This window comes from Desmodus rotundus, chromosome 11 (genome assembly GCF_022682495.2).
Source record: "Desmodus rotundus isolate HL8 chromosome 11, HLdesRot8A.1, whole genome shotgun sequence".
Classification (NCBI taxonomy): Eukaryota; Metazoa; Chordata; class Mammalia; order Chiroptera; family Phyllostomidae; genus Desmodus; species Desmodus rotundus.
In genome coordinates, this window is record NC_071397.1 from 70,518,861 (window position 1) to 70,807,218 (window position 288,358).

Sequence of the window (288,358 nt, forward strand, 5' to 3'; positions counted from 1 at the left end):
GAAATTATTTTGATAGTCTTTCTTGATTAATATTGGAGTAACATTTTGCATCAAAAACCCATTAAGTACTGGTTAATTATGATTATAAGTCAGATTCCAAGAGTTCAGAGTTGTTTCACTGATACATCTGTAGAAAAAGAGTAATTCAGGACTACCGTATTTTCTTGAATTATCTTAAAAGAATGTTTTATTTAAACTACATTCTTTGTGTGTTTTTACAATAGGTTAAGTTTCATTGTGCAATCACTTGTAAATGACATAACTCACTGTGTCCTTTTAATGAGAAATACATATTTCAGTGCGTAGCATAGCCCTTGGTGTTTTATAAGCTCATTTAATAACTTCATTTTGAAAATGCCAGTGGAATCCAGGAAGGGGATCACCTGAAACTTTATTAGCCCTGTGTGCCTCACTGTGAATTAAGCTTCAGTAACATGGCACAGAACATTGGAACCCACAGTTAGACTAGAACAATCCCGAGGAGTCACAGCAGTCAGTACCCTTGTCTGACACTGGAAGAAATGAGGCCCGACCATGCAGGGGCTGAGATGGCATGGCTAGCTGCTCATGGTAAAAAGACCAGACTTACTGAATTCTGTCCTAGAGTCCTGCACTATATAGTATGATTACATTTGAAGGGATTCAGGTTAGGTAATGCCCTAAGCTGTGGAATGGAGAAGAGGGGTGTCTTGGAGAACAGAAAGGATCAAATCAGTTCGTTCCCTAAGGAGAATTAAGGGCAAATAAAGAGGAGGATGGGTGATGGAGCAGAGGTACCAATAACAAATTCCCTAAGGAACAGCTGTAGCCAGGGCAAATGTCATACAGCCATACAGCATTTTAAAACAAATAGCGTCAAAGCTATTGTCGAGACCCATTCACAAAGTAAAAACAGTACAGATGGTGCCCTTTCAAGGTCATCCTTTCATCTACTCTCTATGGCTGTTTTATACAGTCACGAGGATTCTAAACAGTGATTTATTTTAGCTTTGCTGTCATTAAGGCCTCATAAGCTTAATTATTTAATATTCCTTAAGAAACACAGCTTGGAATAATTACTTCATTAGAAAAATTTAGCAGTGTGTTCATTCAAACTCTCTCGAATAGATTTTTGTTCTAAAGTTGCTGAATGTTTTAGTTGTACTTTTATTATGAGAAACACGTTATATAGTGTTTTGCACATCAGATGAAAATGAGCATACTTTGAAAATGATGAATTACTGTACAAAATTCAGAGTACTTTTGATAATTTTCCTTAGGAGTTATTCTGCCTTTTCAGTAACATTAACCATGTTCTATGTATTCAGCTAATCTTGTCACTTCTACTTCCTCTCTGTTTTTGTTTCGTTTGCTTTTTGCATTTAACTCTTTAGGGAGAATTGGGCTTTCTGATACCCTGGTGAGCCCAGGGCTGAGACACTGCTCAAGTATGCCTGAGCCCAGAGTCAGTCTTGTTCCCTAGGATGGGAGGTACCCTGAATGTGGAGTTTGGGTCAAGGACCAGCAGGACCAGGGTTTGCAAACATTTCTTCAACCCGAGGAACATAAATACTTTGAACAAGCTCTTTGTGAATAATGATGTAAGTTCAAAACATAAAATAATGGTTACAAAAGAAAATTGAGGTTTTTTTGAATCTTAAACCTCACTTTGCAGATTCACTGGCATATAAGCTTCCCTTATTATTGACTTAGGGACCAAGAGAACCTGCACTAAATATGCAGCATTTACTCCTGTTCAATATGGCCTCTTCACTCCTGCTAAATTTGTGCATCCTTGGCTAAATATGTCAGGAACTTAATCTAACCTTATTGTACCTCTGTGTGTGTGGGTGTGTGTGTATTAGTGCAGTCTTCCTGCCAATCCTGAGCCCAACTGAAATACCCTTCCTTTTGCACACTCTAGTGCCTTGTCTGGTTTCCGTTAACTTTCCAGTCTGCAGTTGTTTTACATTCACTGTAGACAAAGAAACTTGGGAACATTTTTTTATTGTACAAGTGACTCTAAATATCATGGTGAAGAAAGTAGAATTAGGTCACATGTGCCCAAAAATATCATATACTGTCATATTCAAAATACAGAACTGTGATCAAATGTCAGGTCACTGATGAGACTGACACTCTAATGCTCTCCTTAGATGTCCCAGCTTTCATCTACAGAAACAAGGCTTCCTTGACACTACACATATCTTCTAGTCGAATGGTATGTATTATGTCCCCCAAACTGTTTGCTAATTGGTAAAAAAATCAATGAGGGATACAAATAAAATTTTATAACTGTAATTACTAGACAATACACTTAGATTCTCAATATAAAATCTAATAAAACACTATGAAATTAAGAACATGCCCATCTGGACACATAAAAATTATTCAGAAAGGGGGTGCAGGAATGGGAAAACTCCAAGAAGCTAACAGGGTATTTAATGCTAGATACAGTAATAAACAACCGTATGATTTCAGTCCCTTAATATAAGATTGATTTCTTTCTCAGGTCACAGTCCAGTATGGGTTGGTAAGAGATTGTGATTTTCACAAATTCAAGCATCCAGGCTCCAGGGGCACCAAGAAAGAGAAAAAAAACCCATAGAGAAGGCACATCTGCTATTTATGCTTTGGTTGGCTCACGTAACATTGGCCAAGCTGATCAGATGTCCTGCTATATGCTTAGTCCAGGAAGAGGACACTGATTAGTGCACATCGCCAACCTCTGTCATACCCATCACCTACTCTAATAAGTACATTTTAAGCAAAATATTAATTTGAAAATTTTCTTTTCAGGGAAATTGAAGAAAAATGTAGGCAGTTATGGACATAATATAGAGATCATTTGACAAAAAAAAGAAAAAGGATTTTGTTTGCCATTATCTGATGATTTCCAGTGAAACTATGGTTAATTATATTTGATGTTGTAAGAGAAATGATTGTATTTTAAAGATGAACTTTAGCATTCAAGTAAAAGGCTAAATATAAATGTGCTATTCAATAAAAAATAGCAGACACATTGTGATAAAAGCAGCTGAACACTTAACTCGAGACTAGATGATCAAACTTTAACAGCCAACATTTTACTAACTGTCTCCCCAAGTGTATCTCAAGTGCACTCTACTAGCAAACGTGACAGTACAATTATTTCCATGCTGCCTAGCGTTTCATGGTGGCCTACTGCCAACAGAAGAATATGGGGTGGGAAACATGCCAAAGGGGTTAACTGATTTTAAAAGCTAAAACATTGCTGGTGTTGAAAATTTAGAGCTTATGTGAGGCTAACGGCCTTGACCCTGTTTAATCTCATCAGATAGGTAAATATGTTGGCACCAACTTAAGTAATAACTCTCTCTTAATATTCTGCTGGAAAAGACATGTCAGTTTTGCTACAAAGAACATGTTAGTAAAATTTTATGTCCCAGAAAAGGAAATATTGCTTTATCACTGGAAAATATAAAACAATTCAAAAATACACTGGTAATCTATTATACAGCAATTTGGTTTACATCACAAAATCTGAAGTATGAAAAAGTAACCTTTCAAAACAGCAAGAAAACATGGGAAAATTGGATAAACTCCAAAAGTATGTCTAATATTAGATTATACAGGATTTTTTATTTCTTTTCTGTGATTTTATAACTAGTAAGGAAAACATAAATAGAAAAATAAACTCTGTTACTCCCAGAAAAACCTGAATGAGGGAAATGATTAGAACCATAGGTGACCAAGCGCTGGATCCACAGTTGGAATTTCATAAAGGCATACTGAATGACTAAACTAATAAATAAGTAACACAGTTGAAAGAGGATTGAACTTGAAGTCAGAAGTGTGAAGTTCCAGGCCATGATGCCATCAACTAGCCACAAAATAGCAAATAAAAATAGCTATAATTTACTGAATGTTTACTCATGAGTTCTATGAATTACACATGCATTACATCATAATCCTATGAGGTAGATATTACTGCTATGTCCATTTTACCAACAAGTAAACTGAGGCACAGAGGGGTTAAAGTACTTGATGACAGAGCTGGGATCTCAATGCAGTCTGCCTCCTGAGCTCTCATTTTACCTACTGCATTGTGTTTCCACTCTATAGGATCTCAGGACCTCTTTATTTTTTGAGTCATAGCTTCATCATTGGTAAAATAAAGGTTTTAGATTGGAAGTCTTCTAGAACTCTGTATATCTAAACACCTCATCCTACTAAAGTAGATTTGGATTTATTTGCATAATTTCTACTCTAAACCAGAGTTGGCAAAACTTTCCTATAAAGTGCTAGATAATAAATATTTTAGGTTTTGCAAATGTTGGAGAGGATGTGGAGAAAAGGGAGCCCTAGTACATTGTTGGTGGGAATGCAGACTGGTGCGGCCACTGTGGAAAACAGGATGGTATTGCCTCAGAAAACTAAAAATGAAACTGCCTTTTGACCCACCAATTCCACTGTTGGGATTATACCCTAAGAACCTTGAATCACCAATCCAAAAGAACCTATGCACCCCAATGTTCACAGCAGCACAATTTACAATAGCCAAGTATTGGAAGCAACCTAAGTGCCCATCAGCAAATGAGTGGATCAAAAATCTATGGTACATTTACACAATGGAATTCTACATAGCAGAGAGAAAGAAGGAGTTTATACCCTTTGCAACAGCATGGATGGAACTGGAGAGCATTATGCTAAGTGAAATAAGCCAGACGGTGAGGGACAAATACCATATGATCTCACCTTTAAGTGGAACATAATCAACAGAAGAAAAAAGCAAACAAAATATAACCAGAGACACTGAAATTAAGAGCAATCTAACAATAGTCAGAGGGGAGTGGGGAGGGGACAGTGGGGAGAGGGGTTTTCAGGAACTACTATAAAGGACACATGGACAAAACCAAGGGAGGAGGGGGTGGAGGGAGGTGGGTTTGGCTGGGGTGGGGTGGAGGGGTGGGGAGAAAATGCAGACAACTGTAATTGAACAACAATAAAAAAATGTTTAAAAAATATTTTAGGTTTTGCAGGTCACAACAATTTAACTCTGCCATTGTAACACAAAAGCAATAGACAACACATAGACTAATTAGCATTGTGGTCCAATAAAAACTCATTTACAAAAACAGGCCGTGGTTTGTCAGCCCATGTCTAAACTCTCATGTGTAATAAAGGAATAGTAAGGCTACATTTAGCGAGAACAAATTTGGAAACATTCAATATCATTTTGCTAGGGGAGATCTCAACAGATGTTCAAGTCTTCTGCTTTCTGAACGACATAATTTAGGACGTAACGACTATCCCTCTGATGTTTTTTACAAAGAGAGACTATACATATTCAAACACCAAATTGATCTATCAGTTTTTACATATACAAGATAAGCACACATTTGTACACGTGATATATTTCAAAAGGTGTAGTGTGGTTTTCAAATCATGGTTAGATTCCCAGGCTGGGTCACACATGCCTCTCAGATGCCCATTATAGTGCAAAAAATATCCATATGCAATAATACAATGACATATGCACAAGCACACACGCCTCCACACACAGGAGGAAAACTCCCACACGTGCACATTTTAGTTACAACCTTTGCTGAATAGAAGTAGTGAGCTATTATTTCTATTAAAAATATATTCCTTAGTAAACAGTAAACAGAAAACATATTTATACCAAAAACATAAGTTATTTCATCCTTGGTGTAACTAAGGAGCTGAGATGGAAATTTGGTCCAATGTTTCACTCTGTTCCTTCTGTATCAATGTGATATTCAAAACAAGTTTGATATCTCATTCAGCAAACAGTGTGTTACTCTGCTATGTGCCTAGCACGAGGCTGGAGTTTCTGGGAGATAGGAATTAATCAACATTGCCTCCATCCTCAAGAAGCTTATACTTAAATTTGGGGAGATAACATTCCCAAGAAAAGTATTTATAATGATACATTTGTTGAATAACAACATTGGCATTAAATAACAATGAAAATTAAAAAGCAATCCCAAATAGTAATATAAGGAATAGCATCTAAGACTATAGATAGATAGATAAAGATATACAGACACAGGATGGTTAGGAAACAATTTATAATTTAAGAAGAAGGAGAAAATCTGTTGGAATAGAGTGATACAGTAAAGTTTTGCAAGTTATTGGCGTAAGGTTCTTATACTAAACATGAAGTGGTATGATGTTGAAGGGAGAATGGGGTAACTAAAGATGTATAACATAAAACTGAATTCAACACTAACATAAAGAAAAGAAATACCTCTAATAAACAAGTGAAAGACATAATATGGAGTCTACTAAAACATACAGTTAATCAAAAGTAAGGCAGAATATGCCCTGGCTGGTGTGACTCAGCGGATTGAGCACAGGCCTGAGAACCAAAGGGCCACCAGTTTGATTCCCAGTCAGGGTACATGCTTGGGTTGTGGGCTAGGTCCCCAGTAGGGGCCCGCAAGAGGCAACCACACATTGATGTTTTTGTCCCCCTCCTTCTCCTTCCCTTCCCTTCTCTCTAAAAATAAATAAATAAAGTAATTTTTTAAAAAGGCAGAATAAAAAAGTGAATAAAGACATTTGAAACAAATAGAAAAACGTAGTTAATATAAAATGTAAACCCAAACATATCAATAATTACATAAAGTGTAAATGGTCTAAACATCCTAATTAGAAGATGATTTGCCAGGCTTAGGGAGGGGAAAGCTAGACCAATTCTATGCTGCCTATAATCAAATCATTTTAAATATAAAAAGACATAAGAGGGAAAGTAAAATAACAGGTAAAATAATGCAAATTCTAAACAAAATCTGAAAACCTGGAATGGCCATAATAATATTAAACATAGTAGGCTTCATACAAGAGAATATTAGTAGGAATAAACAGTAATTTCTTAAGGATAAAATGGTCAATTCATCAAGAGGATATAACATTCATAAGGTCTATATACCAAATGTAACTGAGCTTTGAATTCATGAAGCAAAGACTGACAGAACTAAAAGGAGAAACAAACCCACAACCACACTTAATTTCGACATTCACAATAGTTGCTAAAACAAGTAGCTAGAAATACCAGTAAAGATACACAAGACAAACAACAACATTAGACGATTTGATCTCATTGTGATTAACAGACCCTACACACACACAGTAACATATATTCTCGTTTTCAGTGTGCATGGAGTATTTACAAGGTAGACAGTATTCTGGGATGTAAACCAAGTTTCAATAACTATTTTAAAAAATTGAAATTATATAAGGGATGCTCTGATCACAATAAGATTACACCAGAAATCTATTACAGAAGTATTCCTAAAAATATTCAAATTTTTGGAAACTAAATTACATACTTCTAAATAACTCATTGATCAAACAAAATCCAAAGGCAAATTATGAAGTATATCTAATTAAATAAAAATGTATAAACAGAGTAATGGCAGTGTGAGAGGTCCCTCTGGCCTCTCCCCTTGAAGTTTCAACAGTTTCAAGAGCTATGAATCAACGAAGGGTTCCCTGATCAGTGCACACACATGTCTGACCCACACACTGAGACATCTGAAGGTGAGCAGGGAGAAGCAACCCGGAGAGGAGGGAGGGACAAGAGCTAAGACGTTTATGGACAGACCTTGAGAATATCATGTTAAGCAAAATAAATCACAAAATTTTAAGGACCATTATGATTTCACTCATATGTGGGATATAAAACTGAATGAACAAATAAGAAAAACAAAAACTCACAGGCACAGACAACAGCATGGTGTTTATCAGATGGAAGACTGGTGGGGGGATAGTAAAGGGTAAAGGGGGTCCAATATATGGTGACTTTGACTTTGGGTAGTGGGCACACAAAACAATAGGCAGATCATGTATCATAGAAATGTATACTTGAAACCTACATAATCTTATTAACCTATATAATCTTATCTCACCCCAATAAATATAATTTTAAAATAAAATCATCACAGAGGCATCTGTGAAATACTGGAAAAAGCACTGATAATGAGGTCAGAAGACCTGGTTTCAAAACAACTTAGTCACATAGTCAGCTGTGAAAACTCTTTAAGTCTCATTTTCTTCATTTTATTCAATGGGAATAACATCCACTTAATAAATTTTTCTGAGGATTAAATGAGTTGGCAAATATAAAGTCCCTGGGTATTCTACAATGATATAAAGTACCACATGAAGTAAGACCCAGCCAGCCTTTCTTACACAGTCAACCCTGAGCGACATGGGCTGGAACTGTGTGAGTTAACTTACAGTGGATTTTTTTCAGTAAACACTGTAAGAATATTTTCTCTTCCTTATGATTTTCTTAATAACATTTTGTTTTCTCTAGCTTTATTGTAAGACTACAGTATAAAATACATATAACTTGTAAAAATATATAAACATATCAAAATTTGTGGATGAAGGTAAGGTAGAACTTATAGGGAATTTTATAGCACCAAATACTTCTATTAGAAAGGAAGAAAGATCTCAGATAAATGACTTTACAAAACTACAACAACAAGAGCAAATGAAACCGAAAGTAAATATAAGTAAATGAAGTTTCAGGTGGAGATCAAAGAGACCCAAAACAGAAAAATAGAGAAAACTTGTGAAATTAAAAGCTAATTCTTAGAGAACATCAAAAAAATTTATAAACCTATCCAGGATGATCAGGAAAGAAAAGAAAAGGTACAAATCAACAATATAAAAAATAAGAGCGATGATCTCACTACAACATTTACACACATTAAAAAGGTTTACAGGGTACTGTTATGATTAATTTGATGCCAATAAATTTGACATGTTGATAGAAACAAACTACCAAACTTCACTTACGAATAAAGAGATGATTTGAAGAGCCATGTAGCAGAGAAATTGAATGTTTTTATTACACATCTTACCACACACACAATACTCCAGACTTCACTGGAAAATTCTACCAACATTTAAGGGGAAAATAATACTATTTATACAAAAGCCTTTTGGAAAACAGAAGATGAAAATCTATCAACTAATTTTATGAAGCCAGCATTACCCTGATATCAAAATCAGAAAAAGAAAACTGCAAGTCCATATCCCTTATGAACATAGACATACAAATTCAACCAAATTTTAACAAATCAAACGTGATAACATAAAAATGAGAAAATGTCACGACCAAGTGGAGTTAATCTTAGGAATGCAGCTACAAGAAGTGCGCTCTGCCTCTATGCACAAAATCCCTTTTCTTCATGCCCATCCCCCAGGGCCAGTCTGTGGAAACCACTGATATTCTGTCACTATAGACTTGCCTTGTCTGGAATTTCGTATAAATAGAATCCTACAGCATGAATTCTTTTGTGCCTGTCTCATTTCAGTTAGTATAATGCTTTTCAGCTTCATCCATGATTTTGTGTTCATCAGTAGATGGCTACTTTTTAATGTTTCATTTTATGGGTAAGCCACATTTGTTTATCCATTCATCAGCTGAGGTTTGGGTTGTTTCCAGTATAAGGCTATTATGAATAAAGCTGCAATTATTATTCAGGTGTAAGTGTTTGTATGGTCACATATTTTATTTCTTTTGGGGAAATACCTAGAAGGGGTATTGCTGAGTCACATAGTTAAGTGTGTGTTTAAAAAAAGAAAAAGAAAAAGCCCAACTTCCAAAACAGCTGTTGTACTTTTCATTCTTTAAAAAGGAATGTATGAGAGTCCCAGTTGCTCTACTTCCTTGCCAACACTTGCAACCAGGTATTTCTTCTTTGTTTTGTGTATGTTCTTCAGTTTTAGCCATTTAGTAAGTATCTCCCATGGTTTTAATTTGTACTTCCATAACAACTAATGATGATGAGCATCGTTTGTGCAAAGTTGTCATCTGTATATCTTCCTTGGTGAAGCTTTTGTTCAAATATTTAGCTTGTTTTATTATTATGTTATTTGTTATTATTGAGTGGTTAAGGTATTTTTATAATATAAATACAAGGCCTTTTACTAGATGTATGTTTTAAAATCTATTAAATTTGTGGCTTATCTTTTCATTAATTTTAGAGTGTCTTCTAAAGAGTTTTTTTCCTTTTTAAAATTTGAGGAAGTGTATAAAATTATCAGTTTTTTCTTGCATGGTTTGTGCTTTATGTGTGATAAGAAATGCTTGTCCAATTCACTACCTACTCCTTCCTGTGCCTTCACAGTGAAATGTAGCTAGAGAAAAACAGACAACTTGGCTAACATACCTCACACTATTAAATCACAATTATATTTTCCTATTCCATTCACTCTCCCAGTATCCCTGACAACTATTCCACTTATTCTCATCTCCTAAAATCTACCAAAGTTTTTGCCATCCTACCTTTTAGCTGATGACCCTCTTCCTAATTCACTGAGAAAACAACTTCCAGAAATGCCCACCCTGTATCTTTGTCCATTTACACCAACTCCTCTTCTGCTACTAGGAGCATCTATGCTCCAGGCAAAGGCTAATTCCAAAACTTAGGCACTAGATCCCATTCCCCAAACATCTGTAATTCATGATACTCCCTCCAGCATTTCTCTCTCCAGGATCATCATTTCTCCTTCTTTACTGCATCATTTCCACCCATACACACACACACACACTTCCAATTCCCATCTTAAGGAAGTCTTTTGATCCCGTGCCTCCTCTAGCCACCACACCCCCCTATTCTCTTTCCCTGTACAGCAGTACTCATTCCAGATCTTCCCTCTCAGCATCATTTAAACCTGCTCCAACCAAACTTTTGCCCTCACTAACCCATCAAAATCACCAAATCTGTAGGTCAATTCTCACTTGTCATCCTTACAACTAACTGTATTTCCATAGTTTTAAAATTCACATCACATGAAGACTGTGGGCTCTTGAGTGGAGATGTTGCATCTCAATTTTCATATCCTGAATATTAAAAATATTTAATTATATGTGTAACCCTCGAAACATGTCTGTTTAATGAAATGACCAAGAAAATTTCTCTAGTCTCTTGGAAATGAAAGATCAAATTAGAGCACACCATAAGTTAATAATCATAAATTTAGATAGAATTCTGTTGGAAAGTTTACACGAATTTCTGAGACTTATTTACCTTCAAGATTCTTCAGATGCCTATATAGCATAAGAAGGCATAACTACAAAGATCACACTTTGAAGACAGATATTCAAAGATTTATATATGTGCACCTCAATTATTCACAAATTTGTTTACATTGTATCATGAAATAGTTTATTATAATAAATCCTGTAAAATGTATGAAGTCCCTTCACATAATTAGAAATAAATTTGTCCTATGAATTTATACTTTAAATAATTGAAAACAAAACTGAGAGGCAAGACAAGACTGTATTTATTTCTATTCTAAAGATTATTCTTAAAATAAAAATAGGTGCAAAATAATTCACAGTGTTATCTAGACAATAGCTAACATGTAAATAGCTAAAGTGTAAAATGCAAGTATTTTAGATTTTATTTCACCAAATTGCTCATTGTTTCTGTCTCTGTTCATAATACATTTATCAAATTAAAACCAAAGCCTTCTGGCTCCAGCTGAAGTTAATTTTCCACAATGTGATTGTTATTATCTAGAACTTGCCTCAGTTTCCAATCAAAATCACCAATGGATATTGTAAAATTCAGTTATAGTTTCTTTTCCATTTGTATATCCAATTACCATGTAAGAGATTTAAAAAAACATAAAGCCATGGGGTTCTTAGGACTAATAATAGTAACTCAGGAATAGAATGGAAAGAAATGGATCCGTAAACACGTATGACTGCTTCTGTGGAAGAGCTTTCAAAATTAAGTTTGAAAGTACACTAAGCTCAGTGTTTTGGGTCACCGAGGACTCTTACTTAACTCGTATCAGTGAGAGGCAAAGTGAGCAATATGTCAAATTAACTTGCTCAATTTTCTTTTCTCAACTTTTCTAATGCCCTTTAGGAACACCATTACTGAAAAGCTATTGTTGGCATTTATAGGGTAAAACCTGATTCTGGAAGGTGGATATTGCAATAGCCCAGAAACCACAAAATTGAAAACTGTACGATACCGGTTGTTTCATCATAATAAAAGGAAAAATGAGTTTGTGGGTCAGCCATCATATGTTGACAAGGCAAAAAAGCTCCAGAATGGCTTTAATGGTTGATTTAAAAACTTGAGATTGCTAACTGGAAAATTAACAACTTAATATTTTTATATTATTTTTCATATATGAAATGTCACAGTTATAAGAAAATGACCCTAGTATATTGTATTAATCTCATTGAAGCAGAGACTCTATTTAAATAAAACATAGTGTTGGTAATTTAAAACAATTTAGAAATCTATTCTCTTTAATGTTTTCAATTCAATACAAATCAAAGCTGCCACCAAGGAAAATGCATAACTAATGAGAGTCAAATTCTTATCAGTATGAAATAACTAATCTATCTTTTAAATGAACCATGTAGAGACTATATTTCACATGAAAAATTATAAATTGATATAGGGATCAAAAGCAATTCCTAGAAATGTAATTATGTCTGAGGACAACATTTATCGTATAATTTGCCATGATAAATATGATTTGTTAATTTTTCTTCACATGTCAAATAAGCAGTTGTGGTTTTGTCCATTTTCCTTATATGTGCAGGCAAAAAATTAAAAAAATAAAAACAATCGTCTTCTCCTTGTCTCTATGGACTTTTTATGGCTAGTCAAAGAATTATTTACAATACTGCTGTTACTTTCTAAACTCATTAGAAAAAAAATTTTGATCATCTGGTGAAGGAGGAGATCTAGAAATATAAATATAAAGAACCATAAGTAAGCTCCATTTGTTCTAAAACAATCACACAAAAGAACAATCTTAAATGAATTCCTTTCAGGTCAGAAACTGAGCCGATGACTACTTGAATATACTATGATATTACTCAGTTTACAGTACTGATCTATAAAGTGTGTATTCACAAAGCACATGTTGTTATGGACGCAGACAGGAGACAATCAAGTCCCTCCGTGTGCGCTTTACAGGCTCTGCGCTCTAATGTTCCGCATGTCTCTCAGCAACACTGGTCGGTAGTTTTGCTCCAAAATTTCCATATATTCAAAGTAATCACTCACTCGAAACCCATGCAGTGCTTCTTCCTGTCAAAAAACATAGAGGGAACAGTTCATTTGCTCGGGTAAAGACACAATTCTAAGTTAATAAATTTTAAATAGTTGGTGTGTCTTTTTTTTCAGTTATAGGCAAGGAATTTCATGTAGCTGGCAAATGTGTAATTGTTTTCTATTTGACACAGGCTGTGTCTGTATATGATAGCAAGAAACCATGTCCCTATGAAACAAGGTTGTATGTTTTCAAAACCAAAAATGCTTTACAGCTAACAAAAAATAAAATGAACTCTTAGATATTTTAGATGTAATAGGTCTCACTTAAAGAATGACTGTTTACATTTGTAATTAGTAAAGACCCTAGAGCTTTTCTAGTAAAGAATACTGTAATACTGCAAGATACACCTGCTTACAGCAATTGTTCACAAAATCTTCCACAGTCTACAACTCATAATGTTGGTACTATGCATGCCTGTACTAATTTGGAATTTAATGGTTAGTGTTCCAAGAGAGGCACTCAAAAGCGAAAACGGTAGGGACACCCATTTAGAATCTTAGCAACTGTTAGGGAATTTTATGACTATTTCTTTTAGAATACTGGCTATGCAGTACCTACCCGTCAAAGTTAACACCAAAAAACATCTGCAGAAGGAAGCTTATGCTTGAGTCAGTGTAGTAAGTATTATGTTAGTTTTGGAGGTTATAAAAAATTGGGGATAATTTGTGCCTTTCTGGCAATTACAGTTTAAAGGTAACATTACTAGAAGAAGAAGAAGAGAGGGAGAAGGGAACAGAGAGTCTATTCAAACAAAGAATTGATGAGAACTTCCCAAAACTATGGAAGGAGCTAGATCCTCAAATCCAAGAAGCAAACAGAACTAATCCAAAAAGGCCTTCCCCATGGCACATTGTATTAAAGCTGTCAAAAATTAATGACAAATAAAGAATTCTCAAGGCAGCCAAGGAAGAGAAGAAAGTAGCCTATGAAAGAAAGTCCATTAGGTTATCATCAGGCTTCTTACAAGAAACTCTACAAGCGAGAAGAGAGTAGAACTGACCAAATGGGAGATGACATTTGCTAACAGCAGCCCTGACAAGGGGTTAATATCTAAAACACTCATATATAAAGAACTCATACAACTCAACACCAAACAAACTATCCAATTAAAAAATGGGCAGAGGACCAACAGATATATGAAAAGATGCCCAACTTCACTAGCTATTAGGGAAATGCAAATTAAAACTATAATGAGACACCATCTCACACATGTTAGAATGGCTTTTATCAACAAGGCAAGCAATAACAAGTGTGGAGAGGACGTGGAGAAAAAGAAACCCTCATTCACTGCTGGTGGGAACGTGAACTGGTACAGCCACTATGGAAATCAGCCTAGCAGTCCTCAAACATTAAGGAGAGGTGCCACAGGAGCCAGGAATCCCACCCACTTCTGGGTATTTACTCAAAAAACTTGAAAATATTTATTTGCAAAGATATGTATGCCCATATGTATGCCCATGTTCATTGCAGCACTGTTTACGGTGGCCATGGCATGGAAACAAGCGAAGTGTCCTTTAAGGGAGGACTGGATAATGATGATATGGCACATACATACTGTGGAACACTACTCAGCCATGAGAAAAGATGAAATACTGCCATCGGTGACAACATGGATGGACCTTGAGAATATTATACTAAGGAAAGTAAGTCCATCAGAAAAAGCTAAGAGTCATATGATTTCACTCATATGTGGGACAGAAAAGTGAAACTAACAGACACAGACAACAGTATGGTGGTTACCAGAGGGAAGGGGGGTTTGGAGGATAGTGAAGGGTTAGGGTTAGGGTTAGTAAAGGGTAAAGGGGACCAAATATATGATGTTGCAAGATAATCTGAATTTGAGTGGTGGGCACACAATGTAATATACACATCATATATCTCAGAAATGTACACTTGAAACCTATATAGTCTTATTAACTAATGTTGCCCCAAGAAATTTAATGAAAAGAAAAAGAATGGAGGAAAAAAGTAGGATAAGTCCCTCTGAGTGGGTTATATTGGAATAGAGAGTTGATTCTCATTAATAATCATCAGGAAGTAATATAAAATAAATGTTTACCACCAAAGGTGTAGAATTTACTGTACACTGAGGTCATTTAACAAAGTATGTGTGTTAATGTCAAATTTCACATAAGAAGCAACAAATCATATCATAATAGTCACACGAGAGAAGGAGTTTTGTGATCACATCTCTGCTCTTCACCCTTGCTAGACAGGAACTTCCGTGCAGTGTGTCTGACCTAGAGTGTGAAAAAGAACCTTCTTATCTGATCAAAGGGGTAGAAACACAACTTGCAAGTAATATTGCTTCTAGGAGATCCGTCCTGGGGCACTTAGTAAAATCAGAAATTCTTGGGAGTCATATCTTCAAAACTTTTGAATTCTGATTTTGGCATTATGGATTCAATCTCCAAAGTTAACATTTTTACATATTCTAAAGGTTTTGAGCTCCTTGAGAATTTGTACTGAAATCTGACAACTCAGGACTCTGTCATGAAAATTCTATCTTAAAAGGTCTTGGAAGGAATCTAGACATATCAATTTTAATAAGTACCCTTGTTATTCTTAGGATTAAGAAAGTTTAAATAGATGTGTGGTTCTGGATAAAATATGAAGTTCTTAAATATTTAGGATAGAGTAAGTGGTTCTTAAAAATTTTTTAACTCAGCTGAAGGGTTCATGAGCATATGTGATGACTAGGAAGATGATTTAATCTTGGCTGGGTACATAAAGAAACAGACCTTGATCAGATACAATGTAAATGAATGTTCCTGACACAGAACTGAAAGTTATGTACCAGGTATTACTATGATATCAAACGCTAAGATATCTTGGGGTGGGAGGAAAAAAATGGGAGCAAAAGTTTATAGTCTAGCTATGGAGTCAGTAGAAAACTCTGTTTCTTTTGTTGTATTCTGTATACGTCTTTTTCTTAAGAACAAGGAGGTGGGAGAGGCATGGAATAGGAATGTAGAAACTCAAATTTTTTTAAGCGTTTGCAGTGTGCCAGAAGATGATGTTTTAGAAGTACTTTATAGGTATCATCTCATTTTATTCCTCAACAACCTTATATAATTGGTATTATTTCACGCCCAATCATACATATGCAAAAGCTGAGGCATAGAGAGGCCGAGCAACATTCCCCAGTTTAGTTAGTGAAAGACAGAGCCAGAATTCAGGTGACCTCAAGTTATACTGAGGACAATGCAGAAAATATGTGTAAACCACAGTTGACAAATTACTGGAACACATTTTCTCTATCCCCTCAGATAGTGAATTATTTTTATTATTATGTATACTATTGTCTTTCAAAGCTTACATTCAATTACTTGTCTCTGTCTAATCACTATTTCTTAGCCTGTCAGCATGTTCTGGAGCAACAGCTGCAATAGAGGCACACACACAAAATTCCTCTTGACAATTAACTGGTTGGGTTGAAATTAATCTGATTTTTTCATAATTATAAATTGATTTCACCATAATATGCAAGAATATGCAAGATTCAGTTGAAGCATTTTAATTAAGTATTTTGAGCCTTCAAAGCCTTTCACTGGAAGGCAATTCTTTTCTTAGCCTGGCATTTCAGTGACATTTGTCCCCAGGCTGAATTCACAAACTAAAAATCAAGATCATTGTCAGCCTATTAGCATGCTAGAGAGGGATGAATATAGTCAGTCAGCTAAAACAGAGGGTCTTCTGAAATTACTATTAAACTAACTCTCACCAGACATGTGTCTGTATCTGTGTCTTCTGCACGTCTGTGTGTGTGTGTGAGTGTCTGTGTGTGTGAGGGAGAGAAACAGAGGAGGGGAGAGGATGACTGCATTAACAAAAAACACCTTTAGACTTTCAAGCTTGCTGAGCTATTGGAGAATATTTATTTTGTTAGATGTTTTTCTCTCTAGAAGTTTGATGCCTCAAGATTTTCTGAACCATCATCTGTCACAGATAAAAATGTTCAGAATCCCAAGAACAAGGAATAAGCTCGTCAGCATGCCTTCAGAAGCTGCCGTCTAGCTCAGTACTAATCTATTAACCACCGTAGCGTGGGAATTATGCACGTAGCTGCTCAGTTATCCAACCCACATTTTTGTTGTGTCTGCAAAGATATGGTGAAAAACTCAGACCATACCTTGCTTATATTAACTTATGATATTCATCTAATCTAGCATTTAGTGGTTTAATCAACAGATAAAAATACTTTTTTTTGTTTGTTATTTTATTTTTTAGTAAGCCTGGGCGGCTCACTAGTGCTCACCACCTTCTAGTCTAAGACATTCCAAGTAGTGTTTGAAATACACTGATTGATCATAAAGAATTATCCAGTGGGCTGTTAGAAATGTGGACAATGAGTCTAGTCTCTCAATTAACTGCTTTACAATATCGAGCTGAAACCCAAATGAAGACACATGGGTTCGTATTTTCTTTATGCTTCTATCATGCCACTTTTTGTCAATACCTGAAACTTAAACCAGGAAAAGAATTGCATATTTTCAATCTTCTGGAACCACCTTATCTGAAGTTTCTCAGGACAACTGATAATAGTGGAACATTTACGTTTATGGTTTTTCAACATTTTGGAAACTAATTCAATTGGGCCTAATTATTTGAACATATTTACAAGTCAGATGTTTGCTTTATCTACTCTTATATAATGATTCAATTTCCTTTTAAAAAGTAGTTTTATTATCAAAGAAGTATGAGCCCATTCTTTAAAATAAAAAAAGTCCACATAAATGCATGCAAATATATATAACCAGTAAATTTTCCTATTCTACTTCATCTCCTTTCTTCTCTGAAGCAATGATTATTAAATATGTTGAGTCAGGGAATAATATGTAATTTAAAAGAATGTTATTATGGATGTGACAGGTACTAACATGGAGAATTGTTGACAAGTTTTATTTTTTTTTCTCTCAGCACAATGCTGAGATTTTGGGTCAATAGTATAAAACATAATTTCAAAGGTTTAATCCCTATAATTATAGTTAAATGAGTAACTTGCACATCATATAGCTATTCCTGACTTAAGGGGTCTTCTGAGGGCTATATAAAAATTACGTTATCAATCAGAATCCCATCACTGGTGTCAGTAAGTGAAACGTGGTACACGTTAAGTTTATGTACTTTGCAAACGAAAAGAGACTTAATAGAGTAGCTAAAGGGTTATGTAAATTATATTTAAATAAACTACACTGGAATTTATCTCACAAAAAGAAAACTGCCCACCAGAAGAGATCAGTGAGGTTGAGACTACCTGCTGAAAAGCAAACGAAAAGTGAAGTGAAGTCAGTATTTGGGGGGCATTTTTCTAACCCCTCGGATGACTGCAAACAGTAGGAGTAAGAAGTAAAGTTTGTTCCAGGACAAGTACTAACAATTAATTCTTTGCCAGCATGTCCTTAATTTGGATTTAAACCAATTCAATTAAAATTTTAGTGATTTAAGTAACACTTAGTTGGTAAAGATAATGTTTTTCCCCTCATTTAAAAACTGTTTAATTTTAAATTCATAGCATTATGCCTAAAGCACAATAGAGTTTGGGACGCATTTAAACAGGTCACCATTTGCAAACTCCATTACAATGTTCCTGGCATTAGTGAAGAGAGAGAGGAAACTGCAATAATCACCACTGTTTATCAGATTTAAAGATGATGAATACAAAGACCCTTCTGGCAGGAAGGAAAATACGTGACAATAATTTGAAGACTTTAGTAATGTTTGTTATTCAATGTGAATAAAACTAAATTCATTCCTCTTTCCCTTTATATTTATTTACAGTCTTTGTTTATTTGTCTATCAACAAATATTTATTGAGCACTTACTATGTACTAGGTTCTGTTCCAGGCATTGAAAATACATTAGTAAACAATATAGAGAAAATCACGTTCTTGTGGAGCTTACCCTTTATACTGGGGAAGAGTGACAAAAGTACATATAAAATAATTTCAGCTAGTGACAAACACTGTAAGAAAAACTAAAGTAGGATACGAGGTTAGAGAATTATCGGTTAGGGATACACAAATATAAGAATTTGGGGAGATTTCAGACTCTGAAACCTCCATAAATGCCCAGGTAGCTGATGAAAATATCCCTTTCTGAAAAGGAATTCACATTTTGTCCTCAACACAATTCCCATTTACTTAACCAACCCTGTACTCCAAATGCCCTTTTGCAGGTCATTTTTTTTCTCTACCTAAGTTTTCCTCCTACATGTCCAATCATTGTCTTGGTATACTTTTTCATTACAAATTTTTCTAAAATCATAATTCCAGCAATATATGCAGGAAATTTAAGACCTTTTGCATTCTGTACTTATGCAATAAAAATATTTGACGGTTTGGCAATCTTAAATAATCAATGTCTTTTATTTACAGAAAAATCATCATTAAATGGAAAATAACTCAGACAATACGTAATGGTAAAGAAATAAAGATAAAATTCATTTACATAGAAATGTAATGGTAAAGAAATAAAGATAAAATTCATTTACATAGAAATCAGTCATAGACTAGAGAAAAACTAGCAAATGCCAAATACTGGTTTTGGTGTACACAAGTCAATGTGTGCCCATGGGAAGGGAAACATAATTAAACCTCAGGAAAGATTTCAACTTAAAACAGAGTTGGACGGCCACCGCAAACTGCACACAGGGGTGTATTTATATATCACATATTTCCGAAAGTCCAGAGCTTCAAAAGTCTTATCATTGTGAACAAGAAGGTGACCAACTATGTCTTGTTTTAAAATGTTTACTTCTATATGGTAATGACTTTTTTAAAAAGCGTACTATGATAGAATAATCTTTTAGGAAAAGCTTTTATAAAAATTAGAAGTTTAGGAAAATATAGAATATGGAGGTATAAGAAGTTGTATTAAATGTTTTTTTTAAAAAGTACCAAACCTCTGTATTAACGCAGTAACTTGAACTTGGACTAAGTAAGATCCAGAAGTATAAATAAAGTAAGTCTTTTTTTGCATAGCACACTAATTAAAAGCAAAGCTCTGGATCCAGACAGCTTAACTTCACATTCCAGCTCCATCACTCTCTACTTGTATAAGTTTGGGCAATTTACTTAATTTGGTGGCTCGGTTTCCTCCTCTCTAAAAGGAGGATGATAATAGTACCTTTCTCTAAAGGTAGTTTTTAGGATTAGATGACCATCTGGAAATGGTTAAATCTTAACCATTTTCCCTTTAGATATAAAGACACTTACTTTTAGGAAAACCTGCAGATCTTGAGTCTGAGTGTGCTGTAGAATGTCTTGTTGTAGATGTTTGAATATAGCTATACAGATATACACCTGATAATCAGGGCCAAGGAAAACACAAGTGGCGATATAATGGCAGATTTCTATCCAATCTAAATAATTCCAAAAACATTGAGTTATCCATTGCTGACAAATCTAGAAAAAAAGATAAGTCAGTTCATTAGAAAGTTTTAACACCATTATTTGACTTCCAAAAAGCAATAACCAAATAATACGCACAAAACCAATGAAGAGCTTAGCATTCAGTGAAAATAGAAACACATTCCACATCTAAGCCTAACGAGGATGCTTCACCCATTTGCTCAGTGCCCGAGAAAACTGTCACGTCCTTGGGACTCAGGACGTGGGGTCAGCTGATGATGCTCACACTGCTCAAATACCTATTGCTCCACGCCTTCTCTACTCCTCTTGTCCTCTCTTACTGATAACACCAGTCTGCTCTCTACAGATACCATTTTAACTCAGAAATGGAAGTTTTTTTCTGTCCTACCTATAATCACAGATGTGTAATTATGCAGATGACAGATTGCTAAATGTTACATTAATGCAAATGGACTCTTGCTGAATCAGAAAACAATTTCAACCAAACAGAATTATGTAACATAAAAACTGAGAGCTAATGTAGAGAATATTTAAAAATGAGACTTTAAAAACAATCATTTGTGTTACTTTTTGAATCACATTTGTTCAGATTATAAAAGAGATAGATGTCCACTGTGGAAAAATGGTAAAGTTTAACAAAAAATAACAATCACACAGAGATTAACATTGTTAACATTTTGGTACATTAATGTTATGAATGGAACTGTGTATTCCTGCAAAAAAGCATGTCAAAGTCCTAACCCCGGTACTTGTGAATGTGACATTATTTGGAAACAGGGTCTCTACAGAGGTAATCAAGTTAAAAGGAGGTCATTAGGGTGAACCCTATTCCAATATGACTGGCATCCACGTAAAAAGAGGAAATTTGGACAAAGAGACAGACATACACAGAGGGAAGATGTTGGAAGGTCACACAGAAAATGTCATACATGAAGAAAGATGACTGATGTATCTACAAACCAAGAAAAATCTAAGGCTACTAGAAACTAGGAAAGAAACATGAAACTTTACCCCTTGTATGTCCAGCGGGGACACAGCCTTGCCACCACTTTCATTTTGATTTCTGGCTTCCAAAATTGTAAGACAATACAGTTCTGTCATTTTAAGCAGCCTAGTTTATAATACTGCAGTCTTGGGAAATCAAGACCAGTAATTGGTTTCCAATATTTCAGTTTTCATTAATGAGCAACATATTACCACCGAAGAAAGACTTCTTTTATTGAACCTATCTTTTCCTACAGTTTTATGACTTAGTGGGGTGGGAATAGATGTGGTAGCTTATATCAATTTATCATAGATACAAAAGATACACAGGCACAAATTTTCTTTTGTTCTATCATTTTTTCTTTTAAAAATATATTCTTGAATAGTTTCGAAAATTTGTTTTTATATCCCTGATTCAATTTTGGGGGATGCTGATTCTGCTTCTAACTGCCTTTAATATGGCATATTAGTTTACTAGGGCTGCCATGACAGAGTGCCAGAGACCAGGCAACTTAAAGGACAGGAATCTATCTCCCCACAGTTCTGGAGAAGTCCACAGTCACGGTGCTGGCAGGGTTGGTTTCTTCGGAGGCCTATCTCCTTTGCTTGTAGATGGCAGTCTTCTGTCATATTTTCACACGGTCTTTCCTCTGTACACGTCTGTGTCCAAATTTGCTATTCTTACAAGGACACCACTCCTATTGGATTAGGGCACACCTTAATGACCTCATTTTAACACCATTACCATCTTTAAGGACCTTATCTCTAAGTAGTCCTGTACTGAGGGTTAGAACTTCAACAGGTGAATTTGGAGGGACACAATTCAGGCCATACTAGATGGTTTCATTGAATTTTTGTTTTCCATATATCATTACTCATGTCAGCCATTAACTTCTAAATTTCAGCCATTATGGGCATATCTTTTCATCTCCTGCTCATATTTCCTATTTTGTTATTGATAATGTCAACTCCATTAGACCAAATATTTTCTTCTGTTTTTTATTGTAATTCTATTCTCAAGTATAAAATTTTCCTTTACAAAATTAAGTTCCTTTCTACTATGCTTCAAATCTTTTCATAGAGCTTTTGAGCTAACTCAGTATCGACTTAGAATATGTCTGTAAGTGTATAATATTTGTCAATAAGCAGGATATATTTAATTTCCTTTGGTACCAACTTTACTGTTCACTTGACTTTGAGAGGATTCTTCTCCCAGACCTCAACCTGGAGGGTCAGTTGGCATCCAGAGTTCATTACCAAACTTCTAGTGCCCACCAAATATCCACATAATGTGGCTCTACTGGACTGGGGAGAAAAAAATACCTCTTCTACTTGACTAGGTAGGTTGGAGCATTCAATGGTTCTTTGACTGAAAGCGATAGTTTTCATTCCTTTACAGCACTGTTGCCAGGGTTCTCTCTGTCTCTGTTCTTTGCTGCAGCTACTAATGCCAATCAACTTATGAGCAGGTTGTGTTAATGAAAATGAGAATCGCTGGATGAATGAAGGAGAAACACCTGGAGAGTGGAAATTAGTACAAGTCATCTCTGCAGCCAGAGAGCACAGTTCCCACCCAGGTGTGAGTTTCAGGGATGACTAGCAAAGTAGACAAAGAGATGAAAGGGGTCACAGGTTCTGACCCCTTTTCTAGTTGGCCTTACTTTTCTGCAGGCTGAACAGTGTGAAACTGCTGCTCACTGACTCCTTTTAACCTTTAAACCTACCAACTTCATATGTTCCAACAAATATATCTGAAGTTACAATGTATGTAGACAGATAGTTATCCACCTGCCTTCATCCAGATTGGTTAAAAGAAAATCACCCAGAATGTAACTAATAACCCCAGAAATAACTAATTCCAGAATCTGCAATTAGTTATTTATTATATAGTTTCTAATACTGTTGCAATTTTCTGGCATTTACATAAATGGGTAAATACACATGTGATTTTACTAGAAATTGCCAAATTCCTTCTTATACATCTCAAAAATATGCAATACTGTATTTTTTTAAAAAGCAGTTGAGTCCTCATATTTGTTGAAAAAATAATCATTTATAAAATGGTTTACAAGGAAAGTGAGACAAACTTTTATTTTTATAGTAAACCAATGTTCTTTAGACCTAATTATACTTTAAAACACTTAAATGGCTTTTTTAGGTTTATAAGGAAGAAAAATCACTTGCACAATATGTATCAAAATGTACCACAGCCTTCCTAGGAAATTTTTCTCTTTGATCATACTTAAGCTTATGCCAAAGAACATTACAATGCAACATTGAGATAAACATAATTATTTTATCAGGTAAATTATTCTCATGGGTATTGGCACTTAACAATCTTCAAAGCATTCCATAAGAACTAAGCAAAAAAAAAAAAAAGTGAAGAACAATTCCTTATGGATACCTGAATAAGCCAAAGTACATATGATTCAAATGATCAAGTTTTATGATCCAAACACACTATCTATTTTTAACAACTATTCTGGTTTTATTTTACTTGCTCTCACCATAAAAATAATTACTAAGGTAAGAAATAAAACTAATTTCAAAATCAAATATGTAGTTTTAAGTGAAGTCCTCATTATCAGGATAACCTAGTAAAGGGAAGCACAGGGAAGGAGAACATATTTCAAGTAGCAACGTTAGCCACATGTCTGAGAGGCAAAGCCTGGGCCACATTTCTAAGTATGACTCTCTGAACAAGGGGCATTCCTAGCTTTGACATTCTGCTTTGCCTTCATACACTTTTACATTCTCATAAAGCACTGTCACAATATATGAAATGATAAAGTAGTTATCTATAAGTCTGCTTTCATGGTAGTAGTGGTGGTAGAGACTCAGCAAAAGAGAAAAACCAAGAGGTTTTTCTAGAGTGTATTCAGAAGATTATCCATGTTAGCCCACTTGCTAACACAGTAGAGTACAATAATCAATGATATGCCAAATGATGTCCTAAAGGAATTACAAGAGATAAAGGATTAAAGATACATGATACTTCTTAAACCAGGAAAGTTAATAAAATTCAATGAGGAAAGTTTTATAAAATTGGTCAAAAAGTTAATTAGAAAAAACGATTTTCCGTTCATTTAAGAAGAAAGAATATGTGTTTGAATTTCTATTTCCTTTCCAATCTCAATTACTCTTGAGAAGAAACACTAATCAACAAGTATGTATTTCTAACTATATATTTTTGTATTCTAGTTGAGCTTATTATTTTTACTTCAAGGAGCCGCATATTTTATTCAGCAACTTACCCACAAATCCTTCATTAATCAACCAATCCCAATTCCTTTGTGTCTATAAATTAACAACTTCAAAAAGCACTGCTTCTAATTAGGTCAAAATGAATAAGCTTTGAAATACAAAATTTGTATCCAAATAATTACTTAAGCACACATACCCATCTAGTTAATTAAAAGTAGTTTACATATTTTATAATTACCAGTAAAATGGCAAATAACATCAACAAAGCAATGATATATACTTTAGACACAAAATGACTAGTTCACAAAGGGAGCCATTAAAAAAGCATTTTTACATTAGATAATTTAAGAAACATAACATTACTGCTGAGAAATAATGCAGTGGTTTTTATTAGATAAATCTGCTTGTTACATGTAAGCAGTTTCAAATTGATAAAGACATGTCAAATTGATAAAGAGATGACAAAATGACAGATACAAAATTGATACAGTGTGGCCTGATGTATTGCAAGTTTTTCCCACAGTCTTTGGTAGTCCATTTTGAAATTAAAAGGATATATGTCAAGAGCTAGTAAATGATTGGAAGTATTAGACAATACATATCGTATCAATCATGACTAGAATGGCAAAAAGGAACTCTCAGGAACATATTGCTCCCTGACTTCAATTTTTAGAAGAATTGAAAGGATGTGTTATTGAGCTTATATTAAATATTTAAGTAACTACGTCTGACCAAAGTTAACATTTTATAATTCAAATTTCCCAGGAGTGTTTTAGTTACATACACAGAGTTACAATCGGCTGAGAAAGAGTATTCCTTTTCACTACATGTAATTGCATAATTAGGCTTCTAATTAATTTCAGGAAATTTAAAACAATAGGTGGAGTAAACTGGTACAAGGAAATGTAATAAATGACATAAGGGCTCTTCAAAGTAAGTATAAAAGCGTGTCATAATATTAAAAAGAACTACTGTCTAGTTAAGAGGAAAATGTTTCTGGTCGGACAAATCCAAGGGAATGAAGGATAGTTTACTATTGAGAAATCTAACAAGCATGTCACATAAACAGATCAAATAAGCTCCAAGATCAAGATAATATTAACCATAAAACCTGTGGCTACTGACACGTGACCACAGGCACAATTCTAGGACCTAGAAAAATCATTAAAACTTCTTAGATCCCAAAAGCAGAAACACAGCTCTAGGCTTTCTTGTTAGATAAGATATAGTATCTTATCATTTGTTTATGATGGCCAGTCTGATCCTGTGAAGTGGCATCTCATTGTGGTTTTAATTTGCATCTCTCTGATGGCTAGTGATGCTGAGCATCCTTTCATATGTCTGTGTGCTCATCATTAACAAATCAACAAGTGTGGGCCAGGCTGCAAAGAAAAGGGAACCCTGGTGCACTGTTGGTGGGAATGCAGACTGGTGCAGCCACTGTGGAAAACAGTATGGAATTTCCTCAGAAAACTAAAAATGGAACTGCCTTTTGACCTGGCAATTCCACTGCTGGGAATATACCCTAAGAATCCTGAAACATCAATTCAAAAGAACCTATGCACCCTAATGTTCATAGCAGCACTATTTATAGTGGCCAAGTGCTGGAAACAGCATAAGTGCCCATCAGCAAATGAATGGATCAAAACACTGTGGTACATTCACACAATGGAATACTACACAGCAGAAAGAAAGAAGGAGCTCCTACACTTCAAAGACAGGGTGGAACTGGAGAGCATTATGTTAAGTGAAATAAGCCAGACCGTGAAAGACAAATACCATATGATCTCACCTATAAGTGGAACCTAATCAACAAAACAAACAAGCAAGCAAAATAGAACCAGAGACATTGAGATAAAGAACAAATTGACAGTAACCAGAAGGGAGGGGAGAGGGAAGTAATGGGGGGAAGAAGGTGAAGGGTCATCAAGGAACACATATAAGGGGGGAAGGATTGAGGGTGGGAGGTAGGGGTGGGTAGGGCCAGGGAAAGTGGTGGTGGGAAAATGGAGAAAACTGTATTTTAACAACAATATAAATAAATAAATAAATAAATAAATAAATAAATAAATACAATAATCACAATAAATGAAATCTGAAGTAAAACAATTAATTAAACAATAAATCAAGTTATGTTGAAAAAATAAAAATAAAAAAATACAGTATCTCACATATCAGATACTCAGTGTTGATAGAAATTACTGCCCTCAGTTACTTAATCCTTAAATTTGCCTTCTGAAGCCAATACTACCTCCATTAAAAAGCCTAATGTCATAGACTTTCAGAGTATCTATACATTTGAATAGTTGAACTTGAATTCAAATTCTGTGAATGCCATTTGTCTACTATAAAGTAAAGCTATATATTATAATAAACCCAAGAAAAAGAAGCCAGTTTAGGAATTTAAACACAAAAGTATAAATACTTAAAAAAATGAGTTTGTTAATTTAAATCTCTTTCTTATATCTGATAAGAACGTAATTTTCTTTAAAGTCACCGAAGTCTGGGAGTTGAAGAAATGTCACTCCCTTACGGATTACCTGTGACGGTGCAAAACCAGACATGTGGAAAGCTGAAAACACAAGTGGCACCTCCGCCTTCAGGAGCATTTCAATATAGTGGGTGCTGCAAAAATACACTGGATGGATGCCGGATTCTATCGTGTCAACAGGGAGGTACCTCTGCATAAAAGGAGAGAAATTAAGAATTAACGAACGTGCAGCTAAAATAATCAAACATCCAAATCTACTTCAAAATTAATGTGGTCTTATAACAAGTTATGCAAATATTATAGTTACATACATTGAAAAGTCAGGTGTTAAACACCATAGAAAGCATAAATTTTAATAAATGGAATATGATATCCCTGCCAAGACACAGCAATATAGTTGACATTTTGTTATTTTGGCAACTTCAAGCCCTTGTGCAATGATGGGGGTGGGCGCCGTATGAAAGAGTAAATATATGAGTGAGTACACGTGTAATAAATGCTTTACTTTTTAATACTATGTGCATTTCAATATACTAATTATTTTTGGTTCTGTCCAATGATTCCATAATGTTAAAAAGTATTAATTTGTCAGTTCTCAGAGATATTTGCCTATCCCCCTTTTTCTAAGTTAATGTTAACCCAACTATAAACTTGTATAACTAATAACTGAAATTAAGTACTCCATTAGAAATTCATCTCTAAAAGTGGGGAAAAATATAATGCATTTACATCAAAGTTTTCAGGCCAATTATATATATAATTATATGTAAATAAAATATATTTATATATAAAAAATATAAAAAGTATATATGAAATGTATACTTATATTTTATATGTATTTATATGTCTACATACTATATATGTGTGGATAAACACAAATATTTATACACTTGTATTTCTCAGTAATTTCTTCAAAAATTTGATTATTTTTAAAATTTAGTTCTTAGATATAATTATCATAAATGCTCTATAATGTTTTAATGACTATTACTATAAACCCAACATTTAATCACAGTAATTTGAACAAAGAATAAACTTGAAGATATTAAGTTTATGTCAAGAAAAACTCTTAGACTAGCAATTATATCGTATAGGCTTATAACAAAAGTAGATAAATTAGATCTGAAGAATACATAATTAAGAAAGTTTCAGAAAGCATTTTATGTTGTTGCCTTTACTGGGCAACTCTTCCTTTTAAACCTTTTTTTAAAAATATGTTTTATTTACTATGTTATTACAGTTTTCCCAATTCTTCCCTCTTTATCCCCCTTCCACCCTGCACCCCCCAAACCTCCTGAATTCCCCTCCTTAGTTCATGTCAATGGGTTGTTCTTATAAGTTCTTTGACTTCTCTGATTCCTATACCATTCTCTACCTCTACCCGTCTATTTTATGCCTACCAATTATGCTTCTTATTTCCTGTACCTCCCTTCCCCCATCTCTCCCTCCCCCTCCCCACTGATAACCCTCTATGTGATCTCCAGTTCTCTGATTCTTTTCCTGTTCTAGTTGTTTGTTTTTTGTTTTTATTTTTTTAGATTCAGTTTTTGACAGTTGTGAGTTTACTGTCATTTTACTGTTCATAGTTTTGGATCTTCTTCTATTTTTTAGATAAACCTTTTAAACTTTTTTAATAAAAGGAAGTTAATACTTTTAAATTAAAACAAACTCACATAAAACAATTACATAAGAGTTAGAATAAAGAGGATTTCTTTCCAACTTTATTGCTAAGCCGCTTTTAAGGACTTAGGTTTGAGCTATATACTAAAATTTCTGAAATCATTGGATTAATTTATTAGTGGTTTTTCTATTTTATTGTTCATTATGATAAATGATGATTTACCATTTCACATGCAGAAATATATATTTGTATAAAATATATGTTGTAGAAAACTGTATTTTATGACATATTCTCAGGAAGATACCTCATAGTATATACAAAAAGAAACACTAATTTTCTACAATGATGAAAGACATACATAGCCTATTAATTGGACATCTTGTAGTCAACTGCTGATGGATGTCTAGAACAAAATATAACCTTTCTATTGAATAAATAAAAATAAGAATGCGAACTGCATGAAAATTAGTATCCTTTATCTTTATTTTCTTTTGTGAAATACACAAAGTTTCACTAATAAGTACTAGTACAGTAAAATTAATGAATGTAATAACATATGTAAAAGCAAATCAACTTATACATACATAATATTTTAATTTTCAATACAAATTTAGGTAATAATTTTCTGAATATATGTGTAATAATAGCATAAGAACTGCATGTATAAGAAATAATTCTTATACAGTATCTACAAAGCACTGAAAACAACATGTTTAGAGTTGGTCTGTTACGAGATGGTGGTAATAGAATAATTAATTACACTCTCAAAGAAAACAAGCCATTATTATGTAATGAATTCCAAAAGATAAGGAAAGAGTTCTTCTACTGTTACAGATTATACTCTGTTGGGAGAAATTATACCATACTTTTTTGTAACTACAACAAGCGCCGAGCACCAAACCATGAATAGAGTAGCTACTCCACAAATTATTGACTGAATGACAAGGGGAAACGATGCTAATGATTACACACAGTACTCACAGTATATTCACTTGCAATAATTTTATTAATTGGCTTATTAATTGCCATTTCAGAACTCTAATTTATGGTAAACGCTGTTCTTAAAGCCACATCAGTGACAGCTGTGAGCCACACATATGCAACAGAGTATTTTGAATCTTCAAATGTTTTGATGTATTTTGTTAGTCACAATAGTCTGAAAGGATTATAACTCTTCTGAAAGGTAACTCTAAGTAAAATCCAGAATATGCCCTGGCTGGTGTAGCTCAGTGGGTTGGGCATCATCCCACAAACCAGGGTCATGTTTCGGTTCCTGGTTGGGGCTGGGGAACAGATCAGGTCCTTAGTTGGGGGCATGCAAGATGCAACAAATCAATGTTTCTCTCACACATCAATCTTCCTCCCTCTCTTTCTCCCTCCTTTCCCCTCTCTCTAAAAATACATCCATCCATCCATACATACATCCATAAAATCCAGAATAGAGGATTAAGTGGAACACATGTAGGATAACAGCAGCATTTACTACATCACCTAAGTGACATGTAAACTGATATATAAACTATGCTAAATTTGTGAAAAAATATCAGTAAAAATTTTTGGTTTGGAATATACTAGAAAGTGGCATAATATGAGACAAGGACTGTATAAAATAATGAAACTCTGAGTACTTCAGTGATTAAAATTAAATACATGCACTTTTTAGGATGAAAAATAGTAAGCAGTTTCTTAGTTGTTTTTTCTTCCACTATAGGTAGCTCTGCTGAGTCATTTTATTTCTGACACTAAGAAAAACCTAGCCTTATGTGGCTACCAAAATTAAACAGAAAAGACTCTATTACGCAGACGAATGCTCCAAACCAATACAAACCGACCCAAACCCAGTGCCCTGCCCCACCGTGGGAACCTGCGGCAGACGACCAGCCGCGCCTGATCAGCAGCACTGCAGGGATCTGTGCGCATGTGCAACCTCGTGCAGATGCGTGAAGGAGAAACGCTGACGATAGTTTTAAAAAATGTGATTCTGTAACTCTATAAAATATAAATTTTTCTCCTCTTCAGAAGAACAAAACACATGAGAAAATGGAATCTTCAAATAGAAATACGATTTAAAGTTACATGTAAGAAAGGGAAGGGGTTTTTACTCTAGTTCTTTCCTACAAAGGACTGGTCACAGGACTTACTATTGCTAATACCTTGCAAGAGGGTCACGAGTGTGTCATGACATGCTGACGGCTGTAAAATTTCAATCGAAATGCACAGGTGACAGCTGCAACACAACTTTGGAAACCGGAAAGCAGAAAGACTTTGCAGGCCTCAAAAAGTGGAATCTTAAGTAACAGTAGAGAAAGCTGAGAACCAACAAAATTTACCCTGAAGAATCTCTAAAAGCTTCAAAAATCGGTGGCCAGGAACCTCTGGGAATAAAGAGGAAGGAGCTAACATGAGAAGAACTGAAATACGGCTAGGAGCATCTGAATTCTCCTGTTACGTGGGCAAAGTCTAAAATTTTATTTTCTGGAGCCAATAAACAGAAGTCTGGTCTGGCTGTCTGGCTGAAGGGACACCGAGACATCATTAGGAACAGTGGTACCATACCAAAAGGGAAGGAAATTTACAAAAAAGAGTAAAAAAAGAGATCTAAATGTGTACTTGAATTCTATCCGAATTTTTAACTCTAACCTTCCTGTGATGGATATTTTGTGAGGAATAATAGAGAACTGTGTATGATTTTTAATCAGAGTTTTGTGTGAATCTGAATATAAAATATTTCCATTTGTAATCTCAATTTAATTAGTTCTTTTTCATCTTTTTAGTAACAGATAAGGCATATATGATTTTGACTTCTATTATAATTATTATTTGAGATTAGGTATTCCTAATTAACTAGGAATTAATTCCTAATTAACTCCTTACTATATCTTAATCTCTTATTTTATTAACAGCTTCAGTATTAATAATTAGCCAAACTCTGATTGTTGATGAAATTTCATAAAAAAGAATTTTTGAGCCCTGACCATTGTGGCTCAGTTGGTTGGGCGTTGTCCTGTGAAGCACGGAGTGGCTGGTTCAATTCCAGGTGAGGGCACATGTATCCGTTGCAGGTTTGGTTCCTGATGTGCCAAGTTCAAGAGGCAATCAATCCATGTTTCTCTATCACATCAATGTTTTTCTCCCTCTCTTTCTCCCTCCCTTTACCCTCTCTATAAAACTAAATAAAATCTTAAAAATAGAATGATTTTTGAAAACTTCAAATTGATATTCCATTATTTCTGATATTGCTTATTGTAGGCCAATTTCTAAACTTTTTAAAATGTAATTTGTTTACAACATTCTTAAGAATGCAGAGGATCCAATATCATTTAAATAAATTTTCTCAAGTAACATAAGCCTAATGTCCTTTACATATTTCTAGTTAAATATTAATTCTCACATTCAACACATATTTATTAATTAATATGGGCCACAGTTTGGGACACATCAGTAAACAAAAATAAAACCTTGCCCTCACAGAATTAATTTATGTATTTATTATTAACCTAAGTGTATTAATAATACATAAATACATAAATTAAGCACATCAGAAGTTGATGTCGGTTATGGGACGAAAGGACAACACAGAACAGGATAATGAGGTTGGGGAATATGAGACTGGGGAAACAGGTTGAAGCATTTTGAGACTGATTACAATAATGTGAGATGGAGCTCAAGTAGGTGGACAAGTCTATCCTACAAAGAGCTAAAGTGTCTTACCACACTGCAGATTTGCTTATTTTATCAAGATTTGCTTATTTCATGCATAAAAATGATGGTGCAGGGAGACTTCTGGTCCACATGACAGCACAGGTAAACATACTCACCTTCTTGCATAACCACATCAAATTTACAACTAAACTACAGAACAAACATCACTCAGAACTGTGAGATCGAGTTGAATGGAAGTCTGACAACTACGGAATTAAAGAAATCACATCCATCCAGACTGGTAGGAGGGGCAGAGATGCACAACAGGATGTGTTAGTCCCACATCCGTGTGTTGCAAATAAAAATTTGGGAGGATATCTCAGGAGTGAAGAGGCCCATCCACATGCCAGGCCTCACAGCCCAGGGCTCCAGTGCCAGGAAGATAAGTCCCCATAACTTCTGGCTGGAAAAACCAGCAGTGATTAAGTTGGTGAAAGAAACTTCTGGAGTCCCAAACAGTTTCTTTTAAAGAAACTGCACATGTACTTACTCAGATTCACTCCCTCTGAGCTCCAGCACAGGGGTAGCAGCTTGGAAGGCACCAGTGCACACAGCAGGGGTCCCAACTCCAGGGCCTTGGACAGGGAGCAGTCTGAAGCCTACTAGGAACCAGGCCACAAGCAAAGCTCACTTGAGCTCCACCGCTTGTCCCACCCCGACCCCTCAACCACACTTTCCACAAAAGTGGTCCATGGTGCCAAAAACACTGGGGACTGCTGGCATGCAGGCAGGAACTGACGTGTCTGGTATCAAGGTGAGAACTGGGGATAGAGTTTTTCCAGATAGAAAGGTGGGCAGAGGTCATTGTCCCTCTTCTTTTTTTTTCCATTTTATTGTTGTTCAAGTACAGTTGTCTGCCCTTTCCCCTTTCCTCCTCCCCCACCCCAGCCATCCCCACCTCCCTCCTGATTCCACCCCCTTTGGTTTTGTCCATGTGTCCTTTGTAGTTGTTCCTGAAAACCCTTCACCCTTTTCCCACCATTATCCCCACCCCTGTCTCCCCTCTGGTTACTGTCCATTTGTTCTTTATTTCAATGTCTCTGGTTATATTTTGCTTGCTTGTTTTGTTGATTAGGTTCCACTTAAAGGTGAGATCATATGGTATTTCTCTTCCATTGCCTGGATTATTTCACTTAGCATAATGCTCTCCAGTTCCATCCTTACACAATGGGATACTACGCAGCAGAAAGAAAGGAGGAGCTCCTACACTTTGTGACACTATTGTCCCTTTTCTGAACCCTCCCCCTACAAAGCCACAGACCTGGCAGGTGGGGACCATATCTGAGACTCCATTCACCTGGCTAACACTGTGTGCCCCACCCTGGATATCCTGAGACTCCATCACACCAAACTAAGGAGCCCATACAAGTTGTTAACAGAGACTTTTCCATATGATTGGCTGGTCCTGGCTCATGTTTCATAACTTCCTAAATCCTCTCAAATAAGCAATAGCTGGATTCAGTGAGGCACAGTTACTGTACCTCTTGCTAAGTAGCCCCAGACCCAGCACAGTAGAAGCCACCCTAGATTCACAGCTTAGCTTCCCCTGGGAAAATCCAAGGCCAGAACAAGTAGCAGCCATCTCAGATTGCCTTATAGCTCAGGCAGGGTGGCCTTGGGAAGAACACAGGTGGGGGCTGACATTGCCTGAACCACCTAGAAAGCCCAAACCCTACGCATTCAGTGGACATCTACAGACCACGTTGGAGCACTTCCTCCCTGCCCCTGCACAGCTGACCCTCCACAGAGGACAGAGGTTGGTGGTCAGTGGTCACAGCTAATCCTTGAAGTTAACTGGCCTGGGTAAATCCCTCCCATTGACTGGCCAACAGCAGATAAGGCTTAACTATAAGAGGAGAGTGTACTCAGCACACATGGAGGGTGCACTTCCAGTACCCAGCTTGGATGATAGGGGAGGCTGTGCCACTGGACTCTACAGGACACTTACTACATTGAGCCATGCTACCAAGATAGGGAGACATAGCAGCTCAACCTAATACATAGAAATAAACACAGGGAGGCTGCCAAAGTGAGCAAAGAAACATGCCCAAATGAGAGAGCAGATCAAAACTATAGAAAAGAACTAAAAAAAGATGGAGATAAGCAATCTATCAGATGCAGAGTTCAAAACACTGATTATAAGGATGCTCAAGGAACTTAATGAGGTTCAGCAGCATAAAAAATTCCAGTCAGTAATGAAGGATTCACTAATTGAAATAAAGAACAATTTACAGGGAAACAACAGTAGAGTGGATGAAGCTGACAATCAAATCAATGATTTGGAACATAAGGAAGCAAATCAGAAAAACAAGAAGAAAAAAGAATCCAAAAAAATGGGGGTTGTATGAGCAGTCTCTGGGACAACCTCAAGCAATCCACATTCACATCATAGGGGTGCCAGAAATAGAAGAGAAAGACCAAAAATTGGAAATCTGTTTGAAAAAATAATGAAAGAAAACTTCCCTAATTTGATGAAGAAAATAGACATACAAGTCCAGGAAGCATGAAGAATCCCAAACAAGATGGATGTCAAGAGGCCCGCTCCAAGACACATCATACTTAAAATGTCAAAGGCTAAAGATAAATAGAGAATCTTAAAGTAGCAAGAGAAAGGCCATTAGTTATGTATGGGGGAGTTCCCATAAGACTGTCAGCTGATTCCTCAAAAGAAACTTTTCTGGCTAGAAGGGATTGGCAAGAAATATTCAAAGTCATGAAAAGCAGGGACCTACAGTCAAGATTGCTCTACCCAGCAAAGCTATCACTTAGAATGGAAGGGCAGGTAAAGAGCTTCCTAGACAAGAAAAAACTAAAGGAGGTCATCATCACTAAAGCATTATTATACGACATGTTAAAGGGACTTATTTAAAAGATCAAAACTATGAACAATAAGATGGCAATGAATATATATCTATCAACAATTGAATCTAAAATACAAATGATGCAAACAAGAACAGATAGAACCATGGCTACAGAGAGAATTTTGATGGTTGCCAGATGGGAGGAGAGTGTGGGGAAATGGGTGAGGAGGTGAGGGGATTAAGAAATGCAAATAGGTAGTGATAGAATAGCCATGGGGATGTAAAGTACAGTATAGTAAATGGAGTAGCCAAAGAACTTGTATGCATGACCCATGGATATGACCAATGGTTGGGGGATTGCCTGAGGGAGTGGGGGATGCTGGGTGGATTGGGACAAAAGGGGAAAATTGGGACAACTCTAATAGCATAAACAATAAAATACAATTAAAAAACTGTTGGTACAATCTTTGAAACCAATGGATCCAACAAAATAGAAAACAGACCACTTTTTAAATAATATATTCAAACTTACTGAATGCATTAACAAGTCATTACCATACAAAAAACACCAATCAAAAAATTATTAAATAAACAGAAGCTATACTATAGAGTGGTTAGAGTACAGGCATTTGTAACCACAGTTAGGTACAAGTTTTAGATAGGATCCCTAAGAATTTTTGCAGAATGTTATTGTTTTATTGAGAAGCACTAAAAGTACTGGTAATGAAATATTCAACATGGTGCATTTGTACTTGAAAAGAAAAAAATGATACTATGGAAAGCACTGAATAACTTTTCATTGATGTTCCAGCTGCACCAACTGAAAGGTGTCTAGGCTTTACAACAAGGGTTCATTCTAAAACCTGCACCGGAACTACATGTCACTCCGTGCATCCACAAATCTATATTCCATATTAAATGATGGCTTCAACACAGTAAACCTAATCAAATCCAAGGCTCTAGGGTCGTGCCTGGTTTCAGATCTATAAGAAGAAGTGCTCTTAGTACATATTACTGCTCTTATGTTAAAATTAAAATAAGGTGTCATGAAAAAGTTTATAGATTCAAAGCAGAAATATTACAATTATGTTTAAAAACAGTTCATTGGTGATGTTTGACAGTGTCAAAATCAGATACTAAAGTAGAATAGTTGAGACTAATGAAATGTAGGTGTCATTTAAGAATACTCAATATGAAAATGTGTGAATGGACTCAAAATCCATACTTATCAAAAGAATTTTCAGCATTACATTTGTAAATGGAAGAGTGAAAAATCTATGAGATTTAAAAATTTTTTATGTACAACTTAAAGAACTGTTTGAATTCTAGTTATCAGAAGAAAAATAGTTTCATTGCTTGAGAAGTGTTATCAGGAATTACAGCTACTTCAAGCATAAAATCATAAAATTGTAATATTTAATGTATTCTTGATGTATTGCTTTTATTTTCTGTATAACTAATATATACTGTACAAACATAATAAATGTTTTCATTTAGTTTCCTATGTTGATATTCTCTAGCCCCCTTAACTTATCCTTGGGTGCCACATGATTCCATTTCTCATGTGCAACAAGTCATGGACAAGGTATGGGAAGCATTAGCATAGTTTACACAGTATACAGTTTCCCCAGACGGGAGATCTGAAATGGCAGTAAGTACATAGGGGAAAAAAATACAGAAACATTACCTGAGGTTTGCATTTACCTCTAAACTGAACCCTGAGATCTCATGGGATTAGCAAAATTTTTAAAACATACTATAATACCTTGATCAAAACTTATCATAGATTCAAAAATGTATATAATAAAGTGTTTTTCTCTCTATAAAGTATGGTTACAATTTCAACTGAATAAATATTTTCTTATACCATAATTTCACCAAGTATTTCTAACAAAGCAACAAAAAATATTTAGTAGTTCCATTTTTGTATATACAATTTTATAAGCTTAATAATACATCTATTATCATTAATCTGCCATTCAGCTACCATTAGGTAAGACACCAAATATTTGAGAAAATGTTAAATCTACATCCTCAAAGAGAATCACTCAAAAGCATTCACTTAGAAAATAAATATAAATTAATGCGGAATGCTCTACAAATGAAACAAGAAGATCTCAATTAATTTAAAGAGGATTTAAAATTTAAAACACTCCTTTAAAACAGAATAAAAAGTCTTACAGAAATATGTAGTCTTGGCAGCCAAAGGAAAGCGGAGGCCAGAAGCTGGGAGAACTGCTGCAGAAACCGGAATGTTTTCTGTCTGTCCCCCAACATCATCATGAACAGAGAAGACGCAAACCAGTCGTGGCCAGCACAGCTGCCCTGCAGGCAGACTGGGAAGGACAGTTAAGGAACTGTTATAATATATTATCTGGTAACATTAAACACAGCAACTCCATAAATGATCAGGGTCTCTATGGGGAAAGATATATTAATGGTTCTTAGTCCTCATTTTGTCTTTAACCAATTTATAAAATATTGATATACGATTACATATTATTAAGCTAAAAAAATACACAGTAACTATTATAATGTACTACTTGGTCACATGTCCAGTGGAGGCCAACAGCACTAGCAACTGGAGGAAAACTCTCTGCTCTGTAGGAACCATGTGTTCAATCATGAACACGCTGTACCACCCTTTCTGTAGTTCCGGTTATCTGCTAAGTTACCAGCATGATCAAGTATTCAAAAAATTCACACATTTGTAGGTTCAATAATGCAAACACTTTATTTTTTTCTTCAAGTCAAATTCTATTTCTGAAATATAACCAATATAAGTAAAATAATAAAGATTTTAAAATTCTTATTCTAGATTTACTAAATTTAGGATAATCTTTTTCTATATCAACAAACTGTATTTTTAAAACTTTCTTATATTTGTCTGAAAATATATTCTAATAACTTTATTATTCAGTTTCAGATTCAATGAATAAGATTGAATTTAATAATCACAACTCAATTTAATAAAATGTGTATTAAAATACAGAATAAAATACTATGAAGATATATTATTAAAAAAATCAGTAATATAGGTTAAAGTGTTATTTTACTATAAAAGTTTTAAGGTACCCCATCAAAAATTATGAAAAATATATGAAGGAAGTTGAATTATGAATCCACTCAAGAAGGATATGAAGAGAAGACTTTATAAGAGTTTGCTGCTGTTTCAGGAATCTCTCACAGTGCATTAAAACCCAGGTAAGATCATTTTCTGCACCATCTTGTAACAGGTTGAGGAATTTGCCATACCTACATTAAAAACCCACAAAATGTACAAAATGATGAATGTCAGGCCCTTTATTGCAAATTCATTTTTTAAAATCCATCAAAGTGTAGTCCTTTTGAAATCTTAAGGGTTTAATTTTTCAAATTTCTACATTTGGCTTAACTATGTTATACAGAGTACTTAAAAAACATTAACACTCAATATATGTTACTAATAACTATGATATATTTGGATTAGTGGTATTCATCTGGTAAGTACTGGTAACTCTAAAGGAAAATAAAACAATAATGAGAGAACAAATGTAGATACCACAGATGTAGAAGAAGTAGAATATAAGCATTTTATCTTTAACTTCATCTAAAACACTGAATATTAACAGATTAAAATGTTAAATCTGAGAAGCAATTTTAAAGTTCCCATTCCAATGATTCTAAGTGGGAGTGGCACTTCCCCTGGGGGCCACTTTGGAAACTTATGGGGGCTTTTCTTATTGTCATAGTGACTGGGAGCACTGCCAGTCGTGGGTGAGTGAAGGTCAGCAGGTTGTACATGGGGCAGCATGACAACAACTTGCAAATGCCCTGCCTGTTATGTGCATGGATGAAAAAGCTACTTATAATGCTCTAAATCTAACCATTTTATATAAAATCACAAAATTTTTCCTATATTTTTCATGTACACTGAATGCAGCCATGTGTATAATAAATCGGAAGAAGATAGCACTTTATTTCATTTGAAGTCTTACTAAGCTGTGTTCACCATTTTGGAAAGTCATTTTGCCAGTGGCAACTCTCCTGCAGTATTTGAAACACCAAAATAAAATCAGTCTCTATTTGCCTCTGCCAGAGTCACGGTGGTGTTATGTGACTGCCAGCTATGTCTTAAATTGTAGTTGTATACAAATGCTTCATTGTAAGTCATTTTCCATCTATTTCTTACCAATAAGACATTTTATTGAATTAAAAAAAATTTGTGACTAGACTGCTTATATTATCTACGGATTCTATTTCTCCACAGAAACAGGGCATTTAAAATAAAAAGCAGGCTGCAAAACAACCAATGTGATATGACCTATGTTACAAAGGTGAGCAAGCTAGAATTAGTACAATTTTCAGTATAATGCTACGGATTTATAAAAATACTCAGTCTTTTTAACATCTTTCACATGTACCTTTCTAAAACTCAATTCTGATTCTGACCCTTCAGAATGGGACTATCAATATCCCCATTTAACAAGCAAAATTGGGGGAGGGGGTAGTCAGTGACTCAGTCTGTTTAGCTTGCCCATCTCCTTTGAAAATTACAATTTGAGCACCAAAAGTTCAACCTACTATAACTGGTGTATTCATTTTAACTTCTGCATCTACCCTTATGGAACTTTTGCATTTATCACCATAGCTTGACAATTTAAAACTAATCATATTTTAGAAAATGACAAGATTGTGCTAACAATGTGCTGATTTTTATGATGTTATTTTTGGAAAAAAACTGATAGTCTTAAATACTTAGAGACATAAATACACTGGAATTAAACTCTGAAATAATAATGAATCATAACTGATATACCTACAGAAATCAATTAATCATGTCCCAATATCCTCAAAATAAAGTTATTTTCTGAGTGATAAATTGTGTATTTAAAATATACAAAACATTTAGCTATTAAATACTATTAAGCATGTATCAGGTAGATTAAAAAATTCTAGAAATACATGAGAGCGCCCTTTCCCTGTAACATACCTGACAGTCATGTGAACGCCCAGCTGCTGTACCAGTGAAAGACTTTCATTCTTCACATCTGCATCAGTAGCTAAAAACAATAGCAAACTGGATTTAAAAAAAGGTATAAAAGTCTGCATAATAATCACATTTTAATTGAAAATTGATGAAAGCAATATTTTCACATATTTTAATGTGAATTTTGAAAACATTGATGAATTTGTACTTTTAAGAGCTGTCAGTTATATTTTCAAATGAATTAACAGGAAAGATTTTACAAATAAAAGAAAGCATTTTAAAAGCATATTAAAGACAGAAGCAGGTAATCACAGATTTCAAGCAATCTATTTTGACTTGGTTCTCAGAGCACAAAAGCCATTAACCACAAAATAGTCTAGAATATTGTCTTTTGTTAAGCAATGCATATATAAGATAATGAAGTACAAATATATATATATTTGTTATATAAATATATTTTACTATTATATATATTATATACTTACATATATACTATATATTTTACTATTGTATTATATATTTATAATGTATTATATATCTATATATTTATAATATATAGTATATTTATATATAAATAGTATATTTATATATGGTATATATATTTATATTTTATACGTGTATTTTACCATATATTATATATAAATATATTTATATAAATGTAAATTTATATATTATATTTATAGTAGTATATATTTATATATGCTAGTATAGTATATATATTGTATTTCTATATACTGCAATTATATATAATATATTATGTGTGTTATAATATATTACAAATAAATACAGTATATTTATATATAATATATTATTTATATATAAATAATAGTATATATACTACTATATAGAAATAGTATATATAGTATATAAATATATATACTATACTTACATGGTATATATATAAATATTTATATACTATATATAAATAGTATATATAAACACACATACTATTTATAAATATACAATATTTATTAAAAAGTATATATATATACTTTTTAAAGATTTGAACAAGAGTCTCAGAAAGGAATAACCAGGATTCTGATTATAATGCACAATAATGGAGGAGGATGGAGTGAACACATTCCTCTTGCAGTCAAATTCCCTGAGAAGTAGGAATTGCGATTATCTACCAAAGATGAAGAATGGGGTTCCCTTCTTGCACATCCTCATCGGCACTTGTTGCTTGTTCATTTACTGATGATAGCTAAGTGCAGTAAGTGTCAGTCAGAGCAAGAAAATACATGATCTCACTTATATGTGGAATCTAATGAATAAAATAAACTAACAGAAAACATAGAAACAGACTCATAGATACAGAGAACAGACTCACAGCTGTTGGAGGGGAGGGGAGAAGGGGCTGGGGGAAAAAGATAGAGGGATTAAGCAAAAACAAAACAAAAGCAAAACACCTCCTGGATGACAGTATGGTGATTACCTGCAGAGAAGGGGTGGGGAGGAGTGGGAGACGGCACAGGGGGATATGTGATGGTGGAAAACGATTTAACTCGGTGTGGTGAGCACAAAATACGATATGCAGATGATGTATTATAGAATGGTAACCCTAAAACCTACATAGTTTTATTAACCAATGCAACCCCAATAAATTCAATTTAAAAACAGAAAGAGAAAAAGCACCATGAATTTATTACATACTTGCCTATTAATAAAAGTATAAAGACAGTAAAGTAAAAAGATATAGGGGACAAAAATGAAGAAGGGGTTGTTCAGTACAGAGAACTATATAGGAGAGGGCGAAAGTTTCGATTAGCCCTTGAGAACGCTGGGTGACCAAGCTAGCAATGAACACTAAAAAGCGTCGCTCGATAGCACTGAAGGTCTAGCTGAAACTTTCAGTTTTTGGCTAAAGAATCAGTTGTGTGAGTACACGCAAACACACAACATTAAGGGAATTGTCCAAAATCACATATTGTCTAGTGGTAGAGAGGATCAAAAGCTAGGTTTTCTGAGTCTCCTATCACTAGTTCCCTTTCCTTCCCATTATATATTGGTGCATCAAATACTATCAATATAATTACGTAACTCATGGACTCGTTCATTCCTTTTAAGAAGCCTTTCTGATAAAGTAAGTGTAGCACACCATGCTAGAAGCTCTGGGGGATAAAAGATAAATAATACATCATGTTCTAAAAGAACTTTCCATGTAGTGTCAGACATAAAATTTATATATAGATAGCTCTAATTTTTGAAAGTGCTAAGAGGAGTAAGAATGGTACAGATAAAATGTTATGTGAATTCAGAACAAGGAGATACGAGGAAGACGTGGCATTTCAACTGAACCTTAAAATATGGGTACACTTGAGATCTACACAGATAGGGGAGAACAAATTAAACATCACTGTTATCAAACATCTGTTTGGAACAACAATAATTCATCTTTTAGCACTCCTAGAGTCAAGGAACCTACTTCTAGTTTATCTAGGAATTTCATGGTTTTAGTACTCAAAGTCTCATGCCTAAGAATTCCTCACAGGACCAGGCAAACTAGACTGGTTGGTCAACTAGCTAGAGGGACCATTTTCATAAAGAAAATACAGTCAGACAGACAGATATAAATGTCAGTTAATTTATAGATAAACTATTGATACATCTGAGTTTTACTTATTTAGATCTGAACACAAAATTAGCTATAATGTTACATTTTGCCTAATGACAACAGTTAAGCTGTACTGTATTTAGCTTAGAATTCCTTGCTATTTATAACCTTTATTATGCTAACAAATGTACCTTCTATCCCTAGGGGAGAATGACACCAGTTCTACATTTCTACCAAGAGGTTAAACATGGGAGACTATGCAATGTGTTCTCCAGATTTTTCAAACTGGAGGGACGTAGGCATTTCCCCGCTATCAAACACGGGGCTATGAGGTGCCCTAGGTCGCTAGCAGAGAAGAATAAATCCAACATACAAGGACAGGGAGAGACAGAGGAAAGAGACAGGTTGCTAAGGACAGCTTAACCCCATTTATATGAACAAATGATTCTGCCTCGTTTTCTCTTAGACAAAAAAAAGTTTGACTTAATTTTCCATCACTTGGTACAAAAAATATGTATCGCAAATGATTCTCACTCTGACAAAATAATGGCCAATTTTCAAAACTATTAATCATCATTCATATGTTCACCATAATTTCAAGTTTTTAATTTTATCAAAAGCATTTTCTTTTATTCAGTCATAATTTAAACACAGTTTTTGCCAATACCCAGTTAGGTTATATTCATTTGGGTAAGGCCCAGGAAGTTCTTTTTGTTTCAGTACTTGAATCTGTTCTTGGTGATCCGATCTTTTATGATTAATTATATTTTAGTTTCTCAAGTTCAAATATACAAAACTTTAGTGGTATAGTGTTGGTGACATTGGCTGATTTTGACAAATTTAAATAGTTTCAGTAAGATAAACACTCTGACTTTATATATTCTTATAGCCATGGTATAGATCTACTCCCTATCATAATGTGATATGATGGTAAGATTGATATTTGTATATTGTTGCAAAAAATGTTATGTGAAATTAGATAACACTTAGAATTCTGATACATATAAACTGGGATTATTAAGCATGAAAAATACTTATATTCATTAATATACAGACCTGTGTGCTTGTAATAACACTAATACTGAGTGGATGAATGAGTAGATGAATGAATAAATGAAAGAACAAACATCCATTGAACAATAACAAAAAAAATTGTGTTTTATGTATCAAACTAGAAGCAAGGCGGACACAGAAATAGATTTGAATTTAAAAATGTTTTCTGTATATTGAAATCAACTAACAAATAGGCAACATAACTCCCTAATCCCCGGAGTCACTATAAAAAGCTTAACAAAATACTAACTTGTTAAAGACAAAAGTCAACGAAACAGTGACTCCTGTAGTGTGCTACTTACCCTCGTTACTTAACAATGCCGAATTCAATCCCAGCATTAATATTCAATCAACTATTTGCAATAACCAGCCATCTTAATTATAATATAATAATCTCAGAACAGAGTGAGTTGAAAGAATTTACTTAATGGGGACTGATACCGCTGACTCTGATGATGCATTCTGCCCTACGTTTGGTTTGCAGAGCTAGCACACACAGCAGTGGTAGAACAAATTAAATCTATTCCACCTGGCACTTGGCTAATGGTGTGGAAAAAAATAAATTTTTAGAAGAGTAAAGAATTTCTCTGCTGGAAGACAAGTCCATGGTTGAAGAAGCAGTGACTGCTTGACTTTTCACTGACTCTCCTAAGCCCTGCTGTATCTGTGGTAAAGGGAGAGAACTCTCAATCAGCCACATAAATCAATCAGTCAGTACACTGCCTCCTACCTCCTTCCTTCCCCAGGCACTCCGCAGATTCTGTTGCTTCTTTTCAACATGTGGTTGTTATCTATCCATTTTATTCAATTCTTCCTGACATAAAATTCAATTTCTGGTAACAAAGCCTGTCTCCTAACTGGCGTAGTCAGTGTCGTTTGGTAAAAAGCATTTCTTTTTCTATGTATTTAGTTATGCAATTTACCCGTGTCTGCAGATCTGCCTGTCCTGTTCCTTTCATCTGCACAGGCCCAGGAGGCAGTATCAGCATCACTCCCCCAGCTGTGTTATCATTTCCTCCTTTATCTTCCTTGAAGGCCTTAGTGAACAATGACCCCTCTTTCCACTAAACATCTGTAGCATGTACAGAAAAACCCCCATTTGATAAAAACACAACGCAAATAGGATATTAAAGGCCCTAGCAGATTGCCAGAAACAACATAACCAGCTAAAAAATATCAGTTTTCTTTTATTTCCTCATTTGCTATTGTACTACATGCTTCAACTTACTTAATTCATCATTTTAGGTGTATGCCCTACCTTCCTTCCTTGAGGAGAGGGACATTCACATCACATCCCTCCTTGCAATTATAGTGCATACTCAAAAACATGCTCCATAAATGTAGGCTAGAAAAGGGCATATTTGCTGAATATCCAAAGAAAGAATAAAAGGTGTTTAACTGTATCTTAAGTTTAAAAATATTTTAGTAGTCAGAAGAAAAAACAATGAAAATTTTTGATACTTTTCTCAGTCTTTTGATTAATAACATAAAGAGAAAAGGAATCAAATTAAAATACTTACTACCTTGAAAGGACTACTTAGCTTATCATTTCAAAGAAGCAATCAGAGAAGTAGAAAATCCCCAACACGTTGAGGGAATTAAGCCAACAAAATGTTAGTGTCTGTTAAGATTTGGAAAGATACCTGTATGGACTTACAAACAGCCAATGCGCAGAACTTTCTCTGTTCTTTCCTCTTTCTTCAAGGGGATAAACAGCCAAACTAATTTGATATTTTCAGATTTTATAATGGATTGAAATCCTGAGGGAACTAACAACAGATGGATGACTGTGTTATTCTAATTTCAGCTACCTTAGGGGTTAGCAAGCTGTCATTTTAGAAAAGACAATCAATTTCTCATTTCAAGAAACATGAAAAAACATTGAATATATCTATCCAGCATTTGCTTTAAAACATTCTTTATATCAAGTTTTTGTTTATTTAAAATGAATAAAATGAAATTTTGTAACAGCAAAACATTGTTCCACCAGTCAAAAAATAAATGATAAATGATGAGGATATCTAAAGCCATGGGAAGAAAACAATACCACCAACAAACTTACTGTATCATAATAATAAATATTAAACAATCAATCAATAGGAAGCCACTTTGTTTTTGCTGTACTATAAAATTCCAATGGATAGTTGTTCAACTGGAGCCTTTAAAGAATTTAAATTCACATTCAGGATTTATCTGCCTAGACACTACATTCAAAAAAGACAATGTATGATCCCTGGCTAGTGTGGTTCAGTGGATTGAGTGCCGGCCTGCAAACCCAAGGGTTGCTGGTTCGATTCCCAGTCAGGGCACATGCCTGGGTTGCAGGCCAGGTCCCCAATAGGGGGTGCAGGAGAGGCAACCACACATTGATGTTTCTCTCCCTCTCTTTCTTCCTCCCTTCCCCTCTGTCTAAAGTACATAAATAAACAAATAAATAAGAAAAGTAAATAAATAACTAAATAAAAATTTTAAAAAAGACAACGTGTGAGATCTCCATTAGCACAATTTAAAAGTAAAACAGGGAGCAGGAAATTGAGTATTTGGATAACACATATAACATAAGGTTAATTTTATTAGGATATCTACAGAAAATATAATCCAATAAAACAATGTGCCTTGGGTGCATTGAAAGCTTCAGAAATTACAAATTTTTACTTTGAAGACTAGGGAGATGGCCAACCTGATCACACAAATCTCCATGATTACTGCTTACTGATTTCCTCTCTTACTCATAGACTTAGCATGATTCCCTCTATACTTTTCCTGTACATTTTGAGATTTGTTCATGAAGTTTTAATTTTCTTCACAAATGGTTTTCTTCAAAATTAACTTCACAATTTTTGTTTTCTTTCCTATTTACCTCAATTCCTGATTTTAAATGTAATTATTATACCTACTTCAGAGAGTAGCTGTAGAGCTGAATCACATATACACACCAAGTGCCACAGAGCACTACTTAACTCACAAGAAGCACTCAACAGTTATCAATTCCCTTTACGTACCTCCACTTCTGATTAATGCTACCTTGTATTTTCCTCTCATTTCATTGTTTTTTATTTTCTTATGTTCTCTTTTATCCCTTTCCTAATCTACATTAGATGTTACTATGTGTAAATAATTAGGTATATGCTCATGTGTGCATTTGTCATTATCAATATATTTACAATTGTTATACAAGTATATTTGTGTAAATATAGATATTAAGCATCAGTATGTATATTTAATTCAATAAAAATATATCAAATGTTATATTAAAGATACAATGGAGTTTCAGACCTATTGGAATAATTTAAGCTGGTCATATATAGTGTAATGAGTATCAAAATAATGAAGCGAATGCAATAGGAGAACAGAGGAAGGACTTCTGCTTATGAGTAGAAGGAAGATGACATTCTAGCTACAACTTTACAGTTGAGTTGGACTCAACTCAAAGTTGGATTTATCATATGGATGTCATGGGGAGAGAACAGTTTATCCAGAAAGAACAGTAGGAGCAAATGTTCAGTGATAAGAATGCATGGCATTTGCTTGGGCAATGGTGGCTAATAGGGCTAGAAAGATAGGCCGGGACACATGGGAAGTGCATATATATGTGTAACTTTAGGGAGATATGATATATAATGTCCAACTTGCAAAACTAACACCTATTTGAACCATGGTTTCTTCAGCAAAGAGGTCATGTCACCCTTATGAAGAAGAAATGCAATATTCCTTGATGATCTGTTGTCTTGAGTGCATGCTACCTCTCTGCTTTCTTCACCATCTCTGTGTTTACCAACCCCTAGTACTGGATATTCACCTTTGGCAAATTTCAGTTCTGCATTCTACCTCATCCTTTACACAGTTACTAAAATAATCTCCCAAAGGTGCAGATGAATCAGGTAAATCTTCTGCTGAGAAATCTTAAATGCTCTACTCTATTGCCTATTAAAATCAAGACAAACTGATTGGCACAGTGTACAAAGTCCCTCATTCATTCTTTGCCCCATTCTCTCTTTTACTTGTCCAGCACGTATTGACACTGTTATCCTAGGTGCAGAGGATACACAGAATAGTTAAGACACGGAAACTACTTTACTGGCTTTTACTGTCATGTAAAAAGTTAGACATTAAGTCAGAATATGAGAAAGATATGACAGATGCAAATTGGCTTCATATACTAAGCTAATAATTTAATAATTTGTATTTCCATCCAATACCTTTCCCTAAATTCCATATTCAGATATGTAGCATATACTAAGCATGTCTAATTAAACGTGTAAAAGGTATTTAAAACCTAACATAAAAAGTAAGCTCTTAAATCTCCTTCTCAAACCTATAATTTTCCCATTCTTCTCCATCTCAATGTATGATAACCCCATCCTTCCAGTGACTTAGATCAATAACTTCATCTTCTTTGGTTCCATCTTCCCTTTCTCTCACACCTGTATTCAATCCATTACCCATTTATGCTAGTCCCACCTTCAAAATATACCCAGAGCCCAAGCACTTCTCACCATCTCCACTGACATCATCCACACCATTACCATTTTTCATCTGGATCTTCTCAAAATCCTTCTAACCGTCTCCCTGCTTTAACCCTTTGTCTTCCTTCATTCATTTCTCAATACAGCAAACATAGCAATCTTTTAAAAATGTAAATCAGAGCATGTCAATCCTATCTTCAAGACCCTGAAATAACTCTCAAAATCCTCTCCTTTATGACTTCCACACAAATAATTCCACCCCCTTTTTTCTTTTCAGCCATACTATTCTTACATGTCATTTGCTGAAATTCTCTTCCCTTAAAAATATCCATGTATCTTGCACCCACTTCTGCTGTGTGAACACTATTTAATATTGTAACCCTCACCCTTAGCTAGCACTCCCTAGCTCTCTTCCCTGCTGTGTAATTCTCATCTACCACCATTCCATTTGACACACTGAATCTTTTACTTAATTATTGTCTATGTTCCACCAGAAGGTGAACTCTGTGAGGGCTAGATTTGTTTCTCTCTTTTGTTTAAGGCTGTGTCTGAATGCTTAGAAAAGTTCTATTACAGAGTGGAGGACAATATCTACTTGTTGAATAAATGATTCTGTGTGTGGTGAGGGAGGGAGAAAGGAGCTGGCAGTGCTGCTAATAGTTCAGTGTTCCTGAAAAATAAATATGAGGCATGGAAAGAAAAGGATAATAAGAGAGGAACAATGGGCAAGCCTAATTTAAGGCTTGGGTATCATGGTGAGAGGCTTATACTTTATGCAGTGGTCAATGGTGAGCTTCTATGGGATAGAAGAATGAGTGGATCAGATATGGGCTTCAGCGGTCACTGTAAAAGCAGCATAAAGAATGCATTTGAAAAGAAATCAGACTCCAATTAGAGACCCAGGTAAAGAGGCTGTTGTCATACTCGAGGCAAAAGGTAACGGTAGCCTGAACTAACATAAAAAAGAGTAGAAATCAATATCAGTAGATAAATTTGAGATATATTAAGAACAAAGAACATGGTTTGGTGATTGGGAGGAAAATGTGAACTTAAGAGAGTTTATTATTCCTCAGTTTCTGGCTTAGACAGCAGATGATTGTGATGCCCACCAAAATAGGCAAGGTAGGAGGAGGATGTATGTCAAAATAAGGTATGATAAGGTAAGGTCCCTGCTGGGCATTTAGAATTTGAGGGTTTCTGAAACACGTCCAAGTGATGTTTACCTAGTAAGCAGTTGGAAATATGAAAATAAACCTTATAGTAGATCTTTGAGTAGAAGACGTAGACTTAGAAATCATCAATATATGAGATACATAAAATAGTATGAGCAGATGAGATCACTAGGGGCCAGTGGTTTCAATGAGAAGAGTAGAAAGCATTACCTTAAAGAAAACCAGTTTTTGATAGGTTGACAAATAAAAGGGGCTAAAATAGAGTTAGAAAGTTACAAGGAAAAACAAACATTTGCACAGAAGAGACTGAATACTTGGAATGTATATGAAAGATTTTTAGAATGAGAAACCTGTGCATATTTGTAATCTAATTACACATCTCTATGGAATAGTATCTATTTGCACATCTTTATGAAATATTGTCTATTATCTGTTTTCAAAATTCAAAATGTTTAAAAGGTACCTGTATATTCTACAGAAGGGAAGTAGCATTCCGATGGGCTTTCAGAGAGATGAAGCACAAAATTTTCAAGTAACTCTACTAAAGCTGTAATATACAAGAGAATAATTAGAATATTAAAGGACATGAATCATGCATTATAATGCATCTCAAATCACAGAATAGTACATAAATATCATCACAACTTCTTTAGTTATGCCCTTAAGGGAGTCCAGTTCAAAACACATACCATTTCAATATTGTTAACAATGTTTCTGATGTAAATTAAATTTGAATAGCTTCACTGAGAACCTATGAATTTAGAACTAGAAAAGAATCATATGTTATCTTTAGAGTCTCTACAGATTACTTCAGAATTTGCTAAATGGTTTCAATACAGAAAAAAAATTATCACTAATAAGACTATAATATATTATCATAATTATTCACACATACAGAAAAAAGTTATGTGAACTACAAGACCAAGATCAACACATAGCTCAGGTTCCTTTCAAAACCAGTACATATTATATGTATTATGCGCTTTGCAACTGATGGCATCTGTTTAAGGCAACCAGATCAAAAGAAAGCTTGGCAGGGGTTGGGGGGGAAAAGAAATGAATAGATGGGCAGAGCACAGGATTTTTAGGACAGTGAAGCTCTTCAACTCACTGAAAATACCATTATCTATAACTCAAGAAAATTAAATCGTGTCATGAAACACTTCTCAACTTTAAAGACAAATTAATTCTAGGATATCACTATCCAGAAAGAAAATTATAGAATATTGTTTTGTCTTATATAGATCTTAAATGAAAGATCTGGAAATTCTATAAAGGATTTTAAAGTATGAGCCTTTTCTTTTTAATTATATTTATCCTCTGAGGTTGGACCATGCACTCTTTGACTATAAAATCAAAATCTGTAATATTTACACACTAAAAAGGGGCCGTGGGTTTTCTGCCAAGGAGGAGCCAAAGCCAGACTGCTCGGGGATCTGTGGGCACTGGCACTGCTTTCTCTCCCGCCGGCTCGTCATGGCCATCACAGCAGCTGACCCCCAAATTAGGACAGCTCACTGTTTGTAGACAGGCAAAACTTCTCTTTCAAAATATTTTATCACTGTTAGCATATCAGCAGATCACAAATAAATTACAATTATTTCCAAATAAGTTCATCTTCATGTAATCATCAGATGTCTGTTCCTTGAACACGTGCTTATTCAGGAACTTACTGTGACTCTCCCTAGCAATGCGTTTCAAGCACTTTACAGTCTCACAGCGTCCAACCATACCCACTTGTCATACGAAGTGTTTTAAGCACAGTTTTTCTCAATGTTCTGATGTAGTTTGTTTGTTCTTTCTTCTGGATTTTTAAAAAACTTATTTTGTATAATTATAGATTCACAGAAAGTTGAAAAGATAGTACAGAGGTAAAGAACTTCCTTTATCCCTTCCTTTAGGGTAGGTCTGCTAGTGACAAATCTTTCCTCTGAGAATGTCTTGGTTTTCCCAATATTCCTGAAGACTATTTTCCATACATGCAGAAATCAGGCTGGCAGTTCCTTCCTTTCGGCAGGTGAATGATGTCATGCCCTTCCTCTGTCCTGTGTCTTTTCTGGTGAGAAGTCCACTGTCATTTGCATTGATTATCCTCTGTAGGTAAAGTGTTTCTCTCTCTGCTTTCAAGATTTTTATCTTTGTCTTTAGTTCCCAGCAGTTTAACCATATTGTGTCTTCGTGTATATTTCTTCAGGTAAACACTCTTTGGATTTCTTGATTCCATAGGTTTAAGTCTTTGGCAAATTTGGAAAGTTGTCAGCCATCATTTCTTCAAATGTATAGTCCCAACCTCTTAGCAGGATTCCAATGACACAAATGTTAGATGTTTTTGTGATGGTACCACAGTCTCTGGGGCTCTGCTAGTTTTTCAGTCTATTTCTTCTCATCTTCACATTCTCTGATTCTTCCCTCTGTTCCCTTGGTTTTATTGTTGGACCCATCCACTGAGCTTTTAATTTTGGCTACAGTATTTTCAGTTCTAAACTTTCCTTTTGGGTTTTCTTTACTATTCTTTGCTGACACTTCCTACTTTTACATTTGTTTCATTTGTTAAACAAATACATGTGTGGAAAGGAAGGAGAGGTTGCATCCTAGTTACCACCGGATGGTGGTTAAAGTCCTAACACTCTACCTAAGTCTCCTCTGATGCCATCCAAGCAGGAGGGGCCGGGGTGCCTCATTACTTCCAGGTGAGGATGGATTTCTAGGCTGCACACCAGCGTTTAGCTGGTAGGATTTTCTGTGGTGTTTGGCTGAATTAAAATGGTCACTCTCAACAAGTTTTCTGTCGTGGTACACTAATCTTTTCCTGGTCCTCTGGCTGGAGAGAGCAGGCTTTTATCACCCACCTCCCCACCCCTCTTTTTTCTTTTCCTGCATCGTTTGGCATTCTTAATCCCTGAGTCCAGGATACGTGAGGGGAAAAGAAAAGCCAGGGACCTGACCTCTGAGATGTTCCTTGGGATCTGAGGCCCCTTGCCAGTCTGTCTTACTCTCTTCATCTTCTGAGACATCTTACGTTTGTTTTATATGTGATGGCCAGGGATTTTAGTTGCACATTGTAAGAGGGGTAAGGGAAAAAACATCTACTCTTCCTTCCAAAAGTAGAAGTCACCCTATACTTTTTCCATAATGACTGTTTAGTCTCCTTAAAGCCTGAATATAAGTTTCATCATGTAAATTAGACATTTTCATACATTTTTACTTTTTAAAAAATTTCTTAGTCTCTTTGAAATAATTTCTTATATTGTTTATCATGTAATTGGTATTAATGTTGGAGAATTATCTGACTGTGTGAAGTACAATTACTTCATGGCCACAAGTAGATAGAAGATAGGCCAATTCAGTGTCTATGGAAATGAAACAACCTTAAGAGTACCACCTGAGTATATTAGCAACACTGAAGCACAAAAGAATTCAGAACGTGACAGAATAATGAGGAATTGTGCTGAATTCCTCCTTCCCCTGGTTGCTTATGCCGAGAAGAGAGATTACGAGAAAAGCAGCTTTAGAAACACATGATACGCAGGTACCACTTGGGAGAAGTTGCGAGGACAGACCAATAATGGTATATGAAGGTGATCACAAGGATAAAGTAAATGCAAGAACAAAAGAATCAATGCTTTTACCACTTAGCACCAGCCATTGGGGATCCTCCTTTTAGAACTCGGGCTCTTATTCTCATCACCACGGCCCCTCTTATGCTTTCTTTCATGAGCCATAATGTCTGCGTCTGCTTATACCAAACAGTCTGCACTTTGGTAATATGTCTCTCTCTCTTTTAAGGTGATTTATTAGTGCTTTGATATTATCAGATGATCTGTATTACAGAAGATTTTGGTTTCCTTACTGTATATTTGAAATGAAATGTGAGCATCTTCACTGGCTAGGATCCCAGGGGTTCAAATGAGATTTTTAAAAAAGCATAATAAAGAATCAGATCCATAGGATCAAATAAGCAGACTTTAAAATTACATTGTGGAAGTATGTTTACTGACATGAAAAAATCTATACAATAGTGTGCTGGGTGAAAGACAAAAGAAAATAGTTTAGTAGGTATTAACTTTTGGGGGCTAAATATAAAAACTTAATGCTAATATTGAATGATAAAATTATAGTTTAATTTCAGTTTGTTCAATTTGCTTATTTATAATTTCTGCTTTTCCTAAAATGATCAAGTATTAGACAACAGTAGGCCAACTGATGAATAGTTAATACTTGAATTAAAGCAGGAGATACGGATGAGAAGGAACAGATAAGGACACATTTAGGAATAAGCTCTGTAAGAACAAAGGGGGGCAGTCAAAGTACAGAAGCAAGAAGCCAAAGAGAACTAGCTTATTCCTTTCAGTGCCAGGGCACATGCTGGTGAGAGCAATCCGAAAAAAAGAATGCAAGAGGAAAAATATATTTTAGTTTCCATTTTCCAGGGTATCTCATGTGGAGATAAAATCTCAACTTTGGGGATAACATTGAAATTTAAACATATGGTAGGTTAAAAGGGAAAATTTGATTAAACATTCAAAGAAAATAAAGAAACTTAAACATAGCCAGAAGTAAATTAGAAAAAACAAAAACATACTTTATTGTGTACACGTGCTTTTGCCTCACGCTATTGTGTTGCCTTAATTACGTGGAGCAATCTAATGTGCACTGTTGACGCTCAGATTCAGTCCCTAACATCATCCTTGAACTCTGTATTTAAGAGCAGGAACAACGAGTCTAGACAACTTCACTGTTGTTACTAAGCCAGGATTCTTTCAGAGGTAAACAGAAAAAAATAGTTTGAAAGGACAAAGAGGCCAGCTTTAAAAAAACAAAAAACAAAAAACACTTCATACAGTCCAAGTTGTGATAATTTGGGCATCTATTAAATGGTTACCCAAAATGTATTATAGTTAGAGAGTGTACCACAGTTTCTGGTATTGTCTATCAGGCATGTTGTACCTATCACCTGGCAACTAACTCAAATTGCATGTATCCTACAGCAGCATTCTGGTTATAAATTATGTTGTCAATATTAGTAAACAAAACTCAGAAGGCCATACTTAGAATATATTTCAAATTATACATTTAATTATTAGGTCTCATATAAAGGATTAATGAGACATACTGGTTAGGAGATAATGTGAAACATGCAGAGGCTTCTTTTTACAGGAAGATGAGTGTAGAACAGATGTAAAGGTTGGGAAATATTAAATATGCAATATACTATAAAATCCACTGTTTAGGATGAATAGATATCAAAGGGTAGGTGAGTAAACTGAGGAGCAACCAGAGGTCAATCAACCTACAGGGACCTTTCAGACAACAAGGGGGGAAACAAGCGGAACTATAGAATGATCTGTGTTTTAATAAATAAAAGGAGGTAGCTCATGAACACATTTGCAATTAAACCTAATGGAGTATCTATGTTCTCTCCCAGTGCTGAATAAAATAAGCACATGAAAATACAATTAATAAATTATGGTTCAGTAAATGTGTTCTAGTTATTTCTATCTTAGAAAGAAAGGTCTGGGATATAATAGGATGGAACAGTATGGAGGGGAGATATATACAAACCAAAATAAGATTGTAATAAGAATGAATCTAACTTATGTTTTATTAACTTGACGTGTGAGCTCTGGGTCATAGAACCCATTGCTTCCACCAGCAGCTCATTACAGTGAGTACAGGAATATCCTGTAGCTGTACATCCACATTGTCTCACTTGTTCTTATAAGCTAAAACCCTGAAGCAAAACTCCAGAAATACGAGAAGCCCAAGTCTGAGAGAGTTGGAAGTCTTCTCTCCTGGTAGCTGTTTACAGAGCCTGGGTTCAATCAGTGGCAAAGACTACCGGTGGCCTGTTCTCTCTCCATCACCATTACCACACAGGGCAGCAGCTGTCCACAGTGGGGAGGAACACGTGGCCAGCAAGTAGGTTCTCGATAAGCTCTCATGAACTGAACGTCCCTTTGTTTACTTCCTTTTGGATTTATAGAAAAATAATTTATAGAGAAATTAAAACTAATTCATTCAGTCATTACTATAATTATGAAAATTATTGAAAGTGCATGGTGTTTACCATGAATTTCAGAGCCAAACAGACATGCTAGGGAGGAACTGCTGAATAGCTGCTGATACTGTAAAAATCGCTGGGTTTTGATGGCTGTGGATTGCTTACTTTTAAGATCCGAGGTGACCCAGACAGCAGAGGCAGACTGTGCGTATGCATGCATACACACAAATACGTAAACTGGCATGCCTGCCTCACAAAAGCATAAATTTGCTTAATATTTATATATTGAGATTACCCGCAAAATTAGACAGGAAACCAATGTTATGAGATATGAGACACTATAAATTTTATAATTTACCTAAACCAGTATTATGTTCACCTGTGTTTAATAAATGTTATCTGTCACTGATGTGTAAAACATTAAGCACTAAAGAGGAGGCGCAAAGAAGTAGAACAGCAAAGTGATACAAAACACGAATTTCGGTGTTAGGTTGCCTTGGTTTGTTTCTTGACTCTGCCACTGTGAACTGGGCTAGATACGTAAAATTTCCAGGCCTTACTTTCCTCATTCATAAAATGTAGACTGTGTTTAAAGTCGCAGTGAAAAGTAACAGAGTTTGGTGTAAGCTACTAGAACACGATGGGCACAGAGGTCTCGATCTATTATTGGAAGTAGCTTACAGTCTAGTTCTGGACACTGTAGCAGGGTAATGAATAACTGAGGTCAAGACTGGTGGGAAGTGCCACAAGATTCCAAGGGAATACAATCTTCATGGCAAAGTTTTATTTGTTTATCCTGTTTCATAGTCACATACATAGTAAGTATGTGTGTGAACACTATACCAAGCTGCTGCTTTCCTAACTTGTTCTGCACGTTTTGATGTGTGTAAAACTCACTGATAGTCTATTTTAAATATTCTCTATGATGTAACCAATGATAAATACACATTTATGATAGATATTTTATAAATATTTTATGGTTAAACATAGTTTACTCACTTTATATAAATTTGAGAATAATATTTGACTTATTACCATAGATATATATCATATTCTTTAGAATATAATTTCTCCAACAAAATATAAACTTGTTTTTATTCCCCACTTTTAATTTTATATGATACAAATATGAAAACCATAAAGCATGTTGATAAAGTAGACAATTACTTTTAAATTTAGCTTTCAATAAATCTAGCTTATATTAACATCAGAACTTTTAACTTAGACCTTCTTTACTCCAAATAATGTTAATTTAAAAGTGATGATTTTAGAAAACAAATATACATTCAAATATCTGAATATAAAACAACTTGTTTACTAGTTTAGAAAACATATCCATTCCCTCAAAACAAAATTTCTTCAGGAGTCACTAAATTTAGAGGCTGGAGGTAGCATAATTCTAAAATATCTGTCAATGAAAATTAAATAAAATTTTATAAATATAACAGTATGATAAAATATTGCAGGTGAAAGCTGGTAAAACCAAACAAACTGTTACCTGGGCAAAGATAAATCACTGTTTCAGCTTTGCTTACCAAAATATATTAGACAGTTTTCAAAAAAAGCTTAGTCATCTCAGATTTTAATTTTGGTTCTCCAGCATCACAAGTTTCTCAAAAGTCAATGGGCTCCTTGAATTAGTATTAATTGTTCTAGGCATACCGGTCCTAATCTTCAGAGAACAAAGCTTCTATTAATATAATTTTCATACAAAAAATACCCCAGAAAAATAAAACAATGCACTCACCACCTCCACTGATTGTATCAGGTTTGGCCTTCATCATTTTGCAAAATTGTCTTTGGCAGTTTTCTATCCACTCAGTTTGTTTATCAGACATCTTGAAGTGTAATAAAATTTTGCTGAGATCATTGTCTAATAAGGAAAATATCATGGATTATTATAAGACAGGCTAAATACATTGAAAAATAAATATTAATGTTAAGCATATAAAACTACAAATTCTAGAAATATGTAGAATATATATGGCTTTCAAAGGAAAATACTTTTATGTAATTACATCTTGTACTACCAATTGACCACATTTATCATAAGCAGTACTGATGCAGCGACACCAGTTGGTGGAAGGGCTGAAGGCCCAACTTAGATACCAGGAAATTGGACTGGAGGCAAGAGACAACTGCTGAGCTAGAGACAGAGTGACTACCGGACTCCTAGAGAGACAAGAGTAGTATTTATATACCTGTGCTTACGGTTTCCCCAGCCATCAACGGAAGTATGAGCTTTTCAATTTGCATTCCTTACAGTTAAAAATAGTGATTTGACATAATGTTAATTGACAAATGTGTATCAGTGATATTATTATTATTATTATGTTTGAGGAGAACAATAATTCCCTTATTTCCCTCTCCAAATTTCAGTCCAACCGAAAAGTAGTTAAGAACAGATAAACAGAGTTCAAAATATTAGTGTTAGTACCAAAACAGCTAAATTGGGCACCATTATTGGATTCGCTGCCACATGGACTAAACTAGACAACTAAAGGCCTCACCTGAGTGCTCCTGTGACAAAAAGGTGCGAATATAACCCAAAGAGAGGTTTACTTGAAAGTATAACCACAACTAGGCTAATCCAAGATTTTTCCATTCCTTCTCCCAAATTCAGCTTCCAAGATTTTTTTCCTACTTAACTTAGTGTAGAATAAGTGAGAAAGTCCAGAGAAAGGCCAATGGTGTTAACTCCAGCAAAGGCCCTTGGATACAGAAAACAGGGCAGGGGAAACGGAATCACAGAAATGGTATCTTGGAATATGATAACTCCAAGTCAGTGACTATGTGAACAGAACAAATACGAACGACACACAGAATTTGATGTTTCCCAAAATCCCTATGTTTATAATCACACACAAAAAATTTTTAAAACAGACTTTTGCTTCTGGTCATGATGGAGGAAAGAACAGACTTGCCCTCCTGCAGTAAACAACTCAAAAACAAATAAAATATATCAAAAGGCTGTTTTTGGACACTGGCTGACAGAGTGAAAGACTCATGTGAGAATAGGGAAATTAGTAAGGTGAGCTTTAAAATTAGACCTCTTTTTTTTTCTTGAAGGCACTTTTAATATTACTGTGTAGAAAAAGAGATCCCATGAGATCTTGATGAACTGAAGAGACAAAAGTTAAACTGCAGACTGAGGGGGCTAAAATTGGTGGATCAGAGTACTTGAGAGGAAGAGCAGAGAAAGAACTTCAGAAACGTGTGTCTTTGTCAAGATGATCGCAAAACAATCAGCTGTGCAGTTGAGGAGTGAAACTCCCACAAGGCTGGGCAAAACACAGCTGGGAATTGTAAAATGAACAATTTGTATATATGTATATATACATATATATGTATATGTATATATACACATACACACACACACACACACACACAGGTCTAAGAGTTTTCCAGGTTCCAGTCAGAGTGAAGAGTCCTCCTTTACTACCAGGGTATTCCTCAGAAGTGCGAGAAAAGTCACGCTTTAGTGAAAGAGCTAAATTAGCCATAAATAAAAACAACTCTACACTCACCCTAACAAAAAAAAACAATAATAAAGCTTTAAAAGATCGAACTGATCTATGAGTAACATAACTACTTATCAAAAAAATGTCCATTACTCTTTAAAGAAAGACAACAAAATTCAGCACTCAACTATGTAAAATTAATAATGTCTACTATTCAATTAAAAAATTGCTAACATGAGAAAAGAAAAAATGTGACTCATAACCAGTAGATGAATTAATATATACTCAGAAAAACCCGAAGTGATGCAATTAATTAGCAAAGATTTTAAAGCAGCTTTTTTTTTAGGATTTAAAGAAAATACAAACAAAAAGTGGATATTTAACCGAATTGTACTGTAGTTTGACAATCCCAGAATCCTACTCCATTAAGAAAAAATTAAAAATAAAAAAAGCAATGGTACATGTAGCAAACAGGATGACTCCGAAACCAGAAATGAAGTATCCTATACGATTCTACTTGTACGGAATGTTAAAATATGAAAAACTCACCCACAGCAGTGGCTCCCTACTGGACTGGGTATTTGCTAGGTATCTGCTCGCCAGGGACGCATCCGCAACGTCTAGAGACATTCTGGCCGGCACAGTTGGGAATGGGGAGTACAGAGACAGCTCTACTGGCATCCAGTGGGCAGAAACTAGGGATGCTGCTAAAAACCCTGCCAAGTGCGGGACAGCACCCTGTGGCAACAAGTACTTACCCAGCCCAAAACAGTGCTGAGGTTGAAAAATCCTGATCTACAGAAATGGGAAAAAAGTCAGTAATTGCCTTTAGCTGAAGATACAGATAAGCTGACTGTAAGAAACAAAGGGAACTTTTGTGGGGTCATAAAAATGTTCTATGGTTTGATTAGGGTGGTGGTTATATGGGCACAGATATCAAACTGTATTCTTTAAATGAGTACATTCTGTTGTATATAAAATTTGATTATATATGTGTACATTAAATATATGTGGTATAACTCAAAGTAATGTGACTAAAACCTAAACTTAGTAGTGTAATTAAAATATGAGCAGTTACAGTTTAAAATTTGGAATAAAAACTATTAGAACTCACTAAACTTTAATTAAAAGTATGTACATGTACATAATGATTGATTGGCAAGAATTCCAATCACATAATCGCAAAGTGTTTTAAAATATAAGTTTTTGAATCCTCATTAATATCATGTTCTGGCTGTTTTCTGGGTACAATACATTCTCCTGTAATGAAACAAACATTCACTTCTTAGGCTTAAGTGAGAAAACATTGTATATATTTCACCAGGAAGAACCTAGGTTTATTTTCTATATATTGACAGAATAATCCCTTCCTTAACTTACCCTTTACTTTTGATAGCAACCATTTTCACATACTTCCAACCATACAGTATTACTTTTAGAGACAGTATGATAAAATAAACTAGATTCAATTATATATCTAGCTATGGTGAAATCACCATGGAAAATGGCATATTGTTTCCCGAGAAAGATGTGGTGCCTCTAGGGAGTAAAACAGAGAAGGGTATGTTCTTCTTCTTTATATTCCTTCAGAGCACTGTAGTTTTGCAACTATGAAGAAGTGTAAGAGAAGTAAAACAAAATATATTTTAAACTCATTCCTTACTATCACTGTGGAAATAGAAAAGAAAAAAATTCAAGTTGTGTGTTTATAAATTTCACCATTCATAGCTGAGGATATTTCATATCTAAACTCTGAAATTCTTTGTTATGGTAAGCACTATAATATTTTCATACTTAAGGACATTGTATAGTTTGTTTCTCAAAAGATTATTATATAGAAAATTATATTTATTATAAGGTTATTATAGATAATGTAAAAAGAACTTCAATGTCAAGGAGAAGAAACATGTAAACAATATAAATTTAAAGAAAAATCTGCTATTTACTCAGAAAACTTTTAGTACTTCTTTCCTAGAATGTCAGTCAGTAATTTTCATGCCCCTTTATATATATTATATATATTTATATATAATATATATAATATAAAAAGAGATGCTGCAAAAGAAATAAAATGAATGGATGATTTCATAAACTAGCAACAGATTACAAAGCTTCATTTATGGCCACCTTCTATCATCTTGAAGCTTATTTGTGGAATATTTGCTTTCCATTTGTGTTTTTGCTTATCTCTTCTCTTCTTCCATGTAAGCTAACATAGTCATTTCAATGTCCTCTTCTTAGAATAATGTTAGACTTTGGAGTGGTCAACAGTCTATATATTCAAGAAGCAATTAGAAAGATGCTTAAATTCTCTGTATTACAAAAGTTCTCTGTAGCTCTCTAAATTTGGAAGTATCTACTGCCTTACACATCTTTATTTTGTTTGAACAGGTGTAGGTTATTAACACATAAAATCTATATTTTATATAGATTATTCCTCATTTTGGAATTATTTTATCAGTTTTATTTTTTCTTTAATATGTGATCATTAAGCATATAGTATAGGAGAAATCAGTGAAGAGTCTACAAAAAATGAGAAATTAGTTTTACCTTAAACCTGTACATAAACTAGCAGGTGATCTATTTCCCCTGTAAAAAGTACATAAAAATCAAAAAGTTTTACTATTCAAAAGAAGATATTTTGATTTTTAAACTTAGTTTCTCAGCAGCTGCAGCTCAAGATTTACTACATTGGAAATAAACAATAATCTCATACTCCCAATTTCCTTAATTAACAAGATGATGTCAAATAAAAGTCATTTACCTTTATCTGCAAAAAATAAATCTTAATTCCAAGGTTAGGAATAATAAGGAAAGAAAGAGTGAGAATACATCTGACTTGATAAAAAGGCCTAAGAAATATTTGACAAAAGCATGAATTCATCACCAAAAATATTTACAGACTGACTGTATGTGCAAGACATAATACAAAAAGGCTTTGAGAATCAGAGGAAAGGACAGTATCATCATCAAGTTGTATTACTTTTTATACGGTACCATACTAGCTTTCAAAACACTTTCCCGTTATCTTCCTCTGGAATTCTACTTTTAGTTGACTGGAAAAGGAGTTGCAATCCTAATTCTTACATAATTTATCAGACTAGCAGTGAAGGCAGTCTACTCATTTGCAAATTGGACAATTTTCATTCTTTTATTAAAAGTAGTTGCCATTGTACATCATTTCATTCTCCTCTTTCTTTTCTCAAAAAGTTTATTTGTACATACCATGTAGATAGCATCCAACTTTGAATCTACACTATTAGCATTATATAATGGGTAGTCATCCTATTTGTAGATTAAAAGACATGAAGATAATTCATTAGGGCATGGGCATGGATTTAATGTCTGAAAAGATAGAACTTTTATAAGTTTCAGCAAGAAACAGTGTCAGTGAATAAAGACATAAACCCAGTGAAGACATAAAAATTTATTAAACAAAATCAAAATAAATGAAAACTGTCTTGAAGAATAAGGATACTGTTCCAGTGTCAGGGGAGGCAGAAGAGGGCAAAGGGGATAAATGGTGATGGAACGAGACTTGACTTTGGGTGGTAAACACACAACACAATATACAGATGAGGTATTATAGAACCACACACCTATATCATTTTATTAACCAAGGTCACGCCAATAAATATAATAAAAATTTGTAAAAAGGGATACTATAGGCAACCAGCCAGCACGGCAGTGGCAAATGCAGCTCAGCCCCGATTCGGAAAACTGGTGGGCACAAGGTGGCACACAGGAGCCAGGCCTACGTATCGGCTTTCCCATGGGGAACAGGCCTGCATTGTACCTAGGCTGCTCTAAGGCTTCCTTTTGCTAAAAATCCCTCACCCTGAGTCAAGACTACAGATCTTTAATGTGTATCTCTAAAGCAACTCCCTAAAGTCAGTGCTAAGCCATCCCAAGGAGAATGTAACCAGATCACTTTTATAGTTCCCTTGCGTTTGCAGCATTTTTTTTTTTGTTATCTGTAAGAAGTAATCACTTAAAGTAAACCTAAGTATAATGAATGAGAACCTTCTTTGACGTAATGCTACTGGAAAACAATAAAAGCCTTTCCAGGCAAGGGTCAAGGCTCTCTCTCACTCAGAGAGGGGCCATGCCATCCCTCCTTCTCCACAGGACCCCTGCAGTCTACGTGAATTTGTTTGTCACATCCACAACACTGTGGACACTGCTGGCAGGAGTCCCTATCAGGATACTATTCCAATAACAAAATAACGACATTTATAGGTGAAAAGCTAAATTTCAACATATCAATGCGTACAATTTAAAGTAATATCAGATTGTCTTAAGAATGAGGATAAGTATGTTGGCATCATGAGAATGTAACTACAAACCCCACAAACTTCATTGCTCATTCACTGAATAATGCATAACTCCAGAGACAAGAAGTATGCTACTCTCCTTCTTTAACTCCATCTCTAATTTAGAAACTTTATCGATTATAATTTGTTTCTTTATTGACCAAAATACACTGCAATAATTAACTCATTTATAAACATTTATAGTAGTCTGCAACTACGAAATGTGTAAAATAAGCTTATATATGCATATAATAATATCTACCAAAAACCCATTTCCACCCCCACCCTAATATTAATACTTAAGCACTGCCAAGGGTTTGCATTTTCACCAGTACTTACTTTTATAAAGTACCAAATATATGAAAACAATACAGATTTAATATAGTGGCTTAGAATCATTGTTCTCTCCTATGAACATAATATGGTGCTTGCAGGAATTTGATCGACACAGAAAACCAAATGATCAAACGCATACTTAATACTGAATTCACTGAGGGCTGAAAATTTGAAATGCAAGTTCTAACTGGAATTTGCTTCAGCTTTGTATGATATCTTCCCTCCTTTTTTCAGATAGAAAAACTACTTATGTTGAGGCAAAACAAAAAATAAAAAATCTATACCAAGATATTTATATGTCACATATTATGAATTTTAAAATGTTTTCTCATATAGAAATAATATCATCTAAAAATATCTAATTAAAAATATCTAAACAATCTAATAAATATTTTAATATTTGCTGCATTATATTAAAGGGAATGATTATTACCATGGAATTTATCCTTTCACATAGTATCTGAAAGAGACTGTTTTGCCAGGCAGAAAATCAATTTCCTATCAGATAAGTAGAAATGCAGTTAGAGGAGTCAGTGAAGTTAAGATACTGAAGCTATAAAAGATTAAATTTAAACTACTCACAGAATAAAGGCTGTGCATTTTGGGGGTAATTTTTTTCCATTGTGAAAAAATACACACATTTTATGTGCTATAAAAACATAAAGGACCACTTTGTAAATGATAAAATAACTATAATAGAGGTGTCTATTTCATAAATGACATCTCCAAGTCGAGCTCAAGGAGGCTTCTAACTGCAAAGCTATTCAAGCTCTAAAAAATGAGTCAGATCAGAATTTTTTCTAGGTATGAGTAAAAATTTCTAAACTTACATCAGATTAGCCTGGAAGAAATTCCCACTGTCCACTGACGAAGATTTGGAAGATAGAGTTTGATGATGGAAAAAGAAAGATAGAAGAAATTCAATGTTAATTCATATGTTCACTCTTACCTACTATCTAAGGCAGACAGCATCTCTGCCTCACGGAGGTTACATTCTAGGCCAGCAGACAGTGAACAAATAAATGCATAAGCTCAGAGTAAGGTTTAAGTGCTGTCAGAGAAATAAACAAGGAGCCACAGAGCGATAAGCACGGGAAGAAGTATATTTTAGATAAGGTGGAGGTAACTTCTCTGAAGAAGCGAACGTTCAGACTAAGCTCAAAAGGTTTAGAAGAAATGATCCATGTAAGAGTATAAGTCAGCATCTCTAGAACAGGGACCATCAAGAGCAAAGAGGCATAAATTGAATGTATTATAGGATGTGAAAGAAGTTTCCAAATCACATTTGTGATAAAAGACTCATACCTAGAATACATGAAGAACTCTTACAACTCAATAATACAAAAGCAAATAACCTGATTTACAAATGGACAAAGGACCTGAATAGCCCTTTCTCCAAGTAAGATATATAAATGGCCAATAAGAACATGAAGAGATGCTCAGCATTATTAGTAATCAGGAAAATGAAAATCAAAACCACGATGAGACAACACTTCACGTCCAGTGGGATAGCCAGGATCAAAAGTCAGATTACAACAGATGATGGTGCAGAGAAATCAGAACTCTCACACCCTGTTACTGGGAATTTTAAATGGTGGTTACTGTAAGTGTTTTAGAACATAGTGAAACAGTTCCCATTTACTCCACTTCTAGGCATATACTCTAGATACATGAAAACATGTTCATACAGAAATCTGTACGGCACTATTTGTAACAGCCAAAAGGCGGAAACAATCCAAGCGTCCATCAGCACACAAGTGTACAAACCAATTGTGTCACAGCTATACCATGGCATATTATTTGACCATAAAAAGGCAAGAAGGAAGTACTTATATACGCTACAACATGAAGGAACCTTGGAAACATTATGCCAAGGAAACATAAGCCAGTGACGAAGTACCACATGCTATAGTATTACCTTCACGTGGAAGTCCAGACTAGAAAAATTGCTTGAGACAGAAGTAGATTAGTGGTTGCATAGGGCTGGGTGAGGGAAGGGGGGAAAAGAGGGTACTGGGTTTCTTTCTGAGGTCATAAAATGATCTAATATTGTCTGTGGTGATGCCTCCACATATCTGTGAATATATAAAAAACATAAAATTGTACTTTAAATGGGTGAAGTGTATGGTATGTTAATTTTATTTCAATAAAACTGTTTTTAAACACCGAACTCGCCCTGGCTTGTGTGGCTCAGTGGATTGAGTGCCAGCCTATGAACCAAAGGATCACTGGTTCAATTCCCAGTCAGGGCACGTGCCTGGGATGCAGGCCAGGTCCCCAGTAGGGGGTGTGAGAGAGGCAACCACACATTGACGTTTCTCTCTCTCCCTCTCTTTCTCCTTCCCTTCCCCCCTCTCTAAAAATCAATAAATAAAATCTAAAAAAATAAAAGAATAAACTGAACTAACAAGCAAAATAGAGACAGACTCGCAGAGAGCGGGATGACAGCTATGGGGAGGGTTAGGGGGTGGAAAGATTGAACAAAAGGAAAATGGACTCATGGGGAAAAGGCACTCATCAAAAAGTGTAGTGATTTCAGTGGGGAGGGGTGTATAATAAGGGGGATAAATGGTAATGGGAAAAATGCAATAAAAAACAAGGTAAAAAAGTAAATAATGCTGTTTTTAAAAAGTTAAAAAAAGGACCCACATGGTTGAAACAGAGTATGTAGGACAGTTACTGTAGAATGAGAAAGGACACGAGATGAAATAAATGGTAAGGGGAATGAGATAATGGGAAGGTAATGCATTTGTTCATGTACATGGCTCACATTAGCTGTAACTTGTTTACTTCTTAGAAATCCCTAAGCAGGTAACTTTCAGGAAGGCCCCAGGAGGGATATGGGTAAAGAGTGACTACTGAGGCAGTCCTCGGAGCACTGCGGAGTTCACGTGTCTTAGCAAGCACTACTATGTGTGGGGCTTTCATTGAGTAGCCACATGAATTTCTAAGATCAAAGGAAGGCGATCAATACCAAGTGGCCTGGCCGCCAGTGACCCTGTGAGGCAGTGCTATGCTTCTGCTGTTCTCTGGGCCCCATTAGGAGTAGTGGAAGCAGACAGGCAATGACCCCCCAAAATACATTCTCTACTATTCTCCGCTTTGAAGATAACAGCCTCAGCTGAGTAAATATAAATCCAAACAGTTTCTCAATAAAGGCAGAAATTCCACTATACAGTTGGCCCTCCGCATCTGCATATGAGAAACACAGATACAGAGAGCTGACGGACAGACTCGAGCATCTGGTGATTTTGGTATTTGTGGGGGTCCGGGAACCACTTACCAAGAGACACCCAGGGTCGTTTGCAGTAAGGCATATAGGATACAAGTGCAATCTGAGTAAACACTATAAAAGTAATAAATAAAATGAATAGAGAATTGTAGAAATGAAGTAAAAGGAGCAAATGTCTTAGATTGTTGAGGTATGCCTCTCTGACGCTTCCAGTAACCAGAGTGTGCTATCCAATTTCTTGAGCCATTTTTATTTCACAGTATGGAAGTAGTGGATTTCCCCTCCTCCTTGGAGAAAGAAATCTGCATCCGGAACACACCAAAATGGAATGTGGTAGAGCAGACTGGCCAATTAGGGCTACAATTCCTAGGAGATCTAATTTTAGCTTAGGAACACAAAAAAGCAAAAACAAAAGAAAACATATTGCTATCTCACAGCCTTTCTGTTTCCTATAGGAAAGGCATTACGAGTCAGCCAATCTCCAGTAGTTTCCTTTAACACATCCTGACGTGCCACCAGGACTCGATTTTAATCATTGTGCAACCCTTCTTTCTCCATTCCCCTTGCCTCTTCCTTATCTCTGCACAGGTAACAACAAGGTACTGTGCTAACACATTTCCTCTTACTTATCTGAACTCTCAGGTAACAGAGAGATGATCCTCTGCAGGTTATTTCTACCACAACTAAGATAATTTTTTCATGTGTGTAGGATGATTTATACATAACTATATATGCATATGTAATTTTATATGTCCATATGTTACATACACATTTGACACATGTATGCACATAAATTCGTACGTACACATACATATGTGTACAAAATATACATACATAACAATATTGATCAGTAGCTTTTAAGGGGCTTTTACATTTTCATGTGATGAAACTAAAAATGTAGACAAAGAAAAATAACTAAACCAAATGATAACTCAAGATTCTTATTTACAGATAAAGATAAATCATCTAATAGCTCACACTGATGCCAATGAGCTAACAAGAGGCAATTTAACAGATGAGGGGATGCTAACTGCAGCAAGGAGGATAAATCTAGAAGCTGGGGAACAAATGGAGAGATGTTGCCATGTGCACACAACTGAAGTGATTCTTTTTCCACAACAGTGAAATAATATCACAAAAAGTTTTCAGTGCAAATGACAACGAAAATAACACCTTATCAGAATCATTGAGTCATTACCTCCAAACCAAAAAAGCAAAATGAAATGTATATGAACACTTGCCTTTAAAATAGCAACTTGTCTCTTAAAATACTACTAGCTTAAATACAGTATTTTTTAAAATACACAATGTTTAATTTACTGCAATGTATTTAACCAGAAGCATTATTTTCAAATTAGCTTTATACCTGCTAGAAATGCATTTGGCCCCACTTTTCTCACTGAGCTCATAGAGGTATCGTCACTGTATTCTCTTAGGTACAATGAAAGCCAGACATGACTCTGATTTCCTTTCTCATTCTCTGCCATCCTCCTCTGAGTGCAGGATCAGCAACACATCAGCAATATCACATATGTTTTATTCATAATTTATTCAAAACGTAACTACGTAAAATCTCTTCCTGAGGTGCTTCCTGGGCTAACCAATGGTGCCCACATCATTCTCTCCTGCTTAACAATAATCATAGTAAATGCAGGACCACTATTATTATTAGGAGGAATTATTAGGTACTATTGTTAAATTGAGAAAAATTGTGTTATGCAAACATGTGTTTCAGGGATAAACACAAAGACGGCAGAATTGCTGTCCAATACTTTGGGAAAACATGGAATTAAAGAGGCTTGAAACTAAAACAAAGCACACGACAGGAAGAAAGTCATAAATGTGCTGGGCCTTGCAGGCTACATGGAAGTCATTGGAGGATTTCTTTTTTTTTTTTTTTTTAATTTTTATTGTTATTCAATTACAGTTGTATGCCTTTTCTCCCCATCCCTCCACCCCACCCCAGCTGAACCCACCTCCCTCCCCCACCTCCACCCTCCCCCTTGGTTTTGTCCATGTGTCCTTTATAGTAGTTCCTGTAATCCCCTCTTCCCACTGTCCCCGCCCCCACCCACCACCCTGGCTATTGTTAGATTGTTCTTAACTTCAATGTCTCTGGTTATATTTTGTTTGCTTTTTTATTTTGTTGACTATGTTCCAGTTAAAGGTGAGATCATATGGTATTTGTCCCTCACCGCCTGGCTTATTTCACTTAGCATAATGCTCTCCAGTTCCATCCATGCTGTTGCAAAGGGTATAAGCTCCTTCTTTCTCTCTGCTGGAGGGTTTCAATTAGAGGAGTAACACAGTCCAACTCACATTTCAACAGCATCACACTGGTTGCTGCATTGAGAACGCACCAAGCAGTTAGCAGGTTACCGCAGTGCTACAAGTGAAAGATGATGCAGTAGTAGATGGGTGGAAGTGGTTTCCTCAAATAAGGAGAGTCAAGAGCATATGCTGACAGATTAGATGTGGGGTCCAAAGACAGAAAAGAGTAAAAGAATGTCTTCTGGTTTATTGTTTCAAGAACTTGGAACACAAATTACCATTTCTGAAATGAGCAAGAATACCAAGGAATAGATTTGGAGGGAATATCAGAAGTTTATCTCAGATTTAAGTTTGATATACTTATTAATCTTCCTAGCAGAGGTATCAAGTAGGCTGAATCAGTACAGAGTTCAAGGCAAAGACAGTGGTTAAACATATAAATCTGAGAGCCAGAAGCATCATGGGCAGGAATTTAGTCAGGAACTAGATGAGATCCTCCCCAAGAGTAAGTACAGCTAGGAAAAAAAGGCAGCTAAGATGAGACTTGGGGTAATCCAAAGTTTAGAGGTTGGAGAGAGGTGAAAGATCCAACAGAGGAGCCAGAAGAATTTGCAAAAAAAAAAAAAAAATCACATAATGTATGTTCTGAAAGCCAAGGGAAGACAGTGTTTCAAAAAAGAAGGAGGGATCAAAAATGTTCAGTGGTAATGCGAGGTCTAGTAGGACGAGGACTGAGATCTGACCATAGACTCATTCCATCATGGCGAGATGGTGGGGGTGAGAACCCGAGTAGTTCTCAAGTGGCTTCAAAACAGAATGGAAAGAGAGTAACTGGAATATCAAGATTAGATGATTCATTCAAGGAATGGTACAGTAAAAGGACAAAAATGAGATTATAGTGAGGGGGCAATGGGTTCAAAATAACGTATTTTAAATATGGAAGAATTAACCGTATTTTCATTGGCTTATGGAAAAGCTACACTGCGGATTCTCCCTGGCTCCCTAAAGACAGTAAGAGATAAAGAAAAAGAGAGAGCTGTTAGGAGCAGTATCTTTGAGAAGAAAGGGGAAGAAATGTTCTGCACGAATGGAGAAGCTGGCTTTTGTAGGTCACGTAGGCAGTTTATGGACAGTAGTGAAAGGCAGACTGCACAGGTGCAGCTGAGTTCATAGGCATCAGGAGCACATGGAAAATTTTTCTGTTTCTTTGTTGTCAATAAAAGAGCAAAGTTACCATCTGACAGGACAGATGGGAAGATGTGAGGAAGGGTTGATGAAAGGTGTGAAAGCTGTCATCTAGGAGACTCGGAGAGTAAATGGACCTGGGGTATGATGTATGACTACCCGGCAGCATTATGGGCCCACTGAGGTTAATAACCATTCTGCAGTTATATTCTACACTAGACAGAGAAGCTATTATTACTCCCTTTTCTAAATCACTTGCAAGAGTAGAGCAAAATTGTACTCCTCTGAACACTGATTTCCAGGAACTGATATCATATTTTCTTTTACTCAGAGAAGTGTCCACTTAATCTTACTTTTTGATTTCTGTCTGGCTTGTTCAATTTAAAATAAGGCAAATTTTTACCAAACTGATTTGAAAACACAAATTATCAAATATGGCAGTCATGCAATAAAGCGGATCATAAACCTGTTTTTAAAGAACTGAGAAAGAAATACGAGTTTCCACCTTGGCTTGTGTGGCTCAGTGGATTGACTACTGGCCTGCAAACCAAAAGGTCGCTGGTTCAATTCCCAATCACCACATATGCCTGGGTTGTGGACAAGGTCCCCAGTTAGGGGCGTATGATTTCTCACACACTGATGTTTCTCTCCCTGTCTTTCCCCCTCTCTTCCCCTCTCTCTAAAGGTAAATAAATAAAATGTTAAAAAAAAGAAATATTTGTTTCCAAAAGAAACTTAGCAAAGATCCAATATTATATTATAACAAGAAAAAGAGATCAGAAAAAGAGTTGAGACACTTGGAATAGACCATGTCTTATATATCATCTTATCTCCAAAGCCTAGTAGCACCTGATAATCAGCACTTGAGGAACATGTTAACGAAAGGAAAGAGTGGGAGAATAAATGATAAAACCTAAAACAAGAATGACAATATATAAGGCCTGATTAAAAAGACCAAAAGTAAGATTGGAAAACATGAGAGTGACAAATTGAGAACAGTATGGGTTCACCGAAAGATAAGCGTAGAAAAAGAGTCCAAATGATACTCTCTCGACAGAGTCTCTTCTTGAAAACTACTTAGTTATCACTCCCACATCTCTGAAGTCAGGTCACAAAAGAGAAAAACACAAAGGCAAAATTTGTAAAGTAAGTTACAAAGACAAACATTAAAAACTTAAAGAAGGCTCTGTCTCTTTCCCTAGCTCTAAGTAAAAAGAAAAAAAAACAGAATTTTTGTTTCCATGCAATTGTGAGATATAGAATGTACATCAAAAACACTGGACAGAAACAAAAAACAATGTACGTCAATTGATGGCCTCTATTGATTGTTTTAAAGCAAATAAATATAAGGGAAGGTAAATGGCATATAAAGACTCACAAAAAAATTCTTATTTTCAACAATCACTCTATAGAACCTAACCTATATGAAATTAATCTTATGTTATTTCTTTCCAATGAAAGTTTAATGGTATTATAAATTCATGTTGATATAAGATTAAACTTCTCAATAATTTGTTCATATATCTTTATATTTTATCTTAGAATCTCCAGTCTAAAACTGTTTGATTTTTCACTGCTCTTATGAAAAAGTCTACGCCCCTGAACCTGACCTACACTAGCCTTATCTGAACTTAGCTTAGCTGTCTAGTCTTATCTCTGGAGACTCTTACACTCACATTACAGACCTCAGTCACCCTTAAACTACTCATAGCTGTTTGAATTTGCTCCTTCTAGCCTGTCGTTTCTTCTGGCAAAAAACCAAATCTTTTCTATTAAGCAGAAAACACATATTTAAATGTCATGCCCTGCTTTAAACATAATTTTTATTGCATATTTAGCTTCTGTCATACTGTATCACCATCCAATTATCTGATTATTTGAATGTATATTCTTAAAAATGTATTAACTCCTCTTAGAGTGGTTACCTGAATTTTACTGTATAACATGCACACAGGACATATAAGACACACAAATAAAAAAAAAGGTTACTCTGTTGAATAAAGTTCTATATACCTAAAGTTAATTCATCAAAATTCATTAATTATGTTTAAACCAAAAAAGTGTTCTGATAAAAACTCTGTGGGACCCAAGATGGCAGGGGAGTAAGTAGAAGCTACACTAACCTCCTCCCAGGACCAAAATGGAATTGCAACTAAATTAAAGGAAAATCATCCTGAATAATCAACTGAACACTAGCTGGAGAGAAGCCTTATAACCATGGACAGACAGAAGAAACCACTTCACTGCAGCAAGACTGGTAGGGAGCACGGAGGAGGCATGAGAGGGCTGGCTGGGCAGCAGCTGAAGTACTGGAGAGATATTTCAGAGGCCAGAGGTTTCCCCCTGAGAAGTGTAGGTTCTAAACCCCAAGATGAGCTCCCCAGCCACCAGAGTTGGGAAAAAAACCAGTAACATCCAGCTGTGAAAAGCAGTGGGCTCTCTGTCTGCCAGGGAGAGACAGCAGGGGAAGCAAAGAGCCTCTTAAAGGGCCAATGCACAAAATTTCTTTTACAGCCAATTACTTTGGGCTCTGGCAGAGGGAGAACAGAGTGGACTGGAGAACAGAGTGGACTAGAGACATGTGAGGACAGTCTGGGGCTGGTGGCTCTGAGGAGAGAACTGAAGGAACAGCCACCAGATCTCTTCACTGAGTCATTCCCCAACTGCAGGAGCCATCTCTCTCAGGCAGAGCACTCCTCTCCCAATGGCATCAGCCTAAGGGGAAGTAGTAGCCAACCCTCAGGAATTACTCGGCCCCACCCTGTGGTGCCCTGCTGTTGAGGAGTATAGTGGAAGATATTCACTGATTAACCCTACAGAAATACAGGTAGTGGTGGGTCTCTGGGAGCTCTGAGATTTCACCTGAACCTCCCCTGGGCCTGATGCTAATGAAGCCGGCATTGGTGCTCAGCCTGGCTCTTTCTTCATACACCCAGGCCCAGCAAAGGGAGCCACATGCTATGGATTGCTGATAGCTCCAAACAGGTTACCCAGGGCCAGTTGCAAGCAGGTTTGACTTAGGCCTGCACAACAGTCTTGCAATCTACCTGTTACACAGAAACAAACACAAAGAGGCAGCCAAAAAGGGAAAACAAAGAAAGAGGCCCCAAATGAAAGAACAGAAAGAATAGAGAATTTTCCAGAAGAAGAACGAGATGAAATGGAGGCAAGCAATTTAACAGAGAGTTTAGAGTAATGATTATAAGAATACTCAACAGCAGGAAAAAAGCAGAATATACATACTATTCAAATGCACATGAAACATTTTCTGGAATAGACCATATGCTAGGACACAAAACAATTCTCAAAAAATTTAAGAAGACTGAAATCATATCAAGCATCTTCTCTGACCACAGTGCTATGAAACTAGAAATTGATCACAAGAGAAAAAAAACTGAAAAACACACAAAGCCATGAAAGTTAAATAACACGTTATTAAACAATGATTAGGTCAACAATGAGATCAAGGAAGAAATCAAAAGTTACCTTGAAACCAAAGAAAATGAGGACACACCAATCCAAAAATCTGTGGGACACAAGGGAAGCAATCCTAAGAGGGAAATTCATAGCATACAGGCCTATCCAATAAAACAAGAAAAAGCTCAAACAATCTAACTTTACACTTAAAGGAACATGAAAAAGAATAACAAACAAAGTCCAAAGTGAGTAGGCAGAAGGAAATAATGCCAGAATAGAAATAAATGAAATAGAATCTAAAAAGTGATATAAAAGATTAATAAATACAAGAGCAGTTTCTTTGAAAAGATAAACAAACCTTTAGTTTATCTTTTAGTTAGAAAAGATTGACAAACCTTTAATCAGACTCATTTAAATAGCATCAGAAATGAAAGAGGAGAAATAATAATTGACACCAAAAAAATACAAATGATTGTTAGAAAATATTATGAATGATGATATGCCAACCCACTGGACAACCTGGATGACATGGATGAATTCTTAGAACCATACAATTTCCAAAAATAAATCAGGAAGAATCAGAGAATCTAAAGAGACAGATTACACCGATCAAAATTGAAGCAGTAATCAAAAAACTCCCAACAAAGAAAAGTCCTGGACCAGATGGTTTTACAGATAAGTTTTACCAAACATTCCTAGGAGAACTAACACCTCTCTTTCTCAAACTATTTCATAAAATTCAAGAGGAGGGAAATGAGTTTTACCAAACTCATTTTATGAGGCCAGCATTATCCTAATTCCAAAACCAGATAAAGTCACTACAAAGAAAGAAAATTATAGGCCAATATCGCTGATGAACATAGATGCTAGAACCCTCAACAAAATACTATCAAATCAAATACTCAATGCATCAAAAAGATCATACACCATGATCAACTGGGATTTTTTCTGAGAATGCAAGGTTGGTACAACATTTACAAATCAATAAATGTGATTCACCACAAAAACAAAATGAAAGATAGAAGTCACATGATTATATCAATAGATGCAGTAACAGCATTTGATAAAATCCAACACTCATTTATGATAAAAACTCTTAGCAAAGTGGGAATAGAGGTAACATACCTAAACATAATAAAGGCCATATATGGCAAATCCACTGCCAGCATCACACTCAATGGGCAAAAACTACAAGCGTTCCTCTTAAGATCAGGAACAAGACAGAGATGCCTGTTTTCATGTCTCTTACTCAACATAGTACTGGAAGTCCTAGCCACAGCCATCAGACAAGAAGAAATAAAAGGCATCCAAATTAGAAAGGAAGAAGCAAAACTGTCTTTAGTTGCAGATGACATGATAATGTACATAGAGAACCCCAAAGATTCCATCAAGAAACTACTAGAACTGACAAGTGAGTTCAGCAAAGTAGCAGTACACAAAATTAATATCCAGAAATCAGTTTCATTTTTATATGCCAATAACAATCTAATAGAAAGAGAAATTAAGAAGACAATCACATTTACAGTTGCTTTAAAAATAATAAAATACCTAGGAATAAACCTAACCAAGGAGGCAAAAAACATGTACTTGGAAAATTAGAAGACACTGAAAAAGAAACAGAAGATACAAATAAGTGGAAGCACGTACCATGTTCATGGTAGGAAGAAATATCATCATTAAAATGTCCATGCTACCCAAAGCAATCTATAGATTCAATGCAATTACTATCAAATTTCCAATGACATATTTCACAGAACTAGAACAAATATTTCAAAAACTTATATGGAACCACAAAAGGCTTCACATAGCAATAGCTATGAAAAACAGCTGAGAAAAAAGAGCAAAGTTGGAGGAATCACACTACCGAATATCAAACCATACTAAAATGCCCTAGTAATCAAAACAGCATAGTACTGGCATTAAAAACACACACACACATCAATGGAACAGAATAGAGAGCCCAGAAACAAACCTACAGCTTTAGAGTCAATTAATATCCAACACAGGAAGAAGCAAGCATATACAATGAGCTGAATATAGTTTATTCAATAAATGGTGTTGGGAAAATTGGACAGATATGTGCACAAAAGTGATTCCAAACTATCTTCTTACACCACAAACAATAATAAATTCAAAATGGATTACAGACTTAAATGTTAGACCCAAAAAAACCATAAAAATCATAGAAGAACACATAGGCAGCAAAATCTCACACACAGCTTGTGGCAGTACTTTATCAGATATCTACTCAGGCAAGGGAAACAAAAGAAAAAATAAACAAATGGGACTACATCAAACTAAAAAGTTTTGCACAGCAAAGGAACACATTAACAAAATAAAAAAGACAACCGCTCTGGCTGATATAGCTCAGTGGATTGAATGTGGGCTGCGAATCAAAGGGTTGCCTGTTGATTCCCAGTCAGGGCACATGCCTGGGTTGTGGGCCAGGTCTCCCAGTGGGGACCACGTGAGAGGCAACCACACATTGATGTTTCTCTCCCTTTCTTTTTCCCTACCTTCCCCTCTCTCTGAAAATAAGTAAAATTTAAAAAATAATAATAAAAATAAAAAAAGACAATCCAAAGAATGGGAGAACATATTTGCCAATACATCTGATATCCAAAATTTATAAAGAACTTACAAAACTCAACACCAAAAAAAACTAAACAACCCAATTACAAAATGGGCAAAGGACCTGAATAGAAACTTCTCCAAAGAGGACATAAAGATGGTCAATAGGAATATGAAAAGATGCTCAATGTCACTAATCATCAGAGAAATGCAAATTAAAATTACAATGAGATATCTTACCCCTGTCAGAATGGCTATCATCAAGAAATGAACAAACAAATGCTGTTGAGGATGTGGAGAAAGGGCAACCCTTTTGCATACCTGGTGGGAATGTAGATTGGTAAAGCCAGTGTGGAAAAACGGTATGGATATACCTAAAAGAATTAAAAATAGATCTGTCTTTTGACCTAGAGATCCCTCGTCTGGGAATATACCTGAATGAATCCAAAACACTAATTTGAAAGAACATAAGCACCACTACATTCATGGCAGCATTATTTAAAATTGCCAAGATATGGAAGCAACTTGTGTCCATCAGTAATGAGTGAATAAAACAACTGTGGTCCATTTATATAATGGAATACCACTCAGCCATAAAAAAGAAAATTTTACCCTTTGGGACACTATGGATGGACCTGGAGGACATTGTGCTAAGTGAAATAAACAAGTAAAAGAAAGACAAGTACCATATGATTTCAGTCACATGTAGAACCTAATGAACAAACTGAACTAACAAGTAAAATAAAGACAGACTAATAGATAGTAACAGGATGACAGCTAAGTGGGGGGTGGAAGGGTAGGGAGTAGAAGGATTGAGCAGAAAGGGAAATGGACTCATAGCCATAGACTGCTTCCACATCTTATGTGGTGATTGCAGGGGCCAGAGAAAGGTATAAGGGGACTAAACGGTAATGGAAAAAAACACAATTAAAAAAAAAACTACTTGGCATCATATAAATATTAATTTCATAAGAAACTTTTAAAATACAAATAAATAGGATGAATGCATATATATTCACAAGCAGAATGAAAATTGTATTAATCTCCTTCTCCATACTTTCTTTTCCAAATTATAACAAAAGCACTAAAATAACATGGCATTTGATATTTTACCTTGTTTTAGGTCAGCATTTCTTGTAACTTCTGACAGGTAGCAGTTTGGTAAAGGATATGATGAAAACATTGGCCAAGGATATGGATCATCACCCTAAAAATGAAGACAGATGACTTGGAAAGCAATTTAAAATAATATTGAATTTTAAGGCTTTCTGAATATCATGCATTGAAATTGGCTTTGTTGCATTACAATTCTAGAGTAGTACCCTAACTAACCCAAAGCTATTACAACGCAGCGCCCTAATGAATAACTGAAATGAAACAGAGTAGAAACAACCCTAAATAAGTGGTGATGACTAATGTATGGTAACTTGGTCGAGCAAGTAGAACTGATCATGAGAGCTTTAGTTCTTTGTTCATGAAAGGAAACGTATGGTCTTCCAAAGAAACCTGAATTTCCTAGGTTGCTCACAAACCTGTTTCTCCGGTACTGTCAGTCATTTCGATCCCCAGAGTGAGTGACCGCCAAAGCAAAATGTACTCAATAACACAAAAAACCCAAACCCTTCGAGAGAACCCCAAACTCGTAATATTGATGGAAGGAGAAGTACACAACATTGCTAATTAGATACAAAAAATATATAGACATCCAATAAAAATTAAGTGTCATGTAAGATAAAGACATCAAAACTAAAAAATTCAAGGACACACAAGGAAGATGACAACTTTTAAATAAAATAATCCTCTACTCTGCAACACAAACTAGCACCAATGACCTGTTGCCATGAATAGTATTTTCATTTTGAAGGTGTTTGCTTTCATCCTAAAATTTTTCTAGTAATAATAAAGGTCACCTCTGTGATACAGACATTTGACAGTTGTTGTTTAGTGTTAACTGAGTTGACTATTTTGCTTTAAAATCTGTCAGAAAACATGTCCCCCTCCTGACCCCACTCACCTTCTCTAGCATCCTGGGAGGCAAAATGCGTTCCACTGGTCCCCCAATAAGATTTATTCTAACAAGAACATAATTTCTCTCTACTGATAAGCCATCAATTATAAAATCTCTGAAAAAGAAACATATCAATTTTGTTATCTAATTATAATTTAATTTTAAATCAAGTTACTGGAATGTAAAAAAAAGGAGACAAATTTCTGTAGAAAAGTCTGGAAAATAATTATTCATTGTTTTTACTTAGAAATATAGGTGGGGCAAAAGTAAGTTTGTAGTTGTGAGTATGCAATACACAATTTGTACATGTATTATTATTTATTAATTATTGTATTATTTTCTATATGAACTGTAAACCTACTTTTCGCCCACCCTGTACATTTGTTCTTTTTTCTTTTCCCATTTTTTCTGGGAATTGTATTTTACTGTTGTAATTGTATTGTATTGCGAATTGTATTTTACTGTTTTTCACATTAATGGAAGCCATAACCTCCTTTCTCAAGTTCTTTCCCTCCCCTAGTACTATTAGCCCACTTTTGACTGCTCTTGACTGCCCTTCAACTCATTCATGGCTAAAAATTTTGATGATATGCCATCTCCCTATCCTCACTCAATCCTTGGCGTTATTTCCAGGGTGAGAAAGGGGAAATGTCAATTCACACTGCCATATTTAAACTATGGCTTTGTTTAAATTTAAAGTATTGTTTTGTTTTGGTTCCATTTCACTGTATCTACAAAATGTTTTGACTTTTATAAACTAAGTCTGGGACATTTCTCTAAATTGATGATAGTAGATTTTCCCTTTGTTTTATATGCATTTGGTTAGTTTTGCTAGGTCCTGGGGAATTATATTGAATTGCCTTTTTTGACTCTTAAATGCACCACCAAACATTTTCCTCTCTATTTATGAATGCTATTAAATAGCTAAAACATGTCATTGTATCAAAATTCAAAAATTATAAAAACATACAGTAAGAAGTATGCTTCCTTCCAGTCTCTCAGATTCCTTTCTAATTCCTATAGAGTTAACAATTCTTACAATTTCATTTTTTTGTCCTTGAAGAGAGATTCTATATAAAAACAAATATTTGTTTCTGAATATATTCAAATGTTTTTTTCCTTTTTTGTTCAAATGATATCGATACAATGTTTGTGCCTCTCCTTTTTCACTTAACTTCACCTTGGAGATAATTCTTTATCAAAACACATATAGCTGCTCTGTTCTAGTATCTGCAGAGTATACTACTGTACAAATGTATCCCAAACATTTAAAGTTCCTGCTATGGATGGACATTAAAACATATTTTTTGGCCCTGACCAGTGTAGCTCACTGGGTTGAGCATTGTCCCACAAAGCAAAAAGTCACTGGTTCGATTCCTGGTCAGGGCACACGCCTGGGTTGTGGGTTTGGTCCCTAGTCAGGGTGCATACAAGAGGCAGTTGATTGATATTTCTCTTTCATATCAATTTTTCTCTCCCTCTCTTTCTCCTTCCCTTCCCCTCTATTTAAAAGTAAATGAAATCTTTAAAAAATTGTCTTTTGTGCTTTTATGACCATTCCACATTAAGTATCCTTGTATGTAGGCCATTGTGCTTGTTTAAATATATCTCTAAGATTATCACTTAAAAAGAGGGAAATTCACTCTGTATCTTATAGCTTTCTTTGCTAGAGAGCAAAGAATTCATGGAAATATAATTGATATAACGATAGGAATGAGATTAATAAAAGAATATTTCCTTGACAAGTATTACTGCATTTTTAAAACTGGGATTAAGACATGCATTATTTCCACAATGACTTTATCACATTTTTAGTCAATATTCCCTTAAGTTTTAGACCCAGTGCCTTAAATTCAAAATTTGAATGTTGCTTTTAAGCTTCCACCCTTCCTGCGGCTGTCAATGCTATTCTGGAATCAAACCTAGAGTACCCAGTAATGGCTCTGGTCTTCTGTAATTCTAGCTAATATGAAGGCACACGTTTTTGAAAATTACAGACACGAAAACAATACCAGCTATTGAGTGCGCATTCAATAAATGTCAGCCATATTGAGGTAATGGCAAGTGTGATAAATTAACAGAAAAAATTATACAGATATGATCATAACCTCATTTCCCAATAATCAGAATGTATGACTACGAACTGACATAATTAAGAGAATGGAGAAAAGAGTTCCTCTATGAGGGACACACACCAAAAAGTCAAACATTTTGTTTAATGAGTCCTCTTACACATGCTGAATTTAACGGTGATAAATCTGTGTGGAACCATTAAAAAAAAGTTAGCGCTTAGCTATTTTACAAAACCAAAAACAAAACTAAGTTAAACCAAAACTAATAAAGTAGTATTCTATAAGTCCTCTCCAAGAACATCTATCAAAATATTTCTAACTGTGACATGTGCGCTTTAATTGATTTTTTTACTCTGTTGTTTAAATGTGTTGAATTCAGAGAGTGGAGAAACATTGAACAAACTATACGGAAAATCAGTGTCTCAACAGAGCATCTGTAAAAAAACCTGTTTCATGATCACGTCTTAGTAGGCTTTCTTCCCTTTCAGTTTACCTGTGGCCCTCAGAGGTCTCTAGGACACTTTCCTCTTGACCACGTAGCAATATTTCAGACACGTGATACTGAGCCTCCAATAGAAGGAGAGTGTCTAGACTGCAGCATATCACACTTAATAACCTGTATAAAGAGAAACAACAAAAAGTACATTTTACAAAATAGATCCTAAAAGTTTAGAGACTTTCTTAGTGTCTTAACTATTTACATATAAAGTACAAATTTTAAGAAAGATCATACAGTTATTTCAGATATGCAGGGTCTGGCAGATGTAACGCCTGCTTGAGTGTGGTTGGTAGGGTAATAATCCAGGTGTGATAATTTATAGTTTTAATTCGAACATTTCACCTAAAATGTCATATGGTGTGCATGAGTGCGATATTGTTATGTTACAAAATTACATGCTTTTTGTAATAAAAGATTTTATAATAAAAAAGGGGCATTATTTGTGCCAGACCCTGTATTTTAATCAGTTTGAAGAGTAATAGACTGCAAAAGTTTTTCATATGAAAATATTACTATTTAAAGACCATGGGTAACTCCTAATCAAGCTTTAAAAATTTTTAAATCTAGAAATATTAAGGTTTTTCTCAACTGCTAGTTAATTTAAACATTAGTTAGGGAGACCCTGGCCAGGTAGCTCGGTTGGTCGGAACATCATCCTGATATGCCAAGGTTGCAGGTTTGATACTCGCTTGGTGCACATAAAAGCATCAACCAACGAATGCATAAGTGGGAGAACAACAAATCGATGTTTCTCTCTCTCTCTCTCTTCTTTCCTCTCTTTCTGTAAAAATCAATTAATAAAAATAAAATCATAACATCAGTAATTCAGAAACTATCTGAACGGCAATTCCACTGCTGCTAAGAACCCTGAAACACCAATCCAAAGAACGTATGCACCCCAATGCTCATAGCAGCACTATTTACAATGGCCAAGTGCTGAAAACAGCCTAAGTGCCCATCAGTAAATGAGTGGGTCAAAAAACTGTGGCACATTTACACAGTGGAATACTATGCAGCAGGGAGAAAGAAGGAGCTTATATCCTTTGCAACAGCATGGATGGAACTGGAGAGCATTATGCTAAGTGAAATAAGCAGGCGGTAAAAGACAAATACCATATGATCTCACCTATAAGTGGAATCTAATCAACAAAACAAATAAGCGAGCAAAATAGAACCAGAGACTTGGAAATTTAGAACAAACTGACAGTGACCAGAGGGGATGGGGAAGGAGGGTAACCAGAGAAAGAAGGGGAAGGGTCAAGTGAAGGAGCATGTATAAAGGACCCATGGGCAAAGACAACAGGGTGGGGGAGGACTGAATGTTGGAGGCGGGGGGTGGGTATGGCAGGGGAGGGTAATGGGGGGAAAATGGGAACAACTGTAATGGAACAACAATTTCAAGAAAAGAAAGGTAATGCCAATGGCATAGCAATAGAAGCATAAATTTTTTTTTAAACTGCAAATTACCACCACTTTTGTTTCAGCAATTAATTACAAAAGAAATGACAGAACCATTTTGCTACCAGTCCAGGAAATGTTTGAGGTTAAATGTCAATGGCTAACTTTTTAATTCTCTGGTAAAGCTGAGGAAATACAAATATTTTCTGAGTGAACAAACAAGTATTCTTTTCAGTACCAATAGTGGGTAGAATATAAAGTGTTACAGAGAAGTCAAGTAAAAGGAGTCGTACATAGAGGGCACTGATCTACCCTAACATCACTAAAGGAGAGACAAGTAGAAGCCGTGTGGTCCCTAGTGTGACACAGAGAGAATACACTGCACCGCGTACGGAACACTCTGGCCACGGAACTGACCCTGAAACTAACCAATCCTAGGAGAACACTCGGATGAAAAACCTTGCCCTCTTTTCCGCAGTGCAAATGGAATACAGCACAGCACAGGAGGGTCCCTGGTCCTACTAGAGTCCTTAGTCAAAGGAACAAGGTGGAACAAGGAATCACAAGTGAACCAATTATTTATTAAGGGTTATAGGCTATAGAAACAATTAATAATAAGTAAAAATGACTACCTCCATGGTAAGGTCAGTGGAAAGAGCTCAAAAAGGGGACAAAACATACACAAAAACGTAGGTCCACAGAAAAATTCCAGCTAACCGGGACCACGACACCCTAGCTCTTCCTCCACACAAAGGTTTAGGGAGAACCTAGTGACCTTTTTCCTTTCTGTAGGCTACTAATGCAGTGAACTTGTCATGGAAATGACTCTCAATGTCTTCAAGTTTATGATTTGAAAGAAGGGTTCTGTAGGGTCCAGATGGACCATGAGAAGATACAAGATGAACTGGAGCAACTCTGAAAGCAAATAAATACCTGAACCAATTTTTTCTCATTCCAGGTTGAGCAAATAGAAACTATAACAAATGATATAAGACTTTTAAGATCTAACAAGTACTAGGTGGGAATAATATAAAGCTTAGCAAATTTCATCCAGCAGTAAATTAAAAGAATAGTATACTGTAACCAAGTACAGTTCATTCCAGGAAGAAAAGGATAGTTTAATATGAAAACAGCCCTTAATGTAATTCATGACATGAATATGTAATGGGAAAGAACCATATAATCCTCTGACCAGATACTTAAAAGCTACTTGATTTAAGATTCAACATCCACTTTCTATTCCCTGTCCTCCAAAAACTTCTAAGTAAATTAAAGAAAATAACCTTTCTTTAATTTGATTCACAAAACAAATTTATCTCAAGGCAAGAGCTAAAAAGCATAAACAGGAAAGCATTCCCCTTAAGGTCATGAGGAAAAGCAAAGTCATCCATTATTATTTAACACTGATCTAAAAGTTTAAGCCAATGCACAGACATTTTTTAAAAAATAGAGAGACATGCTAACAAGAGATAATAGCATTCATTACTAGCAGGTGATAGAACCGTTTATTTGGCAACCATCTTGTCCATGACACAAAATTCAATTTACTTAATTTTAAGAAATATTAGTTGAATACCAAGTATCTACCACCGTTTTAAGTACACTGCTGAGGACACATGCATAAAATTTCCAATCTGTATGGAATGCAAAATACTAGTGGAGGGGAATACAAAATGAACAAAATAAAAAGATAAAAACAAAAACCAGCATGGACACAATTACACCAGAGAAGTAAATATAAAATTCTACCAAGGGGGCAGTGGGGATGAACAACTGTGTGCAATTTTAAATAAGGTGGTGAGGGAAGTCCCCACCAAGGTGACACTTCAGTAAAGACCCAAAAGAAATGCAAAAACAAGCCGTGCAGTGACTAGGGAAAAGTGTTTCAGGCACAACAAAGAGCCTGAGCAAAGGACCTAAGGTGAAGGTACACCTGGCGTGTTTGAAGAATGGTAAGGGGGCCCACGTAGCTAACATGAAATAAATAAGGAGGAAGTACTAGGAGATGACATTGAAGTAATATTAAGGGTCCAAATCACACAGCACTCTGTGAGGCCATTGTGAAGTTTTTCTTTGTTGACATGGGAAACCAGCGGAGTACGGTCACATCCTAATGAGATGAAAAACCTTGTGAGTACAGAATTGAGATGATCTGATTTGTGTTTTAATAGGTTCACTCTGGCTGCAATGTACAGAATAGGCAGAAACAGAGGTATAGATACCAGGTTTTTTTTAAAAAAAAGCCATAGCAATAATTTAGATAAGGTAATAGCTTAAAGCTGAACATTGTCAGTAGAGGAGCTATAAATTAAAAGGCTCTGTGGTGGAATCTTAGGGTGACCCTATGACCCCCACCCTCCTGGTTGTCAGGCCCTTGTGGGATCCCCTTGTCTTGGGTATTGACAGGACGTGTGACTTTCCTCTAACCACAGGATGTTACAGGTGATAGGACCGATGTGGTTGCACGACTGCATTACATAAAACTCTGTGCCCTTCTTGCTGGAGGCTTTCCTTTCTGCGGGCTCTGAAGAAGCAAGCAGCCATGTTAAGAAAAACCACCTGGCAAGGACAATAGATGACCTCTAGGAGTTGAGAGCAGCCTTCAATTGACAACTTGCAAAGGCCTCTAGCCTCCATGCAGCAAGGAGACAAGACCCGCAGTCCTAAAGCCGTGAGGAAATAATTCCAATAATCTTTGTGAGTGTGGGAATAGATCCCCCCCAATAGAGTCTCAAACGAGACAATAGCCACCGTGGACACTCTGATTACAGCCTTGAGAGACTTTGAACAGTGGACCCAGCTAAGGTGAACCTAAGCAGAAACTGAGATAATAATTGTGTGTCCTTTTCAGCCACAAAGTTTGTGGTAATTTGTTACACACTGATATAAAAATAACACAAACTCCAAAGTTTATACCTAAGCAACTAAAAGTATGATGTGCTTGCTATTTGGTTAAAATGTAGAAAACCACTAGAAAGCTGGGGAAAATTTTATATATATATATATATATATATAAAATATACATATTTCATATATATATATATGAATATGAGAATTAAGTAGGGTGACCAGTAACAAAAAATAATTTACTTATACCATTAACAACAAATTAAAGTATTACCATGGAAAATATATTAACAATAGCAAAAAACAGAAAAGATAAGGAAGGCACAGTTGCTGTATGAATAGACCTACAATGTATCACTGAAGAATGTAAAAAAAGTTCAATAGAATGACAGTATCTACCAGGAGAATATTGAATCTTATAAACATATGCATTCTTTCCAAATCAATTTAAATTTAAATGTATGCAGTGTTATAATTTAATCAAAAATTTAAATCTTTTATGGAGTTCAAATACCTCTACTAATAACCTAAAATAACTTTTTAAAGGAGAATAATGAAATGAATGAACAATTTGCAAATCTATACAATTTCATGGACATTTATATCTATGAGGAAATTACCATGCTCTATATTGGGAGATGCACAACATAGGTAGTCTCACAGTAACTGTGAGGAAGGTACAGTTACTATCTCAATTTCACAGACTGGAAAACAGAGGGACGGAGAGGGTAAGAACCTTGCCTCAGATCACTCCGGCAATGTGGTTCCAAAATCCATGCTCGACCTCTGGGTAATACTGCCACATACTGGGGAATGTAATGTAGGACTACAGTGTTAAATTCACAAAAGATATAAAAGACCTCTACGGAAAAAAACATTTTAATGACGGTAATTAAAGAATGCAAATTAAAGAGACATATGTCATGATTACAGATTGGAAAACTCAGATTATAAAGATGTCAATTCACGCACTATTGTTCTATAGATTCAATCCAATGATAATTAATATCTCAGTGGGCTAGTTTGTGTGACAAGGTGATGTGAAAATTTATGTGGAAAGAAAAGAACTAAAAGTATCCAAGATATTTTTGAAAATGAACAAAGTGAGAGATAGAATTGCTCTATCAGTTATTATGTGTATAAATCATTACAAGGCTATGATAATTTTAACAATATGATTGGTATTTGCATATAATATGATTGATATTTGCATGACAATACAAAAATCCAATGAACAGAGTAGGAAGTTCAGAAATTCTTTTGTATAATCAGATTTTCGTAACACACTAAAGAATTGTATATGTATGTACGTATGCAAAAAACGTTTAGCTGAAGTTCTACATGTAGCTGACTTGTTAATACAGCCCAAACTGAAGAACTGGACATAACTCAAATGTCCATTAATAGCATAAGTAAAACATGGTATATTCATACCATGAAATATTATATAGCGATGAACATAAATTAACTGAAGGCATGCAATATTAATCTTAGAAACCAAAGGCTACACAGAAAAGACCAAACATGAAAGGATACATAGTCAAAGGCACCAATAATGTAAAGTATAAAACACAGCAAAATTAAAATATATTGTTTAGGAATACACAACTAGCTAGTGAAAGTATAAAATAAATACCATATAGGTCAAAACTGTGGTCACCACTGGGGACCAAACAAACGCATGGCGCTAGCTCTCTTCGTTTCCTCGATTGGCAGGATGTGGACACTCATTCTACAACAATCTTTTAAGCTGTATGTTTATATTTTATGCAATATTTATTTTTAGCATTTTGTTAAAAATTGAAGTGCTACTATATTAGGGTAGGTAATGGGAAATGTATATTATTATACTCATATGAAGTATAAATGTGTATTCAACAAATTCAAAATACTAATAAAGAATGCATACTTTAATGATCATGCATAAAGATTCTTGTAAGACCCTATAACTACTGCCATGTACCACTAAATTATGTAATCATCTAATAAACAGATCTTAATGACTCACTAACTATGCCAGCATGTCTGCGTAGCTAGCAGCTAGAGTAGAAGCAGCCACTTGAGTAAGACAATTTCATTTCTTTAGCCTAACCGCAATACTAAAGCTAGGGTTACAAAGTGAGCAGAAGTGTGCAGATTAATTTATTTCCACTAATCGAGAAAAATGATTTTAAAAAGTCTCAAAACATATATTATTAGGCTTATAAGCAACAAGTTGTGAAGTTGAATTTTTGTTGGCCCCAAACCAAATTTCCCAAAGTGATGAAAAAAGATTCTGCTGTTCACTTCACATATAGAGCAAGTTGGTTATATCAAGAAGTATTCTAAAAAAGTAAACAATTATCCAAGGTGAATCCAAATTCATGAGTAAACTAAATAAAATTTTAATGGTATTTTTTTATGAACAGTGATAACATAATACAAATAATTTAAAGTAAGTTAATGTAAAAATATCAACAGTTAGTTGCACAGGCAAATTTCATAAGTGTTTGTGTGTGCGTGTGCATGTGTCTTTCTCAGGATAGAATTAAAAGTAGATTAACTTTACCTACTAGACAAAGGAAATAAATCGATATGCTATTTCAAGATTTTCCCTCTCTGAAAAGGTGTAAACTATAGTAGTCAAATTGTAGCAAATGCTAGCGTCTCACACAGTATCATCTATAAACTACATTAACTTTTTCTTCTTCCTTGGTCACCTAGTTAGAGAAAGTCGCCAAAAGTGTGTGTTGTAAATGTGTGTATCAAATGTTTATCCAATTTACTAGTGTCCTCAGGGCCAGTTTAGGCTTCTTACAAATGCTATTTGGACTTGATGGTGAAGTTCTGTGCACGTATAATTCTATGTTTTGGAAGACCATAATGCACAATACCAGCTGAGTGGGGTAGGAGTTCAGGGAATAATCCTATAATCCTATTATTGAAAATTTTAGTCTTTTACCTAATATTCTACTTTCATCTCTGTTCTCAGTGGTGCTTGTAATTCCTAGTGTTTCTAGGAAGCTGTGATGTGCAAAAGTTGCTTCTGAGCCTCCTCCCACTGCCAGCTTGGGTATTAGCTTTCCTGGACTGCTAATATGTTATAATTCATCCATTTGTTCTGTAGCTTCCAAAATTATATTGTGAAAATCTCCACCCATATCTGTCTCAAAAATTTTCATCCCACAAACCTTTCTCATTGAAAAAGTACCTTCATCAAAACAAGGGTGTAAACCAAGATACAGGAAATTTGATCCCAGATAAAAGAGGATCCAACTCAGAAGACAAAAGCAATTCCCAGGATGGAAAAGGGAAATCCCAGGAGGGCTCACTCATAGGGCCAAAGGATCCTCCAGTATGAAATGGAACAAGGTGTGGTGTAAGAACAAACAGTAATAACAGATGTCCTCTTGTTCACTGACTGTTTATGTTTTCACAAATAAAAATAGGACATGGTCCCTGCCCTCAAGAATGTAAAAACCTTGCCTGGCTGGTGTGGCTCAGTGGATGAGTGCCGGCCTGCAAACCAAAGGGTCACTGGTTCAATTCCCAGTCAGAGCACATGCCTGGGTTGCAAGCCAGGACCTCCAGTGGGGGGGGGGGGGCACATGAGTGGCAACCATACATTGATGTTTCTCTCCCTCTCTTTCTCCCTCCCTCCCCCTCTTTCTAAAGATAAATAAATAAATAAAATATTTTTTAAAAACCACCAGAAATTATTTTTAAAAAGAGTGTAAAAACCTTGCGACATAATTAGAAAGAATAATTGTAAGGCACTTTGGTGTTTACCTCATGAAGAAGTACAACGTATAGGTCAGATATTGCATTCTCAGGAACAAAATATTTAGGTTCAAATACCAGCTTCACCATTTACTAGCTGTGTCACCTTAAGGAAATGGCTTAACTTCTTTGGCTCAGGTAAGTCAACTTGTAAAAGTGGAGATAAGAAAGATACCTATTTCATAGGACTATTCTGAAGTAAGTGACTTAAATGTAAAACTAATACCAGTTCCTGAGACATAATAGGCACTGTGTGTTACACAGCAGCAGAGGTAGCAGCATACATTTGAGGATAGTCTAAGGATATATTAGTAGATAACACATAAAATAAAGCAAATGAACAAAATCATACAATTATTAATTTCAGAAAAAAACAAAGTAGGGCCCTGGATGGTGTGGCTCAGTGGACTGAGCACCCGCCTGTGAACCAAAGGGTAGCCAGTTCGATTCCCAGTCATGGCTCATGCCTGGTTTGCAGGCCAGGTCCCCAGTGTGGGGCACATGAGAGGCAACCACACACTGATGTTTCTCTCTCTAAAAATAAGTAAATGCAATCTTCAAAAAAAAGACTTTAAAAAATAAATAAAGTAGGAAAAAGAAAATATAGTTATGGTATACTACTTCGCCAACAAATGAATATACGGATAAAAGACTGCACATTTTTGATAGGGATTTAATCAAGATTGTGATAAAACTATGGAGCAGGGAGAGAGGAAGAGCACAGGAAATGTAAATTCTAAGTTTCTATTGATAAATCTCTAAAGACAAGAGATAAAGTTTAAAAATCAAGACATGGCATAGTACAAGCATGTTATTTAAAAACCTGGAGTTGAATACGCAAAAGAATTCAAGGAGTTGAAAGTAGAAGTGGGACTTGGCAATGGGGAAGGATGGGTAGAAGATGATTCTTCATTCCTAAAAACCATCCCATAATACTTGGCTTTTTAACTATGTAATTTATTACTTTAATAAAAATAAATTAAAATAGTGTTTGGTAGATATCACATAAACCATGAACTGAAGCCTTGTCTAGCTCTTCGGTCAAAAATAAATAAATATAGGCTCTGTGCTGGCAGTGGAAAGTAGATTTAAAACATACAGAATGATTTACTTAGTTCTTACTTTTCCTCAAATAGGTAAAACAAATATTTGTTTTCTAAGCTCTAAATTGTCTTTTAAAAAGTTCTTTTCACCTAATTAAATTTTGTCTCTAATATAATGAAACTGAATCAATATGATTTAATTTCTGTCATAAAGAAAAATATTTTGGGTAAAAGAGTTATAAAAAATGTTAAACTTGAATTGGACATTACAAATGAATTTATCTTGTTTAAATTAGAAACCTAAAATAAAATTCCACTGGGTAAAGGATTTAGGTTCAACCACAGGAAATTGGCATTATTGAGTGGGAAAAAAATCAAAATATATTCAGATGGGATAAAGAATTGTTAACCAAGGTAACCAGACTACTAAGATTTGCAGGATTTTGTGTTAATCATTAAGACTCAAATTGGTTACTGCTCTTATGAGATAATAAATTATAACCTTGATATACTGACCCTGTAAATTTTGTGATTAGTTATATGTTTTATATATATTATAAAATATAAATATGCTAATTAAGGGCTTCTTATGCACTGAAAAAAAAGTTCTTAATGTTATACTGTATAACCCCAAATAATTTACAAAAATATCCAATTCATCACTGTAATACCACAGACAGCTGCATAAATTTGTGATGCTCCACAGGAGATATCAACATATCTTTGAATATGTACCAACAAGCATAAATAGCATAATTAAACAAAAGAACAGTCCGGGGCCAGATTGCTTTAACTATCAATTGGTCAGAATATGAGGTGCACGGGCTCGCAATGACCGCTGCTCTGAGCCCTCTGACTTGAGGGCTGACTTGAGGAGAGCCCGCTATGCCCCAAGTTAGCCAGGACACTAAGAGTTCTGCAGTTGAGCTTAGGCCCAGATATCAACAGGAAGAAACAGACATTGTTTTGCCTCAGATGCAAAGGGAGCCTCCCAGTCTAGTCTAGAAATGGGCATTTTATATCACTGCAAAACTAGATTTTGAAACACCATACACTGTATAATTTATTTCTTTTCCCCCTTCTCCTCTCCCTACCCCTTCTCCCTAAGTGATTTAAAATTTTCAAAGTCATGATGTAAAGGTCTGTAATTCCTTACCTGTAAACCTTACGATGAAGAACTGAGAATTTTTAAGTATTCGGGAACAAAACACAGTACGGATGGAGTCTGGAGCAATACCTCATACGCAAGCATATTAATATTTCTTTGGCAAAATATATTTCAAATTCTTCAGGTTAAATTAAAACTATAAAGCCTCACATCATTTCAGGTAAAATTAGGTGTAGATAGAAAATATGTTATAAAAAAGTTTATTTTTTAAAAACCTTTTCTGAATTTTAGAATTCCACATCAGAGATTGTGGCACATGAACAGATAACGTCAAGTGAATATCCATTAACATATTCATAAATATAAAGAATCTGTTTTTAGTGCATGGTATATAGAAATTTATTCTTAAAATCCAACCAAACACCTCTGAATTTCGATTAATTTCTGGAAATGAAAATCAGTGCTACTTAATGTGAATATTGAACTATTTGCAGGAATAAGACAATGTCTGAAATTCAGGACTAACTCTTTCACCTGTTTGGAATGTAGCTTGAATACAGTGGATACCGCAGGAGTTGTCTAATAACCCAAATCAAATCTCACCACCAGAAGAATGATAACTCTCTGTTCCTAATGACTACATACTTTTTATATCACTTATTATATATTATCACATCATTAACTTGCACAGGTGGGCACTTGTCCAGGGAACCAAAAAGGTTAGTCCCAGGTATAATCTCCACTTGAAGGAAGTCCAAGCACGTCCTTTGTTTAACTCATGCCTGCAGTCACAGGCCCCTTCTCTTTACCCTGCTGCTTTCTCCTAATATTTCTCCCCTGAATAGACTGAGTTAATGCATTCCTTTTCTACTAATATTCTAAATATTTTCATATATGTACCACCTTACATTCCATGTTATACTTTTACAAACTCTTAATCAAATGTGTACATTGTGTATACATCTCACTTAATAAAATGACATAATAATCTAACACAAAAGATTTCCTTCTGATCAGCACAAACTAGCTAGCAGAAACGCAATGCCCAATCAACTGATGACCAAAACCAAGAATGGGACATGAATTACATACAAACTGACCACAGCACCAAAACTGGAACTTCAAGTGTCTGAAACACATATGACCAGATGTGAAGAGGAAAAAAGAGCAGCAGGGTCAGTTTGCCAACAAAACACTGCATGTGGAACAGGCATGAGCAGAGGCTGCAGAGAGCCTGCTCACTTGCTCTTGTGATGAATTCCTATCTTTGTTTCAGAAAGTGCTCTGAGATCTCCTGAAGCTGGAAGTTAATTTGGACTTCTGTAAGTGCACACAGAGTATAGTTTGGGGGCATACTGAGTTTTCTTAAATTGCTGGTATGCAGATCCAATGCTCAGTAATTTAGACATATAATCAAGGGAAAACTTAGGGATAGATACACAGATACAGGATCAGCCAGTAAAAAGTGATAACTGAAGCCATCGTAGGGAGGAAAATGGAAAAACAGACTGATGGCATATACTAGGAGAGAATTCAATTGGAAAGACACATAGTAGAGAGGAAGGAGAATAAGAAACAAATGACTGATAAAAAGGAATCCAATAATAAGGAAAAGAAGGGTCACAAAAAAAACTCTGTATATAACAGTGTAGCACTTAGTAGAAATTCAATAAATATTTTCTGAGTGAATAAAAAAGTATTTTTCTAAAGTATCAATAGTGGGTAGAATATAAAGTGTTACAGTGAAGTCAAGTACGAGTCATAAAAAGAGGGCAGATAGAAATACACAGGGTTGAAAATAGCCTACTCTTGAACTTTGCAACTCCATTTCTAAGGATTTGTTGTAAAGAAATAATTACAGGCAGGGAGTTATCCATGAAGATGTATAATAAAAATTTCAAATAACCTACATTTACTGAAATATTATCTGTCCTTTAAAATTATGGTATATATCAGGGGTGTCAAACTCATTTTCACTGGGGGCCCACATCAGCCTCGCAGTTGCCTGCAAAGGGCCGAATGTAATTTTAGGACTGTACAGATATAACTACTCCTTAACAGTTAAGCGAGAGCTCAGTGCTGCCGCCAGGTAGAAACAAGGTGCTGGGCCAGATAAAAGAAGCTGGAGGGCCGGATTCAGCCCATTGGCCTTGTGTTTGCTACCTGTGGTATAGATGAATGTTTATAGCAATAAAGGATAATTTTAAATAATTAAGTAAAAAAAGAATACTTTTAAAACAATAAAACTCCTCTTCTTCAAAAACATATTTCAGCTAAAGGCTGAAAAATATGGACATGAAGAGGCTAACTGTGGGTATGTTTAAAAGGTAGGATAATGAGTATTTTCATTATTTTCCAACCTGTATAAACAGGAAGTTGTTGATTAAATAAGAATTTTAAATCAGTTACTGATGTCTTCAATTAGTAGTAGGTCATTTGATTATTCTCTTCAAATTAAATTAATACAGTAAAATTAGATATTGGATATGTATATATAGGTCTGCATGTTCGTGTGCATACAAAATCCAAAATGTAGATGGTTTTGTAGTCAGATTATATTCTAATTTATGATATTAAAAAAAGTTTACAAGAGATAATTTTAAAATTATTTCTCATTACTAATGCTAGTCATATTTAAGTTCAGTTAGCATCTGGGTCACAGGGAATAAATAATTTGATGATTTATTGTGATACAATATTAATGTCTATCTATGTTTGTTAAAATAACCAGAATGTTTCTAAACAAATAAATAAAAATATTTTTTAATTTTCCTCCTAAAGTCATCTCCTAGGTTAGAGTTTTTACAAAGAAGATAGTTATGCATAAAACTGTTCATCAAACTATGTATAAAATCTACTGCTGGCAGATAAATGTAAAATAACTGAAATAGCAAACGATCAATTTTAAAGGCAGTTCTGTAAGCATATATTCTTGAGTTTTGCTTTGAAGAAAATTAACAATAAATAGATAATATCAGGGTTTCAAATGTATTATAAATATGTTTTGGGATAACTCTATTTAATATTTCTTTAAGAATATTAAATTTTAATGTGTATATTTAATTAAAAATTATTCATAAGATTTACATTGTTAATAAATAATTCTACAGTCTATAACTTAAATTTAATTTGAAGTCTGATATTAAGAAAACTATTAATATTCAATGTAATATTTCTCCAAGTGATACAGTTTTTATATTGAGATAAAATATTATAGGGCAGAGTATAATATCCCCCCAACCTAAACATAGTTAAGAAAATCTCAAACTGCTAATCCTTGGGCAATATCAAAAGTTTCCAGGGGATCTGAAACCCAAACCAAAGGCAACAAAAGTAAAACTAAACAAATGGGACTATATCAATCTAAAAAGCTTCTGTGCTGCAGGGAAGTCATCAACAAAATGAGTGGGCAACCTACTGAATGGTTAAAAATACTTCCAAATCATATCTGATAAAAGGTTACATCCAAATATATGAACTCATACAACTCAATAGTAAAAATACAAACAATCTGATTAAAAAATGGGCAGAGGATCTAAATATTTTTTCCAGAGAGACACACAGATGACCAATGTGTACATGAAAAGATGTTCAATGTCCCTAAACATCAGGGAAATATATATCAAAACCACAATAAGATACCCTATCACAGCTGTGAAGATGACTATTATCAAGAGACAGAAATGACAAGTGCTGTCGAGGATGCGGAGAAAAGGAAACCCTTGTACACTGTTGGTGGGAGTGTAAACTGGTGCAGCCACTACAGAAAACGATCTGGAGGTTCCTTGAAAAGTTAGAAATAGAACTACCTAATGATGCAGCAATTCCACTTTTGGGGGTATTTATCCCAAGAAAATGAAAACATTAATTCAAAAACACAGATGCACCCCCACCATGTTCACTGCAGCATTACTTACAATAGCCAAGATAGAGAAGGAACCAGAGTATCCATCTACGAATAAATAAAGCAAATAAATATATACAATGGAATATTATTCAGCAATACCAAATGAAATTCTGCCAGCTGCAGCAACATGGGTGAAAGTCATACAGAGAAAGACAAATACCATATTATCTCACTGTACATGGAATCTAAATTTAAAAATAAAAAGACCTCATAGATACAGAAAACAGGTGGGGCTGAATGAAATGGGTAAGGGGAATCGGAAAGTGAAAACTTCTAGTTATAAGACAAGTAAGGCATCAAGATGTAATTCAGCATGGAGAGCATCGTTAATAACCCTGCAGTACACATTTGAAAGTTGCCCAAACAGTAAATCTTAGAAGTTCTCATCACAATTTTGAAAATATTGTAACTATGTATGGTGATGAATACTAATAAGACTTAACTGTGGTAATTATTCCCCAATATACACAAATCTCAAATCATTATATTGTATACCTGAAACTAATATAATGTTAGGTCAACTACACCTCAATTAAAAATAAAGAATTATAGAAACTAAGAAAACCATTGTGCCTTATTTGGTAACCTTAAAAGACAATGTGTTCAAAATATAATTTACAAACAAATTTTTCAATAAATACACAACTTTCTTTTTTAAAAAAATTTCAAGAAACTGTCTTATTCAATCAACAAATTTAGTAAACAAATGTTTACCAATAACCAAAAAGTACCTGGCAAGGTGGTGGACCTAAAGGTTAAGGAAAATGATACTCCTTCCAGATGTTTAAGTTTTAGTCTTGGGGAGAAATAAACATCAAATCTATGGGAAGGACCATGAAGGCAGAGGACATGCGGTAAAGACAGTATCAGAGTTGCAATAATAAGTCCACAAAGGAAGTAATTCATGAAGCAACGCTGGCCTTGAAGGATGAGCCAAATTTGTGTAAGGAGACAAAAGTGAAGGCAATATTCAAGTCATAAAAACAAGTACAGAGGCCATGATAACTCAGAGCATTGTTCTGGCTGTGGAAAGGAAGAAAGTAACATGCACAGGAAAGGTGGAGACAGATTGTGCGGCTCCTTGAAAGCCACATAAAGGGTTCCAAAATAGACAATTATTTAAAATGGGAAGGGTGAGGAAATTCATAAGGATGTATTTCTTTTCTGCATTAATTATTCACACTTTTTTCATTTTCCTAATATCCAATTCCTCACTAGGTAGTGAGGTTGAAGAGAATGAGCACCACATCTTACTTGTCATTACATCCCCCACATCCAGCACAAAGTATAACAGGGCTCAATAAATATTGCTGAGTAAATAAAGTACATAAAAGTAGACTACAAACTTATAAATCTTGATCTGCAGCATATATAGTAAGTACTGCATATCTTATGGCATTATACCAAGTGACCCAGATTAGCCTCAACTACCTCCCTTTCTAGCCTCCAGGTTAGAAAGAAAAGTAATAGGGTCTCTGACTCATGAAGGCTGGTCGGGAAAAGGCAGAGCATCCTTCTAACATAGGTACAGACAGGAAAGGTGGCAGTCCAATGACCTCATCCTTCATACTAGAGAGTCAATCATTACTGTCCAAAAGTGAACTATAATGCTCAAACTATTTGAATGTTTTACATAATATTTTCTTAACCCTAGGGAAATCTCTGGGGAAATTACCCCCGGAATAAAAAATCAGTTATCTGAAATTCAGCAATTTCTTCTGTGTCACTTGGGTTTCTTCTCTTTCAAATACATTTCAGTTAGAATTTAAAACTATACAAATACCATGTGATCTTACTTGTATGTAGAATATAATAAACAAAATAAACTAAGGAGCAAAATAGAATCAGAGGCATAGAAACATGCAACAGAATGACAGCTGTAAGAGGGGAGGGAGGAGTGGGGACTGGCTGAAAGAAGGGGCAGAGATGAGCCGAAGAACATATATGCATAGCCCATGGACACGGACAATGGTATGGGGGTTGCCAAAGGGAGTTGGGGGAACTTGGGAGAGCAAATGGGGTAAAATTAGAACAGCTGTAATAGCATAAACAATAAAAAACATAACATACAAAACAATGCAAAAATTTTAAATGATTCCATTTTTATTTAAAAAATTATATTCTGTCTGTATATACATAAAAAGATGTCTACAATGATTTTCCTTTAAGTTAATAATGTTGCTTCAGAATTACTAAGAATTTCACTTAGATATAATTAGTTTCCTGCATTTGGTTAATTTCCTTATAGCAAAGATAAATTGTTTGAAAAGCAAAGAAAAAAAGTTAAGATGACTCTTAGTATTAAGCAGTTGAATAGATAGTTGGGCCACTTAGTGATTTGTTTTGTTTGTTTCTTGTGCGAGGTGTTTCAACATGTGAAGTTTATGACGTTTGAGAAATGTATGAGTTGAGATGTCAGGAGGGAGTTGTACACATGAGTCTGCAAGCTCAGAATGGTAAGTTTAGGGTAGGGATATAAACTGGGGCATCCACTGACATATATATGATACTTAAAGGTAAATCTGTAAGTGGATGAACTAGTGGCAGAAGGTATGCAGTAGTCCTCCTCATCTGTGGTTTTGCTTTCCAAGGTTTCATTTACCTGTGGTCAACCGTGCTCTAAAAATTTTAAATGGAAAACTGCAGAAATAAACAATTTTTAAGTTTTAAACAATTTTTAAGTTTCAAATTAGGGTGATAAAGTCTCGCTCCAAACCACCCACGTCATCAATCATCCCTTTATCCAGCATGTCCATGCTGTATAATGCTACTCACACATTAGTCACTCAGTAGTCACCTTGGTTGTCAGATCAACCAAGCGGCACTGCAGTGCTTATGTTCTAGTAACCCTTCTTCCCCTTAATAATGGCCCCCAAGTGCATGGGTAGTGATGCTTGCAATGTGGATATGCTAAAGAGAAGCAGGCAGTGTATGTGTGAATAGGAAAGACACAGCACAGAGTTCAGTACTATCCGCAGTTTCAGACAGCCACTGGGGGGGCTGTTGTGGGTAAGAGGGGACTGCTGTAAAGACAAAAAGGGGGCCTGGGACCAATACTAAGTAGTCCGACATTCAGAGCTTGCTTAGAGAATGCAGTGGATAAGAAACAGCAGTCACAGGAGTGTGTGGTGTCACAGAAGTGAAGAAATTAGAACTTTCATGCTAAAGAAATGGTCCACTATATCAAATGCTACTGATACTTATAGTAAAACAAGAATTAAAAAGAGAAGAATCCACTAGATTCATCATTAGAAAGTTACAAGTAATCTTAAAATGAGTGTGGTGTGCAGTTCTGATAGAGTTTTAGAGTCAATGTCAAATCTATGTGGGCTGAGAAGCAGAGAGAGTTGAGTAAGTGGGCGCAGTTCATACAAACTGCCTTTTGCTATAGTGAGAGGTGGAGAAATAGGACAGTGGCTGGAGAGAGACACAAGGTCAAAGAAGGTTTCTTTTCGCAGGTGTTCTGATCTGTTTCATTTTAACATGGGTCATGGAATGCATGTCTGCACACTGATACTAATAGTGGTAAAGGACAGATTTACCATACAAGATTTGTAAGATCTTGGCAAATAAAAATGCAAATTTTTAAATAGAATGTGATGATGGTGTTGAAATGTGAAAATCTACATTTTACTAAGTCCCATATAGCCTCATCTAAATGCTGTGGTTAACCTAAAGAAGTTGTATCAAACTTATCCGTATGGTAAATTTTTGAAGCACAGGTAAAAAGTAAATGGAACAGGAGTGCTAAAGGTAAAAGTTAAACACATTAACAAGATGATCTATTGAAGGGAACAGTACCATTACAAGGTACAATTAGAAACAACCAAAACACTATGGGAGCGAAAGATCAGGTAAGAATCCAAAACACACAGAAACACAAGATTTATGTACTACTAAGCCATGATCTAAATTATCACTCAACTGGACCTCAATGACCAATTCTAGATTGAAATTAGAAAAAAATGAAGTAAATAACTTTGAAGTATGACCTAAAAATAAAACTGAATTAAAATTTGGGTTGGTCAAAAAAAGTCCGTTTAATTATAAAAGACATAATAACAATAACAAGGGGGGTGGAAACAGGGGAGAGAGGTTGGGGGGGCTGAGGTGGTGGGGAGGGGTGGGGGAAAAGGCAGAAAACTGTACTTGAACAATAATAAAAAAAATGTTAAAATAAAAAAAAGTGTTCAGTTTTTTTCCATAACACAAAAGGTGCATTTCTCATTTGCACCAATAACTTTTTTTTAACATTTAAGACTTCAGTTTGATTACATCTGAAGTCAAGTTTATTCATAATTTAAAGAGAAGACTGTGAATGTAGTGCTTATATCATTGGATAAGGTGAGATGGCTGAAATCAAGCTTTATAGGAATTACCCTTGAGAAAGCTCTAACACTTCACTATAAGTTTTCCAGAATGAAAGCAGATGGAAGCTAAAAATTTTCACCAATAACTTTATTGATTTGAATACTTTGAGTATGTCGGCTATCTCCCATGTGGTATAACGTTGATTGCTCTCAATTAATGTCTTGATTTGATTGCTATCAATTTCAACTGGTCTACCCAACCATGGAGCATTATCCAGCTAGAAATCTCCAGCATGAAACTTTGCAAACCACTTTTGAGATGTTCAACCAGTCACAGCACCTTCTCCACACAATGCACAAATCTTGTTTTTCGCATTTTCAGTTGCATTTTTTACCTTTCTTGAAATAATAAAGCATAATATGCCAAAGTGTTGTGCATATTTCCATCTTCCATATTAACACAGCTACACAAAACTTCACCAATTTTGATAAGTTTTTGTAAATGCACACTTATACGACAGCTGTCACAATATAATCTAACAAAATCGTTTGAATGAAATTAAAGACAACTAGGTGCTACTAGAACCATCTTATGGAAAAAAAAAACAAACGGACTTTTTGGCCAACCCAATATTACATGAAAGATCTTCACAATAAAATGAAATAAATTTCTTGTCAATTAAAAACTTGTTAAAAGACACATAAATTACAAATGTCTTTGAGAAAATGATTTTATCGTTTTCTTTGAATGCTAACATAGAAAACTATTTGACGGCATATAGAAGACTACTGGGATACTGAAAAAATGAAGACAAAATGTATTTCCTAGTAAAACACAAAAACAGTAAAGAGAAAATAAATATAAATCAACACTTAAAGTACTACTAGTGTTACATTTATTACTAACATTTTTATAGTGTTTGTTACAAGACAAACACTGTTTTAAGCCTTTTTTATTTTTCATTTATTTTTTATTTTCCATTTTATTTTTATTTTTCATAATTCTTACAATAATTCTGAAAAATACATAATTTTCCTCCATTTTACAGATGAGTAACAGAGATCTTACCTCACACAACTAGTGGACAACAGGCAGTGTGACTCCAGAGTCCGTGTCCTAACTACTATACTGCACAACTCTATTATATGTATCAGCAATGAAACAGCAAGTTTTCTAGTGTAGGATAGATTGACTCCACTGGAGTATTATGAGAAAGCACACACCATGAAAGTCAATGTATTTGATTCCCAGGAGCATTGTACTTCTTGGATTGCTTTGTACATAACTTAAAATCCTATTGTTAATTTTTTTGGCAGAATAATAAAGAAAAACACTATTCTATCCAAAAATATAGAAAACTGGAAGAAATTCATTTAATGTATTAATAACAAAAGGCCAAAATCTGTGTTCTATAGTGACAAAACTCAGAAACATACTTGCTGTGCAAAGGAGGTTCTATTGAATGAATTTTTCCTAATATTCCTCAACACTGTTTGCTATGTGATATATCAGATGTTAAACACAGAAAGTTAAAATTTAGTGTGAAATTCATTTAGAGATAAAGGGTATATCATCCAATGGACTGTAACAGCTACAGATTTTTATATCTTCTTTGAACTATTAATGAATGGTTAAATGAAGCTCAGCTATTAATGAATAGTTAAAAAAAACCTTGAGTCCAAGATCTGTAATATACATTACTATCAGATAATTCTAATTTTAGAAAAGTAATTGCTTTATTTCTTTGGTAGAGCATTATCCATGACCCTCTCCCTCATGTCTGAGGAAGTTATTTTGCCAGTAGAAAGAAGAATAAAAAGTCACAAACCTAAGCATATTTCTTTAATTCAGCTGCTTTTAGAGATAAGTAATGTGTAGATCAATAAAGTAGTTATATGTCTCAATGTGACCAAAAGATTAAGAATTTTATGATTCTCTGTAGCTCAAACACCTCTATCCTTCTCACCCCAACCCTGTCCATTTGAACACGCTAAATAAAATCTTAAGGAATATATGAGGTCTGTCCAGAAAGTATCCAGCCATGTACTAAGTAAAATAGAGATTTCGTTGAAGAAGATACAAGAAACATTGTACACAGGACAATGATGTCTCAGTCCCCTTCAAAGTAGGCATCTTGAGACCTCACACAGATCTTCCAGTATCTCTTCCACTTTCAAAACATGGTCTTGATCTTGCTGCGACTTTGCTGTTCCTTGTTCAGGTGTGGAGAACCAGGCAACTTCCATTGGGATGACTGGGCTCTGGTTTCTGGGTCATAGACACAGACCCATGATTCACCTCTGGTATGACCTTCTTGAGGAAATCTGGTTTATTGGCAGCAGTCTGAATCAAGTCATTAGCAACCGCAGCACAATGATCATTCTGGTAGCAGAAGCTGAGAAATGGATTTTGCCACGACACGTTCCACAACAAGATCCTGGGTCAAAATCTCAGACACACTAGTTGTTAGAATCCCCACATCAGCTTCTAGTTCTCGCACTGTCAGTCACTGATCTTTGCTGACTGCAGCCTGTACACGTTCAACATTCCCAGGTGTTCTGCTTGTTGCAGGCCTCCAGAACATGGATCGCTTTCAACAGATTCTCAAACATCTTTGAAGTATTTAGGCCACACTTTTTAAAAAGATATTATTTATTTATTTTTAGACAGAGGGGAAGGGAGGGAAGAAGAGAGGGAGGGAAACATCAATGTGTGGTTGCCTCCCATGTACCTGCACCAGGGACCTGGCCTGCAACCCAGACATGTGCTCTGACTGGGAATCGAACCAGTGACCCTTTACTTCGAAGGCCAGCGCTCAATCCACAGGGCCACACCAGCCAGGCTGGGCCGCACTTTTATTGAACTGTACTCATTCCCATCATCCACAAAAGCTTTCTGAATCATTCAAATAGTTTCCACAGAGGAATGTTCAAGCTTAATCTTAAAGTTGAAGCAGATTTGTGGCTCTACTTGCACATTTTACATGCAATAGCCACACAGAACACATGCTAACACATGTCTAACGGCGTCTACTGCCCCCACTGACTAGTATGGTGAAGTCATCATTGTTCGCACATGCACATTACAGTCCACTCTCCTTGGCTGCCAGGTTACATCAGTGCCACACAAACTGTTCTCATTATATTAACAGTGGCTGGACTTTTTCTAGACAGACCTCATAAACTCAACCAGAAAGACTTAAAACTTGGGAAATTGCAGTTATATAATATGATTAACATAAAAGAGCAAAATCTGAGCTTCTAGATAAGTCAGCCATTTCTAGGTCCCTTCCAAGACTATATGATGGCAGGAACCTAATCTAGTATAAAACCAGGAAGCCCCAGTTCATTCCTGAGTAAACTGTATAGTTCGCAAAATGTCTCTGTAAATCTAACAAAAGTGGAAGACACTGTAATAATACAGAACCGAAATGTAGACAGAGGCCATAATATAAAAATACAATGGCTATAATTTACTTTGTGTGTAATATTACAGGAAGGCAAGTTACTTTTAAATATGCTTTAAAAATCAGATTATTTTAAATACTTTTTGAAAGTATATGGAATGGATGTTTTTTCCATGTTCTTGCAATGTCAATATATATCTCAAGTATAATTTAGCATCTTACCTTAGACCAAAGATGTGTGATTGCTCATAGTTGAATAAAGAACGAATCTTAGCCTCAGAATTCAAAATTATAAGCCTATCAATAATATCCTGAAAAAGAAAGACTTAGAGTAAGACTGGGCTTAACTGAAACCATTTAAAGAAAATCAAATAAACAAATATTTATTTAGATTTGTGGTTCTTAAACTTGGCTTTACATTTGAATCACATAGGGAGGTATTAAAAGAAAAAAGTGCTAATGCCTGAGTCTCATCCCTAAAGATTCTAAATTAACTGGTCTGGGTATGACCTGGGCGTTAAGATTTGTGAAAGTTCGTGAAACAAATTATCTAATGTTTAGCCAAAGTAGAGAATTGCTAATTTATATCCCATTCTGGTACTGTGTGATCAGCTTATGCAACTGATTAAGTACTGATTAAACTGCTAAAAATGTAAATTACTCTGAAAAACAAATATGAAATCTACAAATGTGAAGCATGAACAGTTTTACCTAATAACTATTTGAGATTTTGTTAATATGTATTCTCTGTTCATGTAAATCAGTGGTTTCCAACCCTGGTTGAACACGGAAATCACCCAGGGAACTAGATAGATGATAGATAGATGATAGATAGATAGATAGATAGATAGACAGACAGACAGATGTCCAGGATCAATCTTGGAACAACTAAGTCACTATCAGTAGGAGTATAACATTAAACTCCTTTTAAAAGCTCCCCAAGTTGTTCCAATGGGTAGCCAGGCATGAACACTTCTGATGCAAGAACAGGGAAACCTGATGGCCTACATGTCACCAGCTGTCCCAAACACTGACAACTCAACCTACCACTCAATTTCAAGCACTCTATAAAAGCCGTTCTTTCTATAATGCCCTGCTTTTGTGTGTACCTTCAGATTCAGGCCTAAGAAATGTGTCCACAGACAAACACTTGTGCCTCACAACGCTCATTTTCCTGACCAGGAAAACGGCTACCTGCTAGTGAGTTTAAATTCAAGATCATTCTGTGACCAGTAGGGCAAAAGAAGAGACGTTTCACTATGGAATAAAGTCATGTAACATGTACTGAGTGGTAGAACAAACATTGTATCACCAAATAAGTAAAAGCCAGAGAATGAATTTGTAAGGAGTAGGTCATAATGGATATCTCAAAATCATGTTTAAAAAATACTGATCAAACCATAGTAAAAACTAGATGATGTATAAACTTACCTAGGAGAAGTTTATACCCCAAACTTAGGAATGCATTTACCATTCTACAGATATCTTGTAAAAACGTGAAAATAATATTAGCAGAAGAATTCACAATCACCAAATGAACTGCCTAACTATCAAGAATAAAAAGATTGAGCTCTTAAGACAATCTGTCATTGCTGTGTGCTGCTTAGCTGGGCACTCCTTGTTTCAAGCATTATGACAGAACGAAACTCATTCAGATTCCCAGCTTCGTATTTGTATTCTCATTAATTGCCCCACTGCTTTCTCCCTTCCTTTACTAATTTTTCAGCTCGGACAGGCCTGATTTCGCTCGGGTGCAGAGCCTCGGAACTCTCCTTGAGTCTGCCCAGGCACCTGCACACTGTCAGGCAGCCTTTGCGGTAGACACGCGGAGAAACTTGTTTGCTACGTCGTTCTCCTTCAAATAGGTATTCGTTCCGATAGGTAGAAATTTTTATTGCACACTATTATAATATTTAAGAAATGATCTATTATCACTTTTTACTGTAGTAAATCTTCACAAATTGATCTGGAATTGATTACGTACCACTAACTTTCTCTTACCTGAGAGGAGGGAGACTGTCAGTTCCTAGTAGTTTCTAAAAGGATTACTAGAGATTTCTGTTTATTCTTAGGATACTAATATAAATGGCTAAAATTGAAACAGTTATCTGATTGTTAAGTTCAGACTATTTGATAGCTGATGATACCTTGTGACTCTAAAGTTCTCGCTCAGCATCTGAATACTAGATACTGTAACAATAAAAAAGACAGAGGATGTATTACCAACAAACTAATGGAAGACTAGATTACAGCCATCTATCAATGATAATGCATTTTCAGAAAACAAATGTTACAGTAAGTAATTTCTTCTCCAAAGAGGATTACATTGATGGATCACCACTTAGGGAACAAACAAAACTCCTGGGAAGCCTGCTTTATGAAGAACTTCAGTTTCTAAGCACTGCAATGCATGTCAGTAAGGCAGTTTCCTAAATCAACAGCTTCCCAGCAACCACCTTGTGCAAGAAAGGCTTGGGACTCACAAAAAGTAGTCTAAAACTCTCTTTTTAAAAAAAATATTACCCAGCTTGAGAATATATTTAATGAGACCAAGACTGGAAAAATGAAGAGAAATGTGTATCTATTCTATAAAATACATATTTAAGTGCATACTCTGCTTACACTCGTGTCTGACCATGTGTGTGCTATCTGACCCCTTTCATTTAAGAAAGGGCCACGCGAAGGGTGAGCCGCAGGTCAGTCACAATGCCAATATTCCTGCGCCTGCACCACTGGGGGTCGCTTGTGCCCGGCTGGCTCATGAACAGCCATAAACACAGCTCAGTCTGTCCAGAAAGGTCCTTCAAAGCAAGGAGTATATTTGTCCATTCTGGCTGCTGTAACAGAATATCATAGGCTGGGAGCTTATAAAGAACAGAAATTTTATTTTTTCACTGTTCTGGAGGCTAGGAAGTCAAAGATCGAGGTGCCAGAAGATTCTGTGTCTGATGAGGTCCTACTTTCTGGTCCATAGTCATGTTTTCAATGTATCCTCACATGGCAGAAGGGGAAAGGGAACCCTCTGCAGTCTCTTTAATAAGGCACTGATCACCTCCTAAGGTCCCTAAATCCAGGTATCATTACATTGGGAACTAGGTTTCTCTTTTTTTCCTATCAAATTCACTTTAAATTTTTTTTTCTTTTTTTTTATTGTTGTTCAGGTACAGTTGTGAATTAGGTTTCAGCATAAGAATTTTAGGGGTGTATGAATATTCAGTCTACAGCAGAGCAGTAGAGGAAAGTGTCTCTCTCCTGTTTGGTGGTATAAAGAGTTAAATAGTGACATTGTCCCCACACCCAAAGAGGATCCCACAAAAAAAAAAAAAAAAAAGATATGTCCATGTCTTCATTCCCAGAGCCTATGATTATTACCGTATTTAGAAAAGAGTTCTTTGCAAAGGTAATTAAATTAAGAATCTTGACATAAGAGCATCCTAGGTTACAAGAGAAAGGCAAGGGGGTAACTCCATACTTCTTCCCACAGTGGCTGCACCAGTCTGCATTCCCGCCAGTAATGCAGGAGGGTTCCCTTTTCTCCACATCCTTGCCAGCACTTGTTGCTTATTGATTTATTGATGATGGCCTTTCTGACAGGTGTGAGGTGATATCTCATTGTGGTTTTAATTTGCATTTATCTGATGATTAGTGATGTTGAGCATCTTTTCATATGTTTATTGACCATTGCAAAAAATTAAAAATGTAACTACCTATGACACAGCAATCCACTTCTGGGAATTTATCTGAAGAAACTTGAAACACTAATTTGAAAGAACACATACACCCCTATGTTCATTCCAGTGTTATTTACAATAGCCAAAATTTGGAAGCAGTCCAAGTGTGCATTAGTAGATAAGTGAATAAGACAGCTATGGAATATTTATGCAATGGAATACTATTCAGCCACAAAAAAGAAAAAAATTACCATTTGCAATAGCATGGATGTACATAGAAAACATTCTGTTAAGTGAAATAAGCCAGTTAAAGAAAGATAAGTACCGCATGATTTCACTCTTATGCAGAATCTAATGAACAAACTGAACTACTAAAACAGAGAGACAGACTCATAGAGAGCAGGCTGACAGCTCTGGGGAAAGGGAGGGACTGGGCATGGAACAACTGAGCAAAAAGGAAAAAACACAGAAAGAACTCATGGACTCAATGACAGTGTAGTGATTGTGGGGGAGGAGGGGTGGGTGGATGTGGAAGATGGTATAGGGGGAATAAATCATGACGGAAAAAAAACCTGAATAATTTTAAAGAAAAAAGACAAAGACATTTAAGGCACAGGAGGAGAAAACCTTGTGAAAATGGAGGCAGAAAGTAAGTTATGTAGCAACAAGCCACAAAATAACTGCAACACCCAGAAGCTGGAAGAGGAAAGGAAGCCTTCTCCCCTGGACCCTTGGGAGGGAATGTGGCCCTACTGACATGTTGACTTCAGACTTCTGGCATTCAGAGCTCTGAGACAATAAATTTATGTTGTTTTAAGCCACCTGGACTGTGGTAATTTGTTATGGAATCTCTAGGAAATACAATGGGAGATGGGGAAGATGGCAATATGGAGTAACAGGAGCCCCATGTCCTCTCCTGTTAGAGAATGCTATCTGGAGAAGAAGAACATGCTAATGATAATTATAGCAAACAAGCACATGGCACTTATCTTCCAGGCAGTGCTTTAATTTTTCATGTTTCATTTAATTCAATTCACTTAATTGTCACAACAACCCTGAGACAGGAATGCTCTCTTCTAACAGAGGAGAAACATAAGGTCTAAGTCATCCAAGGTCACACCACTCATAAGAAGCAGACCAGAACTAGTCTGCCTTCAGAAAACAAACTCATAACAACAACTACACTATGTATATGCCTTTCACTAAAACCAAGCTGGACAGGAGTAGTAAGAAAGGGTGGATGGAGCAGCGGGGCTCAACGGAGGGATAGACAGATACTGACCTGACTGCCTTCAAAGTTCTATTTCCACTTGTCCCTGATTTCACAAGTTGGTTATGAAAGTGAACAGATTTCTTCTTTTGCCTAAACTAACTCAAATTGATTTTCTCTAAGAACCAAAGGGGTCCTACCTGATACACCCTTTACATAACTGAAAAGCAATTCAAAATTGTACCTGTTAGAGCAGCAATTTTCAACAGGGGCCACAAGAGACACACTGGTGTGACACAAGAATTTTTAAAGCATGTAATACCTGACTCTTCAGCCAGGGGCACTGACCTCTTTTCTTTACATTGTCAAATTAATAAAGTGGTAACAGCCAACACAACAATAGCCATCCAGTGTGAATAAATCAAAATTATACCTATTTTGTCAGATTGGCAAATATATATTTTTTGCTATGCCACAGAATTTTAGTAATTAGTTCATGTGTGCTGTGAAATGAAAAAGGTGACAATTGCTATTAGCGGGAAAGAATATCATGTCATTCACCTTTAGTATGTACACTAAAACACAGCTAGGGAGTTATCCACAGGGCTTATAGTTTTGGTGGATACCTGACACAAAAGCCATGAAAACTTAAGAGCAAAAATAAACTGAAAGACCCTAAACTGAAAGACAATAAAGAAAGGAAGAGATGTCAATGGCCATCAAATATATGAAAAGATATTTGGTTTATAATGAGAAAAATATAAATTAACACTTTTCTTCTGTCAGACAAATACCTAAAGCCCTGAACACATATGATCTTCTTGATGAGCTTGCCCACAAAGAAGCATTTAACATCTTATTCATGGGAATGCAGAAGGATTATTCCATGTGGATGAAAATCTAGCAATATATATACAGAGAGAGAAGATGGAGGCAAGATAGATGGGAGTGGAGTCCACTTCCCTCTGGGCACGGGTGAAACACCTAGCTGATCTTCTGAGGAACAGAGGAAACAGCCAACGGCATTCCAGCATATATGAAGATTGGAAACCAAAAACTGTAGAAGACTTTGAAAAATCAGACGGTTAGACAATAAAACCTGGAGCTGTGAAAAGACCAGAGTTAGGCCCAAACAGGAGTCATCCTAACAACAGAGACAGTGAGACAAATTTCATTTTGCTACTCCAAAGAACTTGCAACGTGGGAGCAGTGAACAGCAGTATACCTGCTGGAAGAGGAAACCCACCAACAAAGTAACCACCAACAGATAACAACAAAAGAAGGTGAATGAGGGAGTGGAAGCCACACTAACCCCAATCCAGGACTGATCTGGAAATACAACTAAATAGTGGAGAAGTTACTCAGAACAAACAACTGAACAAGAGCAAGAGAGAAGCCTCAAAACCTTGTACACACAGAAGAATCAGCTTCAACACAACTGGCCCACACCTGCAGAACAGAATACAAGACATGGCGGATAGAGTGACCCTCAGTTAACCAGCTCGAGGGAAGGACCCACCAAAGAAAGATCCAACAACAATCAAAACCCAAAGACATACAGAGAGCCAACATAAATGACAGCCCAAGACCAGTAAGCTTGGGAGATTAAGCAGACCGCACCACTGAATCCCACTGGCATTCTACCATAGAAGTTCATACCATAAACCCAGGGAGTCAGAACAGATCAATTTAAGAAGCAGAGAATAACAGGAAGAGTCTCACAAACAATGGGAAGACAAAGAAACAATCCCCAAATGAAAGGAAAGGAGGAGGCCTCAGAAAGAATGCTAAATGAAAGAGAGGCAAGTCAACTATCAAATATTGAGTTCAAAGCAATGATTATCAGGAAGCTCAATGAGCTCACAGAGAATTATCAAAAACTACAGGGAAACTACAATGAACTCACTGAAAAATATATCAACATGAAAAAGGAAACAGAAACTATCAACAAGGGCCAAGAGGAAATGAAGAATATGATTTCTGAACTGAAGAACACAGTAGATGGAATCAAAAGCAGGCTTGATGAAGCAGAGGATCGGATTAGCGAGCTGGAGGACAAAGTAAAAAAAGCACAAGAAAAGGAAAAGAGACTCAGAAAAAATGAAGAGGGATTAAGGGAAATGCAGGACAACATGAAACGTAATAATATCCGTATAATAGAGATACCAGAAGGAGAAGAAGAGCAAGGGATAGAAAACCTGTCTGAAAAAGTAATGATGGAAAATTTCCCTAATCTAATGAGAGACAAAGTCACACAAATCCAGGAAACACAGAGTCCCAAGCAAGAGGAACTCAAAGAGGCCCACTTCAAGACATATCATAATTAAAATGGCAAAATTCCAAGGCAAAGAGACAATCTTAAAGGCAGCAAGGGAGAAACAGGAAGTAACACACAAAGGAGCCCCAATAAGGTTAGCTCCAATGGAAATGCTCCAAGCCAGAAGAGAATGACAAAAAATATTCCAAGTAATGCGAACTAGAGGCCTGCAACCAAGGCTACTTTACCTAGCAAGTCTATCAATCAAGATAAAGGCCAAATAAGGAGCTTCCCAGACAAAAGAAATCTAAAAGAATACACCTCCACCAAACCAGCTCTGCAAGAGATGCTAAAGGACTGCTTTAAGAAAAGGGAGGAAAAGAGAGAGGAACACAGGTACGAAAAAATGGCAATGAATAACTACTTATCAATAATAACCTTAAACCTAAATGGATTAAATGCTCCAATCAAAAGACACAGAATAGCTGAATAGATAAGAAAGCATGACCCACACATATGCTGCCCACAAGAGACCCATCTCAGGACAAAAGACCTACACAGACTGAAAGTAAAGGGCTGGAGACAAATTTTCCAAGCAAACAGACAGAAAAAAAAAAAAAAAGCCGGGGTAGCTATACTCATATCGGAAAAAATAGACTTCAAAAAAAGGGCCATAAAGAGAGACCCAGGTGGTCATTTCATAATACTCAAAGGAAGAATCCACCAAGAAGACATAAATATTGAAAATATATATGCTCCCAACATAGGAGCACCCAAATACATAAAGAAAATCTTGGGGGACTCTAGAAAGACATTGACAGCAATACAATTATAGTAGGGGATTTCAACACCCCACTGTCAAAGATGGACAGATCTTCCAAAAAAAATATCAACAAAAATATTTTGGCACTGAACAATGCCCTAGATGAAATGGACTTAACTGATATATATATAGAGAGCTTTTCATCCCAAAGAAGCAAAATACACATTCTTTTCAAATGCACATGGAACATTTTCAAAGATAGACCACATGATAGGACACAAAGCAAGCCTCAACAAATTCAAGAAAATTGAAATCATATTAAGCATTTTCTCTGAACACAAGGGACTGAAACTAGAAACCAACCCCAAGGAGAAAAACCCAAAACACTCAAAATCATAAAGATTGAATAGCATGCTATTAAACAATGAATGAGTCAAGAACGAGATTAGGGAAGAAATCAAAAACTTTCTGGAAACAAATGAAAACGAACTCACAACAACCCAAAACTTACAGGACACAGCAAAGGCAGTCCTGAGAGGGAAGTTCAGAGCAATACAGGCCTACCTTGAAAAGAAAGAAACATTTCGAACAAACAACCTAACCCTACGCCTACAAGAACTCGAGGAACAACAACAAAGACAGCCCAGAGCAAGCAGAAGGAAGGAAATAACCAAGATCAGAGCAGAGTTAAATGACATAGAGACTAAAAGCACAATTCTAAGGATCAATAAATACAGGAGCTGGTTCTTTGAAAAGATAAAATCGACAAGCCCTTAACCAGGCTCATCAAGAAAAAAAGAGAGAGGATCCAAATAAACACAATTAGAAATGAAAGAGGAGAGATTACAACTGATATCACAGAAATACAAAGGATTATAAGAAATTACTACAAAGAACTGTATGCTAAGAAATTTGAAAACCTAGGTGAAATGGACACATTTCTAGAAAAATATAATCTTCCAAAACTGAATGAAGAAGCATAAAGCCTGAACAGACCATTAACAGCAGACGAAATTGAAGCAGTAATCAAAAATTCAACATAGTATTGGAAGTCCTACCAACAGCAATCAGACAAGAAAAAGAAATAAAAGACATCCAAATTGGAAAGGAGGAAATGAAACTGTTATTGTTTGCATATGACATGATAGTGTACATAGAAAATCCCATAGACTTTGCCAAAAAACTGCTCAACCTAATAAATGAATTTGGCAAAACAGCGGGATACAAAGTCAATATCTAAAAATCAAAGGCATTTTTGTATACCAACAATAAAACATCAGAAGCAGAAATCAGGAAAAAAATCCCATTTGATATAGCAAAAAGAAAAATAAAATACCTAGGAATAAACCTAACCAAGGAGGTAAAAGACCTGTACTTAGAAAACTACACAACACTGAAGAAAGAAACCATGGAAGACACAAACAAATGGAAACATATACCATGTTCATGGTTCGGAAGAATTAACATCATCAAAATGGCCGTACTACCCAAAGCAATTTATAGATTCAATGCAATCCCTATTAGAGTACCCATGACATATTTCACAGATATAGAGCAAACATTTCAGAAATTCATATGGAACCATAAACGACTCCGAATAGCAGCAGCAATTTTGAGAAAGAAGAACAAAGCAGGAGGGATCACAATACCTGATATCAAACTGTATTAAAAGGCCACTGTAATCAAAACAGCCTGGTACTGGCATAAAATCAGACAGATAGACCAATGGAACAGAACAGAGAGCCCAGAAATAAACCCAAGTCTCTACAGTCAATTAATTTTTGACAAAGGGGGCAGCAGTATAAAATGGAGTAAAAATAGCCTCTTCAACAAATGGTGTTGGGAGATCTGGACAGCTACGTGCAAAAAAATGAAACTTGAGCACCAACTTACACCATACACTAAATAAATTCAAGGTGGATACAAGACTTAAATATAAGTCGTGACACTATTAAAGTCATAGAGGAGAACATAGGCAGGAAAATCTCAGATATTTCACAGAGCAGTACTTTCACTGATATGTCCCCTAGAGCAAGGGACATAAAGGAAAGAATAAACAAATGGGATCACATCAAAATAAAAAGCTTCTGCATGGCTAAAGAAAACAGCACTAAATTACAAAGATAACCAATAGTACGGGAAAACATATTTACCAATGATACCTCAGACAAGGGCCTGATCTCCAAAATATATAAAGAACTCACACAACTCCATTCTAAGAAGACAAGCAACCCAATTAAAAAATGGGCAAAGGACTTGAACAGACACTTCTCCAAGGAGGATATACAGAGGGTCCAGAGACATATAAAAAGATGCTCAGTATTGCTAGCTATCAGAGAATTTTCTGACAGTATGGAATTTCCTCAGAAAACTAAAAATGGAACTGCTTTTTTTACCCAGCAATTCCACTGCTAGGATTATATACTAAGAACCCTGAAACACCAATCCGAAAGCACCTATGCACTTCAATGTTCATAGCAGCACAATTTACAATAGACAAGTACTGGAAGCAACCTAGGTGCCCATCAGTAAATGAGTGTATCAAAAAACTATGGTACATTTACACAATGGAATTCTACACAGCAGAAAGAAAGAAGGAGCTCCTCCCCTTTGTGACAGCATGGATAGAACTGGAAAGCATTATGCTAAGCGAAATAAGTCAGGCAGTGAAAGACAAATACCATATGATCTCACCTTTAACAAGAGCCTTCTCAACAAAACAAACAAATAAGCAAAATATAACCAAAGACACTGAAATTGAGAAAAGGCCGACAGTGACCAGAGAGGAGAGGGGAGGGAATTTCAGGGGAAAACGGTAAAGGGTTGGCAGGAGCAATTATAAAGGACACATGGACAATAATTGGGGGGGGAACGGGAGGGAGGTGGGGATGGCTGGGGGTTAGGCTGGGTTGGGGGAGGCAGAGAACTATACTTGAACAAAAATAAAATTAGAGGGGAAAAAAATTGAAAACAATGGAAAAAATAAATAAACTATCAAAAAAAGGGGGAAAAAATCTAGCAATATATACCGAAATTGTGTGTGAATTTACCTTTCAACCCAGTTACACCACTTCTAGAAGTCTAGCCCAAAGGCACTGTGGTAGGCAGAATTCCAAAATGGCCCCAAGATTCTCAGGTCTTAAACCCTATAACAGGTACCGTATTAATGAAAAGATTTTTGCAGATGTAATTAGTCCCAAATTATTTATATTTAAAATAGATAATCAGGATGGCCCTGATCTCATCACATGAACCACTGAAAAGCAATGTTCTCAGGCTGATCACAGGACAGGAAGTCAGAGACATACAAAGCATGAGAGGGATTTGATTTCAGAGAGATTCTTCCTTGCTGACACAGAAAGGGCCACAGGACAAAGCCCTGAACGCAGCCCAAGTGACAACCAGCAGGAAACCAGGTACTTTAGTCCTCCAACTATAAGAAATTAAACAACAATAATGAATTTGGAAGTGGATATTTCCCCAAAGCCTCCAGACAAGCACTGGCCATCACCTTGACTTCATACTCTGGGCAGGAAACACAGGCAACCAGTGCTGCACTTCTAGCCTACAAAACTGTGAGCTAATAAATGGTGTTACTTTAATTTGCTAATTTGGTAGCAATTTGTTGTGCAGCAATAGGAAAAAATGTATACACACTGGTGAGTACAATATAGTATAAGCCAAGGCTTTTAATTTTGGCATAATTTACAAGAGCAAAAAACTTAAATTTCCACCAGTAGACAACTGGTTGAATAAACCATAGCACATCCACACAATAGAATACTATGCAGAAGGATGTACTACAGTACTAAGTACTATAAAAAGGATGAGGAAGAGCTCTATATACTGCTAAAAAGTAATCTCAAAGATAATAGAAATTTTTTAAATGCAAAGAGCTGAATGGTGTTTATATCACACTATCTTTTATTTAAGAAATCTGGGGGAAAAGAAAATATGTTCTTTTCCAAAGGGACAGGAGATAAATTAAAAACTAATAAAAAATGTTAGCTATAAAGCAGAGCTACAGAATAAAACTTTCTGCAGCGATGGGAATGTTCTCTCTGTGCTGTCCACCATGGTAGCCATTAGTCACGTATGGCTTCATGGGCACTTAAAAACTTGAAATGTGGATAGAAGTTAAAGAAAATAAATTTTTAACTTTATTTATTTGTAAATAATCTAAAGTTAAATATCTACATGTGGCTAGTACCTATTATATTGAAAGCCAAATCCTATGGGAAAAGAAAAAATGGAATTAATATGTAAGAACATTCTGTGAATATACCTTTTATATATGGAAATTGCAATTTTTTCTATAATTTAAAAGAAAAAATTAAGACAAAAAAAGGAAAACAACCTATCTAAATTTCAAACATTCTGAAACAAACCTATTATTAAATTAGTGGCATAACTAGGCCAAGTAAAGCTTTACTTACTTCAAATGACTTTAAATCCCCAGTAGTATGTATTCTAAGGACAAAACTAACTGGAAAGAAATGTCAGGATGCATTCACTAATCTTATTTTGAAACTATTATATGTACATTATACAAAACAAGTAATTTGATTCATGCATTAGGAACCAAGTTTTTCAATGAAAGAGAAAAGAAATACAAGAAAAAATATCAATACAGGTTCATGATTAATTTTTCTCTTTAAAAAAATCTATTGTATTTTTCCCCTTGGCTATTCACTGAAAGGACTAGGAGTAATGATACTCCTAAAGAGTGAACATTCCTAGTACACAGGTTATAGTTTCTAAATTCCACTTCCTACCAAAAAAAACACAAAGATTCAAAGATGGCTGATTCCAGGCCTGAGCCAGAAAATGTATACAATAAGCCTGAAACATCTTATATAAGAAAGCAAAAAAACCCCAAAATATTAAACATTGATAAATACATGCCAAAAATGCTCAGTAGCCAAAGAAGGAATATCATGAGCATCAAAACAATAATTACTGCAAGGGACTGAAACATACCCAAGTAAAAACTGAAGTTCATAATGATAATAATAAATCTTTTGGAGATACTGAAGCACCAATTTATTACTCTAAAATTCATTTGAAAATAGAAAAATCAAGCATTTATTCTGCCATTTCTAAAAGAACTACATTTCAGGGTTTCCTTTATTAAATAATTCTAGTTACATAGAACATGAATGACTGAATCACCAATTTATACCTCTTTATGAAACAATGAATCACCAATTTATACCTCTTTATAAAACAATAACTCAGTAACCCAGGACAAATAATGCAGTTCCTCCAATAAATCAATGGCATGAAAACAAAAAGAACAAGAACTGTTTCAGAATAAAAGAGACGTAAAAGACATAATGACTGAATGCAACATGTGGACCTTGTTTGGATTTTGACCTGACCAACTGTAAAAAAAGGGCATCTTTGAGACAACGAAGGAAACTTCTATATCAACAACATATTAAATAACATTAACGGGTTACAGCTACATAATCTTTTATATATAATAAAAGTTTACAAGGTGGTAATTCAAACCAAAATAAAACCCAAAAAAGTCCTTATCAGTCAGAGATAAATATTTACGAATATATTGACATTAAACCCAAAATATGCTTTATAAATCTCCAGAAAAAGAATAGCGAGAGTAAAGGAGAGAAAACTGGAAAATAGTGGGGGAATATATGGAAAACAAGGTCAGAATATTGACAAAAGCTAATGTCTACTGGTTGATATATGGGAGTTCATTATACTATTTTTTAATATAATGTGTTGGCCAAAAAGTTAGTTAGGTTTTTTTCCATGAGACGGCTCTGGTAGCACTTAGTTGTCTTTAACTTCATTTGAAACAATTTTGTTAGATCATATTGTAACAGCTGTCATATCGGCATGAATTTTTTAAAAACTTACCAAAAGTCATAAATTTTTGTATAGCCATTTTTTTATTGTTGTTCAAGTACAGTTGTCTCCATTCTCCCCCAACTACTCTCTCTCAACCACCCACCTCCCACCCTCAATCCTACTCCCCTTTGGCTTTGTCCATGTGTCCTTTATACAGGTTCCCTGACAACCCTTCCCCTTTCCCCCCCCCCATTATCCTCCCCCCTCCTCCCCTCTGGTTACTCTCAGTTTGCTCTTATTTCAATGTCTCTGATCACATTTTTGCTTGCTTGTTTGTTTGTTTTTTTGGTTAGGTTCCACTTACAGGTGAGATCATATGGTATTTGTCCTTCACTGCCTGGCTTATTTCACTTAGCAGATAACCATTTTAATATTGATGATGGAAGAAAATACCCAACATTTTTGGCATATTATGCCAAAAGATAAAACCACAACTGAAACACACAAAAAGATTTGTGTAGTGTGTAAAGAAGATGCTGGGACTGATCGAACGTGTCAAAAGTGGTTTACAAAGTTTTATGCTGTTGATTTCTTGCTGGATGATGCTCCAGAGTCAGGCTGACCAGTTGAAGTTGATGGGGATCAAATAGAGACATTAATTGAGAACAATCAAAGTTATGCCACATGGAAGATAGCTGACATACTCAAAATATCCAAATCAATAAAGTCATTGGTGAAAATGAAAAATGTGTCTCTTATTTTACAGGAAAAAAACTAATGCACTCTTTGGCCAACCCAGTGAGTTTGAAAATGTCCACAAAATAAAGAAAGCACACACATTCATGAATATGTGTACACATACAGAGACACACATACACACAAAGACACACACACATACCATACTTCACTATTACTTCCTACAGTTCTTGCCATCATGGGACTTCCAAAGAAAATAAAAAGTTACTGAATTAAATCCTGAATAAAAGAGCTAAGAAGGACCCAAGTCACTAAAATTCTAGGCCTAGCCAAAAACAAATAAGTAAACAGTGATGGTTCTGAGAACCAACCATGCTCATAGTAGCAAAAAAAGAAGAAAAAATACCACTTGTTAGGCATTCAGGGCAAAAGACAAATAAGACACAGTTCCTCTCCTCGTGGATCTTCTGGTCTATTAGGAGAGACAATGGAAAAATAGTATAAAATAATGTGACATATGCTTTATTCATGGACAAGGTGTTCTCTATGAGAGTCCATTAAGAGGAACCCACTAGAACAGTGGCCAGGAAGGAAGGACTGAAAAGACTTCACAGAAGGAGTAAAGCTAGAATAAGTCCTAATGAATGAGGAGCTGCAATCTAACCAAACAGCAAGGTTATGTACCTTCCAGACTTCAGAGAAAGAAAGAAACTTCTCCAAAAAATGTGGGGGTTAGAGAGTAGAAAGTAGGATGGAAAAAAGAGGCTTTGAGAAAAAAGGAAAAGCTGAATGCCATCAAAGAATATGGACTTTGTATGGAGGCAAAGGGAAATCAGCAGACTCTAAGCAACAGAATGACTGCATCTGGTTTTCATTTTTAAAGGACGGCTTTGAGGATAAATTATAGGTTAAGACTGGAAGAAAAATAGCAGTTAGAATCCCACTGAAGTAATTTAGCAAAAAATGAGGGTCTGAGCTAAGGTGGTCTTAACAGGAATAGAAAAATAAATAAGATGAAGTTATTAAAGAGGTAAAAATCTATGAATGATAATTCATTGCATCTACAGAAGGAGGATGGTACCATTGGCTGAGATAAAAACATAAGAAATAGAATAAATTTAGGATAGAGAAAACACTATAATTAATTGTGCGTACAATAAAACTAAGATGCGCATGAGTTTTCCGGATATCCATCATCTCGCAGAATCTGGGCATAGATCTGGCAGTGAGTGAGTGGCACGGGTCAGAGAGCTGTCAGTGCACAACTGAAGCCAAGGGACTGGATGAAATCAGCCTGGAGGACACAAGACAGAGGGAAAGAAAAGTCCACAAAGGAGACCATGTGGGAAGAGATCAGAGAAGCTGGGAGAAAACCAGCAGTACCACAACCCTAGAAGAGAGTGACAACAAGGAAGGTTGGATCAACTGTGCCAAATGCCACAAGGTGACAAATTAAGTTAAAGGACAGACAGGTACATGAATGGCTAATTATAAAACTACTTAAGAAGTATCATGATACAAGTAAGCACAAGTTAAAATTGGAACACTTCAAGGAATGGAGGATATAAAATAAAAGTGGAGTGATAGAAGTACCTATCTTTGTATTTTACTCAGGTAAAATATCAAAAATTTCCCATAGTAGAGAAAGTTTTTGAAAATTAAACTGTTTAGAGTTAACAAGAACTAAAAATATTCAAGAGAGCAAAACTGTGTTAAAAAAAAAAAAAAAAAAACCCTACTACCACACTGGACAAATGGTCATAAAAACAAAATATAAAGATTAATAATGGAATTTCAGTATTAACCAAATAATTCTTTACTAATGCATATATATTTATATGTATATATGTGTGTTAACTCATAAACTTACCCAAAGATGAGGAACTAAATATCTCTGGGTGATAAAAACAAGATACCAGTCTGGGAGTGTGATTATGAAATAAATCTCAAAGGAAATAAATATGTATATACTGCCCTCAAGGGGCAGTTAATATGTAGTTCATAACAATACAAGGAGAAAATACATTGCACTCCTTGAATACAATTTATCCCTAATTATCCTAGCCAATGAAGGAGCAACACTGGTGTGACTAATAACATAATAAGTCATCTAAAATTCATTCATACACATATTTTATTTTCCAAATCTCTCTCCTTGTTGGGGAGTGTTGACCTTGTCACAACTGTTAGGAGGCCTAGATCAAAGGTTCCCTTCACAAATGATTCACAAGTTGATATTCCATGGGTAAACAAATCAGTCTTTAAGTGCCATTAAATAGCATTCCTTTTTTTACTGTCAAATTGCATTTTTACTACAAAGTTCCGAAAGTATCATTTATAAAAGAGAAAAATTAAAAAGAAAATTACTTACGATAATACATGTGGGAACTTCACGAAGAGAATATTCTGCTTTATTAGGCAGATCTTGATTGCCTACCAGCTCATAAATAGCAGGATAGGATAAGAAGTTCACCAGTGCTAGAAAAGACTAGGGGAGGGAGAAGGAAAAGTCATTTAATAAGTTCATTTTTTTAAACCACATCCACAGAAGAATCATTAATGTAAAGTTTTATAGCAGTATGACTGTAGGATTAATTTTTTTTAATAAACCTAATTAATCCACATAAATTTGAAATACATACATATAATAAGTACAAAATAGTTAATTAACATGAACAATAATGTATATGTTGACAATGCATATCTGTTGTAATTAGTTGAATATTGGAAAATACTTTAAAATATCATGTATCTCTTGAAAAGTTTTGTTCTGACAAAAAAAAAAGATCCATCTTTCTCATTCTTTGCATGTGTTATATCTGATGTATAAGAAAATATTAGTGAATAATACTTAGGGACTTTGGAGCAAGATGATAAATTTTATATATTCTTTACTTATATCACAAAGTCATCTTTATTCTTTAACTACATTCACTGGAAATCCAACTAATTTAATTATAATTAATTTTAAAAAGCTAAGGCTTTTCCTATCAAAAGTAGCTCATTTTCTGGCACAATCTTTCCAAGTTAATCTCCCCATGAAATTTTTAAGCCCCCACTCTCATTTTGTCTTAAAGACAACCTGAATATTTTTCTTAGGCACATTTCCGTCTTCTGAGCCCCTATACAAAAGCATTCAGTGGTTCCCATCACTAAACATCAAAACTAACTCCTTAATGTGACTTTCAAGGTACTTCACTAATTGACCCTTTCTTCTCTTCACAGGCTCAAAAGCCTCATTTCCCATTAATCCTCAGCATGAAATCACTACTTCAATCAAACCTGCCTGTGGTCTTCTTCAAGTGACTGCCACATAAACTTTCCTTGCCTACCAACATGCTCCTCCTTCCTCTCACATACTCATTATCCCACTTCATAAGCTTCCACAACGGTTTTGTTCTAGAAGCCTTTCCAATTAACTCTATCCACATCTAGAAGCCCTGTGTTTTGCCAATACATACATGACAGGGGTTTTTTGTATTAATTGTACTTATTCATAAGTATTAATGTTCCTGTTTGTTGTTTTTAAATTTTTTTACCAGGCTCAGAAAATTTAAGAATCAAATTGAGAATTTTCACTAGAGTCGGAACATTGAGAAAATTAAAAAGAAGAATTCATCCAATCTCTCATTTAATAAATGGGAAAACTTAAAAACCAGAGAACTGAAGTGACCTGGCCAAAGATACACAATCAGAAAGTTGGTCATAAAACTAATCTGTATTTGCTTATTTCCAGGCTAAGTTTACTCAGTAAAAATCGCTATAAAATCATCAGACATTATTTAACAGCATCACCCTTGCTCCATAGGCCATGCTTGAGGACCTGGAAGGTACAATTCATTTCATAATTTTTCCCTTAATATTCCAAAAGCAATATTACTTAACAGTAGCTAATTCACACACACTGGTTTTTAACAAATGCTGCCTGCCATAGGATGAAAAATGAACTCACATCAAAATTTTCCTTTTTCCCATAAATATTCCATAAAATGAAGATGAAATTTCTAACCAATTCTAAGAAGAAAATAATATACTTATGGTTTAAAATGTGTATCTATTTAGATAGTAATAACATTAGCATAAAGTAGAATAAATTTAATAGCATAGTAGCCATTTAATTAATGCCTAATTAAAGATAACACTATGCTAAAAGCATGCAGTATAGAGGAGGGAAAAAAACAGATGTGAAGGAAAGGATGTTTTAATAATATGTCTATTAATTATATATAAAATGAACTATACCAAAACTACAGAGACATAGCCATACATAGAAACACTGTAAAAATTCACTAATCACCAGGGTGTTGACTAGAAAAGTGGATTAAAACAGATGTCATAACAGTTTTATTTTAATCAAATTTATCATAAAATATAAGCTTTAAATGCTTTACAATTTGAATATACAAATATTTCATAAATGTCCTTAATATTAATCCAGTAATAAGTAGATACTGTCAAAAATAAATATTTTATGTTTAAAATCTTTCCCATCTATTATAACCAGATTATTAAAAAAACTTAATAAATGTCCTTTTCGACAACTTACACTATCCATAAAAATATGTGATCTTTACAAATCACATTTATCAATATGATATTGAGGGCTTTTATATGATTTACACAAGAAAATTCCTTTGGTGTTTATGGAGCTTCCTCCACCTAAGAAATAAAACAATGTGGACCACATAATAGAATCATAACTGCTGACACACTACTCTAAAGTTATGTAGAACCCTAGGTGAAAACAATTCAGTAATTGTATTTGAACTAAAACTACCTAAACAATATTTTTAAGAAACTTAAGATTTCATCAGCTTGTTTCTAGCAGAAAGAAATCCGTTTCTGTCCCAGTGAGCATTTGTGACAGACCCTGGCACACTGAGAAACGGTGATGTGCTGAGCACTCCCAGAACTCAAGAGAATATTAAAATGCAATCACTGGTTACCACAAACATAACCGACAATGTTAGTAACCCTGAAATGTATGTTAGCATAAAGCATAATTCTGTTTCACTGATGTTTTGAAGAATGGGATTCAGTGTTGCAATGACAAGTAGTGCAAGGTCAAAAGTTTTATATATTTTAAGACTACAGCATAAAATTAAACCTAAAGCCAAGAACTTTTTCTTAAGAATTCAAAATCCGTCAGGCTGATAATGATCATCCATTCACTAATTTACTGATTCGAAATATTTTAATGCCAGCTTATTATCAGCAATTGTGCCAGAAGCTAAGAATAATAATATGAATGAAACAATGGTCTCTGCCCTCAAGGACTCACAGTGTAGTACAGGACAAATACCCTATGAGATGATCTAAAACAGTGCCCTAACTGACCTGATGCTGTTGTACTACTGAGTGGGAGGATATTAGGGGGGTGACACTATATAGCAAAGCAGGGAGAAGTGAGGGAGAGCACTGCAGAGGTAGCAGAAGTAGGTAGAGGTGCTATGTTAATTAGCTCTATCTTTATCATTTTGGAAAAAGAGAGAACATACATAGTGTTTTCAGAAAGTAGTGGGAATTATATTGTACATATTAAATACAGTGCTATGAAGGAAAATGGTTTTGAAGGTAGACAAAACTGGGAGAAAAAAACAAATCAGAATTTGGAAGTTCTAAGAATGACAAAGTATCAGTTATACTTATCATATCAGACATGTATTTTTAAAGTGTTTAATGGAGTAATCAGAAAGTGATTCAAAGGCAAATTTTCTCTTTGTTTTTGGATGAGAAAATCAAACTATTTTCAAATTTACATTTTTTAATTTAAATTTATTTTTTATTGCTATTCAATTATAGCTGTCTGCATTTTCTCTCCACTCCTCCACCCCACCCCAGCCAAACCCAACTCCCTACCCCACCTCCACCCTCCCCCTTGGTTTTGTCCATGTGTCCTTTATAGTAGTTCCTGAAAACCCCTCTCCCCACTCTCCCCTCCCCACCCCCCTCTGGTTACTGTTAGATTGTTCTTAACTTCAATGTCTCTGGTTATATTTTGTTTGCTTTTTCCTTCTGTTGATTATGTTCCACTTAAAGGTGAGATCATATGGTATTTGTCCCTCACCGTCTGGCTTATTTCACTTAGCATAATGCTCTCCAGTTCCATCCATGCTGTTGCAAAGGGTATAAGCTCCTTCTTTCTCTCTGCTGCGTAGAATTCTATTGTGTAAATGTACCATAGTTTTTGGATCCACTCATTTGCTGATGGGCACTTAGGTTGCTTCCAGTACTTGGCTATTGTAAATTGTGCTGCTATGAACATGGGAGTGCATAGGTTCTTTTGGATTGGTGTTTCAGGGTTCTTAGGGTATAATCCCAGCAGCGGAATTGCTGGGTCAAAGGGTAGTTCCATTTTTAGTTCTCTGAGGAAATTCATACTGTTTTCCATGGTAGCCTCACCAGTCTGCATTCCCACCAACAGTGCACTAGGGTTCCCTTTTCTCCGCATCCTCTCCAACATTTTTTGTGGATTTGTTTATGTTGGCCACTCTGACCAGTGTGAGGTGGTAGCTCGTTGTGGTTTTAATTTGCTTCTCTCTGATGGCTAGTGATGCTGAGCATCTTTTCATGTGTCTCTGGACCCTCTGTATGTCCTCCTTGGAGAATTGTCTGTTCAAGTACTTTGCCCATTTTTTAATTGGGTTGTTTGTCTTCCTGGAGTGCAGTCGTGTGAGTTCTTTCTATATTTTGGAGATCAGACCCTAGTCTGAGGTATCATTGGCAAATATGTTTTCTGAAACTGTTGGTTCTCTTTGTATTTTAATGCTGTTTTCTTTAGCCATGCAGAAGCTTTTTATTTTGATGAGGTCTCATTTGTTTCTTCTTTCCTTTATGTCCCTTGCTTTAGGGGATGTGTCGGTGAGGATGTTGCTGTGTGGAATGTCTGAGATTTTCCTACCAATGTTTTCCTCTAGGACTTTTATGGTGTTATGACTTTTAAGTCTTTTATCCACCTGGAATTTACTTTTGTGTATGGTGTAAGTTGGAGATTGAGTTTCATTTTTTTGCATGTAGCTGTCCAGCTCTCCCAACACCATTGTTGAAGAGGCTATTTTTACTCCATTTTATGCTCCTGCTTTCTTTGTCAAATATTAATTGACTGTAGAGACTTGGGTTTATTTCTGGGCTCTCTGTTCTGTTCCATTGGTCTATGTGCCTGTTTTTATGCCAGTACCAGGCTGTTTTGATTACAGCGGCCTTGTAATGCAGTTTGATATCAGGTATTGTGATCCCTCCTGCTTTGTTCTTCTTTCTCAAAATTGCTGCAGCTATTCAGGGTTGTTTATGGTTCCATATGAATTTCTGAAATGTTTGTTCTATATCTGTGAAATATGTCATGGGTACTGTAATAGGGATTGCATTGAATCTATACATTGCTTTGGGTAGTATGGACATTTTGATGATGTTAATTCTTCCGATCCATGAACATGGTATATGTTTCCATTTGTTTGTGTCTTCCTTAATTTCTTTCTTCAGTGTTGTGTAGTTTTCTGAGTACAGGTCTTTTACCTCCTTGGTTAGGTTGATTCCTAGGTACTTTATTCCTCAAATATACTTTTTCACATCTTTCCAATCTGTATGCCTTCTATTTTTTTCTTGCCTCATTGCACTAAGACCTAATAAAATATTGAAAAGCGCTAAGAGTAAACAAATTTTATGTTCAATATTTCACCATTAAATGTTGACGATGTATGTTTTTCAACAATAGCACTTACCAGATTGATGATTAAATCTGATGAGTTTTTATAAATGGGTATTAAATTTTCTCAAACACTGTTTCCATATCTATTGAAATCATTATATAAGTTTTCTCTTTATTCTGTCAATATGGTAAAGTCGAATTTCATTTTAGAATGTTAACCCAACTTTGTATGTTTGGGATAAACCCACTTGATTATATTAAATGGTCCTTTCACATAGTGCTAGATATAATTTGATAGTTTGTTAAATATTTTAAGTCTATACTCACCAGAAATATTAGTCACTAAGTTTATTTTTTAGAAACATTTGTCTGGTTTCCATGTTGAGGTTATGCTGGCATAACATAAGTTAGAAACTGATTCCTCTGCATCTGTTTTCTGAAAGAGTGTGTGTGTGTCGGGGATTAGTGTTCTTTCTCCCATAAAAGTTTCGTATAATTCACTGGTGAAAAACTGTCTGGTTTTCTTTGCAGGAAGGGTTTTTTCTTTTCTTTTTTTTTAGAAATTTTATTTTCCATCAACCTTACTTCCATATTTCCATTCTTTTTTCTTTTTATTTTTATTTATTGTTGTTCAGTTACAGTTGTCCCACCTTTCTCCCATTGCTCACCCCTACCATGTCCCCCCGAGTCCCGAAGTCAATCCCCCTATCATCTGTGCCAATGAATCCTCTATTCATGTTCCTTTGCTTGCCTCTTCCTCTTTTTTCCCACTATCCCCCTCTCCCCTCCTCTCTGGTCACCATCAACTTGTTATTTATTTCCAAGTCTCTAGTTCTATTTTGCTTATTTGTTTGTTTTGTTGGCTAGGTTCCAGTTACAGGTGAGATCATATGGTATTTGTCTTTGATTGCCTGGCTTATTGCTTATTTCACTTGGCACAATGCTTTCCAGGTCTACCCATGCTGTTGTGAAAAGTAGGAGTTCCTTTTATCTTTCTGCTGCATAGTATGCCATTGTGTATATGTACCACAGTTTTTCGATCCACTCATTGACCAGTGGGCACTTAGGCTGTTTCTACCACTTGGCTATTGTAAATTGTGCTGCTATGAGCATTGGGGTGCACAGGTTCTTTTAAATTGGTGATTCAGGATTCTTAGGGTATAGTCCCAGCAGTCAGCTGCATCACAAGGCAGTTCCATCATTAGTTTTTCGAGGAAATTCCATAGTGTTTTCCACAGCAGCTGCACCAGTCTGCACTCCCACCAACAGTGCACTAGGGTTCCCTTTTCTCCACAACCTCGCCAGCACTTGTTGTTCATTGATTTGTTTATGATGGTCATTCTGACCGTGTGAAGTGGTATCTCATTGTGGCCTTAGTTTGCATCTCTGTAATGGCTAGTGATGCTGAGAATTTCCAGTCTGTTAAGAGTTTGTAGAAGAACAGCTTAAGACCACTCAGTGGTTTTTCCTACCTACTCAGTGGCCTGTACAGTGGGAGCTGCAGCCCCGTCTTCAGTGGCAGCTGAGTCTTCAGTAGGAAACCGCTGAATAGGCACAGAGGACACCTGCGCCTTCAGACCAGTCTGTGACCTCAGGCTGGGCAGCAGTGGACTCGGGAGCCAGAGCAGACCACGCACCCTGAAATTCTTACTTAGTCACGGACTTTTCAGCAGCGGCCTGCTCTTCCTTTTCATTGTTGTCAGGATCTCCGTAGAAGTAGAGATCAGGCAGGACTTCCCGTGGGTGTTCACGGGAGATGGTGCCACACATGTGTAGCACTTCCGGGGGCCAGCAAGCAGCACATCAGACCCACTGAGTAGCCCCCTTGTGGTTGCCAGGTTGGCAATGTCCACAAAGCTCAGAGGAGAGTCTGTGTGACACAGAGCAATGATGGTCAGGTTGACATAAGATGCCTCTGTGAGGGGCTGGTGGTCAGCCCTGGGATCAGTAACCATAGAAGTCTCGGCTTCCAGAAGGCTGCCAGGGTCTGGTTAGTGAGCGTTCCAAGAGTGAAGTGCCTGGCGATGGGGGTGACTGCAGTGGCAGCAGCAAACTTCAGCGCAGCTTCCTGCACGGGGTGACACTGACAGCAGCGGGATTTTCAGTGGCAACAATGGCAGGAGCCACAGGCAGAAGCCCCTCCCAGGTTCTCTTCAGATTTGTGGTGTAGATGCCGCCACCTTTCCTTTTGCAGGTGTGCTGTTCCACTTGGAAGTCAAGGTTGGTGCCACCTGAATGGGTTCTTGCTGCAAGGAATGTGAGGACACCCTCCTGCTTCATTTGCAGGACATCAAGGTCTCCGAACATTGTGACAGTTTCTGTTTAAGCTATGTGGGAACCGAGAACAATACTGTATGGTTCCCTCTCTGGGGAGTGCAGAAAAGCTCTTTGTGGGAAGCTTTTTGATAATGAATTAAATTTCTTTAACCAATACATAGCTATTTAGATTTTCTATTTTATATTAGGTCAATTTTGGTAAGCATATATTTTTAAAGATTTTATTTATTTTTAGACAGAGGGAAAGGAAGGGAGAAAGAGAGGGAGAGAAACATCAATGTGTGGTAGCCTCTTCAATGTGTGGTTCCCCTACTGGGGACTTGGCCCATAACCCAGTAGTAAAGTGCCCTGACTGGGAATCGAACCGGCAACCCTTTGGTTTGCAGGCCAGCACTCAATCCACTGAGCCATACAGCCAGGGTGGTAAGAATATTTTTTTAATCCTCATCCATGGATATACTTCTTGATTTTAGAAAGAGGGTAGAGAGAGAGAGAGATATCAATGTGAAAAAGAAACATCAATCAGTTGCCTCCTATATGGACTCCAACTGGGTATCCAACCCACAACCTAGGTATATGCTCTGAGCACAGATCAAACCCACAACCTTTTTGGTGTATGGGATGAAGCTCAAAACAACTGAGCTACCCAGCCAGGACAGTAAGCACAGTAAGGAGAGTAAGTCTTAAGAAGTCTGCCAATTTTATCTCAGTTGTTGAATTCATGGCATAAAGCCAATCATAATATCCCCTTAATGTTCTTTAATACCTGTGGGATCTTCCGTAGAGCACCAATACTCGCCCTTGAGCAAATATGCAAATATCCATTACATCTAGAATGTCAAGCAGTATCATTCTTTTCATCTGTATTGACTCCCCTCCATTTTTTGTCTGTTTTTTGCTACTCACAAAAAACAATTGATTTTTAAGTTATGTTTAAGTTATTTTTTCCTGAGTTTGTATTTTCCCCTGGAGGGAACTAGTTTACCAGTACAGAAAGCACACTTCTATTCTGTGTTTTAATTTTGATAATTTTGTGATACCACTCAATGAAAATTCCCCAGGCAACCATAAAGTGAAAGTCAGCAATCATCATTTCTTTTAAGTAAAATTTGGAGAACATGTTAAATACATAAAAGCCACTGAATTATAATAGAACATTGTGTGGGTGCTTAAGAGTTTGTTTGTTTGTTTGTTTGTTTTGCTACATTACTCTGAATGATGGCATCCTCTCTCTGTCTATACCTTCTTCAAATATTCCCCAAAAGTTTCTATTATATTTGAGGTCAAAGGCCTCCTTACTTGTTTTATTTTGATTGGTAGGTTTTTGTTTCAGGGTTTTTACATGTTTGCTTATTCTGTGACATGTCTTGGTGAGTATTACTCTTTATTAAGAAAGAAAATTTATAATAAAATATGTAAAAACAACATCCTTCCAAACATGTCTCACAGAGAACACTAGTATTTCTACCATTCACTAAATTTATTGTGAATTTTTTTTAATTTGAAAATTAAAAAAAAAGAGAGAGAGGAAAGAAAAACATTAGGAAAGGCTTCTGACTGTAATTGAATAAAGTATGGGTAAATTAATTTCTGAGACACACACTTAAAGCCTGTACATTATTAGATAAAATCATTCCTTACCTTTTGACAGCTTTGGTCAATAGGATCCACTGGGGTAGCTCTGGGATGGGTTACTCTAACATCATCTCTTCCACATTCCAGACTGGCCCATAATTCAGTTATGAGTGCATTAACAAACCCTAAAAATAATTATTTTACACCATATTTATAGTATGCTATTTCTTTGGATTATATAGGAAAGATACAATTATTCCTCAGACAAAACTGGTCCACACTGACCAAAGACACATAATTACCTCTAAACTTGGTAGAAATTATATTTGCTAGTTAATATGCTTTTATACTTCATTATCATAATACTGTGTACTGATGAAATTCTGAAAGATTATTTTCCTTTGAACTGAATTTTGAGTCCCAGATTTTGTCCTCTAGACAATAACATCTCTGAGCATGTTTTTTGAAAAATAGTAAGGTTTACACGTTACTCAGCAAATGAGCCAACACTGAAAGGCAGACTGAAAGTGGGGTGTGTGTGTGCAGAAGGAGGTATTAGGGGGCAGGGTAGGCATCTGAATAGTGTAGGTTCCCTTACTGTAATTGTTTTTTTGTAATTCCATGTTTTTAAGAGTTCTCCATTTTACACAACGCTTGGCTCCGTACAGTCTTTAAATTCTCATGAGTCAGATACTACATATCTGAATGAAAGTGATTATTAAGTTCCTTTATGAAGAATCATATCATATAAAAACATGTAAAACAGAACGTCTAATTATCACATCAGTAATTTTATAATAAAAACATCTGAGGAGAAAGCATCCCCTAGATAGAAAAATGAATTCAGAAGAATATGCTGAAATTGAGACTATGATGGTTCAAACTACAAACCTGACAGTTTATTGGTGCATGTCCTTAGAAAACTCCCTACACTTCTCGGGGCATCAGTTCCCCCATTAGAAAACTGAAATCGAGCCACATTCCAGGGCTGCTATGAAGTTTAAATGGGATCTTATCTGCTGAGTTCCTAACATCTTACCTAAGACACCATAGGGTGTCTATCATATCTAAGAACTCAAAGGGTGTTAATCTTCTCTCCTTTGTCCTATGAAAAATTACATCGAACTTTCTCATGAAAAGTTTGGTATTATGAGGTTCAGAAGTTTAATAACTTGATCAACAGGGAAACATGAGATAAATCCAAATGCTTTCATCCATGTGCCCTGAGTACTAAATAAACTGGATTGTATTCTGAGTAAAAAAAAAAAAGTGGTTCAGTTTAGGACAACTTCTGCCAGAAATTATGTTTCATAATACAAGTAGCCCAAATTAGTTCAGCCAAAAATATTCAAAATATGCTATAGGAAAGTATTTTATTTAAAAAGAGACTCAATAGTGATCACTTATGTTATGATTTATCAATTATAACCCATGAAAAATATAATCACAACATCTCTATTAGAGATGACATCTTGTCTCCAGTTCAGGGATCAGATAATCTTAAGATATAATATCTTTAATTCCCAATATTTGAACTTCTTAGAAATCCAATCCACAGTGGATGGATGACACATGCTGACTGCAAACTGCAAAGATAGTGGTGAAAGTTAAGTGGCAAGAGGGAAGCTTTCAAGAAAGGAAGAGAAGAAAGGGAGTAAGGAATGGCACATGTAAAAACTATTATGATTGTAAATTTTGATGCATACACAAGCTGCTGAAACCGAGCATTAAGAAATCTTAGATGCAACTGTACCAAGAGAGAGGATGATACCCTTTCAATTTATGATGAGGGCAACTTCTTAAAGCATCAAGTATTTCTCAGTTTAGTTCATTATGTGCCATTGTTCTGATTTGTATATAATTCACAGGAAAAGAAAATTCCCAGTGGGATTTCATGGACAACAAGAGATAAAAAGGAAGCCCTGTAACTTACTTTTACCCAAGGCCTACCTTGGAAAAAATATTTTTAGAGTAATATCCTGATACTTGACCATGCCAGTTAAATTTTTCATCAGATTGCTCATTTCATTTAAATAATTATAATTCTCAGTGAATGGAAAAACGTACCTGACTTTTGCAGTGCTATTGCACCTGCTGCTGTTGCGGCTACTTGAGTAACCAGAACCCCACAGTCGAACTTTTTATGCCTGCTAATCTAAAAACATAAATAAGGAACGACAGTGAGACACAGGAAAACCCAGCATGCTAGTGTTTTACTTGCATGTTACATGGGGAGTTACTGATTTTTTAAATTAGAACACTAGACATCAGTTCAAGTAAAGATAACAAGAGCAGCAAAAACAAACTCAGAAACTATAACAATGAGTTAACACTAAGGTAATATTTTTGACAATTTTATTTCAGACTTAGGTTCTGGTCCCAACCTGGGAACTGAGTAACTTTTCAACCTTGAACAAGTCACTTCTCTCTCTAGGTCTAAGACTCTTCATACACAAAATAAGGGACTTTGACCAGATGTCAAGTAACATTCCTTCCAACTCTAAATTCTATTACCTTAATGTTTAATTCTTTAGATTGGTTCTTCAATTATAAATTTCCTCATTAATAAATTTATATTGGCTGCCAGTTTTTTTTAAGCTGTTTGATTATTTAAAAGTTTTTTTAAAGCTGTTTGATTACTCTTCAGTAACCAAAAGTACAATGGTCTCTTCTTACAAACGACAATTATTTGTAGAGGTAATGTTTTTTTCCCCAAGGAAGGGAATTTTATACATAAAATATGCACTAACAAAGAATGTTCATCATTAATATACAGCTTTCTAAACACTGTTACAGAATACCTTACATAATTTGATATTTCACAAAGAGATTACACATATATTCATGGTAATAAGTACAGAAGTGAATATCTCTCTTAGCAGAAATCAGAATAAGGAAATAACAAAGTCTTTCTCAGACTTTGGCTAACATCAGATTGGCTACCATTTCTAACTTACATTTTTTCAACATATCATTAACAGAATCCATTTTAATCAAAATTTTAAAATATAAACTGTATATTCAGTCTTAAGGACAAAGGAAAAAAGGAGAGAGAAACTGAAGGCCATGGGAAATAGGTTACTGTCTTCATTTCTGCTACGTTTTTTTCATTGCTTTCCTTCTTCCATTCTTATTACTCATATTTTCTATTTTCTTTAATTTACCATCCATTAGTTCTACAATTAGATAACATAGAGGTAAACAAGATAAATGACTATCTTTTTACACCTGCTTTCCTCCACAATAACTGCAAAAACACCTTACTCAACTCCCCTCACTGACCCTGCCGATTCAGACATAAGTAACCTTGGAAATTCCCAGATTCACAATAAGTACTGAAGAGGTAGGGGCAGAAAAAGAAAACACAGAGAAATTAGAGATGCTTTGCTAAACAAGATGCAGATTTGAGGGACACTGTAAAATACAAATCTAAGTTCTAGTCTTACTCTGTCAGTTACCAGAGCACAAGCAGATCATTTATCGAACCTGGGTCTCTACTTTCTCTTCAGCAAAATTAAGGATATGGCCTAATTGCTTTCTTACATGGTAAGCAAGGATCTGAATTTTCAAAAAATGTTATGAATAGCATAAAGCACCATGGAAATAGTATAATAACTTACAAGGTTATAAGTTTCTGAGGTCTAGGAAACAATATCTTCTATTTTAACCATGAGTGTGGTACAAAGGAAGACAAGATAGTCCTGAAATTTATAAATGTAAAAGAGGACACCTAGTCATAGGTGCATTATCACAAGCGTAAAAGCTGTCTGCATGGTTTCATGTATCTGAATGATAAAGAAAAATGCCTTGGAATTGCTTGAATATTTTTAAAAATGTAAAAAACAAAATGAAAACTCAAATGGTTAACTAGTACACAGATTCAAACTCACCAGCAGAGAAATTCAAACTGAAACAACACAGTTTCCTCCCACCTTCTCTCTGGTTACTGTCAGATTGTTTTAATGGGGGGGAAGTGTGGAGGGTTTCCAGGAACAACTATAAAGGACACATGGACTAAACCAAGGTGGGGTGGAAGCAGGGGAGGGAGGTGGGGACAGCTGGGGTGGGGGGCAGTGGTGGAGGGTAAATGCAGACAACTGTACTTGAACAACAATAAAATAATTGTTTTTAAAAAAGACATTCTCCACTACCTGCTTTAATAAATTATTTTACACTAAGAATGCATAAGTATTATATTTTTGATTGAATAAAAGTTTGTTTCTTCTCAAAAAACAAAAAAGAAACAACACAATTTCATTTATGTAAACTTAAAAAGGCTGAAAAACTTCTATGATAGTTCGATATAGTCTGCATATCACCTCAAAATTCATGTTAAAATCCTAACCCCCAAAGGTAAGGGTAGAAAGCAGGGCCTTTCTGAGATGATTAGGTTCTGAAAGTGGCGTCCTCACGAATGGGGCCTGTGCTTTTAGGGAAAGGATCCCAGGGAACTCCCCAGCTCCCGCCACCGGAAGATGCAGTAAGTCTGTGAGCCAGAAGAGGGCCTTCACTGGCCGTGCTGGCATGCAGATGTTGGACTTTCAGCCTCTGGAACTGTCGGCAATAACTTCCTGCTATTTACAAGCCACCCGGTCTGTGGTATTTTGTAATAGCAGCCGAATGGACTAAGACAATGTTACACAAGTATACATATTCAAGGATATCACACATAGTAACTGGAATGAGAGCCTGGGGTAGGAGAATGCAGGCAGAGTGAAATGAAACTGTGATTCAGGAATGACAGGAGAATATAACTAATCAAGCGAGAAATCTTGCTCGACAGATGCGGACATTATGCCATGAAATGCGACCTTAAATAACTAAAATTCCCTGTATTTGAGGTCCATTTAAACAAATAAAAACTCACCTGCACATACAAAGCTAATATCATAAACCCACGAACATTTGTTTTATTTATATAAAACAAGTGTTTTATATAAATAAATAAAACATATGCTGTACATATATATTTTATGTGTACATAATATGTACATATTTATGTACACATAAAATATGTTTTATTTATATACGCTATATGTGTTATATATTAAATAACATATATTAAAATGTATATGTTATTTATACATACATATATATATATTAAAAAAACATATGTTTTATTTATAAGGAGATTATCAGGGCCCTCCCTTGGGAACTACTTACTCTTCGTAGGCAAAAGCAACCCTAAAAAGTTAATTTTTTGTTTTGTGTTTTAGAGGCTTAAACAAAAGTAGGAATTAGAATTGGTGACTAAGAAAGAATGAATACAATGATACTTATAATCAGAAAACCTAATAACATAAAAACAGCTTCCAGAAACAGAGAAAAGCATACCTGTGACTCTAAAAACCTCAGAAATCTTGGATATGCACTTTTACAGAAAAAAAGCTGAATACATCTCTATCACCGCTATCTGAGGAAAGGCTACATTCTACTGTAGATTTTATTTAATAGTACCAATAACAAAATCCCTCTGCAAACATGTTTCTTTTAAAAGGTGAGCCTCACACTCTCATCCACACATACATGTAACCCCAGTTGGTTTTTCTTGTGAGTTCCAGCCAGTTTTATCATGTCTAGATGTTTGATCTCACATTTATAAAACACCTGGATAATTAACTGAATTTTTCAATTGTATCTGGATGTTTGTCATCCGGTAGATAATAGCCATAGATTCCACATCAACTCGCTAATGCTTTCCTAAAAAAATTATCAAGTTTCCTAAAAAAATATATGGCTTTTTATTTAACTCAGGTTTAATAACCTCTTCATGCACAGAAGACAGGACGGTGTTCTTAATGGCTTTTAAAGCAAAAACAAATTCCTTCTGCCTGTGGCAGATGGCAATTCATACCTGTAATTTTTTTGCATGTCGGTTGAACATAAACGTCACACATTCAGTGATGGCATCTGTTCTTTGAAGAAGCAGTAGTCCTTTAGGAGTGGCAGCAAAATTGAGTAAACCATCTAATAAATTCTCTTCCCAAGCCATACTGAGACAGATAAAGAGAAGGTATAAATTTCTTTATTACACTCAAACTGAAAAGAAAATATTTTAGCTTAACACTGTTGGGAATTATATTTATAGAGTACACATTGGTTACAAAATACTCAATAAATGTTTTAAAATATGATAAAAAGCATAGTTACCTTAATACTGAATTCTTTTATTCTTACATCTTCTATCCCAACAATTTTCCTTCACTGAATGAATCAAATGTTCACTGCACGTCAGTGTTTTTATTATACGCAGGTTCTCTAATGAACACTTAAATTCATTCTGTCTTCCTACCGTAGTTCTGTTGTTCTGGGTTCCCTAGCCCAAACTCTCCATTATTTTGAAACTTACTTTCTTTTTATTATACAGTATCTGCCTGCTGACTTTCCAAAGCATATCAGGCATACTACCTTTATCTTCACAGGTTTTTAATTACACTTTTGGAGAATGACATTTTTTTTTCTCAGAACACTTCTAAAAGGAAGGCTAGTAACATTCTCAAAAAAAAAAAAAAAAAAAAAAACACCCTGAGGCAGTCACAAGACACACAGTTAATAGGAGAGTCAAAGCTAGAAATTTGGGAATACAGAAGGAGAATTTCATGCTAACGTACCAGAAGTAAGAGAAAACATACTCTCTACTAGATATTTCTAGTTGTCTAGAAAGAAACTGTGGATATTAAAATAGGTCCAAATCCAATGTCTATATGTACAGTAAAACTAAGTATATAAAAAGGGTGTCTTTCCATTCTCCTCCTAGGAAGTTTCAGAGTCTATTTTGGAAGTGATTTTAAGATCTGAAATCCATTTCTGATTAAAAAAAAGTATTACATGTTTTGACATATATCCTTCTGTGATAATAACATAGCAATGGCCAAATCATAACCATGTGCAGTGCACAATAATTATCATCATGGACAAAGAGAACAGAAGCATAAAGAAGTGACATTAGTTCTGAGGCAAATGCAGGCAATGGAAGCCATATTTGGTTCCAATAGAACATAAAGCACTAAACAAGTTACATATGGGGCACAAAACCAGAAAAAGGTTCAAGGTTAGAAAGACTAATAAAAACAATATAGATTTAATAGAAATTAAAATTAATATGTAATTAATTTGCATATTTAAACCATGTAATATATATAACTACATTCATAAACTATAAATATATGTTATATATATGCAGAAGTGAAATATAGTTAGATTTTTTTCAAAAACATTAAAAATCTTGGGGATAAACAAAAAAACGTGGCCATGTAAAAAGCAGATAGGATAAACTCTAGGCCATGGTCAAGGAATGAATTACTGAATTGAACAGTAGGTAGATAAGAAATGTTTTAGAAAAAAGATGAGACACAGAACATATAGAATGAAAGGTCTCAATACACATCTAATAAAAGCTCTAAGAGAAGAAAATAGAAAGAGCATTTGAAAAGCAAATGAGAATTTTCTAGACTTGAGGAAAGACTCCAGTCTTTAGATCAAAAGAGCATTCAAAGTACTAAAGAGGTAAACTTAAATCACAAAAAACAGCAAACATCCAAAGAAGAAATTGTAAGCGATGAGAGAGAAAAGATATGATCTGTAAAAGAAAAGCAATTGCACTAACAAATTTATCAATTACTATTTATTCCAGAAGACAATAGAGTAATTACATGGCAATAATACTGCCACATTTATCACTAGCTACTTATTCTAGAAGACAATGGAGTAATAGCATCAAACACTAATGAGAAATAACTGTCTATGAAAACGTTTACACCTAGAAAAACCACCATTTAACAGAGCAGATGAGGCTGGGGAGGAGGACTGGTGCTGTGTGTTGACATCAGACTAGCCTAATTAACTGGCCCAGACGATTCTACCAGACTACAAAGGAAGAAACAATGCCCATCTCATACTAACTTTACAATAAACACAAAAGAGCAAAAGATACGTGAATCTTTCTAAGAGGTAATTCAATTTGGATGATAAAAATGATCAACCTGTTGGCTATTATCAAAAACTCTATTAAATCTTTTGGTTTAAAGACATTAATGTCAGATATTGCGAGAGCCCCCTTTTCCCCTCGCATCAAGTTTCCACATGGAGCACAGTCCCCTGCTTAGCTCTGCTTGCCCTTCTCCATCTAATCACTCATTCCTCCCCATGGAGGAGGGGATTTGAGATTTGGAGGCTGACCTAAGCATGCTTGGCTCAGTGCCTCTCCCCTGTCCACTTCCTCTTTGTGATCCAGTTACCTGGAGGAAGCACACATTCTGCTCTGTTCTACTATGTAGTTAAGTTTGACCTTTATAAGCATGTCCACTACTGACTGACAGAAGGGCAAATCTGTCTTGAGATCAATTTTTAGGAAATATATGTTATTCAGTGCTTTGATCTGCTTGACTTTTGGTCTATTAATTGGTTCACAACTCAGGACAAAAGAGGCAGTGTATAACATATTCACACCCTCAGACTCTGACATCAAAAATATAAAAATATTACTGACGGTAAAATGCGTTAAGTACATTAATCATGTTCCCTCTTATTCTAGCCTATTATACACACCATTTATTCCACAAGGAACCATGTTCTCTCTTTACAGTTAATATCCATTATTTTTTTTACTCACTTTACCAACAACTTCTGGGAAGATTTCCCCTATAAGTTCACTCTCAATGAACCTTGCATGACCCCTATCATATAAATTTAACATACTATATTGCTACCTTCTATTTATTTATTGGTATTCTACACTAGACAATTGGTTCTCTAAAGTATATAGGTTCTCTAAAGTATATAGGTATTCTGAAAATACCTAGGTACTCAGCAAAAACCTTGGTCCAATAAATAACTGAATAAATGAGTACAAAATAAATCATACATAAAATTGAAAAATCACAGGGTTCCAAAGAAAATCTAAAATTCACCTCATAAATGAACTGAAGACATGTTTTTCTCATGCCCTCATTGAAGAAAAATAAAATGCCAGTTGATTTAAGTCTATGACAACTATATCAGAAAAAAAGTTAATTCTCCAAAAATTAGCTATAATTATTTGTTGAACTATGACACTGTTAAAAAATGCAAAAGACTTTCTGTTTGACTGGTTGGTTTCTTTTAGTTAAGCTATGCCTACCTAAAAAGAAATGTTAGTTCTGGATTTCTTTTAAGAGTATTCCTCAACATTCTTTTCTTTAGCTACGATCTTTTTAGACTATGCCAGCACTCAATTAAGAAGAGAATCCAGGAACATATGTTACCACATCTTACTTTTAAATATATATACACATATATATACACACACACATATATATACATTTCCTCATCAATATGATTCCATAATCTATTGATATCTGTGAAGAAACATGGAGACTTCTAAATTCAAAATGGGTGTAAATACTGATTTAAATAATCTCTCCTCCAAAGTCTTATTAAAATGCATTCTCACATGTTTTGAAAAATAGTAAATGTACTTCTTTGGCATTTGATAACACTTTTCTTCTAGTGAACTCCTTTAGTTAGGTTTCCAATTTTAGTATTTGGTATTTCTCTAAATTTTCTGGAAACAATATAACGTGTCAAGTTTCCTAGCCCAAAATGTAAATATAAAATGAAGAAACAGAATAAATATTGCTAGATTTTTTTAAGTCACAAGTATTATATGATCTCTAAACTTCCTCCCAGGTATAATTTTCTTCATCCTATATGTACAGTTACCTTGCTGTAAAATGTTTTTGCCATAGTAGTCTATTACACTCTCATTTTAAAGTTATTTCAGCAAATATATATTAAAAAGATGAATTTAATCAATTATACTTACATGTTTTGGGATTCCTGGCTTATCGAAGAAACAGAATCTGAATCCTCTACTGGAGTAGGAATTCTGTCTGATAACAAACTTGTCTAAAATATAACAGATTAATTTGCAACTTTTTTATTGATAGAATTACCCTTAGATGTCATGTTACATTTTTATATTTGATCTTTTAGGTAAATAAAATTAAATTACCTTCAAAAGTTAAATTTGGTTGTTAATTAAATATCATGTAAAGTGTTTCATAAATAAAGCATAGCAATGGGGGAAAAGTCCATCGATATATATACTACATTTAACTATTGCTGCATTATGATCTACAGTGTTCATAACAAAAATCCAGCCATCTGTGAAAATGACTCAGAAACAACTTCCAAATAGGAATGCCAGTCTCTGCAGATGTAATTTATCTAAGCCTCTCCTACCAGAAGAAAGACCTGGTAGGACACAGTTAGGTCCTAAAACTGTGTCCTGCAAAGAGGAGGCACTAAAGTCATCCTATGCCAAACGAAAAAGCCCTGTGTCCTCTAGAGTATTCTGATGCTAAAGAAACCATATTTGGCCCTGACTGGTGTGGCTTAGTTGGTTGGGTGTCATTCTGCAAAGCAAAAGGTCGCCAGTTCAATTCCCAGTCAGGGCACGTGCCTGGGTTGCAGGTTCCATCCCCAGCCAGGGCACGTAAGAGAGTCACCCAATCTATGTTTCTCTCTCACACTGATATTTCTTTCTCCCTTCCTCACCCGCACTCTCTAAAAAATAAATAAATGAAATCTTTGATAAAAAAGAAGACATATTTGCCCCAGTAAAATATTCTAACTGAAGTATGACACTACAATAGTGATTATATTTCAAATAAAGATTTGCAGGGAAGAAAAAATTACTTTGAAATGCTTACCTTCTTCCATGCCTTTGCTAGAGATTCATGTAAACTATAAGGGATTAACACTTGCAAGCCTTCACATGTACCATATATTTGGCAACACGTGGAAATAAAAGCTCCTTTCACCATGGGCAACATTTCTGATCCAGAAAAAATAGAAATATCTTCATCGAGAAGTTTTTTCAAAAACTGGGCTATTATATGAGCACCTGTAGAACTAAAGATTATACGGAAAGGTGATTCCAAGGTTATAAATCATGACTTCGTAAAGCACTACCAAAGAGGCTAATTCCACAAATTCCTCATTTGCTTGGCTTGCTGTTAGTCTTCCTCTAGCTTCTCTCTGACATGTCAGTATTCTGGTTCCCAACCATGTGCAGATGTCTAATAATGAGAGCATTTTCAATAGAACAGAGGAAAAAAATAAAAAGATAGAAAAAGCAACAAAACTACACACTTAAATGTTATTCTATATTCACTTAATTCTATAGTGAAAACATAATCCTGAGTTCTCCGTTCCTCGTACTGGTTACACATTCCCCAATCCGTTAACAGGACTTAGACCCCCCATCTCAGAGGCTGGGACATTTTAACAGTAACAACAGTGACAGATAAGGAAGAACACAGTAAATGTTCATCATGTGCCAAGGACTGTTGTAAGTATTTTAAATGTATTAACTCAGACCTTGCAATAACCCTATGGAACAGGTTTATTATTCTTCAATTTTTACAGAAATGGAAATAATGCTTACAAAAGTTAAGCAACCTGAACAATATCGCATAGCTGGTGAGAGGTACAGCAAAGCAAGACTCAACAAACTCAGGCTGTCTGGCCCCAGAGCAGCACACTTTTAATTAGTTTTCAGATTAAAAAGCAAATAAACAAATAAAAACAGTAGGCAGTATATAGAATGTACCCCTCATCCATCTTCAATAGTGGTAACATTTGCCAGTCTTAGTTTTTCTATTCCTTGACCCCTCCTCACCCCCACTCTGCTGAGATCATGTGATAAATCCCAGATATCATGTCACTTTACCCAGTACACATCTCTGATAAAGTTTCTATTTTACATGCTAATATCCCCACCCCCAAAAATAACAATTTCTTAATATTATCTGGTAGTTAGCCCGTATCGAAATTCTCCTGTTTGCCTTAAGATTATCTTTTTACTGATTATGTTCCAGTTAAAGGTGACATCATATGGTATTTGTCCCTCACCACCTGGCTTATTTCACTTAGCATAATTCAACAAAAGAAAAAAGCAAACAAAACATAACCAGAGACATTGTAGTTAAGAACAGTCTAACAATAGCTAGAGGGGAGTGGGGAGGGGACAGTGGGGAGAGGGGTTTACTAGAGCTACTATAAAGGACACAAGGACAAAATCAAGGGGGAGGGTGGAGGAGGGGGAAGGAGGTGGGTTTGGATGGGGTGGGTGGAGGGATGGGGAGAAAATGCAGACAACTGTAATTGAATAACAATAAAATTTTTTTTTAATTTTTTAAAAAAGATTGTCTTTTTACGACAGGTTTGTTCAAAACAGAATTCAAAGAAGTTCCATAGAATGAATTAGGTTATTATGGTTGTTTAGGACCCTTTTTTTTTTCTCCATGCCACTGATGTTTTAGAGAAAGAAAGTCGTTTTCCATGATCATTCTTTATTTGGACAACTGCATCACCATGATGTCATCTGAAGTATTCCTCTAGTTTTCTATATTTCCTATAAAGTCAAAGTTACATCTAGAGGCTTAATTAGATTTAAGTTCAATTTCTTTTATGTGTCCACATACACCTGCTTCCAACTGCTCCTGAGAAGCCAGTAAAATAAAAAGTGCAATTATACAAAAAGGGGGAAAATCCCTCAATGGTGGCAAGAATGAAAAGAAAGGTTTTTTGCTTATTTGTTTGTTTGTTAATTTTGTTCCAAGCACAGTTGACATTCAAAAGAGAGAGGTTTTAAAGACTTCTGGAAGAAGGACAAACAGGGAGTGAGCACCTCCAGATTACACAGGCAGAGAAGGCCACAGGAAATGCCCCTCCTGAGCTACAAAGGAGGAGACCCCCATGGCAGGACTTTGGGCTCAGAGCCAACAAGTACAGTGGGGCCCACATGAGGACGGATCTGTGATCTGCCCCTGCCTGGCACTCTGTTATCCCAGGGCAAAACTCTGAACAAGTGTTTACAGTGAGTGAAGGCTTCTCCAGAGAGAGAAGTCAGCACCCAAGACAAAAGCCACCTCTATCTTGGTATCTGGAATGTCCTTAATATGATAGAAAACTAGCAATTCACTTATTTTCAGAAAAAATCTGCCCATCAACTTGCCACACTGGTCCACACAAAGCTACAATCAGAATCTTGTGCAGGAAAGGTGCAGCTGGAAACTCTTCACCTTAAAAAGAACAAGGGGAGGAGTCCTCATCTACATCTATTTTGTCTTAAATATGGACAGAACGAGCAATGTGAAAAGACCAAACACCACAGAAGAGCTGATCCCAGAGGAAAGAAGAGAACTCTGGAAGCAGATGTCACAGTTACCTACTGGGTTCAAAGATATCTGCAAAGATACCACAGCCATTAAGCAAAACCAGATGACCAGGGCAGTGAATTAGACATGGCAGATTAAGCCGCATGCTTGTCTCAGCGCTCTCCCTGCAGTTCCAGGAAAAAATGGGCTCAAGATATAAAGAGATATGAACTCACAATGGGGAAAAAAAAGAAGAAGAAGAAATAGCAATAGCCAAAAGATGTCAGAGAGGAAACAAAATTTTTATGACTATGAATAGATTTTTGACATGTCATTATAAGTACAAAAAAGTGTAGAAGTATAGCCAAAACACTGCCATTTATTAAGCCAGGAGATGAAACTCAATGCTGGTACAGCAGATGAGGAAGTAGTTAGCTTTTCCTCTGTGCACGTTTTGTGAGGTGCGACTTTAATCAATTATGTGTGGCTTTGGAATTTTAAGGGAAAAGTCTAAGGGAGCAAAAATAACCCCTCTAAAGGGAACCCTCCTATTCTCATTCTGAAATTAGACATCAAGACCTGCTCTGCCTGCACAGTCCATAATCCTGGTTACTCCTTCAACTTTCTGAAGATGAACTCGTATGTTATTAGCGGCTGGTCAGGAAACCTAACTATACCTAGAATGGTTATCCATATTTCCATTAATATATACTGTGACATTTTGGAAACTTTGAATCAGATTAATAAAATGTTAAAAATTCCACAAATTATTTAAAACAGACATGTACCTTTTTTCTTTGGAAGAGTTCATATTTTCTCCATAAAGAAGTAAGGTAAGCCCTTCTTCTACAGATGCAATTCTTGCCAAAACATCAGCTATATAAATTAAAGCTGTTTCAGAGCAATTTGGAGCAGCCTGTATATTAAAGAGACAAAATCATATGATTTTATGACACACTAACATTTCACAGACTGAAATTCAAGGATGGGAATGTAATCTAACAAGTTATACTAGCACAACAAAAATGAAAGTTATAATTGTTTGGCTATAAAATAGTATGTCTGAATTAAAAGTGTCATTAGATTATATTCTCTAACCAGCATAGTTGTGGAGCAAACACAAACTTTTCAGTTACATTTCAGTTTATTTGTAGCAAACAACACAAATCAGTTATTGTTTATTAAGACAGTTGAGAGAATTACTGCTCCTATTACAATTTTCTATATAATTCTGATGGACAATGCAGTAGCTCCTCTGTTTTCATTTTGCCCTTTACTTCCCATTCACTGGGTTCCTGACAGGTATACCTTGGAGATATTCAGGTTCAGTTACAGACCACAGCAATAAAACAGGTTGCAGTCTTTTGGCTGGCATGTGCAATCAATCTAAGCATAATAAAATTATGTTTTCTGTACATGCAATCTAATTTTATCATACATGCTTTAATGCACTACCATCCTTTCTAAGGGATGCCATCCTTTCCTACAACTGATTGGCCATGCATGAATTGTAGGTCTGACTAAGGACAGCCAAATCATGGGCTGGCCAACTGCCAGTGATGTCACCTAATGAGAAAACATAGGCTAGACCAATCTTATTTCCCCATTTTTTATTTTAAATGGAAGTAGTAAAAATATCTTTGCCAGTATATATATAGCACATTAGTACAAAGCAAATACTAAAAACTAGAGAGTCATGTTAACGCTGGCACCCATCCAAGAGCCTAAGTCTACTAAATTTCCTATTCTTTCTGGATCCTACTGATTTACCTGTTATCTGCACGGATGCCAATGCACATATTCTCTACAATATGTCCAAATATACACAGTGCAACCAATACACCCCAATAATGAACTGGGTTAACTTAACTAGTGAGTCAAATATATTCACCTGAGAATTCCTAATTACATTAAACTTGTGTTCATCTATTTCACACTACATATCTTTCTTAAAACAACTTCTCTCCCTAGAATACTTTTCTTCTCTCATATAAACACAAAGTTTTTAAACTTTCTGTTCCTCATTTTCAATATTTTCTCTTTAGCAGTCTGCCTTTCCTATTAAAGTAGGCTCCTTAAAAGCAAAGAATATGTTTTAGCCATTTCCATATTTCAATAACACAGCAAAGAGTCAATGATATTGTAGTGGCCCGATGCATGATACTAAATGTCTTAAGTTAAATACTGAATGTCTGTTACATGCCAGAGGGCTGTTCCTTACTCTCAACAATGATTCCAGCGTAAGTACAATCACAGAAGTATGTAACATGGAAATACAGCAGGTCCTTGAATAATCTTGTTTTATTACAATGTTGATAAGATGCTGGAAGAACTTAATTAACTCTTGTTTATGTCAATTATCTTATGGTAAAATTAGTTTTCTTACATGTTGTTTCTCTTAAAGTCACAGAACCTACCAAAAAAATTAAGTGAGTAATTATTGTATAGAGAAAATCACTTCACTGCTAGAATTGGAAAAACATTTCAGAAAAAAACATAACCTATAGTCCAAAGAGAGGAATTTTTATGTAAACCAAGCTTAAGACTTTCCAGGATGAAGGAAACATGTGCCAACACAGGGAAATATCATAACCTTGTTTAGAAAATGCAAATGATGTGTTACAACTGGGATATATAGGAAAGAAAATAGGATGCAAGAAAATGGAAAGTTTTATAAGTCTCTAGTTAAAAAGTTTGAAATTTACCTAGCAAGCAAGAGTAGAAAAGGGTTGTGAAAACCTTCATGTCAATATAGAGGATGGGCTAGAAAGGTGAAAGACTGAAAAATGTTAAGAAAATTATTTCAACATTCCGGTCAAGGAATTATCAGGGTTTAAACAAAGGCAGTAAAGTGAGGATTAAGAGAAAGATATGGCTTTGTAGAGATATATAGGAACACAAACCTAGAGGCAATTGAATGGAAAGATTGAGAAACATGTCTAGATTTATAGCAGCCCTTCTCCCCACACAGGGAAATGAAAGCAAACTTGAAGATGTAGAGAAAAGGCAGAAATATACAGTTTTGATCATGTTGAGTTTGGCTAGCTCATAGAATAACCAGAGACAGTGCTTAGCTGATAGCTAAAGACAAATCTGGAGCTAAAGAGATAGAAATTTAGTAGTTAACTATACATCTAACCCACTGGACTAGAAAAGATCAACTGGGAAAGGTGTACTGAGAAAAAAGAATGAACCAGGTCCTAAATCACGGAAGACAGACAAGATCTGGAAGGGGAGCACTCAGAGGTGAGAAAAAGAATGGTAAGAAAGGGAGGAAAAACATGGTTCATTTTTAATTAATGTTATATACCATGAAATGTTTAGATTGAGGTTTACTTTCTAACCTATGGATGTCCAGTTACTCCAGCATCATTTGTTGAAAAGACATCTTTTCTGCATTAATTTTTTAGCATCTTCGTTAAAAAAGAAAAAAAAAAAAGCGGGAATGAGCGCGTGTTGGGAACCGCCCTGCCTGGTTTCAGAAGCTGTAACTCCCATGGCTAAGGCTGAGTGAGAGACCTTGGGCCATAAGTCACTAAGGAGACAAAGCTTATCTCTCTGGCAGGGGCGCCACCTCTGCCCACTTTACCCTGCTTGGCCCCCAGTCTGACCAGTTAGCCAATGACAGGTAAGATTCCTCAAGGGAAGGACGACCTAAGACAGGCATGGTCACGAAGAGGCCCTCAGGGAAGGCCTTGTGGGGGCTATAGAAAAAGGGGGTGATGGACCCTTGCCCCTCGGCTTTGACATAGCCTGAAACCTCATTCTGTCTGCAAGAAGTCTCCTAATCTCTTGGCTGCTTTACTTCCCCTGCTCCACCTAAGCCTGAAACAAAGTTGGAGGCAGGTGCGGCCCTGTGCTGGAAAGGGTGGGTTCCCCAGGACTATCAGGTCTAAGAAAGAATACTTAAAACCCTGTGAAACCTGCTTTGCTAAGAATGTCCTCAATTTTCTGATAAGGGTCCAAGTGTGAAATGAGTTCCTTCCCCAAAGTTTTATGGCCCTTTAGCTAACTGACCCTGACTCACAATAAACCCTCAGAGTTCTTTGCATGTTATCTATTGTTTGATCCTTACTGCCTGACAATGATTGATGAGCTTTACCTGTATTCCTGTGCAAAGTGAACCCAATAAAAGCCCATTGTTGGGAACCGCCCTGCCTGGTTTCAGAGGCTGTAACCCCCCATGGTTAAGGCTGAGTCAGAATTGGGACCATAAGCCACTAAGTAGACAAAGCTTATCTCCCTGGCAGGTGTGCCACCTCTGCCCACTTCACCCTGCTTGGCCCTGAGCTTGACCAGTTAGCCAATAACAGGTAAGATTCCTCAAGGGAGGATCAACCTAAGACAGGCTCTGGTCACCAGGAATAAGCTCGCAGGGAAGGACTCGGGGGGTTATAGAAAAAGGGGGTGATGGGCCCTCGCCCCTCAGCTTTGAAATAGCCTGAGTCCTCATTCTGTCTGCAAGAAGTCTCTTAATCTCTTGGCTGCCTTACTTCCCTTGCCTGACTTAAGCCTGAAGCAATAACAGAGGGCAGTGCAGTCCTGTGCTGGGGAATTAGGCCCAAGAAAAAATATACATTCCTGTGAAACCTATGTAATTTATACCCTCAGCTTAAAAGATAAGGGTCCAGACCTGAGATGAGTCTGGCGCCTAAACTTTTATAGCCCTTTAACTAATTGACCATAACTCAGAATAAGCCCTCAAAGTTCTCTGTAAATTGTATATTGTTTAACCCTTACTGCCTGACAATGATTGATGAGCTTTATCTGTATTCCTGTGCAAATGAACCTAATAAAAGCCCATAGAGGAAAAGGCTCTGGGCCCTTCTCCCCTTGAGAGATCGGCCACCTCTTCTCCCCAAGCAGATCATGTCTTGGTAGACTTATTCTTCATCCATGGCGGACGGGGGCTGCGCTAAAGCTCCCCGACAGACCATTGAGGAAAAGGCTCCTGGTCCTTCTCCTTTGAGAGATCAGCCACCTTTCCTCCCCAAGCAGATCATGTCTTGGTAGACTTATTTTCATCGGCAGTGGACAGGGGGCTCTATGGGCAAAGCTCCCCCACAGGCGTGCAAATAGAATGCTTCTCGGAAAGCCAAGTTAACATAATTTCGGAAGCTGTCTAGTGTGTCAACAATCAGGTAAATAACAATCTGAAAGTGGTCACTAGCTACATATTCAGGAAGTTATGGGCAACCGCAATCAAAGCAACAGCACTGATATGAGGGAGGCAAGATCATAATGCAATGACTTGAAAAGTGATTGGAAAGAGAGGAAGCCAAGACAATGGCAGCCTTCCATAATTAAAAGTTTATCGTTAAAAAGATCAGATATTAAAAGGTAGCTAAATATGTGTATAATCAACAGTTTCACCTATCCCAACTATAAGATAGACCCAAGACATATTTATAAGCAAAGGAAAGATGTCAAAAGAAACTAAAAAGTTAAAGGTATATAAAAGCAAAGGCATAAACAATATGGTATGAGATGTAAGAACACATTTCTCAGCTCTGGTGTGTGGTTAATATTTCACAATCCTGTTTATATTATGGCATTCATATATATATGTATATATGTATACATACATATATATATATATATTCAGATATATACATCTGTTAGGTATTCTATTTGTTTTTCTCTGTTTATTTTGTTTTCCCAAGGTTATTAATATCACTGTATCTCCCAGAATTCCACAGTTTGCACCAGAGTCATATAAATGCTTAATGTTTTCTGAATGAGCAATGAATAATGAACACTTGGATTGGTGGGTAGTTGTCCAGTCCATTGAGGGGTAGTTGTAGGAGGGAGATGAAACCAGTAAAAACATTATATAATGTAAACATGGAAAGGCAAAAATATTTAGCTTATTGATAAGCTTTAAGTTATTCCTGAGAAGCTTAAGTCACAGAAATGAGGGGTACATTACAATCGACACTCCTAACAGTGGAACCAACTCTGACCCTGCTAAATACCCGACCTTTAACGAGTTACTTCTTTGAGCCTCAGTTTTGAGGATTAAATTATATAATGCGAGGAAATATACTGTACAAACTGTAGACAGACATATAAAGGTTCAGAGCATGATGTTTATAAGCTTTTTTTCCTCAAGTAATACTAGTTATTCATATAAAACAAAGCTGGCTCTTCAGAAAAATAATCACATTTCCAAAGGCTATAAAATCGCCATTAAAACAAAATGTTCACAAGATTTACTATATTTGTAACACAAATAGCTTCTTAATAGAGTAACTTTTCTTAGTTTTTACAATCAGCAGATCTAAGCCAAACCAGAAAAAATATTTTTAAGATGTTATTTTCTCCCACACTGTCATAACGAATAAATCAACTGACTGCATAAACTATGATTTAACAATAAATAAAAATCCACGTCAGCATAAAGTACATTCATGTATGGAAAGATAGTATAATAAAATCACATTTCAAATATGTCAAATTTAGAAATAAAGTCCCACTGAATATTCATTAATACCCAAATGTGAGACTTTTTCTCTTTAGTAAATAAAACCAACCTTAGTTCCTTTCATTAAATTACGAACAGGCTGAAGAAGTGCCTCTACCACAGTATTGTTATACAAGCATTCGACTGCACATTCTTTCTGGTCGCAGAGTATCTGCAGAACTTCAGTCACCATACTTGCTGGAGAGTAATCCTCTGTAATGCCACAAGTATTTTTTTCATTAAACCTTTAGACATTAAGTACTTAATATATCTTTTATTTATGGGTTAGCTATTGCTGTTCCAAAAAAGTTCAACGCAAGGTTAAATAGTTTAAAAATCACACAACTCAACTCCCAAAGAATGGTATATTACCAAATCATAACCTAAAACTTAAGGAGATATCAATTAGCTGAACGAATCTTCAAGTTAATAAAAAGTAAATAAATGACAAGTATGAATGCCGAAAGACAACAATATAAGTTCATTCACTGTTTGACATTCAATCGTTGCTTGACAGTGAGGACGGGGTTAAAAGCAAATTTATAGCTTATCTCTTCCTGGCAAAACTTACTTTCTCTATTATTATTATTATTATTATTATTATTATTATTATATATTAAATGTATTCGGGTGTTGATTCTGGTAGAAAATTAGTCATTAAGACAAAATAATGGCAAAAAGGCGGCAGAGGAGAGAAGAAACTTTATTTTAGATTAGTATATTTCTATACTACCATGAAACCAATGAAATGAATGAGAATTTTAAAAATTTTCTTTTAAAATAAGGAAAGGAAAACACAAATACACATACCTGTAACATGAGGAATGGCCATTAAAAGAAAGATATTTTTAGTTTCATAAATTAATGCATTTTCAGATTATTTGACCTAATGTACTAAGAATATAGTGTTTTATATGAAAAAAGAAACTAAAAGTTAGCAGTGTAAAGTACTCCAAAAAGATACAATACTAAAATAACACCAATAGTCTAAATTTATAACATTTAAAACTCCATGAACAAACTAAGACTTCAAGTTAACACCTGACAAAAAGAAAGTGGAAAAGGAAAGTTAAGTAATTTTTTTCAACCAACTCCAATAAGACACCCTGTTTGCAATAAGAGATATTATAGATGAGCATATGGCCATTCATTCATCTATCCAATTATCTACTATTTTTGAGTGCCTACTATGTGCCAACACTGTGCTAAACACTGTAGGCAGAAATGAGAAAGACAAAAAACAGCCCACTAGATGGTAAACCAAGACATTAACAACTAATTATAACAAAGAAGGAAAAATTTTATCATGAAGGAAGCACATTATGCTGTAGGAGCATAGACCAGGGGAACCTAACCTAGTAATTTACACGTCTAAATGCTTTAAAAGCAAAAAGAAGTCTGAGAACTATTGTTAGGACTAATAAGCTGTTATAACTGCATACATATAACCTACTAATTGATAGATGCATTATTATGGCACTAATCTATATATGGCCCAAACCTTTTTTTCTATGATTCGCTTGAGTTCCTCTCAGAATTTGTGCCAGTATTTCCAGAGTAACTTACAAGTTTAGGACACTCTGAGTCTGTGGATTATGAGGGTGTTTAGATAAAGTGTGTCACTTTGCAAACTTTCACTGATATTCAAAGGAAAATTATGTTATTTTTAAATGTTAATATTAAAATACTTTTAAAATATTAAACACTAACAGTCATTTTACTAAAAAACATGAAATGGGTTTTATTTTTTGGCTTTACTCTTTAGTAAAAGGAGAAGATCCTAAAGTTTTGGGTGTGAAATGAAAAAAGCAAGGTGATAAAAACATTCAGGAAAATATAAAGGATAGAAAACATCAAGAAAGAATACATCAGTACCTAGCAATCAAACTTCCCTTAATAGCATTTCTTAAGAACATCTCAATCTTAATATATAACAACATTAAACTTCCCAGGAAAATCTATTTTAAATATAAAGGCAATAGACAGATTAGAAACATCTTAAAACATCAATAAGCAAATTTAAATTCCATGGTTTACTTCCAGGACCAATGTAATTTATTATGAAAAATATTGCATCTTATGAAACCTCTCAACAAAATTAGGTCAATCACTCAAAATATCTAGACAATAACATATTTAAATATATTAGATGTTTTCTATTTGAAATAGAAGCATAATTACCTAAATATGCAGCTGATGTCATCTTTGGACAACTTGGTGAGTAATATATAAGTTGGGTAAACAGAACCAGAAGGTCTGTAAGGGATAATGAATCTTCAAAAAGAAATAGAAAAAAAATTATTTTCTAGGATACACTTAAAATTCAAAAAAAAATTTAACTAAGTTTTCATCCCCCTAATCTGAGTTTTCACAGAGATTGTGGTACAATCAGGGAGAAGGAGACTATAATCCAAGACAGAAGATTCCAGAAGAACAAATTAGACATAGTAAATTAAAAGGTGGCAAGTAGTCCAGTAGTTGCTTTTGTGGCGGTGCAGTTTTACCATTTATGTTGGACCAATCAGTTAACGGACATCTACCATAGGAAGATCTATGAATCTAATCAGGATTGTTTTATTTTGTTCAATTAGCAGCAATACAATTCAGCTTAATATGTTGGTCCAGCTAACTTACCTATATATAGCACAGTAGAACTGAAGTCAGAAAAAGTTTCCTGAACCAGCAAGCAACTATTTTAGACTTTGTGGCCAAACAATTTCTATCATAAATAATACTGATGTTGTAGCATTAAAGTAGCCATTGACAATATGCAAATGAACAACTGTGGCCATTTTCCAGTAAGACTTTATGTATACCAAAATTGGTATTTACATATTTTTCACATTACAAAGTACCCTTTGTTTACTTCTTTCCAATAATTTAAGAATATAAAAACCATTCTTAGCTCACAAGCCATACAAAACTGGGTACAGATTTGACCCACTGACTGTAGTTCACCAACCTCTGCTACAGAATCCTCACCTGAGAAGATTCTGGTGAAAGTATATGTGAAACTTAAAGGTAAACACGGACCTACGCTAGTAAAATAGATTTCTCAAAACTGAGCTTAGAGATGACCTACGAAATCTGATAGACCAAAGTGCAGATGTTAAACGTCCATATAAAGTGCTAAATAACTGACAGATGATAGACATAAACTTCAGTTAAATCCCTACAATAACATCGTAAGTACATAAGAAATCTAGTTTTGTAAACTTTAACAAAATCCTATTGCATGGCAGTTCTTCACTTGAAAGTCAACTCTCTACTGAGTGCTCATTATACATAGAATTATATTATCATAGGAAATATGACAAGTATATAAAACAGATTCTTTTATCAAGGAGCTCACAATTAGCCTAACTCAGGAGAAAAGATTTAAGTAAGTAAAACAATGAGGAAACAGTAAAAATAAGTGTTCAAAATGGAGATAACTCTGTAACAGGATTGGCAAACTACAGCCACTATGGTCTAATTTTGTAAGTCTCGCAAGCTGAGACTTGTTTTTAATTTTAAAGGCATGTAAAATGTGTCAGATGTCCCCAAAACCATTCCCAAATTCAAAAATTTACTACTAGGTCTCACAGGATTCAAAATATGATTGTACTCCCAACTATGATTTTTTTTTTTTTACAACAAAAGGATACAAAGCAAAATCAAAAGGGAAAACGTACATAAGGTGAAGTCCAGAGCAAACCAGGTACAAGGGGCCAAGAGCCCTCTTCCAAGGAAGTCACACAAAATACACTCCATTCTTCCAGCAACGAGTTATGACAACACATATAAAATGTTGTCTGCCAGGGAAGCTCATTAGAGACTCAGTACCCAAAGTTTATATCAGGGTTGATCACAAAAGCACTCTCTGCCTAGCACACACCAGGACTCCAGACTCCCAGAAGGAAAATAGATACTCATCATAAACCACATTGTGTACACAAATGGTGTACTGCTCCCGGGAAGAGTGAGATATTCAAGTTCACAGTCTCCAGCCAAGGTCCAAACTTGCACGAAGTCTTTCTAAGGATAGTAATCTCAGGCTTGCTATGGTAAAACTCTTTTTTGCACACATGACTACGTGCATACACAAACATACACACAAAGAGAGAGAACAGAGAATACAACAGAGACACGTGGCCCACAAAACCTGAAACATTTACTCTCTGACACATTACAGAAAACGCTGACCTTTATACTATATTTCTCCTACAGACTGAAAGTTTTAAGAGAGTTAAAGAAGACAACTAATAGCATGTACTGAAGTTTAATGGGGAAAACAAAATGAGTCTTAGGGTAACAATGACACAGAAAACTATTAAATGGCGCAGTTTATAAAACAGTATTCTCAAACCTAATGTCTGTGCATGACAAAAATTCTGTGAGCCCAGCATCACTGATATCATTATTCCATTTTTACAAATAAAGAAAATGAAACTAGAGTTAAGTAGTTAGCGCAAAAGATCACAACTAGTTTATAACGAACCAGAACTTAAAGATCTTCTAGTTCTAAATCCAGATCTGGACAGCACATTCAATATGTCTAGGATTTTGAAAGGCAGAGAGAAATAAGGTAAGCATGAAAGGCTGGATAAATAGAAAAACAAACTACACATGAAGGGAAAAGCACACCCTGGAAAAGAATAAAACTATAACACTACAAGGTGTACAAGTTATCAATAGACTAAAAGGTAAATTGCTAAGTACCAGAGAAGAGACGATGCAGTATCTCCAAGTTCTAATGATCCAGAGTACACAAATCTTACCATATTAGGACACATTCATTTATCCTGATTGTGCATACCTTTTCTATTCTTCAGCTTTATGGGAAATAGCTTTCTTCCTTGTGTATAGATCAATAATCTTCCCAAAAGGCACAGAGAGTGGATGAAATAAATATATTGTAATTCTTGCCCTGAGTAATAGAAAGTTTTCTGCTTGTTCCCTTAAGAGAGAAGCAAAAAAGTACATTTATTTTAATGCCATTGTATTTTATAGTCCCCATCATGATCATCTTCTAAACATTAAACAAGTCTGCAGTCTATAATGCAAACACTTGGTGTAAATTTTAATGTTTTTTTTCCTTACTGTTTTCTAAGATCCTGTGACACCTAACTCTCTAGTGAAAAGCATTCATTATAAAATTTAACCAAATCATAAAAGTGTAATATGCATAGAGTATTCATTCTCAAAAAAATACGCTAAGATTGGCAGAGGTATCATCTCTCATCAAGAAAGACTTCAAAAGTAAGTTAAGGGAGGGAAGAAATCAATAGAAAATATTAGTGTTTAACTTTACCAATTAAAAGTCAATTATACGAAAGATCATATTTATAAACATGTTAGCAAATGAAGTTAGAACCTCTAAAATATATAAGCCTTCTAATATATTTATCATCTGTTCACTCATTCATCCATACATTCATGATCTACTGAGTACCTATTTTATATGAGATCTTGAACTATTTATCAGTGTCAAAAACCAGTAAGAAGCAAGAAACTGGACTGCCAAGATGGAGTCATAGGTGGACACGCTTTGTCTCCTCACACAGACATAAGAAGGATCACAACTAACCTCAAAAACAAAAAACAACCAGAACTGCCAGAAAATCTAACTGTATGGAAGTCTTACAATCAAGGATTTAAAGAAGAAATATTCATCCAGACAGGTAACAGGGGCAGAGATGGGGGACCCAGGCAGACAATGAGGTGTGGGGTGGTGGGGGTGGCCAGGAGGCAGCAGCAAGGCAGTGACAGTAGGGGCTGGTGGAACAGGTTATCCTACATTCACATGTGTCAGATAGAAACCGAGAGGGTACCTGGGAAGCAAGTGATCCCAGCCCCAGGCCAGACTGTGCAGCCCGAGGTTCTACCATGGGGAAACACAGCCTCATAAATTCTGGCTATAAAAAACAGAGGCAGTTAGGGCAGCGGAAGAAACTGCCAGTCTCTCAGGTCCTAGAACATGTAAACCCACCTACTGTGGGAACCACCACAGAGCAACAGCTAGAGGGGTGTATATGGGAAGTGGGTGAAGTCACTAAAAATGGGGCAAGTGCCGAGCAAGCAGCATTGTTCCCTCTCCAACCCCTCCCCAACATACAAAGCCACAAAGCAATAAAGTGGGTTCCGCTGCCCTGGTGAATGCCTAAGGTTCCACCCCTTAAAATGTTAACAGGTGTGCCAAGACAGGGAGTCAAAGCAACTCTATCTAATACACAGAAACAAACACAAGGAGGCTGTCAAATTGAGGAGACAAAGAAATATGACAAATGAAAGAACAATCAAAATTCCAGAAAAAGAACTAAGTGAAATGGAGATAGCCAACCTATCAGATGCAGAGTTCAAAACACTGGTGACAAGGAAGCTCAGAGAATTCATTGAGTATGGCAAATGCAAGAAGGAAGAAATGAAGGCTACACTGAGTGATATAAAGAAAAATCCACAGGGAACCAACAGAGAAGGGAAGAAAGACAAGGTTCAAGTCAATGACTTGGAGCATAAGGAAGAAATAAACAGTCAACCAGTACAGAATGAAGAAGCAAGAATTCAAAAAAACAAGAAGAGAATAAGACGACTCTGGGACATCTCCAAAAGTGCCAACATCTAAATCATAGGGATTCCAGAAGGAGAAGAGAAGAGCAAGAAATTTAAAACTTATTTGAAAAAATAATGAAAGAAAACTTCCCCAACCGGGCAAAGGAAATAGACATACAAGTTCAGGAAGCTCATAGAGTTGGACCCAAAGAGGAACACACCAAGACAAATCATAATTAAATTGCCAAACATTAAAGGATTAAAGATAAGGTGAGCATCTTTTTTTTTTTTTTTTTTTTTTTTTTTTTTTTTTAAGGTGAGCATCTTAAAAGCAGCAAGAGAAAAGAAGAGTTACCTACAAAGGAATTCCCATTAGACTATCAGGTGATTTTTCAAAAGAAACCTTACAGGAAAGAAGGGGCTGGAAAGAAGTATTCAAAGTCATGAAAAGCAAGGACCTACATCCAAGGTTACTCTATCCAGCAAAGCTATCATTTAGAATGGAAGGGCAGATAAAGTGCTTCACAGACAAGGTAAAGTTGAAGGAGTTCATTATCACCATGCCCTTATTATATGAAGTGTTAAAGGGACTTATCTAAGAAAAAGAAGATGATAAAAAATATGAACAATAGAATGACAACAAACTCACAACTATCAATAATTGAATCTAAAAAACAAACTAAGCAAACAACTAGAACAGGAACAAAATCATAGATATGGAGATCATATGGAGAGTTACAGAGGGGAAAGAGAAGGAAGAGAGTTGGGGAAAAGGTACAGGCACTAAGAAGCATTATTGATAGGTACAAAACAGGCAGGGGGATGTTAAGAATAGTAGAGGAAATGGAGAAGCCAAAGAACTTGTATGTATGACCCATGGACATGAACTAAGGAGTGGGGGATTAATGGAGGGAAGGGGGGTACTGGGTAGAGGGGGGTAGAGGGGAAAAAATTGGGACAACTGTAGTAGCATAATCAATAAAATGTACTTAAAAAAGAAGCAAGAAACTGGGCTTCCACTTCGGAGTACAGCAAATAGTCTGGTATAGCCACAAAATAAGGAAGACAAGTGGGAGAGACAAGAGGTTAGCAGGTATCAAGGCAGAACACAGAAGACTTAACTGCAGAAGCAATATAGGCCCTATTATGAGGCAATTGGGATGATATTAAAGGGTTTTAAGCAAAAAAGGAACAATCAAATATGCATGTGAAAAACTGACACTGGTATCAACACAAAAGGTGAATGGAAGAAGGTCAAGGCTTGAAACAAGACTCATCAAAAAGAGTCATGAATAAAAGTATCAGCAAAAAGAACGAAGAGCAAATAGATAAAAATAAATGTTTAAGAAAATACAATCAATATGCCTTAGAGAAAACTGCATGTGGACCATGAAAGAAAATTCCTAGGTTCCCAACTCAAATATCTGTGCAATAGCGTCTTTCTCCTATTTAAGTAATTCTAAAGAGAGTTTTAAAAAAGTTCTAGAAAGAGAAGAAAGTAAATTCAGTCTTTACCATTTTAATAGTGAAATGCCCGTGGACAATCCAGATAGTTACACAAACATAATGAGTACATGAGTCTAGAATTCAAGAAAAGAGTGCAGACTTAAATATTTCAGAGTCACAATATACATATAAATATGTAATATTTGAAATCATGAGAGTGAATGGCTCCCCCAATAAAGAACAGATAGACTAAAGTGAGAAAAGAACAAAGGGCCAAACTTTTGTGAGTACAAAAATATAAAGAGCCTTTTAGTGACTAAGAATTCGTTGGATAAGGATGAGGAAATCCAAGAAAGAATGGTACCAGGAAGAGGAGGAAAAGGGTCACCAGAGCCTAATGTCGCAGAATGCGGACAAGAAATGAGGGGAGTTGATAATGGAAAGATCATGGAGCACCAGAAATAGAAGCCTCATTTCTGTCGCTGAAAAGGGAGTAAGAAAAAAAAGTGAGTAAAAGGTGAAGAAATGGGGCCTGGGTATATGATGAATACTTAGAAGAATTTTCTCTGAAAGGAAGCAGAAAGGTAAGGTACATGTGAATTTGCTCAGTTTTTTATATGAAAGAGATATAAGTAGCTTTAGAGATTCAGGGGAAGATACCAAGAGAAAGGGAGACACAGTAACAAGTAAATCAATGTGCCAGTTTTAAAACAAAAGCAAAGACTACCAGATGGGGAACAGAATCAAGAACAGAGAAAGAGATCAACCTGGAACAGAAGGACATCCCTTCATTGTAGCCCAGAGAAAGGTGGTATTGAAAAAGGCATATAAACATGAATTTGTATGCACAGAAGGAGGGCATTTGGGGACTTCACATCTGGAAAGTTCCATCTTTCTTAGTGGAGTAGGATGCAAGGTCTACTCTTGAGAGAAAAGTGGGCAGGGGCAAGGGAGGGGTCTTGAGGAGACCAGGGAAGGCTTGCAATAGCTATTATGAAACAGTGAAAAAAGAACATCTCAAAGGATCCCAAAGCAACACAAAGAGCAGATGAGGTTAGGAAAATACATGTGTGCCATCAATTTATGTCACAGGTGCTCTCTGCTCAATTTCCTAAGGGTCAGAGAAAATGGAAGGTTAAGCCTAAAGTTAAAAAACTGAAGGCAGGAAACTCTGAAAGAAAAAAGAACAAAAAATCTGAAAGACATGGCAGAAGAAAGCAGTGAAGCACCCTGAGAAGAAAAGGAACAAAGAAAAGCCATTAAAGGCTGGTAGAGTTGTAAGGGAAAAAGGCGCTACATAAAAACATTTTAATATCAAAAAACTAGAAAGTCTATAAATTTAGAAATAAGACGTATACATAAACTTATCTACCCTTTTCTTCTTTGTCTTTTTCTTCTTCCTGAAGAACGAATTCTGGCTTCTGTACTTTGTCCTGCACTATGAAACTCTGACATTTGAAGTCCATTAACTGTCAGTGTTTAACCATTTTTCTTGCTCGAGTTAGATAAAGATTTACCCAGGGATAAAAAAAATAAGGCTATATTCACACTCACAGAGAACTGAATATTTACTTAGAGAACTGACAAATAAAATAATAGAATGATAAATACCTAATTCACATGACAAGTTGTGTGATGTAAGAAAAAATCCGGAATATGAAGAAAATCCTTTGTGAAAAATTGAAAAATAAAGTTTATTCTTTCACAATAAATAAGATGTATTGGTGTGAGGGTTTATGGATGGGGCAGTAGGTGTAAGATTAATAAAAGTGTATAGACATTGGCATATAGAAGAATTGTGACTGTAAAAGAAGATTCATTTAAAAATCAATAATTAGGCATGTCACTAGCAGCAACCTGCCTAGATGCACAGCTTGGCTTCACCTGGTAATCTCCAAGCCCAGCACAAGTAGCAGCCACCTCAGATTGCTTTATAGCTCATGCAGGGTGACCCTGAGCAAAACCAAGGTTGGGACTGACATTGGCCTGAACTACCCAGGAAACCCCAGAACCTGCACACTGAGTGGACAGCTACAGATGAGGTCAGAGTACCACCACCCTGCCCCTGCACAGGTGATCATCCACATAGGGTGGAGGTTGATGATCAGTGGTCACAGCTAACCTACTAACCTACTAACCTATTCCTCCCACTAACCTACCAACAGCGACCAAGGCTCAACTACAAGAAGAGGGTGTACTCAGCCCAAACAAGGGCATAGCTTGAGCACCCAGCTTGGGTGAATGGGGCGGCTGTGTCACTGGACCCTACAGGACACCTACTACATTAGGCCACAGTACCAAGAAAGGGAGGCATAGCAGCTCTACCTAACACACAGAAACAAACATAAGGGAGGGTGCCAAAATGAAGAGACAAAGAAACATGACCCACATGAAAGAACAGATCTACACTCTAGAAAAAGAACCGAACAAAATGGAAATAAGCAATCTATCAGATGCAGAGTTCAAAACACTGGTTATAAGGGTGTTCAAGGAACTTAGTGAGGACCTCAACAGCATACAAATGATCCAGTCAGAAATGAAGGAAACACTAACTGAAATAAAGAACAGTTTACAGGGAAACATGGTAGAGTAGATATAGCCGAAAATCCAATCAATGATTTGGAACATAAGGAAGAAAAAAAAAACCAAAAAACAATCAGAACAACAAGAAAAGAATCCAAAAAAACAATAATAGAGTAAGCAGCCTCTGGGACAACTTGAAGCATTTCATCATTCACATAATAGGGGTGCCTGAAGGAGAAGAGGAAGAGCAGAAATTGGATATTTATTTAAAGAAATAATGAAAGACAACTTCCCTAATTTGGTAAAGGAAATACACTTGCAAGTCAAGGAAGCAGAGAGAATCCCAAACAAGATGGATGCCAAAAGACCCACTCCAAGACACATTATAATTAAAATGCCAAAGGTTAAAGATAAAGAGAAAATCTTAAGAGCAACAAGAGAAAAGAAGTTAGTTACCTACAGGGGGCTCCCCTAAGACTGTCAGCTAATTTCTCAAAAGAAACTTTGCAGGCAAGAAGAGATTGGCAAGAAATATTCAAAGTCATGAAAAACAGGGGCCTACAGCCAAGATTGCTCTACCCAGCAAAGCTATCATTTAAAATCAAAGGGTAGATAAAGAGCTTTTCAGACAAGAAAAAAATAAAGGAGTTAATCATCACCAAATCATTATTATATAAAATGTTACAGGGACTTATTTAAGAAAAAGAAGAAGATCAAAACTATGAATAACAAAATGGCAATAAATGTGTATGTATCAACAATTGAATCTAAAAAACAAACTAAGCAAACAAGAACAGAGACAGAATCATGGATATGGAGAGCATTTTGATGACTGCCAGATGGGAGGAGGATTTGGGGGAATGGGTGAAGAGGTGAGGGGATTAAGAAGTACAAAGAGGCACCCTTATTTTGCCATATACAATGTGTACTTTTTGGCCCAAGTTTTTGAGTGGAAAATAAGGAAAAATAAAAAGCTATAATTATGGTATACATTTTAAATTTGTGAAAATATTTTACATTAGCAAAATGACATAATTTACCATGCTACTAACAACTATTTAAAAATAAGTTACTACTAAGCTATTTTTATTAATAAACTCTACCACTGTTTTAAGTATATAACAGAGAAAACCATACTTACCACAATGCTTTGAATGTCCCACAATCCCATCAGCTTTCATGGTCTCACATAACTCAAAGTACTGAACACACTGCTGAACTGCTGTAGTTATCTAATAAAATAATAACTTATTAATTATAAAAATTTGCAGGCTATAAGTCCTGGTATATGCTAGGCAGAGGATGTCTACATGACCAACCCCTAGTTTTAAGAAATGGCAGACTCTTCTTTGGTAGACTACTTTGTTAGACTACATTTCACCAGAGCTGTCACAATTTGATACTTGGAGAAAGACTGGGAAGCTTATACTTAGTGTCTTCCAGACTTCACTAAATGCACCTTTTCCTTATGCCAATTTTGTTTTGTGTCCTCTTTCTGTTATAAATCATAGCTGGGATTATGCTGAGTCCTATAAGTCCTCCCAGAAAATCATCAAATCTAGGGGTGGTCTTGATGACCCCATTCTATACCTGTACATCTCATCTAAATCAAACTTTAGAGATTCAAATCAATACTGTAAAATTACCTCCTAAAAATCTGAATCTCACACTAGATATGGTCAAATCTACCAAGCCTAAAGGCATTACCTTTCCCAATTCTCCTATTTTTCTCCTACTGAGAGAGTCTCACATTTTGATAAGTAACTCACTCCCCATCCCCACCCCCATCCCCATTCAAAAGGCCAAGTTCTCTAAATCCTACGTTCTAAATATGGTACTCCTACGTCTATCCACTTATCCAATTCACTCTGTCAAGGGCCCTAACTCATGTCTCTATCATTTTTTGGCTTGGATTACTGAGAAGCCTCTTCTTAATCTTTTTGCTTCAATACTACTCTCCTATCTCCACATGACACCTTAAACCCATTTTCCAAATATTCCAAAGCCTTAGTATGATGTTACTTCAGTATTTAAAACCCTATCAGTGGCTTACCACACCTCCAGAATGTCAGTCTCCTATATATGACACTATGCAGACTCATCCTCCAGACAGCCCCTTCCCTAGCCACAAACACAGGCACAAATACAGAAATACATCCACCTGTGTAAAAATCAGTCACCAAAAGCCAATTTATCACACAACCAAATGACCAACTCATCAAAAGCAAATTCACTAAAAAATTTCATCAATCAATCCACATCAATTAGATTTTAAACACACTCAAAACTGACATTTACATCAAACTCAACACTGTCATTTGCAAAAGCAAAGGGGTTGCAGATTTCCTTTAAAAAAGGTCTTTTCTATTTATCGGATTATGCCCTGCCCCATGCATGAGTGAAACAAACTGAAGTCAACTGACACATACCCAATTTAAAGCATCCAACAATGTCTCAAAAACCTTCATCCACTAAATATTAGTTTTCAGAGAAGCAATTTTCAAGAAATTTCTCTAATACCAATTCACATTTCTCTTAGCAATCTATGCTCAGTCATATAAAACGTGCAGTTTCCATGTGAACTCTGTGTTTTCCTAAGAACTAGGCCTTTGAACATATTACACTCCCTTGAAATATTTTCCTACCACTACCTAAAGCAACCCACATTACTTTTCCAGGATAGCACCCATTCATGAAGAATAAAAAATTCCCCACAATCCTCAGAAAAGTGTAATTTGTTTTACAGATGACTTTAATCTATTTAATAAATCAATGATAAACATATGCAAACATGGTAACAGGTATCCAGCAGAACAAGTTTAAACTTTTGTATATCAATATATGTCAAAAGATCTTAAAGAACTTACGTCTAAAAGTCAAGCAATCAGTGTTAACCGTTGCTTCTGAAAATCAGCCCGTAACAGACACACTCCAGGAAATGTATTTGTAAAAGCCAGTCAGTCGGCATCAATGTCACCTGAGCTGCCACTCTTCTACAGTTGGCTGAACTCACTCTTCCCTCTGAAAGCCCACAATTCCCTGAGTTTGGCTTTTCCCCAGATCATGCAGGATTAAGAATATGCTTTGCCTAACTTAAGAAAGCAATAAAGCCAGCCTTATGCACTGTTTCGGATATTGAAAAATGGTGTTAATCCATGAAAATTCTGCAGCTTCCACTAAGATGATCCTGAAGACTCTGACTTGGCAGCATTCACTGGGATCTTCACACAAAGAAGAGTTGCTCACTAGCCCCGCCCCTCTTGAGTCCCAAACTGATATTCATTCAGATCTGCCACCATGTGAGTCTGTGTTAACAACCTAAGCTGCAACTTCCTTCACTGAGCTTTCATTGCAAAATTTGTTTTCCTAAGATTTGTAGTAAAAAGTTGTTCAGATTTGCACAAAGCAACCTTTTATTTTGAAGGGTCACTATTGTGTAAATATTTTTGCTATTAACTTGCTTATTCTTCGCTTGTTTTGCTTTGCTCTTAGTACAGTCTTCACTTCTTTTTCTTTTTCTGTTTTATCCTGCATCTACTTCTGGTTTATCTTGCATCTACTGACTGTCCTGCAGGGAGCAGAAGGAGGCATAGTCCAACCCAATCAATCAATGCTAGCCAGCCCTGATTTTACCAGCTACCAGCAAAACTATTGTGCAAAAGCAACTGGTCGAATTACCTTGGGACGCCTACAGAAATTTTGAGGACACTCCCTGGCTTGTCAATTCATGAAAGAGGCAAGTCAGTAGCTGCCATGTCACTGGTCACATAGCCCCTTCCATGCTGCGTCTTGGTCAGAAGCTGACACAACATTTATGAGCACCCACTCTTGCCCAAAGGTATACTGATCTGATTTTGTTTGTCATGAGTTTCTCCACGTCAAAGATGTAGCCTCCTCCTGATGGAACTCCCTCTTTCTAGATAAACTTACTCTTGCAATCCTAATTCTTACACGTACCTTGTTAAAAAGCAACGACAACAAATATGATTTATAATAACAATTGCCATTATAGAAAAATAAATAAAAGAAGCTCTAGAGAATAAGACAAAGGAGCAAAGAATAGTTAGCTTCTTTAACTAAGAACTCAAAACACGCTCTCCAAAATAATCTCTCTCAAAGGCTCAAGTTCATTTCCATTCAAACCTTCAGAAGCCCATCCCCCTTGCACCCATTTCTACCTAGCTTTACCTTCACAACTCACTCACACCCACTTCTACTACTCCTGCTACTCCTTCCCCTAGCTTTTTAAGTATGTCACATTTTATTTGAGAATAGGTAACAATCACAGAAAAAGGTACAATCTCAGTAGAGAAACAATCACATCATATAATATCCCTTTAAAACACAGGAGCAAAGAGCAAATCTAGAGTTGGTAAATTTAGACATTAGTCTAGAGTCCAATTGAAGGTATGAAGAATGATTGTCCTAAACCTCAGGAGGACAGAAATTTGCTGTAAAATTCAGGATCAAATCTGATACTTATTCTCTTGCACTATCAGTATGTGCCAAGATGAGAGGGTAGAGGGGGGTATTAAAAATATACTGTTGTAGAAAGAACCTATGACAGAAAAAAACAAACTGAGAATCTAAATAATATTACTGTCAATATTTTTAAATGACTTTGTGAGAGCAAGAAAAATAGAAAATGCATTACATAAAGCCATTTCAGAAGTCATTCCCTTATGAGTTGATGGGCAAAGATTCAAGTTGTTAAAAATAAAAGGTTAAATATTTATGCTGATAGCCAAAGTGCTTTCCAACAAGTTCATGACTTTGCAAAACTATGGAAATAAAACTCTCAACTTCCTCAGATATCTCTTTTTAAAAATGACAGCACATGCACATAAATTATATGTTGCCTTAGAGCTACCTGTGGAAAATGTCACAAATGTCATAACTCTAACAAATAGAATCACAGAGAGTAGCCACAAACCAGATATTCGTTATAAAGTGAAATTAAAGAAAATGAAAAATGCAGTTTCTCAGTTTCCCTAATCACATTTCAAGTTTTCAAGAGACAGATATAGCTGGTGGCTCCCCTACTGGGCAAGGCAGACATCCCATTGACGCAGAAAATGTGATCAACAGCACTGAAGAGAAGCTAGAAGAAATGCTGTAGCAGGTCACCGTGCTGAATAGGCTGCTATGACTAAAGGCCTATGAGAGGATCTCTTTTAGAACAAAAGACAAATAGTTCAACGTCTCCGCTGTATATATACAAAACCTGATCATTAATTCTGAAAATAAAATGGGAGAGAAATGAGATGTGGAAAGATATTATTTCAATTGAGTTTGTCTAAAGATTTTTAACCACCTATTACCTCTACAAATAAATTCCATTTCTTTTTTTCAGTATACCTCTTCTCATTTCTGAAGCTCAATTCTTTTGATTCTTAAACACAAAACAATTACTGTTCTCTTTCATTTTATGCTGTACTACATTCACTCAAAAATTCACAATTCCATGAATCTTTCCCTTCACCTGACTTCTAAACTCAAGATTCTAACTACATAAATCATATTTATCATCTCAAAGCCCTATTAGTATAACTTGTTAAATATTTTAATAAATTTCATATTTTTCATGTTTGTCACAATTTGAATTGCTGATTTCTTTTCATTTCTTTCAACTGCCCTTACATATTGTTCTACTAACAGCAATAAATGTACAAAATTATGCTACTATATTTTACAGTACTAGTTTCTACTTGGTATAACCTGGATCAATTTTTGCAAATGCAAAAGCATATATCATTATGAGTTTTTTCATTCAACTTTAAGTCAATAGCATGGATATATATTATAGAGCTCACTCCCTTACAAATAACTGATATGAATTCCATTACATTACAATACTTAAAAATGTGGTTTATATCTCAAACTAGCTTGTTAGCAGCCAATATTACTATGCAGTATGTATTTCCTCATTGTTATCCTGACTGTATTTGAAGACTCTACTTTTATCCTTTTATGTTTCAGAGAGTGGTAGTTTGAAAATCACATAAAAGGGGGTCTCCTTCATTATCCAATAATTATCACTCATCTTTGCACATTCATGTTATAACATCATGTATCTTTTTGTGATATTGTATCTCAACAAAAGAACAGAAACATAGACTTACCAGAGATTTATATTTCTTTTCAAGAAGTCTTAGTACAACAGTTCTGCTATAATATCCATGCTAAAATTAGGAGGGAAAAAATGGTATTTAATATTCAAGCTATACTATTCAAAACCTGTTTTTCCTACATCACTTTCAATATTATCATCAATTACACAGTAACTTAGTTTTAAATTATTGTAATAATGCCAAACAGGGTCTTCTATGTATAATGGGTTATGGGCATAGCAATCAGAAGAATCCAAATTATATCAAAAAACTGTGCATTTACTGACAGCAACAGAAAAACATTCTATCTCTCAACTGTGACCAGTCTCCACACTAAACTATTTTAAAACTCCTATCAAACAAATCTGACTACCAGTGTATGACAGACCTAAAGATGAATACCAATTGGGGGGGGGGGGGATCACAACCCTCACACTGTGGAGGATACTGCGCTGTGTGTGCCAAAGCAGACCATGCGGAAATGCTCTGAAGGGGCACTATCATAATCATGCTCTGACAGTCATGTTTTTTAATGGATTCCAAGTGCCAAAAATCTTTAATTCTCACCTTAGAGCTAAATATAGATGTGATTAAAACACGATTCTTAGTCACTGGACAAAACAAGGGCAAGATACATGTAAATATTACTTAACTAAATTTATGTTAGATATCATTGGTATTCAATGTAGTTTCTTCATTTTACTTGAGAATAAAAACTAGTAAACAGAATACTATTCAGTAAAATCTATCAGAATTCTGGGGAATAGAGTTTAACTAAGTGGGGTTTTAGTTGATTGAGGGTTAATCTAATCCTGTATGTTTTAACCCTCACAGCTTCAAATGTTTTCAAAACTGTTAATAGCTTTCAGGTTTAAAAGAGAAATATGTTGACCTACAACTAAACCACTGACCATGTTCTGAAAAAAAACTTCACAGTACACCCCTCAGACCACAGTAACCGAGTTACAGCTCTCAGGCCAAATTCAGCTGCCATGTGATTTGGTAAGTAAAGTTTTATTGGAACACAGTCACACCCATTCATTTATATACTATCTGTGATGCTTGGGGCCACAACAGAGAGTTGAGTAGTTGTGACACAGACAGTGCAGCCCACAGAGCTAAAAATATTCACTATCTGGCCCTTTATATAAGGCAACCACTGCCTTAGAGGGTGTAGGAGAATCTGATGAATTTTCATCAATACTAGAACACACTTGGAGAGCTAATTTTCAGTAATTTTCCACTGGTTATTTCCTGTGATCTTCCTTTTTCTCTTAAGAATCAAATACTGACCATAAAAATGTTAAGTGAAAAAGTTATAACATGATTTTTATTACAAAAAACCTAAACATATAAATTTAAAAGTACATATAATAAATAACTATATATATCAAAATCTTAATAGTTGTTATCCTTGTCTTACAGACTTAGATTAATTTAATTTTATTTGTGGTTTTACATACTTTGCATATTTTCTACAATAATGTTGTAATTTGATAATTGAAAAAAATTAAGGAAAAGGCCAGACTCATGTGAGAAACGGTTCAGGTTAATTAAATTGAGCCGATATTTATCGACACATACTAGATAGTCTAGGTGAGGGCTAAGCACGATACAGAACTGTGTTTTGGTTAATTGGGCAGCATTATACACTTTAGATAACACAAGGCAAAAAAAAAGTCATGATCTAGGTAATGTCCAAATTGTGCTAAACAATTAAAGAACGTACTGCTGCTTTGCATGGCCAGTCACGGGCCCAGCCCCTCCCTTCCCCCCAAATATACAATGCTCAGTAGACAGGCTGCAGGGACAAAGACGTGAGAACATGAGCCAGCACTGATGCGACTACTGCCAGACACCGGCCACCCGTATTCAACAGCCGATGAGGGAGGAAACAGTGTAAGGACCTCTTTACTCTAACATTAACTTCAGTTTGAGGACAGTGATGAGCTCCGTAGGAAATTACCAGTGCTCAGGCATTAAACACATTTCCCAGACTGCAGGTTCAGGAAGAAGCAAGTCAAGGAATATTTTCAGAGATATCACATAAGTCAGAGAAAAATGCTCATTGAACCCATATTTCTACAATACCTGCTTTAAAAATTTGAAGTTTTTAAACTAAAGATGACTAGTTATGGATAGGTCATTCAGTTTAATAGATTCAAATGAATTACCATTTATAATCCTATTCTGGTTCCGTGGCTTACTAGATAAACAATCCTGAACAAGTCATTTAATTTCTCTATGCTTCAGCTGCTGTATCTGTTAAATGGAATAATACCACCAATCTTATACATTGTTATACAAATTAAAGGACTTGAACAGACACTTCTCCAGGGAGGACATACAGAGGGCTGAGAGACATATGAAAGGATGCTCGGCATCACTGCCATCAGAGAGATGCAAATTAAAACCACAATGAAATACCACCTCATACAGGTCAGAATGGCCATCATAAACAAATCAACAAACAATGAGTATAGGCAAGGTTATGGAGAAAAGGGAACCCTAGTGCACTGTTGGTGGGAATGCAGACTGGTAAAGCCACTGTAGAAGACAGTATGGAATTTCCTCTACAGAAGACACTGTAGAAAAATAAAAATGGAACTGCCTTTTGACCCGGCAATTCCACTGCTGGGACTATACCCTAAGAATCTGGAAACACCAATTCAAAAGAACTTATGCACCCCAATGTTCATAGCAGCACAATTTACAATAGCCAAATGCTGGAAGCAACCTAAGAGCCCATCAGTAAATGAGTGGATCAAAAAACTATGGTACATTCACACGATGGAATACTATGTAGCACAAAGAAAGAATGAGCTCCTACCCTTTACAACAGCATGGATGGATCTGGAGAGCATTCTACTAAGTGAAATAAGCCAGGCAGTAAAAGACAAATACCATATGATCTCACCTATAAGTGGAACCTAATCAACAAAACAAGCAAGCAAGCGAAATATAACCAGAGACAGTGAAATTAAAAACAAACTGACAGTAACCAGAGGGGAGGTAGGAGTGGATAATGGGGAGAAAGGGGGGAAGGGTTGTCAAGGAACATGTATAAAGGACACATGGACAAAGCCAATGGGGGGTAGGATTGAGGGTGGGAGGTGGGTATGGTTGGGGTAGGGGGGAGTAGTAGGGGGGAAATGGAGATAACTGTACCTGAACAACAACAACAACAAAAAAACGCTAATCACAAAAAAATAGTTAACACATACAAAGGGGATTATAACTCAGTGTATAGCAAACACTCAAATATCAGCTATTCTTTGAAATACAGCTATGTACTGAAAAGTATAAAAATTTATTTTATTTTTTCTTACCATCCACTTTTTGAACCACACAGCCTTGGTATCAACCAATGCAAGAAAGTAGATGGGATGCAAAACCTTTTGTGAGACAAGATGACTTTGATCATGTTTAAGTGATAATAAGGACAAAGTACTCTCCACAATTTCTTCCATATACCTTAAAGTTTGGGAAAGAAAAAACAAATGCTAAATATACACACACACACACACATATACATATATATACCCACATACACATAAACATATTTATATATATATAACTAGTGATGTTTTGTATTTATGAAATAATAGTGTTAAGTAACCTTTAGAAACTACTTTTTTATATTTCAGCAAATGGCTTTTCTGCTTTATAAACTTATCTTCTATTTTAAGGCTGGCTTTTCAAATTTAGCTTTCCTTTTTAGACTGACAGTTGCTCTTAGAGCCCTATTAAAAATTTTAGAACTAAAAGGAAAAAGTTTAAAGAACACTTAAGGAACTTATCCAAAGTAGTAAAGACCCATAATGAAAGAAGGAGAAGTTACAACACCCTCTTTTTACCTTATGGTGATAAATAAATAATGTAATATGATACCTGCATAGAGCCATTCAAAAAGCTAAATACAAAGCATGAAAAGCTAAAAGACAGCTTTATTAATCCCTTCCTAATCACACAAATCAATTAAGACACTCTCCACTCTTTCTGTTTAGAATGTATGTATGACGGTAACACTTCTACGTTTTATGTTGGCATTAGTTAGGGGACTTACTTCTCAGGGTGGCGAATCCAGAAACATGGAGCCTCCTTCTGATACTCATTTAGAAGACGAACCTAGGAAGAAGCGTAGAACAACTCTCGAAAAATTAGAATTCTTCAACATGTAACTATTTGAGTAAAAATAAAAGCATATTAGAGCAAATGAATACCTCTTTAAGTAAGCGGATCACACTAGGACTAGTCATATCTATGCCAGTTGAAACAGGAGGAATGTGATTTTCTCTAGAAAGAAAGTGCATCTCCAAATATTTAGCTGAAAGTAAAAAAATATATACTAGTATACCATTCAATTACAGTGATTTCTGACAAAAAAGAAGTTACTTCTGATCCATTTTTCTTAAATACAAATAAAAGAAAAAATTCAAATGACTTAACGAACATACCTATGCTTATATAAATTTCCTTTGTCAGATGTAATGGTGAAAGGGTGAATGTCTGTGCATAGAATTTTAAAATCCGATCCTATGGAAATAAAACAAAAGATTTGCATCAAAACTTCTTACAAAAAACAGAATAGAGATGAATCATTTTTCACATAGTAAAAAACTTAGAAACTAAATCATTCAGAAACTTGTGTAGGATGTATATGAGCAAATAATTTTTGAGAAAGGAGCCAAAAACACACAATGGAAAAACAAAAAAAAAATCTTTTCAATAAAATTAGAAAGCCACATGCAAAAGAATTAAAATAGATTATAGTTTGTCCCCATGTACAAAATTGAATTCAAAATGGATCAAAGACCTAAATATAAGATCTGAAACAATAAATGACATAAAGGAAAATATAGATATTGAACTTACGGACCTTGTTTGTAGAGAACATGTTATAAATTTGACCCCAAAGGCAAGGCAAATGAAGACAAAAATAAATGAATTGGACTATATCAAACTAAAAAAGACTCTGCACAGCAAAAGAAACCAACAACAAAACAAAAAGGCAACAAACTTAATGGGAGATGACATTTGCAAACAACAGCTCCAACAAAGAGTTAATATCCAAAATATATAAAGAAGCCATACAACTCAACATCAAACAAACAAATGTATTGAGATTTTTTATAACTGTCTGTTTACTATCTTCTCTACTAGAATGGAAGACCTATGAAGGCAGACCTCTGTCTTGCAGTGTGTGCCTGGCACCTAAACTAGAATGATGCACACCATAGGTATTCAATAAATATTTATTCAACACTTAAACCTATTTAACTCTGTACTAATGCCTCAAAAATTCTATAAAAATACTATATCAATTATAAAGCAAAACTTTTCTTCATTGACATATCAATTATGAAGAAAAGACTCTCTAAAAAGGTCTAATTTGTATTTAAATATGATGCTAGGATAGAGTCAAGATTTTTTTAAATTAACATTGCAGATATTAGCCAAGAATTACTGCAGTTTTTAATCATCTTACCTTTAGTTATACACACAATAAGTGTCCCTGACAAATTACACAAAAATAATTTTTTATGATCACTTATCTCCATGGATTCATAATTTTATAATTTAGGGAATGTTCTGTATTTGTATTATCATTCACCTCAATTATCTTCTAACTCTTAGCTTTACACTTTTCAAACTTCCCTTTTTTAAGTAGTTAAGAAATCTCTAAATAAACATGTAAATGTATAATGATAATTCTTGTGAATCCTTTAGAATAAATTCTAATTAATCATTTTAGTTCAAATTTTCATATATCATGAATTCTTTCAAAGAAACAATTTAAAAGGCTATAAAAGTAAGTTTTCTTAATTCAAAAACAATGGCACACACTTGGCTACCCCTTTGTAAGGCAAAACAAAACGCACAAGGTAACACAGCCCACGGTAAGTTGTCAATGGAGTGTGCGACTGACCATGTAACACTTCGTGTCCAATCATGAAATAGTAAGTGATCCCTTTAAACAAATCTCCACAATTCAAAAGGTAGAACTGAAACTTTACCAGCGTGTGAGCTACTGTTAAAGAAAACTATCATATTTGATTGGCTTCTAGTAGGGAAAGCGAACTATTCTTAGTATTTCTAGAAGCGTTTCCTCACACTAAACGCAGGATCGGGATCTGACAGAGACACGGTCAGTTTCTCACAGAGAGTGGCCCAGTTTTCGCAGGTCAGCACATCCGACGGCGGGGCCGAGCACAACGTGTGCAAGGCTTCGTACCTCACCTGCAGTTTTTAAAAAGGTTTCTATTAGTATTCAGCTGCCAGACAGAATAAGACCAATTCTCCAAATTTTAATAAACACAACATTGAAAGGCAGAGTCTAGATAATGGTTTTAAAGAGGCCATTGAAGAGATACAGATGTTATTTTATAAAACGATTTTTTTTTATTAAACGTATTGGAGTAATATTGGTTAATAGGATCATGTACATTACATATGTACATTTCTATAATACTAGACCTGTTAAAGGAACTCATTTTAAAAACTGTTCTTAAACAGAGGAAAAAATAGGTTATTTTATGCAAAGCAAAAATAAAAATACTAAGTGCATTTAGTATTTTATATACTAATAATACACTAGCAAAAATAAAAATACTAAGTATATTAGACATGTGACCTAGACTCCCCTAAGTGGATGAAGAGAAAGGTGGTGGCAGAACCTGAATCGCCAGGGCACAGTTGTCCCACGGCCTGTCCTGTAGGCCTTCCCCACTTGAGGAGGAGTTCCTACAGTTTGCGGGCTGAAAGGGAGAAGCATTCCCATCCCAGGATATAGGAACAATTCTCCTAAAACATCTACACTTGTTTTGGGGCTACACCAGATTTTCTGACTTTCTAACCACTGAAGTAGAAAAAAGTCGTTCAGCAGCATGATGCAAAATTGAATTTCTGTATTTTCACAGGAAGCTTACTTCTTAATCATTCTTCTCAAAATCCAATCTGAATTCACTCAAAAAAGTGTGACCCAAGGGACAGCAGTGGAGAATAGTAGCTCTCCTCCAATTACGAATGTCACAAAGTTTCTCCCCCATTCACTCTCCAACTAGTAATGACACACCAATTCCAACCCCTTCCTCAAAACCTGGTTTCTTTTCAGTTGAAATAACTAAGGCCTGGAGATTTAAAAAATAAATAGATGAGGAGTCACAGACAAGAGCTGAGACCTCAGAAACCAGACACTATGATTCAGGGTTGCAAGTACTAGGTAAAAAGGACAGAATACAAATGTATTTTTAAAATGTCTCTGTATCGATATGAAATAACTCCTTTCTTTATGATAGGGTTTGGGGGGACTAAGAAGAGTTTTTAAAAATATTATTCTTTTTAATTTTTAGGACAAAATCCCATTAAGAATTTCCTACTTGCAAACGTAGAATAAGGTTTCTCAACAAGTAGATTTCCAAATAATCACTTAAACTAAAAACAAGACTGTCACCATATAAAATTCTAATCTCATTTCAGTATCTTTTGAAACATAGTGTTTACTGTGAAACTAAAAAATAAATCAGAATGTAAAATTCTAAGAGGAAAAAGTTATCCTTTAATTTTTTAGAAAACTGGTGGCAGTAAATCATAACCATTTATTCACGGGGACCAAATGGCAAGACACAGACAAGAGTCTTAGGTACTTCAAATACTACTATATTTTCCACTTCAGCCTAACTTTCAAATGAATAGTACTTCCTCAACAGTAATTTACACCAACTTTTAAAATGTGAATAGACACATTCAACAGCATTGCTTCTTTAAAATCATTTTTCTAATAAACGAATATTTGTCAAAGCTGCTCATTTTCCAAAAGTAGAAAGAACATGTAATGATTTTTTTCTTCAGAGAAATCACTGAAATATCATATATAAAGCAACAGTTAAGGAACAGTTTGGGGAAAAACTGCTCATAACTTCATCCCTTCAAAACTGAAACTAGAAACTAGAAGTAAAAATTTAATCCCACAAATCATGACTATTCTCTAAGGCGAGCCTCCCGTACTCAATGTTTCATTTCGAGACTTGGAAATCTAGCAGGCCTGCAGTCTAGCACTGCCATAATAATAAAGACAACCTTCAACAGGAGCAGCCCAGTTGCTTCTGATTCTAATCATTACCCCCCCACACACATATGGACTTCAACAGCTGTCCTTTAAATTTACCTCTTTTGGTTGCCCTGGATCCAACTGGTCTAAAATCAATTGCAATTTTCCTTGACAAAATTTGTAACTCTGTAATACAATTGACAGAACAGTCATTTATTTAGTATACTTTTAGCAGTACTGCTAAAAATGATTTTCAAGTATAATTCCAAGCAAAAAAAAAAATGCATTCTGAACAAGAGAAGGGAGTGATCTATTTCGATTTAGCAGCAAACATAGAATTTTTGTTTCCCAAGGCATTTAAATGAGAGCTGAATGTCCCAGTAGAACAGTGTACCTTCGTGCAAATGAAAACTATTATTATTTGCTGAGCAACTGCAATGTGTAGAACATAATAAGACTCAGAAGATGTAAAGCCCAGAAATGTGAGATGAATAATACTGAAAGGTAAAACAACATAAAAAAGAAGGCACTAATAGCACCCTAGACATAACTACAATGCTGCTTGAACTTTTGTTCCCTTACTTCCTTTACTTTTCCTGAGCCTTTCTCCATGCCTCAAATATAATGTAATCACTCACTGAATATATAATTCTACCAGAAGTTAGTTCATGGACTAAATCTTTAATATTAGGTTATTGTATTGTTTATTTTTCTTCTGAAGCTTGTAACTAGAAAGAAGAAAAATAATCTAGCTAATAAAGAATGTTTTAAAGCTAGTGTTTATTAAACACTATTTCAAGACATAAATGCGCCCTAAATAACATACCTGATTGAATGATGAATCACTGTCAGAGCAATTGTCTGTGCAGTAACTACTGCTTTTCTCCTTTTGCACTTTTTTCTGCCTCTCCTGACTTCGCATCTCGTCTTCTTCAAACTTGTTAACCATAGACTCCACCACTACCATCATGATGTTCCTCAGGGAATGCATCATCTCTTTGTATCTTCAAATTCAAAGCAGTCTCGGTAAGAGAAAGACTATTAGCACAAGTTAAAACATTCAGCTAAATTAAACTACCTTTTTCTGTAAAATCCCTTTAAGAACACAATTATAAAGAGAAAAAAAAATCTGTCGGTTTGTCTTAAAGCACAACAGAATTCACGTGACAATAATAAAAATTAATAGGGAATCCCAAAAGTGTGTTTTTCCAAGGTTTTTGTCATCGGGTTACAAGGACCACAGTAGTAAAATTCACAGAGTCTAAGGCAAGATATTCCAGTGGCATGGATTCTAGTATTTAGCAATAAGGTCAACTGTTAATATCATACTACCAAAACTCAGCCTATTTTACACTTTCATGCTTTATTTCTCTATCTTCCCTGTATTTCTTTCCTTCTTTTATCACCTGCCAATTCTTTATGTCTACAGGCAACAGTAGCCATAATTTAGACCTAAATAAGAGTTAAGCTATCAGTGGGTCATTTCAATAAAGGTTAGAGAACCCACTGTCAGGGATGTTAAAAAAGGGATTCCTGAAATTAGTTGGCATATGAGCTGGATAACTTCTTAGATCCCATTCAGCTCTATGAATCTAAAACTCTCAAAAAATCTTATAATAAATTTCCCCATTTATTAAGTACAAAATCTCAAGCATTCATATTTATATTCAACTGAGATCTACAATCCTTAGAAATAGAATTTTAGAGTTAAGTGAGACCATAAAATAATCTAGTCCAGCCCTTTATTTTAAAGATAATAGCCCTGACTGGTGTGGCTCAGTGGATTGAGAGCCAGCCTGCAAACCAAAGGGTCACTGGTTCAATTCCCAGTCAGGTCACAAGCCTGGGTTGCTGGCCAGGTCAGATCCCCAGTAGCATTTGAAAGGCAACCACACATTGATTTTTCCTTCTCTCCCTCCCTTCCCCACTATCTAAAATAAATAAATAAAATCTTTAAAAATATATATATATGACCTGAACCACTGAAATGTCTAAATCTTGTATACCCTTAAGTAAAGATTTAAATAAACATAGTGAGTATAGTGCTAAATTTGGAGTCAAAAAATCTGAATTAGAATCCTGACTACTTTACCTACCAGTTCTGTCATCAATAAGTAAGTTCTGTTTCCCTCAACTACAAATAAGATAAAAAGAATACAAAGGTATTTCACATGGCTATAGCAAGAAATTGAGAATATAAAAGGTCTGTCCAGAAAGCAGCCATGTAATATGAAAAATAGAGACATTATTGAAGAAGATATGAGAAACACCGTACCAGGACAATGACTCCTCATTCTGCTTCAGAGTAGGCAATTGGGACCTCAGTTCTCCCAATCGCTTTAAACTGCCCTGTTGTATTTTCCTGAATCTTACTGATGGTCTGAAATCGCTTCCATTTCAAACGTGATTTTAGTTTTGGGAAAAGCCAGAAGTCACAGGGTGCCAAATCTGGGCTATAGTGGGGCTGAGTCAACTGGGTGATTTGATGTTTTGCCATAAAACTCTGCATGAGACGTGATGCATGAGCAAGCATGTTGTCGTGATGAAGATGCCAATCACCAGTTGCCAGTAGCGCTGCCTTCTGAATCATCCAAATAGTTTCCACAGAGGAATGTTTACGCTTAACACAAAATTTGATGCAGATCTGTTGCTCTACTCAGTCATTTTGAATGCAACAGCCACACAGTACACATGCTCATTCAACACCATCTACCACCCCCACTGACTGTACAGTGAACTTATCATTGTTCACACATGTGCATTCCAGTCCACTCTCCTTGCTGCCAGGTTACATCAGTGTTGCATGAACCATTCTTATTGTATTAACAATGGTTGGATTTTTTCCAGGCAGACCTTGTATAACTCAAAGTTCTTTATAAATATAAAGGACAATACAAATACTTACTGTTTGTCACTATAATAATGGCAATAAATTAGGAAAATAAGCACAGAAACTTTCCTTTTTACAGTTCTGGTTGACAGATCATGGTAACAGCATAAATCAGAGCAAGGATAGGTAAGGTACTCTCTCATAAAAGCAATAAATCCATGCTGCAGGATTTGGATGGAAACAGTAGACTGAAATTTTAACATTTCAGATTTTAAAAGATGTAAATTATATATTATTAAATATATTTAATTTCTATATGCAAGATATATATTTGGCCATATTATTTAACAATTTATTATTTATATAACATGTAACTGCAGATAAATCAACATAATACATAGAGGTATATATGTATATATTTTTAAAGCCCCAGAAATTATGATAAAACATGAAAATACTGAAAGAAGATGAGACTAGGTTAGGAACAAAACAGGGTGAAAACACATACAAGACAACTGCCACAGAGGTGAGGTCACCCAGGGAGGATCCAGGATTAAAGTAATTGGCACAGAAACCAGGAAAGAATCCTAGGACACTGATCAGACTAACTGGAGAAGTACATGTAGGATAACTGAGCCAGGAAGCCCAGCTTCCTCCTCTACAAAGTCCGAGCAGCAAGAAATAGGAAAGCATCACAATGCTCTGGAAGCAATTAATAGCCATCTCCCAAAAGCTGCTATGTCCTTCCACAGGAATGGAATTATAACAGGGCATAGGACTACACTACACTCCTTTGCAGTTAGGTACAGCTATGTGAATAACAAAATCCTGTCCTCTTAAAACTTGCAATATGGTGATTTAATGAGAAATACAAAAGTAAGTCTCAATGATTTACAGAGAAAAAGTAAGGGTAATTAAAATCCATAGAAAATTTTCTTCATTTTAGACATGTTTACTCAAGACCTTTCTGAAATCCCTATAATGAATTCTCTGCAAGAAATATCAGCCCACTGGCCACAGAAAAAGATAGGGATGATAATTTTGAAAAGGAAACTAGAAAGCCACACACACCCTCAACCAAGAGTTCAATGAGCCAGAACTCAACAGTAGCCATTACAGTCTTTAAAAAGCCAAGGACAGACAGATACAGGACAGCAAGTGGACACCACTGAGAAGATTCCTTTATACCGTAAGAAGTCAAACTAACAAAATACTCTAAGAGATAGTGAATAAAACATACATCAATTAACAATAAAAACCTACATACTATTTTTACTTATATACATGAGAAATATATAACAGATCCTACAAATGAATTCATGTTCGAACCTCTATTTAAAAAAAAGTAAGTATCAAAAATTTTTAATTAGGAAAGTAATTTGTAATTGTTAGAGTAAAAATGTTATCAGTAGATTCACTGTTGCCACATTAGCCCTAAGTAATTTCTAAAGAACCAGAAAAAATATTGAAAGAAAGTAACACTCTGTACAACTTAAAATCTTTCATCATGTTTGCAAAGCAGAAGACAAGCATTCATTAAGACTTTTAAAGTCCTTGTGAGGTAATTATTATTATATTAATTTTCACATATGGATGAACTAAAACACAGGGAATTAAATGGCTTATCCAGAGATAAAAAGTAATTTCCTAATAATCACATATAAAACTTTACTCTTAGCATTAAAATGCTTTCATTTTCTGACTAATAAAAATTTTAGTACTCCATTTAAAATAATAATGCTGCCAGAAATATACTAGGAATTATAATATCACCCAAAAATAGAAATAACTCCAGTTCTTGTTTTTTCTCCTAATCAAGAAATAAGAAGTCTTAATTTCTATGGCATTTACTTAATATATATTAGTGGTTTAAATTTGCTAAATTTATTAATATCTGTACACTGTCACTTTGTTCGATAATGTATTTATGTAATATAATCAGTTGTCCAAAGGAGAAGAAGGCCTGTCCAAAGTAATAAATCAGATTTAATGTTTTAAATTCCACTAGGTAATATAAGACCGAGGTATATATTCCAAGTTTTCCAATGCCAGAACGATGAGCTATATTCAAAGCTTCAACACCTGCCTTCACACTACATAAGAAACAATCATGATGGCCCAACACAAAGAGAAACCAGATGCAAAAGGCACCTAGAGACATCACCTACGTCCAAGGCCAGGGACTAAATTAACAAAGCAAATGTCAGTGTCCAAATCATCACCAGTGTCCACTGCAGATAAGTGTGAGCAGATGACCAAGTTTTAGCCAGTGGAAAGCGAGTGGATAAAGAATCTTACCCTCCACTCTCTCCTTCTGTGGCCAGGTTGAGAGAGTTGTGTGGTTAGTGTGGCTGCTTCAAACATGCAGATGAAGGCAACACCCAAGGGCAGGGGTTGGCAAAATGTGTCTTCTGGGCATAGACTAACCTACCACCTGTTCTTTTAAAGTTTTATTGAAACACATGCATACTTATATGTTGTCTATGTCAGTTTTCCCACTACAAAAACTTGTAGGCCTAAAATATTTATGTATGACCCTTTACAGAAAGCGTTTTCCAGTCTCTGCCCTTGGATATGATGGAAATAAAATGAAAGGAACCTGGGGTCCCTGGATAAACTCATTGAGCAGACCACCTACCACCTTGCACTTGTGTACTTCTGAACTGCTATATAAGAAAGAACAAACTGCCTTCTTTGAACCACTGTATTTTGGTGTCTATTTACTGTAGCTGTTTAATGTATGTTCTAACTAACATACTCTTCCTCTCTATTTCCGCATGTAACCTTTTGCACATATCATAATTCTTACCATACTGTTTTGAAACTATCTCTTTCAAGTTTCTATTGGGTTGGCCAAAAGCTCGTTTGGTTTTTAAGTAAACATAAAAGATACATTTTTCATTTTCACCAATAACTTTACTGAACAATATATTCACCATTTTGTTCCACTACCTTCTGCCATCTTTCAGATAACTTCATAATTCCATCTTCCCAAAACTTTTTATCTTTTTGAGTAAAGAATTGCTCCAGGTGCCTTTAGAGTCTCCTAGGGAATTGACATTTTTTACATTAAAAGAATTTTGTAAAGACCAAAATAAACAGAAATCCAAAGGTGCAATGCCTGCTGAATATGGTGAATGAATCAGAACTTCCCAGACAAGCTGTAACAGTTTTTGCCTGGTCATCAGAGAAACATGTGGTCTTATGTTACCCTAATGGAAGATTATATGTTTTCTGTTGACTAATTCTGGATGCTTTTCGTCAAGTGCTGCTTTCAGTTGGTCTATCTGGGAGCAGTGCTTGTTGAAATTAATCATTTGGTTTTCTGGAAGGAGCTCAAATAGAGATCTCCCATCGAGTTCCACCATATATATACACAACATTGCTTTCTTTGGATGAAGACCAGCCTTTGGTGTGGTTGGTGGTGGTTCATTTCGCTTGCCCCACAATCTCATCCATTCTACGTTATTGGAAAGCATCCACTTTTTATTGCCTGTCACAACTTGTTTAAAAAGGGAACGTTTTCATTAAGTTTAAGTAGAGAATCACAAGCAGAAATATGGTCAAGAAGGTTTTTTTTCACTTAACTTATGTGCATCCCAAACATCAAAGCAATTAACATACCAAGTTTTGCAAATGATTTTCAATACTTGAGCTAAATATTTTGAATATGCCAGCTATCTCTGCATGATAAAACATTGATTGTTCTCAATTAATATCTCAATTTGATCACTATCAACTGGCCCACCCAACCGCCCAGCGAGAAATCACCAGCACAAAACTCTGCAAACCACTTGTGACATGTTTAGTCAGTCACAGCATCGTCTCCACACACTGCACAAATCTTTGTGTTTCAGTTGTATTTTTAACATTATTGAAATAATAAAGCATAATACACAGAAGATGTTGCTTTTTTCCTTCCGTCTTCAATATTAACATGGCTATACAAAAATTTATCAATTTGTTAAGTTTCTTTTAAATGCACACCGATATGATAGCTGTCACAATGCAATCTAACAACATGGTTTCGAATGAGTACTACTAGAGCCATCTCAGGAAAAACTAAATGAGCCTTTGGGCCAACCCAGTAGTTCAGTGTAATGTCGAATTCCCAAATACACTATGACTTAGTGGAGGGTGAGTCACCTTTGTATTCCCAAGATCTAACACCTAAATATGTATGTGTTACTTATTAAATATGTGATGGGTATATAACTAATCAGAGAGGAGAAGAGACAAAATGATTTATTGCTAAAGTCAGAATTATGACAAATGGCCAAAATCAAGAACATCGACAACATCAAATGCTGGTGAAAAAGTGGAGCAACAAGAACTTACGTACTTCTGCCAAGAGAGGATACAACAAGAGGATCCTTGTTGGATACAAGAGAGGATTTCCCAATTCTACTTAGAAAAGGGCCCTCACCTGACCATGCTGGCATTCTGACCTTGGACTTCTAGCCTCTAGAACTAACTGTACCTTATACAGTCTCACCTTGATGCTGCAGAGTGAATCTTAAAGACAGACTCACAGAAATGCTACATTGTGCTGAGGAAATTACTTCAGTTTTGTGCAAGATCAGGACTTGCTGTAACTACTCAACTAACAATGTTCCAGTTCCTGACAATGAATTCTACAGAGAGATTATGCGATGTTGCTCTGTTCTGCAGAGAGGCCTGGATATTAGGGCCAAGAACTGAAACTTCCACATATCTGGTCGTAAAGCTCTTGGAACATATCCATTTTATATGAATGTAATTTAGTTTTTAATGCATTAGGATGCTGAATTCTGAATCCACTTCTTCATAATGCAACCCCATGCTCAGAGTGACTAGGATTAAAATCAAAGACAGGACACTTATTCCAATTGCTACTCACTTTATCAGTGACCTGCTTCAAGTGTGAATTCTTCACTAATCACAGGTACATAGCAGGATACATCAGAGTTATCAAAATGTTAGCAAATCCTCCTATCCTTTCATTATCAGCAAGATGATAAATGTATTTAAGTATCAATTATAGTATTTCACAGAATTTTGCTTTTCCCAAATTCCAATATCGACAAACAAACCATTCACACAGAAAAAAATTACTGAGTTTCAATTTCCAGATATTAAATTCAATGGTATGTGAGCATAACTACTAACATAAAAATACTCTCCTTCCATAACCATATTAAGTGTAAATCTCCAGTAAAGTGTGAAGAATACTTAGAAGTCCACACCATTCATGTACCTTTCAGAAAGTTCCAGAATAAAGACGAACTAGTTAATCATCAATTTTAAAGTGACAATAAGCAATCTAACCCATGAATGTTACAATCAAAGTGATTTTGTTCCCTTTCAGACGGAATTGTCTTGTGCAGGGTCCTGGGGCAGTAATTTAATAAATGTCAGTTTATTAGGCTTCATTTGCTAACGTGGTCTCTAAAAATATCTAGGAATAACCAAAATACTTACTCAAGTAGATATCAACAAAATATAGGAGAAAGGAAGCATATACTACCTTAGGGAAGGAAAGAATATACTACAAGTAATACAGATTGATAAATGTAAGTTTCCATAGTAAACATTTTGGGGAAGTGGGGCGAACCTTAATATTCGCTATTATAGGCTTTCCAGAAATTTAATTATGAGTGACTTTATGATGGATGAAAGGAGGATGTTATAGAAAAGTTAAGGTACAATTTAACTTAATGTTTATATTTTATCTGTTTTATAATGTGTGTGTGACTACAACTTTAAGCAGTCTATATAATGTGATTTAAAAATTTAGTGACTGGTGAAGAAGACAGAAAATATGGGTTACCTAATGAGTTTGTTTATGAGTAATATAGGTAACATACGTTTTAAACCTTTTTTATTCAGAGCATTTCTTTTCTTTAATTTTTTCTATACAGAGTATTTCAAGTCATTTCTAAATTGTCGACACATATAAATAACATATTCTCAGTTATCAAATATCCAAACCTAGAAACAATATAGGACTTTTTTAGAACAAATGTGTTTGTTTTTAACATGAAGGTATTGAAGGTATTGAACAAATTATAATTTATTTTACCTATAAAAAAAGAACTTTCACATAGTACTCATGAAAATGCAAAATTGTAAAGACACTTTGGAAAACAATTGGTAGTTTCTTACAAAACTTAACATACCCTTACCATATGACCCAGCAATCACTCTCCGTTTACCCAAAGGAGTTGAAAATATGTGTGTACACGAAAACCTGCTTGCAATGTTTGCAGCAGTTTTATTCATAACTGCCAAAGCTTAGAAGTACCCAGGAAGCCTTGTCCATGCAGACAATGGAATATTACTCAGTGCTAAAAAGAAATGAGCTATCGAGCCATGAAAAAACATAGAGGAAACGTAAATGTATAACATTAAGTGAAGGAAGCCAAACTAAAAGGCGATATACTGTGTGGTTTCAGCTACATGACATTCTGGAAAAGGAAAAAGCAAAACAATGGTGACAATAAAAAAAGATCAGTGGTTTCCAGAGGCTGGGAGGAGGAGGGGTGAATAGACAGAGCACAGAAGATTTTTAGGGCAGTGAAACTAGTCTCTAAAATACTGTAACAATAAATATGTGGCATTATAAATATAAAAGCTGTCCAAAGCTGTCCAAACCCCAGTGAATGCACAACACCAAGAGAAAGCGCTTGTGGAAACAACAAACTCTGGGTAACAATGATGCATCAATGTAGGTTCCTCAACTGAAACAAATGTACCTCTCTGGTGGGGAATGTTGATAATGGGTAAGTCTGTGCATCTGTAAGAGCAGTGGGTGTATGAGAAAGAAATATGTACCTTCTGATCAATTTTTCTATGAACCTAAAGCTGCTCTAAAAAGTCTATTAAAAGTCTATTAAAGAAAAGTGAAGGAGTAAGCCACCCAAAAAACTAGAAGCAATTAGAATACAAATCCCTTGGCTTGTTTGAGAAAGGAGACCGGTGTCTCCTCATTGATGGAGCAATGTCAAAGGGGATATAAGAAATGAGGTAGCAGGGGGAACAGAAGGCTCATGGTGGGCCTTTTGTCTACAGAAGAATCTGGATCTTACTACGAATGAGCTGAGAAGTCTTCGGAAAGTGCCACGTGGCAGAGTGGCACAATCGGACTCAGTTTCAAGGGATCGTTGTGGCTACTGTGAGGAAAACAGACTGTGGGGGGCGTGGGTTAGGGGTGCTTTCAAGGAGCCGCATTAAGAGAAAAATCACTTAAAAATATTATTGAGGGCATACTCACTCTTTAGATTCCTGAGTTCTTTTAGTGACGTGCTGCACAACTGTGTCGTAGCCAGATTGCTCACTCTGATTCTGATCATTTGTCCATTTTTCCATTTCTTCTTCAATCATAGACCCCAAAGTGTCGCATATATGCTGTCTTAGGTATTTCACGAATTCATAGCTAAAACAAATATTTTAAAAGTAAATGCAGTAAATATCATGAACTCATCATCAACCACATCTAGAAAAAGTGTTAGCACAGGGTGATCTGTAACATACTCCAACTTCTTACCTTAAACTAGAATTAAATTAGTTATTTATTGCAAATCATTTAACACCGCGCAGTGTGAGGGGGAGGGAAGGGAGCGGCAAATTTCAGGACCAACCCTCACTGCAGTGGGTTAGGAGCCTTTTCACACTTTTTTAATGCTCCCATCTCCAGTGTGTAATGCACACTACAGGAAAGGGAAAGCAGTTGTTAAAGGTGTTTGTAATTGTTCAGTCTAATGAGGAAAACCAGGCTAGAATAACAGCAATTATGACAAAATAAATAGGAAAAAGTTAAGCTCCAATCAATAGGGTTTTTTGTACATTTTGAAAGTGGTAACTGACCTAAATTCCACCTAATCAGCTCTTTTCTATATTTATAGAGAGGAGTATCTCAGACAATTCAATACACTGTACATTTTCCTTCATACTGTTAGGTTCCTGCTAACATTAAAATTAACTTACAAACTCAGACAATACAGCAAATATGAGAGAATAAGAGTTCTAAAAGTGGGTAATTATTTTATGAAACATGTTTACTGAAAATAAAGAGCAATGATTAGAAATACTATGATTTAGGAAAGTTAAGAGTTTTTTGTGGTATCTCAAACGACAAAGATAATTTAGGATGGTCCATTTTGTAAATGCTACTATATGCAAGACCTTCGGTTTGAATACACCCCTGGATAAGAGCCTTGCGTATATGCAGGACGGGAGATCAAGGAGAGCCTGCATAATTTTCTTCCAATAACAATGAATCCATCTTGGTGTGCGGCATATAGTCTCCAGTGCAATATTTATTAAAGTACTGAATGTGTGCTAAAGAACAGCCACCTTTCCCAGGTAGCCAAAGGATTTCCTTTTCAATTTTGACTGCTTTTGAGTGAGATTTCCTGCCCTGCCCATTTCCCCTTAGCTCTGAACACATCACTGCTGCCTGGAATGCCCACGGCTGCTTCACTACTTTCTTGAACCTGCCAAAGATGGTGCAGACCTCAAAAGTCAAGTAGAAGTATTTGACATGAAGCCATGTGAGATTATAGCAAAAGCGCAAGCTGAGAATCGAAAAAGCCTGGGCGCCAGCTCCAGCTTCACCATTCGAGCTGTGTGGCCCGGGGAAGTCTCAGTGTTTTCATCTGTAACTTGGCAGCGATCCAATCTACTTTATCCCACTATTTGAAATTAAGGAGGCAGTAGACAAAAACTTAGACTTTGCCATTATAAACTACCAGATTTTTCTTAAAAGGAGTTTAGCAAACGTATTCTCCTCTCCCATAGTTCCAACTTCAGATTCATTATAAACAAGTGACTTCTTTAGCTCTTTCTTCAGCCAAAATGTCCCTCCAGAATGCCAGATCTATTCATGCCGGACAAGGCTACTTTATGTTCTTTTACCACATCAGTCAGCATACCCAATCTATCGTCCTGCCCGCCTCTCCCAAGCCACTTCTGTTTTCTAACACTTATCTTTTTAACAGTACCACCCTTCCACCAGATACCTGTGTATAGCCTCAGACAGCTTTAACAACAATCTTCTCCATTACAGCTCCTTTCTAATTAGTTAGCTATAATTCTTTTTTAAGTATTTTTATTGATTATGCTATTACAGTTTTCCTAATTTTCCACCTTTAACCACGCTCTGCCTTGCCCCCCCCCAACCCTCCAGCATCCCCCCCCCCCTTAGTTCATGGTCATGGGTTGTACATATAAGTTCTTTGAGTCCTCTGCTTCCTATACCATTTTTATCTCTCCCCATCTATTTTATGCCTACTAATTATACTTTTTCCCTGTACCTTTTCCCCCTATTCCTCCCTTCCCCCTCCCTACTTAAATCCCTCCATGTGATGTCCATTTCTCTGATTCTGTCCCTGTTCTAGTTTATAAATTCCTCCTCTTCAACTTCTCTTTCCCTTCCCACTGCCACTAGGTTAATATTCATATCTTACAACCTTCAGCTAAACAGTAGCAAGAGCCCTCCTATAAATCAGTAGTTCTCCAACTATAACATGAATTAGAATCACCTAAAGACCTTGCTGGTCCCCACTCTCAGAGCTTGGATTCTATAGATACACAGTGGGGCCCAAGAATTGATATTTCTAACCAGTTCCCAGGGTGGGGATGCTGATGCTACTGGTCCCGGGACCACATTTGGAGAAGCACCACTCCAGAAAGAGTCTATATTTGGGTAGCTTGTAAACTAGCCTAAGGTTCTTGGAAATCTGATCAACAGATTCCCACTCAAAGAAGCAGTATTAACCCAAAATAGTAATGAATAAACGTATATTTAGTTGCTTTGTATTAAAAATATTTAAAATATGTAGGTATCATTTTATGATCCTCTGCATTAACTAACTTTTTGACTAACAAGCAATAATCCCAATAACAGAATAAGCAGGTCCTGTCATAATTTTAGGAATCACGCAGAACTAGTATTTATTTCTCCCATTTAATAGCTGTATGAGGCTGCCCAAATTAAATAGCCTCTCTAGACTTCAGTCTTTTTCCATCTGTAAACTGGGGAAGGTGTCTATCAAGGAAATTACTGTAAAGATTCTAGATAATGTATGTCCTGCACCTAACACAGGGCCTGACAGGGATCTAACAATAAGCGCTAGCTATTACTACTATCATTATTATTAAATTAAGACACCTTCTGTCATTGACATTTAAAGCCCTCTTAGAGCCCAATTTATCCTACCAGTAAGGTCTCTTTACTACCCCTCACTCATGGACCCAACACTCTCCGTGTTTTATTTTCCCAATACCTTTGATAATATTTCATCCATTTAGAGTGTTTCACAACCATCTCTCCCTAAGTAGATCACCTTCTACAACCTAAAAAGCTAACTCATGATAAAGCCTCAAACCTGATATTCCTTCTCTCTCAAGCCCCAAAAGTACGTTGCCCCTTTCTATTAGCACTCAAAATATTGTCTTGTGTACCGTATGTGACCTGCTTTATCTTTTGCTTGGCTCCTGAGCATATCTAAACCCAGATTTATAGATTCTTTATTATCCTTGAGTACGGAACAAATTCTCTTATTGGCATATCTTCTGCAATACCTTTTACAGTACTTCTTGGACTGAAATACAGCACAGGAAAAGGATTTATCTCTTCACTTCCTACATCAGTGGCTATCAACTTGAATTAGCATATCCTTTCTAAATATTTCAGTGGTTAGATCCCTGTTCTTTTAATACCTATTAATAATTTCAGGTAGCATATGCTATAATTAACTGCCCCCATACCTGGTCTTTTATTCTTCCTCTATTCCTCCCAGTAAGAAAAAGAGAAGAGAAAGAACGGGTAGAGTACAGAAGACAGAACTCCCTTCTTCCCAACTATCCACCATATTGCTTGCACTAACGTTACTTTTCAGGACTCCCAGACTTGATGCCATGGAATACTCTTTAACTTCATCCCTGCACTCCAGCCCACCCGCCTTATCATACCCACCCAGTCACCACCACTTGTTAGCATTTCCTGCATAATCCTTGGCTCCATCACATCCTGCTTTTCTTTCCATTTTTATCAATCAGTACAAAACCACATCACCTCACAGAGATTATTGCAACAGTCTTCCTGCTGTCTTCTTATTTCTACTCTCTTCCCTCTCATATTTACCCTAAATGCTGTATCATATTATCAAAAACCAGTGATCTCATCTTTCTGTTAGAGCCATTTTACTCTTACCAATACCTCAAACCGTATCACATACATAATGTTCCAATAAATAATTGTTGTATTTAAAACTAATTATCAGCTGCCTATTAGCTTTCAAATACAACTTCCTTGGCCTGGAATTTAAATACTTAATCAAGCTCCTTTATCAGGGTATCTCCACTTAAATGAGGCCACACTCAATATTCTCAACCACCAACCATACTGATTTGCATATAAGCAAGGAGTTACTTTTAAGTGACTCATATGTGCTAGACTCAGTGCCAAGTACACATTAATGTTGTTTTATTTACCATATGAGATAGGTACAATAAGGGCATAGATTGAAAAGTTAAAAAGCCTTGTCAAATAAACAAGCTACTAATATAGGTCCACATTACTCCAAAGCCATTGTCATTCCCACCACCCCACACTTTCCCAAAGATGTAAAAATTCCAAAAATATTCAAGTAATAAAATGTGATTTTTCTATAGTGGTAAATTAAGACTGAGAAGTAAATATACCGTATTTTTTGGACTATAAGATGCACTGGACCATAAGATGTACCTAGGTTTTAGAGGAGGAAAATAGGAAAAAAAAGCCTGCTCCACTGCCACCACCCCCCACCCCCAGCGCGCCAGGTGAGCTACATTCAGACTGTAAGACACACCCTCATTTTCCTCCCAAACTGGGGGAGGGGGGAGCGGGAGTGCGTCTTATAGTCCAAAAACACGGTAACACTCATATTTTTACCAATTTGTATATGATTTAAATTTCATTTAGAGAGCTAAATCTATTATATTTCTTTCTCAAGTTATAATTTACTTAAAGGTTTATTCAAGTTATTCACTGAATTTACTTTTTAATGTTTAATATTTACATTCAACGTTTAACCTGTGATTTCAAAGCTTCAGGAAAATAGGTCTCTATTAAGAATAGCAAAAGAACACGACAGAGTTATTTTGTAAACTCAATGTTCCGCAATATTGGATCAAAATAACAAACACTAACTTTCAGAAATACTCCAAGAAAAAACAAGACCCAAAACTTATCATTGCTTTATATTACTTGGAGATTTTCCCTTATACAAACAATATGCCCATATATTTTTTTATTTAATCTTTATTATATTTTTTGCACAAGTCTCGTTATAACACCCTCCCTCCAGCAATCACTACTGTTGTCCACGTCCATGCGTCTTTTTTCCTTCTTGCTCAATCCCTTCACCCCCCTAACCACCCTCAGCTATATTTGAAATGTTATTTTTTTGGTTTGTATACTTCTAATTACAAACCAAATCTTTGCATATTTTATACAAAATGGTGAAAACTTACAGGCAAGAAAAATTCAAAGATTAAGTTTTCAAGAGAATCCTTAAAGATCTTAATTTTTTTAGCATTTGACAGTCCCTATCCTGCCTTCACAAATGCACAGCTGGCCCTGAGACAGGGTTGGCAGATGTGTGTGGTGAGATCTGAAGAGTCGAAAAGATTTGTGCTCTCAGGACAACTAGCTCCCCACAACCAAGAATTCTCTGAATAAAGAATCAGAATATCTGAACTATCAGTACTATAAACTTATCATTGTTTTCTCCGATATATTTTTGAAGATGAAAAAGGATCCAGGAATAGATCATCCTTTCAGCCAATCGGTGTGACCTCACATCCAGACAGTTACTACTGGGAAAGGGGAGAGAAAAGTGAATATGGGAGAAATAGAGAGAGATGAAAGGTCCCTAAAAACAATGTTGATCCTCTTCACAACCCTGCCCAAGCCTACCTCAGCAATCAGACACACCAGTTGTCCTCTGCATCTCTGAGATACTTAGTGAGAAACAGAAGGTGGGACAAGCCTAAGTTATTTCTTTAGAACTACAGAGACAGATTCTCTGAAGACGAATTCTACATCCCACCATCAATTCTACTATGGAAAGACAGAATTATCCTTATTTCTTAGTTTTATCAGCCCCATCTCTGTGCCACAAATCAGGCAATTAGGAGAAATGAATACTTAACGGAAAAATCTAACACTTGTGTTAGCTTTGTTTAAAACCAACCAATAAGCAACAAAAATGATGTTTTCATAACTAAGGCAGTGGGGAAATACGACATAAGCCCATTAAGAAAACCAGTTCAAGAAAACTAAGATAATACCATCGTAAAGTAAAAGGCATACCAAAAAAAAAAAAACCTCTTTGGGAACTTGAATGACCACATACTTTTTCTAATGGCATCATTTTTAGACCACGGTAATATCTATAATCACAGTAATCTCTCTCACAAGACCCCCTTCAAAGCACCTCAAGGTTTTGGTTTACCTTCCAAGTTAAATGAACCTAAGGAAGCCCAGACTGAATCTTGCCTGAAGAGGTCACTGCTCTTTTGAATAAGCCTTTTAAGAAAAAAAAAAAATCCAGGGAGGGTAAGGCCTCTGTTATGCAAGGACTCCCAGGCTGCCTTTGCCCTTACTATGCTCTACTGACTCATTGATCATTGGAAAACTCTGAGAACCACCAACCCCAAATTAGTGAATAGTCGCTTTTGTAAATGGGTCCTTCTGCTCTTTGATTAAGTAAAAGTAACCCATCTTCAAATTCTCATCTGAGAATTCATTTTGCACTGTTTCTCTTACCATCTGAATTCATGGCAATAGACAATAAAATCCTAGACAGTATGTTGTTCTTCTATGATGGTGCTCCAGGATAGAAAATTGTTGGCAAACTAATAATTAGTTTTAAATACAACAAATATTTATTGCTGTTATGGCTGGGAGAACTACTTCTTCAAAATTAAGTACGGTGTTTCCTTCATTATAACCCTGACAGTATTGGTGCCATCCATTTGTTATAAAGTCTATATTGAATCCAAAAGATCATTGATAATGACAGATTTGTCACCCCATTACGACGACAACTTTGGAAATTATCCTGGATGTAGAGCGATATTCTGCTCATTTTGTACAAAAATAAAACGATTTGTGCCTAAAAGAGACTTTCAAAATATCCACAGGCCAAACATGACCTGAAGGGTGCCAGTTGGACAGCTGAACTTCTCACTTCAAGCATTACAGAACTCTGAACCCCGAAGGCACTGGTAAATCTCTCTGTTTAACATTTCTGTTTAAGAACACAAAAACTGCCACAAAAATGCATAAAATTTTAATAATTTATTTTAGAGGATCCTTACTAGGCTTAATATAAGTCAATTCTGCTACTACTTTAGGCCTTTTCCTTTCAGATTTATTTTTAGCACTCTCCTGTGTTAAAATTTTCTGACTTAACATATTCTAATTGTGCTGGAAAGAACAAGATTATAATATTGTAGGTTTGCATCAAGTTTAAGTTCCACATCTCCCACTGATCAATCTTGCAAGCCTAAATATCTGACCTTGCTAAATTTCAGTTTCCCGACTTAATGTTGACGATAATCCTAATGTAAAACTGCTTATTACATAGTATTTTCTTATACACTGAAACTTTTCTCACCAACATACATTTGACTAACCTAATTTGTTACCTTAAAATAATTTAATAAGGAAAATAAAATTTGTTTTCAATGACACTATTACCAGATAAAAGTATCTTTCTCCAGAAATTCCTAAATGGGGGCTGGACATCACAACCTAAGAGGACAGTTGTTTGATGCTGAGGAAAAACAGGATGACCTCATCACATTTCAGAAGCAGCTCAATTAAAATAATCAGCCATGTGCCTTATCATTTTGTTTTACTACTGACAAATATGGATTTTTTCACATTTACACGGGAAAATCTTACAAAGCTGAGTGAAAGAACATTCAGTTTCTCCATTCTTTTTTTTTTTACAGCTTCACTACCTAGATTTTGCAAGAAAATTTAAATAATTTTGTTCCATAATGAATTTTTGACATGTTCAAAATATACAGTCACAGAGATTAGTATTACAGCATAACATGAAAAACAAATCTAGTACAAGTTTGTTTCAGGAAATCATCCTCCTAGTTATTTAAATAAGCAAGAACTTTTTCAATCATATACAAAAAAATTTATCAGTAAAGGTATGTTTTAAAAATATATTTTATTAGCTTAAGTTATGAATTATAATGTTGTATTTGGAATTCTTAAAACATTATACTTCAAAATCATGGCATTTATTAAATGATAAATTTAACCATGTATCATATTAGTACATAAAAGGCTATGTAAAAACAAACAATGAGTATTTTACATCACCTGCACCTTTTGATCAAAAGTAAAACTTCCGAGTCATAGTAAACACTAAAAATGCATTCATTAATTATGGAAGCACACATATATTAGCAATTTCTCTATAAAGGGATAGCAGTTTACATAGTTAATGTTTTCTTGAAATTAACACTGAAACACACTAGAGTTCATTTGTTCAAGTCACTGGTAGATTCTTCTGTTAAACAAAGAATAAACCCAATTCAACAAATATTATTGTGTTCCTTCCATATCAAACCAAAAATACCAGATTCAGGGCTACAATCATTAGGGTTGGTAAGTATTTTCAAAAAAGGAGTAAAGCCATATAATAGTTCCCCCTTATCTGTGGTTTCTCTTCCCTCAGTTTCAGTTAGCCATGGTCAACTGTGGTCCAAAAACATGAAATGGAATATTCCATAAATAAACAGTAAGTTTTTAATTGAGCACCGCTCCGAGGAGCATAATGAAATCTCTTGCCTTCTTGCTCCGTCCCTCTCCAGACAGGAGTCGACCCTTTGTCCAGCATATCCACGCCAGCCATGCTCCCTGCTCATTAGTCACTTAGCCATCTCAGTTGTCAGATTAACTGCAGAGGTACTGCAGTGCTTGGGTTCAAGCAAACCTTATTTTACTTCATATGGTCCCAAACACAAGAGCAGTGATGCCGGCCATTGGATATGCCAAAGAAAAGCCATAAAGTGCTTCCTTTATGTGAAAAGTTATATAAATAGGACATAAAAAATAGTATATGTAGGGTTTGATACTATCCTAGATTTCAGGAAGCCACTGGGGGCACTAGAATGTATGCCTTTGGGATAAAGAAAGAACCACTGTTCTTTCTTTCAATAAACATTGAAACGCAAGTAAGTTTATCAGAATCGCATAGAGAACTTTTTCAAAAACGCCAAGGCCCAGCCTCTACCACTCCTCCTCTGCCAGGCCCCACTAAATTTTGATTCATCAGTATTTTTTAAGTGGCCTCCAACTGATTCCAGTGTAGCCAACGTTAAAACCAGGGCTATCTGTTTTATAAGAGGGGCAATCCAAGTATAAAAATGTACACAACACATGTACACATAATGTAAGCAATGACCTTTTCCCGACCTCTCTCACCTCCCACAGACCTCAGATCCTTGCTGCTACTTTCAGAGAGAAGGAGGAAAGTTTGGACCTTTAGAGAATGTTTATAGATTACAGTAGAAAACTAGAAGAGGCTATGAAAAGCAGAGATAGTTTAGGGCAGCTGCCCTTGGGGCAAATCACCCAATAGGGCTATACTGCCTATATTGTGGTTTCTCTTCAAATGATTACATTTTCACCCACTTTTTTACACTACCAGAAATTCCATCATTTATGGACTCGATTATTTTAACAACCATTCTCTTACAAAAATGCCAATGGCCTAGGGACACCAGTTTCTCCTGTACGTCTGTTTAATACGATTATTTTTCTTGCTAATACCATGACAGCAACAGGAGGGTTTAAAGAAGCAATGTTCTGAAAGTGGAGATGGGTGGACAGTTATTCTGAAGAATGAAACACACAGGGAAGCAATGCATATCTAAGTGACTTAAGAACATTCACTGTTCAAAAACAGTTAAGTCAGTGAAAAAAAAGACAAATGAAAATATGAGCACCTGAACTAATTAACCTTTAGGATCTCTTCCAACCCTGAGATTATAAGAGTATGCAAATACCAAAGGGAGAATCTCCCCTCCTTTCCTTTCCTACATAAAGATTCCTTCCACCCAAAACACAGATCTCAGGCTAGTGGGTCTAACACATGAATTTTACTGTCTATACTTTGAATACTGTCAGGATTATAAATCTTACTTTTAGGACTACACATTAGTTGTAATATGAGTGTGTCTGGATTTTTTGTAGGTAGGCCAAATAAATCTCTTCAGTAAACAGTAAACATTAACTATACTAGTTAACCAGCAGGCATTTAGTCTACCTAATGAACTGCTGAGCAAGAGTAAATTTCACTATTATAACAGTTGTCAGAATAATGAGCCATCTTTACCACACTGAGCCATCTTTAGCTTCTAAAGCATTTTAAAATTGACAAGCTAAAGCAATACTTACAGGTCATTGTATAGCCTTAAATGCTTACATTAAAAAAAAGAAAGAAAAACTGCAAATTAATGAGCTAAGCATTCATTACAAAAGTTTTAAAAGTTTCCCACAAAGAAAAAAAAAAAACAGAAATTAGCATCCAATAACTGCTATTAGTAGAGGATTTAATGAAGAAATAAACAAGATAATTAGGGAAATACAAAAGAAGCCACATGTATAACCAGGAACACTAATGAAATTAGAAACTCCACATTCATAGAAATTTCTTCCACTTTTTAAAACTCCTTTGAGAATCTGATGAAAAAGTATATGCTTCCTCCATAAAATTGCAAGCAAACACAAACTTTGCATAAAATATTAAAGGGCTCCAGGATCCCCTGATGCCCATATATGAAATGAGTAAGAGTTTCTGATAAGGCTAAGTTCAGGGCACCCCAAAGTCAGTAAAGGTTAATATTAAACAGAAAAAAACTTAAATGCCATCTCTGTGAGATCAAAATAAAATGCAAACACTAAATTAAAAACACCACAACTACTAATAAACTGACACACCCAGAGGTAAACTTTTCAATGCAGAGGCTTAATATAAATTATATGAATCAAATCAAAAGAAAAGCACAGGCCTCTAAAGAAACATACCCTTCAAGATACACCTGAAATTGCACCTCTCTCATTCACCTCCCTAACCATTCTGCTCCCCAACCCAGAGAGCACTTTGACCTTCTACGACACATATTTGTGACAAGTGTCACAGACATCTGAGTATGTGCCTTACTCCTTCATAGAAATTTAAGCTATTCCACACGAAGTTAATAACCTCACTTCAGGATTTCTGCAGTCCTCACAATGGGTAATTGGTGCAGCCACTGAGATATCAGATCAGCAAAGAAACAGGAATCTTGGGAACCAAATGTTTTTTGGTATAGAGACAGGACTACTTGGAAATAATAGAATTGCTCTCAAAAGAACATATATTGCTTATAATTAATGTTTCTGTGTTGCCCAGGAGGAAAAAGAAATGGAGAATTAGGGTATGTCGGTGTGGCAGTAAAAACAACTAGGCAGATGCTTTGGAAAATAAGAAAAGAATAAATAAATTCGGTATTTGGATAAATGAAATAATAAACCTCTAACTTCGGTGCTATTTTAACAATAATCAAAGGTCCATTTTTTTTATCCAACTACATTTTTACTTTTCTGGGTCAGGTGGTTTGTTTGCTTAAGACATCAAAAGCAATTTTACTTGTGAAAATTTTCATCAGTTTCCTCCAGGTGTAAGAGGATCTCCTCCGCGCACTCTAGGGAGGGAGCACCAGTGATTTTCTCCTTCACGTTCTGGAACAACTGCCTCAGCATCGCCTGTAGCATCGCCTGGTCCTCTCCCGAGAAATGGGCCATCCTCTGTCAAAAATCAAAACCCCACGCCCATTACTTTGGGTCCGAGGAAACGTGGCTCATTGCGCACGCGCGCCCCCTTCCAGCCCCGGCGCGGGCAGCGCCGTTCCCCGGGAAACCGCGGCCAGCACTTTGGGGTGGGCCCTTGGCTGCCCCTGCGTCCATCCGGAAAACAAGTCACCTTACTTTGGGGAAGCAGGAGCCCGCGAGGCCCCGCCTTTGCTGCTCGTAGCGACTGGTCTTCCGTAGCAACAGAGCTCAAGGTGTCCGCATGTAACCGCAAAAAACATCTCTTAAGAAGACTCAGAGAGGTGGGCCGGATGGCCGGACGTCAGCGCTACGTGTGACGTCAGCACGTCGGCGTGGTTTCCTAGGTGGGAGGGGGTGCTCTTAGATGACCTGGGGGGGTTCCAGGAAGATTGTGTGCCCCTGCACTCCGTTACTAAGGGATTATAGGTAGAAGGGTAAAGTGCAAAGAAGAAAGGTCAGTAAAAGAAAGGTAGAGGAAGTGAAACTGAAATTGCCTGAAAAGTTTCAACTGAAGAGTGAATGGTGGTGATATATTGCAATGCTGATTTCCTTTAACAGCTAATCCCACCCCTTACTTACCAAGCACTTGCCGAGACCCTTGGAGAGGACGCCTTCATAATCTAACAGACACAAAAAGAAATTAAAAAGTACAACTCTGTGCAATTCAATCTTATAATAGAGAAATGTGCCAGTGCTGTGGAAACCCAGAATCATCTTTTAATCCAATAGAAAAGTCGAGGAAAGAAGTGAAAACAAATGATACGTGACATGCAAAGGATAGGGACCTGAGAACTTAGCATATTCTGATACTTGAGTTAGTAGAGTTAAAAAGGGGAAGTAAGGAGGCTAGAGAAGTAAATGGACCACATCTGAAATGGTTCTGCTTGACACATTTAGGGGATTAGAGATTTATGTTGCAAGTAGCAGGGCACAGATGGATTTTAGAGCGACTCCGTGACATACCACCTATAACGCTAACTCTGCAGGAAGCTGCAATGGATAATCATGTTTCCTCATCCAGTTTTCACTCCTGGTAAATGCCCAGACCATGGTCATGTCCAAGCTACAATAAACCAACCCAAACCCAAGCCACGGACATGTGGCCGTGCCATTAAATTCTCTCTTACCCAGCTTATTTTACTCCCGGGTCCAACAACATCTGATGCACTCTACATATTAGCCAGGATAAATATGCTACTACTTCCAGGGGCATAAGTGTGTGTCTTTGCTAGCCCTAGCAGCATGTTTCTTGGTAAAATGTATTCTTAATCTTCATTTCCTTGTGACTACATAAAGAAAAAAAACATTTTAGCAGAGTATGCACACTTGTAACTTTATGTGTGGGTGAAGCTATACAACTCAATACATATATGTGCATATGTCTGTGCGTGCACATGCACAGAATCTCCAGCAATGTGACAGCTACATAATCCGACTAATACAACTGAAATGTATCGGCAACTCAAGTCCAGGATTATTAATATAGCCATTAGTGATGGGACTTTCTGAAATAGTAAACTGTTATTGTTAAAATTCAGAACAAAATTAAAATACTCTTTCCTTGATCTACAAAGTTCATATGATCATGGGAAACTTAGTGTATTAAAACTGCTAAATGTCATATTTATCTAATGGAATGAGTTCCTAGTCTCAGATATTTATCAAGGGCTTCTTCATCTACATGGATGTCCAGCAGGACCATTGAAATTCATAAAGGAACCAGAACAATTATTTTGTCCTGTGTGTATTTCAAGATGTTTGCCATCCCTAGCTCACATTAAAAATTCTAGGAAGTACCCCTGAATAATTGTGATGACAAAATGTCCTTGTGTATTTTTAAATGCCTGGTTGGGAGGGGGGAGGTGTGGAAATGAACTGCACACTATGAAAACTTCTGTTTAAAAAATATTAACATAGAAAGAAGAAAAATAACCTTAAAAGAATGCCTGAGATGCAAGAAGGAAAGATAGACAAAAAGGGGATGGGGCGGGGAGAATGCATTTAAGTAAATTTCAATAAATATTGTCTATATAAAATAATAATATCTATAATTTAAATTGTAGATAAAAATGCATAGTACTAAAAAGCTGTAAGTGGCCATGTGTAAGTAGGAAGTACAGTCATAAGTTGAAGTACTCTGAAATCCTTGTGTTTTTTATTATATTTTATTTATTATGCTACTACACTTGTCCCAATTTTCCCCCCCTTGCCTCACTCTACCCAGCAACCCCCACACCTCAGTCAATCCCTCCACCATTGCTCATATCCATGGGTCATGAATGTAAGTTTTTTGACTCCTCCATTTCCTATACTGAACTTTACATCCCCATGGCTATTCTGTAAATACCAATTTGTACTTCTTAATCCCTCGTCTCTTCACCCATTCCCCCTATACCACCCTCCCTTCGGGCAACCATCAAAACATTCCCCATATCCATGATTCTGTCTCTGTTTGCTTAGTTTCTTTTTAGATTCAATTGCTGGTAGATATGTATTTATTGCCATGTTATTGTTCTTAGTTTCCATATTCTTTTGCTTAAATAAGTCTCTAACATTTCATATAATAGTGGTTTGGTGATGATGAACTCCTTTAGTTTTTCCTTGTCTGGGAAGCTCTTTACCTACCCTTCGATTCTAAATGATAGCTTTGCTAGGTAGAGTAATCTTGGTTCTACCAAGATTACAAAGTAGGTCCCTGCTTTCCATGACTTTGAATATTTCTTGCCCATCCCTTCTAGCCTGCAATTGCTTTTGAGAAATCAGCAGTCAGTCTTACAGGAACTGTCCTGTAGGTAACTAAAATCTTTTCTCTTGCTACTTTTAAGAATCTCTTTTTATCTTTAACCTTTGGCCTTTTAATTATGATGTGTCTTTGTGGTGGGCCTCTTTGCATCCATCTTGTTTAGGACTCTGTGCTTCCTGGACTTGTATGACTATTCCTTCAACAAATTAGGGAAGGTTTCAAATAGATTTCCAATGTCTTGCTCTTTCTCTTCTTCTTCTGGCACCCCTATGATATGAATATCAGAGCACTTGAAGTTGTCCCAGAGGCTACTTACACTATCATCATTTTTATTTCTTTATTATTTTTTCTTATTTTTTTCACATTGGTTGTTTCTATCTTCCCTATGTTCCAAATCATTTACTTGATTCTCTGCGTCATCTACTCTACTATTGATTTCCTTTAAATTGTTCTTCATTTCAATCAGTGTATCCTTTGTTTCTGATTGGATCTTTTTTATGCTGTTGAGGTCCCCAGTAAGTTCCTTGAGCATCTTCATAACCAGTGTTTTGAACTCTGCCTCTGATAGATTGATTATCTCCATTTCTTTTAGCTCTTTTTCTGGAGTTTTGATGTATGCTTTCATTTGAGACATGTTTCTTTGTCTCTTCATTTTGGCAGTCTCCCAGTGTTTGTTTTTATGTTTTAGGTACAGCTTCTTCAACTCCATGTCTTAATAGTGTGGCCTAATGTAGTAGGTGTCCTGTAGGACCCCATGGCCTAGCCTGTCCTGTCACCCAGGCTGCATACCTAAGGTGCACCTTTCATTGGGCTGAGTACACTCTCTTCTTATAAATGAGCCTTGACTGCATTTGGCAGGCCAATAGGAGGGATTTACCCAGGCCAGTCAGCTGCAAGGACTAGCTGCCACCCTGCCTGAGCTATAAAGCAATCTGAGATGGCTGCCACTTGTGCTGAGCTTGGAGATTCATAGGCACAGCCAAGCTGTGAATCTAGGCTGGCTGCTGTTAATGCTGGGTCTGGGGCCCCTTAACAAGAGGTATGGGGGCTGGAGGCTCACAGAGGCTGAATGTTGCTTGTTTGAAAAGATTTAGGAATTTATGAAGCACGAGGTAAGACCAGCCATTCATATGGAAAAGTCACTGGGGTGAGCCCATAAGTTTGATGGGACAGAGTCTCACGGGATCTCCAGGGCAGGGAAAACAGTGTTAGCCAGGTTGATGGAGTCCCAGATATGGCACCCACCTGCCAATTTTGTGACCCTGTATGGGGAGGGTTCCTAAAAGGGACAATGGTCTCTGCCTGCCTTCCTACCTGGAAGAAAACTATCCACCACCACTCACCTTGATGCCAGACACTTCAGTTCCTCCATGCACACCACTGGTGCCTTAAGCTGCTACCCTGGTACTGGAGCTCAGAGGGATTGAGTCTGTATAAGTCTATGCATGGGTTCCTCAAGAGAACTGCTTGGGACTCCAGAAGTTTCTACCATTGACTCAATCCCAACTTGTTTTTGTAGCCAGTTTTCGGTACTTTTATCTTCGTCACACTGGAACCCTAGGCTGGGGGCTTGGTGTGGGGCTGGGACGTATCACTCCTGAGATATGCCTCCCAGATTTTTATCCACCACACATGGATATGGAAACAACCCATTTTGTGTCTCCACCCCTCCTACCAGTCTTGCTGGATATGGTTTCTTTAATTCCATAGTTGTCAGACTTCCATTCAATTGATTTCTGGAAGTTCTGAGTGATGGTTGTTCTATGATTTAGGTGTAATTTTGATTTGGTTCTTCTAGGAGGTGAGCCATGCTTATCTATGCCTCCATCTTGAATGGAAGTCCCGTGTTTTTCTAAAGGAAGTTTAAGACATTAAATTTGGTTAGGTAGGCATGGTAAAATTTCTAATGTAGCCATTAAAATTAGAATTTACACTTGAAAAATAGAGGGAAAATGAAATAAGGACAGAAAAAAAGCCTCAATCAACTTGAATGAAAAGTCATGAAAGACAACAAAGCATAAGAAAAATAGAAAAAATTAAAATGTATAAAAATATGATACATAATAGAAAAAGTCCTAAATACTGATATGTTTAAATGAACTTAACCCTCCACTTAAGTGAGCTGTCAGATTGGATTTTAAAATAGCCAAGGGCACAGACAAAAGTCTTTTTATATAAGAATTTTAAATGAGTTATTATTCCAAGTCATTCCTATAAACATAAGATATATATGTTTCATCATTCAACTAGATAATACCTGTTAATAAAGTAGCATACATTCATTTTTAGACTTAGGCTCAAACTTCAGGACTCCAACCACTGTGGCAAACAGCTCGATATATTCTAGAAAAGAAATTGATCATCCATGGACACAGCTGAAGCCTTGCCCCATCGAACTTTTGGGCTCATCCAAAGTGTTTTCATACAAATGGCTTGTCTTGGTCAGATGCTTCAGATTTAGATCTCTCAAACAAATGGCATTTGGCTTCAAACAGCCCTATACTTCTCACTAAGTTGCATACAACTAGAAGCAACCAGTCTTGGTTCACAGCTTGGCCTCGCTGGGCATCTCCAAGCCCAGCACAAGTGGCAGTCATCTGCAGATTGCTTTGTAGATTATACTGTGTGATCCTGAACAAAACACAGGCAGTGGCTGACCTTGGATATACCAATAGTGATCAAGGCTTAACTGCAACAGGAGAGTGGACACAACCCACATGGCGGCTGCATCTTGAGTACCCCAGCTAGGTAATGGGGAGGAGCTCTGCCACTGGACCCTACAGGACACCTACTACATTAGTCCACGCCACCAAGAAAAGGAGTCAGTGAAGCTCTATCTAATACATAGAAACAAATACAGGGAGGCTGCCAAAATGTGGAGACAAAGAAACATGGGTCAAATGAAAGAACAGATCAAATCTCCAGAAAAAGAACTAAATGCAATGGAGACAAGCAATCTACTAGATGCAGAGTTGAAAACACTGGTTATAAGGATGCTCAATGATTTAGTGAGAACCTCAACAGCATAAAAAAGATCCACTCAGAAATGAAGAATACATTGATTGAAATAAAGAACAATTTAAAGGAAATCAACAGTACAGTGGATGAAGCCAAGAATGAAATCAGTGATTTAGAATATAAGGAACCAAAAAAAAAAAAAACCAATTAAAACTGCAAGGAGAAAAAAAAATTAGGGAACTGTAAGGAGCCTCTGGGACAGCTTCAAACACACCAACATTTTCATCATGGGGATGCTGGAAGGAGAAGAAAGAGGGTAAGAAATTGAAACCTATTTGAGAAAACAATAGCAGAAAAACTTCCCTAACATGGTGAAGGAAATAGACATGCAAGTCCAGGAAATGCAGAGAGTCTCAAATAAGATGAACCCAAAGAGACCCACATTAAGACACATCATAATTAAAATGTCAAAGGTTAACAACAAAGAGAGAATCTTAAGTGCAGCAAGACAAAAGTAGTTAGTTACTTACAAGGGAGTTCCCATAAGACTGTCAAGACTTTCAGCTGATTTCTCAAAAGAAACTTTTCATGCTAGAAGGATTGGCATGAAATATTCAAAGTGATGAAAAGCAGACCTATAACCAAGATTACTCTACCCAGCAAAGTTATCATTTAGAATAGGAAGACAGATAAAGAGCTTCCCAGATGAGAAAAATCTAAAGATGTTCATCACCAAACCAGTATAATATGAAATGTTAAAGTGTCTTCTTTAAGATGAAGAAGATCAAAAATATGAACACTAAAATGGCAATAAATACACATCTATCAAAATTGAATCTAAAAAACAAAATAAACAAGCAGAACAGTAACAGAATTATAGATACGGAAAACATTTTGATGGTTCCCAGATGGGAGGATAGTTGGGGAAATGGGCAAAAAAGGGAAAGGGACTAAGAAGTACAAATTGGCAGTTACAAAATATCATGGAGATGTAAAGTACGGCATAGGGGATACAGTAGTCAAAGAACATATATGCATGACCCATGGACATGGACAATGGTGTAGGTGTTGCCTTAGAGAGCCGGCAGTGGGGGGTTGGTGTAGGTGGACAAAGGGGGGAAAATTAGGACAACTATAATAGCATAAACAATAAAAGAGAATTTAAAAAAAAATAAAATAAAGGCTGTGGCTGGTGTGGCTCAGTGGATTGAGTGCCAGCCTGCAAACCAAAGGGTCTCAGGTTTGATTCCCAGTCAGGGCACATGCCTGGGTTGCAGGCCAGGTCCCTGGTAGGGGGCACATGAGAGGTAACCACACATTGATGTTTCTCTCCCTCTCTTTCTGCCTCTCTAAAAATAAGTAAATAAAATCTTTTTATAAATTAAATAAAATAAAGTAAAAAATAAAAAACTTGGTAACATCTCTGCTTACTTCTGCTAATCATAGGCCACTACAGTGACTTTTTATTTTCTAAAGACACAGAACACACACATCACACACCATAGCAGTTGAATGTTAAAACGTAAATGGGATAAAACACAGGAAAGAACAAGATTAAAATAGGATCATGAAGCATCAAATATATAAGTATAATAAACATCATCACTGACCTTCTAATTTATAAAAACCATTTCACCTCAAGATGACAGCAACTGTAATGATTATTACACACATTTCAATAAGAAAATATTGTATTGAAATTCCATGACCCACAGTATGTAGTGAAAAGCAAAATAAATATAAGTAGCCACGCTGCTAATTGTTATTTCACTGTTAAATTTTACTAAGATTGCTAATACTTGAAACTTTCCTTTAGAATTTTTTTAAATGTAAAGAAGAGAAAATAATGCTAAAACAAAGAACTAAATTAATTTACAAAATACTTCCCTAAAATATTTAAAAAGTCAAATTAATGATATAGCTAAAGAAATTGAAATATTATGTAATGATGAATAATAGCCATGAAAAAACTTGTAACCTTTTAAAAATGCAAGCTAAAGCAAGGTAACCATTTTAAATTTACAAAATTTGCACACTTTGGAGCATGAATATACTTAGGCTTAAATCATATTTAATAAAGTAATTGCTCTTTTTCAGAATTATTTAGAGTGCAAGCAAGCAAAATCTTCCTTGAAAGGAAATTGTCAGTATGTTAGCAACAACTTCGGGCTCAGTAATCTGTTTCTAGGAATCTCCTCCTAGGTTCAGACATGCAATTGATGGATATATTATAAGGACGTTTACAGACAGGTTATTTGTAACTTTAAAAAATTGGAAAACCTTCTAAATATTTCATAACATGTTGAAGGCTAAATAAATTATGGTGCAACTCTAGGCTGCTAATGTCAGCCATTTAAAAAATGTTTCCTGTGAATGTTTAATAGCATTCATAAGGGAACTTTTCACATTTTAAAAGGAAAAATTTGAATGTAGATTATATCACTCAATATATATTTATTTTAGCGTCTAAATGTGCAATGCATGACCTTACTAGGCAATACACACACACGTATCACAACTATAGGTGAAAATGTTTTATACCATAATTACAATATTAGTACATATAATGCTAGACCTAAAAAAAACCCTTTAGTACAGGGATGGTATAAGTACACTATAGAAGAAAGCCAATGAACTATATCTAAACTTGATAAGTTGGTAAATAAGGGCCTAGTTTTAATATGTTGATTAATAAGAAAATTATCAAGAAAGTTAAAAACAAACATTTGAATATGGTTTCTTCTGAAGTTGAAATTGTGACGGGATTGGAGCAGCAATGAGTCAGAGGCTCTTGCTTTTTGCTCTAAGCCCCACTACATACTTGATTTTTGTTAACATGTACTTTCATTTTGTGAACAGAATGCTCTTTTAAAAGCTGGTAGTACATGGGAGGCCAATAAATAGCACTCCCCTTTCTCATCCAAGGTCAGAACTAACGGAGAGGTACACAAAGGAGTCAGACAGCTGGAGATAAAATACCAAATTCATTAAAAGTTTAATTGAAGAATGTGACTTAGGTATCTAGCACAACAGGCTTGCTAATATTTTACCACTAAATTAGCCTTTCCCCACGCTACAGCACAGCTGTGGAACAGCAGGCTGTGCTCACAGTGGCAAGCAGAGAGCAGAGTAGAAAGCGCACACGCCGCACCTCCGCTGAGGCTAACAATCAAAAGGAGACAGGAGCTGAAGCAAAGGTATTCTGTTTCTTCCTCCAGAGTCCCTGATCATCTCCATGAAATCAGTCACTAGCCACCTACTAATCAAACATATATAAGACATGTGCTATGTGCCAGGTGCTTTGCTATATGCCATGCTAGGCTGAGCAAGCAGAAGGTAGGTAAGACAAGACTGCTATTCTCAATAGCTCACAGTCTGGTGAGAGAGACACATCGCATGTACGAGAGACATGTAATGTATACAAATCATTAGACGGGATGCTATACATCCCCTTGAATGATTCCCTCCAGTTCTAAGAATCTGCTTTGGTGAGATTTTGTTCATCAAACAAGTTCAAAAAAACAAGTTCATCAATTGTTCATCAATTATTTGTCCATATAAAGATAGCAGGTTTTTTTAGTTTACTTTAATCTTGGCATATAATATTTGTATTATCTAAGTAAAGCTGAAATTGTCTAACTTAAATTCTTCAATTTCCTATATCCCTTTATTACTTTTGAATATGCTTACCAGGATAATTTTTTTCACATATAGTTTTAAAATATCCTTGTTTTCCATAATATTTAATATTTTTGTGGCAGTTTTCAAATGTATTGGTGTCTTTCAACAATAAAATTAATCTTATTCTTTCATTTCCCAAGTAATTTTCCCTTTGATACTAACCATGAACACTAAGGTAATGAATTTTGAAGATAGCAAGGCACTAAAATGAACTTTGAATTGGAAAAGTCAATCTCTTTCATGGAATTTGGTGACAAGTTTTTCTGTAAATTTTTTTTTCTAATACAGATGTAAAAATTACTAACATAACTCAATAAAACCCACAGTATTCTAGTGAATTACAAAATTATGTTTAAACAAAATAAGGAATAGAGATTCAAAAAACTATTAAGGTTCAAAAAGGGTAGCTCAACTAAGTATTATGATTAAAACAGAATTTTAATATTATTTGGGGGCAACTTTTGGAAATAAAGGACACTGTCCAAAACACGTTTAATTATACCTATCACTAATATGCAACTATAATGCTTTAAAGTGTAACAGATCATTACTCTTGATTAGAATTGATTGATTTTCATTTTCTTTCTTAAAGTAGACTTATCTTACAAGCTTCCCATATTTCTAAAGAAGCTGTGATTATAATTAAAGCTATTTTTTCACATTTCTTTTGCCAGTTAAATAGTAAGCCTAAGAAAGGGTTGGAAAATAAATACTATAAGTTTACATAAGTACACGTCAGTATTATCATGTATTTTGATTTTTTCCTGTTTTACAACTCCAAATTGTTACATAAAATAGTAGAACATTTTCATGTCATTTTTTTCCCTGCCCACTACAAATAATTCTCTTTTGCCTCTTAAATTCTTGAGTTTTGGTGTGTAGATCAGGGTAGTAGATGAGGGAAGAGTTGAAAGGAATTTTAGCTAGTTAGATTGTTTTAAATTGGCAATGACAAAAGAGTTGCTTGCAGAAGAAAATTATGGAAAAGAAAGAAAAGAAAAGAGAGCAAGAAGGCAATGATCAATTAAGGCTGGCTTTAGAAAATGTTTCAAGTCAGAGGATGAAAGTTTAGGTTGATCTGTTCTACCATGTAATACAGAAAAGCTATGTGAAACAAATTTAAAAAAATTTTGTTTCCTGGCTGGTGTGGCTCAGTGGATTGAGCTTTGACCTTAGAACTGGAAGGTCTCAAAGGTAACTGGTTCGAGTCCCAGTCAGGCCGTATGCCCGGGTCCCCAGGCCAAGTCCCCAGTTGGGGGGGTGTGAAAGGCAACCCATCCATGTATCTTTCACCCATTGATGTTTCTCCCCCTCTCTTTCTCCCTCCCTTCCATTCTCTCCAAAAAAATAAATAAAGTCTTTTAAAAAAAGAAATGCCGTTGTATATTATGACTGAAACCATTGGTAAATTAAGTTGCTTTCCATATTTTTAGGGATGTGGTATTATATCTTTTGTGTGTTTTTTTCCTCCAATTACACATCATGTTCAGGTTGATTTCAGAGTAAGAGCAATGTGGTCCAGCTTTAATTATATGGATTACAATATTGCTGTACAAAGTGGCAGATATTTAATCTGTAATTTCAAAGAAAATTAGCCTTATTATTAAATTTCTTCCTTAAGTTTTGTTTTGAGCTATAACATAATAAACCAGATAATTAGGACGCTAATATATTTTGCAGCTTGGTTACAAATACCAAATACATTATAAGTAAATATTTAAGACTAGAGTATATTACCACACAATTGAAACCAATTATGACATGATAAGAGCACAATAATGCATAATAACTCACATTTATTGAGTGCTTGCTCTGTACCAGGCTTTTTCTAAGCAGTTGACATGTGTTAATTAATTTGATATGCTCACTACAACTCTATGACATAGAACTAGATCTCTCCGTATTTTTCTAAAGAGTAAACTGAGGCAAGGAAAAGATAAATAAAATGTTTGGGGTCACATAGCCCAGTTGGTAGACAGTGGAACTGCATTCAAAACCAGAGCCTGGTTCAGAGCACGCCTTCCTAACCTCCATGTCATATTACCTCTTTAAACATGACTCATAATTAATTGATAGACTGTAAAACAGTTTATTACTGGTACTTGACAAAATACAAAAAGTATTGGAATATAAAGGCATTTCATAATTAATAACAAAGCATATATAAAGAAATAAATTTTCACAATAGGAAATTCAGAACAATCCTAGTTTTGATAATACAAATAATATACTTTGAACTTCATTTCATGTACTCACCTTGCTGTCCAGCTAGAGCTGCCATAGTTACCACTACTGAGTAATGCACACATAAATCTTGGAGTGACTTTTTTGAGAAAAAAAAATAGCTAAGTCACTTTTTCCTGCATTTTTTTCTTAAGTGAGGAAGAATATTGCATGTCAGAGTGTTTGAGACCTGTAAAAGGAAAATTTCACTAAGAGCTTTTAGGAATAATTACTTTCTTCCGTCCACAAAAGGATGGAAATTGTCTGCAGAGAGTGGTGATTAGATAGGTAGATAATTATATATAGTAATTTATTTAATGTATATTATCTATATTTGGCAAAACTAATAGATATAAATCCTGTTGTTGAATCTGGGCTGCTTTCTGAGAAAGTTATATCAGATTTCTTTATTGTTGCTTTAGGGGCATAATAGGGCTGATGGGGTGAACCTGGGGACACAGGTATCAGTTAAAATTCATGGCCACTTTAAAGAGTAATGCATGTAACAAAAAATGTGGAAATGGTCCCAGCAATGCAGTAAAAGGGTCAATCTGTGGATAAATATATCCAATTATCGCCATGGCAACACTCACCATGGTAAAGCGGAGTAAGCTTTACCCCTTCATCACAAAAGATAATTCTCCTGAGGATGGCCTTGTACTGAGACTCTAACAACTGTAGTTGTTGAAATAAAATTGCCACTCTTATAGAGAATTGCCTAAAAAATGACTTTCTCATGGAACATCCTGAGTCACTTCAAAACAGTACTTAAGGGATTATTTTGAGATGGGGAGAGCACTAGTGACGTTCTGAGAGGGGGCTCCCGGAATCACCTAGATGAGGCTGATTTCCAAACCATCCTACTGCGCTGTTCCACAGGACTCCCTAAATGTGGGATTTAAAATCTAAAACCTTTGTAATTTGCAGATGAATTCATCCACAGAGCTGTTTAGTTGACTCTGAAAATATTTTGTGTGGTTTTCGTGAGTGATCTTTGTATTGCAGAGAGATGAATATCTTCAGAAGATCACTGGAAAAATCTCATTTGGGGAACTTGAAAGATCTGCTACAACCACGTAAAAATTTATTTTCTCTGCATGGGAAGTAGGTAAGATTAACAGACTCTGATTTTTGTCTGCTGTTCCTACTCAAAGAACTGTCAGTATCTATGGCTCTTTCTTAGAAAACAGGCTGTTTTCTCTGCTGGAGAAGACAGTCTCTTGCAGTGTACATCCTCAGCTCAAAGTGATTTTGTTCAGATATCAGTCTTGTCTTTTTCACCTGTTTATATAAAGGATAAAGAAAACTTGCCCTTGGTGCCCCAGATGAGGTATGAGGATCACACCATGATGATCCTCATGGTCACAGCAGAGCGGGTCACACCATGGGCTCACAATTTCTTCCCTGAAGAGAGTAATAAGAGAGGTTAGAACGCCTTCACCCTTTCCGATATTAACCCAGTCCTGCTGACAGCAGCACCACTGTAGCTGTTGAACAAACTCTTTGTCATCCACTCCAAACGACTTGGCAAATTAGAGAATGCCACCTTCAAGCAGAGGGCAGGAGCAGTGCAGGGGTGTCTGGATATTGCTTGTCACTGTGGATGAGCTAGAATAAAGAGACAATGGGACTTTTTGGCTGAAGTTTCTATCTTGAAGACTTATTATCTTTCTTTTTGTGCTATAATATTTTCAACAGGTAGACTAGCTGCAATTGGGAAAATATATATCTCTATTTTTGACAAGCACTAGAACTACAGAAACCACCTAACTTTTGACTGAAATTCTCCAAATATTGACCTCATGTAAGTGCAGATCTGAAATGATGTAATAAACAAACAAATAAAGATTAACAAATTAAAAAGTAAGTGTAGAGGATATGGAAAAGTGTGCTGATATAATCATAAATTAGAAAGTATGTATAATCCACTAGACTAAAAGCAAATGAAAATGTACATACGTACTGCAGTGGATACCATTTTTGCTCTACATCAGTATAGGTTAACAGTTCTAATACTGCTATCCAGATACGTTGGAATTGAAAGACTGAGTAAGCACAATAGGTGGTGGGAGCCAGGTGTCTCGCTGCTAGAGTGAGAGTTTAAGATAAACTAGTAAAGAAGGCTAGAATGATTCTGTAGTTGCAGATTAAAGTTGGAGACATCAGTATGAACTCAGGTTTAGCGAAATACAGATACAGATGGTTACACATAGAAATATTTATAGATATGTATATATACATGGGTTAGTCTACATACACATATTTCCTTGTTCTATCAGCTGAGATGGCCTAGAAACAATGAAAGTCCAAAAGCAAAGATCATACCTAGTATTCAAATCTGATTTCTAAGACCATTCTCCTCAAAAAGGAACAAGGGATCTTTGGATAAATGGCTAATTCTAGAGCTAGCATAGGCAGCATGTGACATGCCTGGGTCATCTTGCAGTGTCAGCAACTAAGGAGGTGCTCAAAATAAAATGAACCCCACAATGACGGGGCATGTCAAAGGGACAAGCAGGGCTACTGAAACAGCTCCCAATGCCCAAAAGTGTCACAATTTGAGCAAAAAGTAAAATAGTATTGAACCCTAACCCAGTGTAAAATTAATCCCCATGAGTTCATACTAACATAAATTAATGATTGAACCAATAGATGAGGGACAAATCTCTCCTATAAATTCTATATTTGGAATTACACAATTTGGAATTCTATACTTCCAAGTATAGAAGATCTCTGACTCACAATGTTTCCACTTAAGACTTTTCACTTTACAATGATGAGAAAGCAGTACACATTCAGTAGAAACCATATTAGAATTTTGAATTTTGATCTTTTCCCAGGCAGGGGATATGTGGCAAGGCAGTCTCTCTTAAAGCTGGACACAGGCAATGAGCCGCAGCTCCCGGTCAGCCTCATGATCACGAGGCTAAAACAACCCACACTCTACAGCGTGTTGTTGACTTACGGTATTTGGAGCCTACAGTGGGTTTATCAGGACTTAATGCCAATCAAAAATTGAGGAATATCTGTCATTTATGTAGACACTGTGCCCTTGAGATGTAGCATAACTCCCACTCTTTACAGTTGAGCTAAGCACAAAGACTTCCTTCCAAAATTACTGTATGAGAGAAGAGAAAGAAAATAACTTCACAGTGAAGAAATCTAACAACACTAACTACCTTAGCCAGGCAGTTGATTACCTGGCTAATCAAGGCCAATATCAATAGTTTAAGTTAGGGACAGCATGTACCTTTGATACAATGCAATGAAAACAGTATGTGTACCAGTTTTACTTTTTACTGTCTTATGCCCAACTTATTTTAAAATATCAATTATCTCTTTCACAAAGAATCCTCATTGGTCTACTTCCTCCTTAACAAGATGAAAATTTTAGAATTATCGTCTATTCACTCAGTTCAGCCATCCCTCTGAAAAAAACCTTTAGCATATTATACTCCCCAGGTCAACATCCCACTCCGTCAACAACTTTATTTTCCTCTAACATAATTGACCCTTTTGGGTTCTAGGCTATCATTAGAGTTTCTCTTATAATTTGTCTCTTCTATTCCCAAAATCCTTACTTTGTCATTCTATTACAAATTCCTAAGCAATAATTCTACTTCCTCAAGTTCTGGAGCTCTCTCTGGAAGGTTAACTGCTCCCTGTTCTTTTCTCTCCTCTTTTTTCCCCTCTAGTTTGAAAGCTTTCTTGTAATTTAATTATTATTTGCTAGAATACTTTCTAAAGTATTTTTGTGAGACAGAATATATAATTGTTATTCTTTCTGAATCTTGGCAAGCTCAGAACGTCCTTTGTTCGCTCCCACGGGTGAATGGCTGTCCTGAGGGATGATTCCCTGATGGCAAAATCCTCTTCCCCCTGCAGACTGTTGTCAGTGTTGTGCTGTGTGCTAGTTCCTGATAATGCAGATGAGAACTCTGATACTAGTTTTTAATCTTTTTTTCCCTCTGGAAAGAGCTTTCTTTATCCTTGAAATGCAGAAATATCACCATGTCATCTTCTTTCAAATGAATCCTGTCTGAGACACAGTGAGCCTTGTAAATCTGTAGTCTTTCTCAGCAAAGGGAATTTTATTTTGTTTGTTACTTCTCTGTTTATTCTTTTGTCTATTACTGAAACAATCCCCCAGGTCTCTTCTCTTTTCCTCATAATTTTCATCTCTTTGTGTTTTTGTTTGTTTCTGTCTTGACTTAATTATTTCACTTAATCTTCCAAACCATTAATTTATTTCTCAGACTGGATCATTCTTGTTTCAGTTAATTTAATGAGATTTTTTCTTAAAATCATAATTTTAGAAAGTTTTTAATGCTAAAATTTTATCCCTGGAAGCTTTCATAGCTTTTTTTTTTTTTCTTTAAGGTTAATTCTGCTTCTTCCATCACTTTTAGTCCATTGAGCTATTAGGGTTTAGCTCGGTCTCCTCGTTTCTGGTTACTGAATCTGCTCAAATGATCTCCACTTCATCTTTGTTCATGTTTGATCTCCCTCCACTTCTCTATCTGTTAGTCTCCTTCAAACAGGGACAAACTAGCAAGTGATGGAAGATACAGCAAAAGAAAAGAGGAGAAGCAGGAGAAGGTATACCAGTTGGTTGTTTTGTTCATCTTTTCTGACAATTATTTAGACAAAGTTGTTTTGTTTTGTTTTGCTTTGTTTTGATGTTACCTCTCTTCTGATGCAGAAGAAAGGCCATCTTTGCTCTCAGTCTCACCCAATGCAAACAATATTCCTCTTCCAACCACAGAGTTAATGAACACATCAGCCCAGTAGTTTGTTTCCAGAATTGCTGGGTTCAGCTTGTTTCCTTCTAGGTGCATAGGCCCCTGGAAAGCACAGCTCTCCTCAAGAAGGAACTGGACAGACTGCAGGTAATCCTGTTAAGAACCCCCCCAACTCAAGCCCACCAACAGTCACACCACAGCCTCACCAATGTAATTTACCTGAAAGACTCTTTGGGCCCATTTAACCTCATGTCCTCACATCCTACAGCTCTGATCTGTCTACCTGGGACTCTCTTCACCACTCCTCTCACTTTTCTCAGGTTTCTGATCAAATGTGACCAGAGAGACCCTCTCTATTTAGTCTATGTAAAATAGCAAAACCCACTTTGCTGTGTTCATGACCTCCTCTATTTTTCATCATAGCAATCACCTTGTTTTTCTTATTAACTGTCTCCTTCTACTAGAATATAAACTCTATAAAAGCATGGATTTTTACGTTTCTTATTGCCATATCCCCATTGACTAAATCAGTGCCTAAAATGTCATAGTTGCGCAAAATATACTTGTTGAATGAAGATATAAATGAGGTTCCCATACTGTGGCCTCACATGCATCTTCTTGACTTGGCCAGCTTGCAGGTCTGGTTGTTTGATTATTCCACAGGCAGAGTAGTGAGTAGGAAAAATCCAGGGTATGTGCTCAAGCCACTTCCTATTTAAATGCTCCTACCATGGACCGTGTGAAATTTTTAATCCAATTACTTTTATTTCCAAATAGATTTGCATGAACTCCCAAGCAAAAATAGCACATTGAACACATACATCTATTTAATTCCCTCTTGAAACTACACTGAATTGATAATAAAGGGTTTTTAAGGATATAAACTCACAAAAAAGGGAGGATAGATGCAAAGATAACAGCTATAAAATTTTATAAGCTAGAAAACAAATAGATAAGCAGGAAAGAACTCAGCAGGCCTGAGTAAAATTAACCTTAAACTAGCAGAGGGAAAAACTAAGAGCCGAGTGGAGAAACCTGGTTTAAATGACAGAATTGCCTAAATGCTCAGAAACTGGCCATCACAGATACCACTGGAAATGGAGATTATCGCCTGTTCTATCTTGGGGATGACAGGGGATATATTCTCTGAAGGACAATAAACAAAAACTCAACGGAGAAATTTGGACTTGGAAACCAGTGTTGAGGCAGGAAAAGTACACTCAAAACAAAGATACCACATAAAGATTTGTATGCTCAAGTCTGTAGCTACCCGTTCCCTCCTCCCATAATAACCAGTCACAAACAGCTAGGTCTACTCTTTGTGCTGGAAATGGTACACCCTTCTCTAGAGATTGGACTAGCCCAAAAAGAGAGGCAAAACTTAAACAGATAACCCCACAATTACACTCACAATCTAATGCTATATCAGTCTATTGCCAACTGAGCTAAGTTCAGAGATACATGTGCCCTTCCCTATACTGTTATGAGTTAGAACTGCCAAGAGAAAATCTTGCATGAAATTTGGGGATAAAAGTTAAACAGTGGTCATTACTCTCTAAAGAATCCCACAATTAAATGTCATGCTGGAAAGGGCAGAGTTCGTGGTAGGTAGCAGTTTGTCTCTCTGTCTCCTTAACTCCATGTCCAGCACTTCTTTCTGACTGGAGGCCCTGGTAACAAACAGCATTCTCAAGCCCATCACCAAACACGTGGTGGCAAACCTGCAGAGCCTTTATAGAGGTAATAGTTCTCATTGCCTCTCACTGAGCTCCTGTTTGTAGTCCCACTTGGGTGGCTGGACATAGTTCTTTTCTTAGATACACTAGAAATCATGACTTGTCCACCCACCTCAGTGCATGAACTAGAATTTGCACATGACTATTCCTCTTCCAGTCCACTTCTGTAATTCTTCCCACAATTATTTAGGTCTAATCCCTAGGACAAATTTCTACATGTATATAGACTTACAGAGTACACAAACTCCACTCGTGCTCAGAGTTTCCAGTCAGCTTTTTAATCCCCCACTCTCTATTTTCCCTGACCAAGCATTTGGGGGAAGCCTCTAAAGCAGGACTCTAATAGGAAAGAATTAAAACAAATCAAAAAACAAAAACAAAAACAAAAACCTTAGCCCTTACTCATGTGCGTCAATGGGCTTGGCATAGTCTTGCAAACTGAAAGGTCACTGGTTCAACTCTAGGTCAAGGCACATGCCTGGGTTGCAGACCAGGTCCCCACTGGTTGGGAGCATGTGAGAGAGGCAACCATCTATTTTTCTCTCTCATATCAATGTTTCTCTCCCACATCAATGTTTCTCTCCCTATTTCTGCCTCCCTTCCCTTCTCTCTAAAAATAAATAAAATATTTCAAAAATTAAAAAAATGTTTATAATAAACAGAGAAATAAACTTCCTTTCCCAAAATACTATGATAAATTTCCTTTGAAATAAAAGGAAAAATATTTCAAACACAAAACAAGACAAGATTTTATGATAAACAAATATTTAGGCAATAAATACAGCTCTGGAAATTAGAAATATGATAGCAAAAATAAAAAACTGATCAGAAGAACTAAAACATTGAAGCTATCCCCAGAAAGTACAACAACAAAATAAACAAATGAGAAAAGATTTTTAAAAATATTTTATCTATTTACTTTTAGAGAGAGGGGAAGGGAGGGAGAAAGAGAGGGAGAGAAACATCAATGTGTGTTTGTCTCTCATGCCCCCCTACTGGGGACCTGGCCAGCAACCCAGGCATGTGCCCTGACTGGGAATCAAACTGGTGACCCTTTGGTTTGCTGGCTTTAGCTCAATCTACTGAGCTGCATCAGCCAGGAGAAAACATTTTTTTTAAATAGAAGACTAATCCAGAGGATCCACTATCCAAAAATACAAGAAGTTGAGAAAGTGAGAAAAGAGGAAACAGAAAGGAAAAAATGAACAGTGTAACAATTCAAGCAATGTCCCCAGAACTGAAGAGTTTCTAGATTAAAAGGGCTCATACATTGTTAAACAGAATGGATAAAAATAGACCCACTTTGAGGTACCTCACTTGAGATTTCACGACACTGGAGGAAAAAAAGAATATCCTAACAGCTTCTCAAGAATAAAATCTGGTCAAACACAAAGGGCTAAAAGTAAGGCTGGGTTTAGACTTCTAAACATCAATAATGGAGCAATGTCTTCAAATTTTGAAGAAAAACCCTTTTCCATACACAATTCTATACTTACTCAAGTCAGATGGTAAACTTTTATACGTGACCAAGTAAGAATTTAACTCAGCCTTTCATGAAGCTACTAGGGAGATGGTCAACCCAAGTAAAAGTTCTGACAATTTCAAAATTTGAGGGTTTTTTTCCAGTTCACCAACAGTTCTCCAACACCAGCTGGCCATCCTACAATTCAACTCAATCCTGACACTATCTAGCAGCAGCTAGTATCAGATAACACAGGTTAAGGACTACAAGACTGCCTCCTCCACCCTAACCTTAAGTGCCAATTACAAGACCTGTGCTTCTGACTGACTATAGATTGGAGGTTCCAATTAACACCCCCCACATTCCCACTTAGGTTTAATTAGTTTGTCAGAGCAGCTCACAGAACTCAGAGAAATATGTACTTGCTAGGTGACCGGTTTATTTCAAAAGGATATAGCTTAGAAAAATGCCATACGTTTTCACTCATTTGTAGAATCTAATGGACAAAGTGAACTAACAAGCAAAACAGAGACAGACTCACAGAGAGAGATCAGGCTGACAGCTCTGAAGGGTGGGGTTAGGCGGAGGAAGGACCTAGCAAAAAAGAAAAAGGACTCATAGATATGGAGAACAGTGTATTGATTGCGGGAGTGAGTGATATCTCAGGAAACGCCAGATGGAAGGCATGCCCAGGGCAAGGCATGGTAAAACGGTACAGCGCTTCCATGCCTTTCCCAGCCACACCACTCTCCACTCTTCCCAAATATCCATATGTCACAAACCCTGAAGCTCTTCAGATCTTGTCCTTTTGGGGCTTGGGACAGGCTTCATTATCTAGTCATGAATGATTATTGCAACAGACTGGGTGGATTATAAACAACGAAAATTTATTTCTCATAGTTTCAGAAAATTCGAGATCAGTGTGCCAGCGTGGTGGGGGTGTGAGCCCTCTTCTGGGTCACAGACATCTTGCTCCATCCTCACATGGCAGAAAGGACAGGAAGCTAACTCTGATCTCTTTTATAATGGCATTAATTTCACTCATGAGGGCTCCACACTCCGAACTTAACCTCCCAGAGACCCCACCCCTTCTAGTCCCATCACACAGGGCACTAGGATTTCAACATATGGTTGGTTGTTGGGGAGATGGGAACATTTGGACCACAGCAGCAAGTTTATGATTTCAGCCACTGGTGAGAGTTTAGAGAAGAGAAAGGAAAGGGAAATCAGATTATTTTCTTTCTTCCTTCTCTATCTTGAGCAGCTTCTTCAGCAATATTGGTGTTTCCTTTTTGGTTCCAGTCATCCCTAGACATAGAAAACATGACTTCAGAAGCTGGAATACCATCCTCCTTTTTTTTTCTCTTTACCCAAGAGGTGCTAGTAGCTTTCTGCTATTGCTAAATTTTTTTAGTTACTTGACTCCCCTCTCTTAGCTTCTCAGCTTCTACCTGCATTCCAATTCCATGTATTAAATTTTCTTCACTGTAAATACTGGAAGTGGTTTCTATTTCCCTGATGAGACTCAGACTGATACAGAATTGAATTACAAAGAAGCAAAATCTAAGAAAATATAAGAGGATCTAAGAAAACAATAAAGCAAAATAACTTATAGCAGGGAACAAAATTTGTGTATGGAAGAGAAGGTATTCATATTTTACTATATGGTTCAGCTTATTTTTTCTTAAACAATCAAAATAATGCAAGTAATGAATATTGAACTAAAAAATATTGCATGCACATTTAATAAGCCAAACCCTCTACTCTGATATACCAGATAATAGTATTTCTCCAATAGAGTAGAAAAATATTCTTTCCATTTACAATGGCTAGGATATCTTGAAGTAGAAAAATATAATATGGAGGAAGTCAAAGGAAAGCCCTTCCTTTCTGGTGTATGTAATGGAGAGAAGAAAGTAGAGAGAAGAAAGGAGAGGGAGAAAGGAAGTGTAGGAAATAAAACATGTGGATCCTGACCTACCATCTCGAATGTTCTTTCCAGAGAGGACAGGTAACTTGTATTAACTCTAAATGCAGGATATCGGGCCCTTCTCTACTTGTGGAACTTTCAAAGAAGACCTACTTCTCAGAACCAGAGGCCAGAACCATGCCAAGTAAACTTAGAATTCTAGCTGGGAGTTTGACAGGGGTGGCTGCTATAGTAAGGATGTGGCTTTTCAGAGCCAGAGATGAAAGGACAGAACACTCTGACTGGGGTTTAGAAGTTTAGCAGCACCGAGTGCCAGGGTAGAACTGTTGCCAGTGAACTGGCACCAGTTATTACCAGGGATTGGACCTCTGTTCAGCCACCTCAGTACTTGAGTTCTGGCTCAGAAAGAATTCAAATTCAAGACTCAAACTACAAGAGAAAGTTTATTTAGAAAGTCACAGCAGCAGAAGAAGTGAGCTGTAGAAGAAATGGGCTCCGGAAACAAGTTAGAGAGACGAAACAAGGGCCCTCGGAGCTTAGGAGGGAGAGACAGACAGAGAGAGAGAGACAAGAAAAACAAACCTGCAAAGATACAACAACAAAAACCATACTTACAGCAAAAAAATAAAAATAAAATAAGATGGCTAAAGAAATAATTTAACAAATCTATTGCTTAGAAAGGCGTTGAAAGTATGCTTACAAAGGATGTTGAAAATTGCTGGACTTGGATCAGTGTGCAACCATCACATTTCTTGGGTCTGAACAGGAGGCCCTGGTTCCTGAAAGTCCGTGGACACTCTGGCTTTGTGGTGGAACTACTTCACAGGAGCGATGGCCTCTGGTCAAGGTGTGGAAGCACTGTCAACTCACAGCCTATAAGGAGAGAGCCGAAGAGTCAACACTTTCAGTCTCCTTCTGCCCTTCCAATTCTGTGAGTGCCTTGTATTGGCCAAACCCACTGAAAGCCAGAGTACATGCAAGCCCACTGATGTGGTCCCAGGGCAGGGAGAAGAGGGTGGAGAGTGAGGGATGTATAGCCTAATGGACATGATTTGTACTATTTGGGGTAGTATACAAGTTAAGAAATACCATATAAATATTATTTAGAATACATTGTCCAAGTGTCCTTGTTTTCTGTAACTAATATATAAAAATCTGTTGTAGTGATTATTTCCTTTCAGGTAAATATACTTCTTAGAAACAAAAAAAATCATAAAAAAAGAAAAAGAAAAACACACCTGGGGGAAGGGGGTGGGGACAGGTGCAGGCCTGCTCCACAGAGAGAGCCTTACTGGCTCTTCCCTCTTGAGGGTATTTATCTGAAAGTCTCAGGGGAGAATCCCAATGGAATATTCATCAGTTTTCCAGGTGTGTCCTTTTAGGGTTGTGATCTCTGCTGATTGTGGGTGCCAGGAGCTGGTCCTGATGTTAGCCACAGTGTCACTTTCTGGTTTTGGTGTTTCTTGGCCTGGAGCTGAAACACAACTGAGCTTAGATATATTTGATGCAGGCCAGAACCTCGCTGTCTTGGGTGTTTAATGTTTAAGGGCTATTCTCCAACACCTTGTTCATCCCCCCTCTAAGGAGGTCTAACCCACATGACTAGCAACATGCCAGGGGAGGAAAGGTCAGGGGAGGGTGCAAACTACACAACAAGTGATATGAAAGGTCAAATGGTCTAAACTGAATGGCTAGCCATATGCTAGCAGAAGAAAGGTTACCCTGGGGGCAAGGCCCTTGTTTTCCTACGGCTTTCCATCCTGGTGACCTTCCATGCCTGGCCCATTGTTCTTGCTCTGCTCAGGTCTGTCCAACTGCCTGTCAGAGAACTGAGTAGTGCAAAGAGAACACCAGGTTCTCACTGAGCTGAGGATGAAGAGAGAACAAGCTCATTGCCTTGACTGTCAGCAGCGAATTTCAGTAATGAACACATCCCAGTAATGAAATAAAACAGCCAGGGAACTAGGCCTAAGAACTAGGCTGAAGCCAAGGAGATCCTTTTCCCCTCGATTCTCTCAATCTCTTGTGACAGCATAACCCAATCTTCCTCCCAAAAGATGCCATCTTGAAAGAAGCCCAGGAGGAAAGCAAATCCTGAAAGAACCTGAGAAGGGCAAGTTAAACTGCTAGCTGAAGAGAAAAATTATATTATTGTACCCTACTGCTTCAAGCTGATTTCGGTTAAAATTAATTTATATATATATATTTTTCACTATCTAGGTGACTTAAAATTACTTTTTCTTTGTCTATTTGAGTTGTAGTGAGGTTGATGTGCTGCCACAAGACACCGAAGGTTAGCTACATGGAAGACTTTGAAGCCCAAAGAGTTTACATGTCCCTGCCAAGGTTAAAGCTGTGAAAAGAAGGGAAATTTTAACTACACTCCACCTTAGTAGAAAACCGGCCTTTTTTGCCAAATACAAGTATCTTCATAGCTCGGGAAATGCTCTTGTTCTGACATTTGACTCTCCATTCTTTACCTTCCTTTTCCTACCCCTGCTTCCAGTTAGTGATGCAGCTCTTCATTTTGCTCACGACCACATGCCTGACATGTATCACAGATATAGTTAGCTTTAAAAATTCCCAGTTACAGAAAAAAATTTAAAGTTATTTTACAGCAAGTTGCCCATAAAAACAAGTTAAGAAGAAATCCCAAATCACTGATAGACTCTGAATAGGTGTCTTTGGCAGGAAGGGAATGTTGAAGGGAGAAAATTCCAACCACAATCTCACTTCGAAAGAAGTATTGATAGTATTGATGCAGCTTTTCCAATGTAAGGTTTATAACGACAATAAAATGGGTAAAAATACAAATGGAGGATACATAACTGAAAAGAGAATATTTTCAACAAGAATGACCACTCAGACTTTTGACAACTGATTAAACATGTGGAAAACATAAAAATCGCTATTAGATGTATGAGGATGTAATTAATACTATAATTAATTAATACTGTAAATAATACTAGAATGCTGATGTATTAATTACAGTATTATTTATACTTAGTAATATAATTATGTTAGAAAATGAGAGTTGTTACATTAAGTCACATGCTTAGATAATATTAAATAATGCTACCTTTTAAAATATTCAAAGTCCTCTTACTGGCATGTTTAAATATTAAGCGAAAAAGCAGTGTAAGATCAATATAGTTGTTGATAATTGTAATAAATGTAACTGAAAGCAAAAACAAAACAAAACAAACGCAACAACAGTGGTGTCTTCATATAATACTTTGCAATTTATTTCCTTCTGTTAGATACATTCTTTCCTGTCATTCTCACAACACCCTGCTGTGACAGATGATACAGATGGGAACTGTGGTTCAGAGATTTAAAGTGATTTCTCCAAGGTTGTGTAACCAACACAGGAGGCAGTGGGATTCAAAACCACGTCTTCTGATTGCAAGTCCTTTTCCGCACGGATTCCTTCCTGAATTTATCTGATTTGCCACAGGGCAATGACTCCTTAACCTTAAGTCTGCCCTAGCAAATTACATATACTTTTTCTCTATCATCAAAAAGCAGTTTGTCACAAATCACTGTCAAATATTCTTAATCTGGTGAACTGTATTGCCCTTATAAATTTAACTCTATACCAAGGTATGCATAGACAGAGAACCCTTGGCCTGCAGGTCCTAGATTCTGAGATTTTCTGTAGTGCCTGACAGGACTTATTGACCCATCCCATTTAGTCCCATCAATCATATCACTTCGAAGAACACATTGAAGAGAAAATAATGTAACGTGATTGATGTGAACAGATGTGACACGGGATAATTAAGTCTCCGTTTAAGGACCCAAGAAGAAAAACACCTGATGCTCTGTAAGGTTCACTAAACAAAGACTTCGTTGCTAACAGTAGAAATATAATTTGCAGACTTTATTTTCCCAAGTGGGAGAGAAAAGAAATACAATATGTGTAAATAGTATAAGGAGTGTTTATCGACCATGCATGGGCAGAAAACTCCCTCTGAGTGTCTGAAATCTAATATTTCCCATTGCATTTCAGAGCCAAGTCTGACTTAGCAATGCTAATCCACAGTGGAAAAATGTGTTTGAGGAAATAAATTATTTATCATTATTATACATATGGATGAGAGCATTTCAAAATAATTCAATACACATATTACTTTAAGAAAAATAATGGATTTTAATACATTAAATGTTAATATTTTATTGGGAATATTTATTATATGTAAATATTTTATTGGGAAAATATTTAAAGCATTTTAGATGGTAAATTTTAAAAGGCATTTACATTGTTATGAAATGTGGTGACCATTCCTTTCAAGATCTTTTTGTTGAGTTTTACTTCACAATGTAAGCCTATGTAAAATGTAAGACAATGTAAAACAAAGATATATTTATGTATATGTTACAAAAACAATATAAATGGAGCCACTTAAAAATGAAGTTGGAGCTGCCATCCCAAAGGAACTCCCTTGCAAGTTTACTCTTCAAAATTTTGGACCGTTAACACCAGGCAAAGCAACCTTCTGCCTGGGTCTAAAGCAGCATTGTGTTGCAAAGCTAACAGGAAAGCAGGTATTATGACTACCTCGCTGAAAATTAAAGACGTTCTTTAGAATTAGCATCGCGATGTTAGCTTATCTGGACCTAGAGAAATTCCTTCCTTAGCTTATTAACACCCATAAAAATCCCTTCCTTCTATTCACATAACTTTTTCCCTTCCCTGTCTCATAAATACTCCTGGCCTTCACTTCCTACTCTGGACACTATTTAGGTCTCTGCCTGAATCAGTTCCTCCTGAATAACTATTTTTTTGGACCTCAAATAAATGTTGTAGCCTCTCACTTTGCCTTTTTTATTTTCAGGTTAACAGTTGTATATTTAAAAATCTTATACTACCAATGTTTTCCTGGGAGTTTTTTTTCCCCATTATATATTGAGGGATGTAATATTTGTACATTTCAGTTCGCTGGTGAAGAGAATGATGATTTATAATCAATCCAATGTTTTTAAAGCAGATATTTTTTGTTCCTTTTTAATGTTTCTCCTGTACTATCTCTATTACTCTTTCTCTCTTGCTTTCTTCTCTTCCTCTTTTTTTCCTCAAGTATAATTTTTACAAAGGGAACTCAACACTCCAGTGTCTAATTCTCAAATGCTGTACTTCCAGCTCCTCGTGTGCAGTTGGTGCTTCCGGGAAAGCCTGTTGCCCACTCAGAACTGTCTAGACATGTGGTTCTGTGACCTTGGAACGTGGCTAAATTTCTGTTCCTGAGGCTTCTTATCTTTATCCTTGAGATAATTATAGTATATACTCCTGGATTAATTTGTGAGAATTAAATTAGGCAATTCTAGAATGCTTAACATATTTAGTAGCAGATGTTCAAAACATTAGTTTCTTTTTTTCATTAGTTAAGGGTGGACAGTTTAATTTTTTGTTGTTGAAGCTACAATTTTATCTCCCAATTTTGTATGTTACTTCACTTCATTAATGCCCTCAGAAAAGGATATGAAGATGAAAGCTGCAGGTTTTTCTTCTCTTTCTTCTTTCTAATCTAGTTGAAGCACATATTATGAAGCATTTGGCATAGCGCTGATGTAGTAGGCAGTTAGTTGGGCATGAGCAGAGTAGAACAATAGGCCAAGTACTGAAGGTCACCAGTGCGGAAGGCCCCGGGTGCCTGGGACAACTGTGGGGGGGACCTCACCCCCAAGGTGACCTTTCTTCCCCCAGCGTATTGCTGGCCATGCAGTTTAGATCCTCTGACCCTTTATATTGCTGGTCACGTGGTCAGACCCTCCCCTAACGTTTCCTCCTCTGTCATGTCACCAGTCATTTGGTAGACCCCCTTAGAGGAGGAACAAAGGGGGCCAGAGAAGAACCTCATACAACCCCCATACAAGCCCTTGCATGACCACTCTCGACCCTGAGAGGACACACCTGGAAAGCTGACGAATATGCTACTAAGATCCTCCCTTGAGACCTCCAGATAAAAACCCTCAAGACATAGGACTCAGCACTCCCTCTTTCTCTCTCCCCCTCCCTCTCTTTCTTCCTCTCTCTCTCTCTCTCACGTGTGCCTTTCCCCACCCCCTTTGCTCCCAAGACACATTCTTTCTGTCTTTCCTTTTCCTAAGTTCCAAGGGTTCTACTTTTGCCTCTGTAACTTGTTTCCTGAGCCCACACAGCCCAGCTGGCTCACTTATTTCATGACTCACGTCTTCTACCTCTATCACTTTCTAAATAAACTTTTGCTTGTATGTATTTGATTATTGGCTCTAAATTCTTTCTTAGCTAGAACTCAAGTATTGAGGTTACCGAACCGAGGTCGAACCCACCTGGTAACATCTGGTGCCGTTTCGCCACAAACAGTGTCATGCCCCGTGAGAACTAAAGAATAAAACAATTCATAGGGAAGTAAAAATTGGGGAAAGGAGTGGAGAGGCATTATAATCGGGGGACGAAACATTGTATACGACATCCCAGACCCTATAAGCACATAGCCTCTCCTCACAAGGAGTACCTACGGCAGCCACAGTAGAAGGTTTTCCATGCACCAAACTTTCCTATTTCTGTACTGTTGCCCATCCTATGGTCTTTAACTAAAATGTCTATCAAAATTCTACTCTTCAAGAATCATCTCAAATGTTATCTACAGTGGGAAGTTTTTCCTGGTTCTGCCAAATGAATGTAATTACTACCTCGCTTGCTCCACTAACTTATAACTCTAGGATAGCCCCAATGTTTGCTTAACAGCTTCCCCTACAAAGCTCCTTGCAGTTGGGATCTTGTCTTACTACCTCATTTATACCTAGCAGGAAAATTCAGTAAATTTTGATACAATATATGATTAAAAATATACAGATCTACATAATAATCATCCTTAAGAGTCACATTGTTTCTTAAATTTATTTAAAATAACCATATATAGATATTGAGAGTTTAGGACATTTCTTCCAACTTGTCTGGGTGCATGCACATGATAAGATTCCCTCATGTGAGCACAGTTACTAACAAGAAGCAGATATGTTTGGAGAGAGCTTTAAAAATGGGAGATTGGAAATCTGGTTTAGTCCCAGCTTTCCAACTCATGAACTGTACCACCTTGAGCAAATCATGTCTTTGAGCCACGATCAACTCATTTGTAAAATAAGAAGTTGAGTTGTTTGATTTCTAAGGTTATTTCCAGCCGTAATATTCTGCAATTCTACATTTACCAATCCCAAGGTCTTACATTACATTGCTGTCACCAAAGGGTTTATACTGATAATACTGAGTTTAACTAAAAGTTTTAAAAAGATGAGGGTGTTGTCTTCAAAACAAGTGGAGAAACGTTATTTGTGATTAGGATGCTGTGCCATCCCTTTTTTCCTGAAAAGTTGGGAAAGACACCGATGTTGACATGTGGTCTTAGGTGCTCTGCATGTATAATCAATCATTGCTTTAGGTCAGGGTCCCTAGAAGAAGAGCTAGATATGGAGATTCTTGTTTAAACCATTTATTGGGAGAATGTTCTCAGAAGAAGGGGAGTGAAGGAAAAGAAATGAGCAAAGGAAAATAAAGCTCAGCAAGGATACAGTCTCAGCTGAACAACAGCTGTAGTCTGATTCCACGAAAAAGCTTTGGAACATGAATTACACCACAGATTTGACTCACCTTGAGGCAAGGCAGCTAACCACTGGATTCCTAAGTCAGTGAGATATATGGCAAGGTCAGAGGGGGACTGTAACCTCCAATCCAAGGAAGGCGAGCTGGTTTCTGACTTCCCTTGGCCTAAGGCAATTAAAAAGGATGCTTTGAGTTGTTAGCAGTTAACACTGAGTCCCTGTAAGATGGGTGGTTCGTCTGGTAAGAGCAATCTAGGCAGGTACCCACTCCATCCTCTGATTAAATTTTCTTTGCCTTCCAGAGCAGGAGTGCTCAAAATGTAGAGATGTTTTCATGTTGAAAAAAATGTTAATAGAATATTCTAAGTTCTGAGGGTAGCCATGCATTTACTTATTTGCTTCTTCGTATATTCAATTAATAAACATTTACTGAGTCCTGCTTAATATTACATTGTTCCAGTGAATAACGTAACTGTATTCAAACTAGATGCCCTTAAATGTGACAGTCTAATGGCTTTTATCAACTTAATTTAAGAAACCAAAGCATATACTTGGCAACTCTTTTGTTAGAGTTTATCTTTGAGTTGGATGGTTCTATGCACTATCCTTTCTGAAAAGGGCCCCCTAAGAGGTGAATAGATCACTTCTAGGGATGCAGAGGACAACACCCAGGAACAAAGAATAGATCACTGAGCCCCATCTACACCAGAGGGTGGACCTGATTTACTAGGAGCACCAACCAGTAACCTGTTGGTATCAAGACCCAGGACCCAAGGATACTACCCTTGCCGAAAACAGAGCTCTTGGCAGTGTAGGAGCCTCTATATGGCATTACAGAATGTGTGGGGCTTTGAATTTATATGCTGTACAGTTGCATATTATAAGTTTGGCTTTACCTCTTGTGTAATACTTATTTGGTTCTTTCCTCTTGATTAAACTTCTTTTGGGTTGCTTGTGACCAGCAAGCCTGCAGGTAAGGAGGTTGTGGCCAACCTGGGGAAATGGGCAGGGAATATTTATCATAACCGTCAAAGTAACCTAGGTCACATGAGTGATGGATGTCTATCAGATATGAAAATTCACATATAAGTCACATATTCCCTGAAGACAATGACTGGGAAGAATGACTCGAAGTTTCTAGTATAATTGAAGAAAGGATAACAGTACTAGCAAGCGAAACAGAAAATACTGGAAGAGAGGGTTTGGAAGACAAGTGTTTGAATTGGCTCAAAGAACCCAGCAGCTCTCCCTATCCATGCACATATCTCACTTGAGGTTTCCCCTTGTGGGCGGCTTTGCTTCTTGGGCCTGATAACACCTTCTTGGCCAGCATCATCTCTAGTTCATCCCTGTGGACCCAGTTCTTGCACTTTTCTCCCTAACTAAATTTTCTTGCTTCATTAGCCACTTTGCCTGGTGCTGTGGTATGTCTTGTGCTTTGTCCATACTTTATTTGTGGACTAGAACTAAGCTCATCCTTTCCATGCTTACCCTTAAAGTGTGGAATTCCAGACCAGATTCCCCAATCTGGAAGAGCCCAGATTCCCCAATCACCAGGAAGAGGAGATCTTTCATTTGCCTTGAGGCCTCAAGACCTCAGGAGAGTTTGAATCTCTAGCACAGCGGTTCTCAATCAGGGCTAATTTTGCCCCTGGGAACATTTGGCAAGGTCTGGAAAATGTTTTGATTGTCAGAGTTATGTGGGGAGTGTTTCTGGTATTTACCAGGTCATTAGGGATGCACAGGACAACACCCAGGAACAAAGAATTATATGTCAATATAGTGTTTGACAATAAAACATCAGTAGTGCTGAAGTTCAAATGTAGGACACTGTGAGAATGTTAGCCTTTCTCACTTCAAGGTTCCAACAGCTTAGCTCTTCTCTTTACTGAAGCTGTGAAATAACATCCTCCACATAACAAGACATCTGTTTTTACTAACAAAGGGCTCCCAGTTTCATGCTCAGCCTATTTCCAGCTCCTAATGAAGAGCATGAAGCCACTAAGGACCTCCTTAGCAGACTTGCTGCTGCTCTCCCTGGTCTGATCTCGCCCTCTTGTGGTAAACATTGCAAATGCAGCTGGAGGACCGAATTCCCCATTCATTTGGCATCAATATAAGGAGGGCAGTATTGGGACCTGGAATACTGTACTGTAACAGACTATCCCCATCCTCTCAACCTCCAACAACAAACATATTTTGGAAACATAATTGAACTTTAATGGGGTTTGGCCTTCAATAAATGGCAGGCATAATGATTATTATCTGGACACCGTAAGTTCTGGGCTTAGACAAGCAGCACCTGTCACCTTCTTGCTTTGCAATAGTTGGGGAAAGTAAGAAGAGTGCAGTGGCCTTCCCCTGCCTGCTCAAAACTGCCCCAGCACTTTGAAGCACAAAGCTGCCTGCCTTTGACCCTCTATAGAAACAGTCTTCCACAATTACTAGTGACAATCCCATCAGAAGTCAAATTAGTGGCCTACTCCAATATGCAGTTCTGGCTTCTAACCAGGAGTTGACTGGCAAGCTCTTGATTCTTAAGTCTAGGAAGAGCCCATAACATAACTCAATGATCTGGAAGGAACTATAAATCCCCCAGAAACTCTGGATGTGATTGATTGCACTGCGACCATATTTAACACAATCTACCTGTTGCTGTCCCTTCTCTCCCTTTGCCACTCAGGGGAGGAGGGTCAAGCCCGTGTGGTATAATTCAGAGAATGCTATGATACAAAAAGGGGGAGGGGTGGATCTTTGTGTTTGTAGATGCAAATGTAGTTGCTAAAACTATAAAGAAAAGCAGGAATGTGAGTATCACAAAAATAAATTGCAATTATGATAAGGGGAAAAGAGAGTGCATGCTGGGCTCCTTGGGAGCTCATCCTATTCCCATATGACATCATAGGGGATTCTATGAGAATATTCTCTTGACATAGGGGATCATGAGAGTGATTTATGATAAAAATATGTATCTAAATCCAAAACAATTTTTTCAATAAATATAAAACAAAAATTCTAAGTCATAAGAAAAAGAGGAGGAGTTGTAATAGAAATGAGAGAAAATTTCTTATGTGTCTGTTGGCTCTTTTTACCATCACCCAAACAATGTCCATGCATTCTGGCTCAGTCAGCCTTCTGGAGTCAAGATCATTGCCTCCAGCTGGTCTTGAAGGCGGTTCCTCCATATTGTCTCTCGGAATTTGACCTGGAAAGCTCTGCCTATATCGCTCCCTTGTGGAAGTTGACCGCAGCAGTCCTCTCTGAGAAGTGGAGGCACGACCTTCCCACATAATGTTCTCTGAGGGGCTGAGGTTTCAGGGGGCCACAACCTTTGCCAGAAGATCCTTCATCCAGAAAACTTTGTGACCTTTCGCTCCACTTGAGCCAGCAGATGGAATAAAAATTATTCAGAAGTCGACGTCAAATCGTAGAAAATAAATTAACTCTGAATACATTTTATGCTTAGATAATATATTTCACATTTGTAATATATTTAAACATTATAACAGGATACCATAATTACAAAATCTTGCAGAACGACCACTTATGTAAATTATTTTTGAGATTGCAGCTGAATGCTACTGTACATGACAGAACCTTTTCACACACAATGGCTTTGATAGAATTGCTGACATTCACTTACTGAATGCAAAGGATAATGATCATATTCTAATCACTACAAAAACCTATTTAAAATCTTTCTCACCTTTCTAATTTTAGGATATTCCCTTAGAAGTTATTTTGTAATTCCTCCAACAATTCACAGACATCTGGAGGAATGAACAAATGAGTCAACAGGTTTTACTTATGGCTCCCCTAGAACATGCTCTCACGGAGCAGCGAGAACTGACAACTGATTTCATAAGAGACACGCTGAATGAATGAGACAATGGAATGGAAAACCCCCCTTAGAATGATGTTTGGGACATGATGAGGATTTAAATAAGGTTTTAAATTTTCAATCTAAATGCAGTGCCCTTCTCAATTGCTTACTATAACATGCAAAAATATGAAAATTATAGAAACTAATATTACTCACATTAAAACTTCTTACCACAAAATAAGCATTCCAAAAATGCTTATTTGCTTTGTGAATAAATTAACTCCGACAGTTCTTACAGCTAATTATTATTTTAATAGATTTTCCTGTTTCTTTTCCTGTGCATTTTTTTACAGAGGTGAGATCACACCTTATAATCATACATTATCGTATGTTCTGCATTTCTGGCTTTATATTATGAAATGTTCTTTCCTCATAAGCACTGAAAACCATTTGAAAATATAATTTGAATGGCTCCCTAAAACATGTTATATTCCTTAATTCAAGATCCTCCTGTTGTTGGACAATAGCATGGTTCAAATTTTTTGTTTCTGTTTTTGAGTATTGTAACTAAAGCTATAATAAACACTGAGGTACATCTGCATCTATTATTTTTAAACATGGATTCACAGGAGTGTTATTAGAGGATGGAACTGTAGAGTAAATATGTACTGATTTTTCCTGCTTGGCCTTCATTTCCCCTCATTTTTGTGATAGTACCTCACTTTTTGGAAAAGATCACCCTGTACTGCAGGAGGTTTGGGCAAAGCCGACTCCCTCCCTGGCTCCGTGGTGCTTGCAGGCCCTGTGTCCGGGGGTTTGGGGCCTTCCACCCTCCTGGCTGCAGGGACTGGCTCAGGACAAAATGTGAGACCCAACTCCGGCAACTAGATTCAGTCCTGGGTTTTTTCCAGGAACTACAGTGGAAAAGTCATTCCGTTTCATTAGGGATTGCTAACCTGCTATGACATAAGCCCAATTTTCTAGTGACCACTGGAAAAATCCTGCCCTCATATGAAGTTAACACAGAGAAAAGACAGATGCTAGAAATTAAAAAATAAATAAATAAAAACAGACTCCTAATAACACAATTTCACTAGCAGATTCCATCCTGAAACTAGGATAAAATAATTTGCTTTTTGACCTAAGCAAGTTGAGGGGAAGCAGAGTTTGCCATGACAAAATATCACTTTACGGATATTGATTATTTTAAGCTGATCATTTCAAAGAACCAAAGGACTCAGAGAGAACCTTTGACCTTTCCCTGAACTGCCAAAGAGAATTTAGACAGAGGACCTGCTCCAGAAGGGAGCTATCACCATAGATAGCTGTAGTTTAGTACGAACTAGGTGTGATGGACAAAGGGGAACCTTGCAGGGCCCTTGATCCAAGTCCTCTCTGGGCCCCATTGTTGAAGATGGCCCAGCAAACATTTATTTACAAAACATTTGCTCTTCTATCTCCACATGAATCACCTTTCTCCCCTTTGAAGTCCCAAACCATACACACCTTACTTCGAGGGGGTGTAAAGCCGTAACTGCCAGATCTGTCAATCTGTCCATCTGTTGACCTGTCCTTGGAAACCCCATATTCTTATGGAACTTTGTATGTATATATCTATTAATTTGATTGTTTTCTCCTGATAATTGGTCTCATGTTATCTCTTGACTGGCTTTTAAAAAGATTGCCTTAGTGCTATTTCTAATAAAGTAAGCTTTGATGGTGTGTGTGTTCTGACCCTCTGACCATTTCTCACCCTCCTGCCCAGTTCCCCATGCTTCTCTTAGGGAATTTATCAGAAGTAATGATGGAAGCCTCAAAGATAGACAGTTTAAATGCTGAAAAGGCTATTAACACCAATTTTATGAAGTCTTTAAATTAGAGCAACTAAGGGCTGTAAAACCTCTTCTGAAAGTCGAAGACAGCGAGTGCCGTCACTCTGTGAGCAGCTTAATTGAACTCTCTTAGCACTTAGCTCTTTCTAGCTAAACTACTGTTACAGCAACAAGTTGTCCAAAGACGCAAATTTGTCTAATACGTGTATGTCACACCACTCAAAAAGAGAGATAAAACTATCTAATGGAAATTATTACTGTCTTTGCAGAAGCGGGCGAAATGGCTTTCCACCAAACGGCCTTCTTTAGAAAAGCAGCAGCTTGATGCTTGACTGTAATGTCTTGGAAAGGTGGATGTACATCTGTGATGATGCCAATATGACACCGCAGACTGCAAAGGAAGTCATTATTCCTCTCCCTTGCTGAGTGTTTGAGTGTGAACAATGTCCTCTGTGTTTCTTTAGGGAAGAACAAGAGCATGAAGTGCCCCATAGCATTGTCAATTTATTTTCTTAGCGAGGTGATCATACTTCAAAGGGAAAGCTGTATGAATATTGGCTTGGTTCTGGGTCTTTATCTTCCCCTGGGACGTCAGCCTCCTGAGGTCAGAGACCCACAGTGTTCAACGTTGTATCCTCAGCGCCGTGCACTGCCTAGAACCTGGGAGGACACAACAATTTTTTATTATAATGAATGGGTAAGTAAATGAGCAAATGAATAAGGCCAGATATCTCCTGATTTTGTAGAGGGAAATAATATGTATATTTTACTGAATTATAGTTCTATATCATTTTGGTATCTGTACTAACAATGGTCATAATGATAATGAAACATAATGAATTAAACTTCACTAAACTTTTCTTATGTGCTAGGCACTGTATTAAACACTTTACCTGCATGATCTTAATTCTTCTAATAATTCTGAGGTGGGTGCTATTATTCTCATTTTACAGATGAGAAAACTAAAGAAATAGAACTATGAAGAAAAGCAGAAACTTCCAATAGGAGCCCTTCCTCCCTGTTTTATTTTTTGGTATTTGTTTTGTTTTGCTCCTTAAGTGACTTGCCCAAAGCCGCACTTCCGTGTAATAAGACAGCCCATATTAGAACACAGTTTTCCAGGTTGTCGGAGGAAAACAATTTCCTCATTACCAGAAGGGGACTTCCGTGTGTTTCAGAATCAATCCAGGGATCTCTTTTAGAAATATAGGTCCCTACCTGCTCCTACCCGAAGATTCAGATTCAGTATAGCTCAAGTGAATCTCAGTCATCAGCATTTAAAATAAGTTCACAATTAAATATCACACCCTGCAAATTTGGCACCTATTACAGAGCTCAGAAAAACACATTAGACGGGTACTAACGATATAAGTAAAAACCTTTGTGAATAATGCTTGGACAACATTGTGACAGTAAAGATGCTTTCCGTTGAGCAACGTGGCCTGCTGCCCCTCCTCATGATCTGTACCTACAGACGGAAGGCTGGAGTATATAAGCCAGTAAGACCGTAGGCCTGAAGCCTTCTGTCCAGATCTTGATTTGGCTTTTAAAAAGAACCAGTGTTAAGAATAAGAACTTACACCCTAGAAACATAAAGAGCAAATTTAGGCACATACTAGGTTAGACTGACACCTGCTGTAGCAGTATTTTTCTTCTTCAATTCATGACTGTTACCTTCCTGAGATGTGTCACTATCAGTCTTAAAGCTTTGGAAATTAGCATGGTAACCAGCAAATGTTTTTAGACAGGTCAATTACACATCTGAAAATGTCAGCAAATATGAAGACTAGGTAACTTAAGAAAAGCAGGTTCAACGTGAACAAACTATTTCTACCCACTGACATTGGTTTTCTAAATGATAGCCTGCGAAATTGTGTGTTCTTGGGGTAAAAATGTAGCCTTTTAAATCAGGTTGTTCTGTGATTTTATTTTATGTTTGTGGACTTAAAGGAAATACCTTTCTAGCTTATAAACCTAATTCATCATGTAGGAAATTATTTGGAGAAAGACGAACAAAATCCACTCAGAGGTCCATGTCTTTCTATAAACATGAGTTTTTAAAAAAAGACAATTCAAAGTGCTGAACTGAGAAGTAAGAGATCATGGTCACAGATACAGCTACGAGGTGTCTCTGGATCTCCAGTACCTTATTAGACAAATGGGACAGTGGAAGGTGTCGGGGGGCTTTAACGCAGCCCCCCAGGTTCCGCCACGGACGAAGAAAAAGACTACCAAAACATGATCTGCTTGGGGAGGAAAGGTGGCCATTTCTCTCAAGGGGAGGAGGGCCCAGAGCCTCTCTCTCCAGGGGCTTTTATTAGGTTCATTCGCAGAGGAATACGGATAAAGCTCATCAATCATTGTCAGCCAGTAAGGGTTAAACAATACAAGATTTACAGAGAACTCTGAGGGCTTATTCTGAGTTACAGCCAATTAGTTAGAGGGCCATAAAACTTTAGGCGCCAGACTCATCTCAGGTCTGGACCCTTATCTCTTAAACTGAGGGTACAAATTAAGTAGGTTTCACAGGAATGTATGTATTCTTGTTAGGCCTGATTCCCCAGGGAATCCGCCCCTCCCAGCACAGGACTGCACTGCCCTCTGTTATTGCTTCAGGCTTAAGTCAGGCAAGGGAAGTAAGGCAGCCAAGAGATTAGGAGACTTCTTGCAGACAGAATGAGGACTCAGGCTATTTCAAAGCCGAGGGGCGAGGGTCCATCACCCCCTTTTTCCACAGCCCCCCGAGTCCTTCCCTGCGGGCCTCTTCCGTGACCAGAGCCTGTCTTAGGTTGATCCTCCCTTGAGGATTCTTACCCGTCATTGGCTAACTGGCCAAGCTCAGGGCCAAGCAGTGTGAAGTGGGCAGAGGTGGTACACCTGCCAGGGAGACAAGCTTTGTCTCCTTAGTGGCTTATGGTCCCAACTCTGACTCAGCCTTAACCATGAGGGGTTACAGCCTCTGAAACCAGGCAGTGCGGTTCCCAACAGGAAGGTGAGAAAGAAAGAAAAATGAGAGAATCTCAAGGATCTTTGAAGAGTAGGGGCTGGCAATTTTTTTTTCTGTAAAAAGTTAGAAAGTGAATATATTGAGTTTGGGGGCCATAGTGCATTGGCTGTACTCCCCTCTGCTATTCTAGCCCAAAAGCCGTCACTAACAACACATATACAAATGGTCGCAGCTGTATTCCCAGACAAAACAAAATAAACCATTCCTTACAGGTGTAATTAGTCAATAAACAAGCTAATCATGGGTCCTTCTGCAGAAGTTTTGAACTTAAAACAGCATATTATAAATAATTAGCTAGCTGACTGACCTTTACTCGGCCAAAATTAGGTGCCAGACTTCCCTGGAGATAATCACAGAGCTGGCCTAGTCCAAATTGGTATTATCCTATACAAATTCCAATAAAGCAAGAGAAATAACACCATCAGGGGAAAATAACAGAACCCATAATCTGAACAAATTAACATTTATAATTTCTAGGATACAATGAGAAGTTCCCAGACATTTGAAAAACCAGATAAGTGGAATGCACTGCCAATGGAAAATGAACTAAGAGCAAGCCTGATATGGCCTCAGTGTAGGCACTAGAAGTCAAGGGTTTTAAAGTGCTATTTTAACCTCAATGAAGTAAAACAAAATATGTTCATAATTTTTTTTAAATTAGGAAATCTCAGTAGAGAAATAAAAATAATAAAAAGAAAACCAAATAGAGATCCCAGAACCATATATATATATTTGGTTCTGGGAGATACATAGATGGATGGGGGCAGGGCATGGGGGGAGAAAGAAGAGGGTGCAGAGGGGGTAGATGGTGATGCAAAGAATCTTGACTTGGGAAGGTGAACACACAGTACAATACAGATGATGTATTATAGAATTGTACCTCTGCAACCTATAAAATGTATTAACTAATGTCACCTCAATAAATCCAATTTAGAAAAAGAACTGGGGACAATCTGAGTTTACACGTCATGTCTCAGTATCATATTAATAGTGTCCCCTGTGACTCTCAAAACGGACCCACCTTGACGATAAGTGTTCTGGTCACCCAAATTATAGTGCAGGTCACACTGGGTTCCGGTGTGTCCCTATAGAGACTCAAGGTTCCTTGCGGAGGGGAGCTCTGACTTTTTTCTTTTTATCATTGTGTCCTCAGTGTCTAGAATAGGATATGACATATGGTAGCTACTCAGGAAGTGTTTACTGAAGATTAACAGCCAGTCAGTCACCAAAGGACTGATATTGCCGATTCAGATATATTGATTAAGTGCAGTCTTAATGATTTCATTCATTTACTGAATTGTGTTTGAGCCTATTAGCAATCAGCAACTGGCCGTTAGTATGGTAGAAAAAGACAAAGTGAAGGATAGCTACGAGATACCAGGCAGAGAAAAAGAAGAGGAGGGGAACAGGACCAAAGCCCAGGGAGGGTTCCGATACAGAAATGACCCCAGAATCTTGGTATTTAACAGGATCTGCAACTCCTAAACCAAGGTTTGGAAAATGCAATCTACCCCGAAGTCAAAAATTATAAAGATCTGTCAATGTTTACAGAAATATAATTTGCTGGAAAGATAAAATTATTTATAGTATATGACCTGCCTGTAACTGTAGAATGGTATCTTTTGATCTTGAAAACATAGAAATGGTACTTTAGAATGAACTGTAATAGCTGTCTGATCCCTTATGAAAAGATCGAGAACCCTCAGGGAAATGCATGCTAAGATTCAGTTTTAATATCATGTCGTTTACTTTTAATTAGTAGAATAGTAGGAACAGTAATTTTGATGTATAAATTTATTCTCATGTTAAAATTATTCCCACTATGAGGGTACTTGGAAGTAGGTAAGGCCATGAGGGTGGAAACCTCATGGATAGGATTAGTGGCCTTATAGGAAGAAGTCGGAGAGCTAGTTTGCTTTCTTCCCACCGTGTGAGGATACGACCCAGAGAATGGTTCTCATCAGAACCCAATACTGGTGCACTGATCTCAGATTTCCAGCTTCCAGAATTGTCAGAAATAAATTTCTGTTGTTTATATGCCACCTAGTCAATGCTGCTTAGGCAATGCCACCTGTCATGGCATTTTGTCACAACAGCCTAAAATAAGACAATTCAAAAAGAAGTTGCAGAAATAGTAGAGAGTTTCCAGGTATCCTTCACCCAGCTTCCCCTGTTGGTTACATCTGAATAGTGTTATTATCCAAACCAGGAAATTGACAGGATCATCTCTTTTTGAAATACCTAGTATTTTGGGAATATTCTGATTTAAATGTGGCGAGAGGGTGGTAAACATACAATACAATATACCAATGAAGTATTATAGAATTATACACCTGAAACCTATGGATGGACTTGGCAGAATAGAGATGGCAGAAATAAAAGCAAATGAATTTGAAGATAGAACAAAAGAAATTGCCTGATATGAAAAATATAGAAAAAGAATGAGTAAAGCCCCAGGAAGCCTTGCTATTAGATGATAGCAAATGTTTCCATATACATGATGGTCCAAAATGGACCTGAGAATGAGAATGTAGCAGAAAAAATTCTTTTAATTGAAGATAAATGATGAAAATTCTCCAAATTTGATGAAAGATACAATTTTCAGTTGCAGTATTTGCACTATTGAAAATCAAAGATAAAGAGCAAATGTGGAGAGCAGGGAAAAAAAGGCACCTAAAACATAAGAGAAAAATAATTCAATTAACAGTTTACTTCTTAGAAACTGACACAAAAAAGAGTGAGGCATTAAGCAACAAAGTGCTTAAAGAAAAAAGTCCTGTCAACCCCAAACTCTATATCCAGTGAAAATAGTCTTATTTTGTGTGCGTATATATATGAAAATTGAGAAGATGATTTTTAAAAATTATATAGAAATGCAAGGCCAAGTACTGCCAACATGATCTAAAAGAGAGCAAAGCTGGGGTACTTTTACCATCCTATATCAAGATGTGTGATAAAATTATCATAATTAAGAGAATATGCTATTGGTGCAAAAGGCAAATTGACCAATGGAACAGAATAGAGAGTTCAGAAATAGAACCAGATATGTATGGTTACATGATTAACAACCAAGAGTTAATGGGGAAAGATAGTTTTTTAAATAAATGATACTGAATGAACTGAATTTCTATATTGACAAAATGTATTTTGACCCTGACTTTATGCCATATACAAAATCAATTTCTGAAGTATTACAGTTCTAAATGTAAAAGGTAAAATAATTAAACTTTTAGAAGGAAACATGGGAGAATATCTCTTGATTTTGGTTGAATAGGCAAATATTTCTTTAAAAGATTATAAAAAGTGCTAAACAAAAAAGTTGATGTTAGTTTCTATTGCTCTAACAATTTCTCTATCAGAAGGAATGATTAAGAAAGTAAAAATTGCCCTGATCTGTGTGGGTAAGTTGGTTGTGCATCATCCCACACAGCGGAAGGTCACTGGTTCAACTCCCAGTCAGGGCACATACTTGGGTTGCAAGTTCAGTCACCAGTTGGGGCACGTGCAAAAGGCAACAAAGTTTCTCTCTCAAATTGATGTTTTCCTCCCTCACTTTCTCCCTCCCTAACCCTCTATCTTAAAAATAAATAAATAAAATCTTTTTTTTTAAATTGGCCCAGAGGAAAAAAAGATATTCACAATATACTTATCTGACAAAGGACAAAGGATCCGTAGACAGAATAAAGAACTCCTACAAATCAACAAAAAAACCCAGAAAACTTAAAAGACCACTAGAATGTTCAGAGAATTTTTATATGTAAAATCCCCAAAATGGAAATTACCCAAAAGCCTTTTAATAGTAGAAAAGATAAATTATGATATTTTGATACAAAGATATATTACACATAAATAATAATGACTGATCTATGACTGCCTGCAACAAATAATATGAATGAATGATAGTGAAAAAAAGTCAGACCAAAAATGTACATTCTTAAAGAGTCCATTGAATTAAAGAAAGGCGAAATACATGAAAGACCGATAGTGACGACCCTTCCAGGGGAAGTAATGAAAGGAAGAGGCTTCAAGGAAAGCTACCAGAATGCCATGGATGTGATTTTCCACTTCTTGGTAAGTTACCAGCTAAATAGGTGTATTTGATTGGAAAAAATTCTTCAGACTACCCATTTAGGAAACGTTCTCTCTCTGCACATACATTACACATCAAAAGCTGGTGTAAAAGAGAGACAGAGAGGGAATTATCCAAAGCAGAACTGACTACTAGCTAGTCAGTGGCAAAGACAGAGCTCCAACTTGTGGCCTGGAACTTTTCACCCAGACTCCAGAGGACAGGGTGACAGAAAGGCCATTATCAGAAGGGTATTGGCCTGGGTCTTCTACTAATGAAGGGTCTCAAATATGGAGGTTTGATATAATTTCTGAATAAGGTCATATATATATATATAATTATAAGATAAACTGACAATTTGAAAATAATGTTCTTCAAAAATCTTTAAACATGGGCTCATTCTGCCTCATGATGAATTATTTGGCAATTTTATGTTATTTTTAATATATATTGTATGAATAGCAAAATTATATCCTTTCTGGAGGTTTTAATTAAAATGGTTAACTATTTAATTTAAATACCGAAGTAGTCCAAGCATTTTATAGTCAGGCTCTACCACGCCTTTATTTTTAAGGGTACTGGGATCTCCTCCAAATGAATCTGACTTATGAGAATCGCCTGTACATAAAACCACAGAAATACTAAAGACAAACAGGCTTTCCGTAAGTATTTCTTGAATCTGAATCCAAAATGGTAATTTTCATTACTTAATTAAGGTCTAAAATACAGACTGATTTTATGTCCTATCTGGTTTACTGGTCAATGCATTTAAAACGACTGTTAAAGCTGACTACAGTTCCGAATTCAGTCGAAGCACGCAACATGCAGTCTTTTGTGTGGATGGGTGTAATCAAGAGGTCTCAGTCACATCTCTGTAGTTTTTCCCCCTCCAGGTAAATAAACCGTTTCATAAAAAGCCAAATTACTAAAATGCTTTCAATAGAAATCCATGAAACAAGAATTACATTACTGACCTCTATCCGTTGACTGTATTAGTGCTTTAAAAATTAAAAAAAATACTTTACTATCTATAGTAATTATAACTTTATTTCTTTCATTTTCTACATTTTAATATTTAAAATCCATTAGTATTTTATTCAATAATGTAAACAAAAGAACTAAAATTACTGAAGGGAGGGTGGGTTACTGGAATGTATTCCACTCAATACCACATGAATTGCCAGTAGATGTAAAAATCATCTGTGCCTTCCAAACATCAACTCTGCTGTTTTGACTGGGAATTTTATAAAACAGAATTGTCAGGAGGTTATCAAATATCAGTTGTCTGCGAGATCAGAAGTCAGGTAATACCAACCTGCCTACCAGTTTTCAACGGGAGTGATCCAGGGCCAGGAAAATGACGGGGTGCAGGGTGGAGAGTGGGCTGGAGAAGGTCAATGTGAAATGTGAAGGAAAGCCACAATGAATAAGACTAAATCGGAACTTCACATGATACAGGATTCAAACTATGTATGAAGTAAATTAAGTATTACAAAGAATAAGGACATATATTCATTTTAAACTAAAAGCATTTACAATATCCATTCCTTATTTTCAGTATAAATACGTAATTTCTTGAGATGGGGGTCATTCAAATGTAAAATTGTTAAAATTCCAATGGGTTCTTAATATATTTCAATGGGTTCTTCTGATATCTTCTTTGAAGTTACGGCTTTCACCTCACCTCTTACCTCCAGGAATCCAGAAGCCAATTCCATTTTCTAATGTACTAAATTGCACTATATAAGTAGTACATAGTTTCCTTGTTTTATGATGTCGTAATTTATTTTTAAAACCTTCAACAAAGGTACCATCCTATAAATGTGAGTGTCGGTTTGCAGACGTTACACAGAGTCTAGACACTGAATCAGGAATTCATGGTCTAGAGATAGGTGGCAAATACACATCAGAAAGGCCATCTCAGATGTGACTACCAGTTCTGCATCCATGCCTTTGAAACACACCGGGCATTTCCGAATTAGCGTCCTAGTGTCCCATATGGATTTTCACTGGTTAAATTAGTGCTTTGAAGATCAGCAGAATGAATATTGGAAATAGGCTCTCCTTGGTGAAATTAGTGATATTTAACACGTATGGATCCAAGATACTAATGATTTGACCCCCAAATAGTCCCATGTCCAGTCATTGGTTTGGAGGATGTCTGGTGGCTGAGTCTTCCATTATAATATGAGTGGTGTTTCTGGAATATCATCACTTCTGCCTTCAAAGAACTTCTCATGCAAGATAGTGGTCTCTGCACCTCAAAAGAACAGAGCGTTGGGACCACATGGAGAATACAAACAAGTTCTATGAAATGTTTAGTGCCTGCTTTCTATTAATTGCTTATTAAATCAGTATCTAAATGTGAAGTTGAACTTAGTCTAAGGCTTCTTTCATTTTAAACTGGTACATCCTAGGGAAGTAGCTTTAATATACCTCAGCCTTCTTTGATTGCCACTAATTTATGCCAAAAAGAACATAATAGTTGTGTACAACCAAATTAACTTAGGTCAGTTCACAAACCCCTTGATTTATTTTTGTTCCTTCCCATAAAAATGCATATCTCCAGTCTTTTAAAATTATTTTCATAAGTCACAATGGTAAACTAATTTTTGTTAATTTGTTTAACCCTTTCCAAGAACATATTTTCACTTCTATTCTTGCCTTCTTAAAGGCTCCAATGTCTTAATCCAAAGGTGGGACTTTCATGGTGGAAAATCTAGCCTCCATAGGGAACAAGTAGGTCTTTGGATTGAAAGAGCTTTGATGTCCTTAAAGCTGTATTTCATTGGGTGATAACATTCTGACTTTATACTGGGCTGGCTCTGGACTCTAGTGTGACTCCGTGAACTTCCAATAGTTTAAAAAGGACCCAAACCCTCCAAATATATAAGTTTGCTACAACAGTGTTGGTCCTTGTTTTTATAACATAACAACCTGACACTAAAATACAACTCATTTCCAGCAGTAAGTAAATGATTAATAAGAAAACTAGAGGCTCTCTTAAAAGTCTAACAGGGTTTTTTAATTTTAGTATTCTTAGAACTATGAAGGCTGTAATATTTTTAATACATATAGAACTTACAGTTACTATGATGCATGATTTCTTAGTGATAATTGTGTTTTCATGGTATCCTAAATGAAAATTCTATTAAATTTGGTGGTGTCCATAACAGACAGGTACTCTCGAAAGCTGTCCACAGGTACCTTTCCCACTGCGCCAAAGCAGCTTAGACAGACATACACCAGAAGGGCATTTTAACGACTTTGGTAAGTGGTGCTAAACCAAGCATATAAATATTTCATTTGGGAATTTTTATCTCTGTTGACTTCTCAAGCAATGCTAAGTCTTTTTCTTTGGCATCAATCCAACAAGCATGTAAATAATTGTATTTACAAATTTGTTATTATAATTATATGTTTATTCATGTTTCTAATTGTTTGCAAACATTTAAATGTTTGCAAACATATAAAGAAATCACCTGCATTTATAAAAATTTTTTTTCTATGTTCTCCACATTTCCACTGTATCTAGTACAAAGCCAAACACAAAATGACCGGTGAATGATTTTGCTGACAAGGTAACTACTATGCTGAAAAATTTTAATTAAATAAATAATTTTCATTTTATTTGTCCTACAATATTATAACATTTTCTTATTTCTTAGCTGACATTTAGCTGACAAATTGTTAAAGCAAATAGCTGTCAATCCACAAAAATGCCTTATTTTCTCTCTTTATATAATCAAAATTAACCTCTGTGCAAAATCAAGAGTTTTAGATCCAAAATCTCTAGCTTTTGAGATATAGCTCAGTGGGAGAACATTTGACTGCAAAATCTCTGGCAATGTTTAAGTGGGCATACCATTAATAGGATGCTTAAAAATAGCAATCCCCTATGAAATTATAGAGAACATCTTCCTCAAAAAAATTTTTTTTAAAAACTAGTATTATTTTTCCTACCATTATTTGCTTGCTTTTTCAAAATTCCAGTAAAAAACTCAAAGCTCCTCTAACCCCCAAAATAAAACTCAAGTCTAAAGTAATTCCTAAGACATAATAAATATTTGCTGAATTAGTAAATGTTAACATTCACAAATGATCATAGCAATTAATCAAGCTTAATAAAAAAGAGAATTTTTTGAAAGTGAAAGTATTAAATGATTTAGCAATTACTTCTTTACGATGTTCATTTTCACTCTGTACAGAAGGTGGAGCCAAAGACATATGTATCCACTGGCTAGAATTCTTTCCCTTTAAACAAAACAAAATAAAAATTCTTCCCTTGACAAAAACTTCTTTTGTGTGTACCCTTGAGGATAGTAAGATTCACTTAGGGATAAACTGGGCTACAGAATGAGTTCAGATTTTACTTAGGTTGAGACAAACTTTGATCCTTAAATCTCTGTCAAGGATGACAGAATGCTAAATAAATGGGAAACAAGTTTCAGTTGAGAGAATACTTTGGAGTTACAGAGCATATTGTCAGAACCCAGAAATACGTCTACTGAAAAAGGATTCTAGTGCAAGTCAGTAATATGATGGGGAAACTTCATTCACTAAATGAAATACGGTTGATCAACAGTCACGTTAAGAACACATTTTCTGTCTGGTTTTACCAGTGTGGGCGGAGTATTTCTAAACCTGCATACTATTGGGTTCCCAATTAACCTTTTCTCCTTCCTTACTGTGCAGTAAATGCTAGATAAAATGGAAATTTGGTGCATAGAAAGGATTACTCTGATGCTAATGAAAGGCAATCGGCAAGACAATGCAATCTTACTCCATTACAAAATAATTTTAGACCCTCCCAGTCACAGATACTCTCTTTGTTCTACCCTGCCTTTGGATCCCCCAGAGGCACCTCACAGTGCCATGGTGATACTGTTCTTACAAACAAGCCCACTGGTAGCCACTTAAACACCCTTCCCTCTTCCAGAGTCTACCTTGCCTTTTATTTTTTTCCCCATTCTTTTTCTTTGATTAAATGAAAAACTCTACTGAAGGTATGTGTGTGCTATTTGGGGGGGGGGGGTGAGCACACTGCTTCAGTGTACCTCTCAGTAATTTTATCTGTGCCTGTGGTTTCAAATATCAATGCTATGAGTTGATATTTGAGTTAATCCCACATTTTATAACAATTTTAACCTAAACTCCACAGTCTGTGTGCTGCCATCTTTACCTAGTTATTTCAGTTCTTCACACCAAATATTCCAAACTGAATCATTAAATCTCGTTCAGCCCATCAGTTCTGAGAGTCACAGAGAGAGAGGGGGACAGAGGGGGAAGGGGGGGGGGAGAGAGAGAGAGAGAGAGAGAGAGAGAGAGAGAGAGAGGGAGAGAGAGAGAAATTAGAGTTGTTTCACTTAGTGATGCATTCACTGGTTGATTCTTGCATGTGACCTGACTGGGGACTGAACCCACAACCTTGGTGTATCAGGATGATGCTCTAACCAACTGAGTTACCCTGGCCAGGGCAGCCTTTTTTCCCTTAACTTTTCTTTGTAGTTTTTAAATTATTATTTATTATTTTTACAGTTTACATTAAACATTATTTTGTATTAGCTTCAGGTGTACAGCGTAGAGGTCAGACCTCACAAAGTGTTTCCCTGATATTTCCAGTACCCGCCTGGCGCCATAGTTGGGTATGACAGTACAGTCGACTATTTCTCCTATGCTGTACTTCACATCCCTGTGACAATTTTGTAACTACCAACTGGTACTTCTTAATCCCCTTACCTTTTTCACCCAGTCCCTTATCCCCCCAGCTTTCCCGAAGTTTTCTTTTACACATTTGAAGTTAAGGAAGAGGCCACTGGAAGATTACAGGAAGGTGAGATAGAAAGGTGGGATTGGATTACAGGGTAAGGATTATTTGCTCTTTTGAGGGTGATTACATCTTAGGAGGAGGGGTCTGAAAGCTTGATTTAAGAGGCATTTCAGAGGTGAGTGAACCTAACTGCACAGAAACAAGGGACATGGCTTAAGAAAAAGATAAAACCTTTTACTAAAATTATTCGCCTGCCCACTTAGGAAATGATGATTTATTAGAGCACCCTTTTCTTCCCACAACCATTAAAAAATTCTCCTGAATAGTCTCCAACCTACGGTCTCAAAATATTTTTGAATGTTCATTCAACATTAAAGTCATCGAAGTGAAAGGAATCCACCAGAGTTTGTAGGAGACAGGCATTTCAAACTCCTTATAGGTTCATCCATTTCTCTCTTACGATTCCAGAAACTGATATTCTGAAACAAAGGTAAAAATCCAAAAACGCCGTGGGTTCTCAGATGCAGAAACACTTCTCAGAATTCTGGCAAAGAGCCTCCCTCTCCACTGCAGCGACAACGCGCACTTCTCAGGGCACAGAGCAGCATGCGTAGAAGAGCCAGTGGCCTGGCTCAGGTGGCGGGAAGGAAACCGGGCAGACGACGAACTGTGAGTGACTGCCCCTCATCTCTGCAGGGCAGTGCTGCCTGCCCAGCAAATCAGGCTGTGTCAGTGTCTTCTGCATCAACGGGCCTGGCAACGGAGAAGATACAGTTTGCGCGAAGGCAATGTTGATATTAATGAAATGGCACTGGCATTTCTGAAAACATGATGAAAACATTAAAAAAAAATTTTATCCCACAATTTTTGCAAAACATTCCAATGGAGACAAGGTTCTAAAATAATAATCTTCAACATAGTATAGTCAACAAATGAGAGAATAAATTCATCTCTTAACACTACAACATTTCCAAAGGTCTTTCATTAATCATTTCAGTGCGATTATATTTAGAGAACGGGATCTACCAGAAAATATTTGCCTTTCTCCTGTTTGTTTTCCTGATATTTTTATCGGCAAGAAAAGGATAAGGAATATTAAGCCAGGATGAATCTGCTTTCTTTCCGAAGAATACTGACAAAGAGATTTCCCTGTCCATCTTTGGGAGCATCACTGGAGCTCGTTTATAGGGAACTTTCCTGCCTCTGCCCTCTCCTGTGGTATCTGCTGAGTCCTCAAAGGAACTGCCCCCTCTAACAGAGGCGACATGACTCAGGCTATTATTACACACCCTAACGCAGGGTGCTGAACAGGAAGAGACATGGAAATGGTGGGAAGGCGAATAACAACGATATGCTCAGCTCCACTGTCCCTGGGCAGAAAGCTCTCCAGCAGGTTTTAGAGGAGATGATGGTCTCCAGGAGGTTCGATGGTTTGGGGACTCACTTAACGCCAACTTATCATATCAGTATGTCATAAAAACTATCCTGACATTTCTCTACAGAACAGATTCAGTTTCTGGTGCCTTGACATGAATGGGGCTGAGATATTTTAAATTTTCAGTTCCCTGAAGATCTCACAGAGATGCATCAAGATTTCACAGTCAAAAATGTACTACATATAAACAGTTATAAATGTAAATATAGTTTTTGCCAAACTGAAGAAAAGAATAAAAATTCAAAGCAGTCAAAGGGTTGGGAGTTACCTTTGGGATGGGCATACCAGCACAGTTGTTCCTTTTTGAAATCTCTCTCATCTCTTTCCCATCCTCACCATTTCCTTTGTTAATTGTCCAACTTAAAAGAAAAGGACTTAGGTCATCAGATAAGTAACACCTACCTTTTACTTCACACACCTTGACCAATATGAAACAACTCTGGGTAGCCCTGCAAGGCTACGCTCTTTCCCACCATTTTTATTCACTGGAATATATACATTTCACTTTAGAAAAGTTTGTGGCATTATAAAATACACAACTTTTTACTTTCTCTGGACTTTTGGTGGAACACGTACTAACTAAAACCAGTCATTGTTATCTGTAAGGAGTAACCACAAGCAGTAGCATTCACGCACGTCTCTGATGCTTTCACTTCTCCCATCAGCAAATTTAAACTACAACTTTATCTCGACCTCGCTGCTCCTCTTCACCCCCACCCATCCACGTTCCTTCTCCTGCTCTCCACTCTTCTCCCCGCCTTTCCTTTTCCCCTCCCCTTCCTTCTAGCCCCTCCTCCTGTTGAGTCAGTGGCTTGAAAATTTAAAAGCTCTGTGCTCCAAGTTAGAAAAAAGTTTTTACGAGGTACCAGCACTTTTCTTTCATTAGGGTAAAGGAGTGAGGAAAGTACCAAGCAGCAGCAGACTTTTAAACTTTAAATATAAGCAGGTCCGAGTGACTGAACTTGCTTATTCATTTTCCTTCATCCTTCAAGGAGTTCAATCAGTTGCAGTGCCTACTTCTTTTAAGAGAAAGAGTAAGTTTAATTTTTTTTACCTATTCTTTGCTTTTTCTACAAGTAAAACTTTTCTCAAGTTTTCATGTTGTATAAATGTACCTTTAACATGGTAGTGTAAACGTAATGATGAATTTGAAAGTGCTTCTGTAGTTTTAAAGTTTAAATTGAATGTTCAGTGTTTAATTTGGGGGCTTTAAAAAAGTTTATTAACAATGTAACAGGTAAAATAAGATTCGGACCTTTCTGATTAGAATAAAGTACTACTTTACCGGGTATTTGATTCTTCATTTTAGAGTATACTTTTACTTTTTTCGTAATCAGCAATGGTCTAGGTGTTTCGTAAGGGGGGGGGGGGGTTTAGGGGCCTGGGTGTGTGAATTTGACTGACAATGTCACAAAAATCAAAGTGCAAATTTGCTTAGGGTGCTTGCTGTAGAATTCTACACTCGGTGCTTTTTCATATGGAAATCTTGATTGATTGTTCTATGGCTTTGCAAAGCAAGCTTCTTAACAAAGTGCTTTGTTAAGACCTTGCGGTTACTTGACTTCCACGTGGTTCTTTCCTAGAATTTCCCCCCATAAACAAAAAGGTATAGAAGTCAGTGTTGTAACATTGAGGTTTTTAAAGCAACAGTAAAGAGTTACTTTGTTTTCCAACCACTGTGGAAAAACTTGAGACCCTCAGGAGAGCCACTTCTTTCTCAACCACGCTGGCAGTTCAGGAGCTGAAATCCCTTGAATGGGGGTGGTGGGTGGTTTACTTACACAGCACTGGGAGTTGGGGTGGGGGCAAACCTTCAGAGCCAGTGTCTGCCACAGTGCATTTCCAAAACTATCTCCTAAAACCGGAGCTCCTGGAAAGAATATGAATCGAAGTTTGTTAAACAGCGCCTTAAGAGAGAGCTAACAACACCCCCCCTCCCGCCCCACCGCGCCCGCCCGCCCGCCTTCCGCCTGGCGGAACCTGTAGCTGACTTTAGAGATCTGGGAAACACTTGAGTGGGACCTGCCAGTAGGCGAAGATTACGCTGGTTTGTCATTTAAGATAGTTCAATTTATTAAATGCTCTTTTTGTTCAAACACATTCTGTTACAGTGTTCGCTAAGGGTTTTCTTCTGCTCTAGCTCCAAAGACCAAAGTGATTAGTTTAGATTCTTGGTATAAACCTGCAGTTTGAACTATTTGCACCGAGAACGCTGAAAAACATTAAAAATGAAAGCTCAGCGGAGGCCGGGGGCCGCGCGCGCCCCGCCGTCTCAGCGCCCGGCCGCCGGGACTGGGGGAGGTCGGGGGGAGCCGTCGCCCTCGGGTCCTTCCTTAGGCGCCAAACCGCGCGCAGGTCCGAGATCCCCCCACTGAAAGGAAGGGGTGGGGTGGGGGATGGGCTGCGGGCCAAGTGGTAAAAGAAGAGCAAATCATCAATCTAATTAAGCGTGTCAATCTAATTTTTCTAACCCCTCATCCCCATCCGCAGTTTTTGTTTTTGCCCCCCCCCCCCCCCCCCCGTGCATTCTTACTGTCCAAGCCGTGGGGTAGGAAATCTGAGTACCTTGGGAATTACCGTACTTAAATTGCACTTGTTAACTCTCCTGGAAGTTATCGAAACTTCCCAAGAATGCGACGTAGGACGCGAAAGCAGGGGAACAGGGGGTGTAGAGGGGCGGGGAGGGGGGTCCGGTAATGAAATTAGGGAAGAGCCAATGACGTGTCCAAGGGCAAATCGGTGCAGGATTCCGGAAACTCGAACCTGGAGCCAGGAGCAGCGGGTGGCCCGCGCTGCACTCCGGCTTGGCCCTCCCAGCATCTCTCAAAAAGTTTATCCTTAATCTCTCCTTCACAGTCTAAGGCTTGCCTGTGTTTTTCTAGAAGTGCAAAGTAAGAGTGGGAAGAGAGAGCTATAAATTTGGAAAAATAGACATGGGTTTATTTGGAGGTAGGTTTCATAAATTCTTTTGCCTTCCAGACCAGATTAGTAGTGAGATTGTTAATTTCACCTTCCGGAAAATTGGACAAATTTAAATTCAGTCAAAAGTGGCCTCCTGGTAGTTTAAGAAATATATTATGAGATTTTGTTAAAGAAACCTAATCTTTACTTTTATGCAAATACCGCTGAAAATAAAAGCCTGCAGTGATACAGAGATCTCATGAAATTAACTTCATCCCCGAGAATGAAATAAGCCAGTTAGATACAAAATACCTCAGGGGAGAGGAATAAATTCTTCTAGGTAGGCCGAAGTGAGGGACATTGCACCTCTGGGCAGGAAGTATTTTCCGTCCTGGCGATGTGTCGATTTCCACGCTACTGAAACCTGTCCCCCCCAGAGTGTGATGCTTTGAAGTTCCCCAAGTCCGGGTGTAGTTGTCACCTGCCCTTTGCCTGGAAAATGCGGTGCTAGTTAGTGCTTTGCTCCCACTTTCTCCACTGTTCAGATCCAGCACAGGTTTCTAATGCCTTTTGAAGTGTATCAGCCCAGCGGCCCCATCCACCCGTCCCTCAGCCTATGCATTGCGAGTCCTACGGTGCTGGCTCCACCTGGGAAACACGGGTCCGAAGATAATCTGCAGCAAGGATCTAAAAGGGTGTGTTTTCAGATACGACCAACGCTTTGTTACTCAAATGTTTCCAATTCCTGAGTAGAGAAGGATGGAAAACTCAGGGTAACAGGCGCATTCCTTAGTTCCTCTTAATTATCCAGGGGTGTCCCTAGGTGTGAGCCTCAGAGCCTTTCTTCGTATATGGCCCTGGAGGAAAGAGGATGATAGGAAAGTCACCAGCGATTGATACGTTCTGCTCCACCTTTCCTGTTGCTCTGACCTCCCTTCAAGATTCTCAGCTGTTTAAATAGATGGCTGAAGCTCGTCCACACATCATGTCAGCTCTGGAAAGAAAAGGAATCGCCTAGTGTTTATCGTTAATGTCAATATCCAACATAGATAAGTCATGTTAAAAACAATCCTCCGGAGTTTTTCCTTTGTGGGAGGCTAACTTATTTATTTTTTGGATGCTTGAGATTACAACCTAAATTCTCCACCTTGCCTGTGTAAATTCACTGTTTGCAGTGTACGTACAAGTTATCTTGCCAAAGTTAAAACACAAACCATGGTGAGAGATATATGTATACCTATTTCTATAGTATGTAAATAAACTCAATGACTGTAGCCTTAAAAAGTTCCATACTCTTCATCCAGATTTCCCTACCTTTCTAAGTAGTTTCTAAAAAAAATACATTTTATGCAATGCTTGATATTTACAATAATATAAAAAATAGTGTTTAATTTTGGGGAGAGGGGAAATTCCTGTGGAGCAGATACATTCCATAGGATATGGCTTTTTTTCACAGTTTTGGGGAGATGCCTCCAAACACAAGGAAGGCAGACACCCTTCATGGTCTTTCTTCTTATCAACTGATACAAGCCAAATTCTCACCAATCTGGGACTGCTAAAATAGCAATATTGCACTCATTACAAGAGCAGCTTGAAAACTAATTTTGATTACCTTTAGGAGAATGTTCATCATTTCTTCATTGTAATTTCAATAAAGAAAAGATGCCAAAATTAGAAAATCTGTGAGCTGTATTTACCTCTAAAGAGTTTTACTAGCTAAACTTGACTGACTTCTTAACTACGAGTTTTATGTGCATGAGTTACCTCATTCAGTGCTCATTGAAGAAAATAGACTGTTCTTAATACACTCGTGAGGGTCCTAAGGGTGTGTTTAAATGAAGACACGATAACCAGGTCGTTCAATAAAAATAGTCAATTTGGAGGTGGGGTGAGGGGGGCATTAAGAACTGAGAAAAAATGTGTTTAAGTCCATCACTACAATAGAAAAATATGGCTTTTAACCTGCAGCTTCTGACTTAGGGTGTTTCAGCTAGCACCCCCAAAGTAGCCATGAGAATCTTGTGTTAGTGGAAAGTTGGGTGATAGTTGTTGAGCTAGGGAGGGGATTGAATTGTCCCTGTTTGGCAGACATCACCTTCTCTTTGGATGGAGTTCCTCACCCCTTAACCACCGCCCTGCCCTCCCCATCTCATTGTTCTGTGGAGGCAGATGTTGGTTGACAATGTGATGAAGAGGGGTGAGAGCCAAAGAAAGGCCTGTCAGCATGTTTTTCACCCTGGCAAAAACACTGTATGCAGTTCAGTGCCACATATAACATGCCTGTGGAAATGTAACAGTATTATTCCTTACAAAGGAAACTGAAGGAGAATCAGGGAGCCGGAGGCAAAGTTTTAAACTGAATAGATGTTTACATGGAATTTGCTATACCACAGAGGTAGGCTAACTGTGCAGGTATAAGGAGGCAAAGGTCGCATATTTTCTGATGAACTGAGGGTATTTCCAATGGTACTTTATATGTCACGTAACAGCCAGCATAGAATGCGGCTATAGTGATGTCATATTACCCAGGGTGAGTTTCAGATCTCGTTCTTCCTCCTCAGGTCCCAACCTTCACCCAGATTGTCATCCTCGACATAAACAAAAGTTGTAATCAGGCTATTCTTCTTGCAAGTGTGTTCTCAGTGACAATACAACCATGTGGTATAACCAGAGTTAGAATATCACAAAATTGGGGGACAACAGTATGTTTCTGTTATCTTTAAATCTTAACCTGTGACACCATAACATTGAAACTGAGTAAACATCTTGGATACATGATGCAGTTAAGGTCTAATAAATTCAAGAAGCTCTTAAAGAATTTTTTTTTTTTTTTAAATTCAGTCCTGTTGCCTGCTCAGGGATTATTAGAAACATGTTTCAACAGACAGTTCAGTTTCAGCAATTGGCACTTGAAAATTGAATAGCATGCATAATATGAGATGCTTACAATGCTTTTCTTTTTCTTTGAAAGTTTACTTTTACAACTAATTTGAAACTTAAAAAAATAGAACAGTTATAACATATTGTAATAAAAGTTATGTAAATGCTGAGTCTCTTCAGAAGTTTGGGGTGCATCCCCTTAAGAGAATCCTAAGGAAACTGTAAAATAAATAAATAATTTCAATGATGAGATTTTTTTTTTCCTTTTAGTAGGCTCCATTTAATTCATTCAAGAGATATCTATTTCTCTTAACTCTTTTAAGCACCGTGGGTATACAGCACTGGACAAAGGAAACTCCCTTATGGAGTCCACAATCTTGTTGATAAACGCGGACAGTGATAAAACCTTGTCCTGGAGGGAGACAAACAATAAACAGGTGAACGTATAATGTGTCAAATAGAGTTAAGGCCCGTTAAAAAAAAAAAAAGCAGAGCAAAGGGAAAACAGTAAGCGACAGGGCCGGAGTGCTGGCTGGTGGCGTGTGGCCAGAGCAGAGGACTACAGTGAGGGGTGAGCTGTGCTGACAGCACAGAGCTGACGAGGCAGGTCAGATTGTTAGTTCATTTCTCATGATTAACTGTTTGAGGAGAACAGAGTGGCAAGCAAGTTGACTGGGCTCCTGGTGTGAAATATGAAGAGATGGCTGATGCCAGGATAAGAACAGGAATGGTGGTGAGACTCAGTCATAGTCTCGGTTGTGGGGGGAAAGATGAACCTGTAGTATTGGCTGATGGGTTGATAGCGTGTTAAGTTGATTTAATGCAGTCCTATTTACCTTTCTTTTATTTTAAATCCCCACTCTCAATTCGTTACAATTGTTTCTTCTTGGGAAAATCTTTAAAATTAGAAGGAAAATCTTTTCTGATTCTCCTAATAGTTATTAGGACATTAATGAGATGAGGTTACTCGACTGCAGCTTTGGCACAGTGGTTTGTTTTTAAGGCTCTGGCAAAAGAGGTAGTCCAAAGCAGTTTAAAATTGAAGCTTTATTTTGATTTTGAATGAAGTATTTGAGTCCTTGTGCTCTTGGGAAGCGGCCATGGAAAGTGACACTGACATGGGGAAGGAGGCAGTAAAGGATGAGCTCAGTTCCCAGGTGTCCTGACAACCTCTGCTCCTCATGCTGCTTCCTATTATGCATCCCCAGCCTTTTTACACTCTCTGTGTCCCTTTCTGCTGTCCTGAACATTTGGAACAAGAGAGCAACAGGAAGGTCAAAAAACCACTATTTGTCTCCTGTCTTGAAACCTTACTTCGGAATACGCCTGGTGCATTAAGAAACAACTTATTTCCTAGTTCCCCCACTTCCAAAAAATCCGATTCATTCAGGTTGGTGATGTTGGGAGTGCATGTTTTAAACCAATGCTGCCAAGCAATTGTGATATATAGTTCAAAAGCCACACTAAGGAAACCAGAGGATCCTTGGGCAGGTCACACTTACATACCTTTGGCTTTTGGCCTCTAGTCTAGGTCACAAAGAAAACATGATCTAACATGATACAAAGAAGACACAAGAAGGGGAAGGGTGGTGCAGCTGCTGGCAAGCATTGACTCTTAAGAAGAACTTTGCGCAAGCCCTTAACCTAGACCTTACTTAGTCTACGTATAAAGTTCCAACTTTGGAACCCGGCGGTAAAGGCATGGACATATATGATATTCGAGGTGTATGGTCTGTAAATCAAGGCCAGTGATTCTGTAAACTTGTAATTTTGCCCTTTCCTTATAAAGGAACATTAATTTTTCAACTAAAACTAGAAAAATGAAAATACTAATGGGGGCGATCATTTGGCAAAATTTTTGATTCACAACAAAGTGAACAACTGCCAAAAATTCCTACTATTTTTGTTACCTCACCCTGAGAATCACAAGCATAAACCATCCCATTAAACATCTGATGGTCTGTGCGATAGTGGTAATGACAGGTGTGTACACGTTATACAGCACACCAGGTGTCCAAGAGATCATTCACCCGGATGAAAGAGTTTAACTCATTAATGCAAATGCAATGTGTGGGTGCTTAAAAGACAACTTTGCAATTAAGTTGTTGGTGTGTTAATGAAGAACTATTACCTAGAGATTTGCTCAGTGTCCTAATTCACATACTGCGGCAGTGTGGGGTGTTTCTGTGGCATCTCAAAATCACACGAAAATAAAGTTTAATTTTGAATAGAAGGTAGAAGAAAGTTAGTAGATAATTACCATAGGCATCTATACAATCCTATTTTCCTTTGGATAACCAGCAAACATTGACCCAAATGACAACTTCTATGCCTGGTCACATTTCTAGACACGTTGAGTTTGTCTTGAGCTTGATCATTGTGTAAATGTGATAGGTGTGCAAACAGTTTACGGTTTTACACTTGAGTGTTTCTATTTTTACCTCCTGACCCCTACCTCCCCCCTTCACCACAATGGGAACATCTGGGCAAAAGCAAGTGACACTGACAAAAGACTGTAACTCCTTAACAACAGAATCGGGGCCATTTGCACATCAGTACGGAGAAACTGTCTATTGATACAGCTTCAGAAATTCTGTTACGTTTGTTTGACCCTCATGGACTGTACGTCTTCATTCCCAAAGGAGTATTTTCTGCTACATTGTAGGTTTTTTTCTTTGACATTCTCTCACCATCAAACTATTCATCAGAACTAAATTACTCTCCCATTTCAAGACTTCCCGTGGCAATTTAACCCTGTTTGTCAAGCCTACAAGTCTGTTGTTGTTTGACTGCTCTTCTCATACATCAGTTTTACTGTCTAACATGTGACTCCAGGATCTAAAATGGTCCTTCCTAAAAGTAGAAGGGAAGCTCCCTTTTTATGACCACTGGGAGAGCACTATTTCTGTGATCTGCCCAGTCACCCTCCCACGCTTACCCCAGCATTCTTTGGCACCAGTCTCGAGGCCATCCTTTAAGATGCCCGTTGTCTGCTAATTTAGAGAGGTTGTGCATAGTTTCAGCCCTCTCTTTGTTTCATTCAGGAAATCACAGGCGAGATTTCCATTTCATGTTTTCTGGCTCTATAGCCTGGAAATGCAAGCATTAGACAGAAATTAATGTTCCGTGGTGGGGAAGAAGACTCCCCTAGATTTCATTTCTCTCCTCCAAGGAGAAGACAAAGTTCAAATACCAGATGAGAAAGCTCTTTATAGTCAAACAATGAACATAATTTTAAGAAGCCTACATAATCCTACTTTTAGTCACACTATTTAAAATTCATTATTAAGCTCCTGGAAAGTTTTTGCTGCACTTGTTTTTAATTATTAAATAATCTTTGACTACCTCATCCTCTTCTAAATCCCCCAATTACTACTCTGCTGAAAATTAAACTCCATTCTCTATGCCTATCACATGTGATGCTACTTATTTCTTCTCAGCATTTAGCCCTCACTAAGACTACTTATCAAAGCATGGAATCATGTCTAGCTGTAAAGCCAGATTTATTAGCTTTATAACCAGTGCGATGCATTGGAAAGCCTTGGGCATGGGGATCATAAGTCTTCTTTTGGCTCTTTTGGTACCTACATATTTCCTACACCCTTAAGACCTCAATTTTCATCAAGTAAATGAACTACTGGCAATTAGAAATATAAAGTGAAATAGATAAATAACTTTTGGGATACCTGCCATTTCTACGGACTTGCGTCGTTTCTCATCTCCAGTAATGGAGAAAGAAGTTCTAGGCTTAGGTAACTAGGTACTGACAGGAAGTGTAGGTATTGCGTAGGCTGAGGGCCCAAAGCACAGGAAGGGAATTTGAAGTAAGTATACAGCAATAAAAAGGTGAAACGCAGTCATTTTTGCTAGAGATAAACTTTAAAGTGGTCTTTTTAATTGCTCAACCTATAATTGGAAAGCAGACAAAATAAACTTTTACTCCAAATGTAATGGGCATTTAGTTTTTGTTTTTTGAAAGTAGGTCCCTGCATATAATGATGCATTGTGACAATATGGTGCATTTCAGTACAAATTTTTCTTTGGCCAGAAGATAGACTTCTAAACCACATTAAGTCACTGCTTAGGAAGAAAGAGAGAAGTATAAATGACCACAATATACAGAATGCACAGATTGCACTGGAAATACCAACGGTAACTTCAGAATATAATTAGGAATAAAGTACTGCATAATAAGATTGAAGTTTGGAAACAGGTTACATAGGTGTGCATCTGAATGTATATGTGTGTTCATGAGTGTCCTTACCTCAACTCTTAAGTAACAGGCTTTTTGAGTAACGCTCATTGGCATTTTGCTTAGGCATGCATCCAGACATAGGCCTACTGGGCAAGAACCGTCCTCATTTATCTGATGGGTAAAATAAGCAGTGGCACTTAGCAGAGAGAAGCTCCTTAAGTCACGTGCGGAGGCAGTGGATGAGCAGCTAATATATCTTCATGGGTTAAGATTGCGATTTACTTGGCACATAGGCTCTGCACTGTTGCTTCTAAATCTTACTATATCAAGAAAATTGTAAGCGCTCTTTACGAGGGAAGGCTGCTGGAGGAATGGGGCAGGGAGAGTTGACTTTTTTATTTTTTTTGGAAGATCCCTAGAAAGATCTGGGACCTATTTTACAATATCTTGACTAGCGGCTGAAAGAAACTGTATATTTGCAGTCTATAATCATCCAGTTGTCTTTTTGTTTCTTTTCAGACGGCGCCCAGGAATCATGGGTGACTGGAGTGCCTTAGGTAAACTCCTTGACAAGGTTCAAGCCTATTCCACTGCTGGAGGGAAGGTGTGGCTGTCAGTCCTTTTCATTTTCCGAATCCTGCTACTTGGAACAGCAGTTGAGTCAGCCTGGGGTGATGAGCAGTCTGCCTTTCGCTGTAACACTCAGCAACCTGGTTGTGAGAACGTGTGCTACGACAAGTCCTTCCCAATCTCTCACGTGCGTTTCTGGGTCCTGCAGATCATCTTTGTGTCTGTTCCCACACTCTTGTACCTTGCTCATGTGTTCTATGTGATGAGAAAGGAAGAGAAGCTGAACAAGAGAGAGGAGGAACTCAGAGTTGCCCAAAGCAACGATGGTGTGAATGTGGAGATGCACCTGAAGCACATTGAAATGAAGAAGTTCAAGTACGGTATTGAAGAGCATGGCAAGGTGAAAATGCGAGGGGGCTTGCTGCGAACCTACATCATCAGCATCCTCTTCAAATCTGTCTTCGAGGTGGCCTTCTTGCTGATCCAGTGGTACATCTATGGATTCAGCCTTAGTGCCGTTTATACTTGCAAAAGAGAACCCTGCCCACACCAGGTGGACTGCTTCCTCTCTCGGCCCACGGAGAAGACCATCTTCATCATCTTCATGCTGGTGGTGTCCTTGGTGTCTCTTGCCTTGAACATCATCGAACTCTTCTATGTCTTCTTCAAGGGTGTTAGGGATCGTGTGAAGGGGAAGAGCGATCCTTACCATCCTACCAGCAACCTACTGAGCCCCTCCAAAGACTGCGGATCTCCAAAATACACGTATTTCAATGGCTGCTCCTCACCAACTGCTCCCCTCTCGCCCATGTCTCCTCCCGGGTACAAGCTGGTTACTGGAGACAGAAACAATTCTGCGAGCCGCAATTACAACAAACAAACAAGTGAGCAAAACTGGGCTAATTACAGTGCAGAACAAAATCGAATCGGGCAGGCAGGAAGCACCATCTCCAACTCCCACGCACAGCCTTTTGACTTCACTGATGACAACCAGAATTCTAAAAAACTCGCTGCTGGGTACGAACCGCAGCCACTAGCCCTTGTGGACCAGCGGCCTTCCAGCAGAGCCAGCAGTCGCGCCAGCAGCCGACCTCGGCCTGATGACCTGGAAATCTAGATCAGGCGTGAGAGAATCAAGATTCCACTCAATTGTGGAGAAGAAAAAGGTGCTGTAGAAAGTGCACCTTAGGTGTTCATTTTGTTCCAGTGAAGTTGGTACTCAACAGCCTTCATCATGAGGCTTAGCAAACAAACGTATTAGAATACCTGGGTTCATTGGCGGTGTTTGGGATAGGCGGGTGGAGAGGGAGGGGATCAGGGAGGTAACATGTTGGTATTTAATGTAGTTGGTTCAAAGAACTTAAGTTCTAAATAAAAGTTGTTGCATTAGGTGATACATAGGTAAGGGCTTTTTCTCTCTCCCTACCCCCCGGACTCCTGATGCCATACCCCTAAGAATATGTCTGCATATGTGAAAGAGTGGGTGATATTTTGGCTAAATACTTTTTTTGTTTTACCAAGAAACTGAAATAACTTTTTCCAAGAAAAAATGCTTTCTGAGTATCTTATTTCTTTTTTTAATCAAGAAAAAGAGAATTGTTCTTATATCCCTGATAAAACATTCCATTTTTAAAATTTGCACTTTGAAGGTAAGCTTTCTAGGCCTGACCCTCCGGGTGTCAGTGGACTTGTGCTACTATATTTTTTGTTCTTGGTATCAGCTAAAAGTTCAGACAAGGCTCACAGGAAGAGACTTTCCATGCATTGGCAAATCTCGGCCATGTTATATTTACATTCTTTTTTACATCCACTCACATAATATTGACATCACTTTTTCATCATTCCTCAACTATTCACATTCATTTAATGATTTCTATAAACATTTTTAAAACAGTTGGGAAGTCATCTAATATTTTTGAGTTGAGTCAGGGAAACAAGCCATGTTCAATATTTAATATCACTTGTATGTGTATGTGTGTGGAAGAGTGTGTTTTATTTGTCATGTATTGGTACAAACAGATACAGTATGAACTCACAAACACAGATTTGAGAATAATGTACCCACAGTGTTCAAATTTGAATCTTTCTCATGGATTTTGTGATGTGGGCCAATGATGATGGTGTTTACATTATATAATTCCTGCTGTGCAAGTAAAGCACACTTTTTCCCTAAAATGTTTTTTCCCCATGTATCTTATCATGGATACTGATTTTGTTAATTATGATTCTTTTTCCCCTTTTTTTTCTTTTCTTTTTCTCTCTCTTTTTTTTTAGAATATAGCAGCAATGCTATTGCTAAAATGAATGATTTTCTTTTTCTGAAATGTAATCATTGATGCTTGAATAATAGAATTTTAGTACTGTAAACAGGCTTTAGTAATTAACTTGAGAGACTTAGAAAAAAATGCTTAGAGTCAACTATTAAGTATGTGTAAATGAATTTTGCAGTAACTGGTATTCTTGGTTTTGTCCTACTTCATGCACATTAATTCAGAACAAAGGAGGTTCAGTAGTACACATGTAACTAATTTATTTGAAATATATCTTAAAGAAATCTTCCAGTTTCTTCAAATGCCTTTTAAAAACTCATCACAGATGATTAGGGAAAATGTACAGCATCGTACCTTTCTTGCGTGTCATCTACATAAATAGTTTTGTACAATGAGAAATTCTAATTTGTTTGACATTCCATGTTAAACTACTGTCATGTTCAACTTCATCGCATGTAACACAGACCTAGTCCATTGGATCATGTGTTCTGGAGAGTGTTCCTTATTCAATAAAGTTTTGATTTAGTGTAAAGATAGCCTCTGCATCCTTTGTGATTTCTAAAACTCTTCTACATCTATTTACAATCCTCAAAGAATTTCCATTGGTTAGGAGAACTTGGGCAAATAAGATCGCAAGATTCGTGAATCCTTGAAAGGACTATCTCATGAGAGCAACATTGTTAAGGATAACATCGAGTAATTTTAGGGGTACACATGACCAAAGTAAGCCTAAAGAAGACAAGTGGGCTGAAATTTTACACTAAAATCTAGAGCTAAAAGAATAAGACCACGGTTGGCCTGAGTATGGTTATGCTCTGTGACAGAAGAAATATATCTATGATTCTATTACTTCAAGACATTGAAAATACAGAAAATAAGATTTAAAAAGTTCTTAACACCCAAGGAAAATCAAACCATTTAGAGATAGGAGAACGATTCTGCACAATTGATGACAATGTAATTTTAAATATTAAGTATATTAACATTTTAAGTCACATTTAAAGAGCTTTTAAGCTTATTAAAATTATTTACCTAAATATTTTATTAGCACAAAGCCAACTAGTAGATTACTGGAACATAAAAATACTAATTTAGAAGTAGCCCAATTCAGTTGCTTCTTTTTTTTTTCTATTTTTATGAGCAAATGTTACAAGATTTTTCTAAAATCAAAGGGTTATCTAAGAAACAGTTCCTCACTCATTAGAATTAGTAGTGGCAACAATTCAAGTATCATTTGACTGGCTGACAATCCAATGGGAGAAGCTGGTTTTCTCTGCCTGGCGTGTTTGCATTTAATATGGGGAATAGAGAAACTGATGATTTGAGTGTGTTTGTGTATCCTACACAGACAGGCTTTCCTGGGTGTGGGTAGACTAATGATCTATACTACTGAGTGTTAGAGCAGTAAGGTGGAGTTAAAGGTGGGTTTCTGAGGTTTGTGTGGGGTGGGAGGGCGAGCTAAATCTTTGATTTACATAGACCATTCTAAACACTTCCCAACTTTGAAGCTTTTCACTGTTTTAAAAAAAGTATTTAAGCCTGTTATAAATATGCAGTTTGAAACTACAAAGTAAATGAAACAAAATCAAACCTCTTCTCTCCATTTTCCAACACACACATAGAGAAGTTCTAATTCTGAGAAGAAGTTACTGTTAAAGTTGCAAACACCACTGTTAATGCAGACACTTTGTTAAGTAGAGAGCGGTTTTCAGAATGATCACACACACCCTGCCCCGGGAAGCTGGCAATGCACACACTTCCAGAAGGTTTCAAAGTGATGTTCCACTCCTCATTTTTATCTTATTTGGTTGCTTTGCACAACTAAATGTTAAGCGAAAACTATGCAGGTTCATTCCACAAATATTTATTACTCATTTTTTGCATAAAATTTTATGTTTAAAAACTGGAAATTTTTGAATCTTCTAGAAGTAGGACTTTCTGTGGTGGTGACACGTTTTATCGTGTTCACTATGGCAGCCACCAGCCACATCTGTCTACTGAGCATTTGAAATGTGACCAGTGAGTCTGAAAAAAGCAAATGAATTCATTTAATTTTATTCAAATAGCACATGTGGTTAGTGGATATCATATTGGGCAGTGAATTCTAGGGTCTGCTGGGAAGAAAAGGTTTAATATTGGGTGGAAATTGAGGAGAGTACAGTCATGTTAGAAACAGGAATAGGGAAGATAAAGGTCTTTTTTATAATCATAAATAACAATATTTTTCACTCTAAACAATAGGAAACATTTTAAGCAAAACTTTTGCTTTTATATAAAATTCCCTAGTCTTTTGTTAGATAATCATATGTTTTTTATTACCATTGTTTTACTTCAGAATTGTATACACAAACTTATACTGCCTATTTTTAAAAGTGGTAGGGTTGTCTAATGTCTTCAATATTGAGAAGAAGTCCAGTGCTCTTATTTGGTTTGGTGCATTAGCATCCTAACCCTTGTGGGCCTTTATTAAGCTTCCAGCCCACAGGCTGTTCTTTTACCTTATTTTGAGAAAATTGCTGAACCTCAACCTGCCCAGTATGCTAGTTCCCTGCCCACTCAGTCTTTCCTAACAATTTCAAACTTCAAATTCCAAGATGCCAAAACATCCATGCTTTATACTTGGAGGGAAGGCAAAATAATGAAGCTTGGGGGCTTATTAAAGTTTTAAAGTGAGTTATTTTTATAAACAGCACACCAACAGCGAGGAAACATGTTTATAATCTTTACTGGCTCCAAGATTCTGTTTTTACCTTTTCTTGGTTGGGCAAATATAGCTGAGCCCTTGGCACGTTAGAATTTGCAGCTGGCAATTTTCAGAGCTCAAGAGCAGACGTGGAACAAACACCGTAGAAACAATGCTTCAAGAATAGAGTAAGGAGAGTATGCTGTAAAGAAGAAAGCTAATTTGGAAGAAAAAAATTTGCATTTGTTTCTTGGTCTTCAAAAATGCTGAAATTTTAAGTCAGATGATTTCTTCTGGGCTCCGGATGTTTCTTTCAAACAACCAAATGCTTATTTGAGCTATGACGTGTAGAGTAATTTCAGTGCCCACACACTTTCCTGTTAAAACCAAAACTGTCTCAGGAGGCACCCACTTTAGAAAGCAAACCCTGGGCCCAAGTCTTACTTAGCGCAATGAGCTGCCTGCTGCCATGCAATATGGAATGAAATGAAGCCCGGCCTTTGTGCTGGAATCTCTTATCAGTCAATCACTTCTTATACAACTGTGCATCTGAGTTAGTATAGACAGCAAGAGAGTTCTTAGTTGCTTTGGCAGCTGAAACCATGAGGGTTATTTTAATAGTAAACAAAGAGAAAAGTAAGACTGCCTCCTGCTTGGAAAAACTTGATTCAGAGTTAAATATTTCACATATTCAGGTACATTTATTAATTCTGAACACCATTACTTAATTTAGAAGCCCTTCCCTTTGAAAATTTAAAGTAACCTTAAGCCTAAACTGTGAGAAATGACTACAATTGAGGTGAACTCAGAGAGGTGAACTCAAAGGTCTCTGGAGGATAAATGGTAAAAAGTGAGATTCATTAAAACACACCTGGAGAACTAGTTAAAGAAAATGTTGGCTCTGAGACAACTTTCTCTCTTTTGCACAAGGTGGTCAATGATTGCCTTTTTTGTGGGCAGGTAATTTAAACAGAGTTGGGGGAGCCACCTCACATTCGTGAATTGTAGGTTTCAGTGAGACTGAGTAATTTGGAAATGAAATGTAAATATATCCAGCACCCCGTCATCTATGATCGGTGTGAAAGTTATAACAGACATTTGCCTATTACATTCTTTTCCGTATATTTAAATAGCTTATAATTTATAATTCTATAATCCCTAATTTAACAATAAAAATGACAGCAGGTACAATAAGTGGTAATGTGATTGAGGTTATTTCTTTCAGTTTAGAACTTTAAATCATATCTCTTGTCCATTTTCACATTCTTAGTTTCTTCGGTCTAACCCCTCACTAGAATTTTCTGATTTGTGATAGCTTTAAATGCGTGTGTGTGTGTGTGTGTGTATTTTTTTTCTCTCAGGTTTTGTTCACAGATGAAGTTCCAATTCTATAATTTGTTTCCTACTCCGAATGTGCAATTCAAATTAAAATGGATTAAATCATAGAAAGCTTCCATCAAATTCTTTTTCTTCTTTTTTACGCATATTTAGAATAGGTTTGTTGTTAGCTTTTGTTGTTAACTTGTGCTATCAAACACCTCCTTTTGTCATATTCTTACATCTTGCTCCCCTAAATATTTACATTTTTACAAATAAATGCAAGTTAAACATTTCAATAGTAACTCTGGAATACTCTACCAGATGTTTAACATTTACAATCAGTGGGAACCATCAAAAATTCATTTACTTTTCATCTTCACTCTGGTCCTCACTTGCCCAGAGGACTTGCATGGGATAATTAAAGGTTGCAAGAACTGTAGGTGATGGTTATCTGAGACTCCAAAGGGGCAAATGTGGGAAGCAGGGTGCCAGTTGGCATTTGACCATGTTTAGTCAGCACTATAGCCAAGCACTCCCTCTAAATGGATAATTCTACATGAAAATTAGCTATGATGTATGAAAGAAAAGAAAAGTTAAAGAAGCTATAATGTATTGCAAGTTACACTAGGTAAGGGAAGAATTTCACCATGGGAATCTGTTCATGTAAAAGTACTCTAACCTTGTAAGGAAAAGAAAACGAGTACTTCTGATAGGAAAAAGTATAATTAGCAAGTTAACAAAGGAGTTTACAGGCTTTGTTTGTTTATCAGCAGCACCAAAGCTTTGGAAATAAATTATTAAAATAAAAAAATATCACTCTTTTAATTTGTTGTGGATGGGTCTGCCACAGGGCTGAGCCTACAGTTTGTGATAACAAAGACAAACTGATCATTGGTTTAGGTATTTACACAGGGTTTTCTTTCTTATTTAAGACAAATATTTTTTTAATAATTTTCTCAATTTGTGGCTAAATACAGGATAACCTTTAAAAAAGCAGGCCCTGTTTTCAAAAGCCACATCGCATTAAGGCTGAAAATGTTTTCAAGAATTAGAAACATGTATATCTTTAAGATTTCCCCCAAGTCCCAGGACTTCTGGGGAATTTCCAATATTTGCAGGACAGAAACTCTGTCGCCTCTTGGAAAGTATTCAGCAAATTTGGATAATCAATGAAAATGAGCTGAGTGGTGAAACTCTATGTCAAGCAACAATTATGTAAATAGAATTAGGTGAGAAATTTGCAAGAAAAAAGTGTCTGAAAAATTCTTGCCACATTAAATAAAATTTGGTCTTGTGTTCACTCTTGCACATTTAAAAAAAATGGTTCTTTAACAAGTCTTGTGTCCTTTCTTGTTATTTTTAGTATCTCCCCAACCATAAATACAACCATATGTCTGGGCAAAGATGTATTGATGATTCGAACATGGTGTACTTACTTTTATTTCTACCATTCATTTCCATTTATAGCAAGTAACCTGTGTTTTTCATCAACAATCAGATTTTGTACATTCTCGGTTGTTTGTGGGCTAGAGATTTGAGGAGAACACTTTTCTTCTCACGCATTTCAATAACCATAATTTCAAACATGATTTTTTTTGCATATATCTAGGGTTACTTTTATTTTATTTTTTCCGAAATCACGGATCTAGGAAGTTTTAGAGCTGCTAGAAGCACAGATATGCTGAGACGGATTACTCAGGGTTGTGTTTGACATTTATGCACTGTGTGGCCTTCAGCAAGATATGGAGGTAACTCCTACTTCTGAAAGTTTATTTTGTGTCACTTTGCTTTCATGAAAGACCTATATTAGAACCTGTTTTCTGCTAACAGAGAGAATCCAAAGCAAATTTTTACTTTGATGAAAAAATTAAAAGGTGAAAAGTGAAAGTAGTGTTCAACCTTTATTTCGCAGAGAACTGTGGTGCAGCCAACACACACCCTGAGCGGCAAATGGCCTCACCGAGCTGCTTCCCAGGGAACCACAGCCAGCATCTGCGCATCAGGCTGCCGTGGCTCTAACCTGTGTCTGTGAGCATCTGTGTGTTATGTCAATTACTTTGTGCCTTTGTTACAAGGTATGTCCCATAATAATTGCTCCTTCGCTGCATGCCTTTTCCACCTAGGAACAAAGTACTTTCGAAAAGCAGGGGAACCCTGTATGACCTCTGAGCCTCAGTCTTCCAACTGTAAACAAAAGTAGAAATTGATTCAGCAAGGCAGTTATGATTATAAACGATACACGAGGAAAGTGCATAAGACATATATTAACTCTTTGGGAAGTGGAAGGAGGTAACTAGTGGCTGCAATTTCTCACAAGGGAAATGAACAAAGAGAAAATTAGTACTGTCAGGGGAAAAAAATCCAGTACAGTCAGACTCTGCGTGTCAAAACATTACCTATGTGTTTTCTAACTCTATAAATATTGTAATAAGTAAAACAATGGTATGTCAATTTGCATAATCACAAGGTCATTAGAAAACAAACCTTAGTGCCTTACTCACATTCAATGTTGTGAGGACCGAAAAACAAGAATAGTATAAGTATGAAAGGAAAACAAGGTGAGAGGCACTTTAAAGGCATTCAGTTCCGACAGCAGCCAGGCACACATAGTCAATCAGCTCTGGAACTCTGAAAATTTGATCAATAAGTACGAATTTATAATAATAAGGGTCAAAATGTGTCCCCACCATACAGCCGTTTAGAAGAGGGAGTATTCCTTACACATTAAGGAAAAGAATAGAGAAGGGAGACAGAATGAATTTCCAGTTTAGAAATCTTAAATGGCTCCCATTGTCCTTGAGGAAATGATGACGGCAGTCTTTCAGTATGCCTCTAAGACATAACATCAGCTGGACCCCGGCTCTTTGGCAACCTCATTTCTCTCCATAGCTCTCTGAGCCATAGCTGTTCCAGACTTTTTCCAGTGCCTCCCAAGCTCTCAGTTTTTTCCCCACCTAAGGTCCTTGCAGGAACAATTTCCTCTGCCTGAGTCACATTCTTTCTTCTCTGTCACCTAACTCCTACTCATCTGTTAATTCTCAGCTGCAATCTTACTTCTTTCTGGAGCCTTTCTCTACCTTCCCGGGGCTGCCCATTGTATTCTTTCTTGACACCTTGCTCTCTTCTTATCACAGACTGAATAACATAGATTAACTGGTTCAGTGTTTGACTTCCTTAATCTATTTACTCACAGCAAACCAGGGGCCTTTTCTGTCTTTTTCTCTGCTGTATTGTCAGTGTCTAGCATAGTAATAATAACAAAACTAACAATTCTTGACTGCTAATTAAATGATGCAATTGTAGCCGATACAGCTCTCTGGTTCTCTCAGCTATAACCCCATTAGGCAAACAGAGACATAAGTTGAATCCAGTTATTCATATCAAATTCTTCCTCCACTTTCTATGCTAATAAAATCACCTCTGCAGTATATTAATATGCTCTTTTCTGCACAGCAAACCTGAGAAATAAATGTTAGTTTATTAGAAATAAATCTTCACTTAACAGAGTAGTAAACCGAGGTTAAGTAACTGGACCAAAGTCAGTACCGTAAGTGGCCCAGTCAAGACCTGAAATTCTGTTCGCATGCTCTGCTCTCCCAAATGGCCTTATTGGAGAGAAGACCAAACTAATCAGAGAATGTGAATCTCTGGTACAATATTTATAGCTATTTCTAACTATAAATGTATGTGATGATTTCCTAGTTTTTTTTTTTTATCTGCCTCATATTTGGAGAAAACACTAAGCCTGCCTAATAGATCAAAAATAAATCAGCTCTTGGTAAACTTGACACTTGAGCTGCAAAAAATTAGAAGCACACCCTGGCCTACTTTGATTTCACTAAGATAATGCTGTGGTGTAACACCTTCTCTGGAGAGTCAAGGCCAACTCCACATCCATTTGATTGCAGCAGCTGCAAATTTTCCTCTCTTTTCCCCTTTCTTTCCTTGCTCTACTACTTTCGTAGTGTTGTTATTATTAATTCTTTCTTGTTTTCCTCCTCCTTCTATCTTTCCTCCTCCTTCTTCCTTTTTGTCTTCTCTTCTTCTTTTCCTTCTCTTCCTCCTTCTGTTGTAATAAAATCAACACCTTCTCATCACAAAAATGCAAACAAAGGCAGAAGTACATAAAAAAGTGAAGGCCCTTTCCAACCCACTCCCTAAAGGTAACCAAATTATACACAGACAAACATACTGTTTGTGAATTACTTTATTTATGTTTTACAATGAATTTTCATGTCAAAATATATGGCTCTACCTCATTTGTAATTGCTATATAATATTTCACAGAAAATATGTACTGTATTACATTTGATGATTCTTCTATTATTGGGCACTTCAGTTTTTTCCTACGATATGTCATTATTACAAATAATACCGCAATACTTATACACATATTCTGGCAGTGTACTTAAAATTAAAAGAAGAAAATTTAGTTAGTAGGATGCTTTTTTTTCCCAAAGTGACATATCTCAAATATCTCATAATGCACCTTAACCAGCACACGGTTCTTAATATGATGATGGTATGTTTGGCTCACGACAGAAAAAGTCTTGGTTCAGCACGACAGGAGGCATTACCTGTCATGATCTCAAAGAACTTTGCTAAGGGAAGATCAAGGGCTCTGCCAGAGATCTCTTTCATCTGCACTCAGCAATTCATTCTCACTTTCTGCCGACCTAGCTGCTTGATACAAAGACCTGTAATTAAAGGACAAAATAAATTTCAATAAGACATAGTATATCACAATGAAGATCAAGAAATAGCTCTGATTGCTTGTCTTTGATGTCATTCTTTCCTGATGAACACTAATTGTAAACATTGTAAATAAGACACATATTTTTCCAGATAATATATTTTTTAAAGATTTTATTTATTTATTTTTAGAGAAAGGGGAAGGCAGGGAGAGAAAGATCAATGTGTGGTTGCCTCTCACGCACTGCCACTGGGGACCTGGCCTGCAACCCAAGCATGTGTCCTGACTGGGAATCAAACTGGCAGCTCTTTGGTTTGCAGTCTGGTACTCAGTCCACTGAGCCACACCAGCCAGGGCCCTCCAGATAATATGTAACAGAATTATAAAAGTAGTAAATATTCATTAGAGAAAATTTGAAAAGAATTTAAAAATTAACCAAAAAGCAAGAAAAAACACTTCTATCTCAACATCCAAATAAAAGAATGATTACATGTAGAGATTTTGTTTTAATATTTTTAAATAGGAATAGATTTACCTTCACTTTGAAAATATTAGTGACAATTTTAATATGAAAATCTACATGCTTCCTTTTTTCCTAAACTTTAAAATGTAAGCATTATTTTGCCCTGGCTGTTGAGTTTCAGTGGATCGAGTGCCAGTCTGTGAACCAGAAGGTTGCCAGTTTGATTCCCAGTCAGGGCATATGCCCGGGTTGGGAGCCAGGTCCCCACTTGGGGACATGCAAGAGGCAACTGATAGATGTATCTCTCACACATTGGTGTTTCTCTCCCTCTCTTTCCACTACCTTCCCCGTCTCTCTAAAAGTAAATAAATAAATAACATCTTTAAAATGTAAGCCTTTTTGCATTAACAGAATATTTTTACATATCATTGAGTATTTGAGCTATTATTTTTTTAGAGATTTTATTTATTTATTTTTAGAGAGAGAAGAAAGGCAGGAGAAAGAGAGGGAGAGTGAAACATCAATGTGTGAGAGATGTATCGATTAGTTGCCTCTCCCATTCCCCCACTGGGGACTGGGCCTGCAACCCAGGCATGTGTCCTGACCAGGAATCGAACCAGCGACCTTTGATTTGGAGGCTGGTTCTCAACCACTGAGCCACACCAGCCAAAGCTGAGTTATTATTTATATAATCATTTTTCTATTGTTGAATTTTTGTTTGTTTTCAATTTTTTTGCTATAAAGTAACATTTAATGAACAACCTTCCTCATTGTTAAAAAAATTAAGATTTATTTTAGTATAAATTCTAAGAATTATAGTCAAAGGTTTGCACATTTTAAACATGTTTTTTAAACCTAAGAAGAATTATATTTGATACATTTTCATTGCTCTTTTGATAGGTGAAGCATCTTTATTTTAATTTACCTGTCTCTACTAATGACAATAATATACACCAGAGTTGGCCATGTATAATACACACCAACTTTTCCATGTGTTTTATACATGGGATTATGATACCCATGGTATGTAATCATTATACCCATGTATCATGCACATCCTTGTTTTTCCCTCAAAAAGTTGGGCAAAAAGGTGTGCATTATACACAGCAAAATATGGTATGTGTCTATATTTACACAGATTGGATGCCTATGGTATTTTTCTCATATCAAATGACTGTGACTTTTGCTTTTTGCTGTTTTGTCATCTTAGTGTTTTCAAGAACTCTTATAATAAAAAGATTAACCATTTGTCTTTTTTTTTTTTTTGCTGTGGCTCTTTCTAGCTTTTTATGTGATTTTAAACTTTAAAACATTTATATGTTGTTAGTATAAAATCACTTAGACTTTATATAGCAAAAATTTTGATGTTTACTTTTAAGATTATAAAACCCTTCTTTCATGTAGAGATTTGATATTCAATCACAATTTTAGTTTAGCTGTTTATTTTATGCTTTTATTTTTATTTTTCATTTGACTCTCTATTACTCTTGTATTTTTGGAGGACATATGTTAAGGCATATGTTGATTTTTTCTGAACAGCTGACTGATTTTCTCAACATTGTTTTCTTTTCAAATCAGTCCCTATTCAGATTTTCCTGAGAGTTCAGAGTTATCTTTTTATAATTGATTTTTTTTCCATTAGACACCAAGCAAAGTCCATATGTTACATTTTGTTGTGTCTCTTAAGTCACTAGCAGTCTCTTTCTACCCTTTCTATGACATTGAAGTTTTCAGCCAATGCAGTTTAAAAAATTTTCCATCTGTTTCTCATTGAATTGTGATGCTTCCTATATTGTAATTTACATATTATAGATTCAGCTGTGGTCCATCTAATCTGTTTTATTGAACTATGTCTAGTTGATGTTATAATGGCCTCATAAAAGTTATTTTTGATTTCAGAATAGATTTTATTATCTAAAAGGGCATTTTAGAGATCGGTCTACTATTTTGAAATCTATTTTTATTAAATGTTCTTATCTATTTATTTTTCCAGATACTATCTTAGATCTTTTTAATTTTCTAAAGGTGTTTCTAAATCTAAAGGTTTGGATCCCTGGCTCTCACCAGACATAAAAGATTTCCATAAACCAATAATTTCTGGGGTAATGTATTACTTTCAATTCTTCACCACATCAAAATTTTCTGAAAATAAATGTAGAAACCAATTCTACTCAGTACCTTCATTTAGCTCAAAAGTTAACTTGAGGAAAAAATTATTTTGTAATAAATTACCCGGACATAATGTAGAAGAAAAGAAATTCCATGAAAGAGATTTGAGCTGGTTGTGGCTTGAGCAACAGGTGAGGCAGATGAGGACACATTCTTGTCTGCTCATTGCGAACTGCATCCAGGGGAAAAGTGAGATGGGAAGCTAGAGATAATAAGGTTATGAAATCAAGGTAAAAGTTCAAAACATTCTGTTCATTTACTAATCTTGATTAAGAAGGAGAAGAAGAGGAAGGAAAGACAAGGAGTTAGGTATTTTCACTCATGTTCTGAAAAATCCTTTCCTTTGCGGTCTGGGCCCACTGCAGAGAGAACTTTAGGTGACAGTCATTTCAGTTTTATGCTCTCCAGACTTACTATGTTCACAATTTATCGACATGTGTACATGCTGTGAGGATGACACTTCAAGCTTTTGCAACCTGCTTAACTTGTTTGTAAGGTGAAGTCTGACAGATTTTAATATTTTATTTATTGAATTTATTGGGGTGACATTGATTAACAACATTATATAGGTTTTAGGTGTACAGTTTTATAATACACCACCCATGTATTGCATTGTGTGTCCACCACCCCAAGCCAAGTCTCCTTCCATCGCATTTATCCCCCCTTTACCTTCTCTTACCTCCCGCACCTGCCTTCACTCTGGTAAACACCACACTGTTGTCTATGTCTGAATTTTTTTCTTTGCTCAATCCCTTCGCCTATTTCATCCAGCTCTGCAACCCCCCCACACCTCTGACAGGTGTCAGTCTGTTCTCTGCATCTATGAATCTGTTTGTGTTTTGTTTTTTAGTTTATTTTGTTCATTAGATCCCACATATAAGTGAAATCATATGGTACTTACCTTTCTCTGACTGCCTCATTTCACTTAGCATAACACTCTCCAGGTCCGTCCATACTGTCACAAAAGGTAAAATTTCCCTTTCTTTCTTTCTTTTTTTTTTTTTTACAGATGAGTAGTATTCCATTTTGTAAGTGTATCACAGGTTTTCTGTCCCCTTTCTACTGATGGGGACGTGGGCTGCTTCAAAATCTTGGCTATTGTAAATAATGCTGCAATGAATATGGGGGTGCCTATATTTGGGGGCGGGATGCCTTTGGATATAGTCCCAGAAATGGAATTGCTGAGTCATAAGGCAGTTCCATTTTTAATTTTTTATGGTAACTCTATACTGCTTTCCACAGTGGCTGCACCAATCTGCGTTCCCACCAACAGTACATTGAGGGGGCCCTTTCTTCACATCCCTGCCAACACTTGTTTGTTGATTTATTGATTGACATCTAAGAATGCTTAGAGATAAGTGGCTGATTTCTCAACTCAAGTTAGGATACGGTGTATTAAGGTGAAAAGAAAATTAAAGACAAATTAGTTAGATTTTTGGTGGATACTGAGCTATAAGACCCCATAGTACAGGCTTCAAAAACACAACTGTTCCCTAGCTAGGTTCTCAGTTAGTGGGACGTCCTGATACATCAAGGCTGTGGCTTCAGTCCCTGGTCAGGGCACATAAAAGAAGCAATCAGTGAGTGCATAAACAAATCTACGTTTCTCTCTCTCTCTCTTCCTCTCTTTCTGTTAAAAAAAATCAATAAATGACAAAAGCAAACAAAAAGAAACACAACGACTCTTCCTCTTATTGGCAAACATCATGCCTGTTAGGTCAGTTGATGACATGACTGGTACAAAACATCAGCCGATCCAAAAATTTCTGGAGTTGTTTTTGCAGCAAGTGATGAGAACCCACTGGATAGAGTCATAGCAGGAAAACTGGAGCCTGGGGTTTTAGTCAGTTGCAGATAATGGCTTGCATTTTATCTTATTTTAACTTGTCAGGTATTGACACCTCTCAGGTATTTGCTAGTGCAAATAATTTCTACACCATCTCCCCAGGCCATTTGCCAGCCTAGAGCCAACCAATACATGAAACATGATACCTCCTGACATCTCAGTGGGGGAGTGGAGCTAGATATTGTCTCTTTTCTTCCTCTTTATTTTACCTCTCCTATTCTTTTTTAAAAAATAATGTCATTGATTTTTACTGAGACATGATTCCACTTTGCACTTTGACATTAGCCCTTGATTTAAGAAATGCCCGTGGACCTCTGGTGGCTTGAGGTGTGGGTCCAGACAGTTCTTTTCACATTGTAAAAGGACCAAGGCCCAAGAAGACTTCTGGGGAAGAATTATCCTAAGAATGTTACCATAGCCCTAAAAATGTCAGGCGCTCTCTCTCTGTTTCTTCATATATTGTTTACATTGTCTGAAACATTGTTTGCAACATATTTCTTCACCTGGCTAACCCTTTCCTATCTTTCAAAACTCACCTTTGTCATAATATTGTTTCTAGATTGTCTTCCAGTTTAGGTTAAGTATTGTACTTTTAACCTGTGTCTCAGTATTTATATTTGATGATCTGTCATAGTGTTACAGAGCAAGGAGGGGTTTCATAATAAATTATTACAGAAAGGATCCCCCCTTTCTGTCTCTGGAGGTTTGCCCCCCACACACACACACCTACTATGTTCGAAATGCCTGCTGCCAGAGGAAAGATATCTCTTAATGCCAGAGACTGATGAAAAGAAAAGAAATTATTTATTTAAAAGTTACACAAACTTAGAGTAATGACTTAATGTCTTCATTAAGATACTAAAGTCCTCTAGAATACCCACAGATGCACAGTCCTTCCCTCTCCCTGTGTCCAGTCTGGGGTACCGTGTCTCAGGAAAAGAAGTAGAAGTCCGTGATTCAGGCTCCTGGCACCATCAGCTGTGTGGCTGCTGCAATCTCCAGTTATTCCAAAGCCATGTGGCACCTTCTCAAGGCCCACCAGCAAGAGTCCTTTCTCCCCTTCTCATCCTGGCAAAGTCTCTCCTGCTGCCTAAGCCGTGTGGCAAAAAGAAGCACTCCAAAACCACATGGTCCACCTTCTTCTCCTCCAAAACCGCATGATCCTCCTTCTTCTCCTTCAGAACCACGTGGTCCTCTCCATTCCTTCAGAACCACGTAGTCCTCTTCCCCACTAGGGCTGCTGTGCCTGGGTTTAAATCCCTGCGCCAGTCTTCCTCTGCAGCCCCATTTCCAACCCCTCCTACAATCAGTTACACCTGCCAGCATTCCCTATTCTTCCAGCTTTACTGGGCTGTCATAGTAAGTCTGGGCAGGCGTGGCCCCATGGCATGGAGCCAATCATCTCCAAGCTTTCACGCAGGCCCTGTAACCAGGGGGAGTTGCTTCCCAGTCCCATCATGGGTGGAAGTCGCTCCCATCCCCCTGGCTCGAATCATGGCCACAGCTATTTAACAAATCCATGAAACCAGTTAAAGGTTATAGATATGTTAAATGACCGTGCCAGGGGTTAGCTGCAAAGCTGTTGCTACCCCAAACAGCTCTGAATGGCCCTGTTCCATGTGTCCCATCCCCCCTGACTCAGGCTTGTGGGGGTGAGGACATCCTATATATATACTTCTAATATTTCCTGGACACCTTGAGTTCTGGATCCCATTACAAATCCCTTCTTGGGGCCCTCCTCTTGGCTGCACCCTTCTTCAATAGCATTTATTATACTACATTGAATCATCTATTTTTGTTGTCCACTTTCTCAATTAGAATGTGAACTCACTGAAGGAAGGAACTGGGTTATATTCACTCTGGTCACCAGTGCCTCCCACCATGTATGACACATATAATACCTTTTTAGAATAAGTGAATACAGTTTGATTTAAGGGCATTAGCTCAGGATGAGAAAGAAGAGACAGTGATTCTAAGTAAAATGAGGTGTCTGCCATTCAGCTATTCAGACAATTGTTTGGTCTGGTTTCCATGGATTCATGATTTTATCCTAGAGAACAGGACTGGGGAGTGGAAACCGAGAGGAGTGGGTCACTAAAACTCTTATAAGATGCAGGAAACTCATGCAGTGGTAGTTCCTCCTCATCTGCAAGGGATACATTCTAAGACCCCCCAGTGGATGCCTGAAACTATAGATAGTACCAAATCTTCAGATTTTTCCTATACAGAACGTTCCTTTGCACTTAAAGGAAGCACTTTGCAGCCTTCTTTTTGGCGTATTTGAATTGCCATCATCAATACTCTTGCACTTCCTGGTCATTTTGAAAAGTTACTTGAACACATGCACTTCGATACCAGGACGGATCACTCAGATGGCTTCTAAGTACTGAGCGTATACAGCACGGGTATGCTGGACAAAGGGATGATTCATGTCCTGGGTGGGATGGACCGAAATGCCGTGAGATTTTATCACACTCCTCAGAATGGCATGCACTTGAACACTTAAAATTTGTTTATTTCTGGAATTTTCCATTTAATATTTTTGGACTGCCATTGGCCATGGATAACTGAAACCATGGAGAGCGAAACCATGAATAAGGAGGGACTGTTGTATGAAACATTCAGTCTACTCTTCCAATCACCAGCATCGGCAGGAATTGCTTCTAAGTACCAGAACCCTTAGCAGCTGGTGACCCAAGTGACCCGAACAAAAGAGATAGCAATTGTTGTCACCAACATAGTAGGTGATAGTTCTGTTTCGGAGAACATGGGAAACACACATTTAACAAACCTGTTACTGTTTTCTATTCATGACCTTGTTCTTTGGTTCTTCTGTTTCTTTCACTCTTTTTCTGTCTTCTCAGTATGAATTGAGCATTTTAGAGGATTCCATTGTGTCTCTTCTCTTGGCATATTAATCATACTTCTTAAAAATTTTTTAGTGGTTGCCCTAGAGTTTGCAATATATATTTATACCCAAATAAGTCTGTCCTCAAATAACATTATAGTGCTTCATGGGTAGTGCAGGTGCCTTATAACAGTGTTCTCGATCCCCTCCTCTCACTCTTACAACATTGATGTCACTCATCTCACTTGTCAATAAACTATAACCACCCAATACATTGTTACTATGATTACCTTGAACACATAGTTATCTATTAGATCAATTGAGAATAATAAAATCAGCCCTGGCTGGTGTGGCTTAGTGGAATGAGCGCTGGCCTGCAAACCAAAGGGTTGCCGTTTTGATTCCCTGTCAGGGCACACGCCTGGGTTGTGGGCCAGGTCCCCAGTAGGGGGCACATGAGAGGCAACCACACATTGATGTTTCCCTCTCTTTCTCCCTCCCTTTCCCTCTCTAAAAATAAATAAATAAATCTTTTAAAAAATAATTATAAAATCAAATACTTTATTTTACCATCATCTATTCCCTCTCTGGCACTCATCTTCTCTGTAGTGCCTGGCATGTGTTTCATGGTGAGTGACAATAAACCCAATATGATTACCGTATTTTTCAGACTATAAGACGCACCCCCCTAAATTTGGGAGGAAAATGGGAGTGCGTCTTATAGTCTGAATATAGCTTACCTGGCTTCCTGGGGGCTGGGATGGCAGTGGAGCGGGTGTTTTTTTTTTTTTTTTCCTATTTTCCTCCTCTAAAGCCTAGGTATGTCTTATGGTCTGGTGTGTCATATAGTCTGAAAAATACGGTATATAATTTTTAAAGTACAGAATGGGAAGGAAGTTGGGTGGTGATTTAAGTGCACTAATTCTGTAATCTTCTGTGGTGAGGAGTAAACAAACAAACAACAACATAAAAAACAAGGCTCTATGATTTAAAGTGTGTACCCAAGGAAGCACACACCAAGGCTCATCATAATTACATTACCCAAGATTAAAGATAAGGAGAGAATCTTAAAAGCAGCAAGAGAAAAGGAGACAGTTACCTACAAAGGAGTTCCCATAAGACTGTCAGCTGATTTCTCAAAAGAAACCTTGCAGGCAAGAAGGGGCTGAAAAGAAGTATTCAAAGTCCTGAAAGGCAAGGACTTACAACCGAGATCACTCTATCCAGCAAAGCTATCATTTAGAATGCAAGGGCAGATAAAGTGCTTCCCAGATAAGGTCAAGTTAAAAGAGTTCATCATCACCAAACCCTTACTGTATGAAATGTTAAAGGGACTTATCTAACAAAAGAAGAAAAAACTGTGAACAGTAAAATGACAACAAACTCACAACTATTAACAACAGAACCTAAAAAACAAAAACAAACTAAGCAATTAGAACAGGAACAGAATCACAGAAATGGAGATCACATGGAGGGTTATCGGTGGGGAGGAGGAATAATGGGGGAAAAGGTACAGGGAATAAGTAGCATAAATGATAGGTAGAAAATAGACAGGGGGAGGTTAAGAATAGTACAGAAAATGGAGAATCCAAAGAACTTATATGTATAACCCATGGACATGAACTAAAGGGGGGGGCAATTCTGGTGGGGGGATGTAGGGCAGAGGGGTATAAAGGGGAGAAAAAAATGGGACAACTGTAATAGCATAATCAACAAAATATACTAAAAAAATAAACCAGCAATCCATTACACTGAACTCAAAAGCCCAATAAAATCCTGGAACTGTTTCTGGGACAAATATTTTTACTGTCAATTTGAAAACTGAAGGCACATTTTAATATTATAACTCTATCACCTAAGTATAGAGTAAATATTTAAATATTGCTTCTATTTAATAACTTGTATGATTATATTCTTGTTGAAATATAATTAAATTTTGATCATCTTATAGTATGAAATTAAAACAACAATTGAAAAACTTACAGTATTTTTTCTGTCATGAAAATTTAGGTTAGACACTAAATGTAACATGAACATAACATGTACAAATATCTGGTGAGCTGGTAATGTTACAGGTAATTTGAATAAGATGAAAATTTGGGATGGATATTAACATTGGTTTGTGATTATAGATTTAATAACGGAGCTACACTACAACTGGATATATAGATACAAATTCATGAGTGAAAGAGAAAATTTCATGAGATAATTTTTAAAAATATTTTTTATTCTTCTGTAACCTTTATTCTCTCAAGTTACCAGATTTTCATATCAATAAATACACATCCATGCTACCATCTTCATGCCTTCAATTGTCCATTTATAGAAATGCATCAAAATGAATTTAACCCACCTCAATGCCAAGATCTGTTTACTTTTTCTTTTTCTTTTTCTTAAGGAGCAAAGATTTCCTCTATAACATGATCCTAGCAAAACTTGACTAAAAAGCTACAGCTCTGAATTTTAAATGGCAAAGTGCTTTTGGAGTCATGCCTTTTGAAAGGTTAATTTTACAATGCTGTTGAATACTAAGCCATCTTTAGTGGTCAATACACGTTAAAAATATTTTTAATATTTTTTACTTCAACTATAGTGTACCTGATTCAATGAGGGGGGAAGATACCTTAAATCAATCATTTGGAAATTTGCAATGGCTCTTTTTTTGTGTTAATGTGTGCCTGTGTGTGTGGCATATATTTATTGAAAATTACATTTAAATTTCACATTATAGTTTACAAAGCACTTTAGGGGACTGGATGAAAGAAGGTGAAGGAATTAGCCAAAGAACATGTATGTATAACCCATGCACATAGACAACAGTGTGGTGATGGCCAGAGAGAAGGGGGATTTGCCGCTGGGAGGAGAGGAGCCAGGGGGCAGGGACGGTGATGTGGAGATCTGTAATAGTGTCCACAATAAAAACAAAGGATAAAATAAATAAAACACTAACTCAAAAACTAAGTAAAGGTGAGACGACTATAAAAGATTGCAATTGCTCTTTAAACTTTTCTTTTTCTTGATAGGTAATCTTATCGAAGAAACATTTCTAATTTTACATTAAAAATACATCATCTCTAATTTGTCAAACCTCACAGTCAATAAGCAAAATGTACCCTATAGAATTTAAGATGGTATGTATAAGCTGTTTAAGATATATTAGGTGTATGTTCTTTCTACCGAATAGTTACATTAAGCTAAAAGAAGGATGAATCAACGGCATAGTAAGAATGTTCTCAGTTTATTGCTTTTATTTTAATCAAAGATTACTATGTTCACAGAACTTTTTAGTTTTACTTTAGGAAAAACAATGAAGAAAGAGTTTATGAATCTCTTGTTTCTTTTATGAAATACTGCAACTAAAACCAGCAGTCACTTATGAGTACAACCACCAAGTCTAACTATAATATGAACTACATGTAAGGAGCAGAATTTACCTATGTGAATTCTGGTTGTTTTTTTAATATAGTAGTAATATTGTAGATCACTGTGGCTTCTATAATTTGAGTCACTTTAGAAAAGCAAACACCTGCCTCCATAAAATAAGGAAATAAGAATAATTTTTCCAACAAGTAATCCAGTATAAACAAACTACACAGTCTGACTTACTTTTGTCAAAAGGTAAAATGATTCACTGCTGTATTTGCATGAGTTATTTTAACCCTCAGTAGTTTGCAGGAACAAAATAAATTTAGCATGTATATATCTTTTTCAATTTCCCAAAGCAAGATATTGATACAAAATGTATTAAATTGGCTGAAGTTGATGTTTAAGGAAAATAAATTGAGTAACTGAATATAAAATGTTTATCAACTTCTAATTTTACAACAGATTCAGGTATTTAACCTGATCAATTTCTTGAACTTATCCATTACCAACACTACTCAGTCTAGTCCTTTAACACCCCTGAGGGCCATCTTTTGTTTGCTGTTCCATTTTGTAATTTATGTGATCATTTCATCTAACTTCAATTGTTCTTCCCCAGATTTTATTTCATTATCATAATGAAATTTCATTATCTTTAGAAAGTTGAATATATACCTGCTTTTGAGACTAGACAGGTTTTTTTTTTTTAAGATTTCATTCACAGTCATCACTTTGCCTATGATGAACCATCTTTAGCTCCTTAGGAGCTTTTAAATATAAAGGTTATGAGCTGCGCAAGGTATTTTCAGTTTTTTGTGCATAATTAACTCTCTTTAACATTTTCTTTTTTAAAATTTTGCCTGCTTTCTTTTTCCAAAGTTATAATTTCACTTGGAGTTGTTCTTGGATCCTGTTCCTTTTAAGCTTTTTCATATATCTAGGTTCCCAGCTTTACATATGGGTAGCTATTCTGTCCTTGTTTTTTAAAGATTTTTATTTATTTATTTAAAATATGTTTTAGTGATTATGCTCTTACAGTTGTCCTAATTTTCACCCTTTGTCCCTCTCTGCCCAGTACTCCCCTTCCTTCCAGCAATCCCCCCTTAGTTCATGTCCATGGGTCGTGCATATAAGCTCTTTGGCTTCTCCATTTCCTATACTATTCTTAGTATGTCCTTGTCCACTTCATACCTACCAGTTATGATTCTTAATCCCTGCACCTTTTCCTCCATTCTCCCTCTTCCCCCTCCCTGCTGATAACCCTCCAAATGATCCCCATACCTATGATTCTATTCCTGTTCTGGTTGTTTGCTTAGTTTGTTCTTGTTCTTACTTTTTAGATTCAGATGTTGATAGTTGTGAATTTGTTGCCATTTTAATGTTCATAGTCTTGATCTTTTTCTTAGATAGGTCCCTGTAACACTTAATAATAGCTTGGTGATGATGAATGCCTTTAGCTTTCCTTTGTCTGGGAAGCACTTTATCTGCCCTTCCATTCTAAATGATAGCTTTGTTGGATAGCGTAATCTAGGTTGTAGGTCCTTGTTTTTCATCACTTTGAATACTTCTTGCCAGTCCCTTCTTGCTTACAAAGTTTCTTTTGAGAAATCAGCTGAAGGTCTTAAGGGAACTCCTTTGTAGGACAGTACCTGCAATTCTCTTGCTACTTTTAAGATTCTCTCTTTATTTTCAAACTTTGGCATTTTAGTTATGATGTGTGTTTGTGTGGTCCTCATTGGGTCTAAGTTATTTGGGATTCTTTGTGCTTCCTGGACTTGTATGTCTATTTCCTTCACCAAATTAATGAAGTTTTCTTTCATAATTTTTTCAAAAATTTTCAATTTCTTGTTCTTCCTCTTCTCCTTCTGGTATCCCTATGATTGGGAAGTTGGTACATTTGGAGAGGTCCCAGAGGCTTCTTATACTATCTTTGTTTTTTGTATTATTTTTTCTTCTTGCTTTTCTGGTTAAATGCTTTATTTTCCTTAGGTTCCAAACCATTGATTTGAATCCCAGCTTCCTCCCCTTCCCTGATGGTTCCCTGTAATTTTTCTTTATTTCACTTAGTGTAACCTTCATTTCTTCTTTTATGTTGTTGCTGTACTCAGTTCTCAGAGCATGCTTATCAGCAGTGTTTTGAACTCTGCATCTGATAGGTTGGCTATCTCTATTTCACTTAGTTCTTTTTCTGGAATTTTGATCTTTTCTTTCATTTGGGCCATATTTCTTTGTCTCCTCAGTTTGGCAACCTCCCTGTGTTTGTTTCTGTGTATTAGGTAGAGTTGTTTGACTCCCTACATGGCCTATTGTAGAAAAGACACCCGTAAATTGTATGGGGCAGAGCATTAGTTAATCACTAGGGCAGAGCATCCTGCTTCAGTGCTCTGTGGCTCTGTGTGGGGGGAGAGTTTAGAGAGAGGACAGTGTTGCTGTCTGTTTTCTGGAGGTTGGCCTGGCATTTGTCCCCTTCCAAGTCACTTCACCCACTCCCTGTATGTGACTGGCACCCTTCCAGCTGTTGCTTTTGTGATGAATCCCAGAAAGGCTGGGTCTGCATATGTTCTGAGATTGTTTGTGTCCTTTGAGCAGAGTCTCCTGAAAGTCTGGCAGTTTCTTCCACCACCCCAGTCCCACTGGTTTTTACAGCCAGAAGTTATAGGGATTTATCTTCCTGATGGTGGAACCATGGACTGTGTGACCGGGCCTGGGGCCAGGATCACTCAGTGCTAAGGTACCCCTCTCGATTTTTACCCACATGAATGTGGGTATCTCCATACCACATCATGTCTCCTTGCCTCTGCACCCATCTTCACGTCTCTGCTCCTCCTAACCCTCTGACTGAATGTGGCTGCTTTGATTCCTTGGTTTTCAGACTTCCATACAGTTCAATTTTCTGACAGTTCTGGGTGTTATTTGTTTTGAGTTCAGTTGTAATTCTCTTTTTGGTTGTGCAAGAAGGCAAAGTGTCTACCTATGCCTCCATCTTGACCAGGAGTCTGGGTAGTTGTTTTCAGAAAATTGAAGGTATGAAGCCAAAGGCTTTTTTGGATAACTACCCAAGGTGGATGAAATTATCCTGGTACGTAGAGCAGGTACGTAAACCAAAGGGAAAGTGCAGTGGACACCCACAACCAGTGCAGGGTTCTGCTGCCGACTCTCCCTGGGCACAAGCAAGCCCCACAAGCCCTGAGAAGCACTATGGCACCTGCAGTGATTGGCTGCGGGCACAATAAAACAACCCCAATGATAACCGTGAACTTCCAACCTGCCTGCACCCCTTCAGAGTTATCACTCTCATTGCTCTCTCTCTCTTTTTTTTTTACTATGCTTCTTAGAAAATATCATATGATTTCATTTTAGATTTGGGTCATGCTAACATGCATCAATTTGCTTAATCTCTGTGCAAATATTTGTAATGTTAATGTTGTATGATACTGTCTGCCAGTATCTGCCATCTCTTCTTTCTTTGGGCTTGCATTCAGCGTTTAAACATGTTTAAGTCTTTCCCATAAACCACAAAACAAACAAAATGAAAAGTAACCTCTCTCACCTCAGTCTCTATCAAGCAGCAACCTAGTTCTCTGTTTCCCTCTGCTTCACAGCCAAACTTCTTGAATGAATTTCCTCTACACTCTGTTTAAACATGTCCCATGTACTCTTCCAATCACCTGAGATCTTGTTTCTGCTTCATGTTCAAGATAAACCATTCTCATGTAATTGTCAATGGCATAAATGGTTGTAACCAAGGCACAGGTTCCTATCCTTTCTTTATCCTCGAGATGCACATGTTACTATTAACTGTCTCCTGGAAAATCACTTGGCTATCCCAAAGGAATACAAATCATAACATGCTGAATATAAAATTAATCATGTTTTCCCCAAATCCACTCTGTAATTCTGTAGGTATGACAGTACCACTATCTACTTTGTGGACGGATATAGTTTTAGTCGTTTATATTTAAATTTTTACCTTTTCACAATATGTAGAGATATTGGTTTGGGGGATACACGGATATTTTATAGAGTAGAATGCAAAAGAACAGCATATTTTTATGAACTAAATGAGAAAAAAGGTACACTTTTCCCCCAGTCAAATTTCACTTAGGTTGCTGTATGACCAAAAACAAAGTTTGTAATTGGAACCTGAAATGAATGTGTGCTATTCCAAGCACTTGAAAACCATAGAAAGAAGAAGGCTTCAGAAAGCTAAACTAGTAAAATCCACAACTATTCAGTAAGATTCAGTAAGTTATCTGTGGGAATAACCAAAAAGATGGTTGAAATTCCTAACTGAAGACCTTAGAAACACCCAAAACTCCAACAAAGCTCTCTGGGGAAAATCTCACTTTAGTAAACTCAACCCAATCAAATGTAAAATGTATGAAGACCTCAAACTGAAAAGCGATTTAGCCAGAAAACAGAAAACATAATGGCACCGAGTCAGAAATTGACATGTATATGATGAAAGTCCTAAGGCAGGTATCTCAACTCTTCGGTGAAGGTGTAGGTTCGCGCAGTGCCATTGAATATTCCAGTCACACAATTAATTCCCCTTTCATGCTGCACCATCCAGTCATACACTGACTTTCCATTGAGACCAGCCCGAAAAGAATGTAGCTGTGCCACTTGTACTTACTGGTTCCAAATATCAGTAAATATACACATTCATTGGCCCTGCAGTTACACCCCAGCCTTTTGATTTAGATAACCCAAACCCCTGTCTTACTTTCACATTTATCTTATGACTCCTAGAGTTGTAATCTGGAATATGAATGTCTAATTAAAGTATGCTACCTCCTTGCAGGGAGAAAAGTTTCACTCAAGAAATTCTGTTGTGTTTGTGTAATTGGTCAAATTTTAACCAGTGTTTTGCTGCTGAAACTCTAGAGACAAATATATTCAATTAACTATTACTTAATTGACATTTTCTTTGTCATTTTTATAACAGAAACTTTAATGTATAACATTAGTTTTAACCTTAAAATTTTCTAACTATATCACAGAGTGGTAATTATAGTCACACACATAGCATTTGTTACTCATAAGGGAACTATTCCAGTTCTTTCCCGGCACCAACCATTGTGAATTACGGAGATGATCTCACTCTATTCCACCACTCGACATGAATTATAGGGTGAGAATGAAGCCTAAACATACCTTTTCAGAATACACCCTTTGGTCTGATTCTAATCTCTTGACTTTTCTGAATATTTCATCTTGTATTTCTCATCACTGATTTTCCAAAGTAAGAACATTGAGGTTAAAAGTTGTCTTTTTAAGCATATTAACTTTAAATACACATTATCCTCAACACCATTTGTCTTCTTTTTACATGCTCGACTCTCAACATACCTACTAACTTGCATTATTATTTTTTCTCTCCTGTTTTTCCTCTCTAATTTTAATTTAACATTTTTCTAAATATTTTTATGCTTTTCCTTTCAAGTGATCTCTAATATTCAAATGAAAAATATTATCCAGATTCCTGAAGATGAAACTTCTGTTCTGCTCTTTGATATGTAAACATAGTTTTATTCTCTATAAATTAAGGAATTAAATTGAGGACAAGCACTCTCTGGGTATCTCTGAATTCCCAGGGCCTTGCACATTATTTAAAACAAAGTGGGACCAAATGGTAAATATTTTTGAAATCATAAATAAAAACCTTCATTTTGTCACAAGAATAAAGAACAATTGACAAAGCTATACATATTACATTCTAGGCATATCCAAAATGTGTAATTACATGACTTGAAACATGTTTTAAAAAAGACAATCAATCGTATAAGAATGAGCCTCACTACTATGTATATTTGTATGTTTTTTCCAACTCTTACATTTAACAACTAAAAGTGGGTGGCCATGGCTGGTGTGGCTCAGCTAACTAGAGTGTCTTTCCATACACCGAAAGGTTGTGGATTTGATTCCCAGTTCGGGCATATACCTAGGTTTCGGATTTGATCCCCGGTTGGGGAGCTTAGCAGAGGCAACCAGTCCATGTTTCCCTCTGACATCAATGTTTCTCCCTCTCTCTCCCTTGTCCTGTCTTTCTAAAATGCGCTGAAAAAAATGTCCTCGGGAGAGGATTAAAACAAATGAGTGTATGTGGCTGTGTCTTATGAAGAGCTTTATAAAATCCCTGGAAAGACTAAAAATTTTGCCATTTTTATATTTCTTATTGTGTTTGTACATCCACCCTCATTATTCTAGTAATTCCACATCTCTTATTTTTTTCCATCAAATTTTTAAGAGGCCAGAATTTGAAGTGCTAGTTAAATAGTCCAAAATACAATATTATTTCCACATAATATAGAACTTTTTTGTGCTTTTATAAGAGATTTTCATAAAAAACAGTTTTTCTCATCTGCCTTTTCCCTCCTGCCATTTCCTCTCACAGACCAAAATAGTAGTAGCTACTGGTAGTATTTTAAATTTTTTTGATCTGTGCCAAGCGCTGTTCTAAGAGGTTTGTTTTATATGAGGGACGACCCTGAAAAACCTGGAGTTTATTTATAAAAACATTGTGTATTTATTCAGTCATCTTCAAAGTACTTTCCATTTGATGCAATACACTTATCGAGACATTTTTTCCACTGCTCAAAAGAACTGCCATTTTTGTTTCACCTCTTCCACATTGTCAAAACATTTCCCTTTGAGAACTTTTTTCATCAAGGGAAACAAAGAAATGTTCTCAGGGCGAGATATAAGGAGGATATAGCACAGGAATCATGCAGTTTTTGGTCAAAAACTGCTGAACACTCAGTGCAGTGTGGGCAGGTGTGCTTGTAAATCACCCGTCATGAAATGGGCAAACGCAATGAAAGAGTCTTAAAAAAAAATTCATTGATGCCACATGCAGCCTCTCACAACGATGCCAGCTGGGGCACTGATAGAGATGAGTTCCTAGAACACTCCCCTAGTGGGGGAAGTCTGTACTACAAGGGGCCCACCCTCCAGAAGATAATTCCGGTTTTTAGGAGGTTCCCCTTCGTATGTCATTGTATCTATTTAATTGTAAAACAACCACAGTCTTATTCTTATTTATTTTCCAAAAAAAAAAAAAAGGTTCAGAAGGTTTCTTTGTTAAGCAGCATGTAAACTCATTTCATTTAGTACTGCCTTTTGTATACCGAGGCTCTACACCACCATGGCATACATATGTGGTATACAGAGCTTCTAACATCATTGTTAAAATACCTCTTTAATTGGGTTGCTCTAAACTGCTCCAACCTTTTTTCCCTAACCTCTATCTTTGCAAGCCATTCGTGGCCCTACTATCAGACATATAAATACTATATAAGGTATTGTGAGCACTTACGGACTTGTCTATACATTAACCATGAAACGGCAGTGCATCGACATGGCATCTTTATTCTGACCTGGAATTTGCCATTTTCTCAACAAGTCCTGGCTTCTTCTAGTGGGAAATGGTGTTTCAAATCCACAATACAGGCACTAAATATGTTTATCACTTCTGTGTTGGTTATGGTTTCTAGGCCTTTTCAGGGGACAGAACTAAGTTATATATATATATATATATATATATATATATATATATATATATATACACACACACACACACACACACACACACATGTATATATTTTTTAAAATAAAATACATGGTGAGATCAAAAAAAAAAGAAATTTTGTATACAGGGTCAGGCACAGATAAAGCCCCTTTTTATTACAAAATCTTTTATTACAAAATCACAAGCATGTAATTATGTTACATAACAATATCACACACAAGCGCACCACATGACATTTTAGGTGAAATGTTCAAATTGCTGTCCATCTTGTGTGACACATTCATGTACCCTCCCCACCACACTCAAGCAGGCGTTACTTCTGTGGACCCTGCGTGTGTGCATGTAATACCTCACCACTGAGTGGTCAAATACTTATTAACCATGAGAAAGAGTGAAGTTACATTTAGAATGCTGCTTCTTTGGGGAATAATTTTATACTATTTGCAGTAACACCTGTATTAATGTCTTCCTTTCATTAATTTCAAAATAGTGTCATGACTAAATTTTTTTCTTTGCAACTTCTAGAAATGTGGGTAATTTGTAATGTTGCACATATAATCTATATTCAGAACTTCATGAATAAATATTATGTTTTCTGCTACATTTTAAAAACTAAAGAATAGGCAGAATTAATACAATCATTGCAAAACCTTGACTATTTCCTGTAAATTTTGATTACATTTTCTATTGTGCTCTCTCATTTTACTTTATTTTGGTTCATTTTAATATGATATAGTTAGTATGTATAACAACAGATTATTATCAGTTTTAAGATAGCAATTTAATAAACGTTAGAAGAATTTTTCTGGTCCCGTGGCTAACCAATTCTCCCTCCAGGATGCTATGCGTCTGGTTCATTCTTCAGTTTTTACAACAGAATAATTTAAATTTGGAACTTAATTGTGGGAATAAGGGAAAAAATGTTGACCTTTTTGAAAAGCAATGATCTTTAATTATAGGAACATAAAAAAAGCTGTGAGGAGAGATAAGAACATCTATTGAGAAAGTGTTAATTTTGTTCATTTAAGGTTGAGGCAATCTGGCTAGTTTGCATAAAGGGAGGTTTTTATAATGAGGTCAGTGCTTAATACTTTGGGGGAGAGTGGGTGTAGTCAGGTGTGGTCTTGTCTCTGCAATCTGGAAGACAGCTTCACCTCACTGCTTTTTAAAACCCACTGTGTTTGGTAGATCTATATCAACCAAAGCTCTGTTTGGGAGAGCTCTTCAAGGACGTTATTTTGAGATTTATCTACAAAGACCCTTTCCCCCTTTCATTGAGCTGCTAAGGGGATTAAATGATAAAAAGAAGCTTTTTTTCCTTCCACTTAGATATTTAAAAGATATATCTACAGTTCTGAGTCAATAAAAGGAATATGTTTGAACCAGTAGCTGTGCAAACTTTTTTTTGCAATAGATAGCAGTAGGAAAAAGTGAAGGCTTTTTGCTTGTAAAAACATTTACTGTCTCCTAGCAATCTGCAGTGATGCTATGCAAGTCTGACAATAGATAAATGCTTTCCCATGTCATAAAACTGTACAGTAATATAGGAAAGTTACTTAACTGTTTGCCTCAAGAGTTGATGTTCCGATTGTAGAGTTTCTGAAAGTCCTGACTATTCGCTAACTTTATGTATAGAATCATCAGTTATTGACAACAATAGACTTAAAGCCATAGCCATTTTGTCAAACCTCTATGTTATTTCAGATGGGAAAACTGAGAAGTTGGGAGATTAAATGACCTTCCAAAGTCACTTTATTCCTTTGAGTATTAATTAAGTTCGGGACTAGTATATCCACCATCCTTATTGAAAACCCACAACTTTTTCCAGTATGGCATGGCATCTCATCTAAAATACTGAGAGCTGAGGTTGAACTGACCGGTGGGCCGGAAAAAATCTACAGAATATCTGTAGGCATATATTTTGAGGCATATATGATAGGTGACAACAATGTATATATAGTCAGTGAGTACCGTGGTCAGAAAGCGTTGCTGTCATAAATCATAAATCCCTAACTGGGCAGGTCACAGTAGACAGTTATACCTCAGACCTGTACATTCTTTAGTGAAAGGTTTTTAAGCCAGCCTCATTTATTTTTCTTGTGCGTACAAGTTAACACATCTCTGACATACCAGAATACCACCCCAGAGAGAGAACATGATCTTCTCTCTCCTGGATTCTGATCCCCACCTTGCTTTCTCCTACCTTCATGCAGTCTTCCTTAAGTTACCTTCTTAATTCCAAATATACAAAAGAAACTGCAACATGTTATCTCTAGAGTATTTGGGATCTTGCTTCCCAGCAAGACTGTCATCATTTTTCTTTATTTTTTTCCTGTATTTTTAAATTTTTTAAAAATAATTTCTTCATTGTATTTTTTTAATTACCATATCGTGAGTTTTAGTTCAAATAAACTCATAAAAATTCTCTACAGGTTTGGACATTTCTTACATTGACAGTACCAATGTGCACTATTGTAATAAAATTACCTGCTTCTCAAGTGCAGTCTGGGTGTGGCCCAAGAGCAGATGCCACAGCTGCTGGCTGTATGCAACTACATAGTTTGTAACTATAAAACGCGGATCAGAACAAGTTGAAAACTTATCCTGATGCATGCAGGATCCAGGAATCAGGAAGGAGCGGTGTGGTGGCTGCATTTAAAAATGCATTTAAAAAGACATTTAAAATGCATTTTAAGTTGCATTTAGAAAATGGGAAGTGTATATTGAACTCCAGCTTATGTAATGAAAACATATGAGCCCTAGGTTGCCAACCTTTCTATTAAAAACATTTGATACCTGAATTTTTAAAAACAGTATATGTATTTACTAAATAAAATCAGCCTACAAGTTGACTTGCTAGGTGTAGCAAAGAAAAATACAGGACTTCCAGTTAAATTTGAATTTATCAGTTTACTTGCATTTTCTCTAGCAAACTGAACTGTAATTCACCCTCCGCTTTGCTAACTCTAGTTTAAAGGAACAGCAGGTGTTTGACTCTTGTGGTGTGCACCCACCTCTGAGGTTTGTCAATGAATGACCTTCCCTTAAGGTATCACATATTATTCTGAAGACTTTCGTTCAGAGATGATGGTTCTCCTTTTACACTAGAGGAGATTTTCTGAATGTATTTTCGAGATGGCAAATTTCAAGTTCACATTCAATATGTAAGAACAAGGTGTCTGAGACTGTCCTAAAGAGTATAGCAAAAGTGCATAGAAAGAAAATTTTATTGCTAGCTTCTAGGAAAGATTGGTGTTTTCAGGGAAAGACTGATGTTTTCAATATAAGAAATACATTTAGGTTTTCTGGGAAAAATAAATTCCTGTGTATTATTACAGGCAAACACGACAATAATAGAAGCAGAATACTCAGTCTCCTTGAAGCTTTGCCCTGTCCCTAAAACCACAGAGCTGAGCACAAGCTACAACACACCCACCAAGGTTATAATTAACACTAACTTGAGTCGTGGTTCCACTTAATGTTAAATCCCATTTGTTCTTAATTGAAAGGAGGCAAGGAGTTACAGGAAACAGACCCTTGCATCGAAAGGGCCATGTCGTATGTTTAGAATTTCCCAAGAAACAGAAGGAGATCTTGAGAGTGCAGACACTTGGAAGCGGACAAGTTAAGCCTTTAACACCTCACAGTAACAAAGCTCTTTTGTCAGGCTTTGAAGGCCTTGGCTCTGGGATTTATTTTCTCCTCATGTAAGACAGGTCCAGAAACTTCAGTTTGCTTTCAAAGCGAGTAATTCTCCACAACACTTTGTCAGTTTGCTTTCTGTTACCTTCCTGCTAATGCTTGGTTACCTCTCACACAGTACCCATCTTGGACCTTTTCTGAACAGTTAAGCTTTTTCAGAAAAAGTATTAAAACAGAAATAGGCTGAATAAAGCAATTTTAAGAAGTCAGTCAATTCATCAGATGCTTATTTAAGTTTCCCAAGCAGTAGCCATCATTCTAGACTTGGGCTTCTGCTCTCAAGGAACAGACAAGTTGAAGGAGAGACAGAGACACAATAGGGGCTAGGGTACGATAGGCATATAGCTGGAAATACAGGAAGAACCTCTTCATTCTTTCAGGGGAGAGCGTTGAAATGTATGGGAGTTCTTTTGCGACGGGGGTTTTCAACGCTAAACAGGAGTTTGCTAGACTAGTAAGGGAAGGAAAGTCTTTGTGAAGGAAAGTCTTTGTGACCTTTTGTTACATTTATGATGACTTCCGGTCAGTTGCTTTTTAAAATGTCCCCTTAATTTTGATTAGTCTGATTCTTTTCTCATGGTTAGCTTTAGGCTAAACCTTATTGGAACTATTGTGTACTTTCCACAGACTCATACAAGGGACACAGAAGTCAGTCTGTCCTATTACTGTTATTGGTGGTGTTAAGTTTGATCACGTGCTCTAAGTGGTCAATGCCAGACTCCTCATTGTAAAGATGATTTTTCCCTCTTGTAATTAGCAAGTAATATGTGGGGTGATACTTTAGCATGATACGTCTGTACTGTTCCTGAATGAACAACCTCTCACCCAATGCTTTTTGCCTACCTTGGTGATCCGTAACTGGCTGCACAATGTTGGAAAAATTAGGAAATTGCTCATAAAAACCTAGATTCCCAGGTTCTTGTTAAAAATTGGAAGACGTGGCAACGTTGGCCCCATATCCCTGAGCTGGAACAATTGCCTGGAATGGAGCTGTGACTGAGCCTAAAACCGAGGCTGTGGTTTTCAGTTTGCCGCTGGGTCCACCATTCCCAGGTGTTTGCCCCTGCCCTACTTGCTCATTTGTGGCTGTATGGATCTTATTTCTCCCTGTAACCACTCTGAGTTTTCTTTCTTTGAAACTTTTTTAAAACCCTCACCTAAGATTATTTTTTAAATTATTGATTGGAGACAGAGACAGAGAGTAAGAGAGAGAGAGAGACAGAGAGAGAGAGAGAGAGAGAGAGAGAGAGAGAGAGAGAAAGGAACACTGATGTGAGAGAGGAACATCAATCAGTTGCCTCTTGACCGTGCCCTGACTGGGGAACCTGCAACCTAGGTATGTGCCCTGACCAGAAATGGACCCACAACCTTTCGGTTATGTGGTGATGCTCCAATTAACTGAGCCACCTGGCCAGGGCCATTTTGAGG

The 288,358-nt window shown here is 36.5% G+C and overlaps 2 protein-coding genes across 2 annotated transcripts; one reads left to right on the forward strand and one right to left on the reverse strand.

The window, feature by feature from the left end:
* Positions 1-8,683: 8,683 nt before the first annotated feature.
* On the reverse strand, positions 8,684-194,790 carry TBC1D32 (TBC1 domain family member 32). The gene is made up of 34 exons (XM_045188724.2): positions 194,661-194,790; positions 194,323-194,480; positions 182,889-183,050; positions 173,633-173,810; positions 172,924-172,992; positions 170,871-170,996; positions 169,214-169,292; positions 168,980-169,083; positions 168,823-168,884; positions 168,086-168,230; positions 164,769-164,828; positions 159,788-159,878; positions 152,945-153,085; positions 150,328-150,420; positions 148,217-148,359; positions 142,472-142,599; positions 139,233-139,434; positions 138,344-138,426; positions 134,396-134,534; positions 130,609-130,696; positions 128,608-128,726; positions 119,416-119,532; positions 102,853-102,941; positions 80,846-80,968; positions 78,287-78,395; positions 77,386-77,479; positions 57,234-57,359; positions 49,949-50,032; positions 40,244-40,313; positions 38,411-38,526; positions 37,453-37,607; positions 27,197-27,337; positions 20,313-20,501; positions 8,684-13,070 (listed from the first exon to the last, which is right to left on the reverse strand). The coding sequence occupies exons 2-34, from the start codon at positions 194,475-194,477 to the stop codon at positions 12,951-12,953; spliced, it is 3,900 nt and encodes a 1,299-aa protein (XP_045044659.2). The 5' UTR covers positions 194,478-194,480; positions 194,661-194,790; the 3' UTR covers positions 8,684-12,950.
* Positions 194,791-244,325: 49,535 nt separating this feature from the next.
* Positions 244,326-256,848, forward strand: GJA1 (gap junction protein alpha 1). Its single transcript, XM_024552160.4, has 2 exons — positions 244,326-244,530; positions 253,992-256,848. The coding sequence occupies exon 2, from the start codon at positions 254,008-254,010 to the stop codon at positions 255,157-255,159; it is 1,152 nt and encodes a 383-aa protein (XP_024407928.1). The 5' UTR covers positions 244,326-244,530; positions 253,992-254,007; the 3' UTR covers positions 255,160-256,848.
* The last annotated feature ends 31,510 nt before the right edge of the window (positions 256,849-288,358 follow it).

What these genes read in the sequence shown, in the direction of transcription:
- TBC1D32 (XM_045188724.2), bottom strand. Translation starts at nt 194,477, where the DNA reads ATGGCCCATTTCTCGGGAGAGGACCAGGCGATGCTACAGGCGATGCTG. An exon ending in TAGCAAAGGCATGGAAGAAG is followed by an intron (nt 138,427 to 139,232) that starts GTAAGCATTTCA and finishes GTTATATTTTAG; the next exon opens with ACAAGTTTGTTATCAGACAG. An exon ending in GACATGCAAAAAAATTACAG is followed by an intron (nt 130,697 to 134,395) that starts GTATGAATTGCC and finishes TTATGTTTTTAG; the next exon opens with ATTAGCAGGCATAAAAAGTT.
- GJA1 (XM_024552160.4), top strand. Translation starts at nt 254,008, where the DNA reads ATGGGTGACTGGAGTGCCTTAGGTAAACTCCTTGACAAGGTTCAAGCC.